The sequence below is a fragment of the Macaca nemestrina genome, chromosome 15 (genome assembly GCF_043159975.1).
Source record: "Macaca nemestrina isolate mMacNem1 chromosome 15, mMacNem.hap1, whole genome shotgun sequence".
In the NCBI taxonomy this organism is placed as follows: Eukaryota; Metazoa; Chordata; class Mammalia; order Primates; family Cercopithecidae; genus Macaca; species Macaca nemestrina.
In genome coordinates, this window is record NC_092139.1 from 107,161,378 (window position 1) to 107,405,273 (window position 243,896).

General features: G+C 54.5%; 4 protein-coding genes across 4 annotated transcripts; 3 read left to right on the forward strand and 1 right to left on the reverse strand.

The window, feature by feature from the left end:
- Positions 1–8,258: 8,258 nt before the first annotated feature.
- On the forward strand, positions 8,259–15,140 carry LOC105464414 (mitochondrial elongation factor 1). Its single transcript, XM_011712302.3, has 4 exons — positions 8,259–8,402; positions 8,829–9,006; positions 9,212–9,474; positions 10,530–15,140. The coding sequence occupies exons 1-4, from the start codon at positions 8,259–8,261 to the stop codon at positions 11,334–11,336; spliced, it is 1,392 nt and encodes a 463-aa protein (XP_011710604.1). The 3' UTR covers positions 11,337–15,140.
- A 2,410-nt stretch (positions 15,141–17,550) lies between these two features.
- On the forward strand, positions 17,551–19,692 carry LOC105464416 (activating transcription factor 4). The gene is made up of 3 exons (XM_011712303.3): positions 17,551–17,756; positions 18,359–18,676; positions 18,778–19,692. Exons 2-3 carry the CDS (start codon positions 18,451–18,453, stop codon positions 19,605–19,607), a joined length of 1,056 nt encoding a protein of 351 aa, XP_011710605.1. The 5' UTR covers positions 17,551–17,756; positions 18,359–18,450; the 3' UTR covers positions 19,608–19,692.
- A 6,413-nt stretch (positions 19,693–26,105) lies between these two features.
- Positions 26,106–29,810, reverse strand: LOC105464413 (ribosomal protein S19 binding protein 1). The gene is made up of 4 exons (XM_011712300.2): positions 29,655–29,810; positions 29,363–29,491; positions 26,825–26,922; positions 26,106–26,633 (listed from the first exon to the last, which is right to left on the reverse strand). The coding sequence occupies exons 1-4, from the start codon at positions 29,704–29,706 to the stop codon at positions 26,499–26,501; spliced, it is 414 nt and encodes a 137-aa protein (XP_011710602.1). The 5' UTR covers positions 29,707–29,810; the 3' UTR covers positions 26,106–26,498.
- Positions 29,811–57,744: 27,934 nt separating this feature from the next.
- On the forward strand, positions 57,745–194,065 carry LOC105464412 (calcium voltage-gated channel subunit alpha1 I). The gene is given in 39 exon segments (XM_071080621.1): positions 57,745–57,965; positions 70,702–70,954; positions 98,808–98,920; positions 100,665–100,798; positions 120,697–120,794; positions 137,793–137,952; positions 144,052–144,367; positions 145,989–146,081; positions 149,824–150,136; positions 151,035–151,064; positions 151,067–151,138; positions 152,801–153,225; positions 161,701–161,852; positions 162,483–162,668; positions 162,983–163,100; positions 163,247–163,402; positions 163,894–163,987; positions 164,660–164,862; positions 165,492–165,971; positions 166,312–166,412; positions 167,253–167,376; positions 167,655–167,723; positions 168,283–168,467; positions 169,040–169,166; positions 169,423–169,548; positions 171,830–171,919; positions 174,192–174,384; positions 174,927–175,078; positions 176,324–176,433; positions 177,066–177,199; positions 178,079–178,149; positions 181,450–181,528; positions 182,101–182,222; positions 183,227–183,565; positions 183,843–183,989; positions 185,052–185,174; positions 186,602–186,767; positions 188,406–188,602; positions 190,049–194,065. Coding segments are annotated over 38 exon segments (6,675 nt in total). The 5' UTR covers positions 57,745–57,965; positions 70,702–70,722; the 3' UTR covers positions 190,694–194,065.
- The last annotated feature ends 49,831 nt before the right edge of the window (positions 194,066–243,896 follow it).

Below are 243,896 nucleotides of genomic sequence, written 5' to 3' on the forward strand. Positions count from 1 at the left end.
GCCGAGATGGGCGGATCACGAGGTCAGGAGATGGAGACCATCCTGGCTAATATGGTGAAACCCCGTCTCTACTAAAAATACAAAAAACTAGCCGGGCGAGGTGGTGGGTGCCTGTAGTCCCAGCTACTCGGGAGGCTGAGGCAGGAGAATGGCGTAAACCCGGGAGGCGGAGCTTGCAGTGAGCTGAGATCCGGCCACTGCACTCCAGCCTGGGCGACAAAGCGAGACTCCGTCTCAAAAAAAAAAAAAAAAAAAAAAAAAATCAGTGGAGAGCCAGGTGCGCTGGTGTGCATCTATAGTCCCAGCTCTGCAGGAGGCTGAGGCAGGAGGATGGCTTGAGCCCAGGAGGTTGAGGCTGCAGTGAGCTATGATTGCATCACTGCACTCCAGGCTGGGTGACAGAATGGGACCCTATCTCTGGGGGAAAAAAAAAAGGCCGGGCGTGGTGGCTCACGCCTGTAATCCCAGCATTTTGGGAGGCCGAGACGGGCGGATCATGAGGTCAGGAGATCGAGACCATCCTGGCTAACATGGTGAAACCCCGTCTCTACAAAAAATACAAAAAAAAAAAAATTAGCCAGGCGTAGTAGTGGGCACCTGTAGTCCCAGCTACTCGGGAGGCTGAGGCAGGAGAATGGCGTGAACCCGGGAGGCGGAGCTTGCAGTGAACCCAGATCGCGCCACCGCACTCTAGCCTGGGCAACTGAGCAAGACTCCGTCTTGGAAAAAAAAAAAAAAAAAAAAGGGACATTTGAGGTCTGCCTCAAATGAGAAATAGAGGCTTATCAGCAGCGGGGCAGGGAAGTGGGAACTGCAATTTTTTTTTTTTTAAAGAGACAAGGTCTCACTCTCGCCCAAGTTGCAGTACGGTGGCATGATCATAGCTCTCGGGAACCTTGAATGCCTGGCCTCAAGCAGTCTTCCCTTTTCAGCCTCCTGAGTAGCTGGGATGCCAGGCATGTACCAATGTGCCCAGCTAATTTTTTATTTTTTATTTTTTTGTAGAGATAGTCTTGCTGTGTTGCCCAGGCTGCTCTCAAACTCTTAGCCTCAAGCGATCCTCCCATCCTTGCCTCCCAAAGCATTGGGATTATAGGGGCAAACAGCTCTGCCTGTCCAGAAACTGCACTTTGTAGTCTGGAAACTTAAGTCTGGTGTGGCCAGAATGGTACCTCTGTAAGGCAGATAGCCAGAGTTGAGGCTGGGCCAGATCTGGAAGGACATTGACTCCAAGTTGAGATGGTAATGTATATCTTATTATGCGGGGACCATCACAGCTCTGTAAGCAGAGGAATGACATAGCCACATTTGTATCGTAGAGGGAGCGTACCAGTGGCAGTGTGAAGAATAAATTGATGAGAGATACTAGAGGTAGTGGATGTAGCCGGATGAGATTGAGGGACCGAGGGGTGGGGGTGGCCGCATATAAACACAGTGTGTATAGCAGTGGGACTTGGTGATCAGTTGGCTGAGGCAGGAGGAGGAGAGAGAAAGATGAAGAGTAACTGGGTAACTGGGTGTACGGCCTGCCAGCTGGGTGGAGGGTGCTGCTTTTAACTGGAGGAGGGAAAGCTGGAGGAGGAGCCTTATGTAATGGCTTTTGGTTCTTCTCAGCCACTTAGGATTGGTACACCTGCCTTTGGCAGTATGGGGCCGGGGTGGGGTGATGCCCATGGGAGCCTGTCTGCACAGGGAGGGTTGGCTAGCAGATCTGGGAGGGCATTAGGGCGTTCCTTGAAATCTTTGTGTTCCTAATATATTTTGGTTGTGACTTGGGCTACACGCTGCTATCACCACCTCCTCAAAAAAACCAAGAAACAAAATGCTGTAGGGTTAATACTTCATTCCCACAGCAGATACTTAGTATGCCTCAAACACTGCACACCCTGGGGATGCAGCAGTGAATGAGCCCAGGTGTCCCCCAGAAGCATATGGTCGGGGGTTAATGGAGTGGAGATGGGAACAAGGTGGGGAGCAAGTACCTAGGACCTCTGTAGATTAGTTCTCCCTACCAGCTTGAGCTCAGGGTTCAAATCTTGGCCATGTAATTTACTGACACAGTGACCTTGGGTCAGTTACAGAAACTACTCAGTTTCTTCATCCTGTAAATTTGGAATAATATTACTGATCTCATGGGATTGTTGTTGTGAGGATTGAGGGAATTAATAATAAGTGTAAAATTCCCAGCACATAATGCACACTCAATATACGTTACCTAGTCTCGTACGTACTCAAGCAAGATAGGTTTATAAAAAGGCCTATGGCTTTTTCAATTAAAATAAGTTGGAACTTTAACAATTCTGTGCTGTCATCCTAGGAAGCCACAAGGCCTCCATTATTCATCATCCTTACTTTATTAGGGTAATGAGCATTTCTGTTCCCATTTTTGTATCTAGGGAGACAGGTTAAATAACTTGCCTGCAGTGTTGGCAGAGCTCAAATTCTCTATCCCTAGTTTTGCCCACCAGGTCTGTGTTCCTTTTTTGTTTTTTATTTTAACCATCTTAACCATTTTAAAGTATACAGTTCAGGAGCAGTAAGTATGTTCACATTGTTGTGTAACAGAGCCCCAGAACTTTTTTCATCTGGCACATCTGAAACTCTATACCCATTAAACAATGGAGTTCCTTCATGACAGTCCTGATTGGAGGTGCAGTTCTTACCTGCTAGTAGGCTGTAAGGTTATGTAGCAGAACCTGAGTGGAGAATGTGTCGTGGAGAAGCAGTTTAAACTGGAACAAGTTGAATTAACTCTTCAAGTAAGGTCCATGTCTGTCTGTTGAGCTTGTGGACGCTCTCTTCTATTCCAGGTCACCAGGTCTGTGATGTCAGTTGGTCCTTGGATGGTGGGTGGGGGGTGTATATTGCACTACAGCAGGAAAAGCCTTTTTTTTTTTTTTTTGAAACGGAGTCTTGCTCTGTCGCCCAGGCTGTAGTACAGTGGGTGCAGTGCAGTCTTGGCTCACTGCAACCTCCGCCTTGCAGGTTCAAGTGAGTCTCCTGCCTCAGCCTCCCGAGTAGCTGGGACTACAAGCGCCCGCCACCACACCCAGCTAATGTTTTGTATTTTTAGTAGAGACAGGGTTTCACCTGTTAGCCAGGATGGTCTCGGTCTCCTGACCTTGTGATCCGCCCACCTTGGCCTTCCAAAGTATTGGGATTACAGGTGTGAGGCACTGCGTCCGGCGGAAAAGGCTTTAACAAGCTGGCCCAACTTAATAGTTTTGATCTTAGCTGGTGGCTCACGCCTGTAATCCCAGCACTTTGGGAGGCTGAGGTGGGTGGATCACCTGAGGTCAGGAGTTCGAGACCAGCCTGGCTAACATGGTGAAACCCCCGCTCTACTAAAAATACAAAAAATTAGCAGGGCGTGGTGGCACATGCCTGTAATCCCAGCTACTAGGGAGGCTGAAGCAGGAGAACTGCTTGAACCCAGGAGGCGGAGGTTGCAGTGAGCCGGGATTGCCCCACTACACTCCAGCCTGGGTGACAGAGTGATACTCAGTCTCAAAAAAAAAAGAAAGAAAGAAAGAAAAAATAGTTTTGATCTAAAAAATAGTGATACTCAAGACGGTATCACTGCGAATTTTAAAGTCCGTTTTAGAGCAGTCTCAAAAGGTGAAATATCACTCAGAGGACAGTCTGGGTTGCTGACTGAATTCTGGAAGCTGACCTTTGTCCTGTGGATGGAAATTTTTTTTTTTTTTGAGACGGAGTCTCGCTCTGTCGCCCAGGCTGGAGTGCAGTGGCGCAATCTCGGCTCACTGCAAGCTCCGCCTCCCGGGTTCACGCCATTCTCCTGCCTCAGCCTCCCGAGTAGCTGGGACTACAGGCGCCCACCCCTGCACCCGGCTATTTTTTTTTCTATTTTTAGTAGAGACGGGGTTTCACCATGGTCTCGATCTCCTGACCTTGTGATCCGCCCACCTCGGCCTCCCAAAGTGCTGGGATTACAGGCGTGAGCCACCACGCCCGGCCAGGAAATCTTAAAAGACTAGATGATAACTCATTTGTGGAGCACTTTTACAGTTTATAGACCATCCACTGCAATACAGTTTATACCGTTCACATACAGTATTGCAGTGGGTGGTATTTCCTCACTACAACCCTGTGATTTGGTCCCATGCAGGGACCATTATCCCCATTTCGTAGCTGAGGTGTTAAGTAACTCATTTGAGGTCACCCAGCTAATAAGTCAGGGCTTAAGGCAAGTTCCATATCTCAGGATTTCTTTTTTTTTTTTTTTTTTGAGATGGAGTCTCGCTCTGTCGCCCAGGCTGGAGTGCAGTGGCCGGATCTCCGCTCACTGCAAGCTCCGCCTCCCGGGTTCGGGCCATTCTCCTGTCTCAGCCTCCTGAGTAGCTGGGACTACAGGCGCCCGCCACCTCGCCTGGCTAGTTTTTTGTATTTTTTTAGTAGAGACGGGGTTTCACCGTGTTAGCCAGGATGGTCTCGATCTCCTGACCTAGTGATCCGCCCGTCTCGGCCTCCCAAAGTGCTGGGATTACAGGCTTGAGCCACCGCGCCCTGCCTATATCTCAGGATTTCTGACTCTAAAACCCACGCTTTGTTTTGTCATCTGTAGCACCACCTTGCAGTCATCAGAAGGGCGCCAAGGACTAAAATGGTCCAGGGAGGCTGCTTCTGCCCGGAGTGAGGAGGTACTCTTCTGGCCTTGCTGCATCACACTGAAGGATCATTTAGAGGGCCCTTGTGTCCAGTGGCTCTCCCTATTGTAAATATTTCAGTAAAGAGTTAAAACGGGCCGGGCGCGGTGGCTCAAGCCTGTAATCCCAGCACTTTGGGAGGCCGAGGCGGGTGGATCACGAGGTCAGGAGATCGAGACTATCCTGGCTAACATGGTGAAAACCCGTCTCTACTAAAAATACAAAAAACTAGCCGGGCATGGTGGCGGGCGCCTGTAGTCTCAGCTACTTGGGAGGCTGAGGTGGGAGAATGGCGTGAACTCGGGAGGCGGAGCTTGCAGTGAGCTGAGATCACGCCACTGCACTCCAGCCTGGGAGACACAGCGAGACTCTGTCTCAAAAAAAAAAAAAAAAAAAAAAAAAAAAAGTTAAAACGAGACATTGTTATGTGTGGGGAAATGTATAATGTTCTGCTTTTTTCCTGATTGGGTTACTCTGCTCTGCTAAGTTTGGTATGGCTCGTCTCTGTCTCAGTGTCTCACTGTCTGGAGGGAGGGTGTCTGGTGCTCTTCCCTGACTCCACCTGTAAATACAAACGTTAACTCTTCTCCCTGGCCTTGCTCTGTACATTTGAGGTAAGAATGTACTTGGTTTGGCCAGATAGTCTCTCATGTCCCTAAACCTGAAGCTTCTGTTGACTGTAAATGGTAGAGAAAAGGAAAGTACCCCCAAGGTGTGAACTCTAGTTAGGGAAAAAATATTTTTGGGCTTGACAGTGACTCTTAGTTAACTCAATTGCTGGAATAATAGAGTCAGAAATATTTCTTTGTTTTTCAGGGAGGTAGAGGCAGGAGCATAATATGCGGAAGCTGGCAATACCCAGTTGTAACATGGTATTAGAAGGAATGTTATTTTACATGGAAGATAATCCCTAGTGATCCTTTTTTTTTTCCTCGAGACAGAGTCCTGCTCTGTCGCCCAGGCTGGAGTGCAATGGCAATTCTCCTGCCTCGGCCACCATGCCTGGCTAATTTTTTGTATTTTTAGTAGAGACGGGGTTTCACTATGTTGGCCAGGCTGGTCTCGAACTTCTGACCTTGTGATCCACCCGCCTTGGCCTCTCAAAGTGCTGGGATTACAGGTGTGAGCCACCGCGCCCAGTGGATCCTGTCTCTTGATGTCCTCCCATTCTGGGACACTAAATGGTATCTGACTTTGGTTTCTCTTATGTCATTCCTGGTGTGAAGGATACGGGATATTATAGAGGAGAGTGGCAGGTATTCCAATCTGAACCACGCTGTCATCCTTGCCCTGGCTCAGGCCCAGGGTTCTAACTCCACGGGAATGGGCTTATCTGGGGACTGCTGCTGCCGCAGTCAGGAAGACTCCCCTCCAGCCGGGAGCAGCACTGGCCTGAGCACTGCGCTGGAGGCCAGCCTCTTCGCTGTGGTGCCCAAGGACTCCTTTCAGGTGACCACATTTTTAGTTCCTCTTCCAAGTGTAATCGAGCAGATGGGTGTTTTGTTTTCCAGTTAGCAGTCAAGTCTGCAGTGTCCTTTGTGTTTTTATCTCCCAGAATACCAGTCTCACCTAAGCTTTTTTTTTTTTTTTTGAGACAGAGTCTCGTTCTGTCGCCCAGGCTGGAGTGCAGTGGCCGGATCTCAGCTCACTGCAAGCTCCACCTCCCAGGTTTACGCCATTTTCCTGCCTCAGCCTCCCGAGTAGCTGGGACTACAGGCGCCCGCCACCTCGCCCGGCTAATTTTTTGTATTTTTTAGTAGAGACGGGGTTTCACCGTGTTAGCCAGGATGGTCTCGATCTCCTGACCTCGTGATCCGCCCGTCTCGGCCTCCCAAAGTGCTGGGATTACAGGCTTGAGCCACCGCGCCCGGCCTCACCTAAGCTTTTATAGTCCCTGCTGCCCACTTTTCTCAAGAAACAAAGCATTTGTCAAGTAGGAGGGTCCATGGAGGGACCTTTCTCACATATGGATGTGTAGTTCCAGTTCCATGTGCAGGGTGTTTGGTACATGTTGTTTTGTGTTTGGTTTGCAGAAAGTAGATAGAATAAGGGCCGATTTGATTTGGGTAAGGGTGAGCATGGTACAGTAGAAAAAGCATCATACAAGGAGTGCGGAGTCCTGAGTTCTGGAGATGACTGTGTCATTTCGTTTTTGTTTTTGAGGTGGAGTTTCGCTCTTGTTGCCCAGGCTAGAGTGCAATAGTGTGATCTTGGCTCACTGCAAAGGCCTTCCAGGTTCAAGGGATTCTTCTGCCTCGGCCTCCTGAGAAGCTGTGATTACAGGAGTGCGCCATCACATCCGGCTAATTTTGTATTTTTAGTAGTGACGGGGTTTCTCCATGTTGACTAGGCTTGTCTTGAACTGCTGACCTCAGGTGATCCGCTCACTTCGGCCTCCCAAAGTGCTGGGATTACAGGTGTGAGCCACCGTGCCCAGCCCATTTTGTTTTTTGTTTTTATTTTTAAGAGATGGGGACCTGCGTTATCACATTGGGAAGGGGTAGAGAGACCTGCGTTATCACATTGGGAAGGGGTAGAGAGACCTGCGTTATCACATTGGGAAGGGGTAGAGAGACCTGCGTTATCACATTGGGAAGGGGTAGAGAGACCTGCGTTATCACATTGGGAAGGGGTAGAGAGACCTGCGTTATCACATTGGGAAGGGGTAGAGAGACCTGCGTTATCACATTGGGAAGGGGTAGAGAGACCTGCGTTATCACATTGGGAAGGGGTAGAGAGACCTGCGTTATCACATTGGGAAGGGGTAGAGAGACCTGCGTTATCACATTGGGAAGGGGTAGAGAGACCTGCGTTATCACATTGGGAAGGGGTAGAGAGACCTGCGTTATCACATTGGGAAGGGGTAGAGAGACCTGCGTTATCACATTGGGAAGGGGTAGAGAGACCTGCGTTATCACATTGTGAAGGGGTAGAGAGACCTGCGTTATAACATTGGGAAGGGGTAGAGAGACCTGCGTTATCACATTGTGAAGGGGTAGAGAGACCTGCGTTATCACCCCTGTGAAGGGGTAGAGAGACCTGCGTTATCACATTGGGAAGGGGTAGAGAGACCTGCGTTATCACCCCTGTGAAGGGGTAGAGAGACCCGCGTTATCACATTGGGAAGGGGTAGAGAGACCTGCGTTATCACATTGTGAAGGGGTAGAGAGACCTGCGTTATCACATTGGGAAGGGGTAGAGAGACCTGCGTTATAACATTGGGAAGGGGTAGAGAGACCTGCGTTATCACATTGGGAAGGGGTAGAGAGAGGGTTGTTTTGCATGTGGGGTACTTCATTGTAATATAAAAAAGGATTGACACTGAGCTTAATGTTTTCTTAATCTCACTAGCTTGGGGAAGGTTTTCCTACAGTACCCAGGATCCGTCCCTTCTCCTTGCATCCTGATCTATCATGGGACACTGTAGCTCCTTCTAGACCCTAAAGCATACAGTGCTGGAGGCAAGAGGATTTGGGTTGCTGGAACTCACAGAGTACTCTGTACTTGTTGGGGTTTGGGTTGTTGAGGGAGGGAGGTTCTTGGGGTCCCAGTACTTAACGGCTGTGTTCTATCTTCATTCTCAGATGAGCAATGGCAGGCGCTGGTGAGCGCAAAGGCAAGAAGGATGACAATGGCATTGGCACGGCCATTGACTTTGTGCTCTCCAATGCCCGGCTGGTGCTGGGGGTGGGTGGAGCGGCCATGCTGGGCATCGCCACGCTGGCAGTTAAGCGGGTAAGTGCATGCAGCCAGGGTTAGGGGTGGGATATAGTGGTATGGTCATAACATGTAATATTTTATAGAAAGAAAATGTCGAAGCATTCTAGTAATAGGAGGGAATGATCGCAATGGTGTTAAGTGAAAAAAACAGGTTTCAAAAGTACGTATAGAGTGGTCCTCATTACATGCATCTAGAAAGAAACATACCAGATATTACAAACAGATTTCTTTGGGTCATGACATATGGATTATCTATGTCTTATTTAGTCTTCCCTGAGATTTTCTGCATGGAGCAAAGTATTCTATAATCTAGAATAAAAACAAAATTACTAAAAGATAGTAGTTGACCTTACTAGGACAGAGCTTCTGGAGAGGAAGTAAATTGGAAGGAAATAGGGAAAGAGGGCAGGTTTATGTCCTGTGTCCTCTCTGCTATTTCAGATGTACGATCGGGCGATCAGTGCCCCTACCAGCCCCACCCGCCTGAGCCATTCAGGGAAAAGGAGCTGGGAAGAACCAAACTGGATGGGCTCCCCCCGACTGCTGAACAGGGACATGAAGACGGGCCTGAGCCGGTCCCTGCAGACCCTTCCCACAGACTCCTCTGCCTTTGACACAGGTGAGAAGGGCTGCTGCCCCTCCTGCGACCTCTCTGGACTTTCAGTACCACTCCTGCACTCAACAGATGTTTCTTGAGCACATCTGTGCCAGGCACTGTGCCAGCACTTGCCCTCCATGCCAGGCCCTTCTTTCTGGGGCTGAGGCAGCTGTGGACTGAGCAGGCATGGGCAGAGCTCACGTGCCTCTCTCTCTTGCCTTGGCAGATACATTCTGCCCGCCCCGGCCCAAGCCAGTGGCCAGGAAGGGCCAGGTAGACTTGAAGAAGTCACGACTCCGCATGTCCCTGCAGGAGAAACTTCTTACTTACTACCGGAACCGGGCAGCCATCCCTGCTGGAGAGCAGGCTCGGGCCAAGCAAGCTGCTGTGGACATATGTGCTGAGCTCCGGAGCTTCCTGCGGGCCAAGTTGCCTGACATGCCGCTTCGGGACATGTACTTGAGTGGCAGCCTCTATGATGACCTGCAGGTAACAAGGTGGTTCTCATGGTGGGTGGGGTTTGGGTGCTAAGCACAGTAGTGTTGTTGGCACAGATCAGTGTCCAGGCTTGCTAGAAAGACTGAGGTCTTACAGCTTCCGAATCCTGTGTACTGCAGCAGCATTTGGAGAGCCATACTTGTTATTCTTGTTTTGTTTTGTTTTGTTTTTGAGACGGAGTCTCGCTCTGTCGCCCAGGCTGGAGTGGTGCAGTGGCGTGATCGCGACTCACTGCAAGCTCCACCTCCCGAGTTCAAGCGATTCTCCTGCCTCAGCCTTCTGAGTAATTGGGATTACAGGTGTGTGCCATCACTCCCGGCTAATTTTTTTTGTATTTTTAGTAGAGACAGGGTTTTGCCATGTTGGCCAGGCTGGTCTCGAACTCCTGACCTCAGGTGATCCACCCATCTTGGTCTCCCAAATTGCTGGGATTACAGGTGTGAGCCACCACGCCTGGCATGTTATTCTTTCGAAATTCTTGTGTCTTTAATCCTTTCTTATGTTTTAGTCCTACTTACAACTTTTAAGAAGCTATAAGAGGCTTCCTCCTTCCTATGTTCTTGTATCCATCTCTCCTTTCTAGTTTTCTCAGTCTGTGTAGATTGATATGGTGACATGAAAGAATTATTATTATTATTATTATTTTTTTTTGAGATGGAGTCTTGTTCTGTTGCCCAGGCTGGAGTACAGTGGCACAATCTTGGCTCACTGCAACCTCTGCCTCCTGCGTTCAAGCAATTCTCCTGCCTCAGCCTCCCGAGTAGCTGGGACGACAGGCACCCGCCACCATGCCTGGCTAATTTTTTTGTATTTTTAGTAGAAACGGGGTTTCACCATGTTGGCTAGGCTGGTCTTAAACTCCTGACCTCAAGTGAGCTGGCCGCCTCGGCCTCCCACAGTGCCGGGATTACAGGCGTGAGCCACCGCGCCTGGCCTAGAGTTCCCATTCTTGCTGGGGGAATGTAAGATCGTGGGAACCGTGTTGGAGGAAGCGTGTCTTTTGAACAGAGTAAACCCTCCAAACGTTTTAAATTCTGCTCTGACAGGTGGTGGCAGCTGACCATATCCAGCTGATTGTGCCCCTTGTGCTGGAGCAGAACCTGTGGTCGTGTATTCCTGGTGAAGACACCATCATGAATGTTCCTGGCTTCTTCCTGGTTCGTCGTGAGAATCCAGAGTACTTTCCTCGTGGGAGCAGTTACTGGGACCGCTGTGTAGTAGGGGGCTACCTCTCCCCAAAGACAGTCGCAGATACATTTGAGAAGGTGGTGGCTGGCTCCATCAATTGGCCAGCCATAGGGTCCCTCTTGGACTATGTGATCCGCCCGGCGCCACCCCCGGAGGCCCTCACACTGGAGGTACAGTACGAGCGTGACAAACATCTCTTCATTGACTTCCTGCCATCAGTGACCCTTGGTGACACAGTCTTGGTGGCCAAACCACACCGGCTAGCCCAGTATGACAACCTGTGGCGGCTGAGCCTGCGTCCCGCAGAGACGGCACGCCTGCGGGCTCTGGACCAGGCTGACTCGGGCTGCCGATCTCTGTGCCTCAAGATCCTCAAGGCCATATGCAAGTCCACCCCGTCTCTGGGCCACCTCACTGCCAGCCAGCTAACCAATGTCATCCTCCTCTTGGCCCAGGAGGAGGCTGACTGGTCTCCAGATATGCTGGCCGACCGTTTCCTGCAGGCCCTGAGGGGACTTATCAGCTACTTAGAGGCTGGAATCCTGCCCAGTGCTCTAAACCCCAAGGTGAACTTATTTGCAGAGCTCACCCCTGAAGAAATAGATGAATTAGGATACACTCTGTATTGCTCATTGTCCGAGCCAGAGGTGCTGCTGCAGACGTAGGGCAGGTGAAGGCCAAAGCGGGTGTTGGTGGTCAGGCCCTGGATTCTCCGTTAGATACACTTGGCTACGTAGTTGGTGCCTCACAGGGTTCCTGGTGCCTGCTGTCTTGCTGATCATCAACCTGGTCACTTCATGCTGATTAGAATGACATCTCTTCCGTCTCCTATTTTCCTACCCAACTCTTCCTATTTTTGTTACCAATCACTGTGCTCCCTGCTCCCCCTGGCTCCAGGCTAATTTTTCTGGAATGAATTGAGAAGGTGGTGTGCTGGCCTGAGCTGATGGACCACTTGTTTTGCATTTCAGCCCATGTTTGCCGCCTCTGTCTGGTCTGCCTTGCCTGTTTGCCTGTTCCTATTCAGTGTCTTTTCTATTTTTTCCTCTCTTGTTCATGCCTTCTGTTTTGCTCTTGTCCCTGGAGCGTATCTGCCTAATTAAGATGTTGCCTTTTAGTTGAATGCCACTGAAGAGCTGTGATAGCATGTTTCAAAGCTGAACTCTACAGAATGAGTGCTGGGACAGTATTTAGGGTTTCTGGGAGTGAGGCTGGTAGAAGAGCTGGCCTTGACCCCGGTTCCTGGAGTAGAGTCTGCCCTCCCCGCCATCTCCTGACCCATTCCTAAATGCTGAGAACGTCTCTCACGGAAACACTGTTAGTGATCCCCACAGGACAAGCTGGATTCTAAGTTATTTGCAGATTGAATTTCTGGGTGGCTATCAGCAGAAGTGCAGAGTAGGGAACCAGAGCTGGTTAAGGGCCTAGTGGAGGGTTTGTGTGCCCAGTGTCTGTTCCTCATCTGTGGCTGCAGGGGTCAGACAGACAAGGATGGGGGCTGCCAGGATACCACCTCCTCATGAATGCTGGTTTTCACCCCTTTTCCTTATTTTATTGCCAATCAGGACAAGGCCTTGAAGGAATGCAGCCTTAGCCATCAGTTGAGGGTGAGGGAGGTAGACAGGCGACTGAATGTCAGTTGGAAAATCTGGTCACTAGTTGGGGTTTGGTGGCCATGTTTTCTCCCCAGGCAGGCCCTGCTTTTCTAGGATGTGGCCTTAGGCAAGAACAGACCCAACAGCCAGCCCTTCATCCTCCAGTGTCTGCCATAGGAACGTGAGAGGGCTGTTTGCTGAGCGCTCGGGGTACGGCCAGAGGGCAAGTGAGCATGCACAGATCTCTTTCCCCTGTCCTGTTTCTCACCCAGCACCTGGGGAGATTGGTGCTACCAAGGAAGAGAGCACACAGATAAGGCAGAGGGGAGGAGATGGGCATTTCTTACGTTCCTCATTGTTTCCTGCTGCTGAGATTGCAGTATTTATTGCAATGTAAATGTATCCTGAAGGTGGGGAGGAATGTTTAATCCACCATGTCCATGTGTCGTCTTGGTTTGTGTTTTTCCCTGTTTGTGGCAAGACTCTGATGATAATTCTGTTTCTCATCTGCCTATTCAGTATTTTGTTTTCCTCCCGTCAAGTTGTCTTATTTTTTCGATGACTACCTCTCCATCAGTGAGGTTCTGGTGAAGCTCTCTGCAGCTGTCTCATTCCTTTCCAATGATAGTAACAGGAAATAACTCTTTAGCATTGATACCTCAGCAGCAATTTAGGGTAGAGATTCCTGCCCCTGTTTTGTCACAGATTAGGAAGTTGACAACTAGGCTTAACCTTGACTATATTTAGAGGTCTTTTTGGCTCTTTTCCCCTTAACAAGGATTTCTTATGGTGGTTTCAATTTCATTTGCATAAAAGTATTAAGAGGGAACAAAAAACGATAAAGCTGAGAATCGTGAGAGAGCTTATCTGTCTGTTGGTAAGACTCAAATGAGAGTTTAAAAAAAAAAAAAAATCTGTATGCCTGAGTACCATCCTGGATGAATCTAGAAGGTATGGGGTAGAGCCTAACAGTGAGGGTTCCAGTGTACCCATTGGGTTTCCATTACAGGGAAGGGAGAGGAGAGGATTGATAGAGTGTTGCAAAAGTATAGATTATTCTTCATTGAGATAAAGGATTTGGTTTCCCTGCCATGAGTATTAAAAAATTCTAAGTTTTCCCAACCTCGCATCTCTGACCAAATTTCACATAAACCATTGGAAGGAGGCTGGGCATAGTGACTCACGCTTGTAATCCCAGCACTGGGAGGCTAAGGCGGGTGGATCGCTTGAGGTCAGGAGTTTGAGACCAGCCTGGCCGAGATGGTGAAACCCCATCTCTACCAAAAAGATAAAAATAAGCTGGGCGTGGTAGCAGGTGCCTGTAATCCCAGGTACTCGGGAGGCTGAGGCAGGAGAATCACTTAAACCTGGAGAGTGGAGGTTGCAGTGAGCTGAGATCACACCACTGCACTCCAGCCTGGGTGACAGAGTGAGACCCTGTTTCAAAAAATTTTAAAAAATAAAAATTGGAAGGAGAGCTTAAAAAAGATAAGATTTTAAGAGTTCCAAGTTATTTTAGTGTAATTGTCACTTGAGAAAGGCAAATGAGTTTATCATTCTTCTTAAAGAGCATCTCTTTTAACTGTTTGACAAAACCATAACTTTGTCATTTTACAAGCAAGAACCTCTTAAGAAGTCTTCAGAACTAGAAGCAGTGTGAACTCTCAGCCTTGGTCCTGGTGGGTTTGCTGACCATGACTGGGCAAGCCATTCTTTTTGCTGCCATCTTCCTCTTCATAAAATGTGGAACATAGGCACTCGCTTTGAGATTTTTAGATAGAAGAAGACATTCTGCACCTGCCCCCTTTTTTAAATCTTTGGGAAAAGATGAGTAATTTTCCCCGCTACTCTGCCTTCCTGTTCAGTAACTCTTACTTTTGCCTGAAGTAATAGCATCTTCTACTTCTCCATCTAGAGATTTTTGTGTGTGTGCCATCAAGGTTAGCAAACCTTATACTTCGCCTAACACTTAAAAAATGCACTCATTATCTTAAACCTAATAAATTCCAGAGTTTATTTTGGTTCTCTTCTGTTGCCCTTCCTAAAAAATGAGTTCAAGATGACAGTATTTTTCTTTACATGCTTGGTTGTGAGTTTTAAAGTTTTATTTAAATATATGTTGAAGCTCCAATTTAAAGAAAGCATTGCAGAGGCCCACGGTCTCCTGGGTCCCGGCCGGTGGAGGCGCACCTGTCCATATTCCACATTCGCTGACGGTGCTCCCTGCACTCCACTCAAGGTGAGAGTGCAGATAGTCTTGAAGGGGAATCAGCTTCAGGATGGAAGGACCCAGGAGAGGCCCCGAGGGGGGATTCTGTAAATACAGACTACTGCGAGTGTGCAGAGCTCTGTGCCATGGTAATTCCTTGGGACTCTGACTTGGCTGACAACTTGTGCTGTCAGAGGATTTGTTAGAACTCTGCCCTTTTGTCTGAAGCTCAAGGCCAAGGAGACTTAGCATAGAGCTGACCCCTGCACCAGGCTGGGAGGCTCCAGCCCTTGTAGATGCCACTTACTATAAGTGGCCAGAATACCAGAGATGTGGGTTCCATGGTCAGCTGCACACTAAGTGTTTACCTTTACATTTGGATCACCTTGTAGTCTTTAATTATTGGTCCCTGAGGCCAAGTCCACAGCTTGCCTTCTAGTCACTTGCCTGCCCATCAGTGGTGGTGGATGTGTTAGCTGGTAGATTTGGAATCAGTCACCAGTCTTTCTGTACTGTCTTGGTTAGGTCTGTATAAGTAGAGGCAGCTTAGCCCTGAGACCCAGAGAGCTGCTATCCTTTTTCTCCTTGCGGGAGGAAATAAAACTGGGGAACACAATGTCCTTCCATAGCATAGGAAGAAGAAAATAAAAGTCTCCTTTCCACCAGTGTTGACTTGTGTGTGTTGCATGAAACATCTTCCTGTGGGAGTGGTACTGGGTCTCCATTTTCAGCTAGAGTAACCTTTGAAGTGTTTGAGCTAGGTCTCTATAAAAGAATGGATGGGACAGGCTGCCATGAGAGTCATTCTTTCATGACCTTTTCAGTGTCAAAACTGGGGCAGTGTTACTTTAATACTCAACCATTTGCACCATCATCTGTCAGGAGGTACTGTCTATAGCAAAAGGAGAACACGTCCTGTGGGTCCCTAGTTTGGCCTTTGGAAGACATGGCTAATGGCTCAGGGATTCTTACTGCCTCTGCATGGAAAGGCTAGACAACTCCTGTATTTATTATTATTAAGACAGGGTCTTGCCCTGTTGCCCAGGCTGAGTTGCAGTGTTGTGATTACAGCTCACTGCAGCTTGGAATTCCTGGGCTCAAGCAATCCTCCCACCTCTGCCTGAGTAGGTGGGACTACAGGCTGCAGCCACTGCTCCTGGCACCAATTCTGTATATCTCACTCATGATTCCCCAAAGAGAAAGAAAAACCATACTTTTATTCCAGCATCCGGTATGCCTTGTGTATACCTGTATACAAGTTTTAAAGTTGTTGGTTTCATCTCATTAAATAATAGTTAAGAGTCCTCTGAGGCAGCAGGAGGATGTGGAGAGTAGCACAGGTCAGGGTCAGGTGACCTGAGTTCTATGAAGGGTAGCAGCAATAGCAACTATTATTGGGTGCTTACATGTACCAGGCGCTATGCTAAGTGCTTTACATGTATGACTTCACTTCATGGGGCAAGGATACTCATCAGTAGTCTCATTTTACAAATGAGGAAACCGAGGCTCAAAGAGGATAAGTCACTTAGCCAAAATGTCCCAGCCAGGATTCTTTTGGGTGAGCTCCCCAAAATCTGTTTTCTAACTCCTACCCTATACTCCCTCCACTGGGAGCTGTGCGACTTTGAGCAAGAAGCTTCATCCCATTGGGCCTCGGTTTACCATTGGAAAGGACTTGTGGGCGAGGTTGAATGAGCGCAGCAGATGGCCTGTGGTTATTTAGAGCAGTGCTTCCCTGGTTGTTTGATATCACAGCGATCATAGAAATACTTGTGTGGCCCGGTGAAATGGAGGCGGAAACTCAGTTTCTACCTTCACAGGGCCTGACTGGAGGGGGCTGAGGACGATGCGGAGGTTTCCTGTATTAAAACAGACTACCCCCCCTTCCCAACGCACAACCCCGAGCACGTGGCCGTGGGTTCCCAAGCGCCTGTCCTCCCAGGGCCATGGGCATGACCACTGAAAAGCGGGTTAGGCCGGGGAGTTCAGAACCCGGAGTGAATCGAAACTACCCCAGGTAGATGGCAGCGAAGAAAATTCTGCTCTTAGGGGAACGCAATCTTCGGACACCAGAAGTTCCCCTATGATGCTATTCTGTGGCAGCCTCGCACTTGAGCCGGATGAGAATTGTAAAAACCCAGGTTGGGCGACAGGACGGCGCGTCTTCCCGGCTCCTTTCCAGAGTTTAGACGGAGCCATGCAGACTCAGCTGGCCTTTGGGTGTAGGTGGGCAGGCCCGAGGCGCCCTCTCGAGACCCTTTCAACCTCCCGGGGGCAGCAACACCGTGTCAGCTATGAATGGCGTCTCTGGAAAACTCAGGCTTGGAACAGGTAACCCCCCGGTTTCCGCAGGCCAGAAATCAGCCCCCGCAACCGAAGGACGCGCAGGCTGGGAGTGGCGGCGGGGCCGCCAGTGGCGGACCTCCACTGAGGGCGGCGGGACCCGACCGCAGGGGCTGGGCCCTGAGGCCACTATGGGGTGCGCTAGGCTAAGGTCTCCTGGGGGCAGGAGCCAGTGCGATTGTAGCTGGCCAGCAGGCTGGCCGGCCTGAGGCCTGGCAGAGACCCGAGACCCCGACCCTTCCCACGCGGACTCCGTGATCCTTCTCCCAGCAGCCGCCCACCTGGGGCCCTGAGCCAATAAGAGCTCGAGGTATATATGACTCACCGTGCCTGGGCCAATCAACTTGACGCGCGCTCTTCGCCAGCACCTCGCGCGATAACCTGGCGTCCTCGGGCCTTCACAATAAAAACTCTCCGCCGGAAAACGACCTATCTCCGCCCACCGCGCCGACACCGGAAGCGAGGCGTGTCTGCGAGATCACTCCGCGCTCCGGCGGCGAAGGAAAGAACGGACTCTGATCATAGAAGTCTAGTAAAGTAGTGCACCTCTCTCGTTTCGTGAGGTCATAAGAACAAACACCTTTTCTCGTCACAGCTACGCGCTGGGCATAAACGGTTGGGGCGTCAAAGGGAGGGAAACGAGCGGGCGGGAGGAGATGGTCACGTGGCCGTGGCGGAAGGATGCGTCGGTGCTGCGTCCCCTTAGAGACGAAGTCTATAAAGGGCCGGCGGGCGGCTGCTGCGGCCATTTCTACTTCGTCCGCCCACAAATGTAGTTAGGTTCGCACGTGTGCGCCTTCCCTCCTCCCCGCCCGCAGGGTCCACGGCCACCATGGCGTATTAGGGGCAGCAGTGCCTGCGGCAGCATTGGCCTTTGCAGCGGCGGCAGCAGCACCAGGCTCTGCAGCGGCACCCCCCCCAGCGGCTTAAGCCATGGCGTGAGTACCAGGGCGGGTCGTCCAGCTGTGCTCCCTGGGCCGGCGCAGGTTTTGGGTTGGTGGGGTGCGGCCTGGGGCCGGGGCGGTGCCGCCAAGGAGGAAGCGATTTTACGAGCGCCCGGGACGCGTGGTCTTTGCTTGGGTGTCCCCGAGACGCTCGCGTGCCCGGGATCGGGAAGGCGCATTCTGGTGCCAGGACTGCTTCCACAGGGGCCCTGCCGCCCTCGGACCCCGAGTCCCCCAAGGGTCCCAGGGGTCTCGGCTTTCCCCCCCGCGAAACGTGGCAAGAACCAAGATGGCGGCGGCAGGGCGGCGCCGCGGGCGTGAGTCAAGGGCGGGCGGTGGGCGGGGCGCGGCCGCCCTGGCCGTATTTGGACGCGGGGACGGAGCGCCTTCCTCTTGGTGGCCGGTGGAAGAATCGCCTGGTCTCCGTGAGCGTCCATTTTGTGGAACCTGAGCCGTAGCAGGGAGGGGCGGATGCAACTGCCCCGTTGCCGACTCTATAGATGGCTGGTCTAGAGAAGTCCCGCCTCGTAAGTGGAAAGATGAAATTCTCAGACCAGCTAACCTCTAACGGGAGTTGGCTTCTGATTCCCATTCAGGCTTCTCACGGCATTCAGCAGCAGCGTTGCTGTAACCGACAAAGACATCTTCGAATTAAGCACATTCCTCGATTCCAGCAAAGCACCGCAACATGACCGAAATGAGCTTCCTGAGCAGCGAGGTGTTGGTGGGGGACTTGATGTCCCCCTTCGACCAGTCGGGTTTGGGGGCTGAAGAAAGCCTAGGTCTCTTAGATGACTACCTGGAGGTGGCCAAGCACTTCAAACCTCATGGGTTCTCCAGCGACAAGGCTAAGGCGGGCTCCTCCGAATGGCTGGCTGTGGATGGGTTGGTCAGTCCCTCCAACAACGGCAAGGGTGAGTGGGTCACCACCACATCGTCTGGGTGGGATCTAGGGTTAGGGGCCTGTTATCTTTGTATCTGACTCACTTGGCCCTGTCATTCAAATCTTTTGCAGAGGATGCCTTCTCCGGGACAGATTGGATGTTGGAGAAAATGGATTTGAAGGAGTTCGACTTTGATGCCCTGTTGGGTATAGATGACCTGGAAACCATGCCAGATGACCTTTTGACCACGTTGGATGACACGTGTGATCTCTTTGCCCCCCTAGTCCAGGAGACTAACAAGGAGCCCCCCCAGACGGTGAACCCAATTGGCCATCTCCCAGAAAGTTTAACAAAACCCGACCAGGTTGCCCCCTTCACCTTCTTGCAACCTCTTCCCCTTTCCCCAGGGGTCCTGTCCTCCACTCCAGATCATTCCTTTAGTTTAGAGCTGGGCAGTGAAGTGGATATCACTGAAGGAGATAGGAAGCCAGATGCCACTGCTTATGTTGCCATGATCCCTCCGTGCATAAAGGAGGAAGACACCCCCTCAGATAATGATAGTGGCATCTGTATGAGCCCGGAGTCCTATCTGGGCTCTCCTCAGCATAGCCCGTCTACCAGGGGCTCTCCAAATAGGAGCCTCCCATCTCCAGGTGTTCTCTGTGGCTCTGCCCGCCCCAAACCTTACGACCCTCCTGGAGAGAAGATGGTAGAAGCAAAAGTAAAGGGTGAGAAACTGGATAAGAAGCTGAAAAAAATGGAGCAAAACAAGACAGCAGCCACTAGGTACCGCCAGAAGAAGAGGGCGGAGCAGGAGGCCCTCACTGGCGAGTGCAAAGAGCTGGAAAAGAAGAATGAGGCTTTAAAAGAGAGGGCGGATTCCCTGGCCAAGGAGATCCAGTACCTGAAAGATTTGATAGAAGAGGTCCGCAAGGCAAGGGGGAAGAAAAGGGTCCCCTAGTTGAGGGTAGTCAGGAGCGTCAGTGTGCTTGTACATAGAGTCTCTGCTGTTGCTGTGTGTTGGAATAAATTATTTTGTAGGGAAAGTACTTGTGTGAATTCCTTTTCTGGCAAATTAGCCGAGTGAGGCGCCACCCACCCATCCCAAACTGGTCATAACATTCCTTGTGAGATCTGGGGAGGAGGGCAGTCGAGGACTGAAGATGGGTACCCAGAGTGGGAACTGCTCGCCCTGCTAGGTGTAAGCCACGATGCCTGATGACTCATGGGGCCATACAGCCGGATAGTTGGCCAACTGTAGCAAGTTGGGTCCTTTACCCAGAGGTGAGTTCGCTGGTTGTGTAGGGAGGAGGCTGGAGCTCTCTGGGAGGTTGGGAGGGAGGGACAGCCTGGGCCTCCACCTATTTATTAAAGAGGGCTTCATGCCAACAGCTGTCGCCTGAAACCCTGGATAAGCTTGCACAGTCCTTGAGATAAGCACACAAGATTAGTTTTCACTTGTTACCCTGAGTTCTGTAGAAGCGTGTTCCTGAAGAAAGAAATGGCTCCTTTTTGGAATTGATGCTGAAGCAGGACAGGAGCTGAGGGTTGGCCTCCGTTTCTCCTTATGGGGTGGAAGGATGACATCCTGCACAGGTTCTGGCTAGAGCTGGGCACAAAGGCGACAGTTCCTGTGAAGGCTGTTGTGCCTGTTGCTACCTAAATAGAAGGCCTGGCATCATGCTAGGATGGATCAGCGCCTAGAAACCACGCCTCCTCACCGCAGCTTCGGACTTCCTGGCGGGGAGACTTCGCCTTTCCAGGCAGGCGATGTCTTTTGTGTTGCGGATGAGTGCTTGAATGCAAGGATCAGCGTATCCTGGGTAGGTCTGTCTTTCCTCTTGTGTCCTTCAGGATCACAGTTTTCCTTCTGTGGAAGGTGGTGTAGACTGGGGTGTGCCCGGGAAATGGCTGGGAGGACAGTGAGGGTGAGTGCGCCCAGGCACTGCTGTAACTGAGCACAGTACGTGTGTTCACCCCGTCCCCAAAGCACACCCAGGAGGCAGACGCCACACTCTAGAGGATTTTTTTTTTTTTTTTTTTGAGACAGGGTCTCTCCCTGTTGACCAGGCTAGAGTGCAATGGTGCAATCTCGGCTCACCACAACCTCCACCTCCTGGATTCAAACGATTCTCATGCCTCAGCCTCCCGAGTAGCTGGGATTACAGGTGCTCGCCACCATGCCCAGCTAATTTTTGTATTTTTAGTAGAGACGGGGTTTCACCATGTTGGCCAGGCTAGTCTCAAACTCCTGACTTCCTGATCCACCCACCTTGGCCTCCCCAAAGTGCTAGGATTACAAGCATGAGCCACCGCGCCTGGCCTTTTTTTTTTTTTTTCTTTTCTTTTCTTTTTAGAGATTGAGCCTATTCCCCAGGCTGGAGTGCAGTGGTGCAATCTTGGCTCACTGCAACCCCTGCCTCCCAGTTTCAAGCGATTCTCCTGCCTCAGCCTCCCGAGTAGCTGGCATTACAGACGACTGCCACCATGCCCAGCTAATTTTTGTATTTTTAGTGGGGATGGGGTTTGTCATGTTGGCCAGGCTGGTCTCGAACTCCTGACCTCAGGTGATCCGCCCGTCTCGGCCTCTTAAAGTGCTGGGATTACAGGTGTGAGCCACCACGCCCAACTCACCCAGGAGGATTTTGAGCAAAGAGGTAGAGCTGGAATTTGAAGCCAGGACTCGGGCTCCAGTCTGGGCTCTTCATTTTGCCTCTTGAGCTGGAAACAAATGGCCCGTCATGACCTTTCCGGTGCCCAGTATAGACGGTCACCTGAGAGCCAACTGTTGACGGAATGTATGCAACTGCTTGTGGAGAAGTTGCCCGAGGCACCACTAGAAGTGGGCATCACACATGGGTCTGGGACCTGGTGCTGTTCGAGGTCTTTCCTGCTGAGATTCTAGAATTCTCCAAAGGCCATGGGCCTCCATCCACATCCAGGTACTAAATAGGCGTTAGGGTGCGGCCAACAGCATCAGAGTCATCTAGTGCCAGTGGGGGTCGGCCCTCATTTGGCAGACGAGAAACTGAGGCACCAAGAAGGGCAGTGCAGGCTAGTGGTGTGGACCCAGGATGCTGGGGCTGTGCCCTCTCCAGGCCCTTGCAGCTAACGCCTCCCACACCCAGAAGGCACCAGCTCAGGTCACAGTGGCTTTGCCCTTCTCCTTGACCTCACCTCCTCCCCTCACTGTGCTCTTGGCCTTTCTCCATCTGTCTGCCAAGCTTGGTCCTGCCTCAGAGCCTCACACTTGCTGTTTTTTTGGTAACTTTTTTCTCCATTGAGTTTATCTGTATACAGATTCACTTTCTGTTCTCCATTCCCTAACTACAATATAAGGTCACTCTGTGGCAGCAGGTGTTTTGCTATCTTATTCATTCCAGTACTTCCAGGACTAGAGCAGTGCCTGGGAAATAGCAAAAATGACTGCGGCGAAAACGTTCAAAGAGCTCTGATGCTCTAGGCGCCTTCCAGTGATGAGCTCAGAGTCCTCCTGAGGCTGTGAGAAGGGTCTTATGACAGCACCCTTCTTACTGATGCAGCTGAGACCCAGACTTAGGCACCTCCTTGGGAAGTCTGGCCTGGGGGTGGACACTGGCCCACGGGCAGTTGGTATAGGCAGTGATAATGGCCTGGACAAACCAGCTGGATTTGGCTAGGCAGATGTCTGTTCCAGAGAGCCCAGTGCAATAAGGGGTATGGGAGGAAGGGGCGGAGATGAGGCTGATGTCCAGCCACCACCCTGCATTTGGCAACTTATGGCCCCTGCCAGGCCTTGGCCAGCCCAGCCTAGGTGACCAGGTCAGAGGTGGAGCTGGGCTTTACCCAGTGACCAGGGGCTGGGGGCTGGGGGATAGGAAGGGACCTCACAGGCGAGAGCGGACAACTCTCAGTATTTTCTCCTGCTTTGTGTCTAGGACAAGGCTGTAGGTTGTGGAGAGCAGAGAACGACCTTCTTCTTTTATACAACTAGTCCTGAGTGGGTGCCCGCTCTGCACTACACTGGGTGCTGGCTCCAGCAGTGAGCCAAGTAAACATCCCTGCCCTCATGGAGGTTTGCTTCTGGTAAAGGAGACAGATGGACCCTAAAAAGAAAAAGATGTGACATGTGTCACATTCAGATGTAACACAGCAGCTGGGTCAGGCATGGACATGCTGGGCATGCTCCTTAAGATGGGTGCTCAGGGAGTCACAGGGCTCAGCCCGGCAGGGGACTGGGCTGGGATCAGCAAGGAGAGGCAGCCAAGATGTGGGTGTGAAGAGAGGGGATCCCCCCAAGCAAGAGAAAGGATGGAGGGCCCGTTTCCTGAGATTGGGAAAACCAGGGGAAGAGTATGATTTTATTTCAAAGAGGCCAGGTAGAAATAAAAAGTTCCTGGCTTTGGGAGGCCGAGGCGGGTGGATCACGAGGTCAGGAGTTCAAGACCAGCCTGGCCAATATGGTGAAACCCCATCTCTACTAAAAAATTAGCAGGGTGAGGCTGGGCGTGGGGGCTCATGCCTGTAATCCCAGCACTTTGAGAGGCCGAGGCGGGCGGATCAGGAGGTCAGGAGATCGAGACCATCCTGGCTAACACGGTGAAACCCCATCTCTACTAAAAATACCAAAAATTAGCCGGGCACCTGTAGTCCTAGCTACTTGGGAGGCTGAGGCAGAAGAATGGCATGAACCCGGGAGGCGGAGGATGCAGTGAGCCGAGATCGCGCCACTGCACTCCAGCCTGGGTGGCAGAGCAAGACTCCGTCTCAAAAAAATATAAAATAAAAAATAAAAATTAGCTGGGCGTGGCGGCACATGCCTGTAATCCCAGCTACTTGGGAAGCTGAGGCAGGAGAATGGCTTGAACCGGGGAGGCGGAGGTTGCAGTGAGCAGTGCCAGTGCACGCCAGCGTGGGTGACAAAGTGAGGCTCCATCTCAAAAAAGTCCCCTCAGTGACACCCAAGTGCCAACCACCCTTGCCTAGGTGGCCCATGGGGTGGGGTGGGGGCTCTCAGCCTAGTTGGGGGACTGAAGGTGGACACTTAGACCAAGTAGAAAGTGGCAGCTTCAGGAGACAGAGCAGGGCCTCCCAGCTGGGCTTTGAAGGGTGGGGAGAGTTGTGGACAGAGAATGGGAACAACACCCCGTGAAAGTCAGCCAGGCAGGAAAGAACGGGGCACACACCAAGTGCCACAGTCCCACTGCCTGTGGCAGAGGCCTTTGCCCAGGCTAAACTCTGAGCCTGCAGCTGGGCCCCAGCAGAGTCCCATGTTGCAGTCCTGGCCCACTCCTGCCTGGCCCCCTTGGCCAACTCCTCTAGTAGCAAAGAGGGTCAGAGAGTGTGGGGGCTTCAGCAGCCCATCCCACTGTGGAAGACACAGGAAGCCATGGCTGGGGCCCTCCTGTGGGGCATGGGGTAGGTTCCTCAAACTCTGCTTCCCCAAACCACCTGTGACGCAAATGCTTCCGGTGCTTTCACACCCATCCATGCTGTCTAGACTGGGGAAGGCCTCCTGCTTTGTCCTGTCAGCCCTAGGTTGAAGTGACAACTCAGTTTCCTCTTTTTTTGAGACAGGGTCTTGCTCTGTCGCCCAGGCTGAGGTGTAGTAACGCCATCTTGGCTCACTGCAGCCTCCGCCTCTCGGGCTCCAGTAATCCTCCCACCCCAGCCCTCTTCCCCGCAAGCAGCTGGGACCACGAATGCATACCACCATGCCCGGCTAATTATTGTATTTTTTTGTAGAGATGGGTTTTGCCATGCTGGCCAGGCTGGTTTTGAACTCCTGACCTCAGGTGATCCACCTGCCTCAGCCTTCCACAGTGCTGGGATTACATGTGTGAGCCACCGCATCTGGCCTCAGTGTCCTCTTATTTGGGTCCTGTTGGTCACCAGGTCCTGGCCATCACGGTCAGCACCTCCTTGGCCCCCCATGGGGACAACCCTCTCTCCTCCAGTGCTGCCCCAGCCACCCCAGCTCCCTGCTGCCTTCCAGACACCTGCACCAGAACTGCTCAGGGGGACAGTTAAAAGGCAGACTCCTCAGTCCTGTCCTTGACCCACTGGACCAGAGTGCCAGCGGTAAACACAAATGACTGTCACCCAGAGGGGGCATGGACAGGCACCCAATAGTACTACTTGGCATAAGTGTAAGATTTATTGGGAAGCTCACAAGCGGGGAAGCAGCAGGACCCCGGCTCCCATCCTCATCGGGGGGCAGTGCCTGTCACGCTGCACTTCTGGGCGATTCTGTAACAGTGGGCGTGTCCTTGATAGAAAGGGGCCCCGGGCCTATGGTCAGCCTGTTCTTCCAGGCGCTAGAGGCTGAACTGGCTTCTTGTTAAGCTGCTTAAAAGATTAAGGGCACGAGTCTCCATGGATATCCGAGTTTCTCTGCCCAGTGGGGTCATTACAGTCCAGCAGGCAGGAAGAGGCCCTGGTCTCCAAGGTTTGGGGTCACAGCACACTCCCTCCCCCTCCCCCTGCTGATGGAGGTCACCCGGAGACAGGACCACTGCCGGGAAGATGTGTGGCCACATCATGTCTTTATTTAGGATGGAATACCAGTTAAAGATCAGGAACAGACCACCCACGGCAGTGGGGGAGCAAATGCTCTTACAAATAATGGGCCCCGAGGCAGTGTCACCAGGGAACCCAGGGAGCCAGATCGTCACTCCCAATCAGACCCAGCCTCAGGGGACTATGCCATGCTCTCTACCAGCAGCAATGGGAGTCACCACACCAAAGGAGCCCTTAGGCTGGGGTGGGGAGGGAAGAGTTCAGGAGACAAACGGAGCTGCCAGAAAGCTCCCAGGTCCCTTCCCCTGAGGCTCCCTGATGAATGGACTCCTGCGCTGACTTCTCCCCTCTCCTCCACTGGCCCCACCTCTGGTCTTCACTCACACAGGCATTCAGTACCTGCCTGTCCTTCACCTCCTGATCCCAACCCATGCCTGCTGGAAGGGTCCCGTCTGCCTCCCCTCACCTCCATTCTTCAGCTCAGGCACACGCCTGAGTGTGAAACCCTTTCTTCAGGTTACCTCCTGAGTCCCTTCTACTGTCCCCTCCCCACTACGACAGGCATTTGACCCCACCTGGCTGCACACCAGAGCCTGAGCGGGAAAGGGAACACACCTGGTGAAACGCTCCGCTCATGGTGGACTCCACGCTCCCTGGGCGTGGGCTGAAGCAGCACCACTCCCACTGCGGGACCTAGCCACCTGCACCAGAACTCCTCCCAGCAGCTATTTTTTGCCTCGAGTCACCTTTTCAGCTGTGGCGGCCACCCCCAGAGGAAGGAGGCTCCCCTGGTGTAGGGCAGCAGAGGTTGGTGTTCTGATGGCGGCCTGCCAGGGCTGGACTGGAGGACTTGTGACCCGGAGCTGAGAAGCACGCTGGGAGATGGGGGAAGGCAGGGTGGCGCTTTGGTGCCACAGGAGATGGGAGACACCCCGTGGGGCAGATCAGCAGCACACACAGCTCTTGGGTTCGCATTTATTACAACTTGGAAGCCCACCCTTCTTCCTACTCCAGGAGGTGTCGTCCCCGAGGACTCAGGAATCACAGCAAACAGCCCAGAGGCCCCACCTGGGCGAAAGCAAACAAAACAGATAGGTTCCTTTCCGGCAGGTGCAGACGCTCTGCCCAGGCCTGCGGAAGCCACCTCCAGTCTGTGTGTATATCCTCCCAGGACTTCTGGCCCACCAGCTCCATTCCAGCCACCACACGGCTCCAGCTCCACGGCTTCCTCGAGCCAGGCTGGTCCTGCATCGCCATCTGCTGGCCGCGCGGCACGGCCGGGTCCTGGGGCCAGCAGAGGAGTCGGACGGAGGCGGCCGGATTGAAAGCCTCTTCACCGTGCCCTCCAGGGAGCCTAGCTGCCGAAGTATTCCCGCTGGAACTTCTGGAAGTCTTCCTCGGTGAACACGGTGCCCTCGGCCTTCTTCTTCTTCTTGCTCTTGGCCACAGGCCGGTCACAAGCCTTGCGACCGCGGTTCTGGCGCAAAATCTGGGGAGGGTGCGGGACTTCTGCTCATTTCAAGAGCAGAGGAGGCCCGCAAAGGTCACGGGGGAGTTCGGCGCAGGGCAGGGCTGGCCCAGCCTCCCACCCTGTGCTCAGGGCTGAGACCGCCATGGGTCCTAGGGTAACAGCCTCGGCTCTCACCTCCCACGTCCCTTCCCATAGTCCCCTCGACAAACCTGCTGGCTCACAGACTCAGCCACGGCGCTTCTCGTCCTGGTCAGAAACTTCAGGTTTACTCTGAGGTGGTCTCGGCACTCTCGCTTCCGGTACTCGTCTGTGGGTGGCAGGCAGGGGGCACCATTTCACATTCACTCCCCTTGGAAGCATTCTCGGTCCCTGGCCCATGCCCCTGCCAAAGACCTCATCGTCCCCTTCCCAGATTATTATAGCAGCTGGGCTCTTCTCCATCAAATGCATTCTCCACACAGGTCCTGCTGAAAGCCCCAGGCTCTGGGCCCCCCCATTTTCCAGCAATTATGTCCTGAATATTACTCACCAAGGGAGCGCTCTGGAGCTTACGCTTCAGTGAGAGATGAAGGACAAACGACTCAGTATTTTAGAAGTGCATATATTTCATGGAGAAAAACAAAATAGGAAACAGAAAAGGGGAATTCCAAGGGTGAAGGGTGCAATTTTAAATAGGAGGGAATGAGAAGGTCTCACTGAAATGACTTGGAGAGAGCTGTGGATATCCAGGGGGAGAGTATTTGTCTAGGCAGAGGAACACCCAGTGCAAAGGCCCTGAAGCAGAAATGTGTCAAATGTGTTTGTAAAACACAAAACAGCTGGAGTGGCTGGGTGCGGTGGCTCACACCTGTAATCTCAGCACTTTGGGAGGCTGAGGCAGGCAGGTCACCTGAGGTCAGGAGTTTGAGACCAGCTTGGCCAACATGGTGAAACCCCGTCTGTATTAAAAATTAAAAAAAACTAGCTGGGTGTGGTGGTTGGCCTGTAATCCCAGCTCCTCGGGAGGCTGAGGCAGGTGCATCGTTTGAACTCGGGAGGCAAGAGGTTGTAGTGAGATGAGACCGCACCACTGCACTCCAGCCTGGGTGACAAAGCAAGACTGTCTCAAAAAAAACCAAAAACAACAACAAAAAAACAGCTGGAGTGGGGGGAGTGGGTAGCAGGAAGAGACCAAGTTTGGTGGGGGGGGTAGGTCATGTAGGCCTCATCAGGCACCCTAAGACCCCTACCTTTTACTGACTACAATGGGAGCCACCCAGAGGAGAAACAAAGAATGACTTCTGATTTTAGAGGATCACTTTGGTTGCTGTTGAGAACAAGATTGCTGGGGGAGGAGGCGTGTGGAAGTCAGGAGACCGGCTAGGCTTCTTCAATAATCCAGGCAAGAGACAAAGAAGCTTGGAGCAAGGTGGAGGCTGCACAGGTGTTCTTTCCATTGGCTGCGAGGCTTGCCATTCCTCTCGCTCAACATCTATGTGCCAAAACCTGTGCTGGACACCAGGGCTGCGGACAAGCCCAAGGGGGTGTGTGCCTTTAGGAGCTCCCATCTAACAGGGGAGGTGGGTGAGCACCCAGGACAGGACGGTGAGACAAGGGCTGGGACAGATAGGAATGACCTCTGACACTCCACCCTCCTGCTTCGTGGCAAGTATTGCTGGGCCTCAAACCTGTCTCGCTCTCCTGCCTCCAAACTTTGGCTCAAGTTGTATTTCCTCCTTGGAATTCATAATTCTTTTAACAAATACCTTAACATATTCATGCATCAGACTCTAGGGATTCAGACACAGTAGGAGCTTGTCACGTCCTGACACGTCAAAATATCACCATCTTGCCCACACCAGCCCCTCCGAAAGTCTTTGTCTGTTAAGTGACACCACATCCCCCAATAAACTAGGCTCCACCTTCACAGCCAATTCACCACTAAAACCCCTCTAAAGGCTGCAATTCTCTGCTGCCTCCTCTTCAACGTATCTTCCACCTGCAAAATTCTCTTATCTCTGCTGCTATGGCCACTGCCCAGGCCACAGCATGTCCCATTTGAATGGAGTGGGTAACAGCAGCACTCTGGGACACAGTGCCTGGTTTCTACCCGTACCACCTGGGCAGGCGCCTTTTTCTCAATCTGTAAAACGGGGGTGATAGTAGTATCGACCTCAAAGGGCTGCTGTAAGGATCAAAGGAGCTGACATTTGCACAGCATTTAGAACCAGCACCTGGCACAGTGTTAGTGAATGTGTTTAAATGCTCCATCTTTGATCCTTATTCACTAGGCCACCGTTACTAGCCTCTATTTTTTCAAATTCTCAAAGGCAACAACCTCCTTTCTAACTCAGGACCTTTGCACACGCTATTCTTCCTAGAATATTTTCCTACTTTTCACCTAGCTCACTCTTATACCTCCTTCAGCTCTCGGCTGAAATGTCGCTTCCTCAGAGAAGGCTGACTTGGCCCAAGTCCCCATCGGAGTACCGTAATCTTTTAATTCATAGGCTTCAATGCACTTAGCAATGATACACTGGGTTTGATATTCTTTGAGGCTTCTCTCCCCACTAGGGCCGTAGTCCACGAGGGCCAGGACGGTGGCGTGTTCTGTCACCTTCGTATGTCCAGGAGCCCGCTCCGCGCCTGGCACACAGTAGGTCTAGCAATACCGGGACGACGCTTCAGGCCCTGCCTCAAGCGCCACCTCCTCTGGGGCGCAGGTCCCAGCACCGGAGGCAGCGCTTTCAGCCCCTTCCCGAACTTACCCAGTGCCGACTTGGGCACCTTTCCCTTGGCCGAGGTCCGCAGTTTCTGGGCCTGAATTGCCTTCGTCTTCCGGGGCCGTTTCACCGGAGCCCCTCTCGGCTTGGTCTGACCTGGAGGGTCCCGGGGGGCTACAGGGGAAGAGAGAAGAAGGGACCCAGGTCGGAGAGCGCGCAGTGTTCCCGTGCCACTGGGGCTAAGCCCGGCCTGGATTGTTTTCCATCCACGGCTCCCGCCCGCAGCCACTGCCATCCTCCTGCCCGCGTCGGACGTCCCCCGGCCAGCCGTCCTCACCCTCGGACGCCGCCAGCAGCTCCAAGCCCCGCCGCAGCAGGGCCGCGGACATGGCTGCGCTTGGCTCCGCCCACGAGCCTCACACTACTTGCAACCTGGCAGTTCTAGCCGTCTCGGCGGAAATCCGAGCCGGAACAGAGGTTTCCGGAAGGGATGGGCGGAAGTGCCCATCTTTCTTAGGACGCATGCGTTAGCGGTTTATACTTGAGCAGAAGAAGGGGCGGAAACTGGAGGCGGGTTTAAGGCGCAGAAGGACATATTTGTTATTCAATCCCAATCCGCCTGGCGCCTGGCTCTCAGGCCCCTCCTTCCCCGGAAGCCGTCTGCAACCAGCTCCGCCGGGTTGGCCAATCCTCTCGGGTCTCGCGGCTCCGTGGCGGGCTAGGCTGGGGACGGGGCGGAGTTTTTTCCGTATACTTCAGCCAGCGCAAGATATCGCACAGGTTGAGTGCAGTATGAAAATCCAGTTGTCTTCCCGTAAGCCAGACATTAAAGACATATTTTTGTTTTGAAAAATACAATTATTTCTCAAAATATGTTGATATTACAAAGCAATGGGTTTATTGTTATTTTAAGTGAATTGATGAATATGTAAATTTTTTTCTGTTTTAGTTTCTAGTATGGCAAATATCAATTGCCTACATACAAAAGTTCTTTGGAATCCTGAATTTTAAAAATTTATTTATTTAATTAAATTAATTTTTTTTGAGACGGTATCTCGCTCTGTCGCCCAGGCTGGAGTGCAGTGCCGGCTCACTGCAACTTCCGCTTGCCGGGTTCAAGCGCTTCTTTTGTTTGTTTGTTTGTTTTTTCAAGCGCTTCTTTTGCCTTAGCCTCCCGAGTAACTAAGATTACAGGCACCCGCCACCACGCCCGGCTAATTTTCTTCTTTAAAAAAAAAAAAATTTTAGGCCGGGCGCGGTGGCTCAAGCCTGTAATCCCAGCACTTTGGGAGGCCGAGACGGGTGGATCACGAGGTCAGGAGATCGAGACCATCCTGGTGAACACAGTGAAACCCCGTCTCTACTAAAACTACAAAAAAAAACTAGCCGGGCGAGGTGGCGGGCGCCTGTAGTCCCAGCTACTCGGGAGGCTGAGACAGGAGAATGGCGTGAACCCGGGAGGTGGAGCTTGCAGTGAGCTGAGATCAGGCCACTGCACTCCAGCCTGGGCAACAGAGCGAGACTCCGTCTCAAAAAAAAAAAAAAAAAAAAAAAAAATTTTAGTAGAGACGGGGTTTCGCCATGTTGGCCAGGCAGGTCTTGAACTCTTGACCTCAAGTGATCCGCCCACCTCGGCCTCCCAAAGTGCTGGGATTACAGGCGTGAGGGGATTCTGAAGTTTTAAATGTAAGAAGCTTCTTAGACCAAAAGGTTTGAGCCCCTCTGGCCTAGAAGTGACACTGCTTACCTAGGGGAGGAGCCCTGGCTTGTTCGCTGCTCCATCTGCAGCTGGCCGTCCAGCACCTGGCATGCAGAAGACACGCAATAAGTGAACGGTGAATCAGAAGGGACCACTGGGTTCACTCAGCCGGCTTCTGAGGGCCTTCTGTGTACCTGACAGCACAGAGTGTGGGACCTGGAGTTGGTCCTCCGGGATAGACCACACCGTCTAAGCCCCATCAGCTAGATAGTAATAATACCAACCAACACAAACTCAAGGGTCAAGGCCCTGTTCTACGTGCTTTGCATTTGTTAACTCGTTTATCCCCCCTACCCTTCCAGGTTGGAATTGTCTTTTGCATTTTACAGACGAGGAAACAAGCACAGAGAGGCCAGGGTCACACGGGTGGAGTCAGAGGTGCGAATCAAGACTGGCAGCCTGGCCGCAGGATTTGTGGGGGCGCTCCTGCCACAGCCACCAGGGAGAGCAGTGCTGTGGTGCTGGGTGGGGCCTGTCAAGCCATGGGGTCAGGTAGGCCCCTGGAGGGTGAGGAGGAGCTGACCATGTATGGGCAGCGGGGATTGTTCCAGGCGGAGACCGCTGTAGCGAGGACCTATCCCCTGTGACACACGAGTGGCCCCTCAGGATGCCATGCTGGGCTGGAGGGTCGCAAAGGCCTCAGACTCCATGATTTTGTCCTAAGGGGAGTGGGGGGCCTGGAGCCCAGTGATTGTTCAGACATACGCCTCCTTCCTGCTTCTAACACAGCCGGATTGTTGTCTTATTATGTGTATCGAGTATTGTCTATTTCCCCACCCATACCCCTCTGTAAGCTCCTCAAGGCAGGGATCTTTGTTTTGTTCATTGTTATATCCCTAGCGCCTGGAACAGTGCTTGGCATACGGTAAGAGTTCCAGAAACGCACGAAATGAGTGGATGAGAGCTGAGTTTGGGGCGCCAGTGAGCCGCTGGGTTGAGAGGCCCAGAAGGTCGTGGGATGTGCAGCGAGTCAGTCTCTCAGGCGGGCAAAGGACCAAGCTTTGTCCTCCTCCCGATCTGGGCTGATCAGCCCACGGTCCCCCGGGTGGAGTTCTGTGTGTGCCAACGTGCTGGGCAGACCCCTGCGGCGCCCGCAGCCCAGCCGGGCACGGGCAGGACTGCACGCTAGGCGCTGAACCAGCCTCCTGCGGAGGAATCGGCACATCCGCGGGCCCGGGCGCATTTCTGCCACTAGGTGGCGACGCAGGACAGCTTTCTCGCGCGGCGCGACTACAAGGCCTCAGTTGCGGCTACCCAGGCTACGTGGGGGTGGGGGTGGGGGTGTAGGGTGGGGGTGTAGGGTGGGGGTGTAGGGTGGGGGTGGGAGTGTAGCATGAGGGTGGGGTGGGGGTGTAGGGTGGGGGTGGGGGTCCGGACGTCGTTCGGCCTTAGCTGGCTCCTTGCAGCCAGCACTGTGTGGCCCCGGCTTCCTGCTGTCCCGCACCCCCTCCCACTCGCAGCCTGGCCTGGAGTGGCTTGGGAAGCTAAGGCAGAGCCACCAGCCTGGGCTGCCCAGGGCGGGAGGCGAGGTCCCTTCTTGAAAACTGCAAGGCCGGGCGCGGTGGCTCAAGCCTGTAATCCCAGCACTTTGGGAGGCCGAGACGGGCGAATCACGAGGTCGGGAGATCGAGACCATCCTGGCTAACATGGTGAAACCCCGTCTCTACTAAAAAATACAAAAAACTAGCCGGGCGAGGTGGCGGGCGCCTGTAGTCCCAGCTACTGGGGAGGCTGAGGCAGGAGAATGGCGTAAACCCGGGAGGCGGAGCTTGCAGTGAGCTGAGATCCGGCCACTGCACTCCAGCCTGGGCGGCAGAGCGAGACTCAGTCTCAAAAAAAAAAAAAAAAAAAAAAAAAAAGAAAACTGTGCAAATGACAGCTGGGGGCTGTGTGACCCCAGCAAATCCTTAACAAAGAGTGCCTCAGTTTCCTCATCAGTTGGATGGGGCTCGGCGGGGCAGCAGCCCCCTTCTAGGAGAGGTGTGAGAACCAGTGGATCCCCTTCTAGGAGAGGTGTGAGAACCGTGCCGTGTAGGGCAGGCCTGGGTGGGTCTGCGCCCAGGGACTGCGTGCAGAGGGTGCTACAGCGCTGCCATGCTACCTGCTCCCTCTTGGCAAGACGGGATGGGCAGGGGCAGCCACCGTTGGGCCCAAGCAGGTCACGCCACAGCCCGAATTTGGGCACCTGCGACCTGCCAGTCTTGACGTTGGCCCTGATGGGTCAAGCTCAGGGGGACAGCTGCTTCCTGTCTCCCTGTGGGAGGATAGGTCATGAGATCTCCCAGGCTAGTTCCCCACCTGGCATGACCCTGGATGAGCGGCTTCACTGCTCTGAGCCTGTTTCCACACTGGGTCCCTGCCTGTCCCTGATCCCCCGACTGGGGCCTTTGGCCACACAGAGGAAAATCACTGTAAGGGGCCCTTCGGCCCCCATGCCCTGTCCATGTCTCCTCCCAGGCTCCCTGGAACAGCTTAACTTCCCTGGGCCTGGGAGGCTGAGAGGCAGGTGGGCTTCCTGCAGAGCTGTGCAGCCCTTTAAGAGCAAGAGTCAGGACTCAAGCCCCAGTCTCCAGGTCCTAAGCAAGAGTATGTGTGTGAGCGTGTTCCCTCAGCTTCCAGACCAGTGGCCCCCTGGAGAGGGGACCGTAGGGACTCTGGGAGGTGGGCAGTGCTGGAGAGGGTGTCCTGGTGGTCTGGGGCTGGCACAGATGCCCCACTTTCCACAAGGCTTTGGCTCACACATCTATGTGCCTCTGCCCTCCTCCCCTAGCCCATTTCCTCCTCTGAGGTTTGGGGGCTTTAGAGAGTATTGTCCAGTCCTCCATACAGGACTGAGGCGGGAGGTGCCCGGGGCTCTGGGCTCCTGTGGTCTGAAGGGAGCGTCTGCTCTGGAACCAGGCTGTGCATCCTGGCTTTTCCACTCACTAGCTGTGTGACTTTGGGCAAGCCCCACAACCTCTCTGTGCCTCAGTTTCTTCGTTTATGAGTTGATTATGATAATAATCCCTACCTCATAGGGCTGCTGTGAGGATCGAGTGTCGAGCATTTGGAATTCCGTTGGACGCAGAATAAGCAGTCTAATTTTTTTTTTTTTTTTTTGAGACGGAGTCTGGCTCTGTCGCCCAGGCTGGAGTGCAGTGGCCGGATCTCAGCTCACTGCAAGCTCCGCCTCCCAGGTTCACGCCATTCTCCTGCCTCAGCCTCCCGAGTAGCTGGGACTACAGGCGCCCGCCACCTCGCCCGGCTAATTTTTTGTATCTTTTTAGTAGAGACGGGGTTTCACCGTGTTAGCCAGGATGGTCTCGATCTCCTGACCTCGTGATCCGCCCGTCTCGGCCTCCCAAAGTGCTGGGATTACAGGCTTGAGCCACCGTGCCCGGCCAGCAGTCTAATTTGTAAATCAGTGATTGCTCTGTGGACCGCAGTGTGCCGGTGGGACCTGGGCCCCTGTCTGTGGATGTGACCTGCACTTGTATGTGGCTGCTGGATTTCCACGCTCTTGTGCTCACACACGGGTAGGTTGGAGGCCACAGGGAGTAACACCTGACAGCCTGGAGTCATTGGTCCCCCTTCAGACGCCGCCTTTGCCGCTTAGCAGCCATGTGACCTGGGAGCCTACCTCACCTCTCTGAGCTTCGAGGGGGTGCTTGGGGTCTGTTGGAGGTGCAGTGAGGTGGCATGAAATGTGCTCAGCACCAGGCCTGGCATTTAATAATCTGTGCCGTCAATAAATATCTGCTGATACCACTGATGGAGCAGCCAATAGGAGAAAAACCAGCTAGCATTTGCTGAGCGTAAACCAGAAGCCACTCCACGTGCAGGAGGTGGGCATTTGGGGTGAATAAAGGGCTCCGCTGGGCCTGGTGGTGCCCACATGCTCATGTTACACTGTCAGCAAGTGTGAGTCTCTGTCGTCCAGGGTCTGTAGAGTTCAGGGTGGTACCCACCAGCCCCAGGGACAGCAGCCCCCTCAGGGCATCCGGGCAGAGGCAAAGTGGCTTCTTTCCAATGATGTGAAAGGTGAAATAGTGGCATGCCTGATTTTAAGGGTGTAATGAACACACAGAAATAGCTACTGGAAATTCTCCATGGTGATCTGGGGTCAGATAGCAACCCCCGGGTGGGGGTCCAAGGCGGGGTCTTTTTAATGTCTCCACCCTGACCAGCCAAAGATGCAGCTCTGCCATTAAGCTGCTGTGTGATGTTTTTTTTTTTTTTGAGAGCGAGTCTCGCTCTGTCCCCCAGGCTGTAGTGCAGTGGCGTGATCTTGGCTCACTACAACCTCCGTCTTCTGGGTTTAAGCGATTCTTCTGCCTCAGCCTGCTGAGTAGCTGGGATTACAGGTGCCTGCCAGCACGCCTGGCTAATTTTTGGATTTTCAGTAGAGACAGGGTTTCACCATGTTGGCCGGGCTGGTCTAGAACTCCTGACCTTAGGTGATCTGCCTGCCTTGGCCTCACAAATGCTGAGATTACAGGCGTGAGCCACTGGGCCCAGCTTGCTGTGTGATCTTGGGCACATCCCTCCCAGTCCCTGGAGAAAGAGGGGGTGGAGTGCCCAGTCCTGCCAGGTCCCCAGGGCCATGAGATGTTAAGAGGTTACAGGGAGAGGAAGGGGTGAGCTTGGAAGACTCAGGGGAGAACTTGGGGGCCCCTTAGCAAGCAAGCACCCCTCCCTCAAGCCAACTTGTACCTGAAGACTTACCGGTAGGTTGGGGTCAGATGGGAGGTCCTTAGGCAAAGCGGATGGCACCTGGCTCTGGGAACTTGACCTCATTGTAAGATCTAGAATAAGTCCCTCCTCTATTCTGGGCTTTGCTATCGCCATGTGGGCAGTGGGGACAGACACAGCACTTTGTGGCAGAGAAAATATCCCTATACGGCTTTGGGAGGGGACAGTGTGGGGAGTGGGTGGTTCTGGGGCCTTAAGATCTCTGTGGTGGGGGTTCTGCTTCCCAAGGGCATAGAATGGGGTTGGGGAGAGTTCTGTCCCTTCTAATCTCCGTCCTTTAATTCTAATTACGTCTCCATTAAAATGCAAATGTCCAACCAACACCCTCGTAAGGGAGGCCCTGTTGTCATGGCAACTGGCATCTGTGGGGTGGTGGGGAGGGGAGCAAGTCTCCATCTTCTGATCCTTCCAGACCAAGCTGGGGCCTGCCCAGAAGCTCCTTTCCTCCCCAGCTCAGAACTCTGAGCATCTCATCCACAGAGATGCTGGGGGGGCTCCTGCCCTGAGGCCGTGTCTTCAGAGAAAGGGACCTGGGTAACTGTGCACAAATCATTTCCCTTTCTTGGCCTCAGTTTCCCTATCTGTGAATTGGACATAACAAGGCCTCTCTTGCAGGGCCGTCCTGGGGATTCAATGAATTAATGTATAAGTCATCAGGGAAGGGAGTCTGCCTTCCAATGAAGTTCCAGGGAACTCCCTGAAGCCAAGGCCTGGACCGCTCCCTCTGTGGGGTTAAGGCTGTCTCCTGCCTTCAAGTCCTACCCTCTGCTCCATCTGTGGACAAGGAGCCAAAAAGATGGTGTAGGAGGGACCTTTAAGGCCTGTGTAGGCTCATTTCTTCAGGCTGAAGCTTCCATCATGCTAATCGTGTAACCATTTGACTTTGTGCTGTTCTTTCCTTGCAAGGGGGATATGGATACCTAGAAAATGGGGGAGAGGGGTCTTCCTTCCCCCAGTGGATCTGAAAACAAGGGAGGATAAAGAGAAGAAACTTTAAGAAGGGAAAAACAGCTGGCAAAATAAGCACGAAGAGGTGAATATGTGGGGCCTTTTTGCCTCTGCTGGTAGGAAGCTCAGATTGGAAATTATTATTCAATTATCATAAGTGTAATTTATTACATGACTGTATTATATCCCTATGTTATTCAGCTCTAACAAACGTTCATGTCAACTTTCTAGTACATCTAGCTCATTCCTATTCCCTAAGTGGTTTCTGATCTTTTATTTCACTTAAAAAATCCTCTTTAGAAATAGCTGAGAGTATAAATTATAAATTAGCAATTACGACAGAGAGAGAGAGAGAGAGTGGGAGAGAGAGAGAGCATGCACAGCTGTTCTGTGCAGACCTTTCAGCCCCTAGGCTTCCATGATTGTGGCCTTATACTAAGTGCCAGGAGGGGAAGGATATACGCCGTCTTGTTCTGTTGCCCAGGCTGGAGTGCAGTGGTGCGATCTCAGCTCACTGCACCTTCTGCCTCCTGGGCTCAAGCAATCCTCCTGCCTCAGCCTCTGGAGCAGCTGGGACTATAGGTATGCACCACCACACCTGGCTAATTTTTTTTTTTTTTTTTAGACGGAGTCTCACTCTGTTGCCCAGGCTGGAGTACAGTGGCGTGATGTTGGCTTACTGCAACCTGTGCTTCCTGGGTTCAAGCGATTCTCCTGCCTCAGCCTCCAGAGTAGCTGGGACTACAGGTGCACGCCACCACACCTCGCTAATTTTTGTATTTTTAGTAGAGATGGGAGTTTCACCATATTGGCCAGGCTAGTGTCGAACTCCTGACCTCGCGATCTGCCCACCGCAGCCTCCCAAAGTGCTGGAATTACAGACGTGAGCCACCATGTCTGGCCCACACATGGCTCATTTTTGTATTTTTTGTAGAGGTGGGGTTTCACTGTGTCATCCAGGCTGGTCTTGAACTCCTGGCCTCAAGTGATCCACTGCCTTGGCCTCCCAAAGTGCTGGGTTTACAGGTGTGAGCCACCACACCCAGCCCAATTTTGCACTCTTAACACTGAGCTGGTGAGAATGTATCCCATCAAGAACAAGGGTGAGCCCCTGCCTCTAAAAATTTTTTTAAAAACCACAACTATTGTTGTATTAAAACTCTGAGATTTTAGAATTTTGATAGCATAGCCTAACATGTACTGACTAATACATCTTTCAGTTCCCCTCATGACAGTCCCCCTTGATTATTCTGGGAAGCCAGGCTGGGGCTCTGGCTTGGTCTATGTCACAGGAGGGGCGCAGAGGCAGAATGAGGAGCAACAGGCTTTGCCATGGTTTCAAAGTCCCATGCTCACTTAGTCTTCCAAACTGCATTCCCCTTGTGGGCTCAGCCTTTGAGAACGCAAAGGACTGTTGACCGGGCGCGGTAACTCACGCCTGTAATCCCAGCACTTTGGGAGGCCGAGGCAGGCGGATCATGAGGTCAGGAGTTCGAGACCCGCCTGAGCAACATGGTGAAACCCCATCTGTACTAAAAATACAAAAAATTAGCCGGGCGTAGTGGCGGGCACCTGTAGTCCCAACTGCTCGGGAGGCTGAGGCAGAAGAATGGCGTGAACCTGGGAGGCGAAGCTTGCAGTGAGCTGAGATCGCGCCACTGCACTCCAGCCTGGGCGGCAGACTGAGACTCTGTCTCCAAAAAAAAAAAGAAAGCAAAAGACTAAGAAGACTGTGCCTCAGCCCCTCCACTTCCCTGGCCAGGAGCTGAGCCTTCTTCCAGGCCCCTGGGGTTTCCTCAGCCACGGAGGAGGACACCTGGGGATCGTGAGGTCGCTGGGAGGTGGACTTAGAGAAGAATGAGTGTTAGGGCTTGGGCTCCCTAACATGTGCTAGCTGCCAGCCTAGGACAGTCAGCCCCTCTGCGCCCCCTTGGCCAGCAAAGAGAAGGTGCAAAAGTGTGTACCTGTTCACCCTGCATGGTAGAGCTGAGCGTGCAGGGCACAGGGCCTGAGGAGTTCCCTGGACCCCGCAGCTCCTGAGTGGGTGTGTCCTGAGGGCTACATCTGCGTGAGGTTCCCTGGACCAGGAGGCAGGATGTGGCCAGAAGGGAATTGTAGGAGCTCAGAGGAGAAAAGAGAAAAGAGTTGAAGACTGGACCAACGAACTCCACAAAGACCCCCAACAGGGGGCCAGTTGAGTCCATTCCAGCCCATGGGATCCAACCCAGCAGACGCCCCCTGAGTCTCCACTTTCTGTCCCTCCGGGCTGGGCTTTGCAGACACAGAGAAGAGTGGTGCTGTCCCTGCAGAGACCCCTGCCTTGGTGTGATAAGAGCTGGTGGTGCCAGAGTTGGAGAGGAGGGGAGGCAGGGAAGGAAACCACCTGGGGGCCCGAACACCAGGCAAAGCATTGTTATCCTGAGGGCAGGACTGGCTATGTAACATGTGGAGCCCACAGCAAAATAAAAAGGCAGGGCTCGGCCGGGAACAGTGGCTCATGCCTGTAATTCCAGCACTCTGGGAGGCTGAGGCGGGCAGATCACTTGAGGTCAGGAGTCTGAGACCAGCCTGGCCAACATGGTGAAACCCCGTCTCTACTAAAATATACAAAAATTAGCCGGCTGTGGTGGCAGGCACCTGTGATTCCAGCTACTTGGGAGGCTGAGGCAGGAGAATCGCTTGAACCTGGGAGGCAAAGCTTGCAGTGAACTGAGATCACGCCATTGCACTCCAGCCTGGGTGACAGAGTGAGACTCCATCTAAAAAAAAAAAAAAAGGCAAGACCCCTTGTTCAAAAATTGTTAAACACTTCGAGGTGGCCACAGCAGGGCATTAGCCAAGCATGAGGCCCTTCTGAGGGTGGGGCCTTGTGTGACAGTGTGGGTGGCTCTCTGTGTGAAGGAGCTCTGCTCACAGGCATGCAGAGCTTTGGAAGAGTTTTGGCTTCGGCATTTTCTCTTTTCCTTCCTTCCTTCCTTCCTTCCTTCCTTCCTTCCTTCCTTCCTTCCTTCCTTCCTTCCTTCCTCCCTCCCTCCCTCCCTCCCTCCCTCCCTCCCTCCCTCCCTCCCTCCCTTCCTTCCTTCCTCTCTCTCTCACACTAGTAGCTGGGACTACAGATGCACACCACCATGCCTGGCTAATCTTTTGATTTTTTTCTTTTTTTTTTTGAGACAGAGTCTTGCTCTTTTGCCCAGGCTGGAGTGAAGTGGTGTGATCTTGGCTCACTGCAACCTCTGTGCCCTGGGCTCAAGCGATTCTCCTGCCTCAGCCTCCAGAGTAGCTGGAATTATAGGCGCCTGTCTTCATGCCTGGCTAATTTTTGAATTTTTTTTTTTTTAGTAGAGACAGGGTTTCACCATGTTGGCCAGGCTGGTCTCCAACTCCTGACCTCAGGTGGTCTGCCCCGCCTAGGCCTCCCACAGTGCTGGGATTATAGGCGTGAGACACTGTGCCTGGCCTTGATGTTTTGTAGAGACAAGATCTTACTGTGTTGCTCAGGCTGGTCTCTAACTCCTGCCTTCAAGCGATCCTCCTGTCTTGGCCTCCCAAAATGTTGGGATTACTCAAGTGAGCCACTGCACTCAGCAGCTTGGGCATTGTCTGAGACACCCCACCCCCCACCCCCAGTTAGCATGGTGTCTTCTAGCATGGACTCTGGAGGCAGATGGCCTGGTTCAGATTCTGTCTGTGACCAGAGGCCAGAGACTTACCCTGCCTCTGCTTCCGTTTCCTCATCTATGAGATGAAAAGAATAATAACACCCACTTCAAAATGTGGCCAGGAGGGTGGGGTGGTGAGAAACCTCCACTCCACAGGTGGCAGCCACTGACATAGCCTTTGACACCCCCCAGCCCTCACCCATACTCACAGCTTACTCCTTCATCTTGCTGCTTATCTGTCTGCTCCCACAGAATATCAGCTCCTGGGGCTTTGGTCTGTCTTGTTCCCCTGCTGTGGCTGGAGCCCCCAGTGGTGCCTGGTAGATGCATGACACCTACTATGTGCCAGACACCATTGCTGAATGAATGAATAAGTGTCAAACCATTTGTTTAAGTTAAAACCTACTATGTGCCAGACACCATTGCTGAATGAATGAATAAGTGTCAAACCATTTGTTTAAGTTAAAAAAAATCTGTTGAGTGCTACTATGTGCCAGGGGCTGTTTGGAGTGCGGAGGAGGTGAGGATCCACTATGAGTGAGGTGAGGGTTCGGTGATGGTTGGGGCTAGGGAGAGCTCATCGGTTGTGTGGCTGTCATGGGAGATCACCATTCTGGGGTAGCCTGTTCCCCAGTGGGATGACCTTAAACCTTGAGATGTTCTCCCTGAAGCTGGCATGACGTCAGCCCCTGGTGCCCACAGTGTCTGGCAGGTTCTGTGCTCGGTGAGGTCAAATCCCTGGAATCTCCCAGAGGGGAGACCAAAGCCTACTCTGAGGACTCAGGCCCATGTCAGCTTCAGCCCACAAGAGAGTCCTGGGGTGGCCACCCCTTGCTGGGGACCTGGCATGGTGGACGCTGTTAGGAAATGTCCCCAGAGGGCCCTGAGCAGCTCCTGTCCTGAGAAACGGGTACGAGGAGGCCTGGAGAATCCACAGGCACCTTGCTGGAGCCATCTGAGGCCACGTGACTTCTGTGTAGGCTCAGGCCTCTCTCTGGGCCCCCAGATCCACATCTTTACAGCCTCCTGGAGGCGTCCTGTGTGTCCCACCGGCCTCTTGGCTTCCACTTGTAATTCCTCTTATCCTCTGTCTCACCCAAGCCAGAAATAGGGGTGCCATTCCCTCCTCCCCCACCCCACATGTGGGGAGTCACCCACGCCTTGTGGATCCAACCTGCAGACTCTACACCCTCCTTTTCTTTTTTTTTGAGACAGCGTGTCCCAAAGTGGGTGTGGCAGAGTGGGTGTGGCAGACCCCTGAGGAGGTGAAGCTTGTGGGCAGGGACTTTAAGCCAGACAGAGCACTCTGGCGTCCTGGTTATGCCTCTCACCTACCCTGTAGCCTTGGGCAAGTCATTTCCTCTCCTTTGCCTCAATTTCCTCATTTAAAAAATGCATGTAATACTGTGAGTTTTACTTTTATTTATTTATTTTTTGAGACAGGATGTCATTCTGTTGCCCAGGCTGGAGTGCAGTGGCCCAAACACAACTTCTGCAGCCTCGATTTCCTGGGCTCAAAGGATCCTGTCACCTCAGCATCCCTAGTAGCTGGGGCCACAGGTGCATGTCACCATGCCCGGCTAATTAAAAGTTTTTTTTTTGTTTTTTGTTTTGTAGAGACGGGGGTCTCATTATGTTCTTTAGGCTGGTCTCGAACTCCTGACCTCAAGCAATCCTCCCACCTTGGCCTCCTAAACTTTGAGAGGCCAAGGTGGAAGGGTTGCTTGAACCTGGGAGTTCGAGGTTGCAGTGAGCCAAGATTGCGCCACTGCACTCCAGCCTGGGTTTCAGAGCAAGACACTATCTAGAAAAAAACCAAAACCAAAAACAAAACAAAAAAAACCCCCGCCAGGCACAGTATCTCATGCCTGTAATCCCAGCACTTTGGGAAGCCGAGGCAGGCAGATCTCGAGGTCAGGAGTTCAAGACCAGCCTGGCCAACATGGTGAAACCCCGTCTCTATTAAAAACACAAAAATTAGCCAGGCATAGTGGCGGGCGTCTGTAATCCCAGCTACTCAGGGGGCTGAGGCACGAGAATCACTTGAACCTGGGAGGCGGAGGATGCAGTGAGCTGAGATCGCGCCATTGCACCGCAGCCTGGATGATAGGGTGAGACTCCATCTAAAAAAAAAAAACAAACAAACAAAAAAACAATACCTCAAAACAAAAGTTAAGTCAGATACTAAGTGCCTGCCAAGAGAAGACTTCAAGAAATGCTCACCACGATTATGATCACATGGCCATCTGCAACCAATGGCGTGTGTGAGCACTGTGTCCTTTCTAGTACCACCTGGGGGCGTTCTCCTCTGTCCCATACTTTCTCTACCCCCTCCCTCCCCGACCCAAAGCTCAAGTCTGAAGGGGGATTTCTTACAGGGAAGCAGTGGTATATACGGTTCTGTGGGAAAATGAGAGCTTCTAGTCTCTCCTTCTCCCTTCTGTGAAACAGGAGAGGAAATCCTCCCTCTCTCTTGGGAACTATTGATGTTTCCTCAGACTCCAGCTGAATCCCCAGTCCCTAGTTCCTCAGAGACCCAGATGAATTAAAGATGTAATTAAATTAGGAATCATTCATTGTTTGATGGCTGGATCTTCTGGCAGGTGGAGTGGTGGAGGAGGGGAGGTGGGACCATCTTCCTGCTGGGCTCAAAGATTCCCTCCCGAGAGGTGTGTGTGGCCCAGGACAGCCCAGGAGCCTGAAAGGGAGCCGGTCCCCACTCCACCTCCTGCTCAGAAAGACCCTTCCCACAGTCTCAGATGCCACTGTCTTCCTGGACAATCTTATAAGAGGCCTTTTCTCTCTCAGCCTTAGTGTTCTCATCCGCAAAATGGTACCAAGAGTCGGGGGCGGGGGGGAGATTCCATTAAATTGTCTTTAAGGTTGGTTTAGACAGTAAGTTTATTTTTCATTTCTTTTCTTTTTCTTTCTTTCTTTCCTTTTTTTTTTTTTTTTTTTTTTTTTTTAAAGACAGAGTCTCACTCTATTGCCTGGGCTGGAGTGCAATGATGTGATCTCAGTTCACTGCAACCTCTGCCTCCCAGGTTCAAGCGATTCTCCTGCCTCAGCCACACAAGTATCTGGGACTACCGGTGCACACCATCATGCCTAGCTAATTGGTTTTTTTTTTGAGATGGAGTCTCACTTGCCCAGGCTGGAGTGCAGTGGTGAGATCTCAACTCACTGCAACCTCTGCCTCCCAGGTTCAAGTGATTCTCCTGCCTCAGCCTCCTGAGTAGCTGGGACTGCAGGCGCACACCACCATGCCCAGCTAACTTTTGTATTTTTAGTAGAGACAGGGTTTCACCACGTTGGTCAGGCTGGTCTCGAATTCCTAACCTCGTGATCCACACTCCTCGGCCTCTCAGAGTTCTGGGATTACAGGCCTGAGCCACCGCGCCCAGCCTGCCCAACTAATTTTTATTTTTATTTTTTTGTTTATTTATTTATTTTTTTGAGACGGAGTCTTGCTCTGTCACCCAGGCTGCAGTGCAGTGACCGGGTCGCAGCTCACTGCAAGCTCCGCCTCCCGGGTTTACGCCATTCTCCTGCCTCAGCCTCCCGAGTAGCTGGGACTACAGGCGCCTGCCACCTCGCCCGGCTAGTTTTTCGTATTTTCAGTAGAGACGGGGTTTCACCGTGTTAGCCAGGATGGTCTCGATCTCCTGACCTCGTGATCCGCCCGTCTCGGCCTCCCAAAGTGCTGGGATTACAGGCTTGAGCCACCGCGCCCGGCCAATTTTTATATTTTTAGTAGAGATGGGGTTTTGCCATGTTGGCCAGGCTTGTCTTGAACTCCTGACCTCAGATGATCTCCCCACCATGGCCTTGCAAAGTGTTGAGATTACAGGCGTGAGCCACCATGCGCACATCCTCCCAGGCTCAAGTGATCCTCCCGCCTCAGCCTTGTGAGTATCTGGGACCACAGGTGTGTGCCACTATGCTCAGTGATGGGCAGTAAGTTTCTATCTACAAACTTGGACATTTCTTCTGTAATACCTGCGATCCTGTCTTTGCTCGAGGAACCAATTTGTACCCCCATCCTAACCCTAGGATATTCAGCCAAGTATTTTTCTCGTATAGAAGGACAGGTAACTAAGTGAATGGGTATGGCAGGCTCTGTGCTAGCTGCTGGGGGGCACTGCGATGAGTTATGGTATTTCCTCCCTTCCAGAAGCTCCCTGTCCAGTGTGGGAGACTGGGGAGCTGGACCTCAAAGGAGAAAGAGGGAGAAAGGAGGGCTCTCCAGGTTGTGGGGAGCAGCATGTGCAGAGGCCTGGAGGCATGAGTCAGTGAGGGATAGGGAAAGTGTAACTGACCTCTGAGGAGGTGTGTGCCAGTGAACGAGGCCCCTGGGTCTGACCAGAGGAAAACAAAATTTTAGAGACTGTCAGAAATGTGATGGAGCTGTCAGGAGAACATGAAACAGCCACGTACCCTGGGAAACGGAAGTCACAGCTCTGTTTGTTCTGTGACAGAGTGAAAACTCACAACCTTTTCATCTAGATGGGTAACAAAAACATGAGAAAACTAGGAGTGCTTTGATTCGGCTTGGCTGAGGACGCTACTCCAAGCCCGCCCAGGCTCTCCCCTCCGGCTTGGATCCGTTTCTGTGTCAATACTCGCCCAGCCTTACACAGCCGGGCACACGGGCGTCTCCCTCTGCAGTGGTTCCCCGACTTGTCGGCCATCTTCGCTGGTGGTGTTTTCCTTGGTCACTGTGGTTATCTGAAAACGATGTCAAAGCAAACACTGCTCTCTCTCCCTGAAAATCCCTGGCAGGGGCTGCCTTTCTCACCGTCCCTGTCCTTCATCTCCTCCTGTCCCTTCCTTCCTGTCGCAGCCTCTTCCCTCAATCCTACTGAACTCCTTCCTGGGAGAGGTTAGGGCAGGAATCGCCACCTTTCAGGGAGCAGAGAGGCGAAGCGGAATTCAGCACCACGGACAGCAGCGCGATGCGAGGTTGGGGCGAGGTTGGGGCGAGGTTGGGGCGCGGTTGGCGCAGGAAGGTTATTCTGTAGGTTTTGTAGGTCTGTGACCCGCTGGTTGGGTAGCAAAGGGCCTTGAACGCTGACTCAGGAGGTCGGGGTGCAGGGAGCTGGATCGGGGGTGCTGATGATGTCAGAGGAGCTCCTTGTGGGTCTGGAGATAATTTGCCTATAAAATTCCGTCTCTCTTTTGTTTCCAAGACCCTTGACCACACTTGCACCTTGCCCTACCACCTCCCCCTCCACAGTTAATAATAACATTCGTGTCTGTGTGTACTCTACAGGGAATGTGAATGTATTTGCGTGAATCTGTACCTTGGTGTAAGAGTGTATTTAATACAAGTAGTATCTGGGTGTACGTGTGAGGGTGTTTGGGGTATTTGTAGGTCTGTGTGAACGTGTCAGTCTCTGTGTCTGTGTGTGTGTGCACATGTGGGGCTGCGAGTGTCTCTGTGGATTTCTTCTCCTTTCGGGGAGGGCAGCTCTGTGCCTGGGAAGTGAATGCTCTGGGTTAAGCATCGAAGACCACCCTCCCCGCCAGTTTTCTCTGGAGGGTCAGGATGCAGGGGGACCCCTAGACTCAGGGATCCAGAGATGATTTGCCAATGGTATTCACTCCCTCCTTTATTTCCAAGACCCTTGACCACCCCTCCACCTGCCCCAACAGGTTTAGAGTGCATGCATGTGCACACACACACACACACACTCTTCCACTTCTTCCGTGGTCTGCAAGCCTTGGCTCTTGTTTTTTCTCCCTTCACACCCCACTCTCCCCTCTCCAGCCCCTTGTCATGGGTCCTCAGTCCCACTACCCCAAGCCTTCATTTCCTTCTCCTAGGGGAGTGTCTGGCCTAGCAGATACAGGAGACTGGTGTGGTTCATCTTATACTCGCCTGCTATGTGACCTTGGGCAAGCATCGCCCCCTTCCACTTGATTTCCTGGCTTCAGAAAGGGGCTCTTTGGACCATGTTGTTTCTAAGCTCAGAGCCCAACCCCATGGTCAGCTCCTGGCACTGACTCCCTGGTGGGGAGAACTGTGGGCCAGGTTAGGATGTGTGCCAATGGCTGCAGGAGGACACAGGCAGCACCCTGTGGGCATGGAGAGGGAGAGGAGGCAGGGGCTCTGAGTGTGTGTGGAGGAGAGGGGAGGCGAGGGTGGGAGGAAGAACACAGGAGCTGCTGGACCAGAACAGAAGAACCCCTTGCCTGTATATTTAGCTCATCGAGGAATATAAACAGAAACCTGGAGCTGGCTCAATGCTCCCCCCAAAGTGTGAGTCATCACTGCTGCTGCAGCTAAAGTTAGGCTCCAATCACAGGCTCCCTTCTCCTCTCACTCCTCTTCATCCTTCTCGGTCCCGTTATTGCCTCCTTATCTCCTTATCTCTTTCTCCTCATCTCTCCCCTTTCCTCTCCCGTCTTTCTCCCCAAATTTTTCACCTATTTGATGCTCTAAACTTACCCCCTCCCCATCAGTCAGTTCCCTCCTCTTCTCTCTCCTTTGATTTTTTTCCTGTCTTCCTCCTCCTCTCTCTTTTTCCTCTGTCTCTAGTACCGACAACGTCTTTCCCCCTTCTTGAGTGCATTTGGGAAAGGATCTATTTGTGCTTGTGTTTGTGTGAGTGTGAACTTAATAATAATAACATGATGTGTCTGTGTGTACTTGAGAGAGAGTGTGAACGTATTTGTGTGATTTCGTATCTTGGTGTGAGAGTGTATTTAATAAAAGTGGTATCTGTTTGGGTGTACATGTGAGGGTGTTTGTGGGTCTGTGTGAATGTGTCAGTGTGTGTATCTGTGTGTGCACACGTGGGAGTGTGAGATTGTGTGTCAGTGTCTCCATGGGTTTATTCTCCCTTGGGGGGAGGGCAGCTGCATGCCTGGGAGGCGAACGCTCTGAGTTAAACATCAGAGACCACTCCCCAAGTTTGCTCTGGGGGGTCAGGGTGCAAGGGGACCCCCAGATGTCTGCAGGCTGAGATTGAGGTGGTCGCGGGCTCTGGGCTTATTTGGACCTAGCTGGGCAAGGGGAGTGGGGTGGGCGTGGGCTTGGCTTTCAGGCCCTGCCATGTAACTTTCTGCTGTGTGACCTTGGGCCAGTTTCTTGGTTTCTCTGGTTCCTGCTCTGCATGTGCCAGAGGTGTGTGATGAACCTGCTCCCCTCTGCAGGCTGGGGCCTGGTGAGGGTAGTCAGGGAATTCACAGGCATGGGAGGGTAGTGAGGACCTGCTAGTCATCGGATATCCTGAGGACTCTTGGTCAAGTCTGTGCCTCATAGGGGTTGGCTTATCTGCTTCCCAAATGTCTATTTATAATTTATGCCGACTTTCAAATGGAATCGGAGGCTGGGCCCCCCACTGGAAGGGCCCCCCCTTCTGAATCCGTGGATGGCCACGCCCACGTTCAGGGCACATCTTCAAAGGTGCTCCCAGCAGGGAGCTCCCCCTCAGAGAGTGTGCATCTGCTTCCTCCATCCCTCCCAACACCCCACACTGTGGCCTGTGTCTGTCCTCCATGAAGGGATTCCTGGAAAGGTTTTATGAAAGGGAGAGAGTGTGTGTGAGAGTGTGTGCTGGGGCCGGTGTAAGAAAATGAGAGATGAGAGATGGACGGGAGGAGCTGAGAGAGGCGCCTGGTGGCTGGCAGGACAGCTGGAGCCCAGGCTCTGCTCAGCCAGCCTGGAGAAATATCTGGGTCCTCAGCTGGGTTGGTGGGTGCAGGTGTCAGGGCCCTTTGTTTCAGGAACCAAGGAGCCTGCACGGTCCTTTTGCTCCAGAGTGACACCTTTCCCCCGGTCTATTCTATATAGCACCCAGGGCAAGCTTTTTAGGACTTTTTTTTCTTTTTTTTGGGATGGGGTCTCACTCTGTTGCCCAGGATGGAGTGCAGTGTCGTGATCATAGCTCACTGCAGCCTCGAACTCCTGCGCTCAAGCTATCCTCTTGTTTCAGCCTCCTGAGTATATATCCGACACGTGGCACTTAGTACAGGCACATGCTACCATGCCCAACTAATTTTGAGAAGGAGTCTTGGTCTTGTCATCCAGGCTGGAGTACAGCGGCGTGATCTCGGCTCACTGCAACCTCTGCCTCCCAGGTTCAAGCAATTCTCCTACCTCAGCCTCCTAAGTAGCTAGGACTACAGGCGCCTGCCACCACACCCGTCTAATTTTTGTACTTTTTAGTAGAGATGGGGTTTTGCCATGTTGGCCAGGCTGGTCTTGAACTCCTGACCTCAGGTTATCCGCCTGCGTTAGCCTCCCAAAGTGCTGGGATTACAGGCATAAGCTTCTGGCTACCTGGCTAATTTTTTTTTTTTTTTTTTTTTTTAACTGAAACTCGCTCTGTCATCAGGCTGGAGTGCAGTGGCATGATCTTGGCTCACTGCAACCTCCAACTTCCTGGTTCAAGAGATTCTCCTGTCTCAGCCTCCTGAGTAGCTGGGATTACAGGCACACACCACCATGCCCAGCTAATTTTTGTAGTTTTAGTAGAGATAGGGTTTCACCATGTTGGCCAGGATGGTCTTGATTTCCTGACCTCGTGATCTGCCTGCTTCAGCCTCCCAAAGTGTAGGGATTACAGGCGTGAGCCACCTTGCAGGGCCATGCCAGCCTAATTTTAAAAATGCTTTTGTAGAGATGGGGTCTTACCATTTTGCCCAGGCTGATCTTGAACACCTGGGCACAAGTGATCCTCCTGTTTTGGCCTCCCGAAATTCTGGGACTATAGGCGTGAGCCACTGTTCCCTGCCACTTTTTAGGATTTGAGTCAGACCATGTCCCTGACCACCTCATTTAAAATGACAAGCCTCCCTGACCCGATCCTCACTCCCCACCCACCACCTCTGCTTTAATTTGCTCTACAGGTGGATCAGCATCTGATGTACTAATATATTTTATCTTCTGACTTCCCCACTAAAATATAAGCTCCAAGAGGACCAGACTTTGTTTTGCTCACTGCTGTACCTCCAGGGCCCAAACTGTGCCTGGCACACAGTGGGAACTTGGGGGGTAGCTGCTGCAGAGGCAAAGCTGCCCCATCACAGCCTCCTGTGTGTGAGGATCACTGCCCATTCATTCCTTCAGCAAACCTGCTGGCACTCCCTCTATGCCCAGCTCTGGTCTCTACAAATGGGTCCTGCTTCGTAGGGCTCCCAGTCTGGCTGGGGTGGCACAGAGGTGGGCCATGAAGACAGGGCAGGAGTTTGGAGGGAAAGACCACAGATTCTGCCCAGGGTTGCCACAGAGGAGTCGGGCCTGAGGGAGACAAAGGCACTCTCTACGTGGCAACATCTGATGATAGCCTTTTCTACCCCCATAAGACCACAGCCGAACCGAGGGCAGAGCTGGTGAATATTCTCCCAAACCCACATCTGGCAAAGGCACAGAACTGGCCTCAGCTGGTGAAGTGGACTGAATAATCCTTTCCAGGAGGTTCTGGTTTTAACAATGATCAAAACCTTGCAAGAAAGCACTGTAGCCCTGACAGTGGAATTCAAGTGCCCTGGGAGGCTGAGGCTGCCTCTTCTGCCTCTGGGCAAAGCTTGCCTGCTCCCTCAAATGCCCATCCTAAGCCATCAGGGCTTGAAAGACCACAGGGCAGGGCCCAGACTTACACTAATGACCTGGCCAACTGCAGAACCTCCAGTCTGAGACCCACTCCCATGGCACAGGCCTCATCGTCTCTCCTTGATGGCGACATTGAGGGTGTTTGCCTGGAAGCTTGACTGCTGGGGTGCTGGGACTTTGTCCAGCTGAGGATAAAAGGGATAGTTGCCTGCTCTATTATTCTCTCTCCAAGCAGCAGGAATGGCAGAAAGGAAGAGTGTGAGGGCACATGTGTGCGAGATACACACACACACAGAGAGCAGGGAGACGGGAGAGCAAGAGAGACAGGAAGAGTTAGGGAGACAGAGGGGCATGGAGAGAGCCAGAGAAAAGATAAGACAGAGAAACAGCCAAGGAGGAAGGGAGCCAGGCAAGGGAAATAGGAAGCAGGAGGGAGACGCCCAGAGAGACAGAGACAGAGGTAGACAGAAGCCAGCAAGGGCAGAGGGTCCCCACCCCCTGCACCCCAAGGTGATTTCTGCTCTTTTCGTCATCCGCTCTCCTCTCTGGCTCCATCGCTCCTAAGCTGGGCTTTTCAGTCCCTCCTCTACCTCTTCCTCTAATGTCATTTTCTTTTCTTCTTCTTCTTTTGTTTTTTTTTTTGAGATAGAGTTTCTCTCTGTCACCTAGGCTGGAGTGCAATGGCACGATCTCGGCTCACTGCAACCTAGGTTGCCGCCTCCCAGGTTCAAGAGATTCTCGTGGCTCAGCCTCCCGAGTAGCTGGGATTACAGGTGCCTGTGAACCTGCCTGGCTAATTTTTGTATTTTAGTAGAGACGGGGTTTCACCAAGCTGGCCAGGCTGGTCTCGAACTCCTGACCTCAGGTGATCCACCTGCCTCAGCCTCCCAAAGTGCTGGGATTACAGGGGTGAGCCACTGTGCCCAGACCCTCATGTCTTTTTTTACCTGATGTTCTGCAGGACTTTGCTCCTGCTATCCCTTGGCCTGAGATGCCCTTCCTCCAATACTTGGCCAGGAAAACTCGGATCTGCCCACCACCTGTTGTCCCTTCCAGGCCTTCACTGTCTCTCCCTTTGTGGAGCCTTCTTTGGCCCTCTTGGTCTGACCCCAGAAAATATCGTTTCCTCCTGGGGGCTCCTAGCTCCTTTCTTCCGAGCTTAAACCCAGGTTGTCCAGATGTGGCTGTTTCCCCACAGGGCTGGGGTTCATCTGTTTCTGTATAGCCGACAGGTGGCACTTAGTAGGTGGCCAGTGACATTACCGATTGACGGCCTGGCGTGTAACTGTTGTCACACCAGCTCTCTTGACTCCAATTTCGTTTTTTTTCTTTTTTGAGATGGAGTCTCGCTCTATCGCCCAGGCTGGAGTACAGCAGTGCGATCTCAGCTCACTGCAACCTCCGCTTCCCGGGTTCAAGTAATTCTCCTGCCTCAGCCTCCCGAGTAGCTAGGATTACAGGCACACGCTGCCATGCCCGGCTAATTTCTGTATTGTTAGTAGAGACTGGATTCTCTGAGCCCCATCCAGGAAGCTCCTCAGGGATCAACTACCTGTTTTGGTTGAGAGTCAGGGACCTCCCACCTGGCAGGAACTTGAGGTTCCTGGGGTCTGTCCCCAGTTATGCTCTGGCCCCACTCCAGGCTTTTGTTCAGGGCAGATAGACCATTCTCTCTCTCTCTCTCTCTCACACACACACACACACACGCACACACACTTTCTCTCTCCTCTCTCTCTCTCTCTCTGGCATAGAATCCTGTTTATGCTGCTCATTAGCTATGTGACTCTGGGCAATTTACTTAATTTCTCCGGATTCTGGTTCTCCCGAGTGTAAATGGAGCTGCATGATCCCTGTCACCTAGGATTGCTGGGGGTTAAGTGGGCTGATGGAAGAAGTGGACACCCGCAGCCGGGCCCAGGGGCTCCCCACTCCTTAGCTAGGTAAGCCAGCTCCACCCCCACACTTCCTGCCCAGATTCCCATGGATGCAGCAATCTTGGGGGGCTGCCAGTGTTCTCCTGGACCCATCTGGCTTTGACCTTTTGCTTCTGCTGGCTTAGTGCAGTTGGGGATGGACTGGGTGACCTGCCCAGGGCTGTTCTTGTTCATGTCAGCACTGAAGGGGAGCTCAGCTCCTTTCTTGATATCCACACACTGAGTACCCCTGTGTGTCCAGCAGATGTTCCTGGGGACTTGGCAGGGGAGGGACACTGACACTGCAGCCATGCAAACCACTTCAAATCGAAGTCCCCCCGCTTCTGGGGGATCCCTCCAGGTGCATCCCCCTCCACGTGTCCCTGGTCTTCTCCATCTTGCAATCTCTTCTCTCCTCTCCCTTCCCTCTCCACTCTTTTCTCTCTGGACCTTCTAGTTCTTCTCTCTTTAAGTTGCAGAACAATCCAGCCACTACCTTCCAGACTGGGCTCTGGGTCCATCTTGGCCTCTTCAAACCCATCAAGGTGCCTACCGGTGCCAGGGTTCAGCCTGCCCCATCACATATTGGAAGCCCAGCATCTGGCTCATCCTCCCTAGGGTCTCATTCCAAATCTCTGTTTCACCCACAGTCAGCGCTTCTGGACTTTCCATCTGGTAATGTCCTCCAGCCATGGCACAGGCCTGATATGCAGTAGGTGATTAACAGATGCTTTTGGACTGTTGAAGCTTGCATTCTGCCATTGGTTTTCTCCTATCATGGTGGACTGCTCCCAGGCCAGGGACATTTGGGGTCCAGTGCTCCTGTCTTGGCCTGGTTCTTAGGTGTTTAGGCCACATCAGTGCTTGCAGCATGACTGGGATTCTGGGGCCCGAGCAGGGCTGGTGAGAGAGGCCCGTCTCCATGTCCCAGAGGAATGTGCTCCACCTCGGGGTGGCCCATGGCAGGAGGGGAACTCAGGCCATTTCCCTTCCTCCTTTAGTAGGTGGAGCCACTCTGTCAGTTTGGAATCCTGGAAACGTGGACTTTCAGAGCTTTTGAGTCTTAGAACTTAGGATCCTAGTTAAGAGCACAGACCCCCTGAATTGGAATCCCAGCCCTTCTGTTTATTAGCTGTGTGACCTTGAGCAAGTTACCTAACCTCTCTGTGCCAATGTTTTCTCACCTGTGAAATGGTAGCAATGATTCTACAAGATTTTTTTCTTTTCTTTCTTTCTCTCTTTCTTTCCCTTTTTTTCTTTCTCTCTCTCTCTTTCTTTCTTTCTCTTTCCTTCTTTTCTTTTCTTTTTTTTTTTTTTAGACGGAATCTCACTCTGTCACCCAGAGTGCTGGAGTGCAGTGGCATGATCTTGGCTCACTGCAACCTCCGCCTCCGGGGTTCAAGTGATTCTCCTGCCTCAGCCTCCTGAGGAGCTGGGACTACACAGGCACATGCCACAATGCCTGGCTAGTTTTGGTATTTTTTGGTAGAGACAGGGTTTCGCCATGTTGGCCAGGCTGGTCTCGAACTCCTGACCTCAAGTGACCCACCCACCTGGGCCTCCCAAAGTGCTGGGGTTACAGGCATGAGCCACTGCACCTGGTCTGATTTTACAAGATTATAGTAAGACTTAAGGGGGTTAATTTTTGTCAAGTGCTTACACCAGGGCCTGGCACAGATAGAGCATCTGTGAGCATTTGAGAAATAAATCAGTGTGAATTCTGAGCATACTGGAATCTTTGTCCTTGTGCTATTAAGATCTTTAGGCCTGGAAGGGACCTCATTTCATGTCATAGGGCAGGAATTCTGCCCCAGTTTCCTTCAGCCCAGCTTGTTTATTTGTCCCCATGGACAGAGGATCCCTTTCTATCCAGCCACTACAATTGCAAACAAGTTCTGGGGGGCGGAGGTGAGCCTGGGCCCAGCAGCTGCTGCAGTAGTGAGGAAGAACCTGGTTGGGTTTTGTCCCTGGAAGAGGGCAGGGGATTCCGGGTCTAGGGAGCCTGGTTCATTTGTCATGTGGGTGCATTAGGGGGCTCCAGGCCAGGGTCCACCTTGTCCGCCCACTGGCAGTGGCCTGGCAGCCCTACTTCCAGGACATGGTGGGACCAACAAAGGTGTGGCTGATGCAGCCTTCTGCAATTACCAGGCACAATATAAATAGCAGTAATGCATGGACGAAACTCCTGCAGTCAGCAAGGGCCCTCAGGAGGGACCTCCCCAGTCCTGCTTCTTGCTGAGACATGGAGTAGTACTCTCAGCCCCAGTGGGTTTCAGGGTCATCCCTCATATCCATATAACCCACTCCCTATCCTGGGTGGATAGTGGGGTGGACAGAATAGTGACACAGTGGACAAGTAAGTTTTTGTTTTTGTTTTTTGAGATGGAGTCTCGCTCTGTCACCCGGGCTGGAGTGCAGCGGCATGATCTCAGCTCACTGCAACCTCCGCCTTCTGGGTTTAAGCGATTCTCCTGCCTCAGCGTCCCTGTGGCTGGCACTACAGGCGTTTGCCACCACGCCAATCTAATTTTTGTGTTTTTAGTAGAGACAGAGCTTCACCATGTTGGCCAGGCTAGGCTTGAACTCCTGACCTCAGATGATCCACCCACCTCAGCCTCCCAAAGTGCTGGGATTACAGGTGTGAGCCACCGCACTTGGCCTAGGGTTTTAGTTGAAACATAAAGCATGGGCCAGGCGTGGTGGCTCATGCCTGTAACAATCCCAACACTTTGGGAGGCTGAGGTGGGCAGATTGCTCGAGCCCAGGAGTTCGAGACCAGCCTGGGCAACATGGTGAAACCCCGTCGCTACAAAAAGTACAAAAAATTAACTAGGTGTGGTGGCGTGTGCCTGTGTTCCCAGATACTCGGGAGGTTGAGGTGGGAGGATCACTGGAGCCTGGGAAGTCGAGGCTGCAATGAGCCGTGATTGAGCCACTACACTCCAGCCTGGGCAATAGAGTGAGAGCTTGTCTCAAAAAAAAAAAAAAAAAAAAAAAAAAAAAGAAAAGAAAAAAAGAAACATAAGGCATTTAGGTTAGATATAAAACAGGGGTTTCTGCTAGTATAGATGCTTGAAGGAGGCTGAGGTGGGAGTGTTAGTCCGGTCAAGACAAGGAAGGGGCCCAGATCACGGAGGGTAGCAGATTTCTGCTCAAATCTATAAAAGAGCTTTGAATGATCAGAGATACCAGAGAGCAGAGAAGCTGCCCCAGGAGGTGGTGAGATCTACGTCACCTCAGGTGTACAAGCAGGGACAGGGTGGCCACTTCGGAGGACTATAGGTGAAGGGACCCAGACCTGAGAATTCACCGTCTGGTGGCTTCTCCAGGTCCTGTCCAGCCTTCTGAACTTTGCTTTATGAAAACGTCGCTGGAGGAAAATGGGAGGAAGTTGGCGATGGTTGGTATCTTCTCCCCATCGTGCCGCCTGATTTCTTTCACCCTCCAGGCCTGGGGCTTTCTAGCTGTGCATTCAGCTTCTCAGGACATGGAGTGCCTGCCATGCTACCTTGTTCCTGCCTCCATGCCTTCTCCCTCCTTTTTTTTTTTTTGAGACGGAGTCTGGCTCTCTTGCCCAGGTTGGAGTGCAGTGGCCGGATCTCAGCTCACTGCAAGCTCCGCCTCCTGGGTTCACGCCATTCTCCTGCCTCAGCCTGCCGGGTAGCTGGGACTACAGGCGCCCGCCATCACGCCCGGCTAGTTTTTTGTATTTTTTTTGGTAGAGACGGGGTTTCGCCGTGTTAGCCAGGATGGTCTCGATCTCCTGACCTCGTGATCCGCCCGTCTCGGCCTCCCAAAGTGCTGGGATTATAGGCTTGAGCCACCGCGCCCGGCTGCCTTCTCCGTCCTTGATGCCATTTCTCTACCCACTTCTCTCTTCTTATCTCAATCCTGTACAAGCTTTCAAGGCTCAGCTCAAGTCTCTCGCCTTTGATGAGGCTTCCCTGAAGACTCCTGATCTAAAGCCCACTCTGATCTGATATAAATCTGTCCCACCCGCAGGGCTGTCTGGCTTGCTGAATTCACACCTATAAGACACCTCTCAGCCCGTTGCGTGCTTACACGACCTTGCCTTGTAGTCTGGTTATAAAGGCTTGTCTTGTCTCCTTAGATTAAAAGCTAGAAAGGGATGAATATTTGTTGGACACCTACTATGTGTCAGGCACTGTGCTAAGCCCTTTAAAGATGGTTTGCATCCTGCAAAGTGTGAACCCTTATCCCCATTTCACAGATGAGGCACCTGAGGCTCAGAGATGTTAAGGGGCTTGCTTCCCATCCTCAGTCAGGAAGCAGCAGAGCTGGGATCAAACCAGAGTGCACCTTTCTCTAAAGCTGTGACTATCTGCCAGCATGGGGGTGCCCAAGGCAGCCCTCAGCATCCCCCTGGTGCCCCTCACCACACATTCTCCCAGGAGGTGGAGAGGGTTGTGCTGGGCAGCCCAGCGTGATGACATATGGGCAGGGGTTGGGAGCACTGGACTCGTACTGGGGGGGCTACTGCTTCCCAGCAGAGTAACTTTTGCCAGGCAGCTCATCTCTGGCCTCAGTTTCTTCATCGGTAAAATGGGGTCAAAAGGGTGGAACTCCAGGCGGTTTAAAGAGGTGCCTAGCACACAGCAGGTGCTCACTAAATGCTTCCTGCATTGTGAGGCAGTGAGTAGACCATTTGGCCTGCATTGAGGAGAGTCTTGATGCCTTTAATTTGTTTGACTGCATGCAAATGAACAAATAAAAGGAGGTTATAACCTTGAACACTCCCTCTCCCCAGTCCACAGCCCTTGGGTGAGATAGGAAGGGAGACAGGCCTGAGGAGCATGGGATTGGGGGAATCGGTGTGACAGGGTCCTGGGAAGTGGTGAGACTGAAGCCTTTGCAGCTGGATCCACCTGGGGGCCCTCTGGGAAGCCTTCCTGGAGGAGGTGCATCTGTTCCACCTGGGGGCCCTCTGGGACGCCTTCCTGGAGGAGGTGCATCTGTTCCACCTGGGGGCCCTCTGGGAAGCCTTCCTGGAGGAGGTGCATCTGTTCCACCTGGGGGCCCTCTGGGAAGCCTTCCTGAAGGAGGTGGCCTTTCAGCCAAGCCTAGGAGGGTGGGAAGGAGCAGGGGTGTGAATGAGAAGTGGGGAGGCAGTCCGGGAGGTGGAGCGACCTCTAGAGCTGGGTTCTAGCTCAGCTCTACCGTTTAAGAGCTGGGGCCTTAGGTGGGTGACCCCTTCCCGGGACAGTGGGGTAAACACCCCCGACCTGGATCTCAGTGGGAAGCCAGGGTGGAATGCGGCAGAGCAGTCACCTGGGACACGGGGGTGGTCAGTATTGCCACCCCCCCACCTTCTTACTCCTGACGCAGCCCCCATGCTGAGGGGTCAGGACCCTCCCCCAGGCACGACCCTTAATTTTAAGGAGCTGGCCGCGGGCTGGGGGCTTCCTGCCCCCTGGGGAGGGGCATGGAGCTCACCAGCCACCGCCGTCAGTCTGTCTGTCGCCTCCACGCCTCCCCCCCCAGCGTCCCGCGCCTGCAGCTTTCCCCGAAGACATTTGGTGTCAGTATAAGGACGGCTTTTCCTCGCACGCGGCGCGGCTCGGTCTCGCCGCCGCCGCACGTCCCCGCACCGCCAGGCGCTCGGGCTCCTCCGCAGCCCCCGCCGCGCGCAGACCCCGCGCTTCGAGCCCGGAGCCGGAGGCGCGAGCAGAGCCGAGGCAGGCGAGAGACCGGCCCCAGCCCCGCGCTCCCCGCCGCGCCGGTCTCTCCCGGGCACTTGCCCCGCCGCTCGGTCCCCGCAGCACCCGCGCCCCCGCCCCGGCCCGGAGCGCCGCGCTCCCGCCCGCCGCCCGCCCAGAGCCTCGCCGTCCCTCCCGCCCGCCGCCGCCGCCTCCTCCTCCCACCATGGCCCGGGCCCCCGGGCCCGCCGCCCCCCGCCCGCCGCCTCCCGCGCCCCGGGGGCTCAGCTGATCCTGAATTGGCGGGGGGTCGGCTGGCGGGACTGGAGGTCCCTCTCGATCGCCGGCTTCGGGTGCGGACGCGTCGTCTCCGCGTCTCTAACCTGGACGACCCCCCGCGGCCGGGCCAGGTCCATGCCAAGGTAGGTGGGGGCGGGGTGGGTGGGGGGAAGGAAGGGAGGAATTCGTTTCGATGCCAGTTTCTTGGCGCGTTGGCTTCTCTCTTCACTGGGGCATTTATTTATTTATTTCTGGGGACCGATCCTCCCCACCCGCGCGTACCCGTCAGGTGAGCCCCCCATCCCGCGCCTTCGGGGCCATGCCTTGGGAGGAAGGACAGGAAACTTTGACCGGTCCCCTCTCCAAGGCCACGAAAGTTCTCTCGGTGCCAATACTGAAGCCAGCTGAGCCAGCGCTGCAGAAATTTATTCAACAAGTCAGGCTGGCGGCCGGGGCCCGGGCTGTCCGCGCGTCCGGCCGCCCCTCAGCGGCTGCGGCTCTGCGGGCAGCTGGGCCAGAGCTGGTGCCCGTGTCCGGCGGGCTGAGCTGGGAGCGCTGGCCCGGGAGCGCAGCAGCGGGGGGCACTGGATGGGGGAATCCCGGGCAGGGTTTAACTTTGCTGGAGGTGGGGGTGGCGGAGACCCCCTCTTTGGCCCGCACCCCAGCGGGGCGGAGGCCTCGCTGCATGAAGCCAGGCCAGGGTCGGAGCCGGGGCTGTAGGGGTGAAAGGGACCCTCGCCGGCTGGAGGTGTTATGTAATGAGTGCTCATGATGATTGGGTACTAATTGCCTACTGGGTGGTGTTAGGGGGGAGCTGTGGGGGACTAGGGGGCTTGGCAGTGGTGGGGAGGCCTCTTTTGGGGGAAGTCATGGTGCCTGGGGGAGGGGGCTGTGGTGGGGCCCAGGCTGAGGCCTCAGTCAGCCCCTCTGCTAGTGTCTTTCTTCCCTGTCAGAGCCCTGGGGGGTCCTGATCTGAGGATGAGATTGGGGTCTGAGAAGACCTCTGCGCTATATTCTCGTCCTAAGGGTCTATGTCCTGGGTCCAGGTGTGTGTGTGTGTGTGTGTGTGTGTGTGTGTGTGTGTGTGTGTGAGAGAGAGAGAGAGAGAGAGAGAGACAGAGAATGAGCGAGCGCTGGAGTGGGCCTGCGTGTCTGGCGTGTGTGGTGTGCTGGGGTCTGATCACCATGTGAGGAGAGTCTTGGTTGGAGCACTCAGATTGGCCCAGGCAGTGGCCAGTTCGTCCTCTGTCTCTCACCGCCTGGAGGATTCACCCCGCAGAGGCTGGCACCGCCTCGGGGCTAGGATGCTGTGTGAACAGAGGTGTGGGTCTGTGGCCCAGCCCAGGGGAAGGGTTTGGCCCCGGGTGTGGGCCTACCTTCCTGCGCCCCGTCCTCAGGCCCTGCTGGCACCTGGTCACCTCTTGGATCTGTGGCTTCTCTTAGCCCTAAGGACTCACTTCCGGAACTCTTGTCCACCCTTCAGGACAAACTTTCTGTTCAGGCTTCAGGATCCAGGACTGGGCTGGGAGTCTAGAGACCTCCCAGTTCCCTTCCTGCCTCCACCGTCAATGCAGAGACAGAGGGAGGGGACACCAGTGGATGACAGGTCAGGACAGGACAGGGTGACACTGAGCAGGGACCAGGTCTGGGGCTGCAGCAGGGGGAGGAAGAGGAAAAGGAAAGAGTGTGCCTGGAGGCTGTTGAGCTGGCCTGGCACCAAACCCATGAACCTGCCCACAACCCCAGAGGGCCTGGGCACCACATTGTGGCCTCCATGCTCTCTTCCTAGCTGTGCAGAGCTGCTGTGCCTGCCGCAGGGCTCACAATAGGAGGCTTGGGGAAGGGGCTGCAGGGCTGGCCGGAGGCCCCTTCCCCTTCCTTTGACCAAAGTTCTCTGCCCACTTCTTCCCCATTTCTTCCTCCTCACCCTGCATGCCCTTCCCCTCGCCCCCATTCCAAGCCTTCCTGAGAAAGCTAGGGCTGAGAGGGCATCTTCCAGGCCCACCAGGGGGCGCCAGGCAGTCCTCGGGTCCCTGCGGCCTCCCCTTGACCTTGAGTGGTCAGGTAGGGGTGGAGGGTGCTGTGAGAACCCCCTCCTCTCTCACCCTCTCTCTGCTCCAGACATCCTGCTGAGCCCATAGCCAAACGGGGAGCAGTTTTGGGGACCGCAGCCTCTCTGTGGTTCTGGACCCAGTTCTCCACCCTGAGCCCATGGGGATCACCACCTCCGACTCCCCTCCCCCAGTCTCCTTCATCATGCCCCCCTCCATGGCCCTCTCTGCCACCTTCAACCCACACCCCAACTGTGGCTGCCCTGGGCCTTAGCCCCAAGGAAGGGGCTCTCAGGCCAGTCTGTTTCTGGGCACCACTCTGTCCCTCCCCCACGCTGGCAGGGCTCCTGCCACCCCGCAGTTCCTAGTGCTTTCCAAGGGAACCAAACAGGCTTCTGTGTGGCTCTTTGATCCGTGGCTGTCTCCACTTCGGCAGCTGCCTTCTTTGATTCCTCAGCCCCCCAGCTCGTGGTGTCAAAACTGTCTGGAAAGAGGGGATGCTGGGCTGGGTGTGGGGGTCTATAGAGACCCCCCTGGGCTGCAGGGAGAGCAGGGCGCTCTCCCCCTACATCCCTTCTCCACTGTCGCCAGCTCTTCCCCTGCTCCTCTTCCTCGCTTGTCCTCCTGTCCCCACTTCTCCTTTCCAACCCCTTCCCTGCCTCCTGTTCTTTGCCGCAGAATGTTTTCTTCCCATATGTTCCTAGGACATGCCCCAGCCTTAATGCCTTCAGTCTGCTCTTGTGCCCCTAGAGTCCCGGGTCTGGCCTGGGGGCTCAGAGAGCCCAGGGAGCTGTATATGCCCTGCACACTGTGGGTGTGTGGTCTGTGGATCTCTGGGAGTGTGACTGTGTGGGTCTGGGTCCAGGGATCTAAGGATCTGTGGGTGTATGTGTCTGAATCTGTGGATGGTGGATCCATGGGTCCGTGGGTCTGTGGATCCTGATATCCAGGAAGATGTGGGTTGAGTCTCTCCCCCCACCATGGCTGCCAGTCTACAGAGGGAAGAAAACAAATTGGATTTTCTGACTCCCTTTTCTCTCTAATATTTATTCTTCACGTACTGTGTTCTAAGGCCTGTTCTGGTCACTGGGGGACACAGCAGTGAATGGAAGGGAACAGACAAAACCTGTCCTCTTGGAGCTGCTGTGCCTGTGAGAGGATCCGGGCCTCCCCTGCCAGGTGCTTTGTGGGGACATGACCACAAGTCCTGGTTTCCACTCATACTCTGGGATTGGAGAACCCAGACCGTATTGATAGACAAGAGGTGCAGATCACAGAGGATTTAGCATGGCATGTTTGGACACCTCTGCAAAAGAGCTGGGTGCTTTTGGGGCTCCTTGAGCAGGAGAGGACGAGAAGGACGTGGTATCTTGAGGGTGGAGGTTCTGTGGAGGCCGTGGGCTATTTAGGGCCAGGTTCAGTGCAGACCTGGCCCTGCCTCCCAGAACTTCTCCCTTCATCTCTGAGGCTCTGCCTCTACCTACTGCCCCCTTCTCCTGGTCTCTGGCCGGAGTGGTCTGGCTAATGGTGCATGTAAAGAGGAGCATTAGGGTCTTGCTGCCTGACCTGCCCTGTTGAGCAGCGGGGGCTGCATCCAGCCCTCCATCATTCTAAGGTCTTAGGCCCCTTTTGGGAGGGGCCTAAGCTCTGTCCCAGCTGGGGTAGAGATGAGCAAGTCCACCACCATGGCAGGAGGATCAGGTCACCTAGCATCGCAGGAGCATCCGCTTCTTATAAAACTGGGATAATACCTTCCAGCTGAAAGGATTTTTGTGAGGCTCAGACGTGTTTCTGCAGCACCTAGCATGGGGCCTCGTACAACGAAGCTGTCTTTTCTTTCATGAAGTTGCTTTCCAAATGTTTTTCCCCATTTGCTATCTGGTTTTCAAGGCAGAAAAGGCATCGTCTTCTGCATTTTATACAAAAGGAAATGAAGCTTGGGGAGACCATGTGATGTGGGGAGGGCAGAGCTGGTCCTTGAGTCCTGGGACTCCTGATCCAGTGCTCTTCCTGCTGGACACCCCTCCCTCCCATCAGGGGCCAAGTTCACCCTGATTTGCTAGCTGAAGTAAGACCTAAGGCCCTAATTACTGCAGAGTGAGTAAAAACTGATCAGCAGAAGCGCCTGCTGGGAGATGTTCAAACACACTGATGGAGGTTCTGACACAGTCTCGCTTGCCACACTTGTCCTAGGGCCGAGAGCTGGCTGAAAACAAACAAATGGCAATGCCTGGTGACAGACACGTGGGCAGGTGCAGGGGGTGGGGGCGCGGGTGGGCTGCAACCTCCTGTCCACAGTCTGGCCTGGATAACCCTTTAACTGGTGACCTGGAGCTGGACTGCCCAGATCCAAACCCCAGCTCTTTTACTAAGTAGTTCTTGACCTTGGGAAGATCCTTTAACCTTCCAGTGCCTCAGTTTCCTCACCTATCAGGTGGAGAGAGCAAAAGCCCTTCTCAAAAGCTTACTCTGTGCCTGGCATATAGTAAGTACTCACAGATAATGTCGGCTTTGATTCTCGTTGGCCATCACGGGAGGGGTTGCTGACTGAACCCACTCAATAGGCTGCAGAGCTGGGAGGGCTAGCTGTTTATTTTTGTGACAGGTCTGAGATGAATGACTGGAAGATGTGGGCAGGCTCAGCTGACCAGACCAGAGCAAGTTTTGTGACAGGTCATGCAATTGTGGGGGCCGCACTTCAGCCTTTCCTCTTTAGGCTGAGGAGCTCTGGCTTGGCTCAGCTTCTCTGAAGAAGATCTGAGGGGATCAGTGGACCACATGCCCCACAGGTGCTGCCGTAGGACTGGGTTGCCAGCTGGGTCCTGATGCTCCCAGTCTGCATCAAGAAAGGCCAGAATCAGGCATGTAACCTATCTGCTGTGCTCTGGGTGGCTTGGTGCAAATCCGGTCCTGCCCATGCAGAGGAAAGGGCACAGACTTGAGTGTGACTGGGGAGGGGCCCCAGGGAGGCATACGATGTGGAAATTGTCACCCAAGGAATGGTTGAGGGAGCTGGTGACAAGAGGCCTGGGGCAGATGAGGCTCAGGGGTGGGCGGGCTGTCGTCATGCGTCTGCAGGGCTGTCATGTGGAAGAGGGAGCAGATAGAGGGTTCCAGGGGCTCTGGGACTCTGGCTGGAAGATTCTGGAAGGCAGGCTTCCTGCAGTCTCACAAAGGCTTTTCTGTGGATCACCAGATGCAGGCTCTGCATTGGTTTGTATGTGTGAGTGGCTGTTGTGTCTATGTGTGTGTGATTGTGTGTATGTGTCTGTGTATTCTGTGTGTGCATATGTGTCAGTATGTGTGTGAGTGTATGTGATCTGTGTGATTGTGTGCATATCTATGTGTCTGGGTGTGTGATTGTATGGAAGTGTGTCTGTGTGTTATGAGTGTGCCTGTAAATGGGTGTTTTGTGTGTTTATGTGTGAGTGTGTGTGATTGTGTGTATGTATGTTTGTGAGTATATGTCTAATTGTTATGTATGTGATTGTGTGTGCCTGTGTATCTTTGTGTGCATGCATGTCTGTGTGTGTCAGTGTGAGTGTATGTTATGTGAGTGTATCTGTGTGACTGTGTGCATATGTATGTGTCTGTGATTGTGTGTGTATGTGTATGTGTCTGTGAGTGTGTATGTCTGCGTGTGTGATTGTGTGTATGTGAGTGTGTGTCTGCATGAGTGAGTGCTGGTGTATCTATGTACCGTGTGTGGTTATATGTCTGAGTGTGTGTTACGTGTGTATATCTGTGTGTGATTGTGTGTGTGTGTTTCTGTGTGAATGGGTACTGGTGTATGTGCCGTGGGTGGTTGTGTGTCCATGTGAATGTGTGTTGTGTGTGAATGTCTGTGTGTGTGATTGTATCTGTGTGTTTGTGTGTGTAATTGTGTGTGTATGCCTGTGTGTGATTGTGTGTCTGTGTGTCTGAGTGCATGCTGGTGTACCCATGTGTCGTGTGTGATTGTGTGTCTGTGTGTGTTGTGTGTTATGTGTGTAGGTTGGTGTGTGTAATTGTGTTTGTATGTCTGTGTGTAATTGTGTGTGTGTGTGTGTCTGAGTGCATGCTGGTGTACCCATGTGCCGTGTGTGTGTGTCTGTGTGAGTGTGTGTTATGTGTGCATGTCTGCATGTGTGTGATTGTGTTTGTGTGTTATGTATGTGTATGTAATTGTGTGTGTGTGTGATTGTGTGTCTGTGTGTCTGTATGAATGCATGCTGATGTACCTATGTGCCATGTGTGTGATTGTGTCTGTGTGTGTCTATGTGTGTGTTGTGTGTGTGCATATGTCTGTGTGTGTGTGAGGTTGCATCTGCAAGTGTGTGTTATGTGTGTATGTGTATGATTGTGTGTGTGTGAGTGTGGTACAGAGCATGTGATTGTGGGTGTGTGAATGTGTGTGATTTTTGTGCTTGTGAGTGTGTATGGTGATGGATTAGGTCACCTCCCGCTCTCATTCTTTTGAGAGATTCTCTGTTTGAAGATCTGGAGACAACGAGAGTCTAAAACCAGACATCGTTTCTGGGACCCCTGGGGTTCAGGAGTCTGGAACTCCATGGCTGAGGGTACTAAAAAGGATGGGAAACTGTCAGGAGTCTCATGTCTCACTGTGCACCTGCCTAGTGCCCGGTGGGGCTACCCCAGCTTGTCTGCACAGCAGCCCTGCCACGGTGTGGTCGTCTCCTCATTTTATAGACAGGGTAGCTGTGGGCACCTGCCAGGCTAAGTTGTGTGCTAAGGTGGATTGTTGTCAGGACTCGAATACAGGTCTCAGCTTCCACTGCCCGTGCTTTGAAACCCACACTATAGATTCAGGATGATTGTAGTTAATATTTTGGGCCTCCGAAGTTCTGGGTGATTCTAAGATAGTCTGAAATTCCTGGATTCTAGTATTTCCTGAACAAATTTGTTGCTTGTTCTTCTACTAGTGATATTAGCTGGTGTGTGGTTGTTGACAAAGGGATAAACAAGTTGCCTCCCTGTATGAAAACACACATGTACACACACATACATACACATGCACACACTCACACGGGGTCTGGGGCGACCAGGCCAGGCCTCAGGTCTTCCTCCACCAGGGCTCTGAGCTCTGGAGACACAGGACATTCTGACACTGCACTCCCAGGGTTCTGGAGTGCTGGCTGGAAGATTCTGGGAGGCAAGTTTCCCCACTGCCTTGGGAAGACTTGGACATTTTGGCTGGACCAGCAGCTGTATTGCCACTGTCTGATTACTCAGCTTGGGGAGGCCTGGTTCCAGGGCACCATTCCCGTCCCAGGTTGGTGCCTGGAATGGTTCAGTGCTTGGGCTTGGGAGTAAGCAGACCTAAGCTGGGACACTAACTCTGCCTGGCACCAGCTGGCTGACTAGGGTCATGGTAGTACTTCCCTGTTCCCCTGTCTCCTTCTCCATGAAGTAAGAATGAGAATGATCTGTATCCCATGCAGTTGTAAAAATGGACACAGATGATGCATAGAGAGCCTGTTGGTCATTGCTCAGTGGGGTCATGGTGATGATAGTGGTGATGATGGTGATGATGGTGATGGTGTTGATGATGGTGGTGATGGTGGTGATGATGGTGTTGGTGTTGGTGATGGTGTTGATGATGGTGATGGTGTTGATGATGGTGGTGATGATGGTGATGATGGTGTTGGTGGTGGTGATGGTGTTGGTGGTGGTGATGGTGTTGGTGATGGTAATGGTGGTGATGGTGATGATGGTGATGATGTTGGTGTTGGTGATGGTGGTGGTGATGATGGTGACGTTGGTGTTAGTGATGGTGATGATGGTGGTGTTGGTGATGATGATGGTGTTGGTGATGGCAATGATGGTGGTGATGATGATGGTGTTAGTGATGGCGATGGTGATGGTGTTGATGGTCATGGTGGTGGTGAGGGTAATGGTGGTGATGGTGATGATGGTGGTGTGGTGATGGTTTTGGTTATGGTGATGGTGATGGTGGCGGTGGTGGTAATGGTGGAGGTGGTGGTGATGGTAGTGGTGATGATGATCATGGTGGTGAGGACAATGATGGTGATATTGATGATGGTGATGGTGATGATGCTAGTGTTGGTGTTGGTGATGGTGTTGGTGGTGATGGTGGAGGTGGTGGTGGTGATGGTGGTAGTGATGGTGATGGTGGTGGTGATGGTGGAGGTAGTGATAATGATAATGGTGGTGGTGATGATGGCGGTGGCGGTGATGATGGAGATGGTGTTGGTGATGGTGGTGATGGTAGAGGTGGTGATAATGATAATGATGGTGGTGGTGATGGTGATGACAGAGAATGGACTGGGGTAGCAGCCCCTGGGGATGACACAGCTGGACCAGTGCATGCTCAGCCATCCACCAGAGTGCCTCCCCATCTACAACACGCTGCTTTCTATTTTTTTTTTTTTTGAGATGGAGCCTTGCTGTCACCGAGGCTGGAGTGCAGTGGCACAATTGTGGCTCACTGCAACCTCCGCCTCCTGGGTTCAAGCGATTCTTCTGTCTCAGCCTCCCGAGTAGCTGGGGCTACAGGTGTGCGCCGTCACGCCTGGCTGATTTTTGTGTTTTTAGTAGAGATGGGGTTTCACCATGTTGGCCAGGCTGGTCTCCAACTCCTGACCTCAGATAATCCCCTCGCCTCGGCCTCCCAAAGTGCTGGGATTACAGGCATGAGACACGGCGCCCGGCAGCCCATCATTTGCTTCTTAACAAGAGCCTGCTGAAGCAGGCTGGAGGAGGGCTGAGCTTTATAGAGAGAGGCTCTTTATAAACTGAGGCTCTAAGATGCTGCCGGAGTCAGGAATGGGGGTCTGTGTTCCAGACACAGTAGGCTTCTGCTCCTATCCCTGTTCCTGGAGGCCAGCCCAACTGCCACACTGCTGCTTGGTGGGCCACTCAGGGGAAGGAGCATCAGGGTTAGGCCCTGGGAGCACCTAGAAGAAGGGGACTCAGGAACATGGAGGCAGCTCAGACTCTGGCACCTGATCGACCTGAGTTTGAATTCACCAATACTGTCACCTAAAGCAAGTCCTTTAGTCTCTGTGAGGCTCCATCTGCAGACAGATTGGAGCTCAGGGAGGCCCAGCTGCCAGTCTCCTCAGGGCTTCCAGCTATGGGCACACAGGCATCTGGGATAGGAGCTGGGCCACAGGCACAGGAAAGAGAGATTTCTGGACTGGACTTGGGGGCTTTGGGAGTGGAGAGTGGGTCAAAGAGTAGTGGCCTGGGAAGCTGCTAAGGAACAGGTCAGAGGAAGATGGTCTGGGTGGTCACTGGGAGCAGGTCCGAGGGTGGAGGCTGAGTGGTCACTGGGAGCAGGTCCGAGGGTGGAGGCTGGGTGGTCACTGGGAGCAGGTCCGAGGGTGGAGGCTGGGTGGTCACTGGGAGCAGGTCCGAGGGTGGAGGCTGGGTGGTCACTGGGAGCAGGTCCGAGGGTGGAGGCTGTGTGGCCGCTGGAGAGAGAGTTGAGGGTGGTGGCCTTAGGGGTGTGGTTTCTGGGAGCCCCACAGTGAGGGGAGAGGTGTGAGAACGGAGGGTAGCACAGTGTGGTGGCATTAAACAGGCCAACAGAGGCAACAAGCAGGTCAGCACAAGCGACATAGCCCAGAGAGAGGAAGGGGGTAGTTTTGTGCAGTCCCGGAGTCGGAGAGCTCTTTCCGCCTGTGTGGTTTCAGGAAGGACCTTCAGCAGTGCTGGGGCAAGGGTTGCAGGGTGTGCCACTGTGGTCGATGCAAGGCCCGGTGCTTTACCTCGAGAATAAATCTCAATCCACCGCCTTCTCCCTGTCTTCACCAGCAGCCAAGGGCAGGCCAGCCTAGTTCCTCCTGGCCCTTCCTGTTCCACCCCTGCCCCTTCATCCGCTCTCCCTTCAGCCCCTAGAGAGATGGCTTAGAAACAGGGCAGAACACACCACTCCCCTGCCTAAAACCCACCTGTGGCTTCTATTGAACTTGGGATAAAACCCAGGCTCCTCTGTGTTCTCCCCTAGGGCCCTGCCAAACTCTTCGGTTTCATCCGCCTCCCTGCCCCAGGCTAGGCCTCACTTGTTCCTTAAATACACTGAGCAGGCCCCATTCTCCTGGCCTTCGCACGTGCTGTTCCTCCTGTGCTCTTCCAGCAGATCAGTCAGGGCTGCTGCCTTCTGATTCTCGGTTTTCACTTAAACGTCTCTTCCTTTAGAGAGGTCAAGATGATTGTCTCCACTCCCACCTTTCCCCCTTGTTTATTTACTTGCCAGCACTTTTTATTCACTTAGTCAACAAATATTGATTGAGCACTAGTATGCTCCAGGCACCATTCCAGGTGCTGGGGATACAGCAGTGAGGGGATACACCTCCCTTACAGGCTTCTCTTAGGATGGGGAGACAGACGCCAAATCGTGGAGATATAAAGACATAAATTATGCACTGTGTTGGATGGTGATAAGAGTTGTGGAAGAGAGAAATTAATCGATAGGTGTGTGTCTCTCCTCTGTGGAAGTGTGGGCTGAGTGGGGGCTGGTGCCGAGACTGGCTCGTGCCCCAGCATAGCCCAAAGCCTACACATAGGAGGTGCTCACTGGACAAATGAATCAGTAGGGCCTGGTAGAACAGGGCCTGGGGGGAAGGAGAAGGTGACCCAATGAGAGAGAAGAGCGGGAGCAGGGCCTAGGACCTGAGGAGGTCCAGTCTGGCCAGAACAAATGGCCAGGGGAGGGAGTGGTGGGCTCCGAGGCTGGCACAGTGGTGGGCAGAGCTGGCCACCCTAGGGAGGGTGTGTTTCAGCCCAGGAGGCTGACACGTGGCAGGCCAAGGTGCCTGGGAACTTATGTAAGGCCCGTGGCTGTTTTTCTGGAATCAAGAGCAAAGCCCTGAGCTCAGGAGAAAACTCTGCCTCCCTGACCAGCCAGGGGAAGTGGCAGGAGGTGCCAACTCCCGCCCGTTGCCCCCGGGAGCCAGAGAAATGTCCAAATGCATCAGCTCTGGGTGGCTTGGTCGACAGCCCTGCAGCAGCTGGGTGGGCACCAGGGATGTGGGCCCCATCTCTCAATCCCACGGTCCAGACTGGCCCTGTAGGGGTTCTAGGGTCCCAGGGACCTCAGGGGACAAAGTTTTAGGGATTGGTGCCCTTTGGGGTGAGGTGGTGCAGGGCAGGACCTGGGAGTGGGGCTGTCCGTCCCACCTTGCCATTGACTGCCTGTGGAGGCCCTCGGCCAGCGAGGGCACCGTCCGTTGTCGTGAAGCCTGCCTGGGGGTCTGGTGCTGGGATTCTGGCCTCTAAACACCACCTGGTGCTTCACTTGGCTGGGTGCGTAGCCTTGACAAGCCACTTTGTTCTCTTGGCCTCAGTTTCTTCACCTGCCAGACGGGCATAACAGTTCTCTGAGGTGGTTGTGAGCATCAGATGAGGCCACAGGGAGTAGGAGTGCCCTGAGTCGGAGTCGGAGCCAGCGAGATGATTTGCAACACCTAGAACAAAATGGAAATGTGGGACCTCTTGACAAGAAATTAAGAATTTCATGTTGGTGACAGTAGCATTCTAAAGCAAGTTCAGGGCCCTTCTGAGCACAGGGCCCTGTGCAGCTGCCTGGGCCACAGACCCAGGAAGTGGGCTCTGACTGGAATTATTATTATTATTTTTTGCGATGGAGTCTTGCTCTGTCGCCCAGGCTGGAGTGCAGGGGTGTGATCTCGGCTCACTGCAACTTCCACCTCCCGGGTTCAAGCGATTCTCGTGCTTTGGTCTCCTGAGTAGCTGGGATTAGAGCGTGCGTCAGCACGCCCAGCTAATTTTTGTATTTTTAGTACAGATGGGGTCTCACTCTGTTGGCCAGGTTGGTCTCAAACTCCTGACCTCAGGTGATCCACCCACCTTGGCCTTCCAAAGTGCTGGGATTACAGGTGTGAACCACGTGCCTGGCCTTTGACTGGAATTCTATTTCTGCTGTTACTCCGCTACATGTCTGTCCCGTCCCTTCTCTGGACCTCAGTTTCTTCATCTGTAAGGCAAGGAGGTTGGACTCTAAGATTCCTGGGTTCTCAGCCTTGTAAGGAAGTGGCTAGGAGGTCCCTGGGTCAAGGACTCAGCTGCAGGTCTCAGCTCCGGGCTCACTTCCTCAGGGAAGCCAACTGTGATTCCCTCCTGGCTTGCCAGGGTTCCCCCAGTCTCTGATTCTGCAGCACCCCAACTTTGCCTTTGTAACCTGAATTGTCCTGGCAATCATGTCTGTCTTTACAATCACCTCTTTTTTCTTGCAAGTTTTCTTTACCTTTGATGGTACAATAAATACATAGCTCTAGTCTTGTAAAAAAGTTAACATGCCTGCCTGCCTGCCTGCCTGCCTGCCTGCCTTCCTTCCTTCCTTCCCTCCTTCCTTCCTTCCTTCCTTCCTTCCTTCCTTCCTTCCTTCCTTCCTTCCTTCCTTCCTTCCTTCCTTCCTTCCTTCCTTCCCTCCCTCCCTCCCTTCTTTCTTTTTTGATTTTCTATAATTACTTAAACATTTATTCTCTTAAATAATGAAAGATTTCAAATACAGGAAATTGCCAATAGACAAAAAAAGAGTTAATATCACAATTATATTCTAAGAAGGCTTTATTCTCCCCACTATCTTCATTTGCCAAAACTGAGGCTCAGCCAGGGTGAGCAGACTTGCCCCATGATCGCCCAGCTTGAAAGTGGATTCCAACGTGGGTGCAGCTGGGCCCTCAGCTGTTTCGTAATCCTCACCCCAGAGTGAGGGTGAGGGGCCTGTGGGGCTCAGGTGGGCTGTCAGAGCCGCATCCGTCCACTTATTGGTGGAGAGGCAGGTTAGGGAGCAAGTACCAGGCCTGTCCCCACCACGTGCCACCCTCTCTGTCTTCCCCAGGGCTCCCAGCTCAGCGTGGACATGGCTGAGAGCGCCTCCCCGCCCTCATCTGCAGCAGCCCCGGCTGCCGAGCCGGGAGTCACCACGGAGCAGCCCGGGCCCCAGAGCCCCCCATCCTCCCCACCAGGCCTGGAGGAGCCCCTGGATGGAGCTGATCCTCATGTCCCACACCCAGACCTGGCGCCCGTTGCCTTCTTCTGCCTGCGACAGACCACCAGCCCCCGGAACTGGTGTATCAAGATGGTGTGCAACCCATATCCTCTGCAGCCTTGGCTGATCGGGGCCCTGCAGGGGCTGAAGGGTAGGGGGCTAGGATTGAGCCCTGCTGCTCACACCTTGCTCCGGCTGGGAGACCTGAGGTCTGCGGTGAGGCCACTGGGCCTTAGTGGTGAGTGAGCTCAGAGGGTGGGTCTGGGGAGACCTCAAACGGATGAGGACCTGGTGTTCTGCTGATGTGAAGGTTCTGGAAGTTGCTGGTGGCTGTGGGGTCAGTCCAGTGGCTCGCTGGCTCAGAGAGTCCTTGAGTGTGGGCCCTGGACCTGTGCTGGGCTGGGACTGCAGATCAGTCAGACTCTGGAGCCACCTGATGGGCCGTGACCATACAGGGCATGGGAGCCGTGATCAGGAACTGTGAGCGTGGGCAGCGGGGCAGCCCATCCCAACACACAGGGCAGGACTCATTCTCCTTGCTGTGACTCCAAGCAGCCTCTTCCCAGGCCTCCTGCCTCTGCTTGCTGCCTCCAGTGGGCTCATGTTCCTCCTGCTTGAGACTGTCATGATTTGCTATGGCCCCGGAGGTGCAGAGCAAAGTCCTAAACCAGCCCATTGGGGCCTGCGTGTCCCACCCAGCCTCACTTTCCACCACTCGGCTTCCCCCCGTGCTCTTCTGAGCCTCAGGGTCTTCTCACTGGCTCTTCCCTCTGTCTGAAAAGCTTTTCCCTTCCCCCTGGACCTGGCCAAATCCTTTCCTACATCCTTAAAATCCCAGCTTAAGCATCACCTCCTCAGGGAAGCCCTCCGGGATTCCTCCTCTGCTTCATATTTAACTGTCACATCTAACTGTGGAATTCTGAATCTAACATTTGCCTCCCCTGGGGTACTGTCAGATGACCGAGGTGGGGACCCTAGCACCCAGCACAGTGCCTGGCACATCGTGGGTGCTCTGGCAGTGTTTGCTGGGTATACATGGGCAATGCCAGAGCTGACTCCTCAATAAGAAAGGGCGTTGGTTGGGTAGAGAGGGCGGTGGGAGGCAGGAGGAGGGCATGGCAAGAGTGAAGCCTGGAGAAGGGAGGAGTTGCAGGCAGTGTTGGAGCCTTGAGGGGCAGAGAGGAGTGAGGTGAGGCTGTAGGTGCAGCGGGAGCCCCACAGGGCCTTGGAGACTGCATGAGGGACGGGACTGTGTTCCAAGGGCAGGATTTGAAGCGGGGGCTGGAGAGGTCTATGCTCTGGAAGGACTGTGTGGCACTGGATTGCAAGGTTAAGCTGGGGGCCAGGGACCCAAGCCATGGTGGCCTTGTGGTTTGAGGGGCCCACCAAACAATGCCCAGAAACGAGGTTCTGGTGCTTATGGCCACACAGGGCAGGGCGCAGGGAGCTGGTGGGTCAGGTGCAGGCATGAGTCCTGCCCTGGATTCCAGGGATGCCAGATGCAGGCTGGGATGTTGAGACTGGCTGCAGGACTGCTGGGATCCCCTTCTGTAGGGGGCTGAGGTGATGGTGGGCCCTGGATCCCCCTAACTTTTGGAAACCAGAGGGTCTCTGCTGGAGTGGGAGGCAGAACTGGGTGTTCTTTGCTGGGTGGGGACTAAGAGCCTCCCTGTTCCTTCTGGGGGACGGCTCACAGGGTCTCAGGCATGGTGAGAGGGTCTGCTCGGTAATTAGTTCACCCAGCACTCACTGACGTCTGCCCTGGGACACCGAGGACAAAGAGGCAGAGCTGGTCTGTCCCAGAGAGTGCCTGGGGAGGAAGCAGGGACCACTCATGTGGCTAGTTTTTTTTTTTTTTTTTTTTTTTTTAGATGGAGTCTCGCTCTGTCACCCAGGGTGGAGTGCAGTGGCACGATCTCGGCTCACTGCAACCTCCGCCTCCCAGGTTCAAGCAATTCTCCTGCCTCAGCCTCCCGAGTAGCTGGGACTACAGGTGCCCACCACCATGCCCTACTAATTTTTGTATTTTTAGTAGAGATGGGGTTTCACCATATCGGCCAGGCTGGTCTCGAACTCCTGACTCGTGATCCACCCGCCTCGGCCTCCTGAAGTGCTGGGATTACAGGCGTGAGCCACCGTGCCTGGCCTACATGGCTAGTTTTAATACAAAGCACTGGGGAAACCTCAGGGGCTTGTGGCATGTGGACAGAGGAGTGCCAGGCCTGAGAAGGGGGTGACCACAGAAGTTTTGGGCCTTTAGGAAGAAAAAGGCTGGCAGGAGGACCAAGGGGACAATGTCACAATGTCTCAGGGGCCTTTCCTGGGTGAGATGAGAAGAGTTGATTCTGGCTTTGTCACTCGCGTGCTGTGTGACCATGAGTAAGTCACTTTGCCTCTTTGAGCCTTAGGGGGTCTGGATGGGCAATACTGCTCTGGGCTGCAGGCAGGGGCATGGCTCAGATGACTTGGCCTGGGAGTCTGACCCAGCTGTGTCTCTGACGGGCTGTGGCTGGACTGGCTGGGCTGCTGCCCAAGTGTCACGGAGAGGCCCCCAGATGGGGGTAGTCGAGTCCTGTCTGCCGTGTGTGTGACCCTGGGCAGTCTCCTCTCTCTGAGCCTCAGCACCTCCACCTAAAAAGGAGGGGCCAGACGAGTAACCCCTTCCAGCCCTGGGAGCCCGGGGTGTTAGCCACACACACCATGGGGGCTGCCTTGACCTCAGGCACCCTGACCCCTGACCACTGAGTGAGCCAGCCGCCTGGGAACCCACCCTGTTTTCCACATTTCTGGCCTGTTGGGCAAACAGAGTCCTTGGGGCCACTGTCTCCTTGGTTTTCACCACCCCTCTTGCCTCCACCCTCAGGGCATGTGGGTCGTGGCCTGGGGTTGGAGACGACAGTGGGGCTGGCCCAGGAGGGAGAGGAGTACTGGTTTCGGGAATAGCTGGGTCTACCTCTTGTCTGTCTTGGAGAGAGCCCTGTGTTCAAGGGGTGGGGCAGAAAGCAGCCCCCCTCCATCAGGAGGGACTTTTCAGTCCCAGGAACTGTGCAGAGCGAGGACTCTCCCAGCATCCCCATGGCCAGGGCTGCAGAGGCTCGGCTGGGATAGAGGTGATTCAGGTCTCAGCCTTAACTGGTGTGATACGGACTCTCTTCAGGCCTGAGATTTGGTGACTCAAAAGCACAGCAACTTCAAAGGTGTCAGCTCTGGGACACTCGGACTCAAAACTTCTGTGACAGTCTAAGGATTCAAAGTTAAGATTTAAGGCTCAGCGACACTGAAATTCTAAGCTTCTGTCATTCAAAGGCTGCAAAATTCCGTGTTTCAAAGAGTGTGTGTGGCCAGGCACAGTGGCTCAAGCCTGTAATCCCAGCACTTTGGGAGGCTGAGACGGGCGGATCACGAGGTGAGGAGATTGAGACCATCCTGGCTAACACGGTGAAACCCCGTCTCTACCGAAAAATACAAAAAATTAGCCGGGCGAGGTGGCGGGCGCCTGTAGTCCCAGCTACTCGGGAGGCTGAGGCAGGAGAATGGCATAAACCCGAGAGGCGGAGCTTGCAGTGAGCTGAGATCTGGCCACTGCACTCCAGCCTGGGCGACAGAGCGAGACTCCATCTCAAAAAACAAAACAAAACAAAACAAAGAGTGTGTGAGCCTAAGACTTCGTCGCTCTGATGCTGTGTGCCTAGGAGTTGGAGGATTCTGGACCCGCTGGACCCGGTGGCTGCAGCTGCTGCTGGCCTGAGATTTCATACCTGAATCAGGTCAGGCGGGAGAGAGGCCAAGGAGGGTTCCACAAACAGACCCAAGAGACTTGGCTGTCCACAGGGGACCCCTGGAGCAGGGACTCAGTCGTGGGGGGCTCAGGGTAGGCTTTAGGGCCTTGGGATGGGGTATGTTGGGGGGGGCAGGGGGGCAGGCAGGGGCTGAAGGCTCTAGGATTCTTTCCTGGCCAGAAACTTCATTCTCTCCTGTGCTCCATGGGAGGAGGCCTGGGGCAGTGCTTCAGCTTGCACTCCTCAATGGGACACCATTGGCATTTGGGGCTTGACAGTGCTTTGTAGTCCTGTCTATCTCGCATATTCAATAGTAGTAGTGTCCTTCAATCATTGTGACTACCACAAATGACTTTTTGCATGTCTAGACCTTGAAGAGGGTAACTCTCTTCTCCACTGAGAACCCAAAAGGATGGTGGATGTCTAGCATCAGGGTCGGGGTGGTGGGAGCTGCTCTCATGACGGCCAGGCACAGGAAGGGGAGGGCAGCATGGGAGGGTTCCCCAGACAGCCTGTCCTGTGCTCATATACCTGGTATTGAGGGGCCCTGGCCCAGAGCCAGCTGCCCTTTGAAGCCTGGTGCTCCCTGACTCAGCTCCTCTTCCAGCCTGGAGCTAGGCCCTGAGTCACTGCCTGACTCACCGGAGAGCCAGCAGGCTGCTGGGACCCTCATGGAGCCTGCGAGCTGGGGTGGGAAAGGGCCACTTGCCCAAATGTCAGCACTGCTCCCTGCCTGGCCTGGGCCGTGGGCATGGGCTGTCAGCTGGGGGTGCAGCTGCAAGGCCTCTGGGTTTGAAATGTCAGGGGATAGATTGTGCTACTTGAATCACGGGAAGCTGGTGTGTGGCACCGTGGAAAGTGCTGGGCACGTGAATCACACAGACCCGGAGGCTGGTTCTGTCTCTTGCTGTGTGACCATGGGTCAGTTTCTTAACATGTCCGAGCCCCAGTTTCCCCACCTGTCAAACATGGGTGGTAATACCCACTCCACAGGGTTGATTGCACTGAGGACAGAGCAGGGCAATGTGACAGTGGAGCTTTGGGGACTGGAAAAGCCGCCATATGTGTGGTTATCACTCTGATAACCTGTGCCTCAGCTCTGAACAGGGCCCTTGCGTACTGCTGAGTCGACATTCTGCTTGCTGTAGATTCAATTAGACATTGGGGACAGGTCTTTAGATAGAACATAACACCTTCAGAGGATATTTTTTCCAAGGAACATCAGATCCAATCTCTGTTACTTAGGTGAATTTGAGCTTGTTCTGCTGCTAGTGGCCATGCCCCCATCAGTGCAGACATTGCTAATCGAGCCCGGCATTCTCCAGCAGGACACCTCTGGCAGCATGGGAAGCCATCAGCCTGAAACCTATTATTATTTTCCACCCTAGATTAGACTTTCAGAGCCTTTCTTTCCTTTTTTTATTTTTATTTTTCTGAGACGGAGTCTCTCTCTGTCACCCAGGCTGTAGTGCAGTGGCATGATCTTGGCTCACTGCAACCTCTGCCTCCTGGGTTCAAGTGATTCTCCCACCTCAGCCTCCTGAGTAGCTGGGGTTACAGAAGTGCACCACCACGCCTGGCTAATTTTTGTATTTTTAATAAGAGATGGGGTCTTACCATGTTAGTCAGGCTGGTCTTGAACTCCTGACCTCAAGTGATCTGCCTGCCTTGGCCTCCCAAAGTGCTGGGATTACAGGCGTGAGCCAACGTGCCCGGCCTTCAGAGCCTTTCTTAGGAGCATAACTGGCTGCATGTGAGTGAAGCGCCAGGTTGGGTTGCGCTCACTTCCCTTTCCCCCTCCCTGAGCCTTAAGTTTTCTCATCTCTTTAATGGGGTGATTAAAGATGATTAGCGATGATTCCTATAAAGCACCCAGCAGTGTGTCCGGCACAGAAATGTGCAGGATGAGAGTTGATGCTGATTGCTGAAAGCATTTTGCCTGTATTATCAGCTTTAATCCTCATAACCACCCATGGGGATAGGGGCTCTCATAGCCCCATTTTACAGATGAGGAAAGTGAAGCTCAAAGAGGTTGAGTCAGTTTTATGCAGGGTTGCACAGCCAGGCTGTGGAGGAGCTGGCGTGAAAAGCCCGATTTCTGCACCTCCCCAGTCCTGGCTTTTATTCAGGACAACATTGCCACCTGCAGAGTCTGGAGAAACACCAGGTTCTCCACGCTCCACCAGGGCAGAGAGGAGTTTCCAGGTTCTAGGCAGTGGGGCAAGGGTCCCGCTGCCTCTCTGTGGCCTCCCTGAAGCCAACCCCTTGGGAAGTCTGCGGCCCCCTGCCCTCCTGGCACGCTCCCGGGCTGGGCCTCCTGCATGCCAGCCAGTGCTGAGCCAGCGCTTCTGCTGTGGTGGGAAGCAGTGATGCATGGTGGGGAAGCCAGTCGGCTGTGAAGGCCGCCTCTCTGCTCAGGGAAGGGGAGGGCGCCAGCCTGGCGGGAGGCAGGAGAGGCCAGCTGCCCAATAACCCTGGACGAGTTACCCCACCCTTTGCGCCCTTGTCTTCCTGTCTGTGGGGTGGGGAAAGTCAGGCACCAGGTCTGGAAGGGGCCATCCAGGGCACCCATTTCCCCACCACCCTCCTCGTGGGTGGGCCCCCACCTCTGTGCCTCTGTGGTCCTGGCTCTCTCCTGACCCCGCCTTGCCCCTCTGCCGACTTCTTCTGTCTGCTTCTACTCTCCTGTCTGGTTCCAGCTCTCTGCCTGCCAGGGCTGGGGTCTGGATGTCTGTGCTGCTGCTTTTTTTTTTTTTTTTTGAGACCAAGTCTTGGGCTGTCGCCCAGGCTGGAGTGCAATGGTGCGATCTCGGCTCACTGCAACCTCTGCCTCCCAGTTTCAAGTGATTCTCCTGCCTCAGCCTCCTGAGTAGCTGGGATTACAGGTGCTCACCACCACACCCAGCTAATTTTTGTGTTTTTACTAGAGACGAGGTTTCACCATGTTGCCCAGGCTGGTCTCTAACTCCAGACCTCAGGTGATCTGCCCGGCTCAGCCTCACGAAGTGCTGGGATTACAAGCTTGAGCCACCGCACCCGGCCGATGTCTGTGCTTCTAAGCGGCCGTCTGGTTCCACCCATGCACCTGGAGGAGACCCTTGCCTCTCGCACCCACTGATTTCATCTGGCACTGGGCAAGAAGAGGGCAGGGCACCCAGTCTCCTCATGGCCCCTCGGATCCCAGTCTTGTGCTGTGCGTGGCGAGGGTTGAGGCTGTCGAAGGAGGGAATGACTCGTGTTCATCCACTGTTCTCCCAGTCATTAGTACATCCACCAAGCCTTTCCCGAGTGTGAGCTGTGAGCCCAGCCTGTGCAGAGCACAGCTCTGGCCTTTCTGTACAGGAGGAAAACTGCTCTGGCTGTGCAGCCGGGAGACTCGTTGAGAAGCGCCTGTGGGATGATGGCGAGAAACGATGGTGGACTAGGGTGCCAGCTGAGGGCCTGGAGAGGGGACCTGGTGCAGCTCTGGCTCCTTTAGGGTTGGTGTTAGGAGGCGGGGACTCAGAGGTGACCCCAGGGTCTGTGGCTTGGTTGCCAAGTGAAGGAAGATCTGCTCCTGGCTTCTTAGACCAGTGGCCTTGGCCAAGTCCCTTGCCCTTGCTGAGCCTCTGTTTGCTCATCTGTGAAATGGGGGCCACAGTGACCTCCAGTTGGGGATATTGAGGGGGGTCCAATGAGAGTTCTGGGGCAAGCATGGACAAACTGCTGAGTGGCAGCTGTGTGCACACTGGAGCTGACGGTGGCCCTGGCAGGGTCCTGAGCCTGCAATGGGCTGAGATGCCCAGGGCTTGGCCAGGGTGGGAGATTGTTGGCTCCTGGAGGTGGGAGGGCAGGAAGATGGGGAGTGGGGCCTGGAGAGCTGTAAATGTGTTGGGAGAGGAATGGCGCCATCTCTGCAGAAGACTCCCTCCCATTGCCTGCTGTCCCTACCCCGGTCACTTAGCCCCTGCCCCTGTCTCTGAGCAGGCCACCTCTCAGTTCTGCTCCAGACAGGGCCTCAGGTCTCTGGGACTCTCTGGGAGCTCTGGACTATTAGGAATTCCTCCCTTAATCTAATCTCCATCCTCCCTGCCCCCAGTCCTTTCTGGTGGGGCCACTGGGAGCGTCTGGGGTTGGGTTCTTCCATCTCTTCCTCTTTACACAGGCAGCTCCCGGGACCTTGCCCATGTGACCTCTGGTACCACCCTCCCTCCCCATCCCCTGCACTGCAGAGAGCACTGGGCCAGGCGCTGAAAGCTGTGTGACGTTGGCAGTCACTTCTCCCCTGGGCCCCACCCCTCCTCCCCACCTTACCTTCCTCCTCCGGGGTTTGTCTGCTGTCAAGTGCTGTGTACCCAGAAGGGCTCTGTCCCTGCCCTGCTCCACTGCTACCTGCCTCCCTTCATTTGTGTGCTGATTCTTTCCTCACTCCCCGTAGCCCCCGGGAATCGGCTAACTGAGCCTGGACTTGAGGTCTCTACCATCTGCCTGTTATCCTCCAGCCCTATTCTTCCCATTCTTTCCCTTGGGGTCCAGTGCTCAGTTCTGAAGCCCCAGCCAGCTGCTGAGGCTTCCCAACCTTTCCCCTCCTCTGCCTTTGCTCCTGCTGGGCACCACCTGTGATGCCCTTCCCCATTGCCGTGGTTCTGAACCCCACCAGCCCCACAAGCCCAACTTCCAGGTACCATTGGCAGGAAGTCTTCCCTTTTCCTTGCTAGCCTCCTCAGCCCTGTGTGGGTCCTGCCCTTCTGTCCTCCCAGTAGTTGTTTGCTGCTAGCTTTTTCCCCAGCACCAGGCTGTGACACCCTGGAAGACAGGGCCTAAGCCTCTGACTTTACCATGTCTCCAATGCCTAGCACAGGCCTAGTGCTCCCAGGCTGGTCAGGCACTCTCCAGTTCACAGAGCTCTTCCCATCTGCCGGGACCCATCAGACTCTCCCAGCACCTCCTAAGAGGGTACAGGCATTACTGGAAGCAGCAACACATGTCTGAGTGCCAACTCTCCACCCACAGCTGGGGAGACTGAGGCCCAGGAAGGGAGCATGCCGTGCCCAGGGCCACACACTGAGTCATCAGCAAAGCCAGAGCAGGCAAGCCCAGGACCCAGACTCTCAGGCAAGAGCCATCCCTACCCCAGCCTGCTCATGGCTGGGTGTATCCGTCTGTTTGCATTGCTGTGTAAGGATACCTGAGGGTGGGTAGTTTATAAAGAAGAGCGGTTTATTTGGTTCACAGTTCTGCAGGCTGTACAATAAGCGTGGCACCAGCATCTGTTTCTGGTCAGGACCTCAGGAAGCTTTTACTCCTGGGGGAGTAGGCGTGTTGCATGGAGAGAGAGGGAGTGGTACTAGGCTCTTTCAAGCTCTTTTTTTTTTTTTTTTTTTTGAGACAGAGTTTCGCTCTTGTCACCCAGGCTGGAGTGCAAAGGTGCGATCCCCGCTCATTGCAACCTCTGCCTTCCAGGTTCAAGTGATTCTCCTGTCTCGGCCTCCTGAGTTGCTGGGATTATAGGCACCCGCCACCATGCCCGGCTAATTTTTTTGTATTTTTAGTAGAGACAGCGTTTTGCCATGTTGGCCAGGATGGTCTGGAACTTCTGGCCTCAGGTGATCCACCAGCCTCGGCCTCCCAAAGTGCTGGGATTACAGGCGTGAGCCACGATGCCCAGCCTGTTTTTTTTGTTTTTTTTTTTTTTCTCTTTTTTGAGACGGAGTCTCGCTCTGTCGCCCAGGGTGGAGTGCAGTGGCTGGATCTCGGCTCACTGCAAGCTCCGCCTCCCGGGTTCACGCCATTCTCCTGCCTCAGCCTCCCGAGTAGCTGGGACTACAGGCGCCCGCCACCTCGCCCGGCTAGTTTTTTGTATTTTTTAGTAGAGACGGGGTTTCACCGTGTTAGCCAGGATGGTCTCGATCTCCTGACCTCGTGATCCACCCGTCTCGGCCTCCCAAAGTGCTGGGATTACAGGCTTGAGCCACCGCGCCCGGCCTGCGCAGCCTGTTTTAAGCTCTTTTAAGCAACCAGCTCTTAGATGAACTAATAGAGAACTCACTTGCTACCGAGGGGAGGACACTGAGCCCCTCAGGAGGGATCCACCTCATGACCCAAACACCTCCCTCCAGACCCCACCTCCAACATTGGGGCTCATGTTTCAACAGGAGATTTGGAGGAGACACACATCCAGGCATATCGCTGGGGAAGGGGCTCTTTAGAGGGGGAGGTGTGCCTTCCGCCTTCAGCCCTGGCCTAATGGGCTGTCCAGACGGGTGGCCAGCGTTACTGGAAGCAGCAACACATGTCTGGGAAATTGTCCGTTTCCCTCCATCTGCTGTGGAGAAAGTTGTTTTTCTCAGAAATAAAAGTCAGCATCAGGCACCATTCCCAGGGATGCTCAGCGGGGCCAGAGCAGAGGCCGCACTTTCACTGACCGGCAGGGCGGGCCCGTCAGGCATTGGAGGAGCCTGACCCCCAGGGCAACCTCAGGTACCCTGGCGTGGAGGTTTCTGTGTACAGAGAGCTGCAAGGCTGTCCCTGATCCAACCTGGGGGCATTGGTGAAGCCTGCCTGGGGGAGGCACTATTCAGCCTGGGTCTTGCTGTATAAATAGGAATTTTCCAGAACAGTTCAGGGATGGTTTTCCAGGCAGAGGGAACAGGGTAGGGCACAGGGAGGGGTTTAGTGCGGATGGAACCGTGTGGGGCAGGGGCTGGATGGCAGGGTGTCAAATGCCAGTTTAGAGCTTACACTTGGTCTTGTGGGCCCTGGGGAGCCATGGATGGGTGTCTAGCAGTCGTGGGACATGGGCAAATTCACTTATTAGAATGGTGACTCCCAAAGCAGACCGGAGGATGCTGAGGGAAAGACCGAGGCCTGGAAACCAGGTAGGAGGCCCCTACAATGCATACCGAGGATGGACTGATCACCCATTCATTTGACTAGTATCGGAGCCCAGCTATGTGTTGGACACTGGTCTGGACTTGAGTGGAGGTGCCCCCAGGCCTGTTCAGCCATGTCATGTGGGACCACAGTACACCAGGCCGGGGCACCCAGTGGTGACCCTAAGGAGTCCCCAGCCTGATGGAGAAGGCAGAGCCACACCCGGATCACGCTCTTGTGAAGGAAAATGGAGTCTAGGCTGGGTAGAGGGACCCTCTGCGGGGCATGGGTGACAGGAGAACAGGGCAGCCACCTTGTTCTGAGTGGGGATGCCACAGGAGCCTCCTCCCACAAAGAAGGAAGTCGCAGAGCTAGGGCAGGAGAGAGCGGGAGGGCAGAAGTGGTGAGGCGGAGAAGTGACAGGGGGCATGGCCTCCTGGCTGAGGAAGCAGCCTGGTCAAGGGCTCAGAGCTGAGTTTAGGATCACCAGGGTTGCTAATAGTCTGGTGTGTGGGCTGGGAGAGGACGTGCATGAGGATGGAAGGACATTTGGGGTCCAGATTCTGGAGGGCAAAGGGGAAGACTGCGAGGGGAGGCACCGGTATGGGTGAGGGGCCTTCTGTATACTGGGCCCCGTTCCTCCTCCCGGCAACTGAGCCGGCCCTGAGTCACCCATTTGACAGATGCAGTCCAAAGAGGCAAAGTGCCTGTCCTGGGCCACCCAGCCTGGCCGGGGCTTGGATGGGAGACGCGAGGGGATGGGAAGTCTCATAGTTGAAGGAGAACTAGAAAACAAGTTGGCCGACTGATGAAGGGCCAGCCCCTCCCGAGAAATTGAAGACACGATTGGATTTTTACTGGTCCGTCCTGCCTGGGCTTCTGCCCTGCTGCGTCCCTCAAACTGCCTCATGATCCCATTGAGAGACAAATGGCCTCATTTGTTTTCCTTGGAGAGAAATCAGTATGTCTTTTTAATCAGCCAGGATGTCTTCTGCTAATCTGTCTCCAGCTCTCCTGTAGGACCACCTTTCACATTTCCATCCTCATCTGTCGAGTGGAGCCATGCTTTGCTCTCTAGTCTCCCTCTTCTCCAAGTTCAAATCCTGACACCAGTGCTTATCCTGTGTGATGCTGAGCAAGTTATTTGGCCTCTCTGAGTGCACTTCCAAGCAGGAGGAGAAGGCTTGGTTGACTGAGATGTGCTGTGCGAATGTGAGGGCTTGTGGTGCTGAGCCGCCGGAAGAGGGCCGAGGTGGAGGTGGACAGAGCAGGAGGTGCTGAGGACTGTACCTGGCTTTTCCCAGTGGAGCAGTGGGGGAGGCTCCCAGCCCCACAACCAGGTCACAGTGAAAGGGTGATTGTGGATTGACTCTCCCCAAGGTGCAGTCTGGGCTTCACCAAGTGCAAGCTTGATGAATTCGGGCAAGTAACCCCTCCTCTCTGGGTCTGTTTCCTCATCCATAAAATTGGGGTGGGGTGGGCTATATCAGTGGTTTTCAATCGGGGTGACTTTGCCTGCCAGGGGACACTTCATAATGTCTGGAGACGATTTTGGTTGTTCCAATGTGGGGAGGGCGTGCTACTGGTTTCTAGTGGGTGAAGGCCAAATACCCTACAGTGCACAGGATACAGTCCCACAACAAAGAATTATTCAGCCGTACTCAGTCTGAAAAACCCAGCCCAGGCAGTCTCTGAGATCTCTTGAAGCTCTGAAAGTGTGGAATAGTATGCAGTTGGGGGCCTTGGAGGGAGGGCACCAAGACTGAGAGTGGGGATCTCTGAAGGAGGAGAAGGAGATGGTACAGTCACATAGACTTGGATTTGAACCCTAGAGCTACCATTTACTAAAATGTCACATTCCCAACCACCTTCCCGTACTCCCACCCACCCATCTTCCCCCATACACTCACTCACCCATCTTTACTCAACACCCACTTTTCTTTGCTTCATCCATCCATCCATCTAACCATCCATCCAAACATCCATCCATCCAAGCATCTAGCTATCCAAGCATCCAACTATCCATCCATCCGTCCGTCTGTCCGTCCGTCCATCCATCCATCCATCCATCCATCCATCCATCCATCCATCCATCTATCCATCCATCCATCCATCCCTCTAACCATCCATTCATCCATCTAACCATCCATCCATCCAAGCATCCATCCATCCAAGCATCTAGCTATCCAAGCATCCAACTATCCATCCATCCATCCGTCCGTCTGTCCATCCATCCATCCACCCAAGCATCCAACCATCCAGCCATCCAACAATCCATCCAACTGTCTGTCCGTCCATCCATCCATCCAACTATCCATCCATTCATCCATCCAACTGTCCATCCATCCATCCATCCATCCATCCATCCATCCATCCATCCATCAATCTACTGTCCATCCATTCACCCAACGAACCCTCCAACCACCTCCAATCAATATGTCTTTTTAATCAGCCAGGATGTCTTCTGCTAATCTGTCTCCAGCTCTCCTGTAGGACCACCTTTCACGTTTCCATCCTCATCTGCTGAGTGGAGCCATGCTTTGCTCTCTAGTCTCCCTCTTCTTCCCCAATGGATCCATCCATCCATCCATCCATCTATCCATCCACTGTCCATCCATTCACCCATCCAACCCTCCAACCACTCATCCATTCAAGCAACCATACATTAATCTATCCGACCATCCATCCATCCAGTCAACCATTCAACCATCCATCCATCCATCCACCCACCCATTTAGCCATCCATCCATCCACCCACCCACCCACCCATCCAACCAGCCATTCATCCATTTACCTATCTTTCCATCTCTTGAGGCATTCATCTGCTTATCCACCCATCCCTCCACTCAACCTTTACATTCATGCATTTATCCACACATCTTCCTAACAATTACCTATTTAATCAACAAGGACCCTGCTACCCAAAAACCTATTTACACATCCATCAACCCATCCACTCATCTATCCATTCATTTGTTTGGCAGATGCTTGTTGATTATCCTCCCAAATTTCTCACCCATTCTACCATCTGCTGAATGCCCAGCAAAAACCCATATTGGGCACCATTACTCATCCTTTGTACCACTCACAAGGCCTTTTGTATCTGGCTTATTCTCCTTACCTTCTGCTGGACTATGAGCTCCTTGAAGATGGGTTCCATGTTCCAGGAATGCCTGTTTCTTCCCTAGACCTTGGCCACTGGCCCTGCACATAGTAGGTATGCAGCACGACTTTCGATGAGATGCATCCTGGCAGGCAAGGTTGGAGGTAGAGGTTGTATGACCTGAAATGAGGCTGGAGGGAGACCAAGAGTGCTGGCACAAAGGGCCTTTTATGCCAAGCCAAGGACTTTGGAAAGAAGGTGGTGGGGAGCCACAGAAGGCTTTTGGTTTTGAAACGGCTGTCTGGCTGCCATGGAGGTGAGGGATGTATCAGAGGATACAAGGCTACAGAAGAAGGCTGTTTAGGAAGGAGAGAATGCAGCCTGCCTGGGGCAATGGGGCATTGAGGAGTGGACAGAGAGGAGAGGTTTAGGTGGTGAAATGGACAGATCCCTGAGATGGATGTGGGGCAAGGGGAAGGGAGGTTCCAGAGAGTTCTAGTCTGGACAACTTCCAGGACTGGTGGTGGGAGTACATCCTTCATGGAGGTGGGACATGCTAGGGGAGAATTTAGTGGTCTGGGGAGAATATGATACTTCCCATCTGGATGCGATGAATCTGAGGTTCCCAGAGACTTCCCAGCACTATGTCTGGGAGGCCTGGTGCTCAGCAGTCAGGGTGCCTGGGGCTGGGACAGACTTGGGACCTGTTCAGCCATAGTCAATTAGGCTGTGGAAGTGGGTATAGGGCCAAGGAGAGGAGATGGGAGACCAGAGGGCTGGGGCTGGAGGAGCCCAGCATTTAAGCGACAGAACCACAAAGTGGGAGGAAGACCAGTCTAGGGCCTTGTGGTGTCTCATGGGGAAGAGAGTTTCTAGAGCAGGGGTCTGAACCTGGGGTTCATGAGCTGCTTGCATGGGTACAAGTTGCATCTTTGTTTTCCCTGACCCCTGACTGAAATTTAGCATTTCTTTCTGTTATGGATGGAGGAAACAAACCACACTGGTATTATTAGCAACTCCTGTGGCTGTCACCCATAGAAATCACCAATATTTCCATGCCACATCATAGTCCTTATAGAGCTCTCAGAATATCATTACAGCCATCACTTTGAGGCAGAACCACTTAGCATCCAGTCCAGCACCGGAGCTTACTACTTATTGTGTTGATAAGAAAGAATATATGCTTCTCTATCAAAAATTTGTTTTAAAAATATTTTGATAACTACTTTAACATAACTGCCTTCCTTTGTAGTTCTAGGCTTTTTTTTTTTTTTTTTTTTTTGAGATAGAGTTTCCCTTTTGTCGCCCAGGCTGGAGTGCAATGGCACAATCTCAGCTCACTGCAACCTCCGCCTCCTGGGTTCAAGCGATTCTCCTGCCTCAGCCTCCCAAGTAACTGGGATTACAGGCATGCGCCACCATGCCCAGATAATTTTTTTGTATTTTAGTAGAGACAGGGTTTCACCATTTTGGTCAGGCTGGTCTCGAACTCCTGAACTCAGGTGATCCACCTGCCTTGGCCTCCCAAAGTGCTGGGATTACAAGTGTGAGCCACTGGGCCTGGCCTTTTTCTTTTTTTTTCTTTTCTTTTTTTCTTTTTTTGAGAGTTAGTCCCCCTCTGTCACCCAGGTTGGAGTGCAGTGGCACTATCTTGGCTCACAGCAGCCTCCGCCTCCTGGATTTAAACGATTCTCCTGCCTCAGCCTTCCGAGTAGCTGGGATTACAGGTCTGAGCCACCACGCCCAGCTAAATTTTGTATTTAGTAGAGATGGAGTTTCACCACGCTGACCAGGCTGGTCTTGAACTCCTGGCCTCGAGTGATCTTCCCATCTCAGCCTCCCAAAGTGCTGGGTGGGATTATAGGCATGAGCTACCATGCCTGACTGTAAACTTAAAAAAAAAAAAAAAAAAAAAAAACTTTTAAAGTTCTTTTTTTTGTTTCTTTTTTAGCAGTGGAGTCTCACTATATTGCCCAGGCTGGCTTTGAACTTCTAGGTTCAAGTGATCCACCAGCCTCAGCCTCGCCAGTAGCTGGGGCGATAGCTCACAACTGCACCTGGTTTACTAATCCTACACTTCAACATTAAAAAAATGCATTTGACCTGGCACTGTGACTCACACCTATAATCCTGGCACTTTGGGATGCTGAGGTGGGCAGATCACGAGGTCAGGAGATTGAGACTCTCCTGGACAACGTGGTGAAACCCTGTCTCTACTAAAAATACAAAAATTAACCAGGCGTGGTGGCATGTGCCTGTAATCCCAGCTACTTGAGAGGCTGAGGCAGGAGAATCGCTTGAACTAGGGAGTCAGAAGTTGCAGTGAGCCGAGATCGTGCCACTGTACTCCAGTCTGGCGACAGAGTGAGACTCGGTCTCAAAAAAAAAAAAACAAAAAACAAAACTTTATTCTGGCTGGGTGCTGTGGCTTACACTTGTAATTCCAGTACTTCGGGAGGCTAAGGTGGATGAATCACTTGAGGTCAGGAGTTCGAGACCAGCCTGGCCAACATATAATGAAACCCTGTCTCTACTAAAAATACAAAAATTAGCTGGGCATGGTGGCACACGCCTGTAGTCCCAGCCACTTGGGAAGCTGAGGCAGGAGAATCACTTGAACCTGAGAGGCGGAGGTTGCAGTGAGCTGAGATCGTGCCACCACAATCCAGCCTGGGTGACAGAATTAGACTCTGTCTCTTAAATAAATAAATAAATAAAACCTTTATTCTGAAAAGGGGCTTGTGGCACAGAAAAGGTTAAGAACCCCTGTTCTAGAAAAGGGGTCAACCATGCCCAGTGCTGCTGGCACGTGCGAGTGCAAATGCCTGCTGCATCTGTGTGCACACGTGTATGAGGGGTGCAGGTGCATGAGGGGCGGCAGGTCTCCTTGGGGATGGACACATGAACACGTACGTGTGTTCAGGGGCAGGCAGGGGAGATGTGCGGTGGAGGACAGGTCCCCAGGGAGGCCGGAGGATAATGTAATCCACACTGGTTGAGCCCTCACCCTCTCAGTTCGATGGCTGCTTGGAGGAAGGAGGGCATCCAAGGCACGGCAAGGTCCCAGAGGAGGCATCTGCAGCCCCTGCCCAGGAGTCAAGGAAGGCTTCCTGCCCGCACACCTTCTGTGTGGTTGGGCTCCTGAGGCTGGATCAGCCCACAGACAATGGGACCCTGGCGCCCAGGGGCCTGCCTGGCCCTTCTCTTCAGCAGTGACAGAAGCAGCTGTGTCTGGCAAGTCTCTTCGGCTGGAGCATCCTTCCTGTGGACCTTCCACCCTGGCTTCTCGTCCCAGCTGGCAGCCTCTGTTTCCTGCCATTGCTTCCCCTACTCCGCTGTCTGCACTGGGTACTAAAGCTTACTGGGTATTTGGGAATCAGAGACTTTGGCCAAATCCAATGAGTTCTTATACAATGGGGATTCCAAGAGGTGGGGCTGGGGTAGGAACAAGGAAGGGCTCCCTCCCTTGTCCCCTCCTGCAAAGGATGTCAATGCACTGAGATACCATAGTTTATAAGCAGAACCAATCGTGCTGTTTGTCATGTGGGGAGCTCCTTGTTGCTGGAGGCATGTAAGTGGAGGGAGGCCTGGGACCATCTGTATGGCAGGTCTGTTCATTTTATGGAGCAGCTTTCTGTCACAGCTCAACCACTGTGTCGTCTTGGGCAAGTGCCGTCCTCTCTGGACCTTCATTTTCATAGCCATAAAGTGGGGTGTGATAATGTCTGCCATGCCTGTCTCTCGAGGCAGCTGCGGCCACAGGTGCAACAGGCTTAAAGGAGCATTAGAAGACAGGAGGGTATCAGGTTCAAATCCTGGCTCTGTCCCTCACTAACTGTGTCCTTGGGCAAGGCTAAGGAACAGAGATGATGCCCACCCCTGCAGGTTGTTGTAAAGGTTCCTGTGGAGTTTGGTAATAGCAGATGCCCTAGCAGGTGCCTGTGGTTTATTTGATTTGATTTGATTTATGATTATTATTTTGTGAGACAGAGTCTCGCTCTGTCGCCCAGGCTGGAGTGCAATGGCGTGATCTCGGCTCACCGCAACCTCCGCCTCCTGCATTCAAGCAGTTCTTCTGCCTTAGCTTCTGGAATAGCTGGGACTACAGGCATGCGCCACCATACCTGGCTAATTTTTCTATTTTTAGTAGACACAGGGTTTCACCATGTTGGCCCGGCTGATCTTGAACTCCTGGCCTCATGTGATCTGCCCGCCTCAGCCTCCCAAAATACTGGGATTACAGGTAAGCCACTGTGCTGGCTGATTGTGGTTTTTTAATAGTTGTATTTTTGTTTTTCCTTAAAGCAGTTCTCTTCATTTTTTCTTTGAGACAAAGTCTTGCTCTGTCACCCAGGCTGGAGTGCAGTGGCACCATCATAGCTCACTGCAGCCTTGAACAGCTGGGCTCAAGTGATCCTCCCGCCTCAGCCTCCCAAGTAACTGGGACCACAGGTGCACGCCAGCACACTCAGCTGTTCCATTTTTTATTGAGGTTAAATGTACAAGTTGAGCTCACAAATCCTAGTGCGCAGTTCAGGGCATTTTCATGTAAGTCCTCTCCTGGGGCCACCACTCAGGTCAAGAAGAACATCTCCAGTCCCCGAAGCTTCCCTGTCCCCCACCCGCCTTGGGTACTTCCCAACGTTATGCTCTTCTGACCTCCTTCACTGTAGATTGGCTTCTCCAGGCTCTTAACTTCATGTAATTGGAGTCGTGCGTTGTTTGCTCTGCTGCATCTGGCTTCTGTTTCCCAGCAGAGATCCCTCCGTGCTGTTGTGTGTTTCAGTTGCTTGTCCTTTTCCTGGCTGTGTGGTACTCCACGTGGGCTCCTCACACGTGGCACTGGTGACATTTTGAGCTGGATGATTCTTTGTTGGGGGGCTGTCCTGCGCATTGTAGGGTGTTTAGCTGCATCCCTGGTCTCTACCCACTAGATGCCAGTGTCCTATCCCCTCAAACGTGACAACCAAAAATGTCTCCAGACACGGCCAAATGTCCCCTGGGGGACAAAATCATCCCTGGTTGAAAACCACCACCCTACCCCATTCTTCTGTTGGTGAACGCCTGGGTTGTCTCAGGTTGGGGCTGTTACCAATAACACAGATGTGCCTGTTCTGGGACGTGGCTTTTTGCAGGGTATATGAGCATTTCTCCTGGGTATGCACCCAGGAATGGCCCCGCTGGGTCCTAGCGTGGGCCTATGTTTGGTTTTAGTAGAAGCTGCTGAGCAGCCTTCCAGAGTGGTCGCTGTCTGTAAAGATCAGTCAATGATCTTTCAATGAATGATGAAGTTCATTCATTGAATAAATAAACGCATGAACGAATGAATGTGCGAACGAGTGTCCTTCTAAAACTCCGGACTCTGAAACAGCTGATGTTCAAAACGGTGGCCACTGTTGCTGGAACACACGCTACACAGTCACCATCAGGGGTGGTCCTGGAACAGGGACGCACATGGGCACCTTCGGGGAAGGAGCTGAGCCTGGTTCATCTCAGCACCCTGAGGCGCAGGCTGCGTGTACAGCAGGTGGTCCTTGGAGGCTTGTAGGCCTGGCCTCAGAGGAGCACGGAGCTGGCCCAAGAACTGGGATCTGGAACCTCAGGCCTGGAGGACCTGAGGCCTGAGCTTCCCCTCCCTTGGGTTCACTGGGGACCAGCAGGGGAGGTACACCCCATGTAGATGCTGGTCCACCTTCCCTATCTCCCCCATCCAGGAGGACGGAGCCCCCAGTTCCCTTCCTCCACCTGATTTATTTAGACAACTGAAACGCACCCTGGGAAATGGATCAGATTTTAGATTTGACAAAAATAAAAACAAACTTGGCCACCCCTGCCAAACCCAGCACTCCCGCCCCCACCAGCCTCCCAGAGCCCCCCGAATCACAGAAACTGACTGTCGCCTGGGTCTGCAGGAGAGTGGTGGTCGCCATGGAAACCATGCAGGCCTCTGTCTCGGCTCCTGGAGAGGAGGCTGCCCTGCAGGGCCTGCCGGGGCACCGGGCACTGCCCCTCCACACAGTTGCTCTTCTAGCTGGGAACTGGCAGGTTGGAGGGAGCCCCAGCATAGTGGCTTCCCTGGTGACCCTGTCCCCTTAGTCCACATCCTGACCTCTCAGGCCTTGGTGGCTAGGGTGTGGTGTGGTTATGATCTGACTTAGCCGGGTTTTGATCCGGCTCAGCCTCCTCCTGGCTGGGGGACCTTGAGGCAAACATGCCTTTATTGGCTTCCCCTCCCCTTCTTCCTGCAGGTAAATCCTTCCTTCTGAACCACAGCAGGGGCTGGAACATCCCCCTTCCTGACCCCACTGGATACAACACAGGTCTGGGCCCCTAGCAGGGACACAGCCAGAGGGGCTGCCGGCTGGGCTCACCACTGACCCAGACTCCACTTCCCTTTGCCTGGCTTGGAGCCTCACAGGGAGACAATGTGGGTGGGGAGGAAAGAGCAAATATTCTATTAAACCCATCTCAACTGGGGGTCCCTCGCATGGCAGACACTGAGCCAGGTGATGGCAGGATGTATGGATGAGAACATGGGATTTGCAGCCAGTGAGAGGCAGTGCAGATCGCCACGTACCACCTGAGTGACCCCGGAACCAGCTCCTGTGGCCTTAGTTTCCTTACCTGTAAAGTGGGGATAACACTAGTATCAGCCAGTTTGGGAGAAATTTGCTGGTGTTGCAGGGTGACGCTGCTCATTGCTAGGCCTGAATTGGTTGGCAGATTCTTTTTTATTTTTATTTTTTGAGATAGGATCTCACTCTGTCACTCAGGCTGGAGTGAAGTGGCTTGATCTTGGCTCACAGCGACCTCCACCTCCTGGGCTCAAGTGATCCTCCCATCTCAACCTGCTAAGTAACTGAGACTACAGGCACGCACCACCACAGCTGGCTAATTAAATTTTTTTTGCAGATATGAGGTCTCACTATGTTGCCCAGGCTGGTCTCAAACTCCTGGGCTCAAGTGATCCTCCTGCCTTGGCCTCCCAAAGTGCTGGGATTACAGATGTGAGGCACTGCATCTGGCCTGGATTTTTTTTTTTTCCTGAGATGGAGTTTCACTCTTGTTGCCCAGGCTGGAGTGCAATGGCACAATCTCAGTTCACTGCAACCTCCTCACCTCCCGGGTTCAAGCAATCCTCCTGCCTCAGCCTCCTGAGTAGCTGGGATTACAGATGCCCACCACCACATCCAGTTAATTTTTGTATTTTTAGTAGAGATGGGGTTTCACCATATTGGCCAGGCTGGTCTTGAACTCCTGACCTCAAGTGATCTGCCCGCCCGGGCCTCCCGAAGTGCTGGGATTACAGATGTGAGCTATGGTGCCCAGCCCGACCTGGATTCTTTACAAAAGCCTGTGGGTGAAGATTTAGTACGCCACAGGACAGACATCAATCAAAGGGTCTGTACTAGCATCTCTTCTTTTCTTTTGTTTTCTTTTTTTCTGTTTTTGTTTTTGAGATGGAGTCTCGCTCTTTCACCCAGGCTAGAGTGCAGGAGCACGATCTCAGCTCACTGCAACCTCCATCTCCTCGGTTTGAGTGATTCTCCTGCCTCAGCCTCCTGAGTAGCTGGGATTACAGGTGCATGTCACCATGCCCAGCTAACTTTTGTTTTGTCATTGTTAGTAGAGATGGGGTTTTGCCATGTTGGCCAGGTTGGTCTTGAACTCCTGACCTTAGGTGATCTGCCCGCCTCGGCCTCCCAAATTGCTGGAATTATAGGCGTGAGCCACTATGCCTGGTCATATCTCTTATTTTCTACTTAAGGTAATATGAAGTAACCAGCAGGTAATACCAGTGTGAGATTCTTAGTCCTCTCCTGGGGAGGTGGCTTTTCCTTTTTTTTGTTTAAAGCCCACAATGAGAGATCCCTTGGTCCTGTTAGAGGATGACAATAAAAGGGGCTCTCTGGTGCACACCACGTGGCAAACCCTGGTCCCAGGAGCCCACAACTACTGGGGCTCTTGCCTCCTGTGCTGGCTGCAAGGTTTAAATGAGATAATGCAAGCCCGTTTGTTTTTGTTTTTTAAGATGGAGTTTTGCTCTGTCACCCAGGCTGGAGTGCAGTGGTACAATCTCAGCTCACTGCAACCTCCACCTCCCGGGTTCAAGTGATTCTTCTGCATCAGCTTCCTGAGTAGCTGGGATTACAGGCGCCTGCCACCATGCCCAGCTAATTTTTTGTATTTTCAGTAGAGACAGGGTTTCACCGTGTTGGCCAGGCTGGTCTTGAACTCCTGACCTCAGGTGATCCGCCCGCCCTGGCGCCCCAAATTGCTGGGATCACAGGCATGAGCCACTGCGCTTGGCCATGCATGCTGTTTGATTTGGAGGCTCCTTGGCAAACAGACACTCAGGGTCACTGAAGAAGAGTTTGCGACTGGTCACCATTATTACCATCGGTAGGCTGGTGCGTGGCACACAGCAGGCACACAATATAAGCACATTCATTTCCCCTGCTCAGCTCTGAGACCCCAGTTCTGAAGACTTTGAGAGGTGTGGTGGGGGGACATGGGTAGGAAGTGGGGCTGAGGGCCCAGGCTGTGCTGAGTCATTGGGGGGCTCTGCGGCAGCGCCCAAGGACCCTGAGTGTTTTTCTCCCCTAGGCCTGTGTGCTTGGGATGGCTTTGCCTGCCAAGGAAACTCGATTGATTGCATCACCATTGATCTGTTTCTCCATCTGTGTTCCTCAAAGGCGCTCAGGGCTGCCCGTCAGGGATCTAATCAGCTTAAAGTGACGGCGCTGTGGCTGTGCCGAGTGTGTGGGGAAATGCGGAGGGTTTCCGTGTGAATTTGAAAAATCGACTGTGGCTTGGGGACCCCCGTGGGTGGGGAGTCTGTTGTCTGAGTGTCATTTCTGCTCTGGGCTTGCTGTGGAGCTGGGACAGGTTTCTGCCCCTGTTTTCCGTCAGTGCAATGAGGGATTGGAGCCGTTGTTCTCTAATGACATCAGCAGGGCTGCTCTGTGGCAAAGGTCACCCCTACTGCAGTGAGGGCCTGAGGGGTGAAGCAGGCGAGGCGGCTGGGCCTCAGATGCCCATCGCAGGGCTTCAAGCCTCGCTGTGAGAGGCGGTTGGGAGTCACTGAAGACTCCCTGCCCTCGTGGCACTAGCACTCCAGCCCTGCCCGCTCTGTCACCTGGAAATCCTGTGCTGCCCCTTGGGGCTCCAGCTTCCCTCAGGTTGTCTCCAAACCTCACAGCTTTGCTTGCCTGTGTTCTCAGACAGTTCCTCAACACCTGTGATTCATGGTGGAAGCGTGAGGCGTTGGGCCAGGCTGCAGAGTGGCTCAGGCTGGACACCTTGACTCCCCCCGCCACCCTCATACCCCACGCTGCACTGTCTGGTTTAACTTCAAGGAGGGCTGGTGCTTTTGATCCCTGAGCCAATGGGGAGTGTGTCAGGAACCGCGGGCAGCGATGCCAGTTCTGGCCTGACTTCTAAGCCTCCTGGGCTCTTGGAAGGGGCCCAAGCTGTGCCATCTGGGATTTCCCCGGGCACCTCTGGGCAAGGGCTGAGACCGTCCATCGCTGAATTTCTGAAGCTGAGCAGCCCAGGGATGAAAGCCACTCCATCTGCCCCCTGGGGGGACCCAGTGCAGTGGACGAGTTAGATGAACCACAGAGGCAGCGCTGTGCAGCGGCCACCGGCACTGCCGCGAGTCAATCTGGGCTGCTCGGGGACTGGGTGACCTTGTGTGAGTGGTGTCAGCTCTCCAGGCTTGTTCCTCATCCGTCCCCAGGGGATTGTGAGAGCTGAGGTCATGTCCCTAGGGTGCCGGGCACACAGTCGTCAGAGTTACTGCCAAATTCACTACCGTGGTACGTGCTAGCCAAGGCAGGTGGGAGCGCTTCTGGAGAGGAGGCTGAGCCACCACCTTGTGAAGGGTGAGAGGCACATCCGGAGAAGCTTCAAGAAGAGGTGACCTGCGAACAGGGCTCTGAAAGAGTCTGCCTGCTGGAGAGGTGGAGGAAAGGGAAGGCGCAGGCAGAGGGTGTGTTTGGAGAAAGCGAGGAGTTCAGTGAGTGCTAAGGCCAGTGAGTGGCAAGATTGCAAGGATTCACTGAGGCGAGAGTCTAGGAGGCCTTGTGCATCAGGCTCGGGAGGGTAATGGGGAGCCATGGGAGGTTCTTGAGCAGGAGAGAAGCATCAGGAGAGCGTGTTTCAGGCAGATTAGCCTGGCAGTGGCAAAACAGCTTGGAGGCAGGAAAAGCCTCCAGCCTGAGGTTTTGTGTCTCAGCTCTGCTCTTTTCCAGCTGGTGACCTTGGGCCAATGTGTTTCCCTTTCGTGTCTTGGTTTCCTTATTTGTAAATCGGGCTTATAATACAGCCGTGAGGATTAAATGAGATAACACTTGGAAAATGTTCAAATTGTGTTGGGCACACAGCAAATGCCTGGTTATTGTCTGGGGCTGATTGGAGGGGCAGAGACCAGAGCTGGGGGATACAAAGGGTGCTGGGTCAGGATCCTGGGGAGAGACACTGAAGATGGGCTGAGAGGCCTCAGGGGAGGGAGGAGAGCCATGGGCAGAGACAGGCCGTACTTCGCAGAGGAGAGTGCTGGCCTTGGAGTCCAGCAGGCCTGGTGTGAGTCTCTGCGCCAGTACTTCCTAGCTGCGCAGCCTGGGAGAGGCCCCTGGTTTTTCCGTGTCTCAGCTTTCCTTATCTGTAAAATGGGTCTGCTGACCTCCACTGCTCAGGGCCTTGTTGAGGAGGCAGCAGGGGCACCAGACTCCTGAGAGACACCGTTAAGTGCACTTTGAGCCTGAAACTGGCAGGAAGGGCAGAGGGAGCAGAGGATGGGGCTCGAAGGAGAGAGCACACGACAGGAAAAGGGGAAAGGCGAGGGGGATGGGGGATGTTCTCTGGTAATTAGAACGTTTGAACTTCAAAAAAGTTAATTAATGATGAAGCTGCTGCTGGAGCCAGGCTCAGGCTCGAAGGGGGCCCTGGCAGCGACTGAAATTAATTACAGGCTATGGTGGGAGAGTGGCAGTGGGGTGAGGGGACAGGAAGGAGCAGGGCTGGGGCCGGGAGGAGCTGAGGAGAGGCCACGAGAAGGCAGCATCCCAAAGTGGGCAGGGCTGGGGATGGGAGGGAGGCTGTTGCCGTGGAAACCAGGTCACCTCTCCCACTCCTCTCTGGGTGGGGTCCCGCTGAGGGTTTGGCTGCTGGTGTGGCTACATCCCAGTTAAGGGCAAGGGCTTTGAAATGGAGGGGTGAGGGGTTTGCTTGGAGACACTCCCGAGTTCCTGGATGTTGGAGTGGGCAGGGCCCATAGAGATTTACAGCAGCACCCCCGCTTACCCACAGGGGACACATTCCAAGACCCCCAGTGGATGCCCGAAGTCACAAATAGCACTGAACCCTGTATTTACTATGTTTTTTTCCTATACCTGCATACCTGGATAAAGTTTAATTTATAAATCAGGCATTGTAAGAGATGAGCAGCAACCAAAAATAAAATAGAACAATCAGGCCGGGCATGGTGGCTCATGCCTGTAATCCCAGCACTTTGGGAGGCCGAGGCGGGCGGATCCAAAGTCAGGAGATCGAGACCATCCTGGCCAACATGGTGAAACCCTGTCTCCACTAAAATACAAAAAAATTAGCTGGGCATGGTGGCACGTGCCCATAGTCCCAGCTGCTTGGGAGGCTGAGGCAGGGGAATCGCTTGAATCTGGGAGGTGGAGGTTGCAGTGAGCCGAGATCACGCCACTGCACTCCAGCCTGGCAACAGAGCAAGACTCCGTCTCAAAATAAATAAATACTAAAAATAAAAATAAAATAAAATAAAATAAAATAAAATGGGACAATTAGACCGGGCACAGTGGCTCACCCCTGTAATCCCAGCAGTTTGGGAGGCCGAGGCGGATGGATCACCTGAGGTCAGGAGTTCAAGACCAGCCTGGCCAACATGGTGAAACCCCATCTCTTCTAAAAATACAAAAGATTAGCCGGGCGTGGTGGCAGGCGCCTGTAATCCCAGCTACTTGGGAGTCTGAGGCAGGAGTATCACTTGAACCCAAGAGGCAGAGGTTGCAGTGAGCTGGGATCTCTCCATTGCCCTCCAGCCTGGGCAATAAGAGTGAAACTCCGTCTCAAAAAAAAAAAAAAAAAAACAATTAGAATCACCTGTGATAATCAAAGTTATGTGAATGTGGTCTCCCCCCCCCCCCCCCCCGCCAATCTCTTATTGTACCACACTCATACCTAATTTTGGGCCACAGTGGACCGTGGGTAACTGACACGGCACATAATGAGGGACAACCGTATCTATCCATCCGACAGATGTTCATTGAGCACCTACTAGATGTTAGGGCCGTGAGTGTAAAGTCCCTGTCCCCCTTGGAATGCAGATTAGAGCAGTGGCAGAGACAATGAGCATGTCAGCAAGACAGTGGCAGGGCATGAAGAGGGCGTGTGGCTGCTGAGGGTGATGAGGTTGGGTGGAGACTTCTCAGAGGAGGTGACCATGATGCTAGAAGCTCAGCCCTTGAAGTGGGAATAGCATATGCAAAGGCCCTGAGGCGGAGTGTCCTGATGTGACTCATTGTGTGTCTAAGGAGCAGCAGGAGCCAGTGAGGTCAGAGCAGAGTGAGCCAGGGCAGGGCAGAGGGAGATGGGGTGTCAGGGCGGGGCCCTGCAGCCAAGCAAGGGGCTTCAAAGTTTGTGCTCAGAGAGGCCGGGAGCCAGGGCAGGGTTTTGTGCTGGGGAGGGAGGTGGTCTCGCTGATGTTTTTAACTGCCCACTGCTGCTGCAGGGAGGGTGGTTTGGAGAGGCCAGGGCAGACCCAGGAGGCTGATGGGGAGGCTCCTGGTCATCCGGTGGAGGACCTCCAGGTTCAGAGACAGGGAGGGGCTTGCCGAAGACCCCAGAGCCAGTCAGTGCTGGGACTGGAGTTCAAATGCAGGTCTCCCGGCTTCGTTGTCTTGTTTGCTGCTTTTACTGCATGACAGCCCCTGTTTCCTGACACTCCGTTTCTGGGGGAGGAGAGGGGGCTGCATAGGTGGGGTGTGGTGAGTTCTATTAGCATCTCTCCTCTTAGAGAAGGAGAACCTACTGCCGATTCCAGTCATTGCCTGTAAGGTCAGGCTGCATGGTCTGGAAGTTCACCTGGGTGTCTAACCTCAGTTATTCATACTGTGTGCAACTCAAGTCCATTTCATCCTGGGTTGCCTCTTTTCAAGGCACATATTTTCTGAGGCCCCAGGACTCAGTCAACTGGAGATCCCAGTTCAGGAGATCTGAGCAGGCTTCGGATTTCTCATTGGTATGACAGGTGGGGGCTGGGAGTGACACCGCCCTGAATTCCTTGAGGCCTGACCTTCCTGGTCCTGGGACTGGGAGGATTGAGAGTGGCGGGGCTGGACACTGCAGGCTGTGTTCTAAGGATGGGTAGGAGTTGGCCTGGGAGGGAGGGAGGACAGCATTCGTGGAGGGGCTCTCAGCAGTGGTGAGGAGAGCAGCCTGGCCAGGTGCAGGAGGGGAGCCCACTCACCCCAGCTGCAAGCTGTGCCCAGAGGCCCTGCCCAAGGCCAGGTTCACGGCCAGCTCTGGATCCCCTCCGTGGCAGGAGTCTTTCTGTCTGACCAGGCCTGAGGGGGCCCAGCCCCACCCTATGTGGTGCACGCCAGGGCTGGGCTTGGTGTGGGTGTTTTGGAGTTAGGTGATGAACCCTACCTGAGCCCTAACCGTGGCAATGGGCAAGGAGAGAAGGATGGGGCCATCTAGCCAATCTCAGCCCCACGGGAGGGCCTTCTGCTGGCTCTAGACCCAGACGTTGGCGAAGGAGGGAACATGGGTCAGGGGAGGGAAAGGGGGTCAGGGGAGGGAAAGGTGGTCAGAGAAGGGAGGCAGTGACAGTCAGAGGGTGGTGGATGGGGTGGAGAGGCTGGGATAGCCCAGAGTTTCCTGACAGCCAGGCTTCTGGGAACCTCTGCCTTCTCTAGGCCTGAGGGGACCTCTCAGGCTGGGCAAGGAGCAGGGTTCTGCAACTGGGGGCCTGGTGGGTTTGGTGCATATGGCCATGTCTGTTGTGATGGGGGCAAATTGGCACCACGGGCTTTGAGCTGTTGCAGGGATAGCACCCAGAGGGAGAAGAACAAGGAACGGGGTGTATACCTGTGTGTGTGGTTGGTTGGGGGTATTACACTCTAGGGTGCACCCCAGCCCCCACGGGCACGGTCCCACCTGCTGCTTTGTCCTTGACTTGGTGTGCACGTGGTTTGAATGTGTCAGCATGCTGGTGATCCTGCTGAACTGCGTGACACTTGGCATGTACCAGCCGTGCGACGACATGGACTGCCTGTCTGACCGCTGCAAGATCCTGCAGGTGAGCCGCCCGCCCCGCCCCACCGCCCGCCCCGCCCCACCCCACCCCACCCCACCCCACCCCCATCCACCCCACCCCACCCCCATCCACCCCACCCCACCCCCATCCACCCCACCCCACCCCCATCCACCAGGACCCGGGCTATGCCCCGCCCACTCCACGCCCCGCCCACTCCCCGCCCACTCCCCGCCCCGCCCCATGTCCTGGCTTTTGCCCCGCCCGCTCCACGCCCCACCCCATGCGCCGACCCTACTCCGTGCCCTTCCGCATCCTGCGCTGCCCTATCAAGCGCGTTGCCACACTCAGCCACCACCAGCCGCCCTCACTTGGCTTATCCTTCCTCACTCCCAACTGGTCTTCCTATTACCCTTCGGATCCTCTCTCCCTTTTACCTCTCCTCTCCAGCTTGGGGCCTCTGCCTTAGTCCAGGCCTCAATCTTCTCCCACCCAGGTGCTCTCACCAGCCTTCTCCTGCACCCCCTTCACACATACCTGCAAAGCACAGTGACCCCGACTCTCCTCTGCCTACAACCTGCACTTCCTCCCCCGTGCTCTTGGACTAGAGGCCGAGTTCACACCCAGCCCTGGAAGCCCTTTAGGAGTGGGCCTCTGGTTTCAGATTCTGTTATCTCCTGAGGTCCTGGGGTAGGGCTTGACCTTTGGTACCTGACATAACCCCGTGCAGAGCATGTGTACGGGTAGCACAGATGTTAGGGTTGTACCCATTTTAGAGATGTGGAAACACTCAGTGCCTCTCCCTGGGAAAGCCAGATTCCTCCTGGGAAGAATTGCTTTCTGCCTCTTGGGTTTCTATAGGACTCAGTAACTCCCAGGCAGCACTAGGCCAGAGTGTCCCGGAACAGTTGGCAAAAATCCAGACCCCTGACCCTATCTCAGACCTGCTGAAGCAGAATCTCTGGGTGGGTCTGGGGTCCGAGTGGGTAACAAGCTCCTCAGCAGCCCCGGGCCCCAGGCCCGGTTAGCCTCATGGTGAGTTCACTGAACATGCACCTCTGTGTCCTCACCGCTGGCCTAGCCCTGGCACACAGTAGGTGTGTGGCACCTGTTTGTTGAATTGAGTTGACTGCAGCCCTCACTAATCCTGGAAACAGGAATTCCACCCAGGTCCCGCCCTCAGGAAGCATAATGTCACCTGAGCCTCCTTTGTGGGCAGAGGAAGGCAGCACCCAAGCCTGTACCCGGGGGCTACTTTGAGACAGCTCCTTCTGTGGGGGCTTTGAGGTCAGATCCATGGAGTTTCAGTCCTGGTTCTGCCACTTACCTGCTGTGTTACCTGTGGGGCAAGTTGCTTAACCTCTGAGTCTCTGTTTTCTCATTTGTAAAATGGAACTATCCATGGGGTCCTTGGGAGAATTAGGAGAGAGAATGGGGGTCACATGTGTAGCCAGTGCTTGGTAATTATTAGGGAGAATATGGGATGGCCCCTCACCCCACCCCTATCTGGGGCTCTTCTATCTGTTTCCAGGCTTAGGGAACAGATAGAATGGGCTGTATGACCTTGGGCAAATTCACTCCCCTCTCTCGGCCACAGTCTCCTCATCTGTGAAATGACTGTACTGGACCGGGATCACTGAGGTTCTCCTTCTGCCCAGGAGGAGTTTCCGGGTATTTCCCAGGCCCCTTGCATCCATGTGATGTCCCCACCTCACACTGTGGCTGCAACCCCTGGGCCCTGCTCTGCAACCTCACCCTGTCCCTTGCTTCCCTCCTCCTGTCCTTGCAGGTCTTTGATGACTTCATCTTTATCTTCTTTGCCATGGAGATGGTGCTCAAGATGGTGGCCCTGGGGATTTTTGGCAAGAAGTGCTACCTCGGGGACACATGGAACCGCCTGGATTTCTTCATCGTCATGGCAGGGTAGGTAGCACCCGCCAGGCAGGTCCTAGCATCGGGTGCACACCAGGAATAACTGAGAGAATCCAGGGCTTCTTGCTGATGGCGATGAAGCTTCACGCTGATGCGTGAGACTCTCCTGGACCCCTGGGCTGGGAGAAATGATGGACAGACAGATGTTCTTTCCTCCCTTCCTAAGTTGTGTGTCCTCTAGCACTGCCAGTGGATACTGGGTGTGTTTATGCTAATTAACGATATGACCTTGAGAGGCCACTGACGCTCTCTGAGCTTTCGTTTCCTCGTCTGAAAAGGGGAATAATAATAGTAGCTGCGTCAAAATGAGCACCCAATAAATGCTAGCTGTTAGGATTGCTATCCTGGATCACTCATCACGCCAGAGACCGAGCACAGACTCAAGCACTGTCTGACTCCAGACTGTGGTTATTTCTACAAGACACAAGTTGCCATCAGGGACAGGCCTGGTTACAGCTGAGCCCATCTGCAGTGTCTCGGACCCTGCTCTGGGCCTTGTGCCTGCTTTCCTGGGTCAAACCCATCCATGCATTTATCCACCTACCAGGGACTGAACAACTTGCTCCCCAGTGTTGGCGCCATCCTAGCTGCTGGGGGCAAGGAGGAGGGCAAACCAGACACAGGCCTTGTCCTTCCTACTCCTGTCTTGGGGAGGCACCCACCTGCTATGCCAGTGGGTGTGCCTTCACACACTGGGACCAGAGCGCTGGGCAAAGCATGTGGTTTGCTGAGAGCATTTAACACAGGGGCCTGACTGAGCCAAGCTGGGGACTTGGGGCTTGAGGGCTTCCTGAGGAGGTGACACGGAGAGCTGAAGGATGAGGAGACAGTAATCATGCCCAGGGATGGGTCATTATTAGGGCAGAGGATAGAGAAAAAGGCTGGAGGCTGTAAGTGTGTGTGTGCGAGAGAGGATGTATGAGTGTGTTTGTCAGTGTATGTGTGTGACCTTGTGTGTAGAATGCTATTGAGGAGGTGTGACCTTTTCGATTCGGTAGACTCACGGCTGAGATGGGCAATCAGGGTGTGAGAATCCCATCAAGCATCTGCTAAATTCCACAGATATGTTCTGAAGTGAGGTGATTTATTTCATTAGGGTTTTAAAAAAGTTACACCTCTTCTAAGCTTGTTTGCCCTCTCTCCCTCCCTCTCCCCTTCTCTTCCCTCCCCTCCCTCCTCTCCCTTCCCTTCCCTTCCCTCCCTTTCCCTTCCCTTCCCTTCCCTTCTCCTTCCCTTCTCCTTCCCTTCTCCTTCCCTTCTCCTTCCCTTCTCCTTCCCTTCTCCTTCCCTTCTCCTTCCCTTCTCCTTCCCTTCTCCTTCCCTTCTCCTTCCCTTCTCCTTCCCTTCTCCTTCCCTCCTTCCCTCCTTCCTTCCTTCCTTCCTTCCTTCCTTCCTTCCTTCCTTCCTTCCTTCCTTCCTTCCTTCCTTCCTTCCTTCCTTCCTTTTTTGAGACAGGGTCTCACTCTGTCACCCAGGTTGGAGTGCAGTGATGCAATCACAGCTCACTCCAGCCTTGACTTCCCAGGCTCAAAGGATCCTCCCACCTCAGCCTCCTGAGTAGCTGGGACTGCAGGCATGTGCCTCCAACCCTGGCTAATTTTTCTTTTCTTTTCTATAGGGACAGGGTCTCACTATGTTGCCGAGGCTGGTCTTGAACTCCTGGGTTCAAGCAGTCCTCCCACCTCAGCCTCCCAAAGTGCTGGGATTACAGATGCGAGCCACCGCACCTGGCCTCTAAGCATCTTCTCTCAATCGCTGTATTCAATTTTACAACCACATTGTCAACAGTCACTTAGACCTGAATGGAAACTACCCTGGTTTCCTGTGGTTTCCTGAGCACTGTATCCTCCTCTTAGTCACGTTCTTCATTTTCATTCTTATTCTGGTTTGGCTGGAGAACATCCTTAAGTAGTTTTTTTTTTTTTTTTTTAAGAAAAGGTGTTTGGATAGTGTCATTTTTCAATCTTGCCTGTCCAGACATATATTCTTTTGATCTTTGAGTGTGGAGGACAATTATTTGTGATGTTCTAGAGTCAGAACCCTGCACACATCCTGCCATTCAAACCTACACTATAGTATTGCACATGAGTCCAGTACAGGTCCGGTTCCTGTTTCTTGGAAGATGATCTTCTTTTTCCTGACTAGAAGCTTGTGGGCTTTTCTCTTTACCTTCAGGATCAGACCTTTCCCTAGGGCAGATCTAAGTGGGACCTTAGAGAACTCAAGACTGGTGCTTTTGGCCAGGTGCAGTGGCTCACCTCTGTAATCCCAGCATTTTGAGAGGCTGAGACAAGGATTCCTTGAGCCTAGGAGTTTGAGACCAGCCTGGGCAATATAAGTGAGATCCCATCTCTACAAAAAATAAAAAATTAGCTGGGTGTGGTGTACACTCCTGTAGTCCCAGCTACTCAGGAGGCTGAGGCTGAAGTATCCCTTGAGCCCAGGAGGTCGAGGCTGCAGTGAGCAGTGGTCGTGCCATTGCACTCTAGTCTTCAACAAAGCGAGACCCTGTCTAAAAAAAAAAAAAAAAAAAAAGAAAAAAGATTCATGCTTTCCTTCATCTCAGAAGAAGGTTCTTCCATCTCTTCTTTGGCTATGGCCCATTATTCTCTGCTATCTCCTTCTGGAATTCACGTTATGTAGATAATTCTATCCTCTATCTTTTCTGCATGCCTTTGCCCTTTTCTTTCACAGATTTTGTCTGTAATATGAGAGAAATCTTTGACTTGGACTTTTGATTCACAAGTGGGCTTTTCAGCAATGTCCTTTCCCCTATTTACTGCCCCTATGGAATAATTCATTTCCTCAGTGTCTTTTTAATTCTCAGGAATGCTTCTTGTTTTTGGATTTCTTGTTTTTCAGAGCACCTTGTGCCTGTTCTTGTTTTATGGATGCCTGTTCTTGTTTTATAAATACAATATTCACCTGAATCTCCTTATATACTAATTAGGCTTCTTTTTTTTTTTTTTTTTTTTTTTTGACGCGAAGTCTTGCTCTGTGCCCCAGGCTGGAGTGCAGTGGCACGATCTCGGCTCACTGCAAGCTCCGCCTCCCGGGTTTAGACCATTCTCCTGCCTCAGCCTCCTGAGTAGCTGGGACTACAGGCGCCCGCCACCTCGCCCGGCTAATTTTCTTGTATTTTTAGTAGAGACGGGGTTTCACCGTGTTAGCCAGGATGGTCTCGATCTCCTGACCTCATGATCCGCCCGTCTCGGCCTCCCAAAGTGCTGGGATTACAGGCTTGAGCCACCGCGCCCGGCCTAGGCTTCTTAAAAGTCTTTTCATGATTCTGGACATAACCCTGTATCAAAGTATAATTTCTGAAAAGGTAAAAAAAAGTGACTCTTACACAAATCTTAGAATGAATGTATATGACAGATTTATCCAGCTCGTTAAGGAGTAGGGACTCAGCAGATGGCAATCAGCAGAATTAGGAAAACAGACATTGGAGAAAGAATGTAGGAAGAAAGTGAGACTGGAGTCAAAGCTGGTTAATGACCTACAGGGTAATAAACCATAACCTTTGGAGTTTTCTTTTGGGCAGAAATCACATACATCTGCCAGATAAAAATCTACAAGTTAAAATGTAATTTCACAACATCCAGACCTTTAGTGAACAGGAAATTGTGAATCAAACAAAGGTGTATTCCCCCTGGATAATGAAATAATCTTTAAATGGCCTGTTAAATTATGCTTCAAAATGACATTGTGAGAAATAGTGCCTTCCCTTTGCCATATTTCCAAGTTCAAGGATAATTTTTCCTAACTCTTGTTTCAGGGAAGTCATTTGTTCTGCTGGCTCCACTGTCTGACTCCCATGGGTACCCCCATGCTGCCCTTTTGACTTGAAGCATTCTGTATTGCTTAGCGATTCTTTCCTGTCTGCTCATATTTATAAATAAAGACGATGAGGCTCTAAGCTGAACAGAGTGAAGAGCTGCCTAGCTTCAGCTTCGTGGTGAGCTCTCAGTTTGACATCTTCTCTTGGCCCTCGAGATAGGGGCTGAATGAGGCGAGGTCTGCAGGCCAGCATTCTTGGGAGATCAGGGAGGGCTGGGCATGGGGCCGACATGCAGTGTGTGCAGTAACACAGGGCCCCACGCTTGGGTCCATACTCTGCTGTCACTATTTGGAAATTCTTAATCATTTATGAACAAGGGGCCCTGCATCTTCACTTTGCACCAAGCCCCACCATGATGTAGGTGGTCCTGGCTGGGGGATAGATGCAAAGGAGACTTTTTTTGAGACAGTTTCATTCTGTCACCCAGGCTGGAGTGCAGTGGTGCGATCACAGCTTCCTGCAGCCTCGCCCTCCCTGGACTCAGGTGATCCTCCCACTTCAGCCTCCCAAGTAGCTGGGACTATGGGCACATGCCCCATGCCCGGCTAATTTTTTTTTTTATTTTTACTTTTTAATTTTTTTGTAGAGACAAGGTCTCACTATGTGACCTCCTGGGTTCAAGTGATCCTCCCACCTTGGCCTCTCGAAACGCTGGGATTACAGGTGTGAGCCACCATGCTCAGCTGACGTTTTTGCTAGAGTCATGAGCACTCTCACTGCCCAGCTATGTGCTGGATTTGGGAACTCAGGTGAACAGGACCACCCCGTGCTCAAGGTCGTTCCCGTCCTTTGTGTCCAGGGACGGCGTGGGTGGAGAGGACAGGATGGGGAGTCACAACCCTGGCTCCAGAGCCCAGCCCTCCAGTCCCCCTCCCACCCAAGACCTGTCCCCAGAGCCACCCACCCATCCCCTGCAGTCCCACCCAGGCATGGTCTTATAAATGTTCTGTTTCCCAAGTAACCAGCCTATTTCCTCCCTTCCTGTACCTCCCCTTCCCCAAATTAATTACTGGCTCTGTCTTCAAGCTGTGGAGGCAGACATACACCTCTGAGTTGGAAGGTTCCTTAGAGGTCATGGCCTTCATCTCCACATCTGGTGTAACCCTCATGGCAGATGTGTCTGATATGGGGGCCTGCCTCTGTTCCCAGGCTGCCCCTGCAGGGAGTGCAGCGCCTCACCAGGCGGCTGGTCTCAGACTAGGACATCCGAATGCACTAGAAAGCTTTCTTTCACGGAGCTGAAACTGATCTTCCTGTGGCTCCCACCGGCTGGTACCATTCATTCATTCATTCATTCATTCATTCACTAAATCAACCTTTATTGAGCATCTACTACATGCCAGGCCTTGGGCAGGGCAGTGGGGGCACGAAGATGAACCAGACATGCCCTTTGTGATTTCATGGAACTTTCAGTTTGGAAAACAGAAATAAAACACATCACCACAGCTAAAGTCTAAATAGGGATCCATGCTGTCATCAAGAAGTATAGAGGGCCATCAGGTCATGGAACGGGGCCCTGCTTTTGATTTGGGGGGGGTGTCTTTGTATGTCACCCTGAGGGACAGACCTGGGATGGGTAAGAGCTGGTCAGGCAGAGGGCTGGGGGAAAGGGAGTTTCAGGCAGGGGGAAGCATGTGGGAGGCTCGAAGGGGCGTATGAGGAAGGGAAGGGTGAGTGGCAAGGGATGCTGGAGCCCAGGGTTTCTGTGGGGTGGGTCCTGAGAGATGAGACCAGAGAAGAGGCATGGGCTTGATTACACAGGAAAGGCCCAGAGGCTGCAGGGATGGTGTCACTGACAAACTCACAGCCGTCCTTCAGAAGTTGGGGGGCAGTTCCTGTCCTCCTCAAGTCTCCCCTTCCAGATGAAATGTCCCCAGTCCTCCACTGTTTGTCAGAGGACAGCGTTCATCCCTCATCTGCTGGACTTGCTTCAGGCTGTCTCTGTCCCTGGCAGGAGAACGGGATCCCACCCTCCCAATGATGGCTTATGGGGTAGAGTGAATGGGCTGTTCTCGCCCCAGTGAAGTGTGGGATTGCAGTGACCTGGGGAGTGGTCATGCTCCCTTTTGCCATCAGGTCATGTTCACTCTCCAAACCAGGTCTCTCCCACCCTGGAACTAAGTCGGTGATTTTTAAAACCCACATGACACACTTTGCACTTATTGCTGTTGATTTCATCTCACCGTGGCCTCTTGGAGTCCTGAGGCAGCCGCTCATTCCATGCACTTCCTGTACTCGCGCAGCTCAGGACAGCGAGTCCTGTGGCACCGCACTAGACTTTTCCAGTGTGTGACAAAGCCCCTGTCATCATCTCTATTCGTGTTTGGTTGAACCCAACTCTTTTATTTATTATTATTTTTTGAGACAGGGTCTCTCTCTGTTGCCCAGGCTGGAGTGCAGTGGCATCATCTTGGCTAACTGCAACCTCAGCTTCCCAGGTTCAAGTAATTTTCATGCCTCAGCCTCCCGAGTAGCTGGGATTATAGGCATGTGCCACCATGCCTGGCTAAGTTTTGTATTTTTAGTAGAGATGGGGTTTCAGCATGTTGGCCAGGCTGGTCTTGAACTCCTGACCTCAAGTGATCCACCCTCCTTGGCCTCCCAAAGTGCTGGGATTACAGGCGTGAGCCACTGTGTCTGGCCAGTCCCAACTCTTTGTCTTATCATTTAAGTTACACTTTTCTGCCTCTGTCCATTAGGAGGTCATGAACTATTCAATCACATTCTTGTTAAACTTGAGATGTTCTTTATCTATGTATCTCCCTTGGTGCATCATGCTGGTAATTCTGTCTCCTCCCCCAACCAGAAACAAAATGGCCATTGCCCCCTGTGGGGAGGGGCCTGGGCACTTCTGTTAAAAGCTTCCCCAAGAATTCTGCTGTCTGGTCTCTGGGGGTGAGCCAGGGGTAGAGGGTGAGGCTACTGGGACCTCTCCAGAATGAGGCTTGCCAAGGACATGGCTGATGTGAGCCTGACTTGGATGAGTACAGAGAACAGGAACCACCTTACATCTGAAAGACTTGGAAAGCTTCTGACTGTGTGGAGAATGGAACAGCTGAGGGAGGGGTGTGCACAGATCAGGAATGGGCAACCACCCCACTCCCCAAACACATGCATGGCCTTTCACCCCTTCTCAATGCTCCTCCAACTTCAGGGAGCAGCAGGATCACTGGGGCATGTGTTAAAATGCAGATTTCTGGTCCTTAGCTCAGGGATACACTACCAGCAGGCATGGCAGAGCCTAGAAATCTGCATTTTAACCAAACGTCCAGGTGGCCCTGATGTGGTCTGTGGGCCACCTATGGAGAAACTACAGCTCATTCGACTGTCACAGCAGCCCCTAATCAGGAGCACTGAAAAGTAGAGGTCATGATTCCCAGTCTGGGAACCACAGGAAGGGGAAGAGAAATAGGGAGGGCTCCATCTCTGCATCTGTGTCCAGGATTTAAATAATTCTCATGACAGGTAGAAGTACTTTGTGGACAGAACAGTAGGAACTCTATGTAAGAAGTTCTGTGATTGGCTGGGCCCTGTGGCTCATGCCTATAATCCCAGCACTTTGGGAGGTTGATGGGGGCAGATCACCTGAGGTCAGGAGTTTGAGACCAGCCTGGCCAACATGATGAAACCCCATCTTTACTAAAAATACAAAAATTAGTCCGGGCATGGTGGCTCACACTTATCCCAGCACTTTGGGAGACCAAGGCAGGTGGATCACCTGAGGTCAGGAGTTCAAGACCAACATGGTGAAAACCTGTCTCTTCTAAAAATACAAAAAAATTAGCTGGGCATGGTGGCGGGCACCTGTAATCCCAGCTACTCGGGAGGCTGAGGCAGGAGAACTGCTTGAAGCCAGGAGGCGGAGGTTGCCATGAGCCCAGATCGCACCACTGCACTCCAGCCTGGGCAATGAGAGTGAAACTCCATCTCAAAAAAAAAAAAAAAAAAAAAAAAAAAAAGAAAGAAATACAAATACAAATTCAAAAACTAGCCGGGCGTAGTGGCACGCACCTGTAGTCCCAGCTACTTGGGTGGCAGGAGAATAGCTTAAACCCAGGAGGTGGAGAGGTTGCAGTGAGCTAAGATCGCACCACTGTACTCCAGTCTGGGTGACAGAGCGAGACTCACTCTCAAAAAAAAGAACGTCTGTGATCAACCAATCCAGAGGTGTGTGCCAATTGTTTCAGCTACTAAGCAGGCTGAGGTGGGAGGATATCTTGAGCCCAGGAGTTCGAGATCAGTCTGGGCAACATAGCGAGAGCCCATCTCTTTAAAACATTTTTTTAAAAAAGAATTTCTGTGATCATTAACAGTATTAATAAAGATACCAGTAACATCAGTAACTTAGCACTTTGGCTAGAGGGTGAGAAGGAGAGGCTGGGTTAGGACTTATTGTATCCTGGGCTGAGTGCGGTGGCTCTTGCCTGTAATCCCAGCACTTTGGGAGGCCGAGGTCAGTGGATTGCTTGAGCTCAGAAGGTTGAGACCAACCTGGGCAACATGGTGAAACCCCAGCTTAAAAAAAAGAAAAAAAAGGTGTGTCTGTAGTCTCAGCTACTCAGGAGGCTGAGGCTGAGGTGGGAGGATTACTTGAGGCTGGGAGGCAGAGGTTGCAGTGAGCCAAGATTGCACCACTACACTCCAGCCTGGGTGACAGAGTAAGATCCTGTCTCCAAAAAAAAAAAAAAAAAAAACTAAAAATGTATTTATTGTACCCTGGAAACATGGTCTCTGGAATGCATGCTGGGAACAGCTTCTCCACCCTGACTCTTACAGGCTCTTGGGAAACAAAAAGCCACTAAGAATTGTTCCTCAGCTCTGGGCTAGGGCTTTCTAGAAAGATCAGGCAGGTATGTCCCTGCTGAGGTTGCTGGCTGAGAGTTCCTTTTGTCCAAAGTGCCCCATCAGTGGGACTTTAAAAGGCAAAGGGAATTTAATTCTCTGATGCCTCCTCCAGGAGTGTGATAAAAATAAGGACGCTGACTGCTGAGTGCTCACACTGTGCATCATCTTGTTGAATGGTCAGACAAGCCCTATGAGGGCTGTGGTCAGTTCCACCTCACAGATGAGGCAGTGACAGGAAGTAACTTGCCTGAGGTCACAGGCTGGTAAGGGGCAGAGTCAGGAGTTGAACCCAGGAAGCTTAGCTCCACCAGCTAGGATTGGGTCCTGGTTCAGTGTGACTTGCTGGGTGTATTTGTCGGGGATGCATTTGGCTGCAAGTAATAGAAAACCCAACCAACAGTGGCTCAAGCAAATCCTGAATCCTGAATAGTGTTTTTTTTTTCTGACATAACACAAAGTTCTGGTTACTGGAGATAGTTCTGCAGTGTGGGGGCTGACATCCTTGTGATTTTCCAGGCCTTTCTTTCATGGTCACAAGGCAGCCGGTGAAGCCGTGGGTGTCATGTCTGAATTAGACAGGAAGGAAGGGTGAAGAGTGACAGGACATGTCAACTTGGGTCAGGAAAATGAGATATTCTTTCCAGGATCCTTCCCTTCCCTAGTGCATTTGGTTGGAACTGGGTCTGATGGACACCTGAGCTGCAGCGAGGCTAGGAAAGCACAAAGCATTAAACTTGGCTAAATCAAACAAGAGTTGTTCCCTGGGGTCAGATAAGGTCAAAAGAGAGAGAATGCACATCATGGGGGCACTCCAAGTCAGCCACATTCCTCTCCTTGAGCCTCAGTTTCTTCACTCACCCTCTGCCAAAACTGTGGCTCGACCATGTCTCCAAGCCCTGGTCAGAGCTTCTGGAGCTCTGCCTGCACTGGCTGGGCGGGGGCAGGACTCTGTTGAGATCTCTTTTTTTTTTTTTTTTTTTTTTTGAGACGGAGTCTCGCTCTGCCGCCCAGGCTGGAGTGCAGTGGCCGGATCTCAGCTCACTGCAAGCTCCGCCTCCCGGGTTTACGCCATTCTCCTGCCTCAGCCTCCCGAGTAGCTGGGACTACAGGTGTCCGCCACCTCGCCCGGCTAGTTTTTTGTATTTTTAGTAGAGACGGGGTTTCACCATGTTAGCCAGGATGGTCTCGATCTCCTGACCTTGTGATCCGCCCGTCTCGGCCTCCCAAAGTGCTGGGATTACAGGCTTGAGCCACCGCGCCTGGCCATGTTGAGATCTCTAACGTCAATACCAACCTATGCAAGTTCCACAGAGCCCAGCGCCTGCCAGCAGATCTGGCTGTGGTCATAGGGATCAGAAGGCGATCACTGGGATGCCCAGAAGCCTTTGGAGCTGGCCTTCCTGCACAGCTCTGTGTGCACTATTGGTGGGTACGGGAAGCCCTCCGAATGTCTTGAAGCCCAGGGCACCCTTCTGGTATTGTCATTGACTGTACACTCTGATCTATCCTGGACTTACAGGTCTGTCTGCCTTGTGGCTGTGGATGCTCAGATGCACTGGGTGCTCTGAGGGCAGGGCCAAGGCTAGTCATCATCCTGAAGTCCCCAGAGCTGTGGAGGCATCATTACATGTTTGTTTCCTGTCTGTTGCACCCAGGCACTAAAGAGCTGGGGAGAAGATATCTGGAGCCATTTTCTTTAAGCTGAGCTGCCGTTGGGTGGGCGTGGACTGGGGAAGGTTCCAGTGGGAACCTTCGTGTGTTTTTCTCATTTGCATATGGGATGGGGTGGGAGAGAGGGTGATGGTCACTGTGGAGGCTCGTTTCCATGGAAACAGGATGGTAGCTGCCATGTGTGATGTTGGGGGAAGTCACCAGAGATTCTCTGGCCATGGGCTGAGGTGCCTGACACGAGTCAATCATGAATCGGGAAGGACTATCTCTGTTACATGGGACGGAAACTCAGAACCTGGTTTAAGGGAGTCTACCATCTCCTCTACTGAAAAGCCAAGGGGTCTCCAGCTTCAGGGCCCGCTTGCTCTAGAATCCTGAAAGATGTCTCTAGATGGTATGTGCTCCCATCCCACAGCTCTGCTAGTCTGTGCTGACTTCCATCCCTGGAGCTCTTTCGGTGGCAGGGTGGTGGCAGGCAGCTCGGGGCTCAGAGCAGACTCCCTCCCTCCAGTTCAGAGACACCTTTTCTTTCCCAGCAGTTCCAACCAGTACCGAAACTGAGCCTCTTTGGCTTGGATTGGCTGGCGTGGGGCACGTGCTCATCCCTAAGCCAATCACTGAGGGAGAGGTGGGCAGAGCTCCTATAGGCCAGATGGAGGTGAAGGCCCACCCCTGGCAGGATGTGTCAGTCCTGCCCCTACCATGTGGCTGAGGGTGGGGAGGCTGGAAAGGGATGCTGGACAGGGAGGACCCCAGGCCAGGCCTTGTTACTCTCGGAGTTCACAAGGGCGCCCTGGCTGGTGGCAACCAAGCCGTTTAGGTGGCCTACCATGAACTATCATTAACAGACTGATCTGGACTTACACCCGTGATGGCGTTATATCCTCACAATCCCCAGAAATTACTATTGTTAACCCCACTTTGCAGATGAGAAAATGGCGTCTCAGAGAGATTGGTAGCCTGCCTGAGGACACACTCAGCCTTTATGGATCAGAGCTGGGATTGCTCAGGTCTGGATGTCCCCAGGGCTTGTGCTCACCCATGACATGAAGGAGTTGTACCTTTCCAGAGGCTTAAATGTAAGCAGTTGATTTGCCTCTGAGGACTTGGAAGCCTCACTAGCCCTCAGAAAGCAGTGAGGTGAGTCCCCTGAGAAGAACATTTCCCCCAGGCTCTGGTAGAGCCGAAAGCCTCTCTGCCCCACACAGAGCCCACTCTCTGGTTCCCAGCAGCCGTTCCCACCTGCATGCTGCCAAGACTACTCTGGAGTAATGGAGCTAAGTTTCACGGGAGGCAGACATGAGGCATATACTAAAATTATTCATTGTTTATCTGAAGCTCAGATTTAACTGGGAAGCGTCTATGTATCTGGCAACTCTACCCAGAGATAAACCACTGGAGTAAAGTCACCTGAATGGAGGCTTGGAGAGAGAAGGTCCAGGTCTTCTGCCACTGAGGTTCCCGGAGCTGCCCTGGTTCCCACCTGCCTGGGTTCTGTCTTTGCAGCCCATCCTTCAGCTTTGTGGCCAACCCAGCATTCTTCCCCCAAATCCCCCCTGTACTCTGAGCTTGGCCTGAGTTGGTTTCAGAGCATCAGTCAAGTGGGCTTAATCACCTCTGTTCTTTGGCCTCATAGGTATGTGTGAGGAACTATGGGTGTTGCTGTGGTCTGAATGTGTCTCCCATAGTTCATGTGTTGGCAACCTAATCCTAAGTGCAACAGAGTTGAGAGGTAGGACCTTTAAGAAGTGTGGCCAGGTCATGAGGACTCACCCCTTGTGGATGCATTAATGCCATTATTGTGGGAGTGCGATGGTTATTGTGGGAGTGGGTTCCTGATACGGATGAGTTTGGCCCCTTCCCTCTCTCACACACACTTTCTTACCCTTCTGCCATGCGATGACACAGCAAGAAAGCCCTCGCCAGATGTGGCTCCTTGATGTTGGACTTCCCAACCTCCAGAATCGGAAACCGAATTAATTTCTTTTTAAAAAATAAATAATCCAGTCTTTCTACTTCTGTTACAGCAGCAGAAAACGGACTAAGACAGGTGTCTTAGTCTGTTTGGGGTGCTCCGGCAAGATACCATAAATCGGGTGACTCATAAACAACAGAAATCTAGTTCTCACAGTTCTGGGGGTTGGGAAGTCCAAGATCAAGGTGTTGGCAGATTCAGTGTCTGGTGGGGGCCGCTTCCTCATAGATGAGTCTTTTCACTGAGTCCTCACTTCAGTCCTCACATGAAGGGGCGGGTGAGTTTCCTTTTGCCTGTTTTAAAAAGGTGCTGCCGGGCGCAGTAGCTCACGCCTGTAATCCTAGCACTTTGGGAGGCGAAGGTGGGTGGATCACAAGGTCAGGAGTTCAAGACCAGCCTGGCCAAGATAGTGAAACCCTGTCTCTACTAAAAACTACAAAAAATTAGCCAGGTGTGGTGGCAGATGCCTGTAATCCCAGCTACTCGGGAGGCTGAGGCAGGAGAATTGCTTGAACCCGGCGGCAGAGGTTGCAGCGAGCCAAGATTGCGCCACTGTGCTCCAGCCTGGGCGACAGAGTGAGACTCCATCTCAAAAAAAAAAATTGTATATAAAATAAAAAGGTGCTAATCTCATTCTTGAGGGCTCTGCCTTCAGGATCTAATCACCTCCCCAAAGGCCCTAATACTATCACCTTGGGGAACAGAATTTCAATATATCAATTTTAGGTGGATATAAATATTCAGTCCATAGCAATGGGTGAAAGAGCCCATAAATCATGAGGTGCTGGCCACAGTCAAGGATTAATGTTATTACCACCAAATCCTCTCCATTATTTCCTTCCTCCTTCTCTCCCCGCTTCCTTCCCTCTCTCCAAAGAACACCTACTGTGTGCTGGGTCCCCGGATATTGGCAATGGCTGGTGGTCTAGTTATCAACCAACACAAGCCTTAGTCATCACAGAGCTGCCTCCTGACAGATGATCTGTGATTTCCAGCATCTCAGCTTCCCTTCCATTAGCTACATCTTAAATCACATTTTAAGAAAGCCCCCGTGGGCCCCTTGTGAAGATTGAGGAAACACCCTATTTTTATCAGCCGCACACAGAAATCATCCCCTGGGCGGGGTATTTCCTGGAAAGATGTTAAACCTCAGTCATTTCTTGTGGCTTCTTGTCAGCTCCAAGCTTTTTTTTTTTTTTTCTTTTTTCTTTTTCTTTTTCTTTTTTTCTGATCTTGTCCCTCAAATTATTTGTTTGACAAGCTCGCACAGGGAATCCGCCTCTAAGTCAGAACCTGGGCTGGGCACTGGGGACCCAGCAGGGGCTCTGAGCCAGCCCCTGCTCTGAGGAACAGGGACAGGTGCCCAGAGGTGCCCTCATAGAGGATCAGTGGGACACCAGGCAGAAGAGCTCATCTCTGCCTGTGGGTGGGGTCTGGAGAGGGCCTCATGTGATTCGTGGGCGCGTGTGAACTGAGGTAACAGTTGAGGCTGCGATACAATAATAGCTCACATTTCTTGGCTGTTCCTTGAGTGCTAGATCTGTATATGAACACGTTTCAGGTCAGTGACTTGCCCAAAGTCACATGGTGCACAAGCAGCAAGCTGGCATTGGAACCCAGCTCTGTACTCTGACCATCGGGTGGCACTGCCTTGGAGGATGCTGGCCCTGGTCCTAGTGCTGTGGTGGGCATTGGGCCTTCCACCCATCTGGTCAGGAGAGGGTCATGCTCCTGAGCCAGAGACGGTGGCCTGCTCTGGCCTTGCTGGTGACTGATGCAGTGGGAGAGGGGGCAGGTCACACAGAGCTCCTGGGTTCCTTGGTACCTGACTGTGGGACATGGATCCCTTCTTTTTTGAGACAGAGTTTTGTTCTTATAGCCCAGGCTGGAGTGCAGTGGCGCAATCTCAGTTCACTGCAATCTCTGCCTCCTGAGTTCAAGCAATTCTCCTGCCTTAGCCTCTTGAGTAGCTGGGATTACAGGCATGCGCTACCATGCCCGGCTAATTTTTTTTTATATTTTTAGTAGAGACGGGGTTTTGCCGTGTTAGCCAGGCTGGTCTTGAACTCCTGACTTCAGGCGATCCACCTGCCTTGGCCTTGCAAAGTACTGGGATTACAGGCATGAGTCACCATGCCTGGCCTGACATGGGCCGCTTCTGTCTCAGTTTCCTCATCTGCAGTGGGTGCCGTAATCCAACTGAGAGAGGAGTACTTGACGGAAGTGGCATGAAGCTCGTGGTAGGTAGTGCGTGCTCAGATAACCTTTCTAAACCAACCAGCACCCTGAGTTCCAGTTGACAGAAACACAGTACAAGCAGGACCTAGAACCCAAAAGGAAGACACTGGTTCAAGTAACCGGGGAGAGCAGAGGGTAGGTTAGGGATCTGGGCTTAGCTGAAGGGAGGTCCTCCAAGCATGCAGTCAGGAGCCTGCCTCTCTCCAGCTCTTGCTTCACTCTTCCTTTATGTTGGCAGAATTCTCAGGCCACCATGGAACCACGGTGGCCTCCGCGTTTGCAGGCTGTGGCTCAGCCAGGGAGAGGACCTCTTCCCTGCAGTTCCCGCTCATGGGCTGGGCTGCCTTCGTGGTCCACCAGGGATCACATGCCTATCCTGAACCAATCCATGGTGGCCCGGCCGGGGGCATGGGATCCTCTGGTGGACCAGGCCTGGGTGTCTGGACCTCTGCTAGGAGCCAGGAGCTGGGGAGGGAGGCTCTTCAAGGAATAAAGTCGGAGTAGAAGGTGCTGGGAAGAAATGATGTCCGCCCTCCCTACCCTCCTTGGCACGGTCCCTCCACCAGCCTGGCCACACCAGAGCCCCTCTCCCCAGAAGACAGCCACCTCCTCCTGGGGAGACTTCAGGATGGAAGTGATCTCTTTAAAGCAACATTACTTACCTAATTAAGCGCTTAGGAGCTGGCAGGAGGTAGTGGGGAGGTTTTGTTGATTTCTTTTTTAGACTTAGCACTGAAGTTGCGTGATAAAGTAACTGTGTAATTAGGAATTAATTTCTCACCCCCGTAAGCGATGTCTTATTTGGGGCCTGAGGGGAGTCAGCCCACAGGGCGGCCCTTCCTTACCTTCTCTTTTTGGAATGTGGGCAGGAAGTCCCAGCTGTCTTGGCTGTCACTGGGGTGGAAAGAGGAGAAGGGGAGGGAGATAGCTTCTACCATCCCAGGTGGCCTCAGCAAAAATTGAGACACGGTGCTCATGCCTGACTCGGCACCTAGGGTGAGCAGAGACTCGGGGGAGATGGACTGAGGCCAGATTACGGAGGGCCTTGAAGGTCTCTTTGTTCTGAAGGCAATGGGGAGTCACTGAGGGTTTTAAGTGGGAGTGACACAGCTAGATCTGAGTTTAGGAGATTTCTGCTGACTGAGGAAGGGACGTAGGGGAGGAAGCAGGGGGCAGGAGGGCAATTGGGAGGCTTCTGCCACTGTCGGGACAGAGGGCCGGTGATCCGGGCTAAGACAGGGAGGGTGGAACTGTCAGCAAGCTGTCCCAGGTTGGGCCGATTGGTGCATGGAGTCATTGTCAAGACAGCGAGGTTCCCAGGACAGAGACTTAAACCCACAGTTCCTCCCTCCCAAATAAGTGCTCTTCCCTCTTCCCTCCTCTCTCCCCATCCTTGTCTGGTGTCCTCCTTTCTAACGGCTTCTGCTCAGAGAAGAATGAGAACTACTCAATTCTTCACTGTGTGCCTATGTTTCTTCTTCACTGAACGCATTTATACGCTATCTTATTCCCCCAGACAGGAGATGCAACCACTGCAGAATACCCGCAAATGGTTCATGAAGTGGAGAAGTAAGAGTTAGGACCCAGTAGAAATGTTTAAGGAAATGGATTCCCTGGAAGGATCTACAGTGTCAAGATCTTTCATGCTGCTAAGAACTCAGTAACATCATATTTCCTTTTTTGACTTGGTTACCAGGAAGCTCAGAGCTAAGATCTTGACACCAGATTCTACAGGAACGTTTTCTTGGGGGAACTTTTCACTGGGGTGTGAGGGCTGTACCTAGTGGGTTCTCAGGGGGAATTTGGGGAATGTTTGCCGCAGACGTAGACTGAAGGTGTGTTCCTGTGCTGAAGACCCACAGCGTCAGGTACAGGGTGAGGGAAAGGGGCTGGGCCAGTGCGTTGCTCCGGGTCTGTCCTATTTGGACCAGCTCAGAGTGTCTGGGAGCTTCAGATGCACTGCCAGGCAGTGGCTGCTTCCGTTCCCCTCCAAGATTGGGGCGGATGGCGGGGAGGTTGCCCAAGTCTGTAGCCAAGAGCACATGTGTCTGATCAGCCTCCTGTGGCAAAGCTGGGGTCTGGGAGGTGTTCAGACCCTAAAGTTACTAACTGGGTCATCGTGGGCCCCCCTGTAACATCCAGTCACAACTCATATCTCATTGAAGACCCCGGGGTCAGTCTCTTCCTGCCACCCCTTGTTTTAGAGAAACACAAAATGCAAGAAAACACTCTTTGTCGGCTGGGCACGGTGGCTCACGCCTGTAATCCCAGCACTTTGGGAGGCCAAAGCGGGTGGATCACCTGAGATTGGGAGTTCGAGACCAGCCTGACCAACATGGAGAAACTCCATCTCTACTAAAAATACATAATTAGCTGGGCATGGTGGTGCGTGCCTGTAATCCCAGCTACTCAGGAGGCTGAAGCAGGAGAATCGCTTGAACCTGGGAGGCGGAGGTTGCGGTGAGCCGAGATAGTGCCACTGCACTCCAGCCTGGGCAACAAGAGTGAAACTCCGTCTCAAAAAAAAAGAAGAAAAAAAACACTCTTTGTCATCAAGGGGCTGAATTGTGCACGGGGGCATTCTTGCCCCCCAGCCTATCGTGGGGCAGGGGCCATGGTTGGTGCCCTCACTTAACTGAGAGCCAACAGTCCTAGACTGGGCGGGGAAGGTGGAGCCAGGTGGCCGTGTGGGGGAGGGGAGTTAGGGACCAGCAGCGGGTCGTTCCAAGGGCTCTCTCAATGAGCCAGTCATGGATGTGGCTTGCCCTGGTCGGCGGTGGAATGGAGAGAGGCTGTGGCAGGAGAGAGTAATGGGCCCGCGCTCAAATGAGTGGAGATTGAAATGGGTTCCCACAGGTAAAGAGAACAGTGCCTGGCACCCAGTAGGGCCTCAAACAGCCTTGCTTTTCTGTCTACCCATCCATCTTGCAGGCATCTGTTTATTTTCATGGCGAGGCTTCATGGGGATGGGAACAAGTCCTCGAAGAGTGCCTGCCAGAGCTGGGCAGGTGTGCCCTCTGGGCCCTGGGAAGGCAGCACATGGGTGGGTTCAGTCTGGTGTGGGCTGGGAGCCCCCACCTGCAGCTCATCCAGCAAAGCATGAACTGAGCCTGAGGGCGTTCCCAGCTCTCCCTAGGGACTGACTTCCCCCCACCCCGCCCCCCACAGGATCTGGAAAACCAAGGCAGGAGGAAGAGGGGCCACGTCTGTGTGGGGGTGGGGCATGGTGGGGAGGGCTGGCTGGAGCTGGTCCTGGCTGCCTGCGATGGGACTCGGCAGTCCTGGGCCCCGCGGGTGCCAGCGCCTGTTTATGTGCCTGTGTGTGCCACCCCCGCAGCCCCTCTGTCACACGTGTCTCCCGGCTGCCTGGAGAGCTCTTTCTACAAAATGTGAAAATGACAGTTGGGCTCACCCACGCGCAGAATCCTCATGCAGTCCCGCTCCCTCGCTGCCCCTTCCAGGTCACCGTTGGCCCTCACCCTCTCTGCCTGGCTGCTGCCCCCTCCCCCCGCACCCCCTCCTCTCCCCGCCCCTCCCCCAACCCTCTATTCCCGCCTCCTGCTCCTTCCCCTGCCCCCCTCCTCTCTCCCTGCTCTCTGCCAGCTCCCCCTCTCTCCTTCCTCCCTCCCCCTCAGGTCCCCAAGGTCTCTGTCTCCAGCTCTAGGTCTCTGTCTCCAGCTCTAGGTCTCTGTCACTTTTTTGGGTCACTCCCCCTCATCTGCGTTTGGGTTTGAGTAGGAGGGTGCATATATGAGGATGTCCAAGAAGGGAGTGTGTGTGTGTCTGCAGGTGTGCAGTTGTGTGCGTATGTTTTGTTTGTGTGGGTGTGTGGTTGTGTGCAAGTGTGTGACTCTGGGTCTGTGTGCAAGTGTGTGTATGTGTGTGCAAGTGTGTGGTTGTGTGCATGTGTGTGACTGTGGAGGTGCGTGACTGTGTGCGGGTGTGTGGCTGTGTACGTGACTGTGTGTGGGTATGTGGTTGTGTGCATGTGTGTGACTGTGTGTGGAGGTGTATGACTGTGTGGGTGTGTGGTTGTGTGCGTGTGTGACTGTGTAGGTGGGTGTGTGGTTGTATGCGTGTGTGACTGGAGGTGTGTGTGGGTGGGTGTGTGGTTGTGTGCGTGTGTGACTGTGTGCGGGTGTGTGATTGTGTGCATGTGTGTGTGGGTGTGTGGTTGTGTGCATATGTATGACTCTGTGCAGGTGTGTGTGCGGGTGTGTGGTTGCATGTGTGTGACTGTGTGCAGGCGTGTGACCGTGCAGGTGTGTGGCTGCGTGTGTGTAACTGTGTGCAAGTGTGTGACCGTGTGTGTGCGTGTGTGCAGGTGTGTGACTGTGTGTGGGGGTGTGTGGTTGTGTGTGTGACTGTGTGTATGTGTGTGACTGGGTGTGTGGTTGTGTGCGTGTATGTGACTCCGTATGCAGGTGTGTGACCGTGCGTGTGTGCACACAGGTGTGGAGGTGTGTGTGTGTGCGCGCATGCAGGAGCCTGAGCCTGCGCTCCAGCGGGTGGGGGATGGATGATGGTGGCATTTCAGGGAACGGAGCTTTCACTCAATGACTCTTCAAGCAGCGGGAGGGGGTGGCGGCTTCACAACAGTCGGACAGGTTTGTGCAGCGTGTAGGAAAAGCCTTCATTTCCTACTGACAGTGGTGACATGGGTGGTGACAGGTGGAGCTGGCAGCAGCGCTGAAGTCCTGGGGTGGGAGGTGCTGGGGGAAGGATCTGGTGATGGGGGCAGGGGGGTGATCCTGGGAATGCAGGCCTGACCCATCTCCCAGTGCCCCGCAACTGAGGTTTGCTGTGCTTCCACCATGAAGGGACCTCAGAGATCTGCCTCTTGTGGGAGATCTGGGAAGACTTCCTGGAGGAGGCAAACTGCCTCCAAAGAGCTGCAGGGCTGGTTGAGCATGGACTGTGGGGCGTGGAGCTGTTTGGTGCAGGAGATGCTCCTCCCGCTTTCAGAGGCTGCTCTGGAAACAGGGGCTGACACGGGCCACAGGCCGGGAGGATGGGCCTGAAGGGCAGGAGCCACCTGGCACAGTGCTGGGCACACAGCTGGGGCCCAACGTCTGTGCTCCCTTCACACCCTGAGCCCCTGCCCACATCTGTCACCAGCGCCATTTACAGAGGAGGAGACAAGGGCCACAGAAGCAACCCCAGGCCACACGTTGGCCGGATGTAGCTGGACATCCGACCGCTGTCTTTACTTGCCCTGTCCGGGCAGCTGTGTGCAGGTGGCTGGAGAATGCTGTGGCCCAGGCCCTGACCCCAGCTGGCCTCCAGCACCATCACTCACTCTTTCCCCTTTCTCTGCAGGATGGTTGAGTACTCCCTGGACCTTCAGAACATCAACCTGTCGGCCATCCGCACTGTACGCGTCCTGAGGCCCCTCAAAGCCATCAACCGCGTGCCCAGTGAGTCAGCCCCACCCTGTCCACACCTTCCTGGCTGATCCATCCCTGGCCAACCCATCCCTGGCCTGCCTAGCCAGTGCCCATCCCCCACCCTGCTTCATTCACTAGGAGAAGACTGACCAGGGCCTGGGTGGGCGCAGGGATCCTGCGGTGTCTGGACAGATGTGCCCTGCTCCCGTGGAGCTCATGGGCCTGAAGATACTGGCAGGTGGCCCTGATGCCTCTGAGTCCCAGGAGAGCCTGGAGAGCATGCTGGGGAGTCTGGCTTTTCAGGAACAAAGGGTTTATGGGGCAGTGGTCTTCACAGGATGTCAAGGCGAGCACCCATAGGAAAAGAAGCTGCTTAGTTTGAAGGAGGACATCATAGAGCATTTCACTGGGGCAATGAAACCTGACTCCCTCACTTGTGCTGACTGACTTAGAACTTGAGCTCTGTCACCCACCACAGATCCATGTACCTACTCACCCATATGCCTGGTCACTTGTTCATCCATCCACCCGTCCACCTATCCACCTGTCCATCCATCCATCCATCCATCCATCCATCCATCCATCCATCCATCCACCCACCCACCCACTCATCCGTCTACCCACCCATCTGTCCATCCATCTGTCTGTCCACCCATCCACATATCCATCCATCCATCCATCCATCCATCCATCCACCCACCCACCCACCCATCCATCTACTCATCCACCCACCCACCCACCTGTCCACCCATCCACCCGTCCACCCATCCACCCGTCCATCCATCCACCCGTCCATCCATCCACCCATCTACCCATCCATCCATCCACCCACCCACCCTTCCACCCATCCACCCACTCATCCATCCATCAACTCATCCGTCCATTCACCCACCTGTCCATCCATCTACCTGTCCACCCATCCACCTGTCCATCCATCTACCTGTCCACCCATCCACCTGTCCATCCATCTACCTGTCCACCCACCCACCTGTCCATCCATCTACCTGTCCACCCATCCACCCGTCCATCCATCCACCCATCCATCCATCTACCCAACCATCCATCCACCCACCCACCCATCCACCCACTCATCCATCCATCAACTCATCCATCCATTCACCCACCTGTCCATCCATCTACCTGTCCACCCATCCACCTGTCCATCCATCCATCCATCCATCTGTTCATCCTTCTAGCCATCTTTCCATCTGTCCATTCATCCGTCTGTACCGTCAGCCAGACATCCACCTGTCCATCCATTCATCCACTCATCCACCTGTCCATCCATCCATTTACCCACCCACCTAGTATTAAGAGAGGTTATCTTGCAACCATAAGCCCTGACATCTGCCCAGCCTTACAGAGTTTTCATGTCCATGACCTGTTTTGAGCCTTATAGGCACCCTGAGGGAGGTGAGCTATTCCCATCTTACAGATGAAAAAACTAAGACTTGGAGACAAGAGGTTACCTGCCAAGGGATGTACTGCCAGTGAGTAGCAAAGGCTGGAGCCAGTTAGGTCTTCTGACTCCTTACTGCTCTCTTTTAGGGATGGGGTGAAGATTGGGGAAGGAGAGGATGAGGGCCCTACCTGCCTTCCCGGGTTTGGATTTTTTTTTTTTTTTTTTTTTTTGAGACGGAGTCTAGCTCTGTCGCCCAGGCTGGAGTGCAGTGGCATGATCTCGGCTCACTGCAACCTCTGCCTCCCGGGTTCAAGCAATTCTCCTCCTGTCTCACCCTCCCGAGTAGTTGGGACTACAGGCACATGCCACCAAGCCTAGCTAATTTTTGTATTTTTAATAGAAACGGGGTTTCACCATATTGGTCAGGCTGGTCTCGAACTCCTAACCTCAGGTGATCCACCCACATCGGCTTCCCAAAGTGCTGGGATTACAGGCGTGAGCCACCGCGCCTGGCTGCATGGGGCTTTTATAGGCATCTACCCACTTCCTGTGGTCCAGGAACTTGACATCTGATGGTTCAACAACCTGTGGGAGGCTCAGAGAAGTAAAAAGTGGCTCACATAAAGTCAAACAGCAATTCAGCGGCAGGGCTGGAATCTGAACAGAGTTCTGTCTGTCCTCAGCCCAGCTTATTTCCTGGCTCTGTCTGACCCCTTGCTTCTCTTCCCTGCCTGAGCTTCTGTTTCCCCATCGGCCAAACAGTACAGGTCTCCTGGCACCTGCTCCTCGTCCACAGACAGTGCTATCCCCATTCCCCTAATTCCTAGCCCTGGGGCCTTGGGGCTCTGTCATCCACCCCACCCAGCCAACCTCTGTGGTCCATCCATCCTGAGCGCCCTGTGGGGCTGGCCTGACCCCGGGCTTGCAGAATGCATCGGTCAGTCTGGGCATGCCTGGCGGGGCAGGAGAGGCCACATGCTTCAGGATATCTGTGGAGCAAGGTGACCAGGAGGGTGGCAGAGCTGTCTGAGCCTGGAGGGTGGCCCAATCCTGCTTTGTTCTGAGAGGGACTGGCTTGGATTGGGTAGGGCACAGAGGGGGCCCTGGGGGCTGGGGTCTCAAGGTCACAATATGATAGGAAACTCTCGGGGTCCTGAGTGCTACTGTGAGGGTCCTTGGGAAGGGTTGGGAGGCGAGGTAGGGCAAGTGAGTAGTGGGAACCAAAGCTGTGCGGTAGTGGGAGGGGCAGTTCAGCTCTACCAGTCCGGCCCCTTCCCACTGCCCTGGGGAGACCCCCTTGGGGGCGGGGAGGTGACATGCAGAGAGGCCATTTTAGGGCCAGCTTCTCTCTGTCTTTCTCGTCTCCTCCAATCCCAGAGGGCTTCTTGAAGATCACCGAGTTCAAAACCATCTTTCCCACATTTAACAAATGAGGAAACTGAGGCCCAGAGAGGGTCGTGGCCAGTCCAGGGTCACACAGCAATTCAGTGTGACCAAACAGCAGTTCAGGAAGGACCAAACCAAACCAGCACACCTTCCCCAACAGTGTGTGATTTTCTCCCACGTGCCCCGCCTGCCTTTACTGGGAAATGAGCCAGAAGGTGGCCTCCGTGCACTCAGCACCCAGAACTCTGCCTGGCAAACAGAAGGCGCTCCAAAGAGACGTGTGAAATGGACACAGTCAGCAGGTGTACTGAGCTGTGTGCTGTGCCAGGACCACAGAGCTGTACATGCTCCTGTGCCAGGCATGAGGAGGCAGGGAGAATGGGGCTGGGCGTTGGGACGCCTCCGGGAGAAGGGGACGTTTGAGCTGAGACCCAGGGGAGGATGGGGATTGAGTGGGTGGAGGGGGAGGGCTGGGTGGCAGTTGGGGGGAGGTCAGGGAGTGCAAAGGGCTTGGGGAGGGAGCTGCAGGAGCTGCGGGTTGCGGGCTGGGTGGACAAAGGGGTAGGGCATGAGGCTGGAGAGGACAGGGCCTGGGGATGGACCATGTGCCTGAAGGCAGTGGGAGCGTGGGAGGAGGTTAGCAAGTGGTTGCTTTAGAAACACCCCTGGCCAGAGTGCGGGGGGGCGGGCAGTAGGGGTGAGCTGGACAAGGGACTGCTCCTGGAACAGGTGTGAGCGAATGGCCGGTACTGGGCAGGGGCAGGCAGGAGGCAGAGCAGCCAATGGATGGGAGAGGTACTGCTGGGCCCAGTCCAGGTCCTCCTTGAGTGTCTGGTGTGGGCAGCTGGGTGGGCGGGAGGGACCTCGGCTTTCAGGGGGCAGCACAGGGGGCCATGTCGCTCCTGGGTCCCACCCACAGTGCTGCCTGTTTCTGTCCTGGGGAGGGCAGGGGATGCCCTCAGCAGGCAGCTGCCATGGGGCCACGGTCACACTCCAGGTCATGGAGCCCACAGGCACAGTCACATTCCAGAGGTGTGTGCACGTTGCAGGGGGTCGCACACGAGGGATGTTTGTGCGTGATCTTGATCTGAACCTCCTGTCAGGTCTAGGGTCTGCCCAGCAGGGGACAGCACACTGTGCTGGGACCGCTGAGGCTGGAGGGGGCTCAGGGGCATGGGATGGGACACGGGGCAGAGGCCTCGATCTCGCCAGGTGGGCTTCTCTACATCTGTGTGAAGGTGTGTGTGGGTGTGAGGGTGTGTCCACCAGAGAACATGTGTGAGGACATGAGTGTGCACAAGTGAGTGTGTGTGCAAGGAAGGGTGTGCACAGGTATGTGCCTTTGAGGTGTGTGGGCACATGTAAGTACATGGGAGAGTGTGTTTGCATCTGACAGTGTGTGCATCTGAGGATGTGTGTGCACATGTGAGCAAATGTGAAGGCCTGCACACGTGAATGGGCACGTGAGAGTGTGTATATGTGAGAGTGTGTATATGTGAGAGTGTGCGCCTGTGAGGGTGTGTGTGTGAAGTGTGTGTGTGTGCCTGTGAGGGTGTGTGTGTGAAGTGTGTGTGTGTGTGCCTGTGAGGGTGTGTGTGTGAGGTGTGTGTGTGCCTGTGAGGGTGTGTGTGTGAGGTGTGTGTGTGCGCCTGTGAGGGTGTGTGTGTGAAGTGTGTGTGTGCCTGTGAGGGTGTGTGTGAAGTGTGTGTGTGTGCCTGTGAGGGTGTGTGAAATGTGTGTGTGTGCCTGTGAGGGTGTGTGTGTGAGGTGTGTGTGTGTGCCTGTGAGGGTGTGTGTGTGAAGTATGTGTGTGCGCCTGTGAGGGTGTGTGTGTGAAGTGTGTGTGTGTGCCTGTGAGGGTGTGTGTGTGAAGTATGTGTGTGCGCCTGTGAGGGTGTGTGTGTGAGGTGTGTGCGTGTGCCTGTGAGGGTGTGTGTGTGAAGTATGTGTGTGTGCCTGTGAGGGTGTGTGAAATGTGTGTGTGCGCCTGTGAGGGTGTGTGTGTAAAGTGTGTGTGAGCGCCTGTGAGGGTGTGTGTGTGAGGTGTGTGTGTGCGCCTGTGAGGGTGTGTGTGTGAAGTGTGTGTGTGCGCCTGTGAGGGTGTGTGTGTGAGGTGTGTGTGTGCGCCTGTGAGGGTGTGTGTGTGAGGTGTGTGTGTGCGCCTGTGAGGGTGTGTGTGTGAGGTGTGTGTGTGCGCCTGTGAGGGTGTGTGTGTGAGGTGTGTGTGTGCGCCTGTGAGGGTGTGTGTGTGAGGTGTGTGTGTGTGCCTGTGAGGGTGTGTGTGTGAAGAGTGTGTGTGTGTGCCTGTGAGGTGTGTGTGAAGTGTGTGTGTGTGCCTGTGAGGGTGTGTGTGTGTGTGTGTGCCTGTGAGGGTGTGTGTGAGAGGTGTGTGTGTGTGCCTGTAAGGGTGTGTGTGTGAAGTGTGTGTGTGTGTGCCTGTGAGGGTGTGTGTGTGAAGAGTGTGTGTGTGCCTGTGAGGGTGTGTGTGTGAAGAGTGTGTGTGTGCCTGTGAGGATGTGTGTGTGAAGTGTGTGTGTGTGTGCGCCTGTGAGGGTGTGTGTGTGAAGTGTGTGTGTGTGTGCCTGTGAGGGTGTGTGTGTGAAGAGTGTGTGTGTGCCTGTGAGGGTGTGTGTGTGAAGAGTGTGTGTGTGCCTGTGAGGATGTGTGTGTGAAGTGTGTGTGTGTGCCTGTGAGGTGTATGTGAAGTGTGTGTGTGTGCCTGTGAGGGTGTGTGTGAGAGGTGTGTGTGTGTGCCTGTAAGGGTGTGTGTGTGAAGTGTGTGTGTGTGCCTGTAAGGGTGTGTATGCCTATGAAAGGGTATGTGTCAAGAGTGTGTGTGTGCCTGTGAGGGTGTGTGTGTGAAGTGTGTGTGTGTGCCTGTGAGGGTGTGTATGTCTATGAAAGGATGTGTATGTCAAGAGTGTGTATGTGCCTCTGAGCTTGTGTGTGTCCATAAAGGGGTATGCCTGTCAGGATGTGTGCATGCCTGTGCACATGTGTGTCATTGTGTGTGCTGTGTGCCTGTGAAAGGGTATGCGAGAGGGTGTGTGTGTGAAGAGTGTGTGTGCCTGTGGAGGTGTATACCTGTGAGCATTGTGTGTGCATGTGAAAAGCATGTGTGCCTGCGAGGGTGTGTCTGTGTGTGTCTGTGTGTGTGAAGGATGTGTGTGTCTGTGTATATCTGTGAATGTGTGTGGGTGCCTGTGTGTGCCTGTTAGATTGTGTCTGTGAGGGTGTGTTTTTGTGTGTGAAAAGTGTGTGTGCCTGTGTATTTGTGAGGGTGTGTGAAGAGTGTGTGTGCCCGTGTGTGTAGACAGCATGTGTGTGTGTCTGTGAAAGCGTGTGTGAAGAGCGTGTGTGTGCCTGTGTGTGCCTGTGAGGGTGTGTGTGAAGGTGTGTGTGCCTGCGAGGGTGTGTTTGTGAGAGTGCGTGTGTGTGAAGTGTGTGTCTCTGTGAGGGTGTGTGTATGAAGAGCGTGTGTGTGCCTGTGTGTGTAGAGAGCATGTGTGTGCCTATGAGGGTGTGTGTCTGAAGTGTGTGTGCGCGCACCTGTGAGGGTGTATGTGTGTGAAGTGTGTGTGTGTCTGTGTGTGTAGAGAGCATGTGTGTGCCTGTGAGGGTGCATGTGTGTGAAGAGCGTGTGTGCGCCTTGCACGTGTGTGTGGGCGCCTGTGCCTCTCCCTCTAGGTCCTCTTTACGCCTCCTGGTTCCTCTCCTGCTGTGTGGGGAGTTCATTAAGCTGTTCCCGGGAGGTGGAGGACACTCCCGGTCCCCAGCACCAGCCTGCCCCGGCCTCTGGGGAAGGCAGGGATCGACCCTGTGCCCAACATCCCTGCGCGCTCCAATTACAGAAGGAGCCCCGAGTGGGCTCCGAGCCTTTCCTCAGGGTCTCCTCCTGCTAGTGGCCACCGCTGGGCAGCAAGGAGCGCCGAGTTGGGGTAGTGTCTGCTTCCGGCTGCTGAGCCTGATTCCGCCTCTCAGCCACAGCCTGAAAAGTGTCTCAGAACCAGCACTGGGGAGTTACTGGGAGCGCTGGCCCTCCAGCACCTGGTGTTCCCCTGGAAGGGCCCTGCCATCCTCACAGGCGATTGATTCTACAGGAGCCCCAGGCTGTTGGAGCACGTGGGACTGAAAGTCCATTGGTCTAACCCTCATTTCACAGGACACCCAGCTTTGTCCTTAGGTGCCGGCTCCTCTGCCTAGAGCCACCAGGGAATGAGTGACCTGAGGTGGAGAAGGGGTGGATCGGGCTCTTAGAAGTGCTTCCTAGAGAGATTTCATAGGTCGCCTGTTTTTTTATTTTCTTTTTTTTTGAATATGGTTTTCCTGCTGACATTCCTCCTACTTATGGTTTGAGCTGCTTCTGCCCTGGGATACATACTTCTCTTTTTTTTTTGAGATGGCATCTAGCTCTGTCACCCAGGTTGGAGTGCAGTGGTGCGATCTTGGCTCACTGCAACCTCCGCCTCCTGGTTCAAGAGATTCTCCTGCTTCAGTCTCCTGAGTAGCCAGGATTACAGGTGCCTACCACCACGCCCAGCTATTTTCGTATTTTTAGTAGGGACAGGGTTTCACTGTGTTGGCCAGGCTGGTCTCCAGCTCCTGACCTTGTGATCCACCTGTCTCGGCCTCCTAAAGTGCTGGGATTACAAGCATGAGCCGTCATGCCGCTGGGACAGTCTTTTCAACAGTAGCCCGTAGCTTTCAGTCTCGTCACTAGAGGGCAAGCTAGAGGGCTGGTGATGGTCACAGTCGAGTGATGGGTTATTAATTACAAAGCCGTGAGGAGTGGGCTGGTTGCCTGTGTTTTAAAAATACAGCGAAGTCTGCAAAGCTCCAGCATGAACAGCCAGGAAGATGCAAGTGTGGGTCAGGGAATAAAAGTTCTGGTCTTAGCTCTGCCATATTGCCTGCTGTGTGACCTGAGAAGTCCCTTGGCATCTCTGGGCCTCAGTTTCCCTACTTGTACAAACAAAGCAGGAGGAGAAACTGGATCAGAAGTGTGGCTCTCAACTTTGTCCAGGATGAGCGGGGGACATGGACATCATGGTGCCGCTTACAGAATCGTATAAAATACGTGTCTCTCCACTCCACCCCTGCAGGTCCTTGTTCAGGCCACAGCCTCTGATGGATAAAGAGAGGAAGATAGCAGAGAGGTGGTTGGGGGAGGGAGGAAAGAAGTGCCAAATTATGAGTTGGGAGGCTGGGTTCTGGTTCCTTGCTTGTGACCTTTCCTAAGTCACCGCCTCTCTCTGGGCCTTGGCAAGATGGGGCTGAATCATCTCTACATGTGCCCCCCGCCCCAGCCGCCTCAGCCTATACATCTCTCAAGGCACTGCCTTGCTTCCCTAAGCACACTGCCTGAGCCATTTGCATATGAAAAGTGCTGTTTTCTCCAGTAAGTGAGTTTTCTCCAGGGCAGTCACTGCCAAGGCCTGGCCAGCAGAGGTGATATTTCCCTGACCCAGGCTGTGGAGCAGGGGCGAGGCAGACCCTGGGGAGCTCAGGGCAACCCTGAGCCCGAACTCACAGTCCCTGACAGTGCTGTGGGGAAGGCTGCTGTCCCCTCAGCTGCACCACCAGCTGGAGGTTTGCTCTGTGCTGTCAGGCCAGGTTCTGGTCCTAGGGCCTCCACCCACTGGCTATGGGACCTTGAGTAAGCCACATGCCTCTCTGTGCCTCTATTTCCCCAGCTCTCAAGAGAAGTTAATAATACCGATGTCCATCTGGTTTGGAAGGCTGAAATGCCGCTGTGGGTGTAGAGAGCTGCGTGCACAGCCTCGTGTGCCTACGCAATCCGCAGGTGCTGCTGCTAGATAAGGTGCTGGGAGCAGTGAGGGTGGACGTAGGGCGGCAGGACCGTCTTCTCAGGGGCTGGTTTTGGAAGACACTCATCAGCTGAGGGTTGGGGAGGGTGTGCCTGGCAGACAGATTGGCATGTGCAAAGGTGGAATGGAGGTGTCATCCTGGGCTGGGCATCCTGTGGGTGGGCAGGGGACTGCGTGGCAGGAAAGGGAGAGGGTTGGTCACATTTTCTAGGGAGTTAATTATAATCATAAATGGCTAAAGTTTTTTCTTTTTTGAGACAAAGTCTTGCTCTATCAGCAGGCTGGAGTGCAGTGGTGTGATCTAGGTTCACTGCAACCTCCGCCTCCTGGGTTCAAGTGATTCTCCTGCCTCAGCCTCCTGAGTAGCTGGGATTACAGGCTCCCACCACCACACCCAGCTAATTTTTGTACTTTTGGTAGAGACGGGGTTTCACCATATTGGCCAGGATGGTCTCGATCTCTGGACCTCCAGATCCGCCCGATAAGTTGCTAAAGTGTATCAAGTGCTTGCGACAAGCCCATCACAGTGCTTTACATGGGCAGTGTCATTTCATCTTCACTACAGCCCTAGGAAGTCAGTGGCATTGTGACACCCACTTTCTAGATGGGGAAGCAGGCAGAGGGGTTGACTAGTCTGCTCGAGACCACACAGCTGGCTGGGGACAGAGCTAGGGTTTGAACCTGACCCTACAGCTTTTCACTGTGTTTCAGTGTCTCCTTTCTGTTCTGTTAGCGTGTAGGCGCCAGACACCCACCCCCGTCCCCACTGTCTGCGGGACATCAGGAAACGTCCCTGCCCACCTCCGGGGTCAAAGGAGAGAGGTCCCGTGGGCTGCAGTGATGCCTCGAGGCCCTCTCTCCTCCCATTTCCCTGCTCAGCCTGGTCTGCTCCAGACCTCTGCATGCCTTTCACTGTCGGGGTACACAGGTCTCGTGGTGCTGAGCCCCTTTCAGGCTGAGGCCACGAGGCAGGGCAGGAGGCAGGATGGCACTGTGGTTAGTGCACAGCGGGCCCCTGCCCTCGCGCCCCAGGCCCAGCCCTTTCCTGCCCAGGTGCCTGCCCAACCAGGGTCATGGTCAGGCCAACCGTGCTGAGGAGGGGTGAGGAAGGCCTCAGGATTCCTTCTTGGAAGGGCCTTGGGGGGCATTTGTTGGGCAGGTCTGAGAGATGCACCTTGAAAGAGTTGGCGTGGCAGTGTCGGCATTTTCACTTGGAGCGCGTGTTTACTCGGGGCTTGGGGAGAGCAGAAGGAAGGCTACTGGGCTATCAGTCCCCACCAGGTCGCATGTTGGACTTCAGGGCTGTCTGTTCTAGGCACCCACAAGGGGCTCCCACTTTGTCCTGAGGGAGAAAGGCCTGGCAGCCCCCATGGGGAAGGAAGAGACGGAAGCAGGGAGAGAAATGGGGAGATGAAATGAGGGGGGCCAGTTTCCCCAGGGGTGCTCCCTTCCCAGGAGAGATGGGGCTGGGTGGGTGGGAGAACATCTGGCCAGAGCATCTGGCAAGCGCTGGATTTGGCAACAGGAAAGAGCAGCCTGGACCGCGCAGGGAGAAGTGCTTGGGGGTGGGGCAGGGCGAAGGCAGCCTCTCCCTCTCCCTCTCCCCCATCTCAGGTCGCTTTCTGCGTTCTGTTCTACAAATCTGGAGGGAGGGAGTGTCCTGGACAGGACACCGGACCAAAGTACTGGCCACTGTGGATTCACTGACTCGTGGATTGCTTCCATCATTCATCCAAAGCAAAATCCACCTGGAGTTTTCTGGGAGAGACCCTGGCCAGGTGTGGGGCCAGGATCAGGCACAGCCCCTTCCCCAAAGGCTGACAGCTGCAGGCCAGTGGGATGCCTGCTCTGATGGGGGCAGGGACCGATGGGAAAGGGCGCCTACCTGGACTAGGAGGAGGCTTCCCAGAGGAAGGGGTGGCGGGACATTTGAAGGATGCCTAGGAGTGGTTTGGGGCACAGCGGGTGGGGGGACCTGCAGTGAGACAGCCGGGCCAGCCCCCGAGGGTGTGAGCACTACCAGCTCTGGGAGGGACCCAAGGCCTCTCCTGGGACTGGGGAAGTGTGCTGCTGGTTGGCTGAGGTTGGTTTCCTTTCTCAGCGGTGGGCACCAAGGCCCTCCACCAGCCCACAGGCCCCTCCCTGGCTGGGCCTTGGGCCGGCAGCTGTGACCCCGGCAACCTGGCCGTCTGCTGCCTGGCCAGGCCTCCCGGTACCCACTGTGCCCCTGATTAGTTGGCGCTGGCAATGGCAGGAGCAGAGACGGCCTCTCCCAGCCGCCCAGCCCCTTTACTGACCCAGCCAGTCCAGGGAGAGTTGCCCCCAGTGGCCAGGCCACAGCCTTGGCTCCCCTCACCCCTACTCCACTCTTCGGGGCCACGGGCTGTGCCCTGGCAGAGGCTGGCACGCGTCTGGCGATTTCTACTGGAGCTGGCCTGGCAGAGTGGCTGAACTGATCTGGGCTGACAGCTCCCCTCTGCCAAGAACACCCCAAACCTCCAGGGGTGATGCCTGTCAGGAAGTGCTTCCTGTTCTTCCTGCCACCTCCTCTCAGGTGTCCCCACTGCCACCAAGGGGCTACCTCTGCCTGGCTGCTGCCCAGGTTCTCTCAAGCAGAGGCTCTAGTCTAGGGGCTCCCAAAAAGGGTGAGCAGTTCCATCCACCGGCCCGCTGCCATCTGCTGCCACCAAGCCCCCAGCTTTCAGTGCTGTCTGGAGACTGTCCTCATCCTGGTGCTCCACGTGCCGCTCCCGGGCCAGACCCCTCTCCCCTGAACTCCAGACCCCAAGAGCTAGCAAAGCGACTCCATGGGGATTTACTCCGGCCACCCCAAGCTCCGAATCTCCAGATGGAGCCCCGCCCCCGCTGAGGGCTGCTCTGTGGCTCCAGGCCCCACACCTTGGAGTCCCCAACTGCCCTCTTCCTCCTACATCCACATCCCATCCCTTGGCTTGGCCTCCAAAATGCCTCCAGAACCCACCACGTTCCCCATTCCACTGCCATCATTGTCTGGGCTCAGACCCCCCACCTTCCGGTTTATCACAATGACAAGCGTACGACGGCCAGGCAGGACGGAGAGGAGCAGGGGGACAGAAGGCCTGATCATCAGGCTGTGAGGGTTGTGGGGAGGTCCCAGTGTCTGGCCTGGGCCATCCTAACAGTGAGGGCACAGGGCAGGGAGCCACAGCTCTCCTGGGCCCCGCCCTCAGCACTCCCGTTTCTGTCCCAGGCGAGGCCCCTGGGAGGCAGTGACCACACAGCTGTGGAGCCCACAGGCCCGTCCCCCTTTCAGAGATGTGTGTGCCATTTGGGGCACTGTCCACAGGGGCGTCTGCACGAGATCCTGCAGACTGTGCCGTTGATGCTCTCCCACCTCTGCCCTGGTCCCCTGCGATCCATTCTCTGCCCAGCAGCCTGGCAATCCTCTTACACCTTCCCCAGATCACGTCTCCCTTCTGCTCATTCCCTTATGGTGGCTCCCCTGATACCTCTGGAGAAGCTCAAGTCTTCCAGGCCCCTGGCCCTGTCTCCTCCCCAGCCTCATCCCTGCTCAGCTTCCCCGCAGCCGCATGGTCTCCTTGCTGTGGCTGTGGCTGTGGCTGTGCTTGACTGCCTCCTGCCTCCAGGCCTTTGTCCAGGCTGCCTCCGACTTGAGGGCTGTCCCCCAGACAGCGACAACCCCTCAGCTGACTCTGCCACCCCCTCCCTGTCTCTGCTCAGCGTCGTCCTGCTTTTCCTGGCCCCCTATTTAATGTTCACCTGACCCCAGGCCAAACCCCCAACCTTTTCCCCCTTCTTTTTGTTTTCATAGCACTTTTCATCCAACGAATGAGGACGTGTCCTTATGTGTCACCCATGTGGTTTATTGCCTGTTTTTCCCTCCCCTACCTGGGATGTGAGCCTCATGAGGACAGGGAACTTTGTTTTGTGTTTTTTTTTTAAACTCATGTATCCCCATGAGCCTAGCACAGTGCCTGGCACGTAGCCAGCCCTCATTCAGTTCTTGCTGAGTGGCTCCATTCACTCACCCATCACACCTTTACTCATTCAAGCTGTCGGCCTTCAGGGGGCTGCTTTGTGCCAGGTCCTGGTCTGGATGGGAGAACACAGAGCAGCCGCCTTGGCCTTAGGTGCAGAGCGTGCCTGATTTCCAGCGGGGAGGAGGAGGCAGAGCTGGTAACTGGCACAGGCTATGATGGAGGGCGGGTGGGCAGCGGCAACTAATGGCAGGGGCACCATATGAGGTAACTGCTCAGCTGAGATCCCCAAGAAGGAGGCGAGAGATGGCCCTCCAAGCATGTGCAATGGCATGGAGGCAGCCCCAAAAGTGGGCTTTCCAGGACTGGAAGTGGGTCCGTCTGGCTGGGTGCAGCACAGCGGTCCCGGATCCTATGGCAGGGTGGAGGAGGCGTTGTGGGCGGGGGCAGAGTGTGTGCCAGGGTGGGGAGTGGGGATGCTGGGAGCTGCCAGTCTGGCTGGTACCTTCAGGTGTGGTAGGGAGGATGGAAGGAGGTGGGGCCGGACTCGGGAGGAGTCTGTGAGCAGGGGCCAGGAAGTAGGGGTAAGGATTTGCACTTTCCCATGGGGCGCATGGGCTGTTGGAGGCTTCTGACTTCAGGGAATCTTCCATCAGCAGTGTCCTGGCCCCATGGTATTCCTGAAGGGCTGGCTGGACAGGAGCCACTGTCCGCTCTGTAGATGAGGCCTCTGGGGCCCAGAGAAGGCAAGCTTTGCCTCAAGGCCACCCTGCTGGGACTGGGACCCAGATGTCCCGTCCTGGGCCTGTGCTCTGGGCGCTCACTGGGCTGGGGGCTGCATCAGGTGTCCTGAGGACTCCAGGGTCCTCTTCCCCTTTTTAGCTGGGGACCCAGGGCCCTCAATCACACTCATGGGGCTGCCTGTAGCCTGTTCCCATCATGGCCCATCTGGCTCTTGCTCCAGGCAGAAGTCTTGAAAAGGTGCACTAAGAACGCAGAACCAGGCCAGGCGCGGTGGCTCACGCCTGTAATCCCAGCACTTTGGGAGGCCGAGGTGGGCGGATCATGAGGTCAGGGGATCGAGACCATCCTGGCTAATACGGTGAAACCCCGTCTCCACTAAAAATACAAAAAATTAGCCGGGCATGCTGGTGCGCGCCTGTAGTCCCAGCTACTCAGAGGCTGAGGCAGGAGAATGGCGTGAACCCGGGAGGCGGAGCTTGCAATGAGCCAAGATCGCACCACTGTACACCAGCCTGGGCGACAAAGCGAGACTCCGTCTCAAAAAAAAAAAAAAAAAAAAAACCACAGAACCAGGTAAGCCCGTCCTGATCCTGAGAGTGAGTGAGAGCCTTGGGGCAACAAGAGACAGGGTGGTTTCATGACTAACTGGGGGTGAGAATCAGGGAGGACTGCCTGGAGGAGGAGGGTTTGGCTGGGGGAAGGTGTGGCAGGAGATGAAGTAGAAAGGATGATTTGAGGCAGATGGTGACTTGCAGGCAGACTCTCCGCTCTTTCTCTCTGTCCTCTTTGTTTCTGTCACTCCTAGTTTCACTTTCTCCTCTGTCTGCTTTTCTCTTTTCTCTCCCTGCCTCCACCTCCTGTGCCAGGCTCCAGAGGCACTGAGGGTACAGTGTAACTGGCCAACCTGTCTTGGCTAATTACTTGACCGTTGGCATAAAAGGAAGATTAGCCATGGTCTCTTGAGGTCCTCCCTGGCTCCCTAATCCTGTGGCCCCTCTTCACTGGCGAGGAAGGGATAAAGTCGTTCTAAGTCCTTAATTAGCTAATTATGCTGGAGCTCTGTGGCCCTGGGACTCCCTGGGCCCCAGGGAGGGCTGTGAAGTGCACTGGGGCCCAGCTGGGCAGAGTGAGGCGGGAGGGGAGGAGGGACGGGGCTGCCATTCAGGGAAGCCAGCCGGATAGGTTTGCAGGAGCCTTTCGGAATTTCAATATCCCAGAGAACAAGGGAGATGTAATTAATTGAGCAACAAAGGCCGGCCGGAGGGAACAGCAGGAGTGGGAGTGAAGCAGCCAGGCTGGGACTGTGCGGAGCTGCCTTCTCCAGGCCCTTCTCATCCAGCCTCTTCTCCAGCTGCTACCAGCCCTCTGTGCTTGCCTCCTGCCCCTGTCCTGGCCTCGGGGCTCGCCCATTCTTTTTTGAAGCTCAGAGCTGATCAAGGGCTCTGCCTGCTTAGAAATATGCCAGCAGACCTCCTTGCCCAGACACCCAGCACAGAGCCCCACACTCCTTGGAGCCCCCCGCAACCGCCCTCAGGAATGGTGCCTTTGCCCATGCCAGTCCCTCTGCTGGCCAAGGCTTCACATCCTGGAGTCCAGCTCAGCAAATGTGCCCGGAGCGGCCCCACTCCCCAGTCATGGTCCTTTGGCTCAACACTTGATTCCCTGTCCTCTTGCTGCCAGGCTGTGAGCTCTGGGGGCAGGGGGGGATGGGGGTGGGGAGGGTAAAAAATTGGGTCTTGTTTGTCTTTGGATTCCCCATGTGCCCAACGCCATGCCTGGCATGTAGCTGGCATTTACTATGTGTTTCATGAACGAACGAACGAACGAATGAACGAACGAATGAATGAATGGTGGGGCACTAGAAAGGCCTGCAGTTGGCCTGCTTGAGTCAGGGGATCCATTTGGATGGATTACCCATCCATTTATTGGCCACCCATTCTATTTTCTCCCTTCCCTCTGCTGTAAACGCCTCGCCCCCCGGCTTGGGGGTGTAGCGTGGTGGAGGACTGAGCCCTCACCCTGGCCTGCTCCCGGTGGGATGAAGCCGCCTGCAGGCGAGCCCCACTGTCGTTCCTGAGAGGAGGCTGACCTAGTTTTGTGGAGAGGGAAGATGGGGTGAGCATTAATTATTGATTGGAAATCACTGCACACAGAGTTTGTGATGCAAATTCTAAATAATTATCCTCATTAATAACCACCTCAGGCTCACCCCTGGCATATAAAACCATCTGGACAGGGCCACGGTTCTACTTGTCACCATCCTTCCATCTTCCTCTCTTCAATCTTCCACTCCCTCCCCATGACTTATCACATAATTCGTTCATGAGTAGTCATTGAACAAATGTTAGGTGAGTCTGTCTTCTGGGCCAGGACCTGCTGGGTTCTGGGAATACTGAGGTGACTTAGACAAGGGTCCTGCCCCCAGAACCTTACAACCTGGTGGAAGAGACAGGAAAGTAGACAGACAACTATACATTAGGGCTAGAAGATGAGATATTGGTATGGATGGAACCTCCTAGGTTGTGCAGTATACAACATGCACAACTGTACATGGCAGCCTAGGCTAGGTCAGAGGTGCTGAGATTGCCCAGAGCAGAAGAGAGAAGGATGAACTCTACCTGTGATGATGTAAGAGTCTGGAAGCCTTCGCAGAAAGAGCATTCACAGGGCCGTGGTGGCTGAATAGGGATTTGCCAGGAAGAAGAGAGGAGCAAGGGTGTTCTGGGAAGAGGGAACAGCAAGGATAAAAGCACGGAGGTGTGAAATCTTATGGTATGTTTAGGGAACTTCAAATAATTTGGCACTGCAAGGCATAGGCTGTAAATTGAGAGAGGTATGAAGCTAGAGAGCTGGGCAGTATGGACTCTACAGGATCTCAGGGGGAGGGTGTGTACTCAAAGGTGCCCCACCAACTCTTCACCTTCTTTGGAGCCATGGACTCCTGTGTGGGCCTTCTCTGTAGAGCCTATTAGCAGGCCCTTGGCTCTTCTGAAGGTGACTCTGGGGGCTCTGCCTGGTTCTATCATGCAGTGGGAGTGGTAATTCTGGCTGGTACTGCTGTGTCCTGACATGGTCAAGGGGAACAGTGACTGCCCCAGAGACAAAGGGTATTCAGGACACATTCATTGGGCACGTACTATGACCACTCTATGCAGGTGCTGGGCATAGTAAGGTGAACCAGCCTCAGTCCCAGGCCACTGGGACAAGGGGGTTGTGAAAAGACACCTAGATTTTGTGTCAAGACACCTGGTCTAAATCTAGACCCTGCTGCTTCTGAGCTGTGTGACCTAGGGCAAGCAGTTTCAGTTCTTTGAGTCTCCAGCTGCCTTCTCTATAAAATAGAAATGATAGTACCAACCTCACAGAGTTGTCATGAAGACTGAAGATCACATTTGTGCAAGTACACAGAAGAGCACTTAGTACATAAAAGGTGCTCCATAAGTGCTTGCTTGTTCATTCACAATCTAGCGTAAGTGGAGCGGGGCCCTGAGCCATTTCCATGGCTTTTTGGGTGGAGGGGCAGATACAAAGGAGAGGGTGTATCTGGCAGCCACTGAACAGGATGGGAACAGCAAGGAGCTCTTGAATATGCATCCCACTCCCCGTCCCTGTTTCTCTAATCTTGCTCTCACTCTCCTCTCTGGGACCTCTGCTCCCTGTCTGACCATCCCTCCACCTTTCCCCCTCCCAGGTATGCGGATCCTGGTGAACCTGCTCCTGGACACGCTGCCCATGCTGGGGAATGTCCTGCTGCTCTGCTTCTTTGTCTTCTTCATCTTTGGCATCATAGGCGTGCAGCTCTGGGCCGGCCTGCTGCGTAACCGCTGCTTCCTGGAGGAGAATTTCACCATGTGAGTTCAGCCCCTGCCATCCATGCAGGTCCAGGGACTCTTACTAAGACACAGTTTTAACCTTCTGGGTCACTGGGAATCAGGACCAATGGGGTAGAAGCAGCAGAAAAAGAGAGGTCAGGTAGGAGGGGAAAGGGAAGTTAAGACACAAGGAGAAGTGATGCCCAGGAGGAAAAAGAAGACAAAACCTGAAGAGCAGGCATAGAACTTGGCTCTCCGCTCACAGCACATTCATTCCCCTTGGTGGCTGAGTCATCCAGGAAGGCTGAGCTCCCATTCGGCCGCCTGTGTATGAAAGCAGGGGGCGGGACACTCCTCCGAGAGAGGATTATTGACACACAAATCAAGCTCTGGCTCTTGGAGGAGCTGGGCTTAGTTGTCTGAAAAATGGGATGCCTATAGAACCCGTGCTTCCGTAGTGGTGGGGGACAAGTGTACGCACACACGTACCTACGCGTATGTGTTTGGACGTGAATATGCATTCATTTCAGATATGCATGGCATGCACCGACTAAGTGCCAGGCCCCAGGGAGTCAGAAACAGGAGAGAATTTTCATCCATTTTCTCACTCCCCTTTTGTTGGGCCTGTGCTCAGGTCTCAGGATGCGGCAAAAGAGGGGATCCCTGCCCTTGAGAAGCGCAGGGCTGGGAGCCGATCCCAGACACCTCTAGTGAGTGCCTCTCAGTCTGTCAATCATGGACCGAGGTGACTGTGGGAGGTGTGGGGATGTGGGGACACTGTACAGGTGAGAGCTAGTTTCTCCCTCTCCGCCTGTCTGGTTGGGGAGAGGGTAGCAGAGCTGGAGGGTGAAAGTTGGGTAGGAACGGGCCCATCCACCCATCGCTGTGGGGGAACAGTAGGGTACTTGGATAGACCACAGCAGGGGCACCTTGGTGGGTAAGGGCCCCAAGTGGGGGTTCAGGAAGGGGGTCTACACTTGTGCCCACTCCCAGAAGGAGCAGGTCCTGAGGCAGGGCCCGGGGCAGTGGGACTGGGGAGAGGCAGCTGCTTTGAAGTCAGGGTAGTATGAGCTCCGCCCCTCTGTCCCACAGGCCTCTTTCCCTGGATCCTTCTGTGGCCGGCCCCTTCTTATTATGTGGGCTCAGCACACCCGACGCCTCCTCCTGGAGGCCTTCCCTCGCCCTCCCTCACCACCCCAGCCCCAAGTTGGCCATCACACAGCCCTGCTGGGTTTTCTTCTTGACTCATCTCTCTGAAATCATCTCCTGTCGGTTCATCCAAGGTCTCTGGAGGCCCCTGGAATGTCAGTTCTCTACTGCAGGGGCACCTGGGGCTTGACTCTTCCCAGGATCTAGAGCAGGACTTGGCACAGGTGCTCCCAACTAATTGTTGAAGGAATGAGTGAGTGAGTGGATGTGTGAGTTCATTTCACCCAGAGGCAGGCTGGGAGCGAGGAATGGCTGTTGGAGATTCTGTGTCCCAGTCCCTGATGTCTCCTTCTCTGTGGTTGTCCCGAGGCCTCATGAGACAGCCCCCAGCCCTGTCTTGGATGCAACAGGGGAGTTGGAGGGAGGATGCCGTGGACGTGCTTGGGCCGTGTTAAAGAGTAACCTGATCTGGTCCACCCCCATCCCCACCCCAGGAAGGGAATAATAAATATAAAGAAATGTCACTGGAGAAAGAACGCCCTAAGGGAAGATGCTGGGTGATTGCCATGCCTCCCTCTGAGCTCCTGGCTTCATTCTCCTAGGGCGGGTGGTCGGTGATGAAGAAGAAAGGAGATGAGTACAGTTCACGCACGTCTGGGTGGGGAGCAAGGCCAGGGTCATTCCAGGTCTGTGACTCCTGTAGAAATAAGGGAGGTTTAGACCTTAACTCACAAGGCTTGTTTAGGACAAGGAGCAGAGAAGTTGGTAACCAGGGTTCACAAAGAGGCAGCAAGATCTCTTCTGGGTGATGAGAAAGCTGGAATTTGAGAAGATCCTAGCTAGGATCTTGGGGAACCAGGCAGGGTTTTGGGCAGGGGAATTCCTCAAAGTCCTCTTTTTGGGCTCTCCCCAGCCAGGCCTGTTGCCTGGAAGCCTCTAGCTCCTGGCACAGTGGGCCCTGTGAGAGGGGCAGAGCTCAGTAGTCAGGGCAGAGAAGGGCCCTTCCTGGGGTGTAACACAAAGAGGTCGGAGTTGAGGCCACAGAAAGCCTCAGCCCAACCTGTCACTATGCAGATGGAGACTGAGGCCTAGATGGGAAGGGACTTACCCAGGGCCAACGGCAAGGCTTCCAGCAAGCATCCAGCCCCTTCCTGGCTGCGTGGGTGTCAGGACACTGTCATTCCACAAACACTCACCAATCCCTTCCAGGGGCCAGGGCCTATGCTGGGCCCTGGGGATGCAGAGACCCTTTATCTTGGCCACTGTCCTCTGTACTGTCTCACTGGGGGGCTGAATGTGTTGAAAATTAGGCCTCAGGGTGCTCTGGGCTTGGCAGAGTGGGGCCTGGAAGCCCAGAGGGGTTACAAGACCAGCCAGGGTGGGGACCAAGGGGGCTTCTCGCTTCACAGAGGACCAGCGGCACTTCTTGCTTCTCAGAGGATGTGACCTTGAGCTGAACCTAAAAGGTTCAAGAGAAATGTCTCCAGGCAGGCGGGGGCACAGGGAGTGGGTGGGGAGGGTATTCCTGATTGAGGCAGCCTCACTGCCACAGTGTGGTGTGTGGGTTAGGAACCCGAGCCCCAGCCTGGCAGTCAGGGTCAAATCCTGCCTCTCTCACTTGGCAGCACTCCTGGGTGTCTACCCAAAAAAGGGATGGCTTATATACATCCCAAGATGTGTACAAGAATATTTATGAGTCATAAGAGCCGAAAAACCAGGAACAACCCCAAACCATCGGCAGAATGAATAAATAAATGGCAGTGTATTCACTCAGCGGAATACTCACAGACGTGACAAAGAAGGAATTACATTTCGCTCTCTTAATGGCGTCCTTTGATGAATGAAACTCTTAGTTGTAATGAAGTCCAGTTTATCAATCATTTTTTTAGCTTCGTTTTTTGTATCCTATTTAAGAAATCTTTTCTAAAGATTGTGAAAATATTTTCCAGTGCTTTCTTTTAGGAACTTTCTCTTTTTAAAAAATCCTTACATGTAGGTCTGTGGTCCATCTCTAGTTTTGTGTATGGTTTGTGGTTAGAGTCAAGATTTTATTTATTTACTTATTTATTTATTTTTTGACGGAATCTCACTCTGTCGCCTAGGCTGGAGTGCAGTGGCATGATGTTGGCTCACTGCCACCTCCTCCTCCCAGGTTCAAGCGATTCTCCTGCCTCAGTCTCCTGGTTAGCTGGGATTACCGGCACATGCCACCACGCTATTAAATGGCTAATTTTTGTATTGTTAGTAGAGATGGGGTTTCGCCATGTTGGCCAAGCTGGTTTTGAGCTCCTGACCTTAGGTGATCCACCCACCTTGGCCTCCCAAAGTGTTGGGATTACAGGCGTTAGCCACTGCACCCCGTCTCCGTTGGGATCAAGATTTATTGATTTATTTTCAGTGGATAGTCAGTTGTCCCAGGACCAGTGATGGAAAAACTCTACGCTTTCTCCACTGAATTGCAGTGGTGCCTCTATGAGACTCAGGTGACCATATGTATTTGGGTTGGATGTGTACATTTTGATTATTGATGGATATGCAAAATTGCCCTCTAAGAAGGTTGTACCAATGTATACTCCCACAACAGTGTATGTGAGTGTCTGTTTACATTCATTCTTTTCCTGAATATTACCAACCCTGAAATGTTTGCCATTTGGATGGGTGTAAAATGATCTCATTATTTTTTCTTTGCATTTGGTTATTTTGTTCCATTAGTGTTTCTTCCTATATATTGGCCATTTTTTATTTCTTCTGTGAATTTTTCTGTTCTTGTCTTTTGTCCTTTTTTTTTCCCCTAGTGGGTTATTTTTCCTTTTCCTTATTGAGTTGTGGGAGATTTTCATATGCTTTAGACCAACAGTCCCCAACCTTTTTGGCACCAGGGACCAGTTTCATGGAAGATGATTTTTTCCATGGACCAGAGTTGGGGGATAGTTTTGGGATGAAACTGTTCCACCTCAGATCATCAGGCATTAGATTCTCATAAGGAGTGCACAACCTAGATCCCTTGAGTGTGAAGTTCACAATAGGGTTTGTGCTTCTATGAGAATCTAATGCTACCACTGATCTGACAGAAGGTGGAGCTCAGGCAGTAATGCTCTCTCGCCCAAAACTCATGTCCTCCTGTGTGGCCCCGGGGGTTGGGGACCCCTGCTTTAGATAGTTACCTTTTATCTTCTTTGTATGTTGCAAATACTTCATCCTATGCAACAGCAAACTATGGCCCGTTTTGGTAAATAAAGATTTATTGAAACAGCTATGCCAACTTGTTTATCTATTTCCTGTAACTGTTTGCAGATTACAATGGCAAAGTTGAGTCATTGGGACAGAGGCCAGGTGCTCTGCAGAAAAATATTTGCTAATATAGCCCATTACACAAAAAGTTTGCCTACCTCTGCTTTATCCCAATTTGTTGCTTGTCTTTTTACTTCGTATATTTTGTCTCAGTGAAATTTTACATTAGTATGTAGTCGATCTGGTCGAACTTTTCCTTTACAAAACTTGGATTTTGTGTCTTACCCAGGAAAGTTATACCTATCTTGAGTTAACAAAAAATATTCCATATTTTCTTATAATGTTTTGGTGGTGATGTTCATTGCATTTATACTTTTTAATCCACTGGAAGTTTACTATTTTTAGTTTTACAATTTGTCTTAATCTGCTATATCCAAATATTATTTTTAATGTGTAATCAGTATAAAAATTAAAAATGGGATAATTTATATGTCTAGTTTTGGATACCTGTCTTCAGAAAGTTTATTTTTGTGTATGGTGTGAGGTTGGGATCTAACTAGTATTTCCCAAACAGATAGCAACTATCCTAACACCACTTACTGATGGGCCCCTCCTTTCTCTGCAGGTCTGAAAAGCCATCTCTGTGATATACTAAGTTTCCCTTTGTACATGGGTTTGTCTTTGTGCTCTATGGCATTCCATTAACCTTTCTGTTCGTGTCACAGTGGTACACAGTATTAACAATAGTAGTTGTAGAGCATTTGGCTCTCTTGTAGATCTGGTTTCTGTTTATCTCTCTCCTTTTTAAAACTTGTCTTGACTATTTTCCCATCCAAATAAATCCTAGAGCCATCTGGGCAGGCTCCACAGGCCAAAATGTTGGGATTTTGATTAGGATTGCAGTGAAGCATAGATTAACCCTTCTGGATGGTCAGAGTAGGGATTGTTGTCTGTTTTATAGATAAGGAAATCAAAGTCCAGAGAGGGGCAGCTGGGCTCGGTGGCTCATGCCTGTAATCCCACCACTTTGGGAGGCTGAGCTGGGTGGATCACCTGAGATCAGGAGTTTGAGAACATCCTGACCAATATGGTGAAACCTTGTCTCTACTAAAAATACAAAAATTAGCCAGGTGTGGTGGCATGCACCTATAGTCCCATCTACTCAGGAGGCTGAGACAGAAGAATTGCTTGAACCAGGGAGGCGGAGGTTACGGTGAGCCAAGATCTCACCACTGCACCCCAGCTTGGGTGACAGAGGAAGACTTGGTCTAAAAAAAAAAAAAAAAAGAAACAAAGTCCAGAGAGAGGAGGTGATCTGCCCAGGATCACTTAGATGCAAGTGGGTGGAGCAGATGGAGGATTTACCCCTCATCTGCTGGATTGGTAAAAGCCAGTGCTTGTTTATTGAGCATCTGCTCTGTCTGTGTGAACCCAACAGTGTGTGTGGCCTGGGGATGCTGAAATGTCCAGCCTCCCAGGGGAGTTGGGGGCATCTCCCCCAGGAGCCATAATGAAGGTGTGTGCAAGGCACAGTGAGGCTCCCCAGAGGAGGGGACCACAGTGGGTCAGTGGGGGTTTTCTTGGCCATAACAGAGGTGGGGAATGGTGACCACACAGGGGAACAGCATGTGCCAAGGCCTGAAGCAGTGACAAGGCCTTCTGGGCCATCCTGCCATGCTGTATGGCCTCTCCCTTCCTGATCCTCCTGGCAGTGACCCCTCCCCTTTCCCTCTTTTACCCACCCTCGCCTGTGGACAGACAAGGGGATGTGGCCTTGCCCCCATACTACCAGCCGGAGGAGGACGATGAGATGCCCTTCATCTGCTCCCTGTCGGGGGACAATGGGATCATGGGCTGCCATGAGATCCCTCCGCTCAAGGAGCAGGGCCGTGAGTGCTGCCTGTCCAAGGACGACGTCTATGACTTTGGGGCGGGGCGCCAGGACCTCAACGCCAGCGGCCTCTGTGTCAACTGGAACCGTTACTACAATGTGTGCCGCACGGGCAGCGCCAACCCCCACAAGGGTGCCATCAACTTTGACAACATTGGTTACGCTTGGATTGTCATCTTCCAGGTGAGGCTGCTCAGGCCTGGGGCCAACCTGGTCCTAGAGTGGGCAGCTCTGCCTGGTGGGCAGGGCTCTGTGCTAGGCATTTGCCACCCCCTATCTCACTGAAACCTGCCCAGCTTGCTGGCAGAATAGGCATTATTGTGCCCATTTTATAGACAGAGAACCCAAGGTTCAAAGAAAGGAAGCAAGCTAATTGACCACAGATGATGTATTAAATTGCAAAACTAGGATCTTAACTCAGCTCTGGGTGACCCCAAAGCCTGAGCTCTTTGCAGAGCCCCAGGTTGCCTTGGGCCATATGGATCCCAGCAGGGAGGGCTGTTCAGAGAGGAGAGGCAGGATTCAAGCTCTGTTGGAGGGATTGGCTGACCAAGGCCAGGATCATGGGGTAGGAGGACATTCCCGGTGGGGACAGCCTGAGCAAAATTCTGGTGCAGGGAGTGCCAAGTAGCTAATCTGGAGTCAGTAAGAAATGTTTCTCGCCTTGTCACCCAGTGCACATAATACACACACATTCACAAAGCAGCGCTAGCCTCATGGTGTGCAAAGCGCTTGTTGCATGGCCCCACTGCACTGACTGTCCTGTCAGCCTACAGTCTGCAGAGGATAGGCTGCGGTTTGTGTAGGGAAGGAACTAGGGCAGTGGACCTTGGGTGTATTGCTTGGCCTCTCTGTGCCTCAGTTTTCTCATCTTTAAAATGGGGTAGTAACAGCCACCCTCACCTTGGGTGGCTGTTAAGAATAAAGCAGATGGCGCTCTCAGGGCAGCCAGCCCTGTGTGCAGAGAGTGCTGAGTAGAGGTTACCTTTCTGCTGTCCTGGGAAAGAAGGGGCAGGAGCAGACGGGGGAGCTGGGAATTCCCTGAGGGAGTGGTGGGAGGGCCGAACTCTGCTGCCTCTGCTGCCCTGCGCTGCCTCCACTGCCCTGTGCTGCCCTGCACTGCCCTCCGCTGCCCTAGGCACTTTGCTCTGGGGGAGCGTCAGGATCATTTGTTCAGAGCTGCAGGGTGTGAGGTGACGGCAACAACTGTGTTTTGGAACTGTCTGCACAGGAGAGTGGGTGGCTGCTCTGGGGGTCCCACTCTGTGCATTTGCCAGAAGCCAGCAAGGACCTACAGTTTGTCTTTCCCAAGGCTGCTCCATCCCCCAGTCTGGGAAGGAGTCGGGGTGGGGTGGGTGGTGACAGAGTCACACCAGCCTCATCACAGTGCATACTACCAGGCTCCACCGAGCTGCACCCCAGCCCTGCCAGGTGGGCTCCCCACGTACAGAAGCAGCAGCTGAGGCTCAAAGAGGGTGGGTAGCCCAGCTGATAAGCTGGAGCAGGGGCAGGCTCCCTGCTTTTCCAGCCCTCCCGCTGGTGTGGTAGATCGGAAGGACCAAGGTTCAAATCCTGGCTCCACCCCTTCCTGGCTATGCGACAGTGGGCAAGTGCCTTCCCCTCGCTGAGCCTCAGTTTCCTCACCTGTATAATGTGATGTGCCTTGTCCAGCCCCTGTGAGAGGGACTCGAGGCAGCATGTGTGATGCGTTCTGGCACACAGTAGGGCCTCTGTGTGGGGTGCTGCCCGGGCTACGGGCTTTCTGATGGGCCAGCCCTCTCTGTCTCTCTCCTGCGCGCGGCAGGTGATCACTCTGGAAGGCTGGGTGGAGATCATGTACTATGTGATGGATGCTCACTCCTTCTACAACTTCATCTACTTCATCCTGCTTATCATAGTAAGTGTCAGGGAGCCTGGGCTCCTAGGCGCGCTCAGAACCTGAGGAGGGAGGGTCTTTGGGAATCCCCAGGGAGCCCCTCAGAGCGAGGCGAGCCGAGATGAGGGAGCAGGAGGGGCTGTTTCTCAGCACCGCCGGGCAGCAGGTGATTGAAGGGGCTCATCAGGGGTGGCTGTCGGAAGCATCCATCACCTTCAATTGCTGTCATTTCTCATGTCTGGGCACTTACTTCCCCACCGATGCTCTGCTCCTGTCTCTCTGCGTTGTATCTCTGGGATACACTCTTTGCATGACCTGAGCCCGAGGTGCAGCCTCAGACTGGAAGCTTCAGAAGGGCTTCCAGCTCATGCCTGTTTTCCTGGACAGGGAAGACAAGATGCCTGGAGACTGAGCAGGGTTTGGAGGGAGGTCGCCTGATGGTGATCTGGTGGAACTCCCTGAAATTCTCAGAGGGACTCCCATCTCTTGGGCAGTCCTGCCTTGTTGGGGTAACCTGGAAATGGAGGTGGGCCCACCTGCCTCTTCCTGGCCAGCCCCTCTTGCCTGCACCCCCACACAGTCTCCCCAGGGTGAGCTCATCCACCTCGTCATGCCTGACTGCAGCTTCAGCACAGCACAGTCCCCAAAATGTCAAGGTGATTGACTCCCAGGAGCCGCTGCTGAATCCTGCTGTTGCGAGGCTGGGTTCTCTGGCTTCCTGGTGGTGGGAGAGGGCACACTTGACCCTCCAGGGCAGTGCCCCATCCTGGGCTGGCAGGACCTTGACCTGGGGACCCAGGCCAGACCGGCAGGTGACCGGAGACACCTGCTGTTGTCTAAGCTCCAGTGCTTTCTTGGGGAGGCTGGAGCCTTGGACCTAGAGGAGATGCCCCAGATAAAAGGAGAGGGACCAGATATTCAGCATTGCCATCCATGGCCTTGCATACTCATTCACTAGAACATTCAGGAAGCCCACACTGTACCAGGCCCTGAGCCAAGTGCTAGGAACAGAGCAGTGAGTAAGGCTCAGCCCCTGTCCTCAAGGCGCTCACAGTCTCGTGAGAAGATGGACTGACAGCAGTCAGTGACTATACAGCATCTTAGGCGCCATGATAGAAGGGAGCCCAGAGAAGGCTCCCAATCCAGCCTGGAGGAGGGATGGGGAGGTGGGAGGCTTCTTGGAGGAGGTGATGCCAGAATTGAGCCGTAAAGACTCAGGAGGTCAGCAGGGAAAGAGCCTCTTGGGCGGGGGTGGCTCACAGAGCCCCTGAAGCTGGTCGGGATACTGCAGTGTGGGAGCCACAAGCCACTGAGGTTGCAGGAGGAGACTCCGGTTCCCAGGAGGGGCTAGAGGATGCTCCATCTGCTCTTGCTGTGGGGTTCAGGGTGGCTAAGGGTGCGGATGGGGTAAAGCGCAGTGCTCCCCAAGCTCATTGTGAAATGGGGGACAGTGACAGCACCTTGCTCCTGGGCTCTCAGGAGGGTTAGGTGAGACAGAGCCTGAAGCCTGCATGCCCTTGGCACACAGTGAGTGCTCAGTACATGTGCTCTGCTACTATTACGGCTGCTGCTGTCGGGTCTCAGGCAGCCCTGTCACAGGACAATCTGCTACTATTGTGGCTGCTGCTGTCGGGTCTCAGGCGGCCCTGTCACAGGACAAGGAGTGCTGGTGAGAGGCTGAAAGGGCTGAATTTTTCCAGGCGCTGGGAAGGGTTCACAAAGCAAAGTCAGGACAAATGCGCTTCTATGTCACCTGCAGGGTCACCTCCCGTGAGGACCCTGAACCCCAGAAAGGTGAGGGGTACTTGGCCTTCAAGCCCAGGCTCTAGTACTCCTTTACATTTTTATTTTTATTATTTTTATTTTATTTTAGAGACAAGGTCTGGCTCTGTCGCCCAGGCTGAAGTGCTGTGGTGCAATCATAGCTCACTGCAGCCTTGATCTCCTGGGCTCAAGCGATCGTCCCCCCTCAGCCTCCTGAGTAGCTGGGACTATGGGCACGCACCACCATGCCTGGCTAATTTTTAAATTTTTTTTTGAGACAGGGTCTTGCTATGTTTCTTAGGCTGATCTCAAACTCCTGGACTCAAGTGATCCTCCTGCCTTGGCTTCCCAAAGAACTGGGATTACAGGCGTGAGCCACGGCCCCGGGCCCCCAGTGCTCTTTCTTTCTTGTCTTTTTTTTTTTTTTTTTTTTTAAGACGGAGTCTTGCTCTTGTTGCCCAGGCTGGAGTGCAATGGCCTGATCTCGGCTCACTGCAACCTCTGCCTTCCGGGTTCAAGTGATTCTCCTACCTCAGCTTCCTGAGTAGCTGGGATTACAGGTACACACCACCACGCCCGGCTAATTTTTGTATTTTTAGTAGAGACGGGGTTTCACCATGTTAGCCAGGCTGGTCTCGAACTCCTGACTTCAAGTGAATCACCCACTTCGGCCTTCCAAAGTGTTGGGATTACAGGCATGAGCCACTGCACCCAGCCTCCTTCTGACTTGAAAAGTTCTTGGCTCATCAGGTCTGAGCCTTCTATTTTACAGATGGGGAAGTGGAGGCCGGGAGGGGATGGAGGCCTGCCTGGGTCGCCCAGGGCAGCAGCTGCAGAGGCAGAGGCGGGTAGGAGCCTGACAAATGTGTGGTCCCAGAGGGCAGGGCCCAGCCCTCTCTTCCTGCGACCCTCACACAGGCCTGGTGCAGGGCAGCTCCCCAGGAAGTGCTTGTGGACGAGGTGACTGAGACAAGGATGGGAGGCCATCTTCTTACCCGATAGGCAGGGGATTTTCCCAGAGTCCTCTGGGCCAGTAACCCTCCCAGACCCTAGCTCCTCAATCGTCGTTGATGAGGCTGCAGCCGGGGAGAGCCTCCTGGCAGGCACCTCCGAGGGGGATGAAAGCTATCTGCTCTGGCTGGCTGGCAGCCAAGTTCACTCCCAGGCTCAGCAAATGCTGGGGAGGGGGCTGTGCCCTGAAAGCCTGGAAACTGGAGAGGAGCCCCACTCCTGGAGCCATCAGGCCATGAGGAGATGGGATCCCCAGTGCCAACCGGGGCAGCCTCTCCCCCTCCATTTCCTGTAAGCACAAATAAAGCCACGTGAAAACCCCGAGGGACCTTCTCTTTTCTCGTCTGGGGTCCCAGCTGAGGCCAGATTCTGGCCAGAGAGAAGGCAGGGCTGGGCAAGGACTCAGGGCCTGGGAAAGCCGAAACGGGCTGTGGCCTCCCTCCCTGGGCTCAGTGCAGATGTCCCAGGCGGATGGGGGCCAGGCCAGGGCCTAGGGGTGTGAGGGGAGCTGGGCTTTGAAGCAGATCCCAGTCGGGCCTGGGGAGCTGCCTAGGCCGTCGCCTTCTCCTGGAGCGAGGCCTCAGCGATCTTTTCCTGTCCCCATCTGTGTCTGTGCCTGTGTCTCTCTGGGCCCCTCCACCTCTCCTGCCTCTTTCCCTGTCTCCACTCATCCCCTGCATCTCCCCTCCCTTGTGTCTGTCCTCTCTGAGCCTGTCTCATTTTCTTTGTCATCGTGTCTGTGTTCCTCGCTGTCTCTTTCTACCTACCCCTACTCTGGCCTCTGTGTCTCTGGTTGGTCCCTGCCCCTCCTCCTTGCTTAATTTCTGCCTCTGTACCTGCATCTCCATCTCTGTCTCCATCTCCCCATCTCCCTCTGCCTCCCTCTCCCCATGTCTCCCTGCTGTCCCCACCCCATGACTGCCTCTCTCACCCCTCTGTCCCCTCCATCCGTGTCCCTGTCCCTATCCTCTCCTCCCGTTGGTCACAGGTGGGCTCCTTCTTCATGATCAACCTGTGCCTCGTTGTCATAGCGACCCAGTTCTCGGAGACCAAGCAACGGGAGCACCGGCTGATGCTGGAACAGCGGCAGCGTTACCTGTCCTCCAGTACGGTGGCCAGCTACGCCGAGCCTGGCGACTGCTACGAGGAGATCTTCCAGTATGTCTGCCACATCCTGCGCAAGGCCAAGCGCCGCGCCCTGGGCCTCTACCAGGCCCTGCAGAGCCGGCGCCAGGCTCTGGGCCCGGAGGCCCCGGCGCCCGCCAAACCTGGGCCCCATGCCAAGGAGCCCCGGCACTATAGTAAGTGGCCCTGCATCCGACATGGCACTCAGGCACTGCATGCCAAGTGTCGCTCCTTTCTAGCACGTCCAGCAGGCCCAGCAGCCTCCACATTCCAGGTCTTCACTTTGTGCTCAAGTGTTTCCTTCACAGCCCCCAGGGAGCTGTGTCCCCATCTCTGCCTGCCCTCTCCTGGCACCTGTCAGAGTCTGTACTGGACTGGGCCTGGTGCTGGGTGGAACTCAGCCTTTCCCTGGAGGCATTCGATCGCTGTGTGTGTGGAGACAGCAGCTCTCAAGTGTCTGTCCTCAGTCTTGGGAAGCTCAAATTCTTCCCCCGCTGCAGCCCACATCACTCCCTTCTCTGGGTTCCTTCTGCTGTCCCCTGCTTTCCAGCACACCCGAGCAATGACCCTGGGTGCCTGGCACAAAGGGGCTGTGGGTCTGCCCCCTCAAAGCTGTGGCATGTTGGGGACTCATGCCACCCTGTGCTCTGTGCTTGCCCTGGGGCTGTGGGAGTTACACTTTTGTTTTTTGTTGTTGTTGTTGTTGAGACAGGGTCACCGAGGGAGTACAGTGACACCAACACAGCTTACTGCAACCTCGATCTCCTAGACTTAAGCCATCCTGCTGCGTCAGCCTTCAGAGTAGCTGGGACTATAGGCATGCCCCCCCATGCCCGGCTAATTTTTAATTTTTTTTTTTTTTTTGTAAAGACAGGTCTCCCTGTGTTGCCCAGGCTGGTCTCAAACTCTTGGGCTCATGTGATCCTCCCACCTTGGGATTACAGGCATGAGCCACTGCCCCTGGCCAAGGTTATGCTGTTAGGCTTGGAAGGGGCTGCCCTGTTGGTTGCCTCATCTGTTCCAGGAAACAGTCCTGAGAAAGGAGCAGATAGTAATATTATCCCCACTTTTCAGATGGGAAGACTAAGGGTCAGGGAGATGAAGGGAGCATCTCAGAAGCCGGCATTGCCAGGCTTTGCAGGGGCCTGCCTCCCCTGGAAATGATCACTCGGGAAGAGGCAAGCCAGGGCCACAGAGGTGGGCCCTGCCCCCAGCCCCCAGCCCCAGTGCCACTTCTCCCAGTTGGCGCCGAGAAGGAAGTCAGCAGGCACGGGGACTGTGCTTGAGCAGACGCGGGCCTCTGCAGGCCTGTCTCCTGCCTGTAAAGTGAGGACAGGGGCCCCCAGCACTCAGCGTCAGCAGCGGGAGTCAGCCACCACAGACCCTGCTCTGGAAAGCCCAGTCCTTCCAGCCTTCATGGTCTGGGGATCGATTCTTGGGAGGCGAGCAGAAGAATGCACGCTCAGAGCTGCCGCCCACCCATCCTTGGGTGCCAGCCGTCCAGGCGTGGGCTTGGAGGAGGCCCCAGGTGGCCCGTGGGCAGGCCCGGCATGCGGATACAGGAGCCGGGGCCAGGCAAGGCTGGCACCGGTGTTGCTGGAGGACGTGGGGGAGAAGCGTTCACTCCAACAGGCTTCCCGCGGCCGCCTAGCCCCCTCTCCTGGCACCTGTGCCCCCTTGCCCCTGCGCCTCCCCTCTGCCCTGGAAAACGAGAGTTGGCAGCCGCCCCATGTCCAGGTGGGAGCAGTGAGCCGGCGCGGGGAAGGGCTTTGGCCTGTCCTCCGGGGTGAGATGGGACTGGCCGCTGGGCTCCTGGCTGCCTGCTCCGGCTCCAGAGGCGGGATGAGTCAGGGAAGGGCGTTGGCCTGTCCTCCGGGGTGAGGTGGGATTGGCCGCTGGGCTCCTGGCTGCCTACTCCGGCTCCAGAGGTGGGAACGAGTCAGGGGTGCTTATTTGGGGCTTGGGAGGCAGCTGGAGGCAAGTGTGGAAATGAAGGGCAGGTGTGACATGCTTTTCTTTCCCTTTCATGTTACTTTTTTGGCTTACACAAGCAAAATGTGTTTATTCTAGGAATACACAGGAAAACACAAAGAAGAAATTAAACCAGGCAGAGAGAGGCCTCTCTGCCACCCCTTTGAGATGGTTCACAGATCACAGAACGCAGTCCAGGGCCAGCCCAGGCTTCTCCTGTGATTCTGGGGCAGCAAAGGAATGAAGTTTCCTCTTCCCAGCGGGCCTTCCTGCCCGCTGCCCCCACCTCCACCCCTTGTGTGGAGGGAAGTCCCAGGGGCTTCTGGAGTGAGGGTCCGCCCCTGCCCCAGGGCTCCATGCCTCCTCCCCTCCCTGGGAAACAAACCTCACCTCCCCACTCCCCACCTGCTGTACGGACAGGAAACTTGAGAACACCAAGGCCACCGTGGCCTCCTCTGAGGGGGCCCGCCCCCACATTGGCCTGGCTCTTTCAGAATCACATTTAGTTCCCAAGCTGCGTGACTGGGGCTCTGAGTCTGTCCTGTGCTGACCGAGGGCCTGGGCCAGGAGGGATGGCCGGTCAGCATGGACACGTGCCCTGCACCGTGCTGGGCCCATCATGTGCCTTAAGAGAGATAATCCTCCTATAGCCTGCATGGTGGGCGTTCCTGCCCCCACATCTACAACAGGGGTGGACAAAGCTCAGAGAGCTGCAGCCGCTTCCCCAGGGGCGCCCCGCCCTTCCAGGCTGGGTCAGCTGGTTCCAGGCAGACCTGTGGGCCTGGGAGCCGAACGCACTCGGATGTGTCCCCGGGTGGATTGGACCTGGTGTGGGCAACAACTCTACACCCCTCCCATTTGCTTTTCAGAGCTGTGCCCGCGACATAGCCCCCTGGACGCAACGCCCCACACCCTGGTGCAGCCCATCCCCGCCACGCTGGCCTCTGACCCCACCAGCTGCCCTTGCTGCCAACATGAGGCCGGCCGGCGGCCCTCAGGCCTGGGCAGCACCGACTCGGGCCAGGAGGGTTCGGGCTCCGGGAGCTCTGCTGGTGGCGAGGACGAGGCAGATGGGGACGGGACCCGGAGCAGCGAGGACGGAGCCTCCTCGGAACTGGGGAAGGAGGAGGAGGAGGAGGAGCAGGCGGATGGGGCGGTCTGGCTGTGCGGGGACGTGTGGCGGGAGACGCGAGCCAAGCTGCGCGGCATCGTGGACAGCAAGTACTTCAACCGGGGCATCATGATGGCCATCCTGGTCAACACCGTCAGCATGGGCATCGAGCACCACGAGCAGGCCAGTGCAGCGCAGCCAGGCTGGGCCCGCAGGGGAGGTGTGAGGGCCCCAGGACCCTGGCCAGGCCTGGGCAGCCCCATGCATGTGCCTCGGTTTGTGTATCTGTCCCCTGAGAAGTGCTGGGCTGAGCTGGGTCCAGTACATCCATGCGACCTTACTGCCCAGCCAGGGCCAAGCTCAGAGGAGGGAAAGGCTGGGGTGTCTGCTGAATGAATGATGAGTGAACGAGTGAAGCTGGCTAGGACTGGGCCTCTCTGGGACTCTTTTCCTCCTGAGCTGCTCGGCCTGGACACCAAGGCAACCACAGCGCATCCCCTGCCAGTCCCTGCAAATCTGACTTCTATTCACCTCTCCACCTGAGCCCTTCTGTTTTCTTCTTTAAAAAAAAAAATTAACAAAAAAAAAAAGAGAGACAGGGTCTTGCTCTGCTGCCCAGGCTGGAGTGCAGTGGCACGATCAAGCAATACTGCCTCTTCAGCCTCCCAAGTAGCTGGGACTACAGGCGCATGCCACCAAGCCTGGCCACCTGGGCCCTTCTGTCCATTCTCCCCCAAACAGCTGGGGTGATTTTCCCAGAGGGCCAGTCTGGTTGGGCTCTTCCCTGCCTCAAAACTTCTATTGCTCCTCATTGCCCTCAGGACAAAATCCAGACCTTTCCACTACCCTCAAGGCCTTTGTCTCTATCACAACATCCCTTCACCAGGCCAGGGTGTCCTGTCCTCTCCAGTGACTCCACCCCATATAGCCCCATGGCGCTGAGGGCGAGTGGCCCCGTGGTTGTCCTGTGTGTCCTCTCTGCATGTCCCTCCTGTGTGCTGGGAGCAGGGAGGACAAGGAGGAGTGGGTGCTGAGCTGAACAGTGTGCCCCAGGCCCCTGGGCCATCATGGGGCTGGCTGGCTCCAGGGATAGTACACAGGGGAGGGGACAGCTTCTGGGAGGTGGTGGGAGCTGGGGGATGATGTGTGTGTGAGGAGAGCAGGGCCTCCGTGGGGATGCGGGAGGGAGGGGCAGTGGGGTTAGCACGGATGCCTCAGTCCACAGGCACCACCCAGGGATGACAGCCTGGATGGCAGGTCTGGTCCTGCCCCATTTGGAAAAACACCATTTTCCGGCTCCTGCCATCCACCAGTCCCTGGATGGGGTGGCTCCCTGAACCCACTCCCCAGCTATGCGAAGGATCCCACCTAGTAGCTGGCGACCCTGAGGCCCAACGGGGGGGATGTCACTGGCCCGAGGTCCCGCCGCCAGCTGGGGGCCAGGTTTGAACCCACTTCTTTCTGCGGCAAGACTGACGCCCCGGGTGGGCTGGGGATTTCGACGTTCTCTTTGCTTCCCTGCGGCCTTCCTTCTGCGGAGGCCCTGCATGCCGCACCCCATGGAGTCGCACTTGCACCTCCCTCTTCGTTAGCTCACCAAGCACAGGCTCCATTCAATTTACTTAAATGGGACCCCCGGGGCTGCCTTGACACTCTATTTGGAGCTGCTGGTTTGCCAGCCATTCTGGCTTAATTAAAAAGGTCTCTGGGGAGGGCTGGCGGGAGGGCTCTCTGCAGGGGGAAAGCTGGTGAGACAGGGGCCCCAGGACCCCCTTGCTTGGAGTCCTGCCTCTGGCCAGTGCCTGGCCCAGGCCTGCAGAGGAGCAGCATTCCTGCCGAAAGCCCCACAGGGAGTGAGTACTGTAGGGCTTGCTCCACTCTCCAAGTGGGGCAGCATCGAGGGGGCCTGCACAGCTCTGCTACACTCAAGCCCTGGCACTGTCCTTGCCAGGGGCTCGCTCGAGCCAGCTGGTGAGGGCCAATTTCCAGACGCTCGGGAATTTTGCAAGCCAGTGATGAAAGAGTTGGGCGCTTGAAATTGGCCGTGGAGGGAGTATTTACACCATGGAAAATGGCAGATGTTACACATCAGGGCTGTTTGCAGAGGCCTCTTTGCCAGGGTACAGCTGGTCCCTGCCTTTTCACCCACCCCATCCACATCAACACCACGGCCAGGGCAGGTCCAGCCTCAGGCCAGGCCATGGTCCCTGTCCAAGCTTCCTCAGGATCTGCCTCTCTGGCCTGTCCTGCCTCCCTCCTTCTGCCACATTTGTTTGAACATGGTTTCTAACCTCGAATCTGGTAGAGCCATTTTTTTTTTTTTTTGAGATGGAGTCTCACTGTGTCATCTAGGCTGGAGTGCAGTGGTGTGATCTGGCTTCACTGCAACCTCCGCCTCCTGGGTTCAAGCAATTCTCCAGGCGTGTGCCACCCCTCCCAGCTAATTTTTAGTAGAGACGGGGTTTTGTCATGTTGGCCAGGCTGGTCTTGAACTCCTGACCTCGGGTGATCTGCCTGCCTCAACCTCCCAAAGTGCTGGGATTACGGGCGTGAGCCACTGCGCCCAGCCAGGTGGAGCCTCTTCTGGGAGCAGCAGGCTTCACGTGGCTCCCTGACCAGGCTGAGAGATGAGAAACGCTGTTCCCACTGTGCGTCTCCTGTCTGGTCACAGGGAACACCTGATTTCCTCATCTACTAAGCAGGTGTCTTTCCCTCATAGGGACAGGCCACGATTTACGGAGCGTGTGCTGCAGGCCAGGCCCTGTGCCAGCATGGTGCCAGTGAGTCCAGCCGCCCTCAAGGCAGGGATTATTACCTCACCCCTCTCGTACCCTTGGAAGGCTGCTGCTCAGGGAGGCAAATAGATCATACAACGTTTGGGTTTCAGTCCTGGTTCTGGCCGGGCTTGGTGGCTCATGCCTGTAATCCCAGCACTTTGGGAGGCCGTGGCAAGAGAATCACTTGAGCCCAGGAGTTCAAGACCAGCCTGGGCAACAGAGTAGGACCCCGTTTCTACAAAAAATAAAAAAATTAACCAAGTGTGGTGGTGCATGTCTGTAGTCCCATCTACTTGGGAGGCTGAGGTGGTGGGAGGTTTGCTTGAATCCAGGAATTTGAGGCTACAGTGATTGGTGATCTTTGCCACTGTATTCCAGCCTGGACAACAGAGCAAGACCCTATATCAGAACAAACAAAAAATTCCACATCAGCCAAACAAACCAATCCTGGTTCTGCTGTTGACTGGCAGGGTGGCCTGGAGTGTATCACTTGCCTTCCTCACCTGGCACCTCCCATCTGTAAATGGGTGCACGGATCCCCCCACACAGTGGCTAAGAGTGTTGACTGCATTGTGGGTGCACGGATCCCCCCACACGGTGGCTAAGGGGGTCGACTGCATTGAGAACCTGGTACTTAGTAGGTGCTCATTGATGAGTCACTGCTTCAGAGTCTTGTCTGAGCCTCACACCACCACCCCGGGGTGCGTTTACCATCCTCTGTCTGGAACCTCAAAAAATTAATTAAAGTAACATTGAGGAGGAGGATGAGTCTCTGAAATGTCCTTCATAAAGCAGCTCCAGTGGCAGCCATGGTTGCCCAGGCTCTGCGCAGGGCTTGACAGTGGGCCCGCTGGTATTTTTGCTCGACTCCCTTGGCTCCCAGACACTGCTCTGCGGGAAATGCTCCACCCCCATGTTTATTCTGAGCAGCCCTGTCTGAGGTGGTGCTCGCAGAGAGAGGTGGCCCAGGGCTTCCAAGGGGGGTGCAGGGAGAGAAGGAGAGAAGGAGAGGGTGGGTGAACTCCCTCAGCCCTTCTCTACAGGGGAGGCAGCATGGGAGGCCTTGCCCTATACCCCATTCTGGCTGGCAGGGAGCTCTGTGACACTGAGGGGCAGGAGGCAAGGGTGTGACATCTGTGAAGTGGAGCAGAGTGACCCTGGGCCTGGTCACAGGGTGCTCGAATGACAGGTTAGATTGCAGGCACTCAAGCCTTTAGGGTGGCCACTGCTGCTGGAATCATGGGGGCATTACCCAGAGAACAGCTTACTCATCGAGGTTCCTCATGGCAGCAGATGCTGTTTCTTGCAGGGCCTGGCCTAGAAGGAGGGGATGGGTGAGGTGGGGGTCGGCCAGGCAGGGGTCTGTGTGTGACTCATGAAGTGGTGAAATGGGGCTGAAATTCCCACCTCTGGGTAGCCCAGGCTGTGTGACGCGCAGGTGGGACAGGTCAGTCGGGGTGGCCAGGCTTCTCCAGGGAGGCCTGATTCCTTCATCGTCACCGCTGTCATTGCATCACTGTTCTTCCTGGTGTGATCCTCCAGCAGCCTTGTGGGGCAGACTGGGGGAGCATCTTATCCCCACCAAGCAGATGGGGAAACCGAGGCCCAGTAAGGTAGATGGCTTGCCCAAAGTGCCAGGGTGAGCAGCGACAGAGCCGGGCTCCCAGAGGTTGAGGTGAGCTGTGGACAGTTGAACTGGAGGAAGGCATTGCTCGTAGGAGCAGCGTCTGTCTCAGCTTCTCTCTCTCCTGCACACACCTGTGCAGGCCCTGACTCCTCCTGAGCTGGGCAGGGCTGCCCTGCAGCCCCATGTCCTGGAGCTGGAGGCTAACCACCAAGTTGGAGAACAAAAAACAGAGGGTTGGGGAGCATGGGCAGCAGGGCAGGGTGTGGGGAGCCTCCTGGGTGGGGCTGACCCCAGGCCAGGCTATAGTTACTGGCCCCAGCTCCCAGGGGACTGCATTCAAGGCCTCTGAATCGGTGGCTGGATCGAAGCTGGCTTTATTCTCCCTTCAGCAGCCCCTGACGTGTCAAGTCACTGCCAACCCAGGTCTGGGGTGACTCTGGGAAGTGAAGGATGGAGTGGCTTAGTGGCTGACATTCCAGCTCTATAGGGGCACAAGGGAGAGAGACACCAACATGGACAGCAGTCACAGAAGGCTTCCTGGAGGTGATGGCACTGGTGACAGATCCTGAAGGATGACTAGGAGTTCATCAGTGAGACAGAGGGAGAGGGACCAGGAACATAGTTATCCCCCCAAAGGACCCCAAGTCCTCGAGAAGGATGTGTACAAGGGGCAGTGCAGACAGTGCAGGAGGCCAGGAGGGCTATTCATTCAGGAGGACCTTGGAGCCGGTTTTATCCTTAGGGCAATGAGGAGCCCAGAAAGGCTTGCAAGCAAATGACACATCTGTGCTGAACTGGGGCCTCACCAGAAAAGCGGGGCCGGTGAAGGCACCTGGGCCATGGAGGTGGTGATGTGGCCAGAGGGAGGAGACCTAGGTTTGAGATCTGACTTCAACACAGCCTGGCCATGACCCTGGGCAGTCAGTTCTCTTTGAGTCTCAGGCTCCCTGTCTGTAAAATGGGGACAATATAGGCGTGAGGTTGAGAGGAGATAATGCCTGGGGCGTGCTCAGCACACCCGGCCCATGGGAGGGGCCTCATCAATGCTAGCTGCCATGATTATGATGGGGATGGCGCTGGGCTGGAGGGCTTCCCGGTGGCCAGCTGACTTCTGCACACCCTTATCTACCCCTACAGCAACGGCAGAGGCTGGCAGCCTGGTGCCACCTGAATCTGCGTCAGGCAGGGACTTGCAGGCTCCCGCTGCTGCCCCCTACCTCCTGCCTCCAGCTAAACCTGGTTTTCAGCCCTTCAGCACCTCCGCCTTCACTGGGTGCTCTTCGCCACCTCCAGCAACCTTTCTGCCATCTGTCTGTCTGTCCGACTGTCTGTCTGCCTGCTCTTTTTGTGTCTCTTTCTGGCCATATCTATGATTCCCATGGTGTCACTGCTTCGTCGTCCTGGTCCTTCTTCACGTCCGTGTCTCTGCTTTCCTCTATGTCTCCGTCTCTCCATGCCCCACGTTTGCCCCTCACTCCCTTGTCTGTATCTGTCTGTCTGTCTGTCTGTCTATGTCCATCTCCGCCCCTTCCTCTCTACGTCCCCTCCTCCTTGGGCTCCCACTTGCTGTGTCTATTTTCATCTGTGTGTCTCTGTCCCAGAGAAATGCTTGCAGGAGTGATGGATGGTCCATTAGAAAAAGATTAACAGGTGCGCTGAATGGAGAAACATCTGTTGTGAGGGAGGAGAAGGCGCGGGGTGACCTTTTGGATGGCAGTGGCTCCCCGCATCCCCGGTGGGAGTGCGTGTGTGGCGCGTGTGGCCAGAGCCAGCTGGTCATCATCACGGAGTGTCAGCATCTACAGCTTTCATCTCCGCGGACATCGCTTACTGGGCTGGCAAATTGCTGGCTCTGAGCAGCATCTGGACCCTGGCTCAGCCAGGGGCGCTGGGCCTCAGCCCTCCCCACCGAGGGTCCCTCTCAGGGTCCCACTCCTCTTTTGGGACGACTTCTTGAGTCAGATGTAATTACAGATGGAAATGGGCCTTCTCCTTTCATCTGGGCTTGAGAGGAGCTGGCAGTTTTGCTAGTTTTCCCAGGCACCAGGCTGGAAGCTGGTGCTTGGGTTATTTTTTTTTCATCGTCCTTTTAACCCACATGGAGTCAGAGTCAGGTCCTTGCAGCTCCCTGTTGCTGATGGAGAGGGCTCCTGCTTTCGGTCCTCTGCTCTCCCACCTCCCAGCCCGTTGGGCCCTCTGCCTGCACAACCTTCTCTGCTCCCTGCCACCGGCTCTCTCTTAGCTTTTAGGTCTCTGCTGAGATGTCGCTGCCTCCTGACCCCACTAGCACTGCTCCCCTAGCCACCCTCTGCTTTCCTGTCATCAGCACACACCAGCTTGGTTTGTTAACTTGGTTTACTGGGCTTTGCCCCCAGAACATGAGCTTCTCAAAGGCAGGGATAGTGCCCTGACTCCCTCACCACTGCCCACCCTGGTAGCATGAGCCCAGCACATCATATCATTCAAATCTGTGGCAGCCATGCAGGAATGAATGAATGAATGAATGAATTCGGCTGTGGTCCCCGTGTGGTGTAATGGGAGAGCAGTTTGGTCATGCAGGAATGAATGAATGAATGAATGAATGAATGAATGAATTCAGCTGCGGTCCCCGTGTGGTGTAATGGGAGAGCAGTTTGGCCATGCAGGAATGAATGAATGAATGAATGAATTCGGCTGCAGTCCCTGTGTGGTGTAATAGGAGAGCAGTTTGGCCATGCAGGAATGAATGAATGAATGAATGAATGAATGAATGAATGAATGAATTCGGCTGTGGTCCCTGTGTGGTGTAATGGGAGAGCAGTTTGGAGTCCAGCTTGGTTCAGTCCCCTGCCTTGCCCTGCCACGTCCTTGCTGGATGGCTCTGAACAAGTCATTCCCCCTCCCAGTTTTCCCAGCCTCAGTCTCTCCATCTGTGAAACGGAGAGGCTAACTTGTGTTGGGCGTCAAATCAGGTCTCAACAACGGTGCTTCCCGTCTCTGTGATTCAGGCAGGGATGACCTGGCACCACCGTGAGCACACACCAGACACTTCAGCAGTCCCGGGGAAGCCGTGGTGGGGAGCGAAGGGGCTGGGCCTCCTAGGAGCCTTAGAGGAGAGGTTTGGATGAATTAGTTCATTCACTCCATCCTCTAGTTTTATGGATAAGGAAACTAAACTCCAGAGTAGTGGGGAAGCGACTCTCCCAGGACCGCACAGCCACTTAATGTCCAAACCAAGCCCGGACCCCTCTAACTTCCCCCACTGCTGCCAATCGTGGCCTCTAGTGTGGCCTGCTTTAAATACTGGGGTTCTTTGAACAATGCCATTTGCAGAACATCAGTTAAAAACCGGGAGTAAACAGCTCTGGGAGCAGAGGGAGGCTCTGCGGCTGCTGCGGCAGGAGTTAGTCTCCCTCTGACCACCCAGTGGCTTTGGGCAGGTCCTCTTACCTCCCCGGGTCTGAATGTCCTCCTCTGAGAGCTGTCGGGTGTGCTGAGAGCCACCACGGGTGCTGTGTGTGCAGGACTGTGCCTGGCATGCAGCAGGTACATTGTGTCCATCCTCCTTTCATGGGGCATGATGTCCCCAGCCACCCTTGGTCCTGCGACGGCCAGTGCTGGGAAGGGGAGAGAGAAGTTCTGCATGAACAGGGGTTAAGGGCAGGAGTCTTGGAGCCAGGCTGCCTGGGTTCAAATCCTGGCCCCACCACTTGTTAGCTCTGCAGCCTCAGGCAAGGGACTGGTGTCCTGTAAACCCGCATCCTTGCCTGCCTGCAGATGGGTTCTTATGAGAGACTAAGTGAAGTGATGCCTGTAAAATATATAGAACAGTTCCTGGCATGTGGTAAGTGCTCACTAAACGGGTTAGGGTCTTGGGCAAACAAGGAGTTTCTGGCGACGCCTGTCCTGCTTTCCTGTCTTGCTCTGCATCTTAGCCGTGTGATCTCAGGCTGGCCTCCAAGCCTCAGTTTCCTCATCTGTGAAATGGGTATCAGAACACTTCCCTCGTGGTGCACTACAAGCCTCATTTCCAAATTTGTGGAAGGTCAGCCCTGTGGGGTCCCCCAAGTCTCACCATCTCAGCAGACCTCTCAGGACCCTGAGGTAGCAGAGATGAGAGGCCCTCAGGGCCTTGTACACGCAGCAGTGGGGAGACTGAGCTGTGGTGAGGATACTGACCCGCCAGGCCACACAGCCAGAGTGGGTGTCCAGAGGGGATCCACTGCTGCCCTCTGGTGTGACCGGGTCTCCATTCCCCACCCCAATGCCCCACAGCCAGAGGAGCTGACCAACATCCTGGAGATCTGCAACGTGGTCTTCACCAGCATGTTTGCCCTGGAGATGATCCTGAAGCTGGCGGCATTTGGGCTGTTCGACTACCTGCGTAACCCCTACAACATCTTCGATAGCATCATTGTCATCATCAGGTACTCCTCCACCCTCCCCCCGGGCAGCAGAGTGGCTTGGGGGGGAGGGGGCGGGATTTAATGTGAAGACCCCAGCCACTATATAAAGGACATAGGATGGCAGTGGAAACCCGTTGCACTGAAACAATGATCGAAATAGTCAAACATTTGTGATTTAGCAACATATTTATGCAAAGTTAAATAGCACGATCTAGCAGCGGGTCTGTGACTGCTATCATTCCAAGGAAGGGATGGGCATAAATAATATTGGGAAACAGCTGCATCGGCTGTCACATGACATGAAGACATCAGTTACTTTGATTGCCACAATGCCATAGGTACTGCTAATTCTCTGTGGCTTCCTGTTTACATTCATAACCAAAAGACACATTAAATCTCATAAAGAGGACAGTGACATCCACGGAGCTCCTGGATTCTAGCCAGAGATTTCTTGTGGGGGTGGTGGTCCATGGACTCCAGGTGAAGAGCCCCTGATTAGCTGCGTGGAGCAGCATCCAACATATTTGTCAGATGGATGGATGAACGGAAGCTCTGACTCTCTGTTTTCCCTTCTCCCTCTGTCTTCCTCTCCCCCCGGCCTCCTACTGCTCCCTCCTACCTGCACCCTGGGCCTGCCCTGTGGGGCCACAGCATCTGGGAGATAGTGGGGCAGGCGGACGGTGGGCTGTCGGTACTGCGGACCTTCCGGCTGCTGCGCGTGCTGAAGCTGGTGCGCTTCATGCCTGCCCTGCGGCGCCAGCTCGTGGTGCTCATGAAGACCATGGATAACGTGGCCACCTTCTGCATGCTGCTCATGCTTTTCATCTTCATCTTCAGGTGAGCCTGCCCTGCTGGGGGCCATACCTCAGGGCCTGCTAGGGCTGTGGGCGGGAGCCTGGGGGATGTGGTCCGCTGTGCTTCTCTGGACAAAGCCACCTGGACCTGGGTGTGAAGGCTGACACCGTCCCTCAGTCCCCTGTGGCTTTCAGCAAGCATGACCCCCTGAGCCTCAGTGTTCACCTCTGTAAAATGGGACCCACGCTGCCCCGCCCCCCCCGCCCGCGTTTTACTGAGTTGACTGGGAATGAAACAAGGTGGGTGGGCAGTTTGCTGCGTGTGAGTCTGATGAGCCTCATCCACCCTTTCCCCAGCATCCTTGGGATGCACATTTTTGGCTGCAAGTTCAGCCTCCGCACGGACACTGGAGACACGGTCCCTGACAGGAAGAACTTCGACTCCCTGCTGTGGGCCATCGTCACCGTGTTCCAGGTGAGTGGCCGCTGTGTGTCCATATGTGCTGGGGAAGCGATGGGACAGTAGTCCTTGGAGGGGCGGGACTGACAGCCCCCGTGCCTCCCTGGAGAGCCTAGCCCTGGACTAGGGGTACCCCAGGGCTAACTGTGTCTCCCCAACAGATCCTCACCCAGGAGGACTGGAACGTCGTGCTCTACAACGGCATGGCCTCCACCTCCCCCTGGGCCTCCCTCTACTTTGTCGCCCTCATGACCTTCGGCAACTATGTGCTCTTCAACCTGCTGGTGGCCATCCTGGTGGAGGGCTTCCAGGCGGAGGTGACTGTGGTCTTGGCAGAGGAAGCACCCCCACAGGGCCTGCAAAAGACTGGGCGAGGGAGAGGTGGCCTGGATGGGGGAGGGCTGCAATTCAAACTTCTAGCAGGCAACCTGTTCCCAAAGGAGGGGGTTGCTGATGAGGTGGTGAGCTCTTCATCATAGGAAACATGCAAATGGAAACTGCATCTGCCATCTCTGCTCTCCCCCAGGGATGTAGGACTAGGTTTCTCCATCTCTGAGATTCGAAATCCCCCAAGATTAGGGACTCTGGGCCCTGCCCCCTCCGTTCTCTGAGGCTCTTGGGATACTTGCAGTCAGGCAGATGTAGGGTTGTGGCCTAGGTTCTTGTTAGCATCTCGTTTCCCTTTTCCAACCCTCAGTTTTCCCATCTGTAAAATGGTGGCGGAAACACCTGTAGAAAAATTCAGGAGGGAGCTGGAAAGGGAGGAGCTGGGCTCACCGGCATTTTAACATGAGGGATGCTCTCCCAGGGTGACGCCAATCGCTCCTACTCGGACGACGACCAGAGCTCATCCAATATGGAGGAATTTGACAAGCTCCAGGAAGGCCTGGACAGCAGCGGAGGTAAACAGGCCCTCGCTTGTCACCTAGAGGGCCAAGATCCTTCCCCACAGATCCAGGTGGGCAGAGGGGACAGCGTCTGACTTGCCCTCAAGCCCAGGCTCAGGGACTGCTACTTTTCTATGGTTTGTTGTTTATGTTCATAATTGGAAAAAATGTGAAATCTCAAAAAGAGGTCAGTGACGTCCATGGACCCCTGGGATTCTAGGCACAGGGGTAGCCACAGCCTACCGCATCCCTCCACACACCAGGGCCCCTTGGTTAAAGCCTCAGGGCCTTAGGTCGAGGCCCAGGTTCTGGTCTTGCCTGGCACTACCAGGCATCCTGGAACAAGCATCCCCCAACCCTAGCCCAGTGTCTTTCTTGGTAACCAGGACGGACAGTCCCTGCCTTGTTTCCCATTGTGGGCATGGGAGTGAGGTGCCAGGCTGGTCCTGAGCACAGAAGGCAAGGGGTCCACACATACCTAAATAAAGTTGAGAGCCCTACAGGTGGGGCAGAGGGGAGGCACTGTGATGGGGTGCAACCAGGAAGACTTCCTGGTAGAGGAAGCCTCCTCAGAAAAGCTCTCCATTTCTGCTCCTTCCTTGTTTGTTTGTCTCGTGGCTCCCTTGCTCTTGTTCTGTCCTTCTGTCTGCCATTGTCCCTCCCTCTGTCTCCATCTCACTCCTCCAGATCCCAAGCTCTTTCCAATCCCCATGACCCCCAATGGGCACCTGGACCCCAGTCTCCCGCTGGGTGGGCACCTAGGTCCTGCTGGGGCTGCGGGACCTGCCCCCCGACTCTCACTGCAGCCGGACCCTATGCTGGTGGCCCTGGGCTCCCGAAAGAGCAGCGTCATGTCTCTGGGGAGGATGAGCTATGATCAGCGCTCCCTGGTGAGTCCTTGTGGGGAGCTCTGGATGGGCACTTCCTGCTGGGGTACGTGTGGAGGGGCCCTGAAGAGAGGTACCTGCCAGTCCAGCCTCAGACTCTGGTGCCCAGCCAAAGTCAGGCAGGGGCCATATCTGTTGCATTCCTGGGTGCCAGTGCCAGAGCGGGACCTGGCAATAAGGAATGAATGAATGCCCAGTGCCAGTGGGGTCTGGTGCAGAAAACTGGCTTTTCATCTCAGCAGCAATGTGTAGGGTAAAAAGAGCTGGGCTTTGAATCCAGCTTCTGCCACCTCCAAGCTGTGTGACAATGAGCAAATTACTGCCCTTCTCTGAGCCTCAGTTTCCTTACCTGTAAAATGGGAAGATGGCCCTAACTTGCTGTACCTTCCTCAAGGGAAGTGAGGTGGCAGAAGGGGATATAACCTCTAGGTGGACGTGCCCCCATGTCCTCATGGATGTGGATGGAGTGAGGTGGGACAGGGAGAGGAGTTCTAGGATCCATTCCGTCACCCGCTGGCCAGGCGAGTGACCCTCTTAGAGCCACAGTGGGGGTGCAGGCTGCCTTTGGGCACCTGGTGCCCCACCCATGGGTGTGCCTGTGGGGCGCTGACCCGAGCGGGAATTCCTCCCAGTCCAGCTCCCGGAGCTCCTACTACGGGCCGTGGGGCCGCAGCGGGGCCTGGGCCAGCCGCCGCTCCAGCTGGAATAGCCTCAAGCACAAGCCGCCGTCGGCCGAGCATGAGTCCCTGCTCTCCGCGGAGCGCGGCGGCGGCGCCCGGGTCTGCGAGGTTGCCGGGGAGGAGGGGCTGCCACGGCCCGCACCCCTGCACGCCCCTCACGCCCCGCACGCCCACCACGCTCATCACGGGCCCCATCTGGCACACCGCCACCGCCACCACCGCCGGACACTGTCCCTCGACACCAGAGACTCGGTGGACCTGGCCGAGCTGGTGCCCACCGTGGGCGCCCACCCCCGGGCCGCTTGGAGGGCGGCGGGCCCGGCCCCCGGGCATGAGGACTGCAATGGCAGGATGCCCAGCATCGCCAAGGACGTCTTCACCAAGATGGGCGACCGCCGGGATCGCGGGGAGGATGAGGAGGAGATCGACTACGTGAGTGGGGACCGGGCCGAAGGGGACCTGGTGCAGCGGGATAGGAAAGAAGGGGGTGCGGCCACAGGAGGCGGGGCCCCAGCGGGCGGGCCCACGGGGGGCATGGCCGGGGCGTGGCCGGAGCGGCTAGGGCTTCAGGTGCGAGGCAGGAGGAGCGGGGCCAGAACTGCCCACCCCTGAGCTGGGCCCGCTCCTGAGAGAGAAGCCCTCCCTGGCTGACCCCGGGGGGCAGAGAGTTCGGAGGTGACCCTGCGACCCCAGCTGGCGGGATGGCCGCATGGGCGGAGACCGGCAGCCCTGCGCATCGCTAACCCCCGGCGCTCCATCCTCCTTTTGCCAGACCCTGTGCTTCCGCGTCCGCAAGATGATCGACGTCTATAAGCCCGACTGGTGCGAGGTCCGCGAAGACTGGTCTGTCTACCTCTTCTCTCCCGAGAACAGGTGGGCGGGGCCAGGCCTGGGGTGAGGGTTAGAGTAGGGGTGACGTGGGAGGGACGGATCTCTGCCGAGCCAGGCAAGGCCATTGGTGGTGCTCTCCCAGACCACAGCGGACCCTCCTGGCCCAGAGGTGAAGGTCTCCAGGGGAGAGTGCAGCCTCCTGAGGGCTGCTGGGTGAAGATGGATTTGGGGAGGAGGATTGGCTGGAGGAGGTCAGGGAGGAGATAGCCTTGGCTTCCAAGATCCCTGGGGAGCAGGGGTCCCCTGGGCTAGGCGAGAACTTTAGGCAAGACAGATGTTGGTGGCCAGGCTCTCCTGGGCTCTCGTCTAGTCTAGGCCATCCCTGTGCTGGGCACCAGGTTGAACCATCCTCAAGTAGCCTGTATGGCTTGCATCTCAGGGGACATCAGAAGGCTTCCTGGAGGAGGAGGCCTTTGTGCTGGGCTGTGGAGGCAGGTGGTAATCCAGTAGGCACATCAGGGGCTGTGAAGAAGAGGAGCCTGGTGCAGGGGCAGGGAGCAGACTGAGGGAAGGCCTGGGGCAGAAGCAGAGGGTACCAGGCAACGTGGTATCCTCCTGAGAGGCTCAGGGATCTGGGCTAAACCTTGAGTGCCAGGACAAGGTGGGTGACCTCATGGTGTGCGTGTGTGGTCAGAGGAGGTGGCGCCAGGTGGGCACCCTGAGCAGGTGTAGAGTCAGCACCTGCCATGTGGCCAAAGGAGAGGATAGGGGTTGCTTCCTTGAGGCCAGCCTGGTCTGCACTTCTGCCTGGGCCCTCTGCCTTCCTTCTGGCCAGGGTGGGAGGCAGCTGACGCTCAGGCGGCCCCCACCCACCCTGCCCAGGTTCCGGGTCCTGTGTCAGACCATTATTGCCCACAAGCTCTTCGACTACGTTGTCCTGGCCTTCATCTTTCTCAACTGCATCACCATCGCCTTGGAGCGGCCTCAGATCGAGGCTGGTAGCACTGTGAGTGGCTCTAGCCTTTGGGCAGGGCAGGGGCCAGGCCAAGGGACAGCTTGCCAGGGCTGAGGGGGGCAGGGAGACCTCCCACCATGGGGGAGGCGGGACAGGGAGTTTGCCCTTGGGGGAGGTGGAACTGGGAGTTTGCCTTTGGAGCGGGGAAAGCCTCTGTGAACTGAGAAGTGGCAGCCTCTTCTCTACGCACCTTGGCCAAAGCAGATGCTGGCCAGTGGCCAGGCAGCTCTGGGAGCCCCTGGGCCCATGGTATCTCCCAATGCTTTCAGGAACGCATCTTTCTCACCGTGTCCAACTACATCTTTACGGCCATCTTCGTGGGCGAGATGACACTGAAGGTAACTCCCAGCTTCACTCAGGGCCCCTGACCCTGGGTCAGCCCCTGCCTCAGCTTGTCACTCGCCTGCCATCGGCCTCATTCCACTCGTAGCCCCATAGCCCACCCCTCTGGGTACCAGCCCCTGGGCTGGGCTTCCGCGACCCAGAAGGGGTCAGCCTTGTCCCCATTCACAGGAGTCACAACCCCGCTAGACAGACGGGTGCAGGGAACACTGAGTGTGATGGAGGCACCTGCTGGAGGTGTGGGGCGCAGGGGAAGCATCCCGTCTGGGGCGCTTCCCAGGGCGGGCAGTTTTGAATTGGATTTGCCAGAGGCACCGGGAACCTAACGGGGCGGCCTGCTGGGCCCTGACCCTGCCCCGTCCCCGCCCATCACCCACCCTCAGAGGGCGGCCTGAACCCTCCCCTTCCCTCCAAACCCGCCACTTGCAGGACCCCGCCCCCTCCCCCCGAAGCCGACCTGGCCTCGCCCCGCCTCCTCGCGCAGAGCCCGGCTGGCCCCGCCCACCTACCCGCTCCTCCCGCGGCTGCCTGACCCCGGCCCCACCCCTGTCCCAGGTGGTCTCGCTGGGCCTGTACTTCGGCGAGCAGGCGTACCTGCGCAGCAGCTGGAACGTGCTGGACGGCTTTCTTGTCTTCGTGTCCATCATCGACATCGTGGTGTCCCTGGCCTCGGCCGGGGGAGCCAAAATCCTGGGGGTCCTCCGAGTCTTGCGGCTCCTGCGCACCCTACGTCCCCTGCGGTGAGGAACCCTCCCTGGCGGATGGGGGAAGGTGTCATGCACTGTGCAGAGAAGCCACGGGTCGGTGGAATTGGGCCGTCACTCCGCCCTCCCCTCCCGCCCACTCGGTCCTCCAATACTGAGCGCCAAGCACCCTGAGCTGTTCCCGGGGGAGGGGACTGCAGACCCTGGGGGTGGGGCATGCTGGAAGAGCAGGGCTGAAGCTGGACCCCAGTATTGCTGCCCACTCTGCGTGTCCCTGAGTGGCTCGTTGCCATCTCTGGGCATCAGTCCTAGACCAGGGTGTGGTGTGGACCCGGAGGAGCTGGGCACAGTGAGGGGTGAGGGCAGCTGCCCTGCTGCTGCTGTAGGTCTGAGGCCTGGGTGCAGCTTGCCTCCTGCTCTGCCAGTGTCTGGGTTGCCTGGCCGCTTTCTCTGCATTCCTGGCGACTGTCCTCATGCCCCAGGATGTTCAGCCCTGGTGAGCCCTGGGGGCTCATGCCCTGGGATGCTCAGCCCTGGTGACTCTGGGCTGAGTAGGGGCTGCCTCTTGGTCAAGGGATTATGTGTGCCTGGCCTCTCCCTGCCCTCAGTGTCATCAGCCGGGCGCCGGGCCTGAAGCTGGTGGTGGAGACACTCATCTCCTCCCTCAAGCCCATCGGCAACATCGTGCTCATCTGCTGTGCCTTCTTCATCATCTTTGGCATCCTAGGAGTTCAGGTGAGGGGTGCCCAGGCTGGGCAGGGACTGGGCTCTGTGACTGGGGAAAAGGAAGTCTCAGACAGCCAGGGGAGAGACTCCACATTCCAACCTCATGCGCCTTGCCTGCTGTGGGCTCCTCCTCCAGGGAGGGAGACAGACATGGGCCCAGATGACTGAGCACAAGACAGGCTGAGTAAATGCAATCGAGAGGCGGGTTCCTCTCTGACTTGCAACCCTCACCCGTGAGAGCACCAACTTTGCCCCCTTTCCCCAGCTCTTCAAGGGCAAGTTCTACCACTGTCTGGGCGTGGACACACGCAACATCACCAACCGCTCGGACTGCATGGCCGCCAACTACCGCTGGGTCCATCACAAATACAACTTCGACAACCTGGGCCAGGTGAGCACCGCCCTCCTAGCCCTGATCAGACCCTCCCCTCTCTTGGATGCCAGTGGCTCTGGGAATCACAGACCTGGCTTCAGTCTTGCACTGCCAGGACTGACACTGACTTCTCCTCTCCAAGCCTCAGTTTCCTATTCTGCAAAATGGGTAAGGGTAGCACTCACCTCTCAGGTGGGATGAGGCTTAGAGAGTCTGTGTGCAGAGTGCCCAGCAAACGCCTTCACTTAGTAGGTGCTTTGTGAACATTGGATCTTGGCTCCCACCCCCGACCCAGGGGACCCTGACAGGAGTTTGAGAATCAAGCAGTCCTGGAGGTGAATCCAGCTCTGCCACTTTCTGTAGGTGTGGCCTCCCTGAGCCTCAGTTTCCTCATCTATGAAATGGAAATGTTACAGCCTGCCAGGCAGGCTGCGGTCCCGGGGTGGTTCCCTCTCCTGTCACCCACCCACTGCTGTCTGCTCTGTCGACAGGCACACCCCTGCCTGGTGTCTGCTTTCCCCTTGGTTTCCTCTCCTGGGGGCCTGCCAGGCGTGACCCATCTGGGCAGTGCCCCAGGTGAGACCCCTTGGCTGGCTGCCTCCCCTTCCCTGCTCTCATTTCTCCAGGGTCTGCCCAGGAGGCCAGGTATGTCCACTTGCAGGTGTGGCTTGCCCCAGGGCACACAGGAAGGAGCAGGCTCCAGGCCCTCGTCCCCCGCTGGCTGATGGGCAGTCTCCAGCTAGATCCCCCTGGAGGGCTTGCCCCCCAGTGGCACCTCAGAGGGGAGCCACAAGGCCTTGGAGGGGCAGTGAGTGCCCAGGGAAAGGGGTCGGGAACTGTGACAGTCACTACCCCTGCCCATCTGGGGAAAAGATGTCTTAGGAAGTTGAGGGGGAGCTCGCCAGGGGCCTTTTGTGCCCATGCTCCTGACCCCCTTCACCTATGGGCCCTGCCCCAGTGCCAGCCCCGCCCCTTTGGAGCATTTCTGGGTCTACCTGGCACCAGGCTCTTCTGGAATCCCTCATGAGGTGTTCTCAGCACTCGGAGCCACCTGGAGGGTTCCGGCCTGGCCTGCAGCCTCTGACTCCTCAGTGGCCCTTACCAGCTGTGTGCCCTCAGACAAGTGCCAGACCCTCTGTTCCAGTGTCCTCATCTGTCAACAGGGACAGTGATGGCAGGTCCTTGGAATGCAGGAGCCTCCTGTGCCCTTGGCAGGGGGGCTTCCTCTGCCCTCCCTGCTCCTGGGTGTGAACACTTTCTGGACACCTTCGGCACCGTTCCCACCTGGAAAGAGAAGAGGAGGGGTCTGTGATCTGGATGGTGGGAAGGAGGGGCCAGTGCGGGGCCAGAGACTCATTCCAGAACCATATGTCCTGGCCCACAGTGGCAGGAGCACAGAGCGGGGTGTGACCGCCTCTGCCCTGGGGAGAGGGCGTCCTGAGTAGGACATGTGACCTCCGGGCAGTTTCTGGTGAAATGGGACCCTTTGTGAACCTACTAACTACTGGTGCAAGGATGGCACCGGAGGCTGTGCTCAAGTTCAGTTCAGAGAACCTTTACTGAGCACCTGCTGTATGCAAGGTTCTGCGCTGGGTGCCGGTGCTGCAGAACCAGATGTGACCTCACTGAAGGGACATGAGGATGCTGATCTGCCATCTCTGTGGGAGCCTTGGGTGGCTGTGTTCTGGGGACCACCTCCTTTTCAAAATTTTACAAACCAGGGAGAGGAATTATTGCCATTTTACCGATGAGGAAAGGGGCCCAGAGACATCGAGGAACTTGCCTCAAATCACATAGCCAGTGAGTGGTACAGCCTGGGCTCTGACCCAGGGTTCCTGACGCCTCTCATGAGCTCCTGTTTTCAGATGCTAGGGCAAACGTGTCTTACCCCCTGGAGTAAGGATGGCAGGGACCGTCTGGTTGAGCCTCAGTTGGCCCTCCCAGCACACCTGCCAGAAAGGTATTTGTTAGCTCCATTCTGTGGGTGAGGGGACAGGAGTTCATGAATTTTTTTTGCCCAAGATCACACAGCTGGATGATTTCAGAGCTGAGACCAAAACCCAGGACTGTGGGTCCAGCACTTTTTCTTCTGTAACAGCAACTACAAGAGTATGTTGCAGGCACATAGTACCTCCTTAGGAAAGGTTTGTTGGATGAGGGCACAGCTCTGTCACTTGGAGAAGACCTCTTTGTCCCTCTGTCTCCCAGGGGCAGAAGAACAGAGAGCTGAGGAAGGGTGGCTGCAGCTGGCATCACTGACACTCCTCACTCCTGCATTCCCCTTCCCCATGTCTCCCAGGCTCTGATGTCCCTCTTTGTCCTGGCATCTAAGGATGGTTGGGTGAACATCATGTACAATGGACTGGATGCTGTCGCTGTGGACCAGCAGGTGGGTGTAGCTGGGACCAGGTCAAGCCTTGATGCAGGGAGGGACATGGTGTCCTTGGGGCCCAGTGGTTTGAATTTGAAACTGGTGCCAGCGAGACCCACAGCCCCAGTGTCTCCCCACTGTCAGCATAGCCCACCCCTCACATCTTGGCCTGAATATTCACCATTAGAGCCACTCCTTGGGTAGCATAAATCATTGTTACATTTGCTTTGGCAAATCCCCCTTGCTCTTTGTGGAGAGGCATCTGAGCTGCTCCTCCCTGGAGGGGCGCAGAGCCTGGTGGGTAGAGAACCAAGTGCAGGCAGAGAAGAGGGGCTGAGCCAGCTGGCAGAGGAACAGAGAGGGTGAGAGTGTGATGTGTTTAGGGAATTGGGAGTTGGGGGCTAGGAGCAGAAAATGAGAGGCAGGAGATGGGGAGAGGAGGCAGGTAGGGCTAGGTGGTCTGCAAGCCCCCGAGTGTGCAATGACAAGGGGCAAAAGTTTATTCTGAGGGCAGAGAGAGCCAGTGAGGGGCTAACAGCAAGAGTGGTGTCCCTGCTTGTCAGGTCTGCTTGTCAGTGCAGCCTTCTGAGGGCTGCTGAGTGAAGATGGATTTGGGAGGGGGATTAGGTGGAGGAGGTCAGGGAAGAGACTCAGCCTTGGCTTCCGAGACCCCTGGGGAGCAGGGATCCCTCTGGGTCTAGGTGGAGACTTTAGGCAAGATGTGTGGCTGACCAAGGTCGGCTGTGTTCAGACCGAGGGGGTCACTGAGAGAAGAAACAGAAAGATTCCCTAGCTCAAGACAGGGCCCACTCAGTGGTGGAGGCAGGGATGTGTGCAACTCCCAGGCTGATAATGGACCCCTGGTTCTTGGCTTCATGGGTGCCACCCAGTAAGACTCTGGAGCTGGATGTGGGGGTGGTGGTATTGGCTGGGAGGAATGAGAATGCTTGGCTGCATCTTCCTCTACTTCCTTGTCTGCTCTGTCTCCTCACCCCCACAAGCTTGCCCTCAGGAAGCTCAGGGTCTGGAAGGGAAGGGTCAGAGGGAAGGTGGGTCAGGGAGGCAACATTTGGTCCGTGGTTTGCACATGGGTGGCAATGACTGTGGTGTGTTAAGTATTGACTCTTTGCAAGGCACATGCATACACGGATTCCACCAAGGAAACTATGCATCCAAGTTTTCCTCTCTGCTGGCCACCTTGTTTTCTGCCTTATTTCTGGATGGGTGAAAAAGTGGATGGATGGAGGTGTCGATGGAGGGGTGACTGGCTGGCTGGGTGGGAGAATGGGTGGGTGGTGGATTGATGGATGGATGGATGGATGGATGGATGGATACATGGGTGAGTGGATGGGTAGGTGAATGGATGGGCGAATGGGTGGGTGAGTGGATGGGTGGATGGATGGATGGGTGGGTCGATGGGTCGATGGGTGGATGGGTGAGTGAGTGGATGAATGGGTGAGTGGATGGGTGGATGGATGGATGGGTGGGTAAATGGATGAATGAATGGGTGGATGGATGGGTGGGTGAATGGGTGGATGGGTGAGTGAGTGAATGAATGGGTGAGTGGATGGGTGGATGGATGATAGATGGATGGATGAGTGGGTGGATGGATGGGTGGATGCATGGATGGATGGGTGGGTGGATGAATGGGTGGATGGGTGGGTGGGTGGATGGATGGGTAGACGGATGGATGGGTAGATAGATGAATGGCTGGCTGGCTGGTTAGCTGGTAGGTGGATGGATGGGTGGATACATGGATGGGTGAATGGATGGATGGGTGGGTGGATGGGTGGGTGGGTGGATGAGTGGGTGGATGGATGGATGGGTAGATAGATGAATGGGTGGCTGGCTGGCTGGTGGGTAGATGGATGGGTGGATGCATGGATGGGCAAGTGGGTGGATGGATGGGTGGATAGATGGGTGGATGGATGGATGGATGAGTGGATGGGTGGTGGATGGATGGGTGAGTGAGTGGAAGGAAAGGTAGATGGATGGATGCATGCATGCATAGGTGAATGAATGGATAGGTGAGTGAGAGGAAGAAGACAGACGTTTCCAGGAGGCAGCCGCTAAGCAGAGAGGGAGAAGTGGCTTTCTTGGCTGAGGACCATATTGTGTCATGCTCAGGGTATTTACTTCTTACCTGCTGCCTCATTTAGACCTCACAGCTGCCTTCCTGGAGGCAGGCTCAACACATCCCCACTCCATGGAGGCTCAGCCAGGTTGGGCACTTCCCCATGGCCCTGTAGGGCCTGATCAGCCTCCTCAGCCCTCTCTGACTCCCCTGCAGCCTGTGACCAACCACAACCCCTGGATGCTGCTGTACTTCATCTCCTTCCTGCTCATCGTCAGCTTCTTCGTGCTCAACATGTTTGTGGGTGTCGTGGTGGAGAACTTCCACAAGTGCCGGCAGCACCAGGAGGCTGAAGAGGCACGGCGGCGGGAGGAGAAGCGGCTGCGGCGCCTGGAGAAGAAGCGCCGGAGTGAGTGGGTGCCTGTGGAGGGTGTGGGCCACCCAGCTCTAGGCCCTTCTGCCTGGACCTGACCCCAGCATCCTGAGACTTTGGAGCTAGAAGGAAACAAATGATACAGCCCCTGTGTCCAGGGCTCAGTCACTTCTCCCAGCATCTTTCTGTCCGGGGGATCCGAGCTCCATCAGTGTCCAATGGCTGACACCACTGCCAACCTGAGTAAGGCTGTTGGGGGTTCAGTCCACACATAGGGCAAAGGCAGAGCCTGGGAAACCTGCCCTCCCTGCAGGCAGGCCCAGAGCTCCTGCCACAAGCTCATTTGGGGTAGATGGAGAGAATGAATGTCCTGCCTTCTTTGTCACCCTTCCCCACAGTTTCTGTCATGGTGCTTTGGCTGGGTGGAGATCTAACATTGATTCCAGAGCCTGGGGTGGATCAACATTTTCCTCCTTGCCCCCTCCCATTCCTCCACCTTTCTGTCCTTTGTGCTCTGTGCCCTTTCCCTTGACCCTAACCCTCTGTGGTCTGTACCACTCCCCCTGCACCACCTGCAGAGGCCCAGCGGCTGCCCTACTATGCCACCTATTGTCACACCCGACTACTCATCCACTCTATGTGCACCAGCCACTACCTGGACATCTTCATCACCTTCATCATCTGCCTCAACGTGGTCACCATGTCCCTGGAGCACTACAATCAGCCCACGGTGAGCCCTGGTCTGCCTCCCAGCCCAAGGTTACAAGGTGAGGGTGGGGTCTCAGCAGGACCCCACCCCAGGGATAGGGTAGGGAAGGGGTTAGCTGATAGCAGGATGTGAGCAGCCCCTCCATGCTGGGCTCTATGCTGGGCACTGCAATGGGAGGAGGTGCCGGACAAGCTTGCCCTCAGGAAGCTCAGGGTCTGGAAGGGAAGGGTCAGAGGGAAGGTGGGTCAGGGAGGCAACATTTGGTCCGTGGTTTGCACATGGGTGGCAATGACTGTGGTGTGTTAAGTATTGACTCTTTGCAAGGCACACTACATATATGAACTCTTTAATCCTCACAGCAATCCTAAGGCTGGCAGGGGGAATCATTTGTCCAGATTTTATAGGTGAGGAACCTGAGGCTTAGAGAGCTTAAATATGCTGCCAAAATTACTCAGCCATACGTAGTGGAACCAGGTCTGGAACTTAGAATTGCATTCAAAGCCTACCAGGTAGCCTCCATTACTACCTGGGCATATGGAGACTATGCAAAGGGTGGAAGGACCATTTCAGGCAAACACTGGTGGTGGATGAGGATGACCATTTCCCAGCTTGTTGCAGACTGGGTATGTGAGGGGCATGTGAGAAGCAAGTGCATTCTAAAAACCCTGCTGGAGTTGGAGGGGAAGAAGAGGGAAGCAGAGCTTCCCGGTGTGGAATTAATACCTTATTTCAAATGATGGGAGAGGAATATTATGAATACAGGAAAAAGAAAGATAACCATTGGCAAAATGAAACAATAATTATGGAACTTCCAAATTAACAGGAAAAAAATGAAAGAATAATGGTTTACATTTACCAAGTATTGTTCTGTGTCCAGCACTGAATTATTAGCTCATTTAATTTTCATAGCAGCTTTCTAAGATGAAATGACTTACTCAAGATCATATGGTGAATTTGGAGTGAGCACTAAGCCAGGATTCAAATGTAGGCAGTCTGGCTCAGTAGCTCTTCATTAATACCCTATATTGCCTCCAAAGGTACCAACTGGACCAGATACACACAAATAGGAAAAAGGAAACAGAAGGAATAACAACATAAAATAAATAGCACACATTAAGATGGAAAGAATAAAAGCAGCATATAAATAATTATGCTAAAAGTAAATGGACTAAATTCTCTCCTTAAAAGGCAGAGACTTTCTGAGTGGAGGAAGGTTCTGGAGCTGGTCATGTGCCCTGGATCATGCTTCTCTTTGTTCCCCCATAGTCCCTGGAGACAGCCCTCAAGTACTGCAACTATATGTTCACCACTGTTTTTGTGCTGGAGGCTGTGCTGAAGCTGGTGGCATTTGGTCTGAGGCGCTTCTTCAAGGACCGGTGAGTGGCCAGGCTGGGTTAGGGCAGTAATAGGGTAGACTGCAGGATGAGGAAGCAGTCCTGACCCTTAGGGAAGTCTGGAGCAGCCTGAAGAGGGGAACCAGTAAGCATCTAGGCACTGGACAGGCATCCCAGCTGCTGCTTATAGCTCTGAACAGGAAATGATTATGGTATCATCTGATGGGTGCAGGGCATTCTACTTGGCCCTTCTCAGTTCATCTTTGGTAGGTTGTTTCTACCCTATAGGCAGAGCAGGGTCTGCCTCATGCTAATACTCCTTTTTGAAGGGAATAGTGAGGCTCAAAGAAGTTGGTGGATTAGCCTAAGGCCAGACAGAGGGAGCAGCCAGCTCAAGGTTAGACCTGGAAGTCACAGTCCATGCCTCCTTTCCTGCAGGAGGCTAGAGATGTTTATCCTGATCAGCCCCTTGCTTGAGGAAGTGATGGCTATGGGGAGCAGAGACAGGCCTGGACCCAGTGGCGTTAGGAGGCGCTAGTAAGGGAGGGCAGCCACACAGCCCAATGGGCCACAATAGAAGGTTGAGGACTTGGGAGACTCCCCTACTAAGGTGTGTCTGAACCAGAGGGATCCTCCTCATGCCCGCTCCTACCCTCCCATGCACGGCTGAGCAGATGGAACCAGCTGGACCTGGCCATTGTGCTACTGTCAGTCATGGGCATCACACTGGAGGAGATAGAGATTAATGCAGCCCTGCCCATCAACCCCACCATCATCCGCATCATGAGGGTTCTGCGCATCGCCCGAGGTGAGGGGCAAGGGGTGGGACAGGGAACGGGGGCAAGCAGGGGCAGGATGAGACTCCTCATTGCCTGATGAGAGCACACAGGAGTGGGGTGGGGAGAGGTGGGGGCAGGAGTTTGTGGGCATGGTGGGCTCCTTGCTGAGCAGGGGTGAGCAGGAGCCGGGAGGCACACAGCCAGCACACACGCATGCACCCTCTGTGTGCACACACCTCCCCCAGCACACAGACAGCTTTGCATAGCACACATGGATACACACTCCCACTTCCTTATAACGTCATGACCCATGGGGTCCAGTCTCAGAGTGTGATGCAAGGAACCCAGTCCAACTGGGAAGATGTGAAACACCTCCAGCTCCTCCCTGGCGTTTCTCAATCACAGTGACTGGGACGTACGGTCTTCAGAGACCCTTCTCCTCCCCTCAAGCTAGTTCCCACACTTCTTTTAAAAGCCTCCTGCCTCAGGGCGAGCCCAGGTGCCTCCTGCTCTTCTGCCTGCCAGAAACTCAGCGAGTGATGCCAGAGTCCTCTTTATCGAGAGGGGAAGGGAAGAGATGTGGCCACCCACGCTGGTCCTTTGTGCCTGTGACAGTTCATGGCACACTCATTCACACACTTCATAGACCTCAGTTCCCATGAGAATGCCCCATCCTCGGGGGCTGTTTTACAGTGACACCCACGCCTTGTGTCCACATGTTTTTGTGCATGCCCCACTCACCCTGTGGCTGCACCCACATTCTTGTAATGTGGCGTCTGAGAGCCGGACTCTGCTTGCACGTGCCTTCATGTGCTCTTTTACTGAGTTTACGCACGTGCACACACGCGTGCACACACACGTCCCCACCGGCCCGGGGCTGAGTGGGCGGGGCTGGGTCTCGCCCACAGTGCTGAAGCTGTTGAAGATGGCCACAGGGATGCGGGCCCTGCTGGACACGGTGGTGCAAGCTTTGCCCCAGGTAAGAGCCACTCTTTCTGGCAGCCCTCCTGGGCTCATTGGTGTCAGGCTGGGCCCTGGGGCATGAAGGCCCTGATATTCCTTCTCACATCTGCCAAAGCCAGGGCAGATGCTGTCTCTGGGGATGTGTTTTGAGCCGAGGGCTGACAGGCAGAAAGAGTCCCTTTCTGCCTGTTTCTTCCGGCTTCACCACGTGGTTGCCAGTGACACTCTGTGTCCAGCCCTGCGCATGCACTCAGGGTCCGCATCGTGCCCTTGGTTGCCCCAGGCTGGTGGAGGGAGATGGATACTTCAGGGAGATGTGGGGAGGGACCTCCAGCATGCTCCAGGGAGAGAAGACTGCCAGACACTCCCTGGGGAGATCAGGGAAGGCAGCCTAGGAAAGGGGACCTTTGAGCTTGACTTCCAAGGGTGACTTGGCAGAAGAAGGTGGCAGTGTGGATGGGGAAGTTCCGAGATGGCATTCCAGGAGGGGCAGCATGAGACACTGACCCAGGTGGGGATCTCAGAAGTTAGGGAAGTTGCTTTACCCCCACCCCGTGGTTAGTGAAAAGGGAGATGTGATCAGGGCCACAGAGGGCATCTTTTTCATCCTCCTGGGAATTCTGCAATCCCAGTCCTTCCCTCCCTCGCTGTCTGGACTGCTTGAGGCTCTTCTTCCCCCTCCCCTAAGGGTGGCCTCTGCTGTGATGACCCTCAGGCACATTTATTTATTCATTATGATTCATCGAGTCACCAGGAACTTTAGACACCTTAAAATACAAGGCACAGATACTGCACAGTAAAAATGAGGATACAAGATTAACAGCCCAGGGAAGGTGGAAGCAGAGCTAATTCTTTCGGGGAGTGGGGCTAAGGACATGGGTGAGTTCTGTTCCTGAGTTTGGTGTGAGCTTCCCAGCAGCCTCGGTATAAAGGGGAAGTGGCATGGTCTGGATGGAAAGCAAGGGCATTCATTCAGAGACGTGGTTTTTCCTAGCACTAAATTCCTTCAGGGGACTTTGTCCCATGGGAGATGGGAGTGATGCTGGGCTGCAGGCTGTGCAGACAAGAAGTAGATTGGAACCCCGACTTGGGCCATAATGCCTGAGAGCAAAGTCTGGGCCCTGGGCATGCAACTTAGCTTTTCGTGCCTCAGTTGCCTTGCCTGTGAAATGAGGATGGTGGTGAAGCATCGCTCCCTCAAGTGCTTATTTCAAAGGGCAGCGGTGAAGTTTCAGATGGTTAAAGCTTATGAAGCACTTCAGAAGCCTGGTTCATGGGAAGTGCCTTGTAAGAGGCTGCTAGGGATGGGGATGGCAGGTGTGTGGCTTGGCCTCCCTGGCCTCCTTGCTCCCACTCCCCTTCCCCATGCTCTGAGCCCCGGGCAGTCCTATCATGACTCCCAAATCCAGCGCAGAGCTGGCATGGGGCTCAGCACATGGAGATGTTCAGGACATCCCAGCCTCCAGCAGGAGACCCATGGTAGTCATTACAAGTGTATCAGCACTTTAGAAGCAGCATGTGCCAAGTGCCACTAGCCATGAAATGGTGCTGACCCCTCAAATTCCATTTGCTGTTGCTCATGCTGTTGCATGGACATTGTCCATTTCCTCGATTCTATGTAAAGTGCTCAGAAAATGAAACTTCAGCCTCTCCCCACCAGGCTCTGCCCCAAGAAGAGGGAGGAGGCATCAGAGAAGGCTTCTCAGGGGAGGTAACCCATGGACTGGGCTTTGAGGGATGGGGAGGAGGCATTTTCCAAGCAAAGACAGAGGGTCCTTCCTGCAGAGGGAAAATAATAAGTCAGGGCACTGTGGGGCTGTTTTCTGTGTGGCTGGAGTGTGCGGGGTTGGAAGATCAGGCTGGGAGGGGGTCCCAGGGGGCCAGGTCACAACACACCTTCAATGCCAGGGAAGCAAAGTCGGGCTTTATCTTGCAGGCAGTGGATGCCACAGGAGGGTTCTAGACAAGGGAGGTTGCAGCCAGAGCTGCTTTTGAGAAGGTGGTTCTGGCGGCTGGGAGGAGAGTGGATTGGAGGAAGACGCTGGAGGCAGGGAAGCTGGTGAGGAGGCTGCCACAACCCTACCGGCTCTGAGATGCTGACAGTGGGGAGGGGACAGAGAAAAGCTGAAGGCAATCCTGGTTAAGAGACGCTGCCAGCCCCGGCCTGCGCAGAGCACAAAGCTGATTTCCTAGGGCCTCGACCACGCCAGATCCTTCTCAGCGGTTAGGGCTTTACAGTTTGCCTCACAGGCGCTCAGTAAGTGCTTGTTTTATTAATGAAGGGAACATCATTTAATTAGCCACTAGCAGTGCAGAACGGCTGGCCAGGAAACCCTTCTTTGGAGTGGAGAGGAGAAACTTGAGGAGTGGTGATTAACGGGGTTTACTTTTCAGCAGTTAATGTGAACGTCTTCTGATTCTCTTCACGCAGGTCTTCTGAGGGTTCTAAGAGAGATTTCATTTCTAGGGCAAGAATGTGGTTGAGCCCTTATCTTATCCATAGCATGAGTTAAAGGTGGTCTCCAGTGCATGGATAGATTTGAACTAGGTCTGGAATCTGGGACGCTTTCTCCCACAGGAGCTATGGGACGGGGGTGGCTGGGTTTGCAGAGCCTTCTGGGGTCCACGGGCCTGCGTGATTCCTGCCTTCCCTCCTCTCTATGGCCAGGCCTCGTGCTGGCCCGAGGAGGCAAATCTGACCTCATGCAGCTGTGTTCCTGTTCTTGAAGATTTCCCAGACCAGCAGATGATAGTGACAGGGACAAGTGCATTTCGGTGGTTTCGTAGAGGAGCTAATGTTAGTGTTGAGATTTCCTGCCCTCTCCCTTCCCTTCATTCATCCATCCATTCAACCTTGGTAGCCACACAAGGTGTGTAGCACAGGTTGTGTGCACAGATCCTGGGCCCAGCCTGCTGGGTCTGGACCCCTGTCCTACCAGTTACTAGCTGTGTGCTTCTGGACAAGTGATGTCACCTCTCAGTCTGTCTCCTTCTTCATCTGAAGAATGGGGATAAAAGATAGTTCATGGATTATTGTGAGGAGGAAGTGAGCTCATTAACCTCAAGTGCTGGAAACGGGGCGGCTTGTGGTAAAGGCGGCACAAGTGTTTTCTTGTTATTCTGAGCCCTGTGCTGGAACCAGCCTGCCCTCCAGGTCCTGTGGGGTGGCAGACGTGGACACACAGCCTGGGGGAACGTTACAGCTGCTCTGACCCTCAGGCTGCCCACCCCCACTGCCCCAGCCTCCACCCTTCCCAGGCCTGGTGCGCCCTCACCCATTCCCCAGTCCCACCCGGCCTCACCTGTCTTCCCGCAGGTGGGCAACCTGGGCCTCCTCTTCATGCTGCTCTTCTTCATCTATGCTGCCCTTGGGGTGGAGCTCTTCGGGAAGCTGGGTGAGTGACTCCCAGAGCAGGCCTGTGGTGGGGTGCAGTGGGGCTTCAGGATGACTTGGTGGAGCAGGGACCCCCAGCCCATCACATCAGGGTCTTTGTATTGAGGAGATGCCTACAGCAGGGCCCCCACCTGTCTGGTCTCCCAGGGAACCTGCCCTCCCTACCCCTGTAGTTGTTGCCTGTCTTGTGTTGGTGCCTGTCTTGAGCCAGCACCGCCCCAGCAAATGGAGAGGCCAGGGTGGGGGCAGAGGGCAACAGAGCACTTGCTGAGCTCTGCCCTGCACCGGGATGGCTCTGGAAAGCAGGGTTCCCTGACGGGCTGGCCCTCACCCCATTGCATCCTCTTTCTCAGAAACCCATTCTTTGGTGGGGGACAGAACTAGACTCACCCAAACCTGAGCCCCAGCTCATGCGCCATCTCCCCGAGCCTCAGTTTATCTGTGGGCTGGGCACAGTCTGTACGCCCCTCCTAGAGTGTGATGAGGGTTGAGGCAAGGTGGGAGGCACTGGGTCAGGGTGAGCCCCGCAGGTGCTTTGCCATCGGGCAGGGCTGACCTCCTCCCCGCTTTCAGTCTGCAACGATGAGAACCCATGCGAGGGCATGAGCCGGCATGCCACCTTCGAGAACTTCGGCATGGCCTTCCTCACGCTCTTCCAGGTCTCCACGGGTGACAACTGGAACGGGATCATGAAGGTACTCCCGGGTGGGCTGGGGTGGAGAAATCAGCCAGATGCTGGGACAGTGAGGACGCTGGTCCTGCTGCTCAGGGCTGTGCCCACCCAGGGCCCCACCGCACAAGGGAGGGGCATGCAGGGCACGGAGGAATGGAGGGGCCTGCCCGGGACCAGCACAGTGGGGAGAGCTGAGCCATAACAGGCCCCTTGTCTACCACTGTCCCATTCCCCAGTGTTGCCTAAGATTGGGGCTCAGATTCTAGGGGAGACAACTCCACCCGGTTCCAGGGGGTACCTGGGGCCCAGGCAGGCCCGAAGGCCAGGGCCAGTCCCCTTAGTGACTGCCGCACCGACCAGGTCACCCGGCAGAGGCTCCCTAGACTGGGCTGCAACTCGGGCTGGGCTGGGAAGGGCAGGGAGGGGCTCCCGGAGGACAGGGGTGAGGCCTCGGTTCCGGGGCCCGAAGGTGGAGAGGGCAGTGATAGGGCCTGTTCTGCCTCTCACCCCCACCCTGCACAGCCCCCAGTCCCCCAGCAAGGGGGCAGGAAGCCGGGGGCTAGGAGAGGTGGCCACTCTCCTCGGCCCAGGGCGGGAAGGTGGTGGAGTCTTCTTGGGCTTTGTGGGTGGGGGTTGAGCTGAAAAACCAGAAAGGAAGGACAGGGAGGCCCTGGTCCCGAATGCACCCTACTCCCCAGATGCCCCTGATGGAAGCCCCAGATGCCCCTTCTCAGGCCTGACTGTGTCCCAGGGAAGCAGGCCAGCTGTGGGGAGGGTGACGTGGGTGGGAGCAAGAGAGGAGGAGAGGGTGCTGGGCCATCGTCTGTCCATGCGGGGACTTAGCTGAAGCTGAGGCAGGCAGATGCTGCCACAAGGCAGAGTGGGGCAGGGCAGCCAGGGCCATCTCGGGGGTTGAATCTCGGTCTTGCTGCCTCCGCGCGTGGCCCTGGGCTGGCCTCTGCCTCCAGCAGCCTCTGGGATGTCCTCCTCCTCATCCTCGTCCTCTCCGCCCTCCCCACCACGCAGGACACGCTGCGGGACTGCACCCATGATGAGCGCAGCTGCCTGAGCAGCCTGCAGTTTGTGTCGCCACTGTACTTCGTGAGCTTCGTGCTCACCGCGCAGTTCGTGCTCATCAACGTGGTGGTGGCTGTGCTCATGAAGCACCTGGATGACAGCAATAAGGAGGCGCAGGAGGACGCCGAGATGGATGCCGAGCTCGAGCTGGAGATGGCCCACGGCCTGGGCCCCGGCCCGAGGCTGCCTGCCGGCTCCCCGGGCGCCCCTGGCCGAGGGCCGGGAGGGGCGGGCGGCGGGGGCGACGCCGAGGGCGGCTTGTGCCGGCGCTGCTACTCGCCTGCCCAGGTGGGCAGGGGCTGGAGCGGCGCGAGGGTCGCCAGAGGTGGGGGCACTGCAGGGCTAGATGGGCAGCGGGGCCAGGGAGGCCTTGCACAGAGACCTCTGTCTTTCTGGGCCCCACCCTGCTCAGCTCCATAGAAGGGGTGACCCTGTGATGAGGGGGTCGGTCCCAGGCCATGGGCGCAGAGAACCAACCGGGAGGGCAGCTGTGTCCTGCCCACCCCGCAGCCCCGGGACCCGGCTGATAATCCCGCCTGTCCCCACCCCGTCCCCGTCCGCCTAGGAGAACCTGTGGCTGGACAGCGTCTCTTTAATCATCAAGGACTCCTTGGAGGGGGAGCTGACCATCATCGACAACCTCTCGGGCTCCATCTTCCACCACTACTCCTCGCCCGCCGGCTGCAAGAAATGTCACCACGACAAGCAAGAGGTAATGGCAGCCCGGGAGGCCCAGCCCCTTGTGGCGGGGCAGCACGAAGCCTGGTGGGGGGCCTGCCCGAGGGCAGAGCCTGGCTCTGGGCCGTAGAGACCAGGCTGGGTCAGTGTGGGCACATGTAGCTTCCATGGCCTGGGCAGATTGGCTCCCTGAGCCAGGGCCAGGTGTGGGCCTGTGGTGTGGTGGCTGCAGCTACTGACCCCAGCACCGTGCCGCACACAGTAGGTGCTTGGGTAGGGCAGCTGCCCCACCTTGTGTATTGCAGGTGCCAGGCAGGGAGCCTGTGTGTCACTTGCAGGACAGCTTGCCCTTTCTGTGACATGAAGGGGTCATCTGCCCGCTCTTCCCCCAGGGCATCATCCTGGCACTCAACCTCCTCCAGGTGCCCTGCCCTGGTCTCCAGCTCGGGGCTTAGGCCCACCCAGCTCAGGGGTTCCCATGGGTCCACCTCCAGTGCAGGCGCAGGCAGACCCCTCCCCTCTCCCCAGCAGTGTGGGCCCCTGAGCTCTCCCTGGGGTGCTCCAGCCCCCAGGGTGGCCCCAGCCTCAGGTGGCTGCAGGGCGGGTCCCCAGGAACCGTCAGCAGGAGCTGGAAGTCTGGGCTGCCCCACACCCCTGCCCTGTGGTGGCTGCAGATTCTCCAGTGTCTCTGGGCCCCGCAGTGTCCCCTGCCTGTGACACGCTGTGCAGGTTGTCCACACAGGGCCATAGATGAGTCAAGTCCGGCCCAGTCTTGATGGGCACTTGGTCTGGGGGCAAGCAGACAGCTGTGGAGTTCACAGCCCATGGCAACTCACCTGCCCTCAGGCCCAGATAGCAAGATGGGCCTCTCAGGGCTGGCTTCCATTGGAGGTGACCGCTGTGTCGCCATTGCATACCGCCCAGGCTGGGCCCCTGCACAGGATGGATACATCATCCGTGCCCAGCAGGTGTCTGGACCTTTCTGACCACTGCTTGGCCTCTCTTCAGAGCCTCAGGCCTGTGGCTGCACGCCCCAGGACCCAGGCCTGCCCATCCCAACGCTGTGGTGACCTGAGGCCACCCCCTCTTCCTGCAGGTGCAGCTGGCTGAGACGGAGGCCTTCTCCCTGAACTCAGACAGGTCCTCGTCCATCCTGCTGGGCGACGACCTGAGCCTTGAGGACCCCACAGCCTGCCCACCTGGCCCCAAAGACAGCAAGGTGAGCTCCCCTGGGGACTCCTGAGCAGGCGGGTCTGTCCTTGAAGCCTGGCCCCTGCCCACCCAGGCAGGAACCCCCTGTCTTTCCAGTCTACCATGTAAAGGACACCCACTGTGTGCTAGGCCTTCATCTCCTGTTGGACAGATGAGGGCAGTAGGGCTCAGAGAGGTGGAGTGATTTGCCTGAGGTCACACAGCCACAAGCCCAGCCAGCGATCCAACCTGGCACTCAGCAGCACTGGCTGCTTCTTGTTGCTTTGAGTATTTTTTGGTCCATTCCATGGGGGTCATCCCTGGCTGGCAGGGCTGTGAGGCCGAAGCGAACGGGGGAGTCGTGTCAGGCAAAGCACCTACTCTGTGCAGGCGCTCTGCCCGTGCCAGCTTTGTCCACCCCACAGCTCTGTGCAGCGGGCATGATTCGTCCTCACTTCACACGTGAGGAGATGGGGCTTCCAAGAAGTGGGGTGATGCTCACATCACACAGCCAGGAATGACAGAGCAGGAAGCCACCCCTGAGGCTGGGCCCCAAACCTCTGCACCCCAGGGGGTCAGTCTGAGGAGGCCTGCAGGCCAGGAAGGGCCCCTTGCTGATCCTGCAGTCTTAGGGGGTGAGACCTCAAGACCGGGGCTCCTGATCTCAAGGTCAAGGTGGTCCTGCCCTGCTGGGGGTGGGGGGTATAAGGGACAGCTGGGGGATACCCTGGGCTTGGCACCTCTGCCCCCTAGGCTGGCCCTCCATCAGCTCAGGGTAGGTTGCGGGGCGAGTTCTTCCTATCCCTTCCATGTCATTTCGGTCCCCTCCCTGATGGCTCACAGTTGCTGCAGCTCCCTGTACCCCCACACTGCTCTTCTACAAAGGATATCAGGGTGCACAGTTTTTGGGACTCAGCTGGACTTGGGCAGGGTACAGTCTTTTGTGCCAGACTCAGCAAGTCATCGGAGGTTGGGGTGGCGCGAATGCATCTGCCTTGGAGGGGGCACTAAGGCAGCTCTTCTGGGAAGGGGTCACTATGGTCTACAGGCCTGAGGAATGTGGGGGCCAGAGAATGCCTAGGAAGGCAGGCATCACTCTCCTCGGATGCAGAAACATGCTCAGCAAAGGGAAGGGACCCCCCCAAGGTCATGCTCACGGGACACTCTGGCCACTCAGCCTGTCTTCTGATGCCTTCACCAGCCTTGACCTGGCTTCTTCACTGGCCCAGGGTCTGTACCAGGGGAAGTCACTAACTGCCTGGGGCATCCAGTGGGGCATTCGGAGGTGGATTCCTTTCACTGGGGTTTGGGAAGATGGTCAGGTAGAGGAGGTGAGAGGAAGGTCAGACTAGCCATGAGGGTAGCCTAGTTAAGCGAGGGCCCGTGGAGCAGGTCATGAGGGCAGCTGTCCCCGCCCCCCTAGTCCTGCCCCATCCTACCTCCCTTTCCTTGCAGGGTGAGCTGGACCCACCTGAGCCCATGTGTGTGAGAGACCTGGATGAATGCTTCTTCCCCTTGTCCTCTACGGCCGTCTCACCGGGTCCAGAGAACTTCCTGTGTGAGATGGAGGAGATCCCATTCAACCCTGTCCAGTCCTGGCTGAAACATGACAGCAGTCAAGGTGAGGGGTGGGACCCCTGCCAGCTCCCCACAGCCCTCATCTTGGGCGTCTGCTTCAGAGGGAGATGGTTGAGTTTTTTCCTTAGTATTTTTACCCAGATTATTATATTTAGTCCAGAAAGAACCAGATGGATATCTGACAATGAGAGATAGACTCTCAGGCCTGATATAACAATGATAAAAGATCAAGAGCCAAATAGTACAAAAAGATGAGATAATTATAACAAAAACCTAAGCATCTAAAGGAAGCTTCATGCTAAGCTTCCTAGGAGCCATAGTGAAAAGGGAAAGAGGTGGGTACACACGGCTCTCATATCAAGCAGAAGGAAAGCTGCCAGATTATTGTGTTTTTCTAGAGCTGAATTAGAGAGGTGTGTAGCCCACAGATCTTCATATACATGGGATGTTAAACATAGGAAAGCCTGGTGTCTTCAATAGCCCTTTTGCAAATTCCTGATACTTATCCTTCAGCTCTACCCACAGTGCTCTGTTTGTGCTTTGGGCCCGTGGCTGGGCTCTGGGCACAGGGCCAGGGGACTAAGCTGGCCTGCCATCACGGGTTCATCTTTACTGTGGTCCTCATGGAGGGTGGCAGGAACCTGGTTTCACAGCACTGGCTATGGAGGGAGGCAGAGAGATGAGGAGCCCAGCAGAAGAGGGACACCCAAGACTCTGAGCCCACCCCAAGTACCCTTCGGGGACGCCTCCCAGGAGCCAGACATGGGGTGGCTTTCCTGGGCACCCTCCCTAAAGCTGATGGGCTTTCAACTGGCCAGGGTGGCTGAGGTGCCAAGATCCCAGACTTCCCAAACCAGAAGTCAGGGCACAGGGCTGACCCGAGAGCCATTCTGGTGGAATGCAATCTCATTCCCTTTAGCCAACCATTTATTTACGTTTTCCTTAAATGGTAAGATGGTATGGCATAGGATCCCCAGCCGGGACATTCAGACTGTCCAGCTGTCTTGGGTACATTCTTCCATTATCTCACCCTCAACCCCCCAAGGTGTGGAGGGGACGGTGGGCAGAGGCTGCTGCTACCCCCCCACGCCCCCCACACCCAGACCTGCCCCAGCCCTCAGACCCCCCACCCCCGTCTCTGTCCCTCACTGTGTGGAGCCAACCAGGCCAGACTGACCTGCCATCCAGTGCAGCGCCTGACCCGGGGCTGGGACGCCCCAACCCACCTGCTGTCCCACAGGGGCCCCCAGGCCTGGCCAGGCTGCATGGTGGGGTCAGGACCCGGGGGTGACTGATCCTAGTGAGCACCTACTGTGTACTTGGTACTGAGCTGGGAGCTTCCAGCTGTTTCTTCTCCTGATGACCCTCAAGATGGCATCTTGTTCCCTTTTACAGAGGAAGAGACCTAGGCTTGAGCCCGGGTCTGCTTGCCTCCAAAAGCTGTGTCTTGCCCAGGGCCCCTGCCCCCTGGAATCAAAAGGGCTGGTTCAGGATTTCTCTCTTGCTCTCACAATGGGGAAACAAAGGTTTAGAGGGGGGGACTTGCCCACGGTCTCACAGTCAGTTTATTAGGTGGCTCCTCCCTGCTGGCCCAATGAGATTGGTGCTCAATGCCACCTCCCAGGGACTGCCCCCTGGCCTGAGTGTGCTCCGTCAGCTCTGTCTCCTCCTTTCCCAGCAGCACCCCCAAGTCCCTTCTCCCCGGATGCCTCCAGCCCTCTCCTGCCCATGCCAGCCGAGTTCTTCCACCCTGCAGTATCTGCCAGTCAGAAAGGCCCAGAAAAGGGCACCGGCACTGGGACCCTCCCCAAGATTGCGCTGCAGGGCTCCTGGGCATCTCTGCGGTCACCAAGGGTCAACTGCACCCTCCTCCGGCAGGTACCGGCACCTCCCAGGCTCCAGAGCACTGGTCTGTAGGCAAGGGGCAGGATCTAAGCCAGGCCTCGAAGTCCGAGGGACTGGGAGGGGAAGGACCCAACCAAAGGCCCAGGGCACCACCATGCAAGGGGGTTTGGGAACGCTGGGGTGATGCTGAGACTGGAGCAGGAGGTGGCACTGGGGCAGACGGGAGTGGGCAGAGCTGGGTCCTGGGGACAGCAGAGTGTAGGGAGGACCCCGAGGGGGGTCTGGAAGAGGCCTGTGATACCTAGCTTGAGGGGAGGGGAGGAGGAGGAGTACTGGAGGTTTTGCAGGGTGGCGGGGTGCTGGCGGTGGGGAGGATACCCTGGGTTATCTGGGTGGGTGTGAGTGGGGGCTTACTAGGAATGGAGGTGGGAGGGTGGGTCTGGTGGATGAGAAGCCTCGGCCTGCAGGTACCCCTGTACTGGATTGGCCAGGGCCACAGCCCTCCTACCCAAGAGAGCACTGAGGGCTCTGTTGCGGGGGTGGGGAAATGGGGTCGAGCCGGCTCCCACAGTACGGTGACTGTGGTTGATTCACTGGGTGACTGTGGGACCCAGTCCTAGCAGGCTGTGTGGCCTGGCGGGCAGGATACAAACTCCCTGCCTGCTGAGCTCACCGTTTAGTGCTGAGAGTGAGCTGCAGGGGTGCAGTAAAGTCTACTCCATGGTGGACAGGCAGGGAGAACAGCTCCTGGGGAGGGGCTGGAGGTGGGGGCTGGGAGGTGGGGGGCCCTGGTGCTGGGAGGTGGGAGCTGGGGAGCTGGGCAGCTGGGAGGTGGGGGGCCCTGGTGCTGGGAGGTGGGAGCTGGGGAGCCGGGGAGCTGGACAGCTGGGCGGTGGGGGACCCTGGTGCTGGGAGCTGGGGAGCTGGGTAGCTGGGAGGTGGGGGGCCCTGGTGCTGCGAGGTTGGGAGCTGGGCGGCTGGGAGGTGGGGGCTGGGCGGCTGGGAGATGGGGGGCCCTGGTGCTGGGAGGTGGGAGCTGGACAGCTGGGAGGTGGGGGTCCTGGGGCCGGGAGGTGGGGGCCAGGGGCCGGAGCAAGTGGGAGGGACCGGAACCAGTGAGAGCAGCCAGGGCAGGGGCCGCCTCAGGACCATGGGGGCTGTGGTGGGGGTGCCACGTGCCCTGGGGGAGGGCGGTGGGCCCAGGGCTTCCCCTTGGAGTGAGCCTGGAGCCTTCCGTGAAGGGCAGGGCCGGGTTTGACCTGGGTTTGAGGCGGGTGCTAGCTCCTTTCAGGGGACCTCTCGGGGCAGGTGCAGGCCCTGTGGTGACTGCCGCCTAAGCTGGACGTGCAGAGGGGAGAATCCCTGCTCCGAAGGGAGCTCCTTGGATGGGGGCTGCCCGCTGTGCCGGGGAGGGAGGCGTCCAGGTTGCTGGGGTGGGGGCAGACCCAGGCGGCCTCCACCGCTCCCACCTCCCCCCAGGCCACCGGGAGCGACACGTCGCTGGACGCCAGCCCCAGCAGCTCCGCGGGCAGCCTGCAGACCACGCTGGAGGACAGCCTGACCCTGAGCGACAGCCCCCGGCGAGCCCTGGGGCCGCCCGCGCCTGCTCCGGGACCCCGGGCCGGCCTGTCCCCCGCCGCGCACCGCCGCCTGAGCCTGCGGGGCCGGGGCCTGTTCAGCCTGCGGGGGCTGCGGGCGCATCAGCGCAGCCACAGCAGCGGGGGCTCCACCAGCCCGGGCTGCACCTACCACGACTCCATGGACCCCTCGGACGAGGAGGGCCGCGGCGGCGCGGGCGGCGGGGGCGCGAGCAGCGAGCACTCGGAGACCCTCAGCAGCCTCTCGCTCACCTCCCTCTTCTGCCCGCCGCCCCCGCCGCCGCTCCCCGGCCTCACGCCCGCCAGGAAGTTCAGCAGCACCAGCAGCCTGGCCGCCCCGGGCCGCCCCCGCGCCGCCGCCCCGGCCCACGGCCTGGCCCGGAGCCCCTCGTGGGCCGCGGACCGCAGCAAGGACCCCCTGGGCCGGGCACCGCTGCCCATGGGCCTGGGCCCCTTGGCGCCCCCGCCGCAACCGCTCCCCGGAGAGCTGGAGCCGGGAGACGCCGCCAGCAAGAGGAAGAGATGAGGGTCGCAGGGGCCCCCGGCCGCCCACCGCCCGCCCCGTCTCACCTTTTTTACCTCAGGAGCCAGGAGCAGACAGCAATACTTCGTCCACACCTGGGATCGCGCAGGGCCCGCCGGGCACAGGCGCCCGTCAGCCGGGCTGAGCGGAGTCTGGGTTAGCCAGGCCTGCGTGGCCCATGGTGGCCCTTCCAGTGCATATATATACATATATATATGCGTATATATACACATACACATAGACAGACATATATATATATTTATTTTTTTTACTGAGAGCTTATGACTTCCAGAAAGTGCTAAAGGTGGGAGGTGGGCCAGGGCCTGGACGGGGCTTTTGTCTGACGCTCTGGAATTCAGGCCAGACCCACCCCAGGGCACATGTCCTGCCGGGGCGTCGCAGCTGTGTTTTTTGATGTCTCCTCCCGGGTTGAGAGTAGCTTGGAGAGGACCCTCAGGCCTCTGAGGGCACCAGGCCCGGGAGAAGAGGTGCAATTCAGGGTGTGTTTTCTTTTTCTTTTTTTTCTTTTAAAGAAGAAACGCTGCTAAGATCCCCCGTGGCTCCCACGCGTCGGGGTGTCTGTCCTGTCATCCTGACCGTCTTGTTGTTGTGAAGTCTTTTGTAGACACCCCAGAGCACACACATACCCTTAGTACACGGGTTAGATGTCTCTTTAGAAAAATCAGGGGTGAGTAGCTGTGTTTCCTTAGGACCGTGGTGGGGGGTGGAGGGCAGCTCCGAGGCTGGGCTGGGGCTCTGGCCCCAGGGGAGGTGCCAGCTCCTGAGTACTTCTGAGGGGGTGGGTTCCACCCCAGGAGGGCGGGGTTGGGTGGAGCAGGAGTGGAGGCCGCTTGGAGATGCCAGGGTACCTGCCTGGTCTCAGCTGGCTCTGGCTGCCCTGCAGGTGCCCTTGGGCTCAGGCAGTTAGTTGTTCAGTCACTTATGCCTTTTATCCCCAATATGGGCCCTGAGCTGTGGCTGTCCCTGGACGCTGTGCTGTCCCCGTCCTGAGCAACTATGCCCCCGCCCCAGTGGGTTCAAGGCAAAGCAGCTCTGACGGAATTCTAGGCAGGGGTGGGGGCACCTGCCTGGGCCCTGGGTCCAGCCGCATCCCCACACCCAGCCTTTTGCGTCACCTGGAGGCCACATTCTCCGACCCCACCTCCCTGCCCCTGTCTCTCCTCCCTGCCCCTGTCTCTCCTCCCCGCTGCCCCTAACTGCAGGTCAGCTTTCACTATAGTAGTGCTTCCCAAACGGGTTATAGATGGGGGTGTTTGATTTGAAGAGTTACGCATTTATTTCACTATTTATTAGAAAAAAAATACATTGAACCCGTGATTTCACAGAGATTTTGCTTAGGTCAAGGCTACTTTTTAAAAAGGGAGTGACTTTCATGAAGTCAGTTTGAAGGAGGAGGTTGGGAGCACGTTGGTGGCGGTGGTCTGGAGAGGCTGCAGAGGCCACGAGTTTGGAGCTGCTGTGCTTCAGCAATAACCTTGCCTTTGTTAAGACCCCCCCTTGCCTTTGCTAAGACCCCCTCTGAGGGCTTCATGGGGGCCTGCTGAGGGGCAGCCTTGTCCTTGTTCCCAAACTCTGACTTGGAAGAACTCAGCTCGTGGCCAGGCTGGTGAGGGTGTGGGGTGCCCCTTGGAGGGGTTCTGGGTGTCTTCCAGGCTGGCACAGGGACCCTGGGGGAGGTGGTGGGCAATGTGTGCTTTGTCACATGCAGAGACCTTTTGGACTGAGGGAGAGCGGTCCAGGAGGGGTTGTCAAGCCCACCTGGGAAACTGAGCCCCGGAGAGGGGAAGCGGCCAGCCCAGGATCCTTCAGGGCCTAGCAGCAAAGAAGCTGGGGTGGTGTGGAGGGCCCCACTCCATACCCTAGGGCTGTGATGCTGAGCAAGGTGCCTGCGGCGGGAGGAACTGCCCAGTCCTCCCTGCGGGGCAGGTAGACCTGTGAGGATGGCTGGGTCCAAGCCCAATGCTGACCCCTCCAAAGAGCCTCGGCCCTGCCTCCCTTTCCACGGAGGTGGTTTTATGTGGAGCGAGCTACGTTGTCTGGGGAAGAAGTGTCTGGGCGGGCTTACCTGCTCCTGGCTGACCCTGAGCATGCGCAGTTGGAGGGAGGCAGACAGACTTGACTTTTTGCAAGTCCTTGTGTTGCTGGAGGGACATGTGTGTTGGAGCCCAGAAGAGGGGCTGTGTGACCTGGGAAGACCATGTGGAAGGTTGGGCTTCAAATTGGCAGGATCAGACGCCGGTCCAGCAGCCTTGGGTCATCTTGTGACTCTGCTGAGCATCCTTTCCTGCTGTTACATGGGTTCAGAGCAGCTGCGCGGGGAACACATCCTAGGCAGGTCTGATGTGAAACCTCCCCTTGCCCTGAACCATGTGGCTCTGGAACAAGCAGACACCTCGGGGCAGGTGTTCTAGGCAAAGGGATGGGCATGTGCGAAGGCTCCAGGGCCCACAGAGCGGGGCGTGTGGAGAAGTTAAAAGAGCTGAGCTCAGAGGCAGAGAAGCTCCTTGCAGGAAGCAGTGGGAGATGGCCAGGCTCCTGGAGGCCCCACCTGCCGATCCCAGACACTTGGCCTTGTTCTTGTGGGTGACAGAGATGGGGAACCAGGGAAGCTGTGATCTACTGGCCAGCACAAGTCAGAATGGGTGAGGGTTGGGCAAAGGGCCCTTCCTTCCTCCTCAACCCTGTGGTCTGGGGCCATGGCCTCAGGCCTGTGTCTATCACAAAAGCACAAATTTGCCCTAACCCACATGGGCCTGGCAGTGGGGAAGGTGGGGACGCAGGTCCCTGAGCTGTCTCTGCTGCTCCATAGGGTGGTGATGGGCAGGCACCTTGGCATCTGTGCAGAGACAACCCAGTCTAGCCAAACCCTCTTTGTCTCCTCTGCTCTACCTTCTCCTGTACCAGGCAGCCCCTTAAAGGAGGACAAAGCGTGTAAAGCCCGTCTGCCTGTCTTCCCCCATATCCTCAGCTCGGAGCCTTCCGCTTCCAGGGCCAACCCCAGCCCCCTTTGCTGCGTTGTGTAAGGGCTTGGGGTCATAAGAGCTGCTCTTTAGCCCAGATACACATACTCTTTTTTGTCTTTGTGCAATAATCCGTGTTCCTGGCAGAGCCTGGGCCAAGCTGCAGCCTACTGAGGAGGTAGAGGCCACCTCCTCCAGGAAGCCCTCGGCCTGGGCCGCCACCGTGACTCTAGCACTCTCAGTCGCTGTACAGTTTCTATGGTGTGAATGAACTTCCCTCCTAGTTGCTGATGGCGCTGGTACCTGCTGGCCCAGATGGCCCGGGTGTAGAGAAACCAAGCGGCAGCCACCACCAGTGTTGTTTTGAATAAAAGCCCAGAAGCCTATTTAAGAATTTCTCCGTGTGTCTCTGCTGTTCTTTCCCCGGTGGGGTGGGTGTCAAGCTGGGGCTTCTCTCAAGGGAGGGGTGGCGGTTCTCCTCCTCCATGTTCAGGTGTGGGGCTGGGGCATCGGGGACCTAGAACAATGCTCATGGCAGGGTGCTCTCATGGCCGCTGGGTGGGTGGGGGCCTGTGGAGCTGGGGAGGAGGCAGGCCTGGTTCCCACGCTCTGCTGCTGTGGCTGAGGTGCTGGCCCCGGGCAAGAAGGTCACATGGGAAGAATAATCTCCTCATCCTTTGGCACTGTCTATTTCGTTTTCTTTCTTTTCTTTTCTTTTTTTTTTTTTTTTTTGAGACGGAGTCTCGCTCTGTTGCCCTGGCTTGAGTGCAATGGTAAGATCTCAGCTCACTATCGTGTCAGCCTCCTGAGTAGCTGGGATTACGGGCGCCTGCTATCATGCCTGGCTAATGTTTGTATTTTTAGTAGAGACAGGGTTTCACCACATTGGCCAGGCTGGTCTCGAACTCTTGACCTCAGGTGATCCACTTGCCTCGGCCTCCCTAAGTGCTGGGATTACAGGCGTGAGCCACCGCACCCGGCCTACACTGTCTGTTTCTTGAGCGAGTCTCCATCAGATTGGACTGACCCAAGGACGGGGACCGTGTTTACTTCTCCCGCCCGTAGCCCGGTGCTGGTTGAGCTTCAGCAAATGTCAGCTCCGTGGCTGTGTTTTGGAAGCAGAAGGGATTTCAAAGACCAACTAATGCCTTCTCTTATTTTTCCACTTGAGGAAACAGGCCTGGAGAGGCTGCAGGGTGTGGTCTGGGCCGCACAGCGAGGCAGAGGGTAGGGGTGATGGGCACCCGCTTGCCACCTCCACAGCCGGAGGCACAGCCCCTGGGGAGGAGAGCCCTGATTTGTGTTCCTCTCTCTTCCCCGTTAATAATGGGATTAAAAGCAAGTTGCTGCCAAGGAGAGAGACTGGCTTAAAAAAATACATAACCCAAGAACATTTTAAGAGAATGAAAAACTTCAGCCATCAGCACTTTTTATTTAGACCTGAATTCATGAATTTTAACCAAATAAACACAGGCATGTTAGGTATTAATATATGTACGATTATGCAAAACCACTATTATGGCTGTAATGAAAATTAGATTCTAACGCTTGTGGTGTTCCAGGAGGGAGGCATCCACCGGTTTCTAGCGCGGTGACCTCGGATTGCTGTCACCATGGTAACAGGCTGCCGTGGGAATCTGTGGACGCCCGGCTGGTCCTGTCGGGAGGGGTGGGGGTAGGGCCAGGCCGGGCTGGTGCGGATTTGCCAGCCCCCATCTGGGCAGAGTGGGGGCACTTTGTCCCCTGGGCGGAGGCCAGCCTGAGCCTCAGAGGAAAGGGGGCCGGTCATCAGCAGGAGGAGATTGGTGGGGCAGAAATAGCAGGTGCACTGGGCCCCGCCCCACTCACCCTCATCTTCCTGTTCCCCCTCAGGCTGCCCCTCCAGGGAGGCGTCCGTGTCATCTTCAGTAAATTGTGGCTGCACACCCACACACGCCCAGCCTCTGCTAGGTGCTGGGGACACAAGGATGATGGGGCCCTGTGCTCATGGAGCCCGCACCTCAGAGTGGGAGAAAGATCCCAGACAGACAGGCACACAGCTGGGCCATTTCAGAGCCTGCAAGTGCCATGAAGGCAGCAGAGCCGGTGGAGTGACCGTGATTGGGGCTGGGGGTGGGGGTCTTCCTGGCTGGGTGGTCCGGGAGGCCTGGCTGGGGATTCCTGAAGAACCAGAGGCGAGAGCCTTGCCAAGGCAGTGACCACCCCTTTCCAGATGAGAGGCAGGAGCCTCAGAGGGCAGCGTCCAGATAAGACCCAGGGCACCTGGCTACATGAGAACATCAGACACGCCAGGAACACGTTTACAGCGTGAGCAGGTCCCATGCGGTATTTGGGACATATTCACACTAAAAAGTTATTTGTTGCTTTATCTGAAATTCTTATTTAACTGGCTGTCCTTATTCTTTGCGAAGTCGGCAAACCTGTCAGAGAGTGGGGTGTGACTTCCCTGGGCCATGAGCGGCCGTACCCTGCCCAATAGCCTGCCCGGCACCCCTGCCCCATGGACTGCCCGGCACCCCTGCTCCATGGCCTGCCCGGCACCCCTGCCCCATGGCCTGCCCGGCACCCCTGCCCCATGGCCTGCCCGGCACCGCTGCCCGATCGCCTGCTCGGCACTCCTGCCCCATGGCCTGCCTGGCACCCCTGCCCTGTCCTCCTGGGATACTGCTTTTGGTTGCCCGCCAACCTTGCCCCCGCAGTCCCTTCTCACTGGGAGCCTGGCGAAGGGGAGACATCAGCGGGCCACCTCTGCAGCTCAGCCCAGTGGTTCCATGGCTCCTGGGACCTGCCTGATGCCTGCAGGGCTCTGGGCATTCCCGTCCTCACCCACTGCCCAGCGTGGCTTCATGGACTAGCCATAGCCATGCTGACCTGCTCTGCTCTGCCCTTCTCCCACCTCTACTGGGCTCTTCACCCTTCAAGCCCCCACTTAGGCGTCACTGTCTCGACACACTTCCCTGTCACTCCAGACTGTTCCCACTCTCTGACTCTGAGCTCCTCCCTGAAAAAAATTAGCCATTTAAGAAACTGTGGTGAAGTATACACAAATGATGTGAAATTTACCATTTTAACTCTTATTAAGTGTAGAGTTCAGTGGCATTAGGAATGTTGCTAGACACTTCTCAAAAAAAAATACGAAAAAAAATTCATCATCACTGGTCATTAAAGAAATGCAAGTCAAAACTGCAATGAGACACCATCTCATGCCAGTCAGAATGGTGATCGTTAAAAAGTCAGGAAACAACAGATGCTGGCGAGGCTGTGGAGAAATAGGAATGCTTTTACACTGATGGTGGGAGTGTCAATGAGTTCAACCATCGTGGAATCAATCCAGTGTGGCCATTCCTCAAGGATCTAGAACCAGAAATACCATTTGACCCAGCAATCCCATTACTGGGTATATTCCCAAAGGATTATAAATCATTCTACTATTAAGACATATGCACACATATGTTTATTGCAGCACTATTTATAATAGCAAAGACTTGGAACCAACCCAAATGCTCATCAATGACAGACTGGGTAAAGAAAATGTGGCACGGCCAGGCATGGTGGCTCAAGCCTGTAATCCCAGCACTTTGGGAGGCCGAGACAGGTGGATCACGAGGTCAGGAGATCGAGACCATCCTGGCTAACACGGTGAAACCTCGTCTCTACTAAAAAAAATACAAAAAACTAGCCAGGCGAGGTGGTGGGCGCCTGTAGTCCCAGCTACTCGGGAGGCTGAGGCGGGAGAGTGGCGTGAACCCGGGAGGCGGAGCTTGCAGTGAGCCAAGATCCCGCCACTGCACTCCAGCCTGGGCGACAGAGCAAGACTCCGTCTCAAAAAAAAAAAAGAAAAAAAAAAAAAGAAAATGTGGCACATATACACCATGGAATACTATGCAGCCGTAAAACATAATAAGTTCATGTCCTTTGCCAGGGACATGGATGAAGCTGGAAATCATCATTCTCAGCAAACTAACACAGGAACAGAAAACCAAACACTGCATGTTCTCACTCATAAGTGGGAGTCGAACAACGAGAACACATGGACACAGGGAGGGGAACATCACACACTGGGGCCTGTCAAGGGGGTAGGGGCCAAGCAGAGGGAGAGCATTAGGACAAATACCTAATGCATGAGGGGCTTAAAACTTAGATGACAGGTTGATGGGTGCAGTAAACCACTGTGGCACATGTATACCTATGTAACAAGCCTGCACGTTCTGCACATGTATCCCAGAAGTTAAAAAAAAAAATGTTCCTAATGTTGTGTGACCGTCACCACTGCCCATCACCAGAACTCTCCATCTTGCAAAAGCAAAACCCTCGGTACACGTTAAACAGGAACTCCCATTCTCCAGACCCTGGCAGCCACCGTGCCACTGTCTCCGTGAGTGTGACCACGCCAGGAACTGCGTGAGTGGGGTCACACGGTATTTGTCCTTTTGTGACTGCTGATTTCACTTAGCACAAGGTCCTCGAGGTTCACGCATGCTGTAGTGCGTGTCGGACTTTTCTTCCTTCTTCAGGCGCAGTGGGATTCCCGTCGCGTGTCTAGACCGCACTGTGCTTGGATCCACCCGTTGAGAGGCCCCTGGTTGCTTCTACCTTTCGGATACTGTAAGGAGTGTCACTGTGACCCTGGGTGTGCCAGTGGCTCCTGAGTCCCTGCGTTCACCTCTGTTGGGTGCATCCCCAGTGGTGGCGTGGCTGGGGCAGGCGGTGATTCTGGGTTAAAGTGTCTGAGGACCTGCCGTGCTTTTCTCCAGGGTGACAGGCTCCCCATTCCCTTTGGCGATTCAATTCTTTGTGAGGCTGGATTGACCCTTGGAAGGGTGATGTGCAGTGGGGTTTTTGCCTCTCATTTCTTCCTCTTTCCATCTCCCCCTCCTCTCTTTCTGGCACACTCTTGCTGTGTGGTCCTCGAGCCGTCCTGACCTTTGTTTCCAAAAGCCCAAAGAAAAACTTGGAGAGTGCGGAAAAGAGAGGAGGGAGTTTGCAACCAGGAGGAGAGAGGGGCTGGCGCCCAAGAGGAGTGGCCCTGAGGCTCCGCCTGGGCAGAGCGGTTCCCTGGGCCACTTGTGGTCTGGAAGAAGCCAGGGCCACTGGCAAGAGGGGTGCATGTCTTAGGCCACAGGACTCGGCTACAGGGCCCTGTGTAGTGCCCTGGCACAGTGTGAGGAGGCATAGCCTGGAGGGGCGGCCTGAGAAAGAGCCGGGCTGATGGATGGGGGCAGAGAGGTGGCTGGGTCTCTCTGAGCTCCTGGGCTGGGAGGCACCCTGCCCCGCTGAAGGGTCTGCTGCACCCACTCCCCAGCTGGACGGGGCCCAGGCCCCTCCTGAGCAGGGAACTGCCAGGCCACATGCAGCTCCCACCACCCTGCCTACAGCTCACGGGCTGCAGCCCCGACCCTCCTCATCTCCAGGACTGGCCCTGAGCTCCAGGAAGAGCCTCCTCGGAGATGCCTGGAGGCAGTGGGGAGGGACTTCTTCCTGCAGTCAGCTCCCGCAGGCACTGACTTCCTCCTTCACTGTCCTCAGCCCTCAGCCTTCCCTGCCTCTGTCCCCACCCATCCCTACCTCTCTCTCCCTGTCTCGTTCTCTGCCTCTTCCTGTCTCTGCCTCTCGCTTTGTCTCTTCGTCTGCCTCATTCTTTCTCTCCCTTTTTTCCTCTCTCTCTTTCCCTCCCTCAATCTTTCTGTCTCTTCCTCTCTCTCTCTCTTTCTCCATTCCTCCCTCTCTCTCTTTCCCTCCCTCAATCTTTCTGTCTCTTCCTCTTTCCCTCTCCCTTCCTCTCTCTCTGTCTCTTCCTCCTTTTTTCTGTCTGTCTCTCATCTATCTATGTTTATCCCTTCATCTCTCTCTGTGTCTCGCTCCCTCTCTCTGTCTTCCTCTCTGCCTCTCTGTGCACACTTTCCATTTCCTGTCCATTTCCTCTCTGAGAGGGAGGGGCTTGCCCATCCTGGGAGGAGAGCCAGATTCCTGGTCCTGTCCTCACCTCCTGCATCCCCTGTGAAGGTGGGGGCACTCAGGACAGGGCTGCAGTCCCACTGTCAGCCCCGAGTGACTGAAGCCCGGGATCTCCCTCACTGGGCAGATACGGACCATGGGCTGCAGTGGGTCTGATGCTGAACTCAGGGCTCAGGGGCTTCTCCCCGCTCCCCAGGGCACCCCATCCTCTCAACATGGGTGTCCCCACAAAGCACATGTTCCTGGGAGGCTGGGAGAGGCAAAAGTCAGGACCTCCGGGCTTTGGTTGGCTGCAGGTCGGGGTGCAGGCCGCCAGCAACCACGGGGAGGGGGCATCTTTCCAGGTGGCCGTGCAGAGGGACATGGGCACAGGTCTGTCACTGTGGCCCCCTCCTGCAGCTGGGTGGGCATTTGGAGGGAGTACCAGGAGTGCTGTTCCCAGCTGTGACGGGTGGGCCATAGGAGTCTCAGGAACATGCCAAGTGAGAGGCACTCCTCCCGAGCCAGAGAACTTCGAGGGGCGGCTGCTTAGACGGGTCTCAGTGGTGGTTGCTCTGTCCCCGCCCTGGGTGTGACCCCTCCCGGGTGTGTGGGCAGGACCTGGTCCCCCACTTCCTGCTAATGAGTAGAATGTGGCATAAGTGGTGGGATGCTGCCTCTGAGAGTGGATGACAGAAAGACGCTGGCTCCCGTCTTGCTCCATGTGGGAGCTGCCCTTCGGAGAAGCCCATGAGCCGAGGAACCAAAGATGCCTCCCTCTGGCCAACATCCAGGAAGGAGTGGAGACCCTCAGCCCACAGCCCTCAAGGGACAGAGCCTCCGTCCAGCCAGCCCCAGCCCACGTGCGGATGGCAGCCTCGGAGAGACTCCACGCCAGAGAGGCTCCCGTCAAGCTGCGTCCTGGTTCCCAGCCACAGAAAGTGTGAAATAATAAATGTTGTTGTTTTAAGCTGCTAAATTTGGGGTAATTTGTTTCACAGGCATAAACTAATACAAGTACACTCCGTACTGTGCTATGAAATCATGCCCTATATTATATGGAATTCTAGAACAGGAAAAATCAATCTATGGTGGGAAAAACCCTCAGAATGGTGGTTCCTCCTGGGAGTAGGGGCAGGGTTAACTGAGGAGAGGCACAAGGAAGCTTCATGCTGGGATGATGGTGAGTGATGTCCATTCTGATGGGGTTTGGGTTACACAGATGTATGCATTTGTCAACATCCCGAAAATGTCTTTCAAGATTTGCAAATTTCCTCGTATGTAAATGTTACATCAGAAATAATAAACACTGCAGCATTTGGAGGAAGCGTGCTGATGCCCTCAGTTTTCTTTGAAACACATTGAAAAATAAGATGCATTGCTGAGTGGAGAGTGGGATGGTTGGATGGATATATGATAAAGCAAGTATTATTCTACATAAATGGTGGAATTTGAAGTGATGGGTATAAGAATGGTCACTCAACTTTTTTTTTTTTTTAATTTTTAGACGGAGTCTCACTCTGTCGCCCATGCTGGAGTGCAGTGGCACACTCTTGGCTCACTGCAGTCTCCGCCTCCTGGGTTCACATCATTCTCCTTTCTCAGCCTCCTGAGTAGCTGGGACTACAGGCGCCTGCCACCATGCCTGGCTAATTTTTTTTTTTTTTTTAGTAGAGGTGGGGTTTCACCACCTCGTGATCTGCCCACCTTGGCCTCCCAAAGTGCTGGGATTACAGGCATAAGCCACCGCGCCCGGCCCACTAAACACTTTTTTTCAACTTTGTTATGTGTCTAAACATTTCATAAAACAACAGGAAAAATCATTTATTTCACAAATGTTCACAGCATGCTTAATGGCAAAAATAAGAATAATGAAATGGCTCTGTGATCTGAGTAGCAATTCTAATCCAGATTTCTTACCTCTGATAAGGCTTCTTAATGTATTCTTTCATCCTGATTGCCACCCACAAGGAAGCAGTGATAGTTCTTAATTTACAGATGGGGAAACTGAGGCACGGGGCACTCACTGCATAGAGGTCATGCAAGAAGGACGTGGCAGAGCTGAGATTTCTCCAGGTCCAGGTGCTCTGAAGGATTGAGCTGTGTTAACCTATGGGTTGCCATGTCCACCTGTGCCTCAGTTTCCCAGCATCTCAGAGATACAAATTGCCATGTGAGTGAAATCAGGTGACAGCAGTTCGCTCTGCCCAGCTGTGCTGTAGCACCAGTGCACAGCAGGTGCAGTGGCCGGAGGTAGGGCAGGCGCTGTCCCCTCCTGGCTGTGTCTTCTCTTTGAGGCTGGCCTCCTCTGGGTGTGGGGCTCGGCCACCTGGCTGGGAGGTTTCTCTGGGGGCCTCACTCATGAGGTCCGGTCTGTGTCACATCCAGAAGTGACTTGGTGAAAAGATGCACCACTTCACAGCAGCCCTGGGCTGTGACTCCAGGCTGTCCATTTGGAAGGAAGGAGGTGGTTCAGGTCCCCACAGCCCTGACCTTCGAGGAAAGTCTCAGAGCCCATCTCTGAGAGTATCCATGGGGCTCGGGAAACTGTCCCTAAGTCTCCCAGCCCCTGTAATGTGCATTGTAATTCCACGCTTTGCACAGTGGAGAGATGGAGGAAAGAACTCAGAGAATAGCACAGGGCTCTCTTGTCCCTGGGCCTTGGCCCATGCTGCTCCTGGCACTGGGGTCACCTCTGTGACTGCCACTCCTGCTCTCCTTGCACTCCCGAACGGTGTTAGGTGTTACAGGTTCTATATCCTCATGAGATTCTCCAGGCAGGGACAAAGCCAGATTCTCCTTTAAATCTTCTCTCTGGCTGGGGGCCTGGCACTGTGAAGATAGAGGAAGGAGCCCGAGGCAGGGCCTGGGGAGGCACGTGAGAGGCGGAGTGCAGGGGTGGGTGCCTGGGCTTCACGGCCCTTCACCCGCTCGCCAGCCTGCTGAAACGGCTTTCTCCTTCCCGCTCCTGTGAATGAGGAATGGAGGCTCGGGGAGGTGAAGCAACCTCTCCAGGGACCCCACCACAGGGCATCACCAGGACTAGCCCTGACCGGTGGACTCTGAGGCCCCTGCTCTTTCTGGCTGGAGCCACAGGTTTTAAGGATGTAAGGGAAAATAAACCGCTCTTCACAGACGTCTGTGGGCTTCTGGGAGTCCTTAACAGCTGATTAATGGACGGGCCGCGCTCTTGGCTTCCTACTGCTGTTTGATCCTAAAACCCAGGGGCTCTGCTCTGAAATGGGGTAACCGGAGGGGGACGGTACAGAGGATGAGCAATTTTTCTCTGCCCTGCAGTGCAGCAACTAAAATAGATCCTCATCAGGTCACAGGGCTGGCCCAGGCTGCAGGAAGCACGGGAGGTGGACAGGGAGGCTGTGGGTGGCACCCAGGCCCTGGGGTCTCCTCCTGCAGCGATGGGGGCAATGGGTGGCTCCGGGCATGACCCCAACCCCCAGCTCAGACCTCCTCTTTCATCTGGGATTTGTGTCGTGTGGCGTATGGGGCGGAGGGGAGGAGGAGCAGATAGGCTTCTGAGTGGCACTTTCTTTCTCAAGAACCTCCCGGTCACTGTGGATAAACACTGAACAGGTGCAGTCCAGGAGTTCTCTGTTTCCCGGGGCGGCATGGAAGGTTGGGGAAACCTCCCCCATCACCTCCCCCATTACCTCCCCTATCACCTACCCCATCACTCCCCATCACCTCCCCTTCACCTCCCGTTCATCACCTCTGCCATCACTCCCCATCACCTCCCCTTCACCTCTCCTTCATCACCTCTCCCATCACTCCCTATCGCCTCCTCCTTTGCCTCCTCATTACCTCCTCCTTCACCTCCCCATCACTTCCTCCTTCACCTGCCCATCATCATCTCTCTCATCACTCCCCATCACCTCCCCTTCACCTCGCAATCACCTCCTCCTTCACCTCCCCACCGTCACCTCTCCCATCACTCCCCTTCACCTCCCCATCACCTCCTCCTTCACCTCTCCATCATCACCTCTCCCATCACTCCCCATCACCTCCCCTTCACCTCCCCATCACCTCCTCCTTCACCTCTCCATCATCACCTCTCCCATCACTCCCCATCACCTCCCCTTCACCTCTCCTTCATCACCTCTCCCATCACTCCCTATCGCCTCCTCCTTTACCTCCTTATTACCTCCTCCTTCACCTCCCCATCACTTCCTCCTTCACCTGCCCATCATCACCTCTCTCATCACTCCCCATCACCTCCCCTTCACCTCCCCATCACCTCCTCCTTCACCTCTCCATCATCACCTCTCCCATCACTCCCCATCACCTCCCCTTCACCTCTCCTTCATCACCTCTCCCATCACTCCCTATCGCCTCCTCCTTTACCTCCTTATTACCTCCTCCTTCACCTCCCCATCACTTCCTCCTTCACCTGCCCATCATCACCTCTCTCATCACTCCCCATCACCTCCCCTTCACCTCCCCATCACCTCCTCCTTCACCTCTCCATCATCACCTCTCCCATCACTCCCCATCACCTCCCCTTCACCTCTCCATCATCACCTCTCCCATCACTCCCCATCACCTCCCCTTCACCTCTCCTTCATCACCTCTCCCATCACTCCCTATCGCCTCCTCCTTTACCTCCTCATTACCTCCTCCTTCACCTCTCCATCACTTCCTCCTTCACCTGCCCATCATCACCTCTCCCATCACTCCCCATCACCTCCCCTTCACCTCCCCATCACCTCCTCCTTCACCTCTCCATTATCACCTCTCCCATCACTCCCCATCACCTCCCCTTCACCTCCCCATCACCTCCTCCTTCACCTCCCCATCATCATCTCTCCCATCACTCCCCATCACCTTCCCTTCACCTCCCCATCATCTCATCGTTCACCTCCCCATCATCTCCTCCTTCACTTCTCCCATCACCTCCCCCATCACTCCCCATCACCTCCCCATCATCACCTCTCCCATCACTTCCCATCACCTCCTCCTTCACCTCCTCATCACCTCCCCATCACTCCCCTTCACCTCCCCATCACATCCTCCTTCACCTCCCCATCACCTCCTCCTCCTTCACTCCCCATCACCTCCCCGTCACTCCCCATCACCTCCCCGCATCACCTCCCCCCATCACCTCCCCATCTCTCCCCATCACCTCCTCCTTCACTTCCCCTTTCACCTCCCCCAACATCTCTCCCATCACCACCCCATCACCTCCCATTGCCTCCCCCATCACCTCCCCCATCACCTCCACAAGCACTTAGACTCCTGAGGACCCAGATCCTCCTTGAGCCATACTGAGCCTTGGGGCAGAATCAGCCAAGCCCTTTTTTGTGGCTCCCATGGCTTTCCTTCATCCCCCTTCTCTGGGGCAGGTTGAGCTGGCATCATGTGTGAGTCTGAATCCTTAGAGAGGTGGTCTTAGTCAGCTCAGCAGCTGAGCTGATACCCTAGACTGGGTATTGAACAGCAGACATGTGTATCTCATGGTTCTCAGAGTCCAGCAGATTCTGTTCTTGGGGGGTCCCCCTTCCTGGCCTTGGGATGGTGCCATCTCACTGTGTCCTCACATGACCTCTTCCTTGTGCCCGTGTGGGGAGACAGCCATGGAGCTCTGCTCCCTTCCTCTTCTTATGAGAACACTGGTCCCATCATAAGGGCTCCACACTCATCAGCTCCTCTAAACCCCAAAACCCTACCTCTTTTTTTTTTTTTTCTTTTTGAGATGGAGTTTTGCTCTTGTTGTCCAGGCTGGAGTGCAATGGCTCGATCTCGGCTCACGGCAACCTCCACCTCCCAGGTTCAAGCGATTCTCCTGCCTCAGCCTCCTGAGTCGCTGGGATTACAGGCATGCACCACCACACCTGGCTAATTTTGTATTTTTAGTAGAGATGGGGTTTCTCCATGTTGGTCAGGCTGGTCTTGAACTCCTGACCTCAGGTGATCTACCCACCTGAGGTGCTGGGATTACAGGTTTGAGCCACCGCACCTGGCCCCCAAAGCCCTACCTCTTAACACCATCACACTGGCAGTCTGGGCTTCAACATACAAATTCTGGGGGAACATAAATATTCAGCCCATCACAGAAACAGTCACGCACTCCTGAAAGGCAGGGCCTGGGCCTCAGGGTCTGGTGCACAGGAGGCTCTCAGGAGGCTGCGGCTTGGTTGAGGAGGCAGGGAGGGCTGGAGCAAGCACTGGTGTGTCCCTGAAGTCCCCCAGAGAAATGGGACAGACCGATAAACACTCAGCTGGCCCCTGAGCAATGCGGGATCGGGACGCCAACCCCTGCCTCATATGACTTTTGACTCCCCCAGAACTTAACTACTAGTAGCCCACTGTTGAGTGGAAGCCTTACCCATCACATCAACAGTTGATGAACACATATTCTACATATCAAATGTATTACATACTGTGTTCTTACAATAAAGTAAGCCAGAGAAAAGAAAATGTGAAGAAAACCATAAGGAAGAGAACACATGTTCATCAGTCATTACACAGAAGTGGGTGATCATAAAGGTCTTCGTCCTCATCATCTTCACGCTGAGTGGGCTGAGGAGGAGGATTGCGGGGGGTCTCGCCATCTCAGGGGTGGCAGAGGAGAAAGGAAATTCGTGTATACGCAGACTGTGCAGTTTAAACCTGCATTGTTCAACTGTGCATATATAAATAGAGAGAGGAAATTGGCTTATGTGTTTGTGGGGGCTGGTAAGTTCAAACTCTGCAGGGCAGGTTGAAAACTCCAGCAGGATTTCTTTTTTTTTTTTTTGAGATGGAGTCACACTTGATCACCAGCCTGGAGTGCAGTGGCGCGATCTCGGCTCACTGTAACCTCTGCCTCCCAGGTTCAAGCGATTCTCCCGCTTCAGCCTCCCGAGTAGCTGCGACTACAGGTGTGCACCACCACACCTGGCTAATTTTTGTATTTTTAGTAGAGACAGGGTTTCACTGTGTTACCAGGATGGTCTCGATCTCCTAACCTCGTGATCCGCCCGTCTCGGCCTCCCAAAGTGCTGGGATTACAGGCTTGAGCCACCTCGCCCGGCCTAATTTTTGTATTTTTAATAGAGATGGGGTTTCACTGTGTTACCAGGATGGTCTCGATCTCCTGACCTTGTGATCTGCCCACCTTGGCCTCCCAAAGTGCTGGAATTACAGGCGTGAGCCACTGCGACCGGCCTCTCAGGCAGGATTTCTATCTCACAGTCTCTGGGTAGAATTCTATGTTCTTTGGAAAGCCTCTGTTTTTCCTCTGAAGGCCTTCAACAGATTGGAAGAGGCCCACCCAGGTGATCAAGGGTAATTGCTTTTACTCACAGTTAACTGATTGTAGGTGTTAGTCACATCCACAAAATACCTCTACGGAAACATCTAGATTCGTGTTTGACTGAGCAACCAGGCTCCGTAGCCCAGCCAGCCTGATACATAAATCAGTGGGTACAGCTGGGTTCAAACCCTGGCTCCAGCCTGTGTGAGTGGTGGCCCATTGGCTGTGCCTGAGCCTTGGCGGCCGGCAGGCTGGTGGCCCTGCCCCTGCTCCTGGCAGGCTGCCGAGAGAAGCAGAAAACGCTGCGTACATCGGGTTCCCAGCGGGGGTCCCGACACCTGTCCTCGGGCCTCCTGTGTCACCGTAGAGCCTGTCGTGGGAGTGTTGCCAGCTGCAGGAAGCAGTCCTCATCCTGGGAGAAGAGCCTCTCTAGTCATTAGAGCTCTGATGGCTTCTCGACGACACATTTGCACAGTGGGCGGCCCAAGGACTCCAGTGACTGCCAGGCAAGGTGTCATCGACGGCTTTGGAGATGAAGTTTCTAGTTCTGCTAGCCCTGGGTCCACACCGTCTCTGAAGTATGCACTGTCCCCTGCCAGGGGAGGCTGGGCTGCTCCGAGAGTCCTACCTGCTCCAGCCCAGGGGAGGCCTGCCTGGTGCTCTGACTCCAGTGCTGTCAACCATGTGGTCCCTGCAGCAGGCCTAGTCCTCCCCCAGGCCCTGGAGCCTCGGCCTGAATGTGCTGTCGCCCGAGTAACATAGCCTCCGTCCTCAGACCCGCTGCGGCCATTGTCCTCTTGTTCCAGGGCCACCTTTGTGTGTGCCTGTGTCCCCGACTACCTAGGAATTCCTGGAGAGCAGGACCACAGCTGTGTTGTCTGGAGCTCAGCAGCCAGTGCAGGGCCTGGCCCAGAGCTCTGCTTGGTGGGAAGAAGTGGGGGAATCTTTCTCAGCACCAGCATCCCATTTGCAGTGCCAGGGGCCGCTTGGGCTCTGTAACCCGCCGTCCCACCTCCTGAGATCCCTACACCAGACAACGATTCTGCGTGTGACACTAAGCTGTGGGATCACAAAGAGAGGCTTTGATTCTGGCAAACGGTGGGCTTGTGGACTCTGCTGTCCCACCAGCTGACACACCCTTGGTCCCAGGGGTTTTTCTCCTGCTTGTTAACCCCTGACATGGCAGGCAGCTCTCCTGTGAACAGTGACGAGGGACCCAGGCACATCTATCTCATGGCTCTGCCATCATCACCCTGAGGTTTCTAAGGCCACTGAAGAAGGGGAAGGGCATGGAGCATTGTGTGGGAGGGTTTTATGGGCCAGGTGCAGGAATGGTGCCCACCACTCCCAGCCACATCCCACTGGACAGAACGCAGACACGTGGCCGCACTCAGTGCAGGGGAGTCTGGCGCTGCGGTCCTGCTGTGAGCCCAAAGGAAGAAGAAATGGTTTGGTAAAGCGGTGAGACCTATTCTGCTACAGTCAGACCTTCTCGGGGGGGTGAGGAAGGGGGGCTTCTGCTACAAAACCCCTAAAAATCCAGGACAAGTTGCCACAAACTTCTTTATTCAATGCATAGCTAAGTTTGCAAGGGAGTGAGGAAAATTTCTGAGAGCCAGAAACGAAGAGGAAACCGACGCCAGACAGGAAGCAAACGCTGACTTCTGGACGCCCCAAGGCACATTGCCCACACCTGGGGCCTTGTGCAGGGAACAGAAGACACTACCTTATCTTGAGCGGACGAAAGGCAGGGAGTGGCACGTGAGACTCTCATCTCAAGCTGGAGTCCTCAAACACTGTACCTTCAGTGTAAGGGTGGGCTCTAAAAAGACAACCTTCTAGCAAAGAAAAATGAGAATGATATTCATTTGTCCTGGCCTCTGCAATCAATGTGGATAAAACGATTGCTTCCTAAGGATGTGTCAGTTTAGGCTGTGGATCACTCAGGATCGGGTTCAAAGTTTTGGAGTGGTCCAGAAACCCCAAGCCAAGAAATCAACCTAAAGAGGTGTTGGGTTGGTGGCCCCGGGCACACAGCCAGAGCAAGCCCTCATCAGGGTCTTACCGGGTCCCTACAGAACACCGCCAGGCCCACAGCCTCAAACTGCAAAACCCAGCAGAGAACATTCCACAGTGAGTTGCAGTTGCAGTTGGAACGTGCAACTCTAGATCAAAAGATTTCACGTTTGAATGATTAGAAATAGAATAAAAAGAAGTTTAAAAATTCTAGGCTGGGCACGGTGGCTCACGCCTGTAATCCCAGCACTTTGGGAGGCTGCGGCAGGTGGGTCACCTGAGGTCAGGAGTTCAAGACCAGCCTGGCCAACATGGTGAAACCCCATCTCTACTAATAATACAAAAAATTAGCTGAGCATGGTGGTGCCTGCCTGTAATCCCAGCTATTCGGGAGGCTGATGCAGGAGAATCACTCGAACCCAGGAAGCAGAGGTTGCAGTGAGCCAAGATTGTGCCATTGCACTCCAACCTGGGCAACAGAGCGAGACTCCATCTCTAAAGAAATTTTAAAAATGGAGAGCATAGACAAGGAAAAACAGACTACGAAAGTGTTCAGGGAGATATGAAAAAAAGAGTCAAATAGAACTTCTTGGATTGCAAAATGTAATAAGTGAAATGAGAAACTCAGTGCATGGGCTGAACAGCAAATAGACTCAGTGCAGGAGGGAATCAGTGGGCTAGACGATGGAGCTGAAGCAACTGCCAGAACGTACAATGAAGGACAGAACGTGTGAGGTGGAAGCTCAGAGGGAAGGTCAGAGCAGGAAGCGAGAATGCTCATCCGCTAGCAGCTCCAGAAAGCGCCAAGAGGGAGAAGGGCGAGACTTGCTATTCAAAGAGGTAACGGCTGAGGATTTTCCAGAACGGTTAAAAGACGCGCATTTCAGTTCAGAGAACATGATAAAGCCTGAGCAAGGGATTAAACAAAAAATCCATGCTTGGACCCAACACGCTGATATACAACAGCAAAGAGACGGTTTCAAAAGAAGCTGCCGAGGAGACTAATTACCTCCAAATGCACGGCAATTAGGTGGCGGACCAACCTCCCGACTGCACTAATAGAGACCGGAGGCCTGGAAAACAACGTCACCAAACACTCTATGAACAGGTTATAAATAACTGTCCACCTTGCGTTTGTACTGAGTAAAAATATCTTTCCAGAATAAGATGTCGGCATCTTCAGACAAATCCCAAGCGAGCTTGGAGCCTCCCTGGAGCCATTTCTAAAGGAAAATGTTTCCAGAAGGAAGGTCCCAAGAGGCAAGAGTGAGAGGGCAAAGAAATGGCCAACTGTGCGGGAGAACCTGAACGCACATTCGCTTCCTACAATTGTCCTAACGCCTAATTTGGGGGGTAAAAGACACTGAGTGTCCGTCAGAATATTAGTGTTTCCCATGATGCTGATGTTGATGCTTTCTGGAAAAATTTTAAATGCCAGGTTCTTCTAGAACTCTTTTCTGCTTTGCCCGTGCTCCGAGTACACACTTTGTTCACCTACGAGCACCTTGACCACAGTGCAGAAAACGTGGTCAGGCCCCAAACTCTTGGCCAAAGGAGAGAATTCCCTGGATACTGGTCCCCTTGGGACCCAGTCTCCCATGCCCCAGCCCAGTGGTTCTCCCCAGAAACACCTGGTCACTTGTTAAGGCTCAGGTGCTGGGCCCTGCCCCGGAGTGGCTGATCCCTGCTGAGAATTTGCGTTTCTACAAGCTCCCAGGTGCTGGTCATAGACCAGCTTGAGAAGCGCTGCTGTAGCTGATGACGCCCTCGTCTCCTCAGCCTGTTGTAGAGTTAACACCCCTTCTCCAGGAAGCCTTCGGGCAGAAACACCTCAGCAGGTAAGCTCTGCGTTTCTGTCATGGGCTGCTCAGAACGGAGCAGATGCGGAATCAGTTGCAGCTGAATGACTGGCTGTGTGAATCTTTTTTTTTTTTTGAGATGGAGTTTTGCTCTTGTTGCCCAGGCTGGAGTGCAATGGCGTGATCTTAGCTCACTGCAACCTCCGCCTCCTGGGTTCAAGCGATTCTTATAGGGTACGTCTGGCTGGGGATCTTTGGGTGGGGTTAGAGGCTAAGGATATCTCTGGGTCCTCTCCCCGACCAAGAAACACACACACCCCCACACACACTCCCACACCCACACCCCACACCCATACCCACACACACACACCCACACACACACTCCCACACCCATACCCTTACACACACACACACACACACACACACACACACACACACACACACCCTTTTCTCTTCACTGGGGCTTCCACGTAGGTAGACATAGCCTTTTGCCAGCCTTCCTGAGTGACCGCCGCACCAGGCCAGGTGCTGGACTCTGGTTCATCCTAGTGCCCTTTGCTCTGCACAAGTGGAGGCTAAAGCCCAGGGGCCTTTTGTGAAGAGGGGATCACGGGCCCTGGGGTGCTTCTGCTAGCCCCCAACCCCTTCAGACCCCACTGGCCCCTTTCTGCTCTCCATACCCTAAGGTATGTCCTGACAAGTCCTCACGCCTCCTCTCACTAAAACTGACAGTCGCCTGCCAGGGGGATTAACTGCAACGCCACGGACAATTGATCCCAACAAGCTTAAGATGTCCCGTTCCAGGAGAAGGCCCTGCTGACAGGGGAGGCAGCTGCTGAGACTGCTGGCAGGGATCCTGCAGGAGCAGCTGTGAGCCTCAGCCTGTCCTGGGGCATAGGCCCTGGGAGGGGAGGGGAGAAGGACAGTGCCGGGTGTATTGGGGTCATGGCTGTCCCCCCAGGAGGGAGCTGGGGGTCCTGGGGCTGCCCCAAGAGGTGCTAGAGGATTCAGGAATTCGGGGGGGGCGGGCAGTGGAGGTGCGTGGGGGTACTCAGGTGGCTGATTTATGAGGCCAGATTAAGAAGACTGATGGCCAGTCCCTTAGCTAAGAAATGAGTGCTGTTGCAAACCGTTGAAGGGCACGAAGGTGGAAGAGGGAGAGGTTTTGCAGAGAGCGGTTTGGGAGAGTAATGAGGAACAGTGGGCTGAAAAGGAGCCGGATACCAGGAAAGCTGGCTTGGCTGTGAAGTCTGCGTGAGCTGGAAGCCGGTGCCGACAGCGAGGGATAGGGCTGTGATCTTGAATCATGCGGAACCTGACTGGACCAGGCGTGGGAGGCAGAATGGGATTTGGCCCGAGACGATTCGTCTGCAGCCACCTTGGGCTATTGGGTCAGTCTGCTGTCTCTGGACTGCCTAACTCAGGTGGGTCAGAAGTTGGCCTATGTTCCCACCCGAGTGGGGCACCTGCAGGCTGCCTGTGGGCCTGGAGTGGCCAGGAGGGGTTGGGGCCCCAAAGAGTGACTGGCTGGAGGAGGAAAGCTGCAGGTGTGCCCTGCGCCCTGGGCTCCAGGCAGGCTGAGACCCTATTTCACAGCAGGGCACCTGAGGCCACAGTGTGCAGGGCAGGGATGCCAATGCCATGAGGGCCAGTGCCAGAGCCCAGCTTTCTGTTTAGATTTTTTTTTTTTTTTTGAGACAAAGCCTCGCTCTGTGGCCCAGGCTGGAGTGCAGTGGTGCAATCTCAGTGCACTGCAACCTCCGCCTCCTGGGTTCAAGTGATTGTCTTGCCTCAGCCTCCTGAGTAGCTGGGACTACAGGCGCCCGCCACCACGCCCGGCTAATTTTTGTATTTTTAGTAGAGGCAGGGTTTCAGCATGTTGGCCAGGATGGTCTTGATCTCCTGACCTCGTGATCTGCCCGCCTTGGCTTCCCAAAGTGCTGGGCAATTCCAGGCGTGAGCCACCGCGCTTAGCCTGTTTAGGATTCTTGAGGCAAATTCCATTTCTGTTCAGGAGCCGCAAAGTAAATTTCGAGAGGAGCTCTGCTTCCTGCCTGGCAAAGGACCTATGGGGAAAGTTCTGGAAGACTAGGAAGGCCGACCTCACCACTTCCCCATGCTCATGAAAGCATTTTGTGAGCTCCCTGAGATACGTTCTGGGATCCAAAGCCCCCCAGGGAAGCGTGCTGCGTCTTGGGCCTCGTCCACAGGAGCATGAGTGGGACATTTGAACTTTCCTAAACTGATGACCAGGCTTCATGCCGCTCGAGTCCACCACAGCCTGCAGATGCCACCCCCACGCAGGGCCCATCCATCTGTGCCCACGCGAGCTCCTGCGCTGGAGGAAGCGGCCCCGTGACTCAGGCTCTGATTCAGCGCCAGCTAGATGGGCACAGGCTGTGCTGGCCAGGGTACTCTTCCTGGAGGTGTGGGTGCCCCGGGAGTGTGGGCACAGCCCCAGGGGGCAGCTCTGGGCAGCATGGCTTTCCTGGGCACCTACTTGGCCTCTTGTGGCCTGGCAGGCAGGAAGCATTTCTCCCTATTTTACAGGTGAGAAGGTGGATTCAGGAGAAGTCACACGCCTTGCTCAAGGCCACGCGGTTGCCAGGTGGGTTTGAACCAGGTTTATCTGACTCCAGGGCCCTTGCTCTGACCCGCTCCATCCTGCCGCTCCCCAGGCCTCTGCAGGGCGGGTGAACCTCTCGAGGAAGAGGGCCGAAATGGCCGTGTTGTGTGTGCAGACCCTGCCTGGCTCAGACAGGCTCTGTCCTTGGTTACGTGACCTTGAATGAACAATATTACCACCCCCAGCCTCTCCCAGAAAAAGGGGCAGGAGCTGTTACCCACTTTGGTGGTAGTGGGAGGTGGGTGAGCAGGGAGCCAAGCCTAGAAAACTGAGTCAGCTCAGCCCTGTGCAGGTGCCGGTGTCTGTCCTCTGCCTTCTGAGGGCCAGTGCCTGCTGCTTCCCCGGGCCCTGCGGAGGCCCCTGCGCTCTCAAGGGGGATGATGTCCCCTCTTCATGCAAAACAGCTCTCCCAGGGTAGGCCCTGATGGGCCACTCACACTGGCAACATCCTGCTCTGATCTTCGTCTCCTGGGACCGCTTAGCGTGGCCATCTCGCACCTGGTGGTCCACGAGGTCCTGCAGCCAGAGCCTGTCCCTGCCTGCCCCCTCGGGGCACTGTGCTTTGCAGCAGCCTTGCTGTGGTGTCTCTCCCTTCCCGCTGGCAGAAGCAGTGTTTCGGGCACACAGAGGATTCATCTGTAGGGTTCTTATTCCCCCTGTGAAACTTGGCGCTTGACAGACAGGAGTGGCGTCTCCGTGCGGCTGTAGACAAAAGTGCGCGCATCCTCCCCGCCCCCACCCAGCAGACTCCGCCCTGGATTCCTGGGGTGCCGCTCAGCAGACCCAGGTTTAAATTCGGCTTCACAGCTCATGAGCAGTCACACCCCGTGTAGATTTGTATTCAGGGAAGGCTTTGGGGAAAAGTAATAAAAAATCGGGGGAGGCAGCAGCTCAACACCCCCAAGCAAGATTTCTCATTAGTTTGAAAGATGGACGAGGAACCTGGTCTGTAATGAAGAGAATGGATTGTACCCTGACTAAGTAGTCTGCAACTTGGAGACGGTGCTGCGGCTCTGGCTCTGACCCTCACAGACGTCTCAGAATACACCCAGCTTCAAACCCAGCGAGGCCCTGCCCAGTTTGGGGTGACTTTAAGATTCTCATCTGGTGGGGTGTGGTGGTTCATACCTGTAATCCCAGCACTTTGGGAGGCCGAGGTGGGCGGGTCTCTTGAGCCTAGGGCTTCAAGACCAGCCTGGGCAACATGGCAAAACTCTGCAAAAAAAATACAAAAGTCAGCCCAGTGTCGTGGCATGTGCCTGTAATCCCAGCTACTCAGGGAGCTGAGGCAGGAGGATCACTTGAGCCCAGGGGGTTGAGGCTGCAGTGAGCCATGATCGTGCCACTGCACTCCAGCTTGTTTAACAGAGCGAGACCTTGTCTCAAAAATAAAGAAAAAAGAAAAAGAAAAATTATCATCAGGCCAAGCCCCTGGCCCTCCCAGGCTCACCAAAGCCTGAGAGGAGGAGAGGATGCTGGTTGGAGGGCTGAGGCGTTGGGCTGTGACTGCTCTAGGGCTGAGGCGTTGGGCTGTGACTCTGTTTCTCCAGGCCTCAGTGTCACTGTTGGCTGGTGATTGCCATCCTGCCACAGAGCAGCTCCATGATGCCCAGTGAGAGGCGGGAAAGCTCCCCCTGCTGCATCTTGCCTTCCTGCCCTGACGACACCTCACCTGGTCATCTGGTGAGAGAGGCTGTCTGCCCAGCGGAGTCGCTGACCGAGCCCAGGGGCCTGGCTTTCCACACTCAGCGAGGCTTCAGGCCAGGGGTTGACATAGTCACTGCAGACCGGCCCAGGCACCCCTGCTCAGACTTCCCCTGCAGTTTTGACTGGAGGTGATGAGTGTCTCTACACGGGTCCCATGGAGTTGGACCATGTTGAACAAGGCCTGTGTAATCCAGCTCTGGGATGGGCCAAGCCATTTCTCAGCCCAGATGCAAATTCTTCCTGGAGAAAGATCTTGAAACACCTAATAAACAGGGTCCACACGCAGCAAAGGCAGCTCAGATCCTTCCACGCACAGCCTCTGCAGTGACACCAGCCACATAAAAATGATAAAGGCCATTTATCCTCTGTCTTTGGAACATAAAAGCAGATTCTTAGGACTGCAGCTATAATATGTTAACGGAATTTCTGGTACGGGAGCTGGCAACAGCACCCTGCCTTCCAGAAGCAAGGCCTCTGGGGACAGACTATAGCACTCATTAGAGAAGATTCCACATGCTCTTAGATTAATGGCCAGCTTTAACAGCTGTGGGGCCTCTTCCTCCCCCGGCTCTGAGTGTGACGGTGTGATGGTGGCCTTGGTCATCTCCTGAGGCCTCTTGCCCTTGACTGTTTCTTTTCTGTTTTTTTTTTTTTTTTTTTTGAGATGGAGTCTCACTTTGTTGCCCAGGCTGGAGTGCAGTGGTGAGATCTTGGTTCACTATAACCTCCACCTCTCAGATTCAAGCAATTCTCCTCCCTCAGCCTCCCTAGTAGCTAGGATTAGAAGCGAGTGCCACCATGCCTGGCTAATTTTTGTATTTTTAGTAGAGACGGGGTTTCACCCTGTTGGCCAGGATGGTCTTGAACTCCTAAACTCAAGTAATCCGCCGGCCTAGGCCTCCCAAAGTGCTGGGATTACAGGCGTGAGCCACCGTGCCTGGCCGCCCTCGACTGTTTTATTACCACTCATTGCCACCTGCAGGCTGAGGCTCAAAGTTCAAGTCCAGAGAACTTGGCCTCCTAAATGTCTCTGCTGACCAGACCACTATCCTGAGTCGGCCCTCGCCCCCACAGGTCCCCCCTCACCCTACCCTCCGCCCCACACCCCAGGATCCATGTTAAGTGTGAATGAGTCCAGCCCCCAGCCCCTCACCTTTGGTGGCCCCAGGGCTTTCCGAAGGAGGCTCCTGCTCCTTCCCATCCGCCGCCCCTGCCTGCTCTTTCAAGCTTCTCTCAAAAGGGGGTTTAGATCCTATCCGGAAAGACACAATTCCAAATGCCATAATCCTGGACGTCAAAATCCCCAAAGATCAAAATCCCTAAAGTCTAAATCCCGATTGTCTAAAATCCTTAAATTCTAAAATCCCGAAGGTCACAGCCACAGGCTATTGCATCATGTTAGGCAGAACGATGACCTTGCTGTTGTCTTTATTTGGAAATTAAGTGTGGCTTCGGGACATGCGTACGGGTGCCAGGTTGACAAGGGTAGATCTGTGGATGAATTTTCGGCGTCCCCTTGCCGGGAGGAAGGACCAGATGAAGCACTGTGTTGGGTGTGTTTGTGAGGGAGTCTCCAGGGGAGACCAGTGTGTGGGTCCCAGTGGGCTGGGCGGGAAGCTCTGTCCTCAGTGTTGGCGGGCGCCATCCAAGCAGCCAGTAGGTGGAGAGAACAAATGCCGAAGGCGAATCTCCGAGAGCCGGGACACGCTTTCCTTCTGCTGCCTTGGACATCAAAATGCCAGGCTAACAACCTTTGGACTCTAGGACTTAACCAGCCTCCCCCTACCCCAGGGCCTTGAGGCTTTTGGCCTCGGCCTGAGATAGAGACCATTGGCTTTCCTGGTTTTCTTTTATTATTATTATTATTATTTATGTTCTAGGGTACAGGTGTACAACGTGCAGGTTTGTTACATATGTATACATGTGCCATGTTGGTGTGCTGCACCCATTTACTCGTCATTTACATTAGGTATATCTCCTAATGCTATCCCTCCCTCCTCCCCCATCCCACAACAGGCCCCGGTGTGTGACGTTCCCCTTCCTGTGTCCAAGTGTTCTCATTGTTCAATTCCCACCTATGAGTGAGAACATGCGGTGTTTGGTTTTCTGTTCTTGCAATAGTTTGCTGAGAATGATGGTTTCCAGCTGCATCCATGTCCCTGCAAAGGACATGAACTCATCCTTTTTTATGGCTGCATAGTATTCCATGGTGTATATGTGCCACATTTCCTTAATCCAGTCTATCATTGATGGACATTTGCATTGGTTCCAAGTCTTTGCTATTGTGAATAGTGCCGCAATAAACATATGTGTGCATGTGTCTTTATAGCAGCATGATTTATAATCCTTTGGGTATATACCCAGTAATGGGATGGCTGGGTCAAATTGTATTTCTAGTTCCAGATCCTTGAGGAATCGCCACACTGTCTTCCACAATGGCCCCAGTGTGTGATGTTCCCCTTCCTGTGTCCAAGTGTTCTCATTGTTCAAGGCTTTCCTGGTTTTCAACACAGAAACATTGAAACTTCCTCAGTAGATGAAGAGATGTCCTTTTTGTACATCTGCATTTGTGAAATAAAATTTCTCAAGATCTCAGTTCTTCGGGTGCCTGCATATGCTGTGATGACCCATTGTGGGTTTTGGTCAATTTTGTCAAAAGGCTTAGATTGTCAGTCATGTAATATTTCAGATGACCACGGTTATGAAGCCGAGTGCATGCACTCCCTCGGTGATGTGCGTGTACCCTGTCCCTTTTTGACTCACTTCTTTATGAATACGGTTTGTCTGCTTATAATTGTTATACTCGGTGATGTGCATGCAAACTTCCCCTTTTGACCTATTTCTTTTTGAATAAACTTTGCCTGCTCATAATTTTTATACCCGGGCGACCGTCATTAGCATACCTGGGTGTTTCTGCTTGCAAAAATATGTGTGGTGTTATTGCCTGTTTTATGGTGTAAACTGGCCTGTGAAGTGTTCTGTTGCGCTTTTATATGTTTCTTAAATAAATCTCCTTTTAAAAATGTAAATAAATGTCTTTTAAAGACTTTTAAATTATTTTTTCCAGAAGTGATAGCTTTGGGATTTCAACATTCAGGATGAAGGTGTCCAGGATTGAGTCTTTTGGGATGATAACTGGCTCCCCTCTAAATGCCATGCTAGCTACAGCTCTCTGGGTGGGTCTCATGTTGTCCTCCACCCCACCCCCGGGCGGCCCGAATGTCCTTCCCCTCCCAACCTCCTATGTTTTGTCAAAGAATTCCTATGAGTTTTAGAAGAACTTCTAATTTTTAAGATGCTCCAGCGGCATTGTCTTCTGCAGGAAGCCCTCCCAAAGCTGCAAACCCTCCCCCCTCACTGTACTGGGTAATGCCACTGCCTGTCTGGGACTCGTCTGCCCCCAGTGTCCCATCTCCTCCAGAACACTAGCTCTGCCCCAAATTCCAGCCCATGAGACTGCCTGACTCTGCCACTCCCAGGACCCTGCTGCAGATCAGAAACTTCCCCCCAGATGGAGCCCCCTGGGTGCCTGTGGGCCCAGAGTGGCCAGGAGGGCCCCAAAACGGAGGAGAAGGCTGCCCAGAACCAGCAGCGGCTGCCACGCCAGCAGCAGCTGGGTCCTGAAGGAAGGCAGCCAGCCTCTGGGTGCCCAGATTACGCGCCCCTCAGCTCCTAGCACCTGCTCTGCTCTCTCTCTCCTTGGAGACCAGGTGCCCTGCCCTGAGGGCATGGAGGTGCCACCTGGGATTTTTGCTCCAGGGCAAAGAGCTCTGAGGCCAAAGCTGCTCGGTCAGCTGCCTTTTCTCCCAGACTCTGCTCAGGCACAGCTGCTCTCACGTGTCTTTGGTGAAAGTTGTCAGAGTAAAAATGGAGTCCGGGTTTAAAACCCTGACAAATAGAGCAAGAGAAGGCTACAAAGGTTCTCATGATGAATGCCTGATACCAAGAACTATCATAAAAGTCTCTTTAAAAATCACCACTTTGCACAAAGGCCATTGCGACCTTACACAGAAAACCGCTCCTGGAGGACACTGGCCCAGCAACTGCCTGTCTAACCTTGGCCCAGTGCCACCCTTGTTCCTGATTCTAGTAGCCAAGGATACTTATCTCAAAATGATGACCTAATCCTCTTCATTTTCCTTTAAAAGCCTTTGTCTTCCTTGACCTCCCTGGAAGTGCATGCAGTTTACTACGCCACACGTATTCCCACGTAGCGCCCGTTCCCAAATGAACCTCATTTTTTGTAGAGAGCCCCTCCCAGTTTGTTACTTAGGTTGACACGCCACATCCATGGCAGGGGGCCACGCAGCTCTTAGGGTCCCCATGCTCTCAGCTCACCCACTGCAGACTTGTAACATTTTACTTTTCATCGCATGTTCTCATTGGGAGGACCTGGGGCGGACCCCAGTGGCGCCAGGATCGGACCCATCTGGAAATCCCTCAGGTGCTTGGACAAGTGGGCCCCCGATTCTAGGTGCCCAAGAGGAGGACCTGGCAAGGACCCAGATGGTCCTCATCAAGATGAGGACGGGGCTGCCTGTGCCTTAAAACCTGCCCCCAGAAGTGTCCCTGCTCGTTGGGAGTGCGGGGAGCGGGGCGAGGGTGGGAAATGTCTTGCTGGGAGAGAGATTCTTTATTCTTTAACTTACATAAGCTGTAGCCACAGTGCGCTCCTTTGAGACACAGTGTTCCCTGTGCCCATACTGCAGGAGCCTCAGAAGGACAATAAACTTCCTGCTCATTCTGGAACAGGCTGGTTTCCATCGTGTCTTCCTCATTACCCCATAGCCTCAAGGGCCCAGCAAAGGTTCTGTGTGCAGCAGAAAAGGTGCTTCCAGCCCCCCCGCCTTACAGGCTCAGGGGGCACCTAGGCTTAGCCATTATGGGTGGCCCCAGGATGCCCAGCCTGCTCCTTTCCAGACCTTGGTATTGGCCTTGCTTATATGTTTTTACATTCCTTCCGTTTCTCAGAAATTTTGCTGGTGCAAATCAAACCTTTCTGTGAAGTAAGAAATGGATGGATTTAGGATTCAAGCCTAGGTCGGGCAGACTGAGCACAGCTTTGATAGCAGTGGAGGAGACGGAAGTGGAGGTGACAGTGGTGGAGGTGATGGAAGTGGAGGTGACAGTGGTGGAGGTGATGGAAGTGGAGGTGACAGTGGTGGAGGTGATGGAAGTGGAGGTGACAGTAGTGGTTGTGAAGAAAGTGGAGGTGATGGAAGTGGAGGTGACAGTAGTGGTTGTGAAGAAAGTGGAGGTGATGGAAGTGGAGGTGACAGTGGTGGAGGTGATGGAAGTGGAGGTGACAGTGGTGGAGGTGATGGAAGTGGAGGTGACAGTGGTGGAGGTGATGGAAGTGGAGGTGACAGTAGTAGTTGTGAAGAAAGTGGAGGTGATGGAAGTGGAGGTGACAGTGGTGGAGGTGATGGAAGTGGAGGTGACAGTGGTGGAGGTGATGGAAGTGGAGGTGACAGTGGTGGAGGTGATGGAAGTGGAGGTGACAGTGGTGGAGGTGATGGAAGTGGAGGTGACAGTAGTGGTTGTGAAGAAAGTGGAGGTGATGGAAGTGGAGGTGTTGAAGTCAATCACATTGACGTTAGAAGCAGCTGCAGCGCAGAGGGGCACATGGTGGTGGCTCCTCACGAGTCTGAGATGGGATTCACAGGGATGACATGCCCAGCCTAGCACCTGGCACAGGCAAGTGCCCGGTCAGTGCCCACTGGCTGCTGCTCTGAGCCTCCCTTTTTCCAGCCGCATGCTGGGTGCAGAGGATGCAGAAGGAGATGAACCTGGCTTCCTTCCCTGAAGACTCCCTCCAGGCTGAGGATGGAAGCTCTCAGGGTTTGTTGGATGGGAAGGAGCCAATCCCTCTTGAGCCGATTTAAATATCAGGTGAGTTTGAATCAGGCTCTAGGGGGATCTCCCAACACTTAACTGCAGTTAGGGATAGTCTCTCCCAGCCCCTCTCTGTCTGCCAGCTCCAACCTCCACGCTACAGGCAGGCTTCCCTGACAAGGCCCTTTTGGCTGTCCCATAGCTTTGTCATGTGTGGGGCCCTATAGCTTCTCTTACCTCCTCCTCAGCAACTCCCAAGCCCAGCACTACCTGCCTGACACTCAGCTGCTCCGATTTCCCAGGACAGGAGTCCAGTTAGTCCTGGTCCGATCAGTGGTGGACAGGGGCTGGTCTCATGGAGGGAGGGAGCTCGCCCCTGTCACTGGCGGTAGAACAAAGTCTCTTTGGAAGGTGCCTATGTGCGTCTCTATCACAGATGAAAAGCTGTGCAAACTACTCACCCACTGCAGTGGGAGCCCAGAGGAGGGGGCAGAGGCCCTAATCGGGGGCATCCCAGGAGATTTCACAGAAGGGGAAGATTCAGCCCCAGACTGGAGGTTTCTGAAGGCTGGGCTAGGCCTTGTGTGAATCCCCAGCACCTGGGGCCCGGCCCAGAGGAGACGACAATGAATGAATGAGTGAAAGAATGAATCACAGTCAAAACGTGAATGGGCTTGACTGCGAGGCCGGCATTGGAGGTGGACAGGGCCAGGCCGGACCAGTGCAGGACACCCCACAGACTGTGGGGCTGAGCTAGTGTGTGGCTCCCAGGGAGCCCTTGTGACCTTCGACCCAGCAATTCCACCTTTAGGAATGTATTCCGCAGGATGACTATTTACTACGGCGCAGAAGCAGCCTGACGTTCCATCAAAGAGGGATCCAGACACTCTGCACTGGGGAGCATTCACACAGTGGAATTCCAGGAAGCCTTTAGAGAGAATTGAGTCCATCTGATAAAGGAAGATCTGTAAGATGCTTGGCTAAACAGCAGGTGCAGGATCAGCTGTGTGAAACACAAATCCGGAATGGGATGGGGCAGGGCGGGTGGGCTGGGTCCTTTCCTGCGTGCAGAAGGGACAGCCGTGGCTGTCTGAGGGGAAGGGGTGGGGCTGGAGATGGAGACCAACTTATCATCAAGCCTCCTGCTTTTGCCCTTTTTATTTCCGTCTCAGTTTTAAAAGTATGAATAAAAATAGAAAATAATAACACAAAACTTATTTAGCACCTTTCCAGCAGGAAGGAGCAAGTTGCTTGCTAAAAATGTGATCAATCTTTAAAAAGTGTTCCTCAAACATAGAGGCAGGAGGACCTTGGTCTAGAGCAGGGCCGAGGCTGGCTCTGGGGGAGGTGAGGGGCTGGATCCGCAGGTGGGAGGGCGGTCCTGGCTGATGCTGCCGGAAGAGACTTGGGGCAGGGGCTGAGGGAGGGCAGGAGATGAACCAGGCTGGGTCAGGGCCTGGGAGAGCCAGACAGGGTCAGGGCCACAGGGGTTCCGCTGAGGCCTGGGTTCCCCAGGCCAGGACAGTGCAATAGAAATCATTGCATGTTCACGGGGTGGTCAGAATATAGCAGCATAAGGGCTGTAAGTGCCTCAGTGTGTGGCATAGTCCTGGCTTACCTGGCTCGGTGCAAGGCCCTTTCTACCAACTCTCACCGATGCCTCTAAAGATCGTGCACCATGAGCACGGCAATGATCCCATCTTACAGACGAGGAAGCTCAGGTTCAAGCAAGTCCAGGTGATCCAGCCGGTAGTAGCAGAGGGGAGTTTGGACTCAGGACTGTGTAGTCCCTGTCTGTGCTATTCTTCAGGGTGACTGAGAGCCCCAGACTCACTGTGGATATGAGCGAGGCTTCTCGGGCCACGAGCCCTCACGGGCACCTCTGTGACTGGGCAGCGCAGAGCAGGCCGCCCCTGATGCCCACTTAGGCCTGCTGAGTGGGGTCTGTGTCCCGCTCAGCCTGAGCCTAAGGGAATGCCCTGTACCCCTGGGAGGTGGTGGCGCAGAAAGATGTGCAGTTTCCTCTGACGGTGTCTTTGCCAGGTGAAGGCACGGGGCATTGTGCATTTGATCACTGCATGCCCTTGAGAAGGGAGGTGTCCCGCGGAAGCAAGAGCGGAGGGGTGGGACCAGGCCTGGCTGTTCTCTCTCTATTTCTGTGAAATACCGACCCCCACCCTAGCTGGGCCCGAGAGGACCATGGCCATTTCCCCATCTGTCCCACAGACGAGGTCGCAGAAGTGGGCTTAGAAAGGGTGCAGCCGAAAGGCCCGGGGCTGCACTCCTCAGCCAGGCATTTAGGGGTGGGCTCAGCTGTTCAGAGACCACCCCTTCCCTGCTGTGGAAGGGCAGCACGCATACACTGGCAGGACTGAATTCATTTCAAAGAACTTCATAAATTCGTGACGTTTGTTTATTTATTTTTGAGGCAGGGTCTCGCTCTGCTACCCAGGCTGGACTGCAGTGGCAAGATCATGGCTCACGGCAGCTTTGAACTCCTGGACCCCAGCAATTCTACCGCCCCAGCCTCCCACATAGCTGGGACTACAGGTGAACACTGCCACGCCTGGCTAAATCTTTTAGTTTTAGATTTTTCTATAGAGATGGGGTTCTCACTCTGTTACCCAGGCTCGTCTCACACTCCTGGTCTCACATGATCTTCTTGCCTCGGCCTCCCAAAGTGCTAGGATAATAGGAGTGAGCCACTGGGCCTGGCAGCTTTTTAGGATTCGAGGCAGACCATGTCCCTGACCAGAATTCATGATCTTTAATAAAAGTAACTGAGGCGTGATCCGAGATCGTGCCACTGCATGCCAGCCTGGGTGACAGAGAGACTCCATCTAAAAAAAAATAATAATAAAATAAAAGTAGCTGTGAAGCAGTATAAACCTGAGTACAGCTTATTCTTCCAGGCCTTCGCGAATTCCTGTCCAAGCACTGCGAGGCCGTCCCCCTCTCCCTGCTATCCCCCGCCTCCCCCATCCCTCCCCCATCCCTCCACCAGTGACGCTGCCACGTGCTCAAGCAGGAGCGGTCAGCCTTCATATTCCTTCACTGGGCGGGCTTGGTTGGACTGAATATATTCAGTGAAGAGTTCTGAAGTCGCTATTGTGTTTTCACACACCCTAAAACTCTGCCTGGCGTTTTATACACGTTATATCTGTTAATCCAAACCTAAATGAGGGTCACTGTCTCCGTTTTACAGATGAGGAAGTAGAGGTGGCTTCCCAACAGTCTCACAGCACAGGGGGTCCAGCTGGGATGCTGCCCCAGACGCGCCACTTCCTGGCCCTGGAGCAGTCTTGGCGGCAGCTCGCTAGGGGCCCAGATGCTAGGGACACAGCTGGCTTTCCCCTCACTCTGCCTTGTCTTGAGCTTGTCCCAAGTCTTGGGAGTCCCCGGGGCTGACACAGACAGTGACGGACCTGGTGGAGTCTTTCAGGTCAGACCCTGGCACACCAGCCTCTCCATGCTCCCGACCCATGTCCTAGCGCTTCCTGCTCACTGGCCAGGGCCCGTGCACACCTCTACTGCAGACCCCAGCCTGCCCTCCCCAGAGCCTTCCAACGCCTAGACAAAATAAGCAGGTTCAGATTCCAAGCCTGAAACTTCTAGCTGGGTGAACCTGGGCAAGTTTCTTCCCCACCCCAAGCCTCAGTTTCCTCACTTGACAAATGTGGGCAACTCTCCTTACTGTTCTGACTCCTGCGGTTCCCCACTCTTGGCTGGAAATCAGAGCTGGGCAGCCCTGGAGGCAGCCGAGGCCGACAACCGCCTGTGCCTCACCTGACTCTGGCAGATGCGTAGTCACCCTTCCGGTACCCAGTTGTCACCAAGTCCTTCCCCTGCCTGATCCTACCAGATGCCAAGCCCTGAAGGCACCCCATCTGCACCACCGCCACCACATCCCACCTCACTCTGGGCCCTTCCATCTTCATGCCCGCCCCTGGCCCGGGGCCTCACCTGGGCTTTTGAATAAATGGATGTGAGTCAATGAATGCGGTAAGAGGGGCTGGCCTGGCTATCAGCCGTGCTGGGGACCCTTCGTGGGTCTCTGGACTGACTTCAGGATTCGGAATCAGGCCGGGGCGGCGTCTTAGTGGGACAGCATTGTTCAACAGTCAACTCACAGTTTCTGTGCAGGGTCTTTCTAAAGGCGGTTATCTAGGGCTGGGGGGCGGGGAAGGCCTCGGACAGCCGGAACTGAGGAACTGGAACTCAGGAGCTGGTATTGCCTGGGTCTTCACTTTAAGGAAGATGGGAGCTGCTAGGAGCTGGGGGCTGAGCTGGGCAGAGAGCTAGGAAGAAGGAAGGGACTTCCTGGGAGACAGACAGACACACACACACAGATACACATACTCTGTCTTTCCTCTTTAACAGAGGTATATAGTAAGTGCAGCAAGCAGTGTGAAGTGCAAAGCGAACGAATCTCAAATGCACAGCCCGATTAACTTTTCCATACGTGCACACCCTTGATGAAGATACGGAATAGCCCCCAGAAATAAGGCCTCCTCTTGCCCGTTCTAGTCAATCCCAGCCCCTTTCCCGGAGGTAGCCACATGTTGGTCTCTCTCACTATACACTAGTTTTGCCTATTCTTGAACTTTGTATGCAGCAGATCACACAATGCAGGCTTTTGTGCCTGACTTCTTTCACTCAGCACAATGTCTGTGTGAGTCGGTCGTGCTGTCATGTGGATCCACAGCTCTCTTCTCTGTCTTCGAGGAGCTCTCCATTGTGCGGGTGTAACACTGCTCACCCTTCCTCCTGTCAGCGGGCATCTGGCTTGTTTCCATTCTTTGTCGACTTTGAAAACAGCTGCTCTGAGCATTCTTGCACTTGTCTTTGGTTGGATATGTGGACTCTTTTCTCTTAGGTAGACACCCAGAGGTGTAATTGCTAGGTTATAGGATAGGCAGGTCGGATTAACCATTGGTGCACTGGTTTAACCACTGGCTCTTTGAGGAGAAAAAGAAGCCCTTATGTGTGTGTTGACCGGCTTTCCCTGGAGTAAAGAATCCCGCCATGGCCAATCTCGAGCTGCCGAGGCGAAGTCACTGCACCCAGGCGTACTCCGTCGGACCCTGGAGTCCACATGAGCTGGCTCAAGAACACCTCTGGGCTGCTTTTCCTTAGGAGCCTGTTCAGATAGAACAGGGCCTGGGAACAGGATTATTCCTCCAATAAATGAATGTGAGTGAATGACTGTGATCACAGGGGCCGGCCGGGCTATCAGCCATGCTGTGGACCTTTCGGGGGCCTCTGGACTGACCTTAGGATTCAGAATCAGGCAGGGGTGGTGTCTTGGCGGGACAGCCTGGTTCAACCCCAGAGATCAGGCTGTGTGGCATAACATGGGTCCGTTCATTGAGGGCACACTTGATGCTTATATTAACTTGACGACAGTGTCATCCCAGCATACTCTTTGGGCTAAAGGGCAAGTGTCTGCCTCTCACCAGCAGTTAAAGGGGATAAAACGGGACCGTGGGCCGAGCGCCGTGGCTCGCGCCTGTAATCCCAGAACTTTGGGAGGCTGAGGCGAGTGGATCACCTGAGGTCAGCAGTTTGAGACCAGCCTGGCCAGCGTGGTGAAACCTCATCTCTACTAAAAAAAAAACAAAAATTAGGCCGGGCGCGGTGGCTCAAGCCTGTAATCCCAGCACTTTGGGAGGCCGAGGCGGGCGGATCACGAGGTCAGGAGATCGAGACCATCCTGGCTAACACGGTGAAACCCCGTCTCTACTAAAAATACAAAAAACTAGCCGGGCGCGGTGGCGGGCGCCTGTAGTCCCAGCTACTCGGGAGGCTGAGGCAGGAGAATGGCGTAAACCCGGGAGGCGGAGCTTGCAGTGAGCTGAGATCCGGCCACTGCACTCCAGCCTGGGTGACAGAGCAAGACTCCGTCTCAAAAAAAAAAAAAAAAAAAAAAAAAAAAAAAGAAATAAAAAAAAAAAACAAAAACAAAAATTAGCTGGGTGCGGTGGCAGGCGCCTGTAATCCCAGCTAGTCGGGAGGCTAAGCAGGTTGCAGTGAGCCAAGACTGCACCATTGTACTCCAGCTGGGCGACAAGAGCAAAACTCCATCTCAAAAAACAAAAACAAAAACGGGGGACCCTGTATCTTTGAGGGCAGCGTGCCCGTGGTGGCCGGGATCAGCCAGCCACTCCGAAGGTGAACTGTAGAGGAGAGCTGCCTCACCCCCACCTGCAGTGTCTCTTTGCTGCCAACTTGGAAGGTCTTATTAAGGAAAGTCATCATTTCTGTATCAAAACCAAGGCTCAAAGGGCCTAAGGTCACATAGCCAGCAAGAGGAAGCCAAGCTGGATGGCTCTGAAGCTTGGTGCTTGGAAAGGACATCTCTAGCATCAGCGGTATAAGCCTCTGTTGATGGTGTAAATGATACCTCGAAGCTCGTTTGGAAGCACCAGACCAGATAGGCCTTTCTGCTTCATTCAAGAGCCCCCCAGCTGGGCACCGTGGCTCAGCCTGTAATCCCAGCGCTTAGGGAGGCCGAGGTGGGAGGATTGTTGAGACCAGGAGTGCAAGATCAGCCTGGGCAGCAGCATGGTGAAACCCTGTCTCTACTAAAAATATAAAACTTAGCTGGGCCTGATGGCGCATGCCTGTGGTCCCAGCTACTCGAGAGGCTGGGGTTGGAGGATCACCCGAGCCCGGGAGGTCGAGGCTATAGTGAACGGTGATTGTGCCAGTGCTCTCCAGCCTGGGTGACGGAGACCCTGTCTCAAAAAAAGGGCCCCTCAGTTCCTCACTGTGGTATTTTACGGGCAGTGAGAAGCCAGCCTCCCGTCACCAGAGTGCGTGGAGCCTTTCCAGTCCAGGTGCACCGCAGCTGGATGAATCTGCCACTCTGAGGGCCTGCAGCCACCAAGGACATGGCTGTTCCCAAGAAGCGCTCTGTGCTTATCTTCATCTCTGCTCACCCTCCCTGCGCAGGGTGGGGTGCATTCAGCATTCCTAGGGCTTCCTGGGCCGCTGTCCCAGCTCCGTCTCTCTTCCCTATTCCCCTGGGTCTGCCCAGCAGGCGCTGACACACCCCTCGCCTCTCCTCAGTACGGACATTTCCTGGCGCCCCCTTACCTATAGGATAAAGTTCAAATGCCCGGGCTTGTTGGTAGTCCTTCTGGGCCTTGTAGAAGGTGGCACCTGCCTGCTTCCCAGAACAGCCCCTGCAGTCACCAACTTCCTACCTGAAAGTGGCTCAGGACAGAGCACAGGGTGGGCAACATTCTGGGGCCTTGGTCCCTGAGGAGGGGTCCCCAAGACCACCGTGGTGGCAGCAGTAGAAGGAGCCCAAGTCTGGGCCTTGTCACAGCCCCCTGCCCTGAAGCTGGACTTCTAGATTGATTTCACTTTCCTTCTTCTGTCCCACCTCCTCGTGCCACATCCTCTAGCCACGTGGTGGTGAAGTGTGTGATGGGGAGGGTGTGATGGGGAGGGTGTGATGGGGAGGGTGGGGTTGCTGTGGGCCCCTCCCTCGTGGGTTGCTGTGAAGAGTGGAGACGCTGGATGGGGTTCCTGAGAGGGCGCCCCACCTACTACTGACTGGCAGGTGGGCCTAGTCGGCGCCCAGCCACCAATGGCTCTATCACTTCCCTGGCTTGCTCCGCCCCCGCAGGTGTGGTTCCGTTCCAGTGTAGACATAGTCTAATCTGGGTCAGTTTGCATCACCAGTGGCCTTAAATGCAAATACGAGATTTCCTTCTGTACCTTTTCAATCATTTTATCTTATAAAAAAGCCCGAAAGGCATAGCCTTAGTGGTTCACTGTGGTTGGAGGGAACTGGGATTGGAGTGGAGTTTTTTCCTGTCTTTCTATGGGTTCTTTGGAAACCAGATTCTCTCTCCACCCTGACCTTATCTGGGCCCCTGCTGGAAGCCTCTGACTAATGGATGTAAGTGGGGAGTGAAGAAAATGGACAAGCAAACTTTAGCCTGAACAAAGGCTAAGTTCTGTTTTCAACATTTGAGATGGGGGTATCATGGGACGGGGGCTAGAAGGACCAGGGCTCTGGTGAGAGGCCGTGGGTCCGAGCCCTGCTGTTCTACCCGGCGTGTGGCCCAGGACAGCCCCTTAGCTGCTCAGAGACTGGGTTCTTCCCATATGAACTGGGGTAATTGTGTTTACCTCCCAACCTTGGTAGGGATCAAATGAAATTATGTGTGGAGAAAACACCTTCTAAAGGGAAAAACAGTGTTTCACGACTGGCCCTTGAGGATCTTTCCCCATTTAAAATATATGTGAGATATCCCTATGACGGAATAGCATTCAGCATTAAAAAGGAAGGACATTCTGACACATCCCACAACCTTGGATGGACCTTGAGGACGTCATACCAGTCACAGAAAGACAAATACTGGAGGATTCCACTTAGATGAGGCGTCTAGAGTGTCAGAGTCAGAGAGACAGGAAGTAGATGGGGTTGCCAGGGGCTGGGCCGGGGGAACAGAGAGTTAGTGTTTCGCGGGTGTGGAGTTTCAGTGGGGGAGGATGAGAAGGTTCCGCAGATGGCTGGTGATGACGTTTGCATGTCAATGGGAATGGACTTACTACCACAGAACCGCACACTCACAACTCGGCACGATGGTAAATTCTATGTGAGGTATATATTTTACCACAATAAAAAAAAATGTGTGACAGCCACTTTGGGAATGGAAAATGCAGGGATGGAAACATACACCTCATTCCAGAAAAAAAATATAAGTCTGTGTGTATGTAAATTTCCTTTATATAGATGACAAGTGAAATGCAGGGAAAAGGGAGGAAACGGAAGGGAAGGTGCCAGCCCGCGAGGCTGGGGGTTTTTATAGCCTCCGGGTCAGTGTCCTTCACATTGGAGAAAAGCTGATATTGCCTGTAACATTTTTAAAGGTCAAAACCAATGGGAACTTCAGCCCCATGCCTAAATGCATGAAAATAGCAAATTTAAAAATTAATTACAAGGGCTCTCCTGCTGACACCTGGGTGCCAGCTCAGTTGGTGCGGAGCCGAGAGGGACAGTCGCTCTCAAAGGTGCCACTGTTCTCAGGAAGCCCTTTCACTGCTTCTATTCTCAGGAGCCAGCTAGGCTCTGCTTTATGCCATTGTCCCTGGACAACAATACATTTTGAAATGAAAAATGTTCTAATTGGACACAAAGGAGACACCTTCCAGATTCCAAGCCCAGGCAGGAATAAAGACTCTACGTAGCTGAGGGCAGAAGGAAGAAAGATCCAGCCAGGATGCTCGGGGAACCCTAAATCACCTTCCAACTTCCTGAGCTGTATGCAAACCTCTGCGACTCCACGGCCCAGGAGAGTAGCCAGCCCCGGGTCCCGGGTGGGGAGCACTTAGGGAGTGCCTGCCGCAGAGAGGGCTCTGCACTTGTCCTCTGACTGAAGTTCCCCCACCGTACTGTGCATGGTTATCAGCTCCTCTGTTTTTCAGGTGAGCAACGCAATACTCCCAAAGGCTAAGATGGCTTGCCCTAGGTCAAGGTCATCAGCCCTAACAGGGAGAGCCTATGTGGCTTCAATCCTTGCTCTGCCTATGGTAAAGTGACTTTCCAACTTATCATAGTGCCAGCCTTTAGTCTAAGGAGCAAAAGACCTAGATTCCGTTCCAAGCTTGTATCTGGGAGGCCTTGGGTTAAGTGTTCACTCATTTTGAAACTAGTGATAATTTCTGTACCCATGACTATGTCTGGGTTTTGCTGCAGTAACACACATTCATGCTATACCCACTGCTGGCTAACTGGGGACCCTGCTCCGCGGGTCCTCCTTCTGGGACCTGGACCACACCAGGGCAGGCAACAGGTGATCTGTGGTGGAAAGGCTTCAACCGAATCCTTTAAGTGACACGGCCTAACTTCTAGGCGGTGGGAAGCGCCGTTTCGCTTTGTACCCGGGACAAAGAGAAACAGGCACTGGTGCTTATGATGGGAGTTTCCCAGCTTGCTTCACTGGGTTGTTGTTAGGATGGAGAGGGAATTGTGTATGATGTGCTTTGTGAGACATCAAGCCCTCTGCAGATGTAAATTACACACACAAAACACAAATGTAAATTACAAACATAAAACATGAATGTCTCATCATTGTTGATGCCACTCCCATCTTCAAGACCATTCCAGGAATCAGCCGTGGCCGTCAACCCAGAGCCTCAGGACGCATCCCTTCCTGTCAGGACAAAAGACCCGGAGCAGACCTGCACAGGCGCTGTGGCTGTGCGGGCTGCACTGGGTTCCTGGTGCGCTGATTGTCTTTCCATTTTTCCTTCCTGTTTCTATCATTTTTCAATCCCAAAGCCACAGAAGCACCAGAATTTTAATAGACTTGGGCCCTAGAGCCTGATAGCAAGACATCATGGTGCGCAGCTACAGAAGGCACATGCTGGGGCTTTAAACTGTGACATGAACACTGTCGTTTTTAAACCATACCACGGACCTCAGGGCCCTGCAGGGTGGTTGGGAGGTTTCTGGGAACACATTTGATAGTGGGGTGCCCATTTGATTGTTCCGTCCCAAAGCTATACCATAAGTTGGCTACCATGGCTTAAAAAAAAACAACTCTGAGAAAGATCCTGACAACCTCTAACAGTGTCTAAATGTCTGGCATTGAGATTTATGCTTCCAAATGTCTGTCTTTTCTCTTTCCCTCAACCTCATTCCCCTTCCCTCAGCAATTCCATCTTTTTTTTGAGACAGTCTGACTCTGTGGCCCAGGCTGGAGTGCAGTGGCATGATCTTGGCTCTCTGCAATCTCTGCCTCTCAGGTTCAAGTGATTCTCTTGCCTTAGCCTCCCGAGTAGCTGGGACCACAGGCGCGCATCACCATGCCCAGCTAATTTTTGTATTTTCAGTAGAGATGGGGTTTCATCATGTTGGCCAGGCTGGTCTCAAATGCCTGACCTCAAGTGACCCACCTGCTTCGGCCTCCCAAAGTGCTGGGATTACAGGTGTGAGCCACTGTGCCTGGCATCCTTCTCCTTTCTGATGACCTTGTCTCATCTTCCTCATGCTCCCCTCCGCCCCACCCACCTGACACACACACACACACACACACACACACAAAGACACACACATACCCCTTAAGCTCTAGCTTCCTTCTCTCTGCACCTCTTCTCTGATAGGAAGTGTAGATAATGAAGTTTCAGGAACACACCCTTGGCTTCAGACAGACCTGAATTCAATTCCTGACACTCACTCTTGCTGGCTGGGTGATCTTGGGCCACTCCTAACCTCTCTGCACCTAGTTTCCTCACCATAGCTGGGGAAGGCAGCACCTTACAGGCTCACAAATGGGCCACGGGTGACCGTGCCTGCCTTCCACCTCCTGCCCTCCCTCTCCTCTCCTGCTTGTAGTCCTGGCTCAGGGCCTGCACCTGCCTGCTCTGGGCTCTCCCAGCCCTCATGCGATGATGGCGCCCACCTGGGCCTGGCATTGGGCGGCCTCGCTCCAGTCTCCAGTCTTTAGGGCTCCGGGCCTGCCCGTCTGAATCCAGCCCAGCAGGAGGAAGAGGAGTACGGCTGAAGCCTAAAGGCTGAGGTGGAGACTTGGGAGTGGTGGGGCTTTGGCAAATGGGCAGCCCAGGAGCAGTGTGGGTGGGAGAACAGGGATCTCCAAAGCCCAGAAAGAACAGCTGCATCTGCCTAAAGAGAAGTCCGGGTAAGAATGAGAATTGCTTTATTATCACTTCTGACAATTTGGATTGGACTTCTTATCTGTGACTACTCAGAGGCTGGACCGCGTGGGTCCACGACTCGTGGAATTGAATCTCTGTATGGTGCCTCCCACAGTGTAGGTGCTGGGAAATCCTAGTTCTGTCCCAAGTCCCCTCCCGCTTGGATTCGCTGTTGCTTTTATGGCTTAGGCCCACCCCCACAAGGCCATAAGAGCAGCCCCTCGGGAGGGCTCTGGGCTGGGTGCACCCTCGCTCCAGGTGTGCCCTCGCTCAAGGTGCACCCTCACTCCAGGCTCACCCTCCAGCCATGCTGCTCTGCAGTCCCTGGCCCCCTTCCAGCCCTGGTGGAATCATTTGGCATTCTTGACCTGGTGCTTGGGCCGGCCTTGCAGCCTCTGCAGGGAGCCATTTCTGGCCACCATAGGCCTGCTCTCCCTCAGCCCACCCAGCCTGCTCCCAACACTCTCTTTCCCAGAAGAGGCAGGAGAATGAGGCAATTAGGGTAACCAAGGTTATTAAGGCGGAAGCAAAAGAACAACAGGTGCAGCCAGTTCTAGGCAAGATTGGGCAGCACACAGGCCACACCCTCCCTCCTGTCATAACAAGGCGGGAGTTTCCACCTCAGCCTCTGATTGGCCGTAAGTCAGTTTCCACCTCAGCCTCTGATTGGCCATAAGTCAGTCTCCACTTCAGCCTCTGATTGGTCACAAGCCAATCCTTCATAGGGTGTAACCAATTGGAGGCCTCTAAAGGGCACCTGGGGTGTTACCAAACATTTGCAGTTTGATAAAACCCACTTGCTCCAGCCTGCTCCCACTCTGTGGATTGCACTTTTGCCCTTCGACACGTCTGTACCTTCCTTACTCTGTTCTTTTGTTGCACTGTTTGTGCGTTTTGTTCAATTCTTTGTTCAATATGCCAAGAACCTGGACAACTCAGCCAAGACCTTCCATCTGGTAAAAAGAGAACTCGGGCAGGAGGGGCCGTGCCCCACCCCACCTGAGGCTTGAGATACTTCCTAATGTTCCTGCTGGGCCCTGGCCCTGCTTGGACCCAACTCCTTGCCCGCTCAGCTCTGCTTTCGCCGTCTCCAGGACATGGGATGCTAACAGAAGCCGTGGGTGAGGAGGAGCTCCTGAGCCAGGAAGGTGGCCGGCTTCACCATCACTGGCCTGGTCCTCTGCGGAACAGACCTCAGAAGAGGCCCCTCTTGAAGGCATGTTTGGAATAGGCCGATTCCTTTTGGGTGGGTGCTAATTCCTCCCAGTTTTGCTGGGGAGGGCCTGATGGGCGAACTTCCATGCCTCCTTTGACCCAGAGGTGGTCTCCACCCACTAGTCAGGCAGGGGAAAGATCACCTGTAGTTTTCCACCTTCCTACAGCAGGCCCACACCGTCCTGCCTATTTCCCAACACCTCCCTGCAGAGTCACAGAAATGGCAGAGTTGGAAGGGCCCACAGAGGGTCTGAGCCCACACCCCACAGGCCCTCATGCACAGCTGCGTCCCTTGGCTCATGCCAAGCCAGGGCCAGCATCTATGTCTTCAAACTCCCAGCTAAAGACACAGGCTTCATCCCGTCTCCCCACCACCTGTCTCTGCACAAGTGGCTCAGGGACTTGCTCTGAAGTGAGCCCGAATAGCAGACATGACTCAGCTATAAGCTATAGTGACAGCTCCCTGCCCTTCCCCCCAGCCCCCTTAGGCCTCACGCTGAGACTGCCATCCTGGCTCTCAACAGTCCAGCCGGATCCACTTGTCCTTCACGTGGGTACTGAATGCGTCTCCTTGCAGAATAGGTGTCTTCAAACCTCCCTGAGCTTTAAACATAAGGATCTTGCAGACTGAGGAAGGAGGGATGCTCATACCAGGAGAGGCAGCAGGGCCTCACGGGACCCTGAGTCACACCTCCGGGTTCAGCTTTCTGTGGCATGCCTTCACTGTTGTTATTTAAATCACTCTCTCCTCTTCTGCAGGCAGGTATCACTGACGTATGCAGATGGAGTTAGGTGTCTTATGATGTGACTCCACTGTGTGTGGGTAGCAAGATCTATGTCCTCAAAGTGAAGGTCACCCTGAAACCCAGCCAAGGTCAGCGGCTGCCATGGTTTGGAGGCAGAGCTGAAGCCCATCGGTGTACAGTGGATGGAATTAGTTGTAGCCCGTTCCACACCGTGATTCGGAGACAGCTTATTTATGAGAGGCTTTTTCTCTAGGTTGTTAGAAAGCAGCCACTGTGCAAAGTAATATAAACTCAGCTGTAATTTTGAAAATTGTAACATGTCACCAAGTGATGCTGATGCCATGGAGTGAGAGAAGTTTCTAGGAGACAGGGAATTCAGGAGAATGAGAAGGAGAGAATGGGCCAGAGCTTCAGAAGCCCTCTCCAGGGCACGGGCAGCTCTGTCTCTGGTGTGGCCATTGTCCCACCCTGATGGAATTCTTTCCCCAGCAGGTGTTTCCCAGATGTTTGGGATGCTCCAGGCACTGCGCTAGGTTCTGGTGGCCCTGTCCTTAAGGGACTTATGTGCTAGAAAGGACAGCAAGAGACTAGAAAAGGGATGAGGGTCCCTGCATGCGTCTCTGACGTCCTTCTGTGTGGTTCTGCCATGCGCTCAGGACACCCCTGCCTGAGTGGCCTTCATAACTTGTCCTGGTCTCAGGGCCTTTGCACGCAGGATCCTCTTTCTGCCCAGGATGCTGTTACCTTTTATCTTTTCAAGACTGGCTCCTCATCGTGCAGATCTCAGTTCAAAGTTCCCTGTCTGGAGGAGTCTTTCTTGATTAGTCTTATTTGTTTGAGACAGGGCCTCACTCTGTTGCCCAGGCTGCAGTGCAGTGGCGTAATCACGGTTCACTGCAGGCCTCAACCTCTCCTCCTCAGGTGATCCTCCTGCTTCAGCCTCCTGAGTAGCTGGGACTACAGGCATGTACCACCACGCCTGGATAATTTTTGTATTTATTTTCATTTTTTTTTTTTTGTAAAGATAGGATTTCTCCATGTTGCCCAGGCTGAGCTTGAACTCCTGGGCTCAGGCAATCCGTCCCAAAGTGCTGGGATTACAGGCATGAGCCACTGTGCCTGGCCAGATTAGTTTTACTCTCTACCCTGTTTCTTATTAATTCTGCTTCATTTTCTGACAGCTCTTACCACTCTCTGAAGTTCTTAGCTGTCTGTTGTCTGTTTCCCACTAACTGGAACATGAGATCCACGAGAACAGAGATCTTGCTTGTCAGTTGTTCTCTATTAGATCCTAAAAGCTAGCCTAGAATAGTCTAGAATAGTTCCTGGCACAGAGCAGGTGTGCAGTAAATATTGGTTGATGAATGAAGTTTCACAAATGTCTACTGAGCACCCACTCTATGTCAGCCACTGTGCTAGGCACTAGGAAATTGTAAGTCAATTTACAATGTACTGTGCTGCTGGCCGTATTTCAGTTAATCTTTGTAAGTGCCTCATTGGGAGGGAACTTCCATTTTGTGAACTAGAAAATGGAGACCAGCAGTATCAATAACCTGAGACCCTAGTTTATATTTCCAATTATTTTCTGCCCCAGTGACAGCTGGCTTCGCCACATGGCTCACTTTGGCCAAGAAAATAGGAGAGAAGCAACACTTGCAAGAAGTTTTAAAAGTCGTCATGCGGTCCCACCGTTTTTCTTTCTCCTCTGCCATGAGAACGTGGCCACTCCTTCAGCCCGGATCCTGGAAAGATGGAGATGTGAATCAGAGCCTCATCCGACAGTGCTGATGTTTACCCCGAGTCAGAAACAAACCGTGAGTGCTATAAGCTGCCGGGAATCGGGCTTGCTCCCAACCATAACTTTGCAAAAGCTGATGAAGGCATTGGGTTAAGGATTTTGAGAAGGGCCTGCTTTCTGGGGGACACATCTGTGGTTAGCTAGAGATGCCTTAAAGAGGTGGGAAGATGCCGGGCAGCAGTTCATAGTCCCTAAAACGCTCACGTATTGTCCTGCTGAACAGGTGCCCCGTAGGTTTTCAGTCGGTGCGACCACACCCGCCTCCTGTCCCCCACAGCCTCCTCTTCCCACGGCTTTTCTCCCTGGTCTCCCATGCTCTTCCTGACTTTACCCTGTACTCACCACAAGAGCAGGCATGTGGGAAAATCACTTCACCTTCAAACCTCAGTTTCCCCATCTGTAAGAGGGAGGCTGACACCACCTGTCTGGATTATGTTTAGGATTAAGTGAGTTAACGTGGGAAAGTGCTTAGCCTTCCATGGTGTGCACTGCATGAGTGACGGAATAAACAAATGAATACATCTAGAGAGTCTGGAGCCAGAAACTTCCCTGGCCCGTGAAGCGGTCTTTGGATCTGGGCTATTCCAGTCCACACTCTTTGGGCTTGAGCCCCTCTGGAAAGGCTGATAAAGTGAGTGTTTCTGAACCTACAAAAGTGAGGTGGCGGTGACCCCAGCAAGGGGCAGCCCTCCCAACAAGCATCATTTTGAAGCAGGTGACAGCCTCATCTGCCCTGGGGCGGGGGTTGGGAGGTGAAAGTGCGTTAGAGCCCCTGAGCAGAGGGACGCCGCCCTGGCACAGCTGTTCTCTTCTGAATGCTACTCCTTGGGATGCAGGCTCCCTGGAGCAGGGCAATTGATTTCTGTACAGCAGACACAAAGGCTCACGCAAGGTGGGACCTGGAGAGACACTGAGACAGTCCATCAGTTCCAGGCCTGGTGTTTGGCCTATATCCTTTTCAAAGAAGGCAGCCCATCAGCGGCTTGGTACCCTTGATGTATGCCAAAAAGCCAGGCACTGGCTTTGCCAAAATGCTCCTCCTTGTGAATTAATGGAACCGCAAATTCAGCTGGAGGAGCACATGCGTGTTGCAGAATCATCTAACAGTGTCAGGTCAACCTAAAATCCCAGGACTATGCGAGATGTGGGAATCACGGAGATGGGAGAAGGCAATTAATATTTTTTGAGCATCTGCTATGTGCAGGGCATCTTGTAAGCATGATTTCCTTTTATTCTCACAATAACCAGGCAAGGTGGGTACGATGACTTTCCGAGGCAGTCGAAGGAACAGAGGCCTGGAAAGGCTGAGTATGGTCTGGGGCCGCAGAGCAAGGAAGTGTCAGGGCCTGGGCTCAAACCAGGATGGTCTGATCCCAAGAACTGTGCCTTCCAGAAGCAGGTGCCTCCCACACCTGTGTGTAGTGTCCGAATGGTGACAAAGCCACACAGAAGGGCCGGCCTTGGGTTACACTGAGTTCTCCTGGGATCAGAGCCAGGCCAAGCCTGGTGAGTTCCCGGGGGACGTGCCTGCTTTTATTGATGTGTTTGTTCACATCTGAGTAGAGGAGAGGCTGCCTGTGGGAAAAGGGTTACAGGTCAAACTGTGTTCCTCAGAAAAGATATGCTGGAGCTCCAACCCCAGGTGCCTCTGCATGTGACCTTATTTGGAAACAGGGTCTTTATAAGGGTAATAAAACTAAGATGTGGTCATGGGGTGAGCCCTAAGTCAATCTCCTGGTGCTGTTATCAAAGGGAAATTTGGATGCAGAGACCGCCACGTGCATAGGGAATGATGTGGAGAGGCACCAGGAGAAGGCTGCTGCCAGGCAGAGGACGGAGCGGTGCACTCATAGGCCAAGGCGTGGACTGCCACCGTCACCAGGAGAGTGGCAACAGAGGGGGAGCTGCATTCTCCCTCACGCCCTCAGAGGGAACCGAGCCTGCCGACGCCTGTATCTCAGGCTCCCAGAACTGGCAGAATCAGCAACTGGTATTTTAAGTCCCCCAGTCGGTGGCTGCCTGTTAGGGCAGCCCCAGGGAACTAGCACAAGGGCCATCGTGGTGTACTTGGTTCCCCTCTGCTGTTGGAACCCCTCATCTTGGTTCCCAGTGACAACAGCCCTCTTCCTCTGCAAAACCAGAGCCCTGCAGCAAACAGAACAGCTCAGCCTCTGGCCGAGGGCTTTGGTGACGTTTCTGGTAACACCAGTATTCCCACTGGAAGTTCCCCCCGTCCCCTGCCTCTGTCCCCAAAGAGCTGTGGTGAAGATGGTGTTCTTACCGTATCACACCACGAGTGCCGCTGTGTGGCCCAAGGGATAGAGGAACATTCCGCAAGGCCCGGAGACCTGGGCATTCCTCCAGCAGAGAAATCACGGGGAAAGACACGTGCTCACTCCCAACCCTGTCCCACTCCCAGGGTTATTTACAAACTCTTTAACATTTGCAATTTTAATGAATTAATCGATTGTCTATTAATATTGAAACATCTGTATTTATTTTTCCATGTGGTAATGGTCACATGCTAGGAAAGTGGCAAACACTGCTATGCTCTAATGGTAAACGGCGGAACAGCATCGCCGCAAACCGCAGGACATTAGTCACTGAAATTCACCCTCTTCCCGATTGTCATTGAGGCGTCTAGATGAAATCAGTGATAACCATCCTCCTGCTTCGGCTCATCTGCAGACTCTGAGGGGTCCTGGCTTTGTGTAACATCATTTCCAATAACTTCGACCTTCTTAGAGGAAGAAGCCAAGATTAATGAGCCACATAAAAACACTAATTTCTATATATTAGAGATGATGAAATATGTCGACAGCTTAAACAAAACTAATCTACGAGGTTAAGAATATAGAGGCCGGGCGCGGTGGCTCACGCCTGTAATCCCAGCACTTTGGGAGGCTGAGGTGGGCAGATCACGAGGTCAGGAGATCGAGACCTTACTGGCTAACACGGTGAAACCCTGTCTCTACTAAAAAATACAAAAAAAACCCAATTAGCCGGGTGTGGTGGCGGGCACCTGTAGTCCCAGCTACTCGGGAGGCTGAGGCAGGAGAATGGCATGAACCTGGAAGGCAGAGCTTGCAGTGAGCCGAGATTGCGCCACTGCACTCCACACTGGGTGACAGAGTGAGACTCCGTCTCAAAAAAAAAAAAAAAAAAAAAAAGAATATAGAAGACAATTTTAAGGGCAGAGACTCCATGTTGACTTGTTGGCAGCTGACCAAATCTCGATGCTTCCCTGTGCTAGGGGAGGGGCTGGGGGCCGTATAACCAGCCGGAGAGGATGCCTCCTGTTATGGACTGAATGTGTCCCTCCCAAATTCAGATGTTGAAATCCTAGCCTACAATGCGATGACATTAGGAGGTGGGGCTTTTGGGGTATAATTAGGTCACGAGGGTGGGGCCCTCATGTGGGATTAGTGCCCTTATAAAGGAGACCCCAGAAAGCTCTCTCACCCTCTTTCTTGCCTCGTGAGGCTTTAATGAGAAGTTTTCTAGAACTGTGAGGGCTACATTTCTCTTGTCTACAAGCCACCCAGCCAATGGCATTTTGTTGCAGCAGCCCAGATGACTAAGATGTGGCTCGCATCAGAAATCCTGAGGGAGGCACCAGCCCGCTGCTCAGAGCTGTGTGACCTTGAGCCAGTGACCCAGCCTCTCTGAGTCTCCCATTCCTCCTCTGCCTAGCTCTCCAGGGAACAATGAGGCCAAACGGAGCTGTGGTACGTGCTTTCCCGACTGTAGAGTGCTCCACAAATGTCAGGAAGCACAAGGCCCGGGGACTTGGCCAGACTGAGCAGTGGAAACCTTCTAAGGCAAACCACCAGTGTATCCCGCTAACTTGTAGGTTCACTTTTTCCTCCCAGAGCTTCTTACAGTAAAATAAACTAAATAAAGCAGAGAGCTACAGGCCCCTGGATGAGGCTTGGCAGCCACCCCACCCCCACCAAGCAGCAGGTAAGAGCTGTGGGACCCCCTTGTTCCTAAGCCGCACACCATTCCTGTCCTTGACGGGGACCACGGTTGGTTAAGGCGATAATTGCAGCCATCCTCATCAATACAGCAATGACAATTTAGAGGCAGAGGTGGCAGAAGCACACTCAGTAGTGGTCCCCACAGACAAGTGAGTACACTGGCACCCATCTGTTGAGCTGCAGACAAATTCCCCTGGGAAGGACAAGCCGTGGTCAGGAGCGGAGCTCAGTGGAAAGGCCACACCCTCTGCTGGGCAGCCTTTGTGGAGAGGGTTGGGAAAGCCCATCCCCCTGCAGGTCGCACAGCTTCCGGTGGCTCCTATTTATTTTGGGGTACACATGAGGATCTGACGGACAGGGCTGGAGGGGCAGCCCCTGTGTCTCTGTAAGTGTCCCTTCCTCCTGCACATATGAACACAGGGCAGTTTTGGCTAAATGGTTCCTTGACAGCCCCAGGGGGGAAAACGAGGCAGTGAGCCTGCTGGGCCTGCCCCTGGAGACCATGCCTCCCTGCCTGCCAGCAAGACCAACCTCCGGCCCCGCCCACCCGCCTCTGTCAGCCTCCAATCAGCTTCTCAGTGAGGTACCATCGGTGCTTTCTCCAAAGGCTTTCCAGCTGCTAGCCGGTGCTGTCTGTGTGGGTCTGTTACTGACTTGCCATTCTGACCTTGTGAAATGGAGAGAAGCTCTCGGCGGTGCTCGTCCCCAGGAGTTAGATCTGTTCTCCTGTGAGAACGGCTAAACCTGGCCTTCTCACTGGCGCGGGGTGATGGGCTTGTTTTCCTCTTTTGCTGGTTCACTTTGTCCTTGGAATTGGTGCTTTTCACACTGTGTTTACCCTCACATTTGGCTTAATCCAGTGAGGCGCTGTTTCTCATTTCCCCCCGACTTTTGGCTTTGGGGAGGTGGCGAGGGCGTGCGCAGGTGGAACAGAACAGGTTTTGCGTTAACAGAAGCTGCTCCTTGGGGGTTGGGGGCCCTCCTGGGCACACCCCTATACAATGCGTGTGGCGGGAAAGCAGACGCCCAGCAGCAGCACAGGATGATGAAACTAACCGCTAAAGAGACACTACTAAGTGCCCCCACTTTATTTTTCAGGAGTATGGACATATTATTGCTTTATGTCTCTGAATTCATGTTTTTTTTCCTTTAGTCTCTGTTGGCTATTTCTGGGTTGCTCTGTGTGATTTTCAGGAGCATATTACATACTCCAGAGACAGAGACCCCACTGTAGTAAAGGAAAATTCTCCCCTAGGGTGAAGCAGTGACAATAGTCCCCAATTAAAGTGTGTGGGGGCTCCGTGACATTTTCAAGGTTTGATTAGGTGAGAAAGAGAAATTGGGACAGGCTCTTCATCTCCAAACCAGCTCTAAAAATGTTCTACTCCTGTCCCAGCCTCTGCTAATTTGGGTCTTGACATGAAAGGGGCAGGGAAGGGGTGGGGGAGTATGGGAGGAGGCAGACAACCCTTCACAAACAGGAGCCACCGAAAGAAGATCCAGAGGGTCTGGGTGCGGCTGCAACCCAGCAGCTCTGACAGTGGGACTGGGGCAGCCTGAGAGCAGGAGAGACTTGAGGGGCAGGGGTGGAAGGCAGAAGCAAGGCATGGCCCGGCTGGACCCGCTCCCCTTCTTCCCGTGTGCGTAGCCCAGCCAGTGGCACCAACTGTGAGGCAGTGTGTGGCTCTAAGCAAGACCATGGTTCAAGGTCTGGCTTTGACCCTGACTACTGCCTGTGTGGCCCTGGACAAGTTCCTTAGCTCTTTTTAGTCTCTGTTTTCTCATATACAACGTGACGATCTAATACCTTCCTGGTAGGGTCGTTAAGAGGATTAAAACATGCTCACGACATGGTTAGTGTTCATCAAGTGTCAACTAGTATTATTATTATTAAACCGGAATTTTGGAGCTCATCCCTATTTAGAGATACAGTCTCACTATGTGGTCCAGGGTGGCCTTGAACTCCTGGGCTCAAGCAATCTTCCTGCTTCGGTCTCCAGAGTAGCTAAAACTACAGGCCCCACTGCACCTGGCTTCAACCCCATTTTTAACATTTATTTTTATTTTTTTAAGTTTTTTTTTTTTTTTTTTTTTTTTTTTTACCTTAAGTTCTGAGATACATGTGCAGAACGTGCAGGTTTGTTACATAGGTGTACATGTGCCATGGTGGTTTGCTGCACCTATCAACCCGTCATCTAGATTTTAAGCCCTGCATGCATTAGGTATCTGTCCTAATGCTCTCCCTCCCCTTGCCCCCCCCCACACCCCCAAACAGGCCCTGGTGTGTGATGTTCCCCTCTCCATGTCCATGTGTTTTCATTGTTGAACTCCCACTTATGAGTGAGAACATGCGGTGTTTGGTTTTCTGTTCCTGTATTAGTTTGCTGAGAACGATGGTTTCCAGCTTCATCCATGTCCCTGCAAAGGACATGATCTCATTCTTTTTTATGGCTGTATAATATTCCATGGTGTATATGTGCCACATTTTCTTTATCCAATGTATCATTGATGAGCATTTGGGTTGGTTCCAAGTCTTTGCTGTTGTAAATAGTGCTGCAGTAAACATATATGTGCATGTGTCTTTATAGTAGAATAATTTATAATCCTTTGGGTATATACCCAGTAATGGGATGCCTGGGTCAAATGGTATTTCTGGTTCTAGATCCCTGAGGAATCGCCATACTGTCTTCCCTAATGGTTGAAGTAATTTACACTCCCAACAACAGTGTAAAAGCATTTCTATTTCTCCACAGCCTCCCCAGCATCTGTTGTATCCTGACTTTTTAATAATCGCCATTCTGGCTGGCATGAGATGGTATCTCATTGTGGTTTTGATTTGCATTTCTCTAATGACCAGTGATGATGAGCTTTTTTTCATATATTTGTTGACTGCATAAATGTCTTCTTTTGAGATGTGTCTGTTCATATCCTTTGCCTACTTTCTGATGGGCCACCCCGCATTTTTAACCAATCTCTGAGTCCTGGAACCTTTTCCACTTCTCTTATGTCTGTCAACTTTTTTCCATCTCTCCTCTTTCACCCTACTGCCTCTAGCTTATGTCAAGCCATGGCCTTTGTTTGCTGGTTGCTCGAGGGAGGTCTGTTTGGTGGTGAGAGGTCAAGAGCATTGCCCGCGGTAATATGCAGCATGGTGGGAAAGGACTAGAAGTAGAAAGGAGTGAGGTCTCTATTTGCCTAAACTAGGGTGATGGCCAGGTGAGTGGTACAGAGGGGGCAGGAATGAGACCCAGAGAAGACAGAACAGACCAACAGGGCCCAGGAACTGGATGTTGGGGAGAGAGGAAGAGGAAAGACCCAAGTGGCGTCTGGAGCTACTGGTGCCATTACCAGAAAGAGAAAAGCAGAGGAGAGGCTGGGAGGAAGATAATGAGCTCATGATTTGTTGTGAGGTTGAAAACAGAAAATGTGTGCAAAAGTGCTTTGATATCTACAAAATGCTACACAGATGCAAGTGATTCACGACATTTAGATAAGACGATAATCTTGTTAATGATAATCCTGGCAGCGATACCTGCTTCAGGGATTGATAGCTGTTAGGCACATTCTGTTAGGAACCGAACAAAATAATTCATCTGTCCAAAGAAGTACATGTGTAATCCAGAAATAGAATCCAAGATTCTCAT

Excerpts from the sequence above, each read along its gene's own strand:
- LOC105464416 (XM_011712303.3), top strand. The coding sequence starts at position 18,451 with ATGACCGAAATGAGCTTCCTGAGCAGCGAGGTGTTGGTGGGGGACTTG. Across the intron at positions 18,677-18,777 it reads TCCCTCCAACAACGGCAAGG|AGGATGCCTTCTCCGGGACA; the intron begins GTGAGTGGGTCA and ends AATCTTTTGCAG.
- LOC105464413 (XM_011712300.2), bottom strand. The coding sequence starts at position 29,706 with ATGTCCGCGGCCCTGCTGCGGCGGGGCTTGGAGCTGCTGGCGGCGTCC. Across the intron at positions 29,492-29,654 it reads GCTGCTGGCGGCGTCCGAGG|CCCCCCGGGACCCTCCAGGT; the intron begins GTGAGGACGGCT and ends CTTCCCCTGTAG. Across the intron at positions 26,923-29,362 it reads GGTGCCCAAGTCGGCACTGG|ACGAGTACCGGAAGCGAGAG; the intron begins GTAAGTTCGGGA and ends TGCCACCCACAG.
- LOC105464414 (XM_011712302.3), top strand. The coding sequence starts at position 8,259 with ATGGCAGGCGCTGGTGAGCGCAAAGGCAAGAAGGATGACAATGGCATT. Across the intron at positions 8,403-8,828 it reads CCACGCTGGCAGTTAAGCGG|ATGTACGATCGGGCGATCAG; the intron begins GTAAGTGCATGC and ends CTGCTATTTCAG. Across the intron at positions 9,007-9,211 it reads CTCCTCTGCCTTTGACACAG|ATACATTCTGCCCGCCCCGG; the intron begins GTGAGAAGGGCT and ends TTGCCTTGGCAG.